Below are 262,501 nucleotides of genomic sequence, written 5' to 3' on the forward strand. Positions count from 1 at the left end.
CAAACATTTGTTTGTGGTAATTTCCAAATTTTAAGTTATCGGCATAATGGTCGACAAGAAACAATAAGAAGTGAACTAGTGTGAAATCAGTAAAAATGATAAAAATGTGGGAAAATGACCTAAAAATGTAAAAAAAATGACTTAAAAAGTAATAAACATCAAAAAATGTAAAAACAATGCAAAATACATCAACTTCCGAGCCCTAGTCATAACCTAGATAAAAATAAACTGATTATGAAATATTATACTCAACATTTTAAGCTACTAAAATAATGTTTTAAACCACTGTGGTATTGACGTTAAATAATAAAATATATATTATAATGCTGTGGGTCTGTATTTCATTATTATTATTTTGATATTTCATAAGCAATTGAAATTAAAATTATCAACAACTTTGCCAAAAACACCAACATGGCAACATTTCCAATTTTTAAACTTAAGATTAAGTTAGGTTATTTAATAAAGGTTTTTTATAAGTAGATATATAGTGCTTATATATTTCAAAAATATTTTAGTACAATTTTATTTATTAACTTTTGACAAGACTTTATTGAATTTTTTATTCTTATGGTATTTATAAATTCCTAAATATATTACATAATATATACTCCAAATATTTTTTTTGTTCAAAAATTGAATTTCAGATGAAGTAGTTAATGAGATTAGTTTAAGTATTTGAAGCTTTGGTGAATGGGGTGAATGGAGTAATAAACCAACATTTAACGGGTTATTCTTTTACCACACTATTCTTATCTTCTAAATTTTTAATACTTATAAATCTTAACTCATAAATTGATTTTCTATTTTTATTTATCTAAATATTCTTTACTTTGTTTCACCATATGAAATTTAAAATGTATGTTGTTATTCCAAAAAAAAAAAAACTAGAAAAACTATAACCATAAAAATATAAAAAATTGTTTTATTTCAACTGAAAATTAAGTAATAAAAATACTTTCAAAAATGTTAATACATTTTGTAATAATGAGTTTTGATCGATAAAAATATCTCCTTTTATAACCTAAATATTATACATTATTGTAATAAATCTGATAAAAAATAATTCAAACAACTGTATTATTAATAACAGTAAAAATTATTATGAAGAAATAATTAAATATACTATTAAGTAACAACACTAATAGTCTTACACAATAATTTGTCATTGAATTTATGAATTCATATTATTAAACACTTTTAATAATGACCTACTGAATGACAAAGTACTCTCCACACCTTACCTACTTACCCACTTTTCAATTGATTCTAAAATATTGTAGTAAAAAATAAATTAAAATGATTAAAATAAAAATTCAATCAAAAATACTTTTTATTTTAAGAAAATAATTTATTTAAACATAAGTTTACTTATAACTTATTCAGTATTAAACCCTTAATCTAAACTAATTATAAATGTAATAAATAAAAAGTAAAAGGTATTTTTTCTAATATTTCAACTTAAAATTTTTACAAAAATATGATTAGAATCAATTTAATTAAAACGAACAGTGCTCTAAATTTCATATTTTACATTTTATCAAACAACACATTACACAACATTTTTAAAAGTGTAATATCTGCTTAATTAATATAAAATCACAATGTCATATCAATATTAGGTTTTATTTTTGAATACTTATTCATAGTTATTGTTTCAACTACTACACTTTAAATACCTTCTGATTTTATTTAAAATTTAGTTAGTGATTTAACAATCAGAGGAATACAGATCAGAATACAAGGCATATTTCAAGGTGGTAAAATTATATATGTAAAATTCATGTAATATTTGTATTTAACATATAACTCTGATACCAAAATTTCACTTAAGAATAAATTACTTAGAAAATTGTTGTCGAGAACTTTAAGTTTTAAAAAAATAAAATCGAAAATATTAACAAAATAAATAAGTATTAACAGTTTTTCAGTAGGTATATAACAATTAAAATATACAGTTTAGCTTAAAAACTAACTTAGGTCACTTAAATAGTTCAACTAAAATTATTATTACGAGTTGTTCTCCTGCGTTTGGGTTCAATAACATCCTCATCTTCTTCTCTCTGTAAAAAAATCAAAAGCATTATAGTAAAAATGTTGTGTTTGTTAATTAAATTCTCACTTACTTCAACAGACATGTCTAACATAGTAGAATCTTGAACGTCATTATTCTGTAATAGAACAATCAAGTCATAAATAGTTTATAAAGGAAACATGAGCAACATTAAAATAGAACTTGCTGTCTGTAAAATAAGCATAATTGCTTATTGGTCAACTAATAGTTTAAGACATCTAGTGCATTCTAGCTGGAAAAAGTGTATAACAAAAGGCTTTTAAAAGCCAAAAAAATGAAGTCTGAATGCCCTCTTTGTTCTACTAAAACAAAACTAACTAGTCGATACTAAATAAGAGAACACCGCGTTGGCACATCCAAATGAATTACTTAGCCCCCTGACTAGCTCTTATTCATTCTACCATTGGTCACCCTTTCTATCATGCGAGAGTTTTGACTGTTTTTTGTGCGCTGCCTGTTGCGCTCTTATTTAGTACAGATTATAATTTTGAATGTATTCACTGAAAATGATGTAAAATATCTAATAGAATCTTTATTTTTTTAAAAAAATAAAATCAAATTAATATTTAAAAGTATATACTTTTAAGAAAATGTAAAATAGAAATACTAATTTTTTTTTTTTTTTGAATTTTGAAAAAGATAAAACTAGTATAAACAACTTTTAAAATAAAATAATCTTGGTTTAAGTTTATTTTGAAAAACTGAAGTATGTATTTAATTTTTCAATTAAATGTATAAATACTATTATTTTTTTATCTTAATATAGATTGAGGAAATACCTACCATTTCACCAAAATAATAATTTTAATTTATCTACAGTATCTTTATTCTTCTAAAATACAAATATAAAGAAAAAAGAAAATAAAGAAGCCCAAATAAAAAAATACAGCCAATGTATTTTATTTGCCAGGTCAATACTGTTATAACTTACAACACTATTATCAAAAACATAAATATAGACTTCAGACATCCAAGGATTAACAATCAAGTTTAATTAAGAGGTCTCAAATTTCAAGTCATTCTCTTTAAAAGGCAAAGAATAAGCTCACAAAAATGGCTTGATATATTTACTATTTCTATTAGTGGGTCATATCTTAGCATGAAAGTAGAACCACGGTAGGTGGCTGCTTAATGTAACAAATGCAACCGATTGTAAGAAATGTTTTTTGATAGTTTTAAATGTGCTGGTTAAAAGAGAACAGTAATTACTTATTACCAATATTACTACAGGTATATCTCTACAACTTAACATTAAGTTTTCAGATAATGAGTTTTGGTGGTTGTATATTGCCATTTAACCTCTTCTTGGACTTTTTATTAAGGTGAAAAATACTTTAAAAAAAAAGGGCTTAGTAACTTTGATGTTTTTCAAAAATAAACAAAATTCTGTCGTTTTATATTAAATTAGTGTAAATAAAGATAATTTATTAGTAACAGGCTAGCCTAGTTCAAATCATTACTTAGTAGATTAAGAATAAAAATACTCACTACTTTAGATTCATTAGCTCGACTGGTTTGAATGTTATTTTTTTGAGTTCGGGTTTTAGTGGTTCTTAAAGCAGCTGACAGTCCAGTTTTTTTTCCATTATTGTTTACTTGCTAAAATTTAAGAAAAAATACGTCATCACAAAATTTTAAATTTTATTTAAAAAACTTACTTTGATTTGAAATTTTTCAGGCAAATAAACCTTTACATTCACAAACATGGGATCATCATGTCTCTTGAAAAACATTGCTGAAATTCTAATTTCAGAAAAAGGAGAGGTTTCAAATGTATTAGTATGAACTACTAACACACTCATTGCCAAATCACAAAGAGCCCACATTTTCTAAAAATAAAGTTTTATAAATATTTTAAATATTAAAATTACTTCTATGTTAAAATATTTAATTAAAATTATAAGAAAAATAAAAAAATGATTGTATACAATTCTAAGTAACTATACAAGGATTTTATAGATTTTAACATAATTTTTGAATTAGAAATGTATTAGATCCACAATACTTCTTTATAGAATGATATATATATATATAATTAAATTTATAATTACCGCATTAACAGTCTCATTAGTTGGTTCTACAGCGTCAACATAATTTTTGACTCGCTCCAACATCTCTTTATAAAATCCAAAATTATAAGAATCATTTTTAGTGATCAATGGTTCAAGAATGAACCACAGGCACTGTTGCATCAATGTCAGACTTTCTTCATCTCTATTATCTTTATATACTGGAGAGTGTGTTAAAATTGATATAGCAAACAGTAACATATAATCAGGTAAAATATGAGGTAACTGTGCCATTGCTTTTTCAATTGAACCTAAATAAAATAAAACATTAAACAATATACTTTAAATAGCATTCAAGATTATAAGGATAAATGAAAATACATGTAGCAGATCCTTGAGTTAAATTTCTAGCGTAGTCCCGTCTTCTGTTTATATCTTTTAAAACGTAATCATAGATTTTAGTCCTCAATCGTTCATCCGCTTCAAGTCCAGCTAAAGCATACATTCCCATAAAATCTAATGGTAGACATTTGAAAGGTAAACCTCTCCCTAGGCCTTTATGGAGTTTTGCAGCAAAAATTTCTCGTACTTCCAAAACTTCATCCTAAAATTAATTAAATGTATTATTAGTTGACACAGTAAACTAAAACACCAAAATTTAAAAAATATATACCATCATAAGTGTTGATAATAAAAAGAATTGTTCAGCTGTATACTGATCTCCAACACCTTTTTGTTCACAGATCTTTAACATAGAACAGCCTGCTTGTAATCGTAACCAAGCTAATTCAGATTTTGATAAGATTCCAGATTGTGTAAGGTCACCTTTTTGTGACAAAAAAGCATTAAACATTCTAAATGTTTTCTGAGCTGATACTTTATCATTCTTTAAACCAATAAGCCACCTTGCCATAGCTTTCATACCTTCAGCCTTAAATAATACAATATTAAAATAAATACACAATTTTATACTAAAATATTAGAAGTTATATCTTACTCTACACTTAGTGCCTTTAGGTAAAAGATCTTCAGAGCACCAATTAGCATCAGCATTATAAACTTCAGTTTTAATTGACACTTTTACTAATAATTCCTTAACAATCTAAATAGAACACAAAACAAATTGAAAGTTATTATTCATTAGTCATTATTACCACATTTATGACTATATGCTAGTCAAATAAAGTAGATAAGTTTTTTTTAAAAATATTTTAATGTTGATTTTTGAATAACTCAACCAAGTACAAAATAAATATATTTTTATTATTTTGTTTACATATAGATTAGGAATATTATAAGAATACACATTACACAACTTTAAGTCTGATTGTGAAAGTGTTGAACTATATATCTAACAAATGTTCTTTAACTATTAATTAAATGTTTAGTAAAATAGCTTTGTGTATGTTAATTCTAACAATGTCAGACGTCAGTCAAATACTAGGCAAAACTTGGTATTTATATTAAAAAGTAAAATGAATGAATATAAAAACATATATTATTAAACCGATATATATTCTTCACTATGCTCATTATAAAATATGTATTATGTAAAACTTTTTATTGCATAATAACTTTATTTGGTTTATTAATAACATATTTGAGCAGAAATATTGTTTTTCGTTAAAAGAAAATATTGATAAGTACTTAGTGTGCATTAAATGAATAGGAATATCAAAACTACTTTCTAAGGTTACTGATAGACAATGCTAGGAACTTTAGGTATTTGTATATTTGTTTAGAAAGTTTATATTGAAATTATAATTAAGTACAGAGTCTTGTTAATAAGGTTAGGTTAGGTAACATACAATTAATTTGGGTTTCAATTAAGTATACTATAGCCTCAGCAATATTATAAAATAAATCAAGTTAAAGTTTAACTTAAAATAAATAATTATACATTCCTTAAAGCCATCAACATTTTTAAAATTTATATTGACTTCAGACCTCCTAAAAAACAACAGTTTTATTTAAGAGGTCCCAAAATGAAAGTCATTTTCTTTATTTGATAAAGAATAAGCTCGCAAGGATGGTTTGTCTTCATTAGTCAATATAATATATAAAATTACTTTATATGTTTTTTAATAAACTTAAAATTAATAAATTAATTTAGATATTACTAAATTATAGTCTCGGCAATAATACAAAATAATCAATTGCATGTCAAAATCAAACTTTAAGTACATAATGATATATCCCTCATAGCCATCATATTATATTTTTTACATAAGAACAAATTTTAAAATTTTTATTGACTTCAGACCTCCTAAAAAACAACAGTTTTATTTAAGAGGTCCCAAATTGAAAGTCATTTTCTTTACTAGATAAAGAATAAGCTCGCAAGGATGGTTTGTCATCATTAGTCAATATTACTTCATTCAATATAACATAAAAAACAATTTTATATGTGTTTAATAATGTTATAAACCAATAATTTTAAATACAATCACTAATCAATTTTTTCATTTGCAATAAATTTTATAAATTAAGTTTAATAATGTATAATAAAACTGTTGTATATATTTATAATAAAGTAAACAAAAAACTGAAAATAGATATTCTTTGGTAGTAATTATCACAATTTTACTTGGTAATTTAAAGAAATTTATAATGAATTACTCACCTTTCGAGAAATCATATTCTTGAAATGAACATTATATTTTTCAGCTACATTGATAGCTAAATGTCCAAGAGCTACTATTGCTGTTTCATAATGTTTTGAATCAGGTTCTAAATTAATTTTAGTTTTCTAGATTTTTAAAATAAAAACCATATAAATTATTTTAAATATAAAATATATTTTAATCCAAAACATTTTTACCTCGACAATATCATCAAAGATATCATTTTTGGATTTATATACATTGACATATAAACATCTTATAGCTCCCTTAGCTTGTTTCGGGGTACCATATACAGCCAATTTTTTACATATTGGTATTAATTTTTCTGTGAATTCTGGGTATGAATCACCTGTAATATTTACAATAGTATTATTTTAATTGATAATTAAATAGCATATAACTGCAATAGAAAAAATTTACCAAGTGCACTATATTTCCCAATTGTTGTTAACATAGTGAGAACTTGAGGAGCAATATATTCATCATCATGATGAGATAAATCTAATAACTTATCCAATATGTCTGGATGATAAAAGTGGCAAGCAAATGTATTTGACAATACCTTAAGTTATGGGATAATATATTAATTATTATATTTAATGTTAAGATGATATGAAAAATTAACTTACATTAAGAAGCTCGAGTCCTCTATAAGCGGCAGTTTCTGGGTGCAAACCAAGTTCTTCTATCATATTTCCACCACTCAAACAATTTTCGACATGATTAAATAATTCCTAATAAACAAAACAAAATAATATTTATTCTATTGATCCTATTTGATTTGGTATGTAAAACAGAAAATAATAACACAATATATTATAATATAAATAACTTTAATAGCATTATGTTAAAAGAGACCAAATCCGCATGAGTTGTCTTAGTCTTAACACGTTAAATGCGTACTGATGCCAATCGGTATTATGAGGATCATTCGCAATGCGTTTAACGCCATTTGGCATCCAATATATATTTAAAGGACTATACAACTGAAAAAATCCTAATTTTTTTTTGTATGAAAATATAGTGCTTTAAAAAAGAAAAATTTTGGTGGTATAAAAATTTTTGTCGGACAATTGCTTCGGTGTTTATTTATGAGTCGTGTAAAACGAGTGACGTCATAAAATCATACCATCCACCGGACCGTATCTAAAATACACACGTTGTATTTATTTTGCTCGATTAAAATAACTATAGAGAAAAATTGATTTAAGCCTTAAGGTATAAGTTTCTAAAGTACATTTATAAAAAGGTTATAAATTTCTTTAAATGATCATATTATTTTTACAGTATTAAAATTTGTTTCAGGGTAGCTTATATAGGAAAGGCAAAAAAATAAAATATATTAAATAGCAAATACATTATATTAAATAATATTGTACACTGTTAATTAAAGTTAAAACAAAATATGTGTTATTATAATTTATAGTTTAAGAACTAAAATAAATATGTAAAACAAATCTCACAATAAAATATATTAATATAAACAAAAATACATATGTTATACATAATTAAATTATTATAATAAATAATTATAGCTAATTTAGCTAATTAGATTATAATTTTAGGTAAATCTTGAATACCTTTTTGATTTTAATTCTTCATAAAAAGGGCAAAGTATTGGATAAATATAATCTATTAAACATTATAATTAATAAAAAAATAATATCAAATATGTAAGTTAATGTATTGTAGTATAAACCTACTATATACTTACTTACCTATATTCAATTTTATGAACCTATCTTTATTTTAATTAGTATACCTAGGTATATTTTATTGTGAGGTTTGTTTTACATACTTACTTTAGTTCTTAAACTATAAATTATAATAACACATATTTTGTTTTAACTTTAATTAACAGTGTACAATATTATTTAATATAATGTATTTTATTTTTTTGTCTTTCCTATATAAGCTACCCTGAAACAAATTTTAATACTGTAAAAATAATATGATCATCTAAAGAAATTTATAACCTTTTTATAAATGTACTTTAACAACTTATACCTTAAATCAATTTTTCTCTATAGTTATTTTAATTGAGCGAAATAAATACAGCGTGTGTATTTTAGATACAGCCTGGCGGACGGTGTGATTTTATGACGTCACGTGTTTTACGCGACTCATAAATAAACACCAAAGCAATTGTCCGACAAAAATTTTTATACCACCAAAATTTTTCTTTTTTAAAGCACTATATTTTCACGTAATAAAAAAAAAATTAGGATTTTTTTTAGTTGTATAGTCCTTTAAAGAAAATGGTTTATTATTTTCTACGCATTGCCGAATGTTGTTTTATTATAATATAGCATTGTTAAACGCGAGTTATAAAATATGTATTTATCCGCGGTTTGAACGTTTGACCAAATAGGATAAAATCCTTATGATATATTTAGAAGTGGTATACGCACCGTATGAAAAATACAAAAAGACATATGCAGTCAACGTGTTAATAATGTTTAGCAGAACTAATTATACATAATTATGTTTAACTAATAGTATTAAGAGTGAATTGACATAAAACTGAAAGGTAAGAATATTATTCAGAGTGCATATAGTGAATAATTATAATTTATTCATTTATTAATTTTATATTTTTATAAAATATAAAAATTTTATAAACCTCATAACTTAAGCTTTAAAATTTAAATATTAATAAAAGCCATTAATGTACATTAGGTATATAATATTTTTACCTTTGAGAATAAATGTTGGTGTCCTTTTAATACATAACATTTTCTTTATATAAGTACAATTAAAATTCACGAATTTATAGAAACCTAATATAAAAACTATATTTGATGTATTTAATACAATAATAAGTATAATTCACATTTAAGAGTAGGTTAGTGCACTATTTATTATCTTTGTATGTTCAACACACAGCAAAGAAAATGTTTCAATCTTACGTCGTTAGATTTAAAATTAGAGTAACTTAAATTGAATAATGAGCATTTCTTAAAAATTAAACAAGTTAAGAATATAATCTTATACCCCACAAAAAAACTATGCGAATAAGTTAATTTTTCATTTTATTATTTAGATACTCACAACTTATACATAATACATTTACTTGGGCATGAATAAGAGAAGAAACAACACTAACCTTTAATGCCTGAGAGTCTATCATTACTGATGATGCTCTTTCTAAAAGTGCTTTTACAGTGTTGTAATAAAGATTTGTCATTACTGGTTGACCGAGCTTCCGTAAAACTAAATTTGTAGCTTCAGATATTTCAGCAGTACTAGAATTCTGTTTTGCAATTGTATCCATAGCTTTTTTTTTTTTTTTAAAAAAAATTATTAATTTAATTTATTATTGAATGTATAGCTTAAAAATAAAAAACAATAAAAATCAACTTACAACTCAACAGAGAAGGATCTTTAATCAGATGTTGTGAAAATTTTCCTATAAACTCTGCTGCTTTAACTGATTCAGGTAAATACCGAGTTAATAATTTTATACTTGCTTGAATTTCTTTATCTTTTAGAGGACTATCTTCTTTTTTGTGGTTATCAAGAAATTCTTTTAAATGTGAACGGATTCTAAATATTTTTTTTAATAAATAAATAAACATTACATGTTTTATATAAAACAAAAACCTATTATCACTTACAAAAGTTGGGTTTTTTGAATCTCCATGAAAGCCTTTTTAGCATAATCATCAATCGTACCATACAAATGATAAAGTCTTTTCATTCTCTCTTCAGGTGGTAGTTGATATGGTACTAAAGATGTATTTACTAATCGTTCAACCAATGATTTATCTTCAACAAGAGTTCTGTAATACCCATGTAGAATTTTATCTTTGATCCAAGTGAATGCTTTTTTAGTGGCTTGAGGAATGTCTGGATCATTTAAATAGGTTTTGTATATCATCGCTAACCCAGAATTAGCTTCTTTCCTTATTTTAAACTAGATCACATATATAATAGTTTATAATCAAATAATAGCTTTTAATTAAATTAATAATATTAATATACTACCTTTTTATCACACATTCTTTGTTTAACAACTAAGAGTAATTCTTCATTATCTGCAATTGGTTCAAAGTCATGTTTAGCTGTTGATACAATAGCCATAACTGTTTCATGCCGAACATTCATATCACTATCAGAACTTCTTAAACGTAATGCTTCTGTCAGATCATGACGAAGTTCAGGTTGATTTAAAAGTAAATGCATAGCATACTGAACACATTTAATACGTATGCTAACAGATATATCATTAAATCGGCTTAGAAATGCTTGCCATAGAACGCCATGGTGGCGAGCAAGACTTGAATCTCTTTCTGAAAACATGCGAGCTAAAAGAGACACAGTACCGTGACGTTCTTGTTCAACAGTTGACTTCAGTTTACATTCAAGTTGTGGAAGCACTGCCAACAATACAGATGGACTGATTCTATTCAATTCATAAATGAGATCGTAAGTTTTAGTACTAATAGCTAGATTTTTTTCATTTTTTCCCAATATCAAAACATGATTAAAAAACTAGAATAAAAATAAAAAAACATTTCAAATCGAAATCATAATATTATTATTATATTATTTATACACTTACTGATTGGATGTAAGGCTCTAATGTGTTTGAGCATTTAAGAATTAAATCTTTAGCTAATGAATAAGCATTTTTTCTTTGTGATTTATTGGGTTCAACAATATTTATTAAAATAATATCAAGAAGTTCACTGGCTACCATATCAGATTCACATATTAATGGACATAAAATATCCAGCATAAAAGATTTCACTTTAGTTGAATGTTCATCACTATTAAATAGAGTAATATTAATGATTAATATTTAATAAAATATAGCTTTTAAAAAAATGCGTATTTATGCTTACTTGACAATTTTAAACATGAGTGAAAATAATTTGCAAAATATTTCTTGGCAGTCCTCAAGTTCAAAGCACATATTAAAAGACTTAACATAAGCCAGATTTTCCAAAAGATAAAAATAACGTTTAAAAGCTGGGTCCTTTGGATCTTTTAGACCAGCAAGTTGTTTAATTAGGAACATAAATATACCCTTTAACAAAATTTTATATATAATATTTTAAAATTAAATCTTAGTTTTAACTAATTAATTCATACTTTGACTTGCTCAGGATCTTTGTATGGAGCTTCAGGAGCATAAACTCTAAGTACATCAGCTATGCAACAAGCTATTAAAAGCTGAACATCTTTACTAGCATGTTTTAAAAAATAATCTTCAGCCAAATGTAAAGTCAATGGTATATATTGTTGATACATGCCTTCATCTTGACCCATTGCTTGAAGAGTATGAGCCAAAGTCTAAAATATTCAACAGATATTAGTACAATCAATGGACTTAAATTATAAAACAATATACTTTTAATCGGCGAATAAGTTCATCTGGACCCAAGTCATCTGTAACTGGACGACATCCAGCCGGATATGTCATATCCTCCTGCATATTTGTGATAATTAGCTACTTTTTTCTGAAATACAAATTGTTATTGAGTTAATACATTTACTACCAGTTTTTAAGTGATTATTTTATTTAAGGCAGTTATAAACTAAAAGCTTATGTATTATTGAGATCAAATTATTATTTTTATAGAACAAATAACCATGAGAAACTGTCAATGTACTCTTTATTATCTGACCATTAATACACCATGTGAATTATAATTCTTATAATTTATTGTCTTGACAATTGAATGCTACTTTAGTATTAAGAAAGAAAATGGAAATTTTGAAATACCAATGAAATAAACAAATACTAATGATTTTAATTAATGTATAAATTTTTATCAGACTAAGAATTTGTGTAGGATGATTCAAGTGACAACCAATGACTATTTTTCAACTTCGATCAGAAAAAAAAAATAAAAAAACAAATTCTACCACTAATGTTGTGACAACACAGTGATAGTCATAGCATAAAACCGTGCATATAAAACGTGATCCACGCATCTTTATCTATGAATCAACGTACCCAGGTAATAATAAGACATGATTGATGTAGGTACTTACTTACAGAATGTAACCGGTCCCGCGCAAACAGCAGTATTGCATTGCCGAGCGTATGCTTGTCTACGAGCGTCGGCTGGTAAACACGGGTCAGCGAAATCAACTGGTTATTACATTGGTCACATCGTTACACTCCTCATCACCAAAATTTAGAAAAATTAAAAACTATCGAAACATAAAGCGCGTACGTCAGTTCCGGCGTCGAGTCGAGTAACGTGTTATAACAATAATCTATTTGACTCTCAATACGCGCACTAATCGCATATAAAACTGAAAATATAAATCACTAACCGGCAATGGCGGAGAATTTACCGTTAGGAGAGTTTGAGAGGTAGGTGAAAAGGAGAGACAAATATGAAAAAATATATTATATAAAAAGTAAAAACCGCTAAGGGATGCGATACAATAATAATAATATTGTAAATAGAACACGAACGAAAAAGAAAACACACAACATACGTAATAAACGGACTCCAAACTCCAAAGATGCTACTAAAATCTGACTGGTTCCACAGTGTGACCACGTTATATGACAACAATTTACCAGCTGAATTTTTATTTATTTATTTTTTGATTATTTCATTAAAAAACCACAGAGCTTATATTAAAAAAGTGTTTTTGTAATGACGTAATCACAAAAAACAAAGATAGATATCGGAATATTGAATAATTAAATAATTTGAATATTATCACTTATTAATTCCAAGTCCATTTCACTATTACGAATATAAGAATTGTTTGCAACTTCAATGCAATTTATTAATGATCTGTTTATAACTATTGATTCTACTTTAATAAACTATGGTCTATGATATTGATTCCTGATTGTAACAAAAAAAAATCTAAAATCTTAGTACCTAAATAATAAGTATCTAGTCCATTTTGATAACTGACTAGACTATATTATTTAGTCGAATTATTAGACTCTAATAGGCTGTTTAGTATTAAGACAATGAAATTAAAACGTATAAATTTATTATTACCAAATTTATAAAATTGTTGATAACTAAATTATGAGAAAAAACCTTCGAAACTATAATATACAGTATACTTAGATTTAATTTTTTCAGAAAAACAATATGTGAAATTTAGTTTATCGTTTTTCCAAAAACAGCTGTAAAGCATGGCTCCAACAATAAAATTGATAATTAGGATTATTAAAAAAAACAACAAAAAATTATTTAAGAAACTTTATTATGTTTAATAATAACATACTATAGTATTTATAATAATTTGTAATTGTATAATATTAATTTAATGAAATGGTATGAAATATTTTATTGCTCAAAAATCATATTACTACACAAAATAGAAAAACGTCTACATTGTGTGTTGCTGTTGATGTCTTATTGTCTTAGCATTGACATGATAACAAAATATGTTTTACGAGCAATTCTATAATATATCCATTGGTGTTAATAACATGTATATTATAATGCTCTATAAATTTTCTGAATATAATAATAATTATATAAACATTAAAAAACCTACAATTAAGATTTTTTTTTTAAGCAAAAAAAAAAAATATAACAGACCACAACCTACATGGATAATGTTATAATCTAAATAATATAATAATATGTCGTATGAGTATAAATATACACAAGGTTATGAGTATGAGACTGTTTAAAGACACAAAATTTAAGTAGACCACTTAAATGAGATAATCACCCTTCCATTGTTAAATTAACATTTAATAACAAATAAAATTAATAACGACTAAAAAATGATTAATAATTAATTATTAATTTTGGAATTGTAGAAACTAATAGTTTTATAAAAAGTTTACTAAAAAAAAAAAAACTATAAATAAATTAAAAATGTTAGTTTTCAATTTTGTTTTCATGAGCCAACCAATAATATTAATATTTAAAATATACATTGGGAATGTTAGATGTTAACATAATATTATTAACACAATAACTGATTTTAACGTTTATACAACGTATCACAGAATACATCATTATATCATGATTCATGACATTTTCAAAGTGAAATTATTCATATTATATATCTAGCATAATGCATTTCAGTTTAAAATATAACTATTATCAAAACAAATTTTGAGAAGTATATTGTTAATAAAAAAAAAAAAATGAAGAAGTATTACTATAATATACTTAAAATAATAATTATTATTTGTGTTTTACTAATTGATATTTATCTAATTGAAATGGAAAAATATATGTTTAGCATACTCTTGAGCTTACTTCATTATAAAAATCAGTTTAATAGTTTGAAATTTATAATTAATTAATATGATTTTATATATTTTTATAATAATAAAAATATCACTGAACTAAAAAAAAATTATTACAATTATTAAAGAGTTCCTGACCATAACACTTCAAGAAAAATAATAAGTGTAACATAGCATATTGTTGCATTTACATTACAATTTAAACTGTATAAAATAAAGTAACAGTATGAAATTTAAAAAGTAATTAATATTGTTTTTACCAATACAGTTAAAAAAAATATTTATTTAATTTTTCAATAATTAAAAAACCTATATCAATGAAATTATACAACACAACTATTTTAATATGATTCTAACTAAACGAAAAATATAATGGGAATGTTAAGTCATTGATTCAAAACGGCTATAGTTATTTATAACTAACGTTATTAAAAAAGCCTTTAAAAAATTTTTAATTACTAAATAACAATAAAACGTTTTGAAGCTAACAGGTTTATGTAACCAATTTATTATTTGCAGTGCACCTGAATTATAAAATAAATGGATACCTATCATCAAAATTGAATAGTTATATTGTTACAATTGATACATTGTAATAATAATATCTCATAAAAAATAATTTTGACTTTATATTTTTAGAGTTTAATTAATAAAAATGATAAATAATATCAGATTCGACCATGAAATTTATGTAATACAATAAAATGAAAACTAATTATTAAATATTCAAAAATTATTGAGTTGTTCTTTTTATTTTTTTCATACTCTAATTATGCGAATTGTTTGAGAATACTAGAATATTCATTTTAATTATATACCTACATTTTGACAATCAAGTTTTTATTTATTATAGTATAATATTCAGGTACCATGTATAAACAAAAAAATGAAAAGGCATTTGATTAACTATAATTTTTTAAAAATATTATCAAACAATATAATTTAGTTAACCTAAAACAGAATGTAAATTTTAAATGGTTACAAGGCTGAAACTTTTCAAAAATGATTTATAATGGAAGAAAATTAAATATAATGGAAAAGTACAAACACATGAGTATGAAAATATTGACTAGATAAACTAATTTGTCTCAATTTTGAGACTATTTGATTCATATAATTTTGTTCAACAAATTTTATTAACATAAAATGCTAACCTAAACCATATCACCACTAACTGACCAAATGACACACTGATTACATAACACTTAATGGTAACATTCACCAAAGTTTTTCGAAATGGTAATTAGTAAATCCTGGGTTTTTACGTATATCCCAATACGTATTATTATATTCCCAAGTTTCTATACCATTTCTAACAGTTTTTCTAAACCATTTGGGTTCATGTTGTTCTCCAGTTTCTTCTTTTTGTTTACGGCGTTCGCGCTGTGTTTGCTCTAAATTGAGTTTCATAGATTCAGCACGATTCAAATCGCCTTCCTCTAATAGCCTTCATTAATAAAATTTATTAATTAAAATCTAATTGACAATAGTTTAAAAATATACAATATAATTCACAGTACAATTAATTCTTTTAAAATACATAAGTAGATAGTACCTTTGATCCGGTCGAAATCTAGTATCGGTTTTAGGTAAAAACTTGGCTGTTTCTAAGTCAAGCTCATTTAATTCCATTGCAAATCTTGTAAATCCATAGTATAACTCATAGTCTTCTGGCATAGTACCTATTAATAAAATATATTTATAGATTTATTCAAAATTAAAAATCTTGTTAATTTTATTCATATACCTGGTCTCCATATACATTTTGCAGAAGGTGCAGCAGCAACTCCACAATATAGAGCTTCATTCCATTTACCAAATAATTTACGTACAACTTTTCCTTCATTTTCATCAATTACAACGCCGTGTATTTCATGACGTTTAGCAGAAAAATAACTAGCCTTTAACATAACATAAAAAATTCAACTATTTAACTGAGTAAAAAAAAAATAAATAAGTACATACAAGTTTTTATCATTAAATATTAATGAAGATATTATTCATTCATTCAAATTAATTTAAAAAGATAAAAATAATAAACATTAAAAAAAAAATTACATCTGATAATTTCAAGAAAACAAACCTTCAAAAATGTTAATTTGCATGTAATATTTTTATCCAAATTAGTAATTTTCAGTTCACCATATTGATCTACAGATCTTTGTCCACCAAATAAATTATGAACACAAGTTGTTACCTTATTCCATCTATAATGATCTTTACTATCCTGACATAGTAACTGTACATTCACATACCCTAAAAAAAAAAAAAAATTAAATTTGATTAGAAATTTAAAATACAAGCAATTCTTTTTTACACTTGACAAACCTGTTGGTTGAAATTCCATAGATTTCCCCCAAAATTTTGTCTTAATTCTAACATCTTGCCAAAATATAAAATTTTTAGATTCAGCATGACATACACTAACTGGTGGATGATGACTAACCTATGACAAAATTTAAAAGTATTAATATGTTTAAAAAATTAATAAAATTAATTTTATTTTTATTACTTGTTCTGCAATAAATTTGAAACCTTTATCATCTCGTATACATTCATAGGTCTCACCCAAAAGTGGATTAAATGGTTTTGAACCAGCTCTATAATAACTGGATCCGTAACTAGACACTGCAAATGCTGCTACATATACCATGCGTTCATAAACATCAGATTGTTCAGATGCTTTATCTAAAAGTTCACTGTATTCTAATTCTTCACACATGCGCTATAAAAATAATTAATTAAAATATATATAATATTCAAAAAATACATAATATTTGTTAAGATTAAATAAAATAAACAAATTCATAAATTCATTTAAAACTACTATTAAAAAATTGTTATTATATTTACAAAAGAAAAATAATGAATAACAAAATTATGTTGTTTACCTGTAACATATTAAGAGGTTCATTAAGTGCAACTGGCATGGAAACTTGGGAGAGATCTTTACCAATGTTTTTGCATAAGAGATTCCATAAAGACAATCCTTCAGTATCAGGTTTTGGACATGGTAGTTTAGTACGCCGTCCAGTCATATTCCTGATATCACCAGATCCTCCACAATCTACTATAAGAAATAATAACAACAATTATTTTTATAATAATAAACATTTAAATTGATAAATTATAATAACATAATAACGTTTATATTGTATTTTACTCAACTTACGGGAAAATATTTATCCGTCCTACATTATAAAGATTTATTTTTGTTAACTCACGTAATATATTAATAATTTTAAAACGGGAAAATGTCTTATCAAAGCATATTTTGTGTTATATAGAAAAGGGTGATTAGTATTTACTACTGACAAATGCATCGATTTTACGAGTACAGGGGGAGAAATATAGTTTCGCCTGAACTTTTACCAGTGTGCAAACTTTAACAGAGTAGCCACTATCATAGGTGCGAAATATTTGACATTTTGCCAAACTTTCATCGTATAAATAAAACTGAAACAATCATATATTATGCAATAAATAATATTTGATGTGCTTAAAATAACTCTGGATAGAATAAGAAAATTATTTCAAAAATTTTCTATAAACATTATTTCACGGAAATTTATATTTTTTTAATCTCCGTAAATTAATAACGAGTACAGTAATCAAAATCCGTTATCGTTTTTAAATGTATAAAATGAATTAATATTTTTAGAACTAAGTTTAAGCATTTATTTAAATACTATTACATAACATGGGTATTCCAGTAAACTATTAGTAAATTTGTAATAAATATTACAAAATTATTAGATTTTATCAAATAAAATACCTATACATTTTCGTCTTTTTCCAACTCAGAATTAAAACGTTGAGAGTAGTAAAAATGTAGTAAAAAATCAAACTTTAAAATATTTATCAACCGAATATATTTATTCATATAAATAAATAAATTTAAACCAATTCATTGGTGGGATTATTGACTGGGATTTTCGATTACCATTCAGTATTTAACATATATTATTATTTAATACGTAGACTTTTCAAGTTGAAGTGATAAATATAACAAAGGAAAAAGGAAAAAAAGTCTTGGGGATAAAAGAATCTATGAAACTTAAAATTTGGAATACAAATAAAATTCGAGTAATTATTCTAAATAAGTCAAAATAGTTAAGTTTTAATTGAAAAAAAAATCAAATAAAGGCAACATGAAAAAATACAAATGAAAGTTTTTTATAAACGAATGAAAACCTACCAAAACCATATACAATGAAAAAATTCAATAGTATCGTCACTAAAATATTTCACGAACTTTAATACTAGTTTTGAAAATAGTACCACAATAATTAGTTATCACTTATTGCCAAATTAAAATTTGGTTAAGTATCACAAAAAAAAAAAATTTAATACGAAAAATCAAATCAAGCAAAATACTTTACAAAATTATTTAATATAAAATAAATTACTAATTTTTTTTTCTAAAACAGTCAACAATTAGCAGGAAGAAGTACATTATTAATCACCATGCTAAAAAAATGAACTAAACGAAATTAAATGAGTTAAAATGTGATGATTTAAAACACTTTTAAGTTAAGTGAATTATTCAATTTATAAATTAAAATGAATTTTAAAATATATAGGTATAGTTAGTTATTACATTTATATGTATCTAATTATAAATATTATACATATATTAAAATGAAGGCTTTGTTTCAAAATTAAATTTTATTGTGTACAATAATTGGATTGATGAAGAATTACAATTACTAATAGACGCCAATAGGTACGGCGACATTTGGTTTTTAATTGACAATTTTAAATATGCTACTAAACTAAATTAAGATATGAAATAACAGCAGAACACAAAAAAATAATTAAACGAACTGGGTAAGTATAATCGATAAACAGGGAAAAAACAATGAAAATGGAAACAAGATTAAATAATTGTTAATATCTTTACACTCGTTCTGATGAGAAAAATATAATTTTGAAGGCCATCAGACAAACTTATTATATTATGTAGGTAGGTACATAAATTAAAATCTTATAATATAATTAAAATTTGTCATTTTTACTATTTAAAATTTTTGTTTTATATTAATTGAAATCCACTACTATATTTGTTTTGGCTGTAATGCATATGCATATTCATTGAATATTTTAATGCATGCGTTGTCACGAAAAATGTAGGTCGATAAACTCCGAAGTAAAAACAAAGCTCATGCTATCTTAATTTAAAATGCTTATTATATGTAACAATGTAACATCAATACATTAAAAATGATCGAAGTAATCTTATCAATGTGTTTAAAAAGTACTTGATATTATTCAAGATATAAATCGGCTGTGAATGAATGAACATTCATATAAACTCATGATAATACTTGACCTTTTTTCTTTAACTAACGAATTGGACAAAAAAAAAAAAAATTAAAATTATTTCTGGATTTTCTGCAGAAACATTACCAACAAAATTAAACGATCTTTTCTATTAAAACAAAGGCCTAACAGTTATTACATAATTAATATTAGATGGAAGATGTTCAACTAGGTCAGAGATGGCGATCCGATGTCATGCGTGTCATGGAGTAACATACACAAGCTCTAAATTAGTTGACACACAAGAAAAATAAAACAGAATCAACATTTTTATTTGACTCACGAGTACAGAAAGGTTCGCCATCCCTGAACTAGGTGAATTTATCACAATTCAGTGATTTTAAGCTAATTTAAATTTTAAATATGCGTAAATAACTTTAGTAGATATTGAATAGTTGAACGATCATTTTCGATATACCAGCACTTATTAACAGATAGACGGTAAAGTTTCACCGAAGAAAAATTTGAAGAATAAAAACACATTTTAAGATACCTATATATTTTTTCTTTTTTTTAAACCGAAATATTTATTCGTTCTTTATATGTTTATATTTTTTTATACCTGATACAATTTTAGATTCTTAAAGGATTGATGGATGTATTGATTCCAAGGCCGCCCGCAGGGGGGGCCAGGAGGGGCCATGGCCCCCCCGCTCTTTAGGATAATTTGTTTAAATATAAAAAAAAATAAAAAACAGAATTTATGATAAGTGTATTGTTTTTTCGCCGCCCCCCCCCCCCCCGAGAAAAATTTCTGCGGGCGGACTTGATTGATTCTATTCAATAATGTGTGAGTATATTTTTTATGTTTATGTACACGATAACTTGTCGAAATAATGATTCAATATTAAAACTTCAGAGGTGGTATTCGGTAACAAATTAAATATACTTGGTATCTTGGTGCATTAGTGCATTAAAGGTTAGGTGATTAGGTTAAAAGTAAGAAGTTTCCAACAGTTTTCGAAAGCGTCGAAAAAAAGTGACAGAAAAACAAGAATTTGTACGCAAAACTAGTTTTCGATAAAATCAATTTTTTCCTAATGTTGTAACTCGAAAACAAATTTTAAATTTTTTCAAATGTTTATATTATAAGCGTTATCTATACACGGTAAAATTTTCAAAATATTCTGACTTTTCTTGAACTATTTATACTATTTAAAGACAACAGACATTTTTGATTTTTATTGGAAATGTCGATAAAAAAATTTTGGATTCCCAAAACCACTTTAAATTGTATAATACAAGGTTTCTTTTAAGTTATTCTGAGAAAAAACTCGAAGCGTCATTATAGGAAAAAATGTTATGAACGTCTGAATTTGAAATTTTTATGAAATCATGTATAACGGATAACGATTTATCCTCAAACGAATTTTAATATTTGTTATAATTTAAAAAGTATAAATTGTAGACACTTGAAATTTTCATCAGTTATTCAGATTAGTATTTTCTTTACATAATTTAATTTTCAAAATATTTCGATTATTTTAAATTAATAATAGGCATTTGAAATATTGTTTTAGATTCTAAACGGAGTGATGAATGTATTGATTTTACAATGATGTATGTTTTTTTTTTTTTTTTTTGTGTCTGTGTACAGCATAACTAGTCGAAATAATGCTCCAATTTCAAACTATGGGGGTGGTTTCCGATGTAAAAGTGAATATCCTTGGTACATTATAGAGGTAAAAAGTAAACATTTTCCAACAGTTTTCAAAGAAATCGAGAAAAACAAAAAAAAAAAATTACGGAAAAACGGCAATTTTTACGCAAAACCAGTTTTCGACCAAATCGATTTTTTTTTATGGTTGTAATTCAAAAACTATAATCACTGAAAATACTTGAAATTTTTACCAAATGTTAATGTCAGTGGTATCTGTATATAGTTAAATTTTCAAAAAATGTTGACTTTTGTTGAGTTATTTATAGACCACTGAAATTTTCGATTTTTTTGAGAAATTTTTTTTAAAGTGTCGATAAAAAATTTTTGAATGACCAAAAACGTTTGAAAATTTAATACAAGGTTCCTTATGAGTTGTTCTTATTGTAGCTAAAAAAAATTAAAAATCGTTAGTCACAATTTTTTTTTGTAAGCGTTTATAGTTCAAATTTTTACGAAATCTGTCGAAAACGCGAAAATTTGCAAGTAATTTTGAAGTTGAAAAATCATAAAATTTTTTGTGCTCATAACTATGGATTAAAATTATAACACTAAGTTTTCCATAAGTTTTCCTTCAAGTAGCTATAGAGAAAACTCATAACATCATTATAGGAAAATATGTATGTGCGTTTGAATTTAAAATTTTTACGAAATAGCGTAACGACAACGATTTATCCCAAACGATTTTAAATATTTGTTATTATTTAAAAAGTATAAGTCGTAGATACTTGAAAATTTTACCAGTTATTTAGATTGGCATTTTCTTTACATGATTTAATTTTCAAAATATTTTGAGTTTTTTTGAGCTATTTATAGACAACTGAAATTTTCAATTTTTCTGAAAAATTTTTTTTGAAGTGTCGATAAACTTTTTTGGCCCTATCAAAATACTTGAAAATTTTATACAAAGTTCCTCATATGTTATTCTTATAGTGATTAAAAAATTATAAAAATACATGGGCACAATTTTTTTTTATTAGCATTTGAAGTTCAAATTTTGACAAAAATTCGTCAAAATTATGAATATTTGCAAAATTATTTTGTAGGTATAATTCATAAAAATGTTTGTATAGGTAGCTAAGAGTTAAAAATTTAATAAAAGATTTTTCATAAGTTTAGCTTACAATAATTATAAAAGAACTTAAATGTTGGTGTATTCAGACCATTAAAACATAAACCACCTTTTTCACCAACCACTGGAAATTATATCCTAGGCTGACAAATCATCTTCGTTCAAAATCGTTTTTCGTATACAATGATACCTATCATTGCATTCAAATTTAACCTACCCTAGTCCGAGGTCAACCCTGCCCCCTAATGTACAGCAGAACGATACCCACTTGCCCACTTTTTTTTTTTGATAAAACCCTAACTATCTGACAATCCCTAATTCTATATAAATTAGACAAGTGAGGTCTTACTGTTTATATTTTTTTTCATGTTATTAAATATATTTCAAAATATTACTCACGTCCTTGTGGATTATTGTACTCAGACGTAGCACCGTCACTGTTTTCTGAAGATATAGAACCATCTTCAGATGATAAAGATCCTGCTTCAGAAGATGTATCAGAAGTTTGAGTAACCACTTCACCAGCAATTAATTCATTTGTTACAGTTTCATTACAATCATTTATTTTACCGCCTTGATATTCTTCAGCATCAAAAAATACTTCTGAACCACTAACACCAGAACTATATGATAATGATGAACTTAATACCTGCGAATAATAAATAATATTATACCATTATTATAATTTAATATTTTATTAAATCTGTACTATAAAATCTTACAGGATCTGGAAAATTTGATGTGTCTGATGTAATATGAATATTATTTAATTTAGCACGAAGTTCACTATTCTGTTGAATGGCTTTATTTAAAGCTACTCGATAATTAGATAATTTGTCATCGGTTGCATCTCCAACAAAAATATGACTGCGCTCTTCATTAATTGCATCCATTATGCACTTAAAACTATTTTGAACTTACAGTACAATAATAAGTAAATATTTTAAATAATTTATTTGAAATTACAAACATAATATACTTACTATCTTTTGCTAAAATGACAAAATCTGTATATAGTTGAAGATCACTAGGTGATGGATTAACAGTTAATGACGGATTGCTGTTGGATAAATGTTGAGAAGCTATTCCAGAAGGCTAAAATAGAAATAAAAATTAATGCTTGAAAATATGTTTGTATTTATTGTTGTAATTACAAAACCAGACAAGTCTGTAACATCGACAGCTTTATTTGTTGATTGACTGATTGATTGATTCATATCAATTCCCCATCCAGCAATTGTACCACCCCAACTACCACCACCACTTTTTTTCTTACGCAAACGAAACCTGGTACTCTTTTTTGTAACTGGAATTCCATCAAGTACACCAACCTATGATAAAAGGGAAAATAGTTGTAAAAAAATTTGATTAAATTATAAATAAAATAATAAAAATAATAATAATATTAATAATTACATCATTATCAACTGATTCTAACTGATCAAGTATTCGATTTAAAGACTTCAAATTTTGCTCAACTTGTTTAATTTCTGAAGTTGCTGAATCTAACTGTGAACACCAGCCGTTTAAACGTAGATTCGGAGTACAGTTTTTAATTGACTCTACGGGAGATATTACTACATAATAATATAAAATAAAGAATATTATTTATTTATTTTACAAATCAATATATAATGTGCTACTTAAACACTAAACATTTAAGTAATCATTAATAAATATATGAAATAGACTTCTTAATTTGCGCTAATAAAAATGTGTTTTTAAAATATTATGAGTCATCACTTATCAGTATACATTTATGATGTTATTAAATTATATATTTATACTTACAAGATGTTTTTTTTTGTAGTGGAGATTGTGTTTGCTTTGTTTGACCAAAAGTTAAAACATGTTGTCTATAAAGACGATGTTGCTTTATTTCTTTTACCCATTCAGAAAATGCTTCAAATGTTTTTGCCTATAACATAGAATAACATTTAGTAATATAATTTAAAACTAATAATTCAAAATTGGTATATTGAGGCAGAATGAAAAAACTTCTAGGTTATTGAAAACAGTGAGTTGTACATTTTACAACTTTCTTTACTTTTATTTTAATAATAAATATTAATTTTGACATTGGTCTACCTAACCAAAATCTACCATAATTCTGGTTATGGAGGATATAACAAACACAATTTTTTGTTTTTTCAATAGCCATTAATTGTCAACAATATATTGGTAGATCACATGTTAGACAAATGCTTTTTAAAAATTTATACAAATATTCTTAAAATAGTATATTGTATTAAAAATTGTATTCCTTAGAATTGTATATTATGAGCCTTGGAAAATAAAAATTTGTGACACATGCATCCACTGAGCTCCAATCAAGGTTCAGTAAACTGTATTACTGATTCATTTTTTCATATAAATTCCTTAAATAATCATTTAGTAATAATTTATCTTTTTTATGAATGATAAATATTAAATTTTTCATTTAATAATATAGTATATTGTGTTAAAAAGGCAAGTATTACTATTTCAGTTGTGGGCAATGTATGTCACATCATTTTTCATTTCTAATCCAAGATAGATTGGGATTTTACCTTTAACCTAACCCAGGAAATTTAATGTACTATTTAGTCGGCTCCCACCATACTTGAATTTGGAGAAAATAAAAAAAACATGAAGACATTAGGAATAATTAGTCAACAATTGTGCTGTATTTATTATAGTATCAATTAATTATTTAAATTAAATTAAAATATTTAAATATAAGTCCTCACTACCCAAATTATTGTTATAATATCTAAAAATTTAAAATATGCAATATTCCTAACTTACTTGTTCTTTAATATTAAATACCAGCCCTAAATATAAAATAAATTGAAAATAATTATACTACATTAGTGTTTTGACTAATCAAAATCATTGTTTTCTTATGTATGATAAAAATTACGAAACATTTACAATTACAATAACAGTAATTAGTTATATTCAATGACTGTTATACTAAAAAAAAAAAAACTAATATCAAAATTGGCTATTCTTATAATGCTTTACAATGTTTGCTATGAGAAAAATATACAAGAAAACTGTATATAAAAAACAATTTACAATAATTGTAACTGCCAATGTGGAGTACATACACATTGACCACAGCCCTGTTCACTTGATAGTACAAAGTCCATTTAAGATTTTTAAATGGCCTAACTTATCTCTATAATATCTAGCTATCACACACTAATAAAATTTAAAAATATATATCTCAACTTAAACCAATATAATTGTATAATGAATTGATTATTTTAAAAGAAAAAGTTTATCATAGAAAAAAATATTAGAATAACATAAATACATAATATTGTATAATATGTAATTTACAGTCAGGTTATAATTTTAAATAAGTCTGCTTAGCCTTTTAACAGGATTATTTACTTATATATTTAAAGAAAATAATACATAAATGGATTAATATTTAAAGTGATTCATAAAAAATGTGTTGAAAAAAATACTATTTTAGACATATAATATTATAAATATACAACTATTTAAGACTGTGTTGAAGATAAATATAAATCAAAATTGTCCAATAAAAAATACATTTTAAACAACCTCAATATCATAAATTATAATATACATTTTATAAAATATAATGACTCAAAGCCCAAATTTGTTATTAAAATACTACATATTTTTTGTCAAATTAAAAATAAATTAGATACTTTAAGAAAATTAAAAGTATATGATTTAAAATACCTTACATTAAATTTTTTAATGATGATTGTTAGCCTCAGTAAATTTTAAAATTCAGTTTATTGTAAGTGATTCATTTATTAGATATAAATAAATCGGTAGTTCCAAAATATAATTTTAAAAATCAAAAATAAATATTAACAAGACAGAAACAGATTTGCTCAATTTCTTTAACATTTTAAATGATTTTAATTTAGCAATACTCAGTATAATAAATAAAGGTATAATTAGACAATTTTTAGTCAAGTACCTAGCATTTAAACTTATGTGATGAGTTTCAACACAGAGTTTGTTCAAAGTTTTAATATTAATTTTAGAAATACATTGCTAAAATATAGTTGTATAAATATACTGTTTAATAATTACAACAAAAATAAAATATAAAATAATTTAAAATATATAATCACTCCAAGAAAATTAAAAAAAGTTGGCTGATTTATTTTAAACTTGTAAAGGCATACATGTTCACTTTGTTTAGTTATAGTAGAAAGGGGTTATGTCCTAGATTAATTTATAAAATTATGTACTCTTTTACAAGTATATTTCAAAAGCATAATGAATTTCAATTTAACTCTTGAAAATAAATTAGTTTCAATGTTTTAATATAATATACTGTTTAGAGTATACATTTTACACAGAATGATCCATATCACATAAGAAACTCATTTCATTAGACACAAATGTTTTTTACACACATTAAAGTCATAATAACAACAACATTTCTGAGAAAAAAAATTAATTATTTAATATTTTCTATATTATTTTTTAAAATTGTTATTCTTATGAATAAAAACATTAAATTTCATACATATTCCAAATCAGAATATAATTCAGAGTATTTTGATCTATAAAAATCAAATTTTAGACAAGTAATTTATTAATGATAAAAAATATTTTTATAAATAAAGTTTTGATTATTGGAGTAGTATTTAGTATTTAGATTAGAATTTAGTGAGATATTCTTGTAGTCCACAATGCTTGTCTAAACTTTGTTTACTTATAATTTATAAATCATAAAAATGTCCAAAATTCAATTTGTAAATACTAAAGAATTCCAAAAATTATTCTTGTTAAAAAAAAAAGGAATTAAAAATGAATTTTAATAAAATTGTTTAAAATGAAGAGTGTTTTGTTAATTGATCATCTATTGACTATTAGTGTTAGCAATGTATGCTACGCCCTACAAGATAATATTCTATGTAATGCATAATAAGTACAATGTCTTATTCCCCACCATGATCATACCAAAAAGTACAGCAATATGATACATAATTGTTATTTTGGTCAGATTAAATAACTATTAAATTATTTCTTATCACACCAGTACAGATAATATTACCTGCAGAAAATTATTCCAAATTAAATTAAATAGGTTCCTTCAAAAAAAAATTTAAAAATACATAGGTACTCACTTTTAAATGGTAAATGAATTCTTCAGCATCAATGTCTAATCGTTTTCGTTGATATTTTGTAGATATTACAGATAGTCCAATGTCAACTTGACCATGGATTTTACCTCTAGACATGTCTAATGGATTTTTTCCATATTTTAATATTCCTTTGTCCAATACAAAATAACGCTAAAATGTAATTTACAGTTATTATTACAGTATACATTTAAAAATATAATGATTTTAATAAAACAAATTTCAAACCTTATGCCACCCCTTAAGTGGCCACTTTCGTTTCTTGTGTAAATAACCTTTAAAAATGTCTGGTTTTTTGTCGTATCTTTGTCCATCTTTTAGACCTTCAACTATTTCCCATTCTGTACCACGACGTATAATTTTTTTAGAACCTTTCAAAATAAAATTACACAAGTAGCTATTAAACAAATTTTCTTGAAACTGATGTAAAAATTGTAAAAAAAATATTTCTTTAAATTCCTATATTCCTTTTAAATACTATCATGTATAATAATACAAATAAAAATACCCCAATATCTTGACAAAATATTTCCTTATCCATTCACTAAGATTAATACATCTATACTGTGCTATTACCTGGTTCTCGTCCAAGTTTTCTTTTATGATAAACAAATCCGTCATCTTTCGATTCTACTGAAGGTGTGTTGCTATCTACACTAGCATCCTACATTCCAAGTATCAGTAGGTATTAATTTCAAAATTTTATATAATTAGAAATAAATTTACCGAATCCGAGTTGGCAACAACAGTTCGTCTTTTGAAACTTAACTGGGGTGATTTTTTCTTCTCCATATCGCGAGGTACGGCTATGGAATTGGAACCACTAGCCATCACTGTTTTTTTAATACACTAATTAGATGTACTGACTATAGAAGGTTGTTAGTAAACATCTTTGCGCACTTGCTACCGCAGACTGCGCTGCCAAGGTTAGCAATTATAATTTTTCAAATAATAATTATTATTATGATAGTGATTTGTGATTACGAATAAGGTAATAACAATTAGGTATAATTGTATGATTTTGTTGTTTAGATAACAGCTGTTATTGTTGCAAATATTGATAAGATGATAAACAACTGCAATGCAGCCGATACGTGGAAGAATTAATAAAAATAACCAACGTTTAAAAATAATGGCGATATTGTTAAAAACTTAGTCATGACGCTTATTAGTCGAGAACTAACTACAAGGTCGTAACTGGGGGTTCCGGGGGGTCCTGCCCCCCTCGAAATTTTAAATGTAAATAATAGATAAAAATTACAAGTGTTCAGCATTTAGATATTTTAAAAAAAGTTGGACCCCCCGAAATTTTTTTTCAGTTACGGCCTTGACTAACTAATAACTAATAAGTAATAATTATAGTAATAAGCAGTATTAAGGTTATAGACTGCGTAGTGTGATCATGGCTAAAAAGAACTTTCTTTTTGTGGTTGTGATTTTCAAAAATAGCTTTATTCAAATTCAATAAGTAACATAATTAATGAACGGTTTTTTTTATTAGACAAATAAAATGTAAATAGTAATAATATAAATTGTTATTTTCTATATTGAAATGTTCATCTTCTCTTTGCTCTCTTTCCACCGCCTCGTCCTTGAGAATTAGGATTTTTCGATGATGTAGATTTTGCTTTTTGATTTTTTTGATTTAATGCCGATTTCTTTTTGGCCAACATCCTTTTAGCTTGGTTGGCCCTAATAGAAAAGAAAATTTAAGTATTATATTATAGTAACTCAAATGAATCTAGATTAGAGTGATTAGACAATATTTTTATTGTTATTATTCATATCAGACACATAAATAATAGTATAATATAACATGGTTAATACAAATATAGGTTAATTAATAAAATAGTAAAAATATAATACAATATGGATATGTTGATAATAATATGATTGTGTTTTTCTCTATGGGTTAATAAGTAGTTTTAAATATTTATAGATATTCACTTACTCATATCTGTATTTTTTAACACCAGATTTGCTAACATCTGTAAACTGGGAGTCAAAAACAGAACCTCCTTTCTTTTGTTTATTACCAGCAGACTTTGAAGAAAATTTACCACCTAAAAACATACATAATTGAAAATATTTGTTAAACGTAATTGAAATATAAAAAAAATTAATAATACTCTCACAAACCTTGACCAAAATCTGACATAGCACTCATTTTCTTAGGTTTCATTTTGTTTTTTGCACTTCTAGCTTGAAAATTAGCAACCCTCTGCATTTTTTTTTGATTTTCAATTTCTTCTTCTTCATTAACATCTTCTTCTTTGTTTTTCTTTTTCTTTTTAATATTTTTCTCTATTTTAGCTGAAAAAGCTTCTCTTGATCTTTCTAAAAAATACAGTACTTTTATAGCAAATAATATTTATATAAATTTCAAATATATGAAACTATCAAACTAATAGTTTACTTTTAGCTTCCCCTCGTTCTTTTTGAGTCTGGAACCAATCTCTTTTCTTTTCATCTTTTTTTTTAATAAGAGTACCAATACTAGTTTTTGCCATTTTTTCTGTTTTTTCAGCAAATTCTTCTGTTCGGCTCATTTGCCGTTCTTCATACTCTTCGTGCATGATACATTTAACTTCATTTCTTAGTGAATCTACACGCTCTTTATACTTATCCAAAATTTCTAATATAATAAGATTATAATTATTAAGATTAATATTATAATTTCTTATTATTATTAATAATAATATTAATTATAAATACCAATAGGAATAACACGATTTTTTACTGGATTCTTAGCTTTTCGTATCACTTCTTTTAGTACTTTACGGTCTTGTTCACTAGCAATAGAAACAGAAACACCAGATCTTCCTGCTCTGGCTGTTCGGCCAACTCGATGAATATAATGTTCAACAGTTGGTGGCATAGTATAGTTTATAACCTAAATATTTAATATTATAACATGAAACATATAAATGTATATTCTATAAATTAACTTACAGCCTTTACTCCTCGGATGTCTAATCCACGAGCGGCAACATCTGTAGCAATTAACAAATCAAGTTCTTCATCTTTAAATTGTCGTAATGCTTCCAATCTTTGAGGTTGAGATAAATTTCCATGTAATTCTCCAACCTAATATTATATTAATTATGTAAGTTATAAATCTAGAATAATATTATCTAAAATTGTATTACCTTAAGGCCAAAAAGTCCTAGTAAAATTTTTACTCTATGTGCATCAGCTTTAGTTCTTACAAATATCATAGTATGATCTCTAAATGTTCGACATACTAAAGCAGCTAATGTTGCATCTCGATCTTGTTCTTTTCCTTGACGTAATCTAAGCCAATAAAGAATATTTATTTAAATCACTCAATGATGGCTTATAATTTAAATGTTGTTAGTATACCTTACAAATTCTTGTCTTAGATTAAAAGCTACATCTGTATTACTGTCTACAAATATTTTAACTGGTTTGCTTAAAGAAACAGAAGCAAGATCATTAACAGCATCAGTCATTGTAGCTGAAAATAACATTGTCTGTCTGGTACGAGCACACATATTAATAATTTCTTTCATTTGGTCAGCAAAGTTTTCATCTAACATTCTATCAGCTTCATCCAACACTAATACTTCTAAATCCGATAAAGAAAAAGATGGAGTATTTTGTAAATGATCTAACAGTCGACCAGGAGTAGCTATAACAATATCTGGATTTTTACGTAAAATTGATTCCTAAAAACAAGAATACCTAGTTATAAAAATAATAAATAAACATTAACATAATATTTATTTATCTTACTTGCACTTTGAGTTCTAAACCACCAACAGAAAGACCAACTTCAACGGTTGTGAACTGTGCAAGTTGTTTTGTAACTTGGTACACTTGTACACCCAATTCTCGAGTTGGAACCAAAACTAAAACTCTAATACAAAACTACAATTAATTTTATATTAAAAATTATACAACCATTTAAAATTGATTTACCTAGTAATAGGAGTAAAACCTTTGGGTCTGTATAAAAGTCTTTCAAGAATGGGTAGCATATAAGCTGCTGTTTTACCAGTACCAGTAGCAGCACAACCACAAATATCTCTACCTAAGAGCGCCACTGGTATTGCAGCAGCTTGTATAGGTGTTGGATGAACATAGTTCAATGCACTTATGGCCTTCATCAAAGGTCTTGAAATATTCATTTGATAAAAAGAAGCATTTTCTTCAAATGGAGGAGCATCTTCAAAAAATTCTTCTTCATCCTCAACAGTTATTTCATTTTTGTTTTCTTCAACTTCTTTCTTTTTTTTATTCCTTTTACCAACCAACTTCTGTCTATCTTTGATACCATCTGAAAAAATAAATAGACAATGAAAATAAAAATTTATATTTAATACTATACAATATCAATGGTTAATACATAACCTTTTTTCAGTTCATCTTCAGATAACGAATCACAATCTGACTGTTCATTGTAATCTTCATGTTCTTCGCTAGTGACATCAGGCAGCTGAAAATAAGTATAGTTAATAGTAACATTCAAAATACTTAAAAATCATAATTGAAAACACTCACAAAAGACTTCACATATCTACGGGATTTTTCTATTTTTTCGTCAGTTCTATTGGTACCTTTACGTTTTATATATTTCTGTAGATCATCCCAAGTGTCATGATTATACTCTGAAGCCATGGTCAAAAACTTGAATTCGTCGTCGAAATACGTATCACCTTTGGTCTTATGTTTTTTCGGTTGGTACTGAAAACATACATCATTATAAACCCTTACATTTAATGACTCTTAAGTTGATTAATTGATTTGAAATTACTTCAACTTCGACATCGGAATCCGATGAGGCGTCTTCTACATCGTCTTGATCTCCAATCGTTTTTATCATATCCCATTTTACTGTACCCATTTCTTACTGATCGCAGAGTATAAAACTTTAAAATAAATCCTGTTTAAGTTTAATAAAATATTATATTAGATGAAAATTAAAATTAAAAATAACAGAAATTGAACTGACCTTAAGCTTAAACCTAACCCAACAGTTTCAAGGCTTTAGTTATTCGTTTGATGTTTACAAATTAGTAATTATAATTTGTATTTTGTAATTTTGTATTTGTATGTTGTATCTAAGATTTGTATTTTGTTCATTTGTTGTTAAGAACTGCACATGTCACAAGAAACGACATAACCTTTAAATATGAACGTTGTATCACAGAATGATAAAAACCACTAGTTCGAGATAATAACATAAGATTTTAACCACGAATATTAATATGTCTATGCCACTAACTACATGACGTAATGTAGTAGTTCGTGCTCCGAACCATTAATCACTTTTTTACACAGATTTCTATAAAGTACCTATAGACTATAGATATCTGTGCTTTTTTATGACCCAATCATAGAATAATATTACTTATCAATATTACAAAGCGCTCGAACTTCAAAATATGTACATTGAAAGAAAATATTTTTCTAACTTCACAATTTTTCTGAATACAAGGATATAACCACAACACATATAACTTTATGATGAATGGACAATATTTTCCCCACGACTGTTTTTAGTGTTAGGAAATTATCCCGCCAATATATTTTCGATGAGTACATTTTTTTCTCATTTTTTTTTTTTAAGTTAACTATTTAATATTATAATATTATTTATTATTTAATTAATTTTATTTTTTTTTCATAAATATAATAAATTATAACTGTAAACGTAATTTTACACGTTTATAAAAGGTAGCTAAAAGATTGTCTACATAAAATGTAATAATAAATACTAACTAATAAAAAGACTAAAATTCTGACGTAAAATGTTACATTTTGTAAAAAGCATTTAATCTCTGATTTTTTGTTATTTCTAACACATATATTTTAGAATTTGTTAATACTTATTTATTTTATTTTTTTAAACCATACCAGTTTGATATTTAACAATTTAATAATTGCTTGTGAATTTGATTTCAAGAGTGCTTCAATGAATATACATCTATAATTTATTATATTAATGAAAAAAAAATTTATTTCATATTAAATAATAATTTTTTTTTTAAATGTCCGTAGGAGGGAAAATTTCCGCGATTCCAACAAGTAACAACATAAGAGTGACATAGTATTTAATGTGACAGATGATGGTATTTACCTATCTCAGCTTTGCGCCCTACATGTTTTTTTCAATGTTATGATTTATGCTATAGGTATTTAAGTAAAATTATTCAAATATTTTTAAATATTACCACAGAGGCATGTTCTATGATATTATTAACCTAAGAAAAAACATAGGTAGATATGCTAAAAGTAAGTGTTAATTGTTACTGCTCTGTTTTTATTGTGGAAGCGTTTGATAGAAAAAAAAATGTTAGAAATTTATATTCATCACAAAAATGTATTCCTACCAAAAAAACCAAAATCGGTTATAAATAAATCAAAATATCTCGTGCATAACAACAATTTTTGAATTTTAGAATAAAAATGTTTTATTAATAATAAAATAAAAACTGAAATAAAACTAAAGTATTATGTTGTATTGGTTTGATTTAAGTGATATTCTATAAGCACACCAACTTTGGCAATTTCAACAGTTATACTTTAAATTTCACACATGATACAATATTAAACATTACCTAGGTATACAGTTTTCATGCCAAAATAAAACAAATATCTGTTATAGTAGTAATATCAATATTATAATATTATATTATACTATATTAGGTATAAGTATTTAACAACCAACTTTGCCATTATTTGTAAGTTCAACCAAAATGCATGGCTTATTATTTGGCTATTTTTAAATTTAAGGCGTCTAAGTTTGAATATATTCTTGTTGTTGTTTCAGATCTACATTTTTAACTTATTAACTTTGTTTATTAAATGTAAAACAAAATTAACTATAAAATATTTATAAAAAAAAAAAAAAATAATAATAATAATAATAAATAAACTGTTATTTAAATCAAAAAATAAATGCTTAAAGATTTTCTTAAAAAATTATAAACAAAAATAATTTATGTATTTTCACTTTTAAGTATATAATCTTTATGAAATTATTATTTCAAAATATAAAATTTAATTTTTTATATTTAACAAACTCGTTTCCAGTTATTATTGACAATAAAAAAATAATTATACAATAGGAAATAGTTAACATAAATAACTATTTTATATAATATACTTTTGAATTGCATCCATGAACCATGAAATATGAAAAGCTTTTAAATGTTTCATATTGTACTTTATCAGCCTATTTGAATCCATTGTATATAATATGATGTTAGAAACATGAAACATCTGATCATTATTACGGCAATGATATGGGATTATATTAGTAGGGCAGTCTTCTGGATTTGGCATACGTATTAATAGTTTAGCACCGAATTCGACAACTAGTTTTTTTAAATGTTCAAGTGTAAACTGATTCCAACCATTACTTCCACATATGTGTATGTTTATATTATCAAATAATCTTGGATACTGTTTAAAAAATCATATCAGGCATTAAAAATATTTTAAAATGTTTAAGTTTCCAATTCTGAAGTTAAATGTTAAAAGTTAAGTTTAAATATACACAAATATTTACCAGTTTCTGTTTGTTTATTCTTGATATCATTGGACCATTAGAATCAGTAAAAAATTTTGTTCCACTAACTTCATAATTTTCACACTTCATAAGTTTATTTTTATCTAATGAATCAGAAATCCCTAATAAAAGAGTGATACATTATAATAATTAATTAATTAAAAAGTAAATTTTTATACATTTGCATACAAGTCAGAGCACTATCTATTGATTTAACAATAAAGAATTTTTTTCTTGGGTAACCTTGAATATTGACTATAAAGACATGGTAAACATTTACTTTATACAAACAAAAATAAACAATTCTTTAAATCATTAATTTATTAGTTTTCTATAATTTTTATAAACAATCAAGAATATTCAACTTTAGAGAATCCAACAATTAGTTTTTAATAATTTAATAGTTAGTTATCATAATATCGTATTTATAAGAGCGTTAAAAAAAATTAAGTATACTTACAATTTTCATTGACTATAAATAAACCATTTGCTATGCCAATTAAACATTCTAAATTTACATCACAAGTATTATTTTCTGTTTTTGATACAATCATGTGAGTAACCTGAGAAAATTTCTTTTCACTCCTTTAAATCACATAAATACATAATTATATTTATTTTGAAACTATTAAAAAATTAAATAAAAATAATAATCTACATACGAAAAATTTTGAATCAATTTAATATTGAACTGTTTACAAAATGTGTTAACAGTTGCACTTTTCAATGAAACATTATTTAAGACTATGACAATATCATCTAATTTATAGTTAATAATTTGTGTTGGTTTACATAAAACTCGATTTTCCATTAATTCAGAAAACTTTTCTTCATTAAGACATCTAAAACATTTAAAAAATATTAATATACATATAATAATTTGATTTACCTTTAATCTTTTGTTAACAATCTTAATTTAGTAGCCACAAATATTATTGAAAAATAACTTAAGGCTCTTTAAAATTGCCTTATATACTCAATAGGAGATAAAAAAAATTATGTATTTATTAAAGTCAGATATTTTTAGTAAGTACAATTTATAGTATCTAAATATTAGATTCTGAACAAAATGATGAATGTATTAATTTTACAATGATTTATGTGTTTTTTTTGTATGTGTGTACACTGTACATCATAGCTTGTCAAAATAATGCTTCAGTTTATAACTTCAGGGGTGGTTTCCGACGACAAAGTAAATATCCTGGGTGCATTATAGATGTCAAAAGAAAGGGGTTTCCAGTAGTTTTCAAAAAAATCAGTAAAAACCACAAAAAAAGTGACAAAAAAACAGGAATTTTTACGCAAAATCATTTATATATATAATTATATAACCTTTAACTATATTGTTATAACTCTTAAACTTATCACTATAAATACTTAAATTTCCCACCAAATGTTTATAATAGCGTTATCTATACATGGATATAATTTCAAAATATTTTGGCTTTTTTAGACTTTTTATAGGTAACTGAAATTTTCGATTTTTCTAAGTACTTTTACTTTTTAGTAACGTCAATTTTTCCATCAAATAGCTATAGAGAAAACTCAAAGCTTCAATATAGAAAAAAATGTATGAGCGTCTGAATTTTAAACATTTACAAAATTGCATAACGATAAACGATTTATCCTCAAACAATTTTCATTATTTGTTATTATTCAAAAAGTATAAATCATAGATACTTGATATTTTTTAGATTTAGATTTTCTTTAAAAGTAGAAACTTGAAACATACACAAGTTATTTAAATTGGCATTTTCTGTACAAGATTTAATTTTGGGGTATTCAGTTCATTAAAACATAAACCCCGTTTTTCACCACCCAATGGAAAATATATATCCTAGGGCGATAAATCATCTCCGTTCAGAATCATTTTTTGTGTATAATGATACCTATCATTGGATTCAAATTAACACACCCATAAAAGTGACACTCTATGTTCACTTAATATTTACTGTACAGCAGAGCGTTACCCACTTGATTACCCTTTTTTTTTTTTTTTTTTAATACTTAGGCTTTAAAAAAGTTATTTCCTTAATTATCATTAATTCTTACCTGACATTGTTTCCATACATATTTATAAAATTTGCATCAGCTCCATAATCAAGAATTGTTTTTGCTATTTCAAATTTACCATACTTAATAGCCGTATATAATGGGCTTTCATACTCAAAACCAGGAACATTTAAATACGCACCATACTTGATCAACTCTTTCACAATATCTAAATTTCCAGATTTCACAGCTTCATGCTTTAAATAAAATTATATGAATACTATTTTTATACCATAAAAATAAAATATTATAATAATCAAAAGTAATACCATAGGTGTCCATCCAGCATTATCTTTAACATTAGGATTGAAACCATCATCAAGCAATGAAATTACTAAACTTAATTTCCCCTAGAATAGTATATAAATACTCTTATAAGTTATAACTGTAATTAAAATAACTATGTATAATTAAAAATCATTCAATGAAATAAACAATATGTCATACTTTTGTTGATTTTAAACTTGAGTTCACATATAAAAAAGATATCACAAGATAAAATGTATGAAAATAATATAATTAACATTAAGTTAAAAAAATAAATACTTATAATTTATATGATATTTTTATTTACAGAATCACTTTTGACACTTGGCTACATTTTGCATAAATGTGATGATTTATAACAAATATTAATTTACAATATTTATCAGATAAAAAAGTTAAATGAAAATTTTATGATTTTATATTTACCTTGGCACAAGCTGAATGCAATTTCGTTTCTCCTTTACTATTTCGACTATACAAATTTTTGCTAACTTGTTTTACAGATTCATTTAATTCTTTGACTGAATTTTTCTGAAACAAAAAATTAATAAGCACTTAAGCACATTTACTGCCACATGGCTGTCAGTGGTCATCTGTAATTCTCAAATGTTATATATTTGTGACTGCTGGCACCAATAGTTCATCATTACTACCAACGGCACGTGATTACTGGCGACCATAAATGAACTTGGTTTTATACTATTAACTTTTCTAAGGCATTACAATAATACACTAAAATAAAGATCGTGACATAGCGAAAATCATTACAATTTTTTTGATGTAATACATATTTTTTTCAAATACTTGGTATATACAAATTAAGTAGACATTGAAAAATTTGCTTGGTGTATAACAAATACCAATTGAATAACTGCCGGTCAACATGTTAAATGAAATATTATTTATACACTAACATTAATGAGTAATTGACATATCATTTTTGTAATTGAAAAATCAAAAATATATTGTAAAGAATCACTGTAATTTATTAGTATCCATTTACAATATTTACACTTTTTAATTTAAAAGTTTTAAACTTTTTTTCATTGTAATATAACATTTTTAATTTAACAGTTTAAAGCACAATAATTGTTCTAAATATACTTCTATACATAAGAAACAAATTTTGAATAAGTATACTTAGTTAAAAATAAAAAAAAGTTGAAATGAGAAATATAGAGCAGTTATCTATGTTAATAACTTTAGTATTGTAATAATTGTTTCCATCATTCATTGATTTACACTCTTTTCTAAAAAGTCTTATGAAAATCAAGGCAGAAGGCGTCTAGTAATAACACATGCAGTCAATTACAGCTGTACCACTGTTCCAGTGGCTGTGTGAGTTACACAGACTTATTGGAATATAGTATATACTCGTCATACATTAAAAACATGACTGGGCAGCGGCTAATTTTGCATCCATTACCCCTAGTTGGCTTCTAAATTCTGATTGGTTTAACTGTCTTCCATCCACCATCTACAATGACGAATAATATGGTGGAGGAAGTTGTTTTTGATGCGAAACTGGTCATGCTTTTAAGGTATGGTGAGTAAAATATGTATTTGCTAAGATGATTAATAAAGTAAAGCAATTTTTCAGCAGAGGCAAATCATCAAAAATAAAAATATTGATGACAAAAACCAATTTTTGATGGGTATAGTTTAACCTAACTGGATAAAAATCAGTTGCTGCCCAAGATTACACTTATTTTAGACAAAGTGAAGACATTGTAATAATAATGTATTCATATTCAATAATTAAATTAATTAATAATTAATAAATACATACATTAATTGTATTGGTATTGGTTTTTCTTTCTACATTACTAGGAGATGATTTTTCTATTTTCTTCTTCTTTGAACTTTGTTCAGAATCTATTACTGAATTTGATCTTTTTAATAGTTTTGTTGATGTTTTATCGAATTTTTTATTAGTTTGCTGTGTAAATCTAATAGTAGCTGGAGTTTCCAAACGCAAATTTGTTATTTCTTCACCAATGATATTATCAGAACTTTTTTGAGCTGAATTTGATTTATTCTACAAATTATTATATTTTAAAATTTTATTTATAAGATTATTTATATTTTATACTCTACCTGTATTGAGAGGATGTTGACTTACATTTATTATCTCTGTCTTATATAACATGAATAACACATTACACATTAGATTTATCCTACTAGATTCTTTTCTTACTATAGTTTAAGTATATACTCCGTTCGCCAAGAGACCGAATCACTTTGCGCATCTAAAACTGATGGGGGCCATGTCAAAAACCCTTCTTTGCAACAAGTGATAAGTAGATGAGCCATAGCCATCAAGGCAGAGGCATTTTCAGGATATTTCAATGAAGGGGGATGAAAAAAATGGTTACATAATAAGCCGTAAGGGTTACCAAAAGTAGACAAAGCACGTACTACTAATATGTAAGAAAATAAAGATCCTTAGGGGGGATCTATCCCCCATATCCCCCCCTGAGAACACATGCATCAAGGATAAATAATAATTTTTTGTATGTCACACAGTTCCGGTCCCTCAACAAACAGGGTATAGTTAATATTAGAGAAAATTCATATACTATCAAATTTATAAATAAGCTGTACTTAATTTTATTTACTTTACTCAAACGAAGAATATTTTATATATAAATGTAAATATTTACTATATTATTATTTAAAATTATACTGTCATAATATCTAATAATAATAATAATAATAATAAAAATAATAGAGTCGAAATTTGAAATTAGTTAAATACTTAAGTTAAAACTCTATAAAATAAAATGCTTTGTTCAAGCACAATTTATATTCTCTAAAATAAATTTAATAATATTTAAATAAATTTGTTCTGATTGTAACTATATATAAACTATAGGACAAAGATTTCCTTTGAAGGAAATTTGTTGTTTTTGTTTGATTGTGTAAAACAGAAAAAACATATTATATGGATATGACATTCTTTTAAGAGAACGTTGTACCCTCATGTGTTGGCTCCGTTTTACACATGTATGACATAGCAAATTTTCGTTTGCCAGTTTAAAAAGTATGCTGTTAGTTTTGATACTAGAATGAATTGATCTATTACATAATTTAAAGGTAAGATTATTATCTAAGGTCCCATGAAGCCTTTTATTGATATTATTATTATTAAATAAGTTATGACCTTTTTGAAAATCTACATTTTAAAATGATCATAAGTTACATAAAAATAATAATATCAATAAAAGGCTACATAGGGCCTTAGATAATCATCTTACCTTTAAATTATATAATAGGTCAATTCACTCTAATATCAAAACTAACAGCATACTTTTGAAACTGGCAAACGAAAATTTGCTATGTCATACATGTGTAAGATGGAGACAATACATGCGGGTACAATGTCCTCTTAAGAATAAACCCTGGCAATGAACTTGTACACAAGAGTATTACTTTACTATACAATAGGTATACAATCATACAGATGATTACCTCTTAGAGGACACAATAGTTATTTCACCACAATCTAACAAATTTTGTTTGCCAAAGTCCTTCTTACTTAATACAAATGGAGTATACTGCATACCTCATTCACAACCTTGTTGTTAGTATTGTTTTTAAGGTTGTCTAGTGTGCTTTCTTTTATACCACCAGTAATATTTCGATTTTTTATTTGAGACTTGGTTGTTAGTGTAGAATTATTAATAGATGAAATATTCACCAAATTTGAATGGATCTAAAACATTGAACAAAAACCCAAACATATACTAAAATATATATAATATGTTATTTCATTTAAATACCTTATCAATTCCTTTTTTATGACCATTAGTTGCACTTTCAGTAGAATTATGTTTTGAAAAAGTTACATCACTTTGATTATTTTCCTAAATATTTCAAATATATGTACTTAAGTAATATGTAAAGCTAAGAAATTTTAAGAGCTAAATAATGTAAAAAAATAAGTACAAAACATAGGTGAAAAAATATTAAAAAATAACATAAGTATTATAGAAAGATCTGCCTTATAGTCATAGGTTGAACTTTCAAAAACATGTTTTGGAAATGTTATTTCATTTTTAGTATGATTCACATAAATTATGTAGGTGTAATTTGCAGTTATAAATACTTTATAAGCTAAATTACATAATTATAATTAATACTATAATATAATTTATGGAGAAATTAAACTTGTCGATGTACATTGGACAGTCTATTTCACGAAAGAATAATCAGTTTTCATACATCTTGAATAATGGCTTTAGTGATGCCAGGTCTTTATTTTCCCTTCAAAGTGTCCTAAACAAAACCAAACTTTTCTATGTATGACAAGTGGAGAAGCACTAAGTGTCGAAATCGCCATTCAAAAACCATCTCTAACGCTGACAAAAATTAGTTGGTAGACTGATTATTCTCTGTTAAAATAGACTAATTATTTTATTTATAGTATTTTTTACCTAAAACATTTTATTATAACTTATTGTTTAGTAATACTTAATAAACTAAAATGTAATCATAAATAATACCATATAAACTCCTTTCTTGTGATCATTAGGCAAACTTCTAGGAGTATCATATTTTGGAGAAGTTATATCTGGCGACATTGTTTTATTATTTTGAATGTTATTTACCTAAAATATTTTAATATAACTTATTGTTGGGTAATATTTAATAAGCTAGAATGTAATCATAAAATTCATAAATAATACTATATTAATTCCTTTCTTGTGATCATTAGGAGAATTTCTTCCAGAAGTTAACCCCAACCTCACCCTCGAAGAAGTTAAATCTGGCAATGCTATACTTTTATTTTGAGCATTATTCACCTAAAATATTTTAAAATAATTAATTGTTTAGAAAAAAAAACTAATAAGCTAGAATGTAATCATGAGTAATACCATATCAATTCCTTTCTTGTGATCATTAGATAAACTTCTAAGAGTATCATGTTTTGAAGAAGTTAAATCTGGCGACATTGTTATTTTATTTTGAATGTTATTTACCTAAAATATTTTAAAATAATTTACTGTTTGGAAATATAAAAATAAGCTAGAATGTATTCATGAGTAATACCATATCAATTCCTTTCTCTTGATCATTAGATAAACTTCTAGGAATATCATGTTTTGAAGAAGTTAAATCTGGCGACATTGTTATTTTATTTTGAATGTTATTTACCTAAAATATTTTAAAATAATTTGCTGTTTGGAAAAATAAAAATAAGCTAGAATGTATTCATGAGTAATACCATATCAATTCCTTTCTCTTGATCATTAGATAAACTTCTAGGAGTATCATGTTTTGGTGAAGTTAAATCTGGCGACGTTGTTAATATATTTTGAGTGTTATTTACCTAAAATATTTTAATATAATTTACTGTTTTGTATTACTGAAAAAAGCTTAATAGCTTATTATAACTATAATGTATACCATATCAATTCCTTCCTTGTAATTATTAGGCAAACTTCCAGCATAATTATATTTAGGAAAAATTATTTCTGGTGATATTATTAATTCATTTTGAGTATTTAGCTAAACATTTAAAATAAAGTTGAATTATTACAAATAACTAATAAGTAATCAATTATTTAGTTAACATAATAAATTAATTTAATACCATGACAATCTCAGTATTGTGATCATTAGTTGAACTTTCAGTAAAATCTTGTTTTGGAGTAGCTATATCTGACGTTGCTATTATTTCATTTGGAGAGTTAGTGACAGCATTTAATTTATTATTTTGTGCTTGAGAACATGATGTATTTACATCAAGCGTTTTGCATATTAAATTAATATCTGTAGTATTTTGTTGAAAGTCATTTGTCTTGAACAACTGGTCAACTGTTTTTTTATTACATTTTGATGATTCACCATTGATGTGTTTTAATCTTTATTGACATCATATAAATAATTTAGTAATTTTTAATAATCATAGTAAAATTCTTGGTAAACATAAAAATCTTGAACTTAAGAAGCAAACTGAATACTTTTATTAACTCTGAAGGAAAATAGCCCATATAAACAATTTCCATTGGTATAACACTAACAATTTAAAATATTAATATCATAGGTGGCATTTAGGGGGGCAAAAGCGGACAGTTGCCCCTCCTCAGGGAAAATATTGAGAGGGCAAAATGATAAGTCATAAATTAAATATTATTTAAACAATTTTTAATTTTTATAAAATATTTATGTTGAAATTACTATTGTACAATAATTATATAAGAAAATTATTCCCAATGTTAAATCAGATCAATATCATCAATATTACCATAAATTAATATAAACTAATGTAAATCCTATAAAACTGTGGATTTTAATATAATATTATGATTACTTTTAAAACATAACATAAAATATACCACAAAATTTGTTTTTACTAAGATGTACAATCTATAATACTTAACACAATAAGTGTATGTGGTGATAGAACAAAGATACAATGAAAATAGGAATAAGAAACCACCCATTAGTGGCATTTACTGAGAAATTATTTAAATATAAATTATAAAAGTATAGCAGTGTGAAATGTTATCTGTTCTTATTCAGATAATAAGTAAATAATATTTAGGTGGAATGTATTATAAAGTTGAATATGAGAATATTTTTAAATGGGTCAGTAAATTATGATTAATATCCCCCCCCCCAAATAAAAGAGCCAAGTGCCGCCTATGATTAATTTTATTGTTACTCCTCTCATTTGAATAAAATAGGTAAAAAAAATTATACTGAATAGAATAAAATTAAAATTTATTTTTTAATTTGGTTTTTAAGATGAAGGTATAGAAGCACTGAAATTTCAATATTGACTTATAAAAAATATGAAAACAATGACAATATTTTTTCTAAAAGTAAGTACTTTTAATTACTATTAAGTACCTAATAGTAGGGGATATCAATCTTTGCATTGATATTTTTCTGTTTTCTGTAACAATAGACATAAAAAAATAACTTACTTAAGATCAAGCCACGATACAATATTTTCCATGTATGTGGCAAACTCATAATGTCTATAATTCAATTCAGTTTTTTTATGATAACATTCAGTTTTCAAAACGCAGTCTAAATGAGGAATTTTCATCACTTTATCGCTGAAATTATGTGAAAAAAAAATAGATCTTTTATAATAAAAACAATAATATATTTTACAGAATGTATCTATCTTTTTTCTGGCCTGCCTTTTTGTAGAATAATATTTTATTGGTTTTCTGCCTCTTAGGCTTTAACTGTTTTAAATATTTAACAGAAATTAACAAATAAGATTCTTAAAATAATAATATACTACAAAATTAATTAAATATCAGTTAAAAAAGTTAACAAAGGAAACATAAACAGTGAGATGCTACTAATAAAATTAATTTTTAAAGAAGTTCAATTAGTAAATACTATAATAAAATAGATAAAAGCTTACCAATAAAATGCTCCAAATGCATATAAGAAATCATCTCTGATATACTTATCATAATTATTCTTTAAATATCCAGAATTATACAAATAAATTTCATTTTTACATGATGTCTTAATTTTTTTCTTACATAGACTTTTATTGCTATTTGTTGACTTCAATTTGGCCTGTAAGGAACAGATATTTTTTATTTTTTTGCATAATATTTATGTTATAAAAAGGCATAATTTTAGAAAAATAATTAATTGGTACATGTATGTAATTTGTCACGAGCAATATTAACACCTCAAACACGAAAAGTCTGTAAAGCCAAATTCAGTTATGTAGTCTGTCATACTGTGTTCAAAAATTAAAATTATTCTAACTCACGGTATATCATGGTTAGTAAAGATTACGTTCAAGCAAAATATGATCAAGAAACCTGACACAACAGACATAGCTGTGAACATGGTTAGACTTATAAATTATTCTGAAACAGACGTTATGATAATTTTAAAATGTGACATTAAGTTTCAAATTTGTGAGAAAAAAAATAAAAAATACACATAAAAATTGACGATGCGAATTCAACTATATACGTTATCATGGCACTATGGCACAAAGGAATCATAAGTCATATTATTATATTAGTGATTGGGAATATAAAACTTTATCACATCAAGGACTACAAATAGTTACAAACTTACACTACATTCTGTAGTCTGTCCATTATCCACTGTTCCAGGCTCTCCGCCAAGTACAAACTCCATTACACTAACGATGCTAACTAGCCACGTGAAGATGAAGTGTTGGATGCGCTGAACGTAGAAAAAAGATGAATCACATGTATACTCGGCCGTATTAGCCTGTAGAAAATGAAACTCTAGATTATGACTTATGTTATTAAATTTGGGGGTTAACAAAGAATTGAGAACGCTGTTTCATGTCAGGAGTAGGACACCTAGAGAACGACGGATTCGACGAAAGGCTTGAAGTTGAAACAACGGAGAAATTCAAATACCGCGATTTTTAACTAGCTATGATAACGATAGTGATACCATATTGCACCAATAAATAGATAGAGCCACAGATATATAAATTATTAAATTTTTATATATCTGTGAATAATAAATATCTTAGTTCGTGGATAGAACTTTTATCATTTTATATCAAGGACTAAGAAAAAATAAAAATAACAGTATAACACCATTGAATTATATAATTATTATATTTTTATACTAATGCCAATTACTACCGAAATTTAATTGTTCCGAGTATAATAGTAGGTAGTACAAGTTGAAAGTTCAAAGCTGTACTTTACAACAGTACTACTCCGAAAAAATTACAATTACATTTTAGTAATATTTAAAAATAATATCGAAAATTACTAGGTTTAAGATTTACACAAATACACAATACATTTTTAAGGTGTAGGTATTTTCTTCTAAAATTACTATAGGTAACACTACCGTTCATCAGTTTGACCATTACTACATTGAATTTAATTACCTATTTTATCATCTTTAAAATTGAATTGAATAGACAGACACAGACGACCCCATTGTAAAGTCAAACAAAACCAAATTTAAAAGGTAAATATATTTTTATTCACAGATATTTTATTTAATTAAGTTATTAGAATGAAATGGTTAACAAGATTAAATAATAAAAATTATAAAATGAAATATGTTACTTTTGTACCTTGACCCGTTACAATTGTCTCCATTTACAATTTTAACATTTTTTTTTTACCTTCATTAATTTAGAAACTTGTAAAAATTAAGGTTCAATACTCACTTATTTTTAAAAGTTTTAAGTTATTTTAATGATTAAAAATGTAAAAAAAATAGTTTAAATCTAGGAAGAAATAAATAATTTTGTGAACAATGTTACAATCGTACCCAGTCTCCTCTATTATTATGGATAAATATTATACATTTTCAACCGTTTTACATATTCTAAAATGTAGTCATATAGATCTAGTTTAGGGTGGCCAACTTAAGTTTTAAGACATCTCGTCGGATTTACCTATTTTTGATTTGAATAATTTTGGTGTCTCGGGACAGCAAAATAATTCTAATAAAAATTGGTAAATGTGTATCTATAATTAGGCATATATAGTTTTTTCCTTCGACTTATTAGTATATATATTATATATCCATGACGTTCAATACAGTGATTTTCCTAATAAATATCCCCGAAAGTATTTAAAAAAAAAACCAGAACTCACTGTTGTATTGAATTGTCGAGTGGATGTGGATCTCGTAATAGCACTATAGCAGAGTAATACTTGTATAGAGTATAGATACAATTAGGTATACAAATACTTGTATTTACTTTTGACCCCCAAAAGTACCAATTATATAGATACGATTTTCTACCAGAAAGCTTTAGCTCCCCTTAAGTTGAAAATTGAAGGATTGCTTTAAAATTTGATGACATACAAATAAATCATAATACTATTCATAATCAAAAAAGGACTTATAGTTTTCCAATAGTGCCCTAAACTTTGATTTTAATATGTAACTTTTATATACTTTTTAGATGGTTTGGCATTTTGCCACTAACTAGATTACAAGAAGGTGTTAAATATTTAAAATTAAATATACCTACATATAATGGTCCAAAGGAACTATTTAAATATTTTGATAGAACACAAGTGAGTGGAACGATACGTCGAGTTAACAAACAAAATGTTTTAAGTTTAGGAAACTGTTCAGCGTTTTCCAGCCATATTTCCTCTGGAAACTTGGAATGTTCACCAAACAACATTCCAAAGTAATCATAGTTCTATATAAATTAATTATTGATTGATATTTTATAAAAGTTATAAATAATTTGGTATAATTCTGAAAAACTGTATAAAAGTGTAAAACTGTCAGTCACAGTGACAGTACAAAGCAAGGCCGTATATGAGGGGGGGTTTAGAGGGTTCAAACTTCAAAGCAACCAAAAAAATTATCCATTAGTGATTACTGTCTACTGAATAACTAATGACAAACGTCAAACATGTTTATGATTGGTGAGGAAATGACTGAACAAGAAAACAATGAAAGTATTTGTCAATAATTATTGATGTCACCCAGCCGGGAAAATAATTTTAAAATAGATTTCGTCACTTTGTCGTCAGTCAATCGAGCAATCAACGTGATTATTATATCATTTATTAAAACAATATTGTTTTTCTACTAGAAATGTTTAGTAAAATACAAAATTTTAGCATATATTATTGATTATTGAAGTTTAAATTTTAATTTGACGGAAAAAAACTTCTGTACCGAAACCAAGGGGGATTGCAGGGGGTCGGGGAGGGCCGCACCCCTCTCTCAATTAGATAATAATAATAATAATAATAATTTGTTTAAACTTCCGATATCTTATATTTTATTTATTGTAAGTATATTATTTATATAATATATATATTTTTAACCCCTTCCCCAAGAAAAATTTCTGTTGGCTGCCTTGACTGAAATACTTTATTCAGACGGCACTACGGCAGACGCCTAAATAACCAGTACAGTCCCAGCCAACCCGGACGTATTTTCTATCATTCCGGTGTACCTACTAATAACTCATCTGTCTGAATTTTTTTATTTTTTTATGTCATGTAAATAAATCATTAAAATAAATTATTTAAAAAAAATTAAATTAAAAATTAAAATAATTAAAATTTAAAATTACATTAACCATTAACTAGCTACCTATTAAGTTGGTGATACGGTTTATAGTCTTAACGACTATAAAAAAAAAACCGGCCTCGCGCACGAAGGGTTCTGTACCATTATCTATAAAAACGGCCAAAAAATCATGTTTGTTGTACGGGAGCCCCACTAAAATATTTATTTTATTCTGCTTTTTAGTACTTCTTGTTATTGTAATAGCGGCAACAGAAATACATCATCTATGAAAATGTTAACTGTCCAACTATCACAGATGATGAAATACAGCTAGTCTGGTGACAAACGGATGGACAACAGAGTCATAGTATAATAGGTTACCGGTTTACCCTTTAACCTTTAAGCACGGAACCTTAAAAATAACAAGTAGCCAAGTAACATATATACATAGACAACAGTAGGTATAAACATATTATTTTATCAATATATTATATGTGTTTATACATAGGCACAAGACTGGTGATAGTGGCTCATTAGTCATTTTACAGTCTGACTTGTTGTCCACTTAAATTATATAATGAATATTAACTAATCCACGTATAAAATAATAACCATATTACGCATTTATATTGTATAGATAAATTTAAAATGTATACCTTACTTTTAACTATTTTAATTCTTGACAGTTAAGTAGTTAACATAAAAATAGTATTGGACATTTCTATAAACGTAGTAGTGTATTGTGTACCTATACTTGTGCATGACTGCTTGATGCGTGTGCATTAAGCGAATCTAAGAGTTTTATCAATATTACAATTTACATTCTTAATTATTATACTTTGATTTTTAATATTATAAGTCAAGTAACAATTAACGAAAAAAAATTAAAACAATTCAACCACATAAAAATAAAAATATCACAAAAAAAAAAAAACTCATTACATATAGTTAATGTTTATAAATTATATCCAGCTCCACGGTCGTAATAATAATAATAACTGTACGACGGTGTGTATAGTATATCGAAGCCGAAGTTGCAGGAGTTGGTGTAAAATACAGACATATTTGTTAAACAACATAACTAATTTTCTAATACATCAATTAATATATAGTATATATTAATATGATAGTCGCCCAAACGGATTATTATTTTTTTGGTAAAAAGTATTACCTTCGCCCAAACGACCACCGCCCAATGTTTTACAAAAGAACAAATAATTAATTAATCAGTTTTAACAGAGTCGGTTTTGCCCACCTGGCTACCCGGCGATCGCTGGGGGCCCTTATTGGACGTTTTATATATTTGCGGCCCATATCTATACCTATGGAAAAGAATATTAAGTTAATTCCGCGCGATTCCAGACTCGGATTCTCATCGAATCAATTTGTAAACATTGAACCATTGATTATTAATACTAGGATTTAATATTATATCATTTATTTACTAGGTATATTATAATATTATAAAAAAGTATTAAAAGTATTATTTTAAATTTGTATATATTTTATTTAATTATTTAATGATAAAGAATTTTAATTTCATATTAAATGTACACCTCAGGTTGGCGACATGGGCGCAGTAATGTAAGGGGCGCATTTGAGTTAAATAAAATTTTTTTTATTGGTAACTCCGTTTTAAGAATCGATTATTTAAAAAATATAGCAGTATTTTGATTAACACGTAAAAATGTAATATTATTATATTTAAATAAAAATTATAGATACCTATGAAATAAAACAAAAATAAGCGCCAAAATAAAATTTGCCAAGGGCGGTACGAAGGGTAGTTACGGCACTGTAAACTATAAAAGTTCATCGTACATAATATATTTATTATTATGTATTATAAGTTGTTGTTTTAGCCTTTGGAGTTTAGATCCTTTAAAAAAAAACATATCACTGAATTGCCAGACGTGAGACGTACTGTGTTACTGATACAGATGTCGACTTCTTTTTTTTGTGCATACATGTTTTCGCAGAATTTATAATTCTATATCAGCATAAAAAAACACATAATTTTGTAAGTGAAAAAAATTTGTTTAATGCATATTTTTTATAATTACTATTATTCTACTCCGAAGAAAATATATTATAATTTCACGTTATAAAATCTAAAATGTTTATTTTTAAAATATTTAATACGTTTATATTTGTATTTGCAATATTTAGTGATAAATGGGTACAATATATGATGTATGTCTCTGGGTAGGTAATAAATAAAAATAATTTCTTGACTTGACATATGCTTGATATAGTAAATGAAAAAATTAATATTTTTATAATAATAATGTGTAGCCGTGTAGGTAATATACAAATATAAAATATATTATTAATACCATTTTAATGTGGACGGATATAATCTATGGTTGGTAAGGATAAAAAAATATAAAATTATGGTTGACCATAACTAATAGATAATAGATATACATTTTAGTATTTTACAATCGTTATTTGCATCGTGCATAACTTCAATATTTTTGTTTAATTCATTTTAAAGTTCAACCTTTTTAAATTTAACTTGAAAGTGTTAAGAAATTCACTGGATTGATTCTTCCTTCAATATTAATCATTACACCACTCGGGTTTGGTTAGCTATTCCCTATATGGCTATATATTGATTATATATTTGTTATGAAATAAACATATTTACAGATGGTACAGTAAATATTTGAATAACAAAAAAAAAAAAATGTAAGTGTGAGTAAGTACCTGATTAAACTTATACAGTGCAATATTTTTAAGGATTTTATTTTATTTTTGATCAAACGGAACATAACCTATATGCATAAAGTTATTCAATATTTCTATGAGTTTTCATAGCTGAAAAACTACCATAAAAATCCATATGAAGGATATTTTATACCTGTACACGAGCCTATATGGCTATAAGATTATATGTATTATAAATATATTATATACATTATACAATAAATTATTCAGAAAATTATATAATCAAACATTTTTTTCGACTATAATTAAAAATTTCGCATACCTCTAAATAGATAAGAAATAAGAGGAAAATTTAATGAAAAGTGTATTATACATAGAAAATAATTATTTATAAACATTTTGTGAACATTTAAATAACTACAGTTATTCATTTTTTTAATAGAACAAAATTATCTAAGTTGTTTTAAGAAAAATAGTTTTATGGATGAATATCCAATGTCATAAAAATTTGAATTTTAAACGCTGTTAAAAAATTAATATATGACTTTCCGGCAATTTTTTTTATATTTTAGGGGAAAAAAAAATTATGAGGCGTTTTGTGTTCAATTTTCAAGGTTTTTGACAGAAAAAAAACTTCATTAACATCAACTTAAAACGTATATTTAAAAAATAAATTTGAAAATTTTTCATGCATAATATATAAATAATTCAAAAAGAGTTAAAACATATAATGAAGTTAAATTTATTTTACATGTATCAAAATTCTGTTTTAAATAATATTTTGCAAAAAATTCTAAAACTAAATCTATTTTTTTTTTTTATCTTAAACCATTATCAAAGTTGAAGATCAGCTAGCTAGAGGACTTTTTATTTATGTATACAATATTACAATGTATATAAATAATAAAATCACTCACATCATTGTAAAAATTAATACATTTATTGTTCAGAATTTAAAAAGTATATTTTGATATAATAGAAAAAAATATGTTGTATAATAATTAATTAGGTAGCTCATTTTATAAAAATATTTTAGCTCACTAAAAAAAAAATTGAAATTCCAATTAAATGAATCAAGCTCGTATAAGTAGGATTTTTAATAAGGGATGTAGTTTTAGTTTAATATTTAAATATAACTTAAAGAGGGTGTGCAGATATCCATCACGGAGTCATACGGTCACATGATTAACTTTTGAGTAATTATTTAAATAATACATAATATGAAATCTATAATCCATCCAAATCTAATTTGAAACGTATTTAGCATGTAATATGTTTTTGGATTTTAATTTTATGTCACCGAGTGAAGGGATGTCAAAATTTCCGAAACACCCTCCTGGCTACGAATCTGATGTGATATAGCTTATTTATTATAGATATTATTGTACTGAGATTTTAAATACCTATATTTAGTATATACTTTATACCTAATGCCTATAATGTTTTACAAATATTATGTAATACGTAATACCATAATCATCGATTTAAAAATAACAGTTGAACATAAACTGAATATATCAATGTCACTGTTTGCACTGATCAAATACTTTATCAGCAATTTTTAACATTTTTATCCAAATAATGCTGTATATGCGATTGCTATTTTGCAGTTAAGATACTAACCATGTTTAGTGGTTAACCGGTTAAGTACTATACATATATATTATATATATAATACACTACTACACCGTTATAAATTTATAGTGTATTCGACCTACATATGTATTTATTTTTATTATATTATTTATAGATATGCATATATTATAATAATACATTAATACAATATATAGTATATTAAAATATTCAGACATTCAGTTTATCGGATTGTTAAAATACAAGATTTCTTCACTTTTCACATCATTAATGATAATATTATATAGGTATATTGTATGTCTACCTATACATATATAAACAAAACTCTTCTAAGATAATCCTCATTTATTTAATGATGATAAAAACAAAATAGCTTGAAATTTAGGTAATAAAAGTATTCTCATATTATAGGTGATTCATGTTATGAAGTGGAGAAAGTAGAGAAACATTTTTTTTTTGATTTTATTGTACTGCAATAATCTTTTTATATATCTTAATAAAAAATAATGTCATTATATTTTTATGTTAAAGATAAAAACAAATGTTACCTATGTATAAATGTATTATAAAGATTAGTTTTGGTGGTGTTTCTAAATAATATAATTTATACTGTATTTTGTTGTTATTGGTAAGCTGAAATTCGCAATATACTGCTATAATATAATATTAAGGTACTAACTACGAAAACTATACAATCGTACTAACTATTCAATTTACTATCTTAATATAAGTATATATAATGCAATTAATTAATGTAAGAAAAGCAAATACTTATATTTACAGATTAAGCAAAATACGAGTATGAAATATAATACCTTTATAATGTTAAGTCGTTTTAATAGGTATGTTAAGTTAAAAACTTATTATTTCGCATATTGTTTGCATTTCCGTATCGAATATTATTACAAGCATAATATAATATTTATTTAATTCATTATACAATTTTTCTATTACCTATACAACAATATAATATATAATAATAATATATATGTATCATCCGTTCTTTATACATGCTATCGCGGTCGACGTCATAATACGAACACGGTATGCGCATGTATGATATAAAAACAGAATTAATTTCTCGGATTAAATTGTATACTTAGAGACTAGAGTACAAGGAATTTTAGGTACCTAGCAAGTTAAAATAAAACATTTTCAGTTACTATACTTTTCTTAATACTTGAAAAAAAGTGGGTGATTGGGTACCGGCTCTGCTGTATAATATAGGTATTGAATGTGTTATTGAAATGGATATGTTTTATTTGAATTAAATGATGTATCGGCCGTAGCCATTTTCCTCCAAAAACGAGATACCGTTTTCCTTTAGTGTCTATTTTTCTCCAAAAAACAAAGTTGGTTTCCGTTTTCCTCCACATTATTTTCGACTAATATAATTTCTATTTTTCTTCAATATTTTAGCCAGTGTTGCGTTCCGTATTATTAAGATAGAGCATATATTAACCGGACATAATCACAGTTTCGAAAAAATCAGTCTTGATTTAGTTTAAAAACAATAAGAACCAAATGTGAAAAGTTTATAAATGTGAACAGACACGTACATTTCAGAAAATACTACATTTCTACCACTTATTTGGGCAAAATCATTGTCTTCATATTATTACGAACTACTAATGTATAAGTCACTCCATTCACATTTTAAAGACAATTTTTATAAAGAATAACTAAACATATTTATGTGGCTCAATATTATGATGCAAATTCAAACTTATATTTATTGTTAATTGTTATAAATAAGAAGTATTCATACTCCAAAAAAATCGGAAGACTATCGAGCAAACAAACGTTGTATTATTTTACTTTATAGTTTATATTATAAAAAAATATAATATTATATATACTATTATTTTATTTATTGGAATTTGGAGGAAGATAGACAGTGGAGTCAGTGGAGGAGAACAGTATCACATTTTTGGAGGAAAATGGATCTACCCGATATCATTATCTTTTATATTACTATTAAAGAACTAAAATAATTTATTTAACTATTATAGCGTATTACCATAAGTTGATTTAATTTTTGACAAAACTGAATTTATTATAAGTTGTTAATATGTAATCACAATGATAATAATTAATAATATTCTTAGTTATAATAGAATATTATTGTTAACATAGTATATATAGTAGATACCTACTACCTTACAGTAAAATAATGTAAATAGGTTTATAGTATAAATCGATATCTTAACATTTTTATAACCTCAGGGTTGTTTTGAATAACTTAATTAAATACTAATAGTATAATAAATGCAATTTTTTCAACAAAAATTAATTTACTCTACCATATTATTAAAAGACAAATAAATTACTTTAATATCAATATATAAATATATCATAATAAATATACTTGATAAATACTAAATAGTAATATAGTCTGATAAATCATCTTCACTCAGAATCGTTGTTTGTATCTAATGCAATAATTTATCATTGAATTAAAAATTAAAATTTTACTCAGTATTCATTACAGTGACTCTCAAGTCTCAATGACGAGTTACACTCGTGACAACCTATTTTTTATAAATTGATTCTAGGATTTAGAATATTAGTTAGTTATTAATAATAATTTATTTAGTTCAAATAAAATTTTTTTGATCATTGATAATTACGGTTCTCTAAATATTTATTGTTAAAACATTTAATTTCTAAAGGTAATCTATTAAAATATATTGATAAAGCTTTATACTATTATGTCTTGTAATAATTTTGAAACCGACAATTTAAGAAACCTTCCATTTTAGAAATTATATTTGATTCTTAATTTAAATAAGGAAATAATAGAGTCATCACTTACGTGTCTTCGCTCTTTCCAACTTTACATTAAGATTTTTTATGAAGTACCTATTTAAATGAGCATATAGATAACTAGAATATAATCTCATATTATATACCATATATGGTATTGTATATTTTAAAATTCGATCATTTTTGGCAATTTGGTTAAAGCGTGAACCAAAAATAAAGTGAGAGGCTGTGTAGTTGTAGTTACGAACTCACGTGTCTTCCCATGTTACAATTTTTCAATTAACTAGTGCGGGTGTACACATCTAAAAATTAAGATGAAGAAAAATTATTATAGAATTTACGCTAGCAAATAACACAACAACACATAATTTATTAATGTATTTTCAGTAGTTTTTAGTAGGTATTTTTTTTTTCTGTTTGGAATCGACGACGCCGAAAGTTTTTAGTAGGTATATCAATTATTATAAGTACCCATTGCACGAGTAAAAACTTTGTGGAAAATTCCAAAAAATTATTGGAGTTATTTTTTATCATCTTAGCTACCTTTATTGTATATTGGATTCACATAAATTAGTGTTAGAAAAAATTTAGAGTTCCGCGGAATATTTTGTGTCAGGCTTGGTCGTTATTATAAAATATACTTGTAAACATGATTAAAGATAAGATTATCTTTAATCGTGTTCATAAGGAACATGTTAATAAGAAAAGTAGTCAAAACAATAATTAGAACTAAAATTCTCTGCAACTTTCTTCCGAGGTTATAAATTGAACAAAATAGGTATTATGTCATCCTAATTTTCAGTTAGCCGTCTAATAAAGTTTTTAAATTAATTATATAACCAGTGTTTACGAGTTACGAATCTCATACAATATGACTTTTATAGTTTTATTACTTATTGATTTTTTCGCAGGGGGTAGGTATATAATCTATATTCTTGTAAGTATACTTGTAAATTGTAATATAATATAGTTTGTATAGTATTCACTATTCTTTATAATGAAACCATTTTAGGAATTTGCTAGGAAATCATCGGCTTTTATATTTTACATCTATCGGAGAATATTATGGAAAATGCCAGTGGCGTATCTAGGTTTTATTCACGAAGGGGAGGGGTATAAAGATTTTAATAGACATATTCATATACCTATTACCTTTATTAGGTACCTAAATATAATATTACATACCTACATGTTGTACTCAGAGGCGTTCTCAGGATTTTTTAATGGAGGAGGATGAAAGAAATGGTTACATGATAAGCCGTAAGGGTAACCAAAAGTAGACAAAATGTGTATCATCAATATGTAAGAAAATAAAGAACCTTGGGGGGGATCTATCCCCCATATCCCCCCCTTAGAACGCCCATGGTTGTATTGCGTAAAAAATATTGGTTATTAATTACAAAACATAAAAAAAACATCGAGTATTTCATCAGATGTGACGGTTATATTTTTGTGTAGGTACTAGGTACTGATGCCTGATGGGATGCTAATTCCATTAAATCGATTCTAAAGATAAATTTAGGAACATTATAACCAGCAATAAGTGTAAAACTTGTTTTGAAATAAATATGTTTTTACTCGTTTGAGTGTTGAAAACGTTCTTTGAGAAGTGAGGTCTCGCTGCAGTGGCGTAACAAAAAAACTTGGGCTCCCCCGCAAAAATAAAAATGTTAAGAATGGGCCCCTAACATATTGTTATATCAAAGAATTCAAATACCTATAACCCTATAACCAAAGGCCCCAAATTACCATGGGCCCCCCCGCAACGCGGGGTCTGCGGGCCCTCAGTTACGCCACTGGCTCGCTGTCGAAACGGGTGCATAAATACCCGTTGAGTAATGTGCACTAATTGTTTAAATGTTTAATAGTTTATAAATGTAACGAACATTTGTTGAATTACACTGCAAAAATGTTCCAAGAGTTCAAGAATAGTTTTTAACAATATTGATCCTGGTGTCCAACAGACACGCGTTACATATTCACGGCCGATTTAACGGCGCGGCGGTGTGCATATCTAATAATTTAAAATGAAAATTTTAGTAATAGTTAGAGTAATTAGCAATAATACCTAATTAACTAATTATTAATGATTATGTATAGTCGTATAGATGCTCGATCTACATAGTGATAAAACAAAATAACCTTACCATCCGGAACATCACTGAATACACATAGGTAATACGTACCTACGCTAAAATGTTTTCCTTAATAATACGTAGGTATGCTACAGATATAAATGGAATATAAAAAATGGTTATATTATAATAATAAATTACTTAACATAATTCGTTCCTAAACGTTAAATATAAAATAGGTACTGTAGCAATGGTAGCAGTAGGGCCAGTACTCAGTGCGCTGTGAATCTGTGATCTGGTATATATTACAAGTTATAATTATAATATATATATTTAGTATGAGGTCCGACGAGCAAAATGATATTACTCTCGCCAAATATTAATAAATACAAGGATGGAAGAACTGAAGAAGTAAAACGAACATAACGAAATAAACTGACAATGACCATTGCAATCGCCACTCGACGGTCCGCGGACCGCGACTGCCGGCTTGTGAGTTGTGACGGTCAACGCTGTTCAAGTAATCAAGTGTCGAGTTCAAGGTAGGGCGTCACACGCGTGCGCATTGGGATCGCGGTAGTCAATGGTAATAGTGGTAGCGGACGTGGTATCTCACGGCAGCGTTAGCGGCGGCGGCGGTACTGTGAATCGTGATAGTCCGCTACTCTGCAGCAGCTCTACTCACTGCCGCGATCGGAGCGTCTTCGTTATACGTCGTCAGTCGTCACTCGTCAGCTACTCTCGTCACCACTGCCCTACGATTGCCTCGTCAGTATTATTGTATAGTGGTAATAGTAGTACGGCACATCTGTCGCTCGAATCCGATAGGTGTCGCGGGGCAATACGTTCCTCGCCGGCTCACTGCTACTCGACCGGCAGCCCCCTTCCCTTTCCCCGTCATTGATGTTATAAACAAATAACAACATTACATCGTACGGAATCGTAGTCCACCGGCAGTCCCGTTGTTGCATTCTGTGCGTGTGCTTGTGTCCGTCGTGTCTATCTCGTCGTCTGCTGTTTTACGCGCACCGTCGTCTCCACGTCCCCTGAAAAGACTCGTCGTTCGTCGTCGTTTAAAATAAACAGTACCCAGACGCAATCGGTACGTATACACAAACCACATAAATTATTTTAATAATAACTCTAGTATCTAATTTACACACGTCGTGATGTATTGTCATCCTGTGAAGTCCGATTAAAAAAAGAAAAAGGATTACTCTCGACGACAATGTTATATTTTAATTTGACTGTTGTGGATGATTACATCGTCAGATCGTTTGAAATGTTAATAAATAAAGGCGCTATCATCGCCTGAGCTGCTATTATGGTGTGTGATTTTTCCCGACGTTGGACCGCTCGGTGGCGTTTTCGTCGCGCTGAAAATCGATTTTCCGCCTCTCTGATATCATTTTCTATACCTACACGATTGTATCAAATTTTCAGGAAGCTCGTGATGCATTCCCTCCGTCGTCTCCAGCAGCTACCGTACAGTTGTTTACTTTTGAGTAATAATAAATACAGTGCACGTACTCGCGCTATACTATATTTAATATTATTATGACTATAACATGGCCTTCTCCACCACCACCCCAATAAGGGGTTCTCGTCCTGGTATGAATTGTACTATAAAACCGTATGTGGTGTGTCCACGGGGGTGGCCGCCCTCCTACTGCATGTGACCAACCCCAAACCATTACCGGGTGTGCCCTAGTCGTCTGACGGTCTGCTGACGTCTCCGTGATACGTTTCAATAGCCTTATATTTAGATATTTTTTAACATAAGAGATTTATATTATAATTTTATATTACTATTAAATGCATAATACTTAGCAGGCTCCTGATCATAAGTGGTATAATTATAATTTATATAACTGGGGGGTATTTCACGTTAGATAGATAATTTCATGGAATTTGTACGCGTTTTATATAACTTTTAAGTTTATAGTTACAAACTGGATTTCTGCAAAAGTGCGGAGACGTCAATGTTTGTACTCCTCGTCTATGCGTGTAATGGTCGTGTTTTAGCATTGATTAATTACTGCCGTAACTGTAATTAATTATTGGTTGAAGATATTCAAATAATTATATAATTTATAATACCTTTATTAAAAATTTTCCAATTATTATTGTACCTATGAGAACCTGAGACCTGACTAATTCAGTGATCCTTCAGTTTTACAATTTCATTATTTTTATTATAATATTATAAATTTTAAAGCGTTGAATTCATGGTATAGTACTAAAGTACGTTTGATTTATATTTTATAGTGTAGAACGCATAGGTACTTCGCCGATTATATGTATATAAATACGTGATTTTCCAGAACAAAATACCACAAGGTTTATATTTAAAACTTTAAAGGTCAATCACTTGTTTTTATACATGTTCGGCAAAATAACACCAAAATTTAAACTGTGATCCATTATTGTCGGTGTTTCATTCCAATTGTTCAATATAATTCCTGATTTACCTAAAACCTTCGTATTAATTATGTATTATTTATGTGTATCGATTAGTAAAACTTATGCAACTTTGTCGTTGTAGACATTCCACATGATTTAAAAATGTTCTAAATTTATAATATTACATGATTATGTTTACTTAATATTACATGTATATTTACGTGTATTCGTGTAGGTACATTGAATATTAGTTTAGAAATATTGTAGATTTGTTCTCATTTACTTCATTGAAACTTTTCAACCCTTTTAAACGACTTTTTTTTATCTAAATATTAATATATTATACAATATTTCTGATCAATTAAAAAGTTCTATTTATAATTTCAAATAGGTACTTATTAATAACTATGTATATTACATGTAGGTATATTAATCTTTTGGAATTTACTTCCATTAGCATAAACTTATCAAACTACAAAAATATTGTAACATTTGTAACAAACCAAAGTTTACATAATTAGCTAAATTAGGTTAATTTATAAACTATTACCAATGTATTACGTTCTATGATATTGGATTGAAGTTGAAATATAAGGTTATCGAAAAATAATTTAATTATTTGTGATGTATAAGATTTACGTTGTGGCATTGTGCGTTATTTAGGTATATTGTATAATGTATTTATTAACATTTTTAAGTTCTATAGGTATAAGCAATCAGGTACTTATTGATCATTTAAATTATAAATTATTTATTCTACTTATTTGATGTACTTTTATATTATGCGATTATAAACTTAACTACTAAAGTATTAAATAATTTTTAATAGTTACCTGTTGGTACATGGTTATGGTGTACTCATTATCCATAGTAAAATAAAAATAATGACATAAACATACATTGAATAAATTGTATTATACTGCATGAAGGCTTCATTAGGTGGCAGAAAGTAATGAAATTGATGTGCTTATTAAGAGTGATACGGTTTGTGTAGTATTGTTGAATACAAGGTTGAACACAATCGATTTAATTTTTAGATTTGGTACCTACTACCTTCCTACCTTAAAAGAAAAAAGTATATTAAGACAAACTGTTTGGAAAAAATTAATTTTAAATAAATCATTAAATAATTCTTTAGTGAAATATACCCATAAGTAATTTATAAAAGCAATAAGCTATTAATATTATTACAATAGTTTTAATTTAGTAGATACTTACACTAAATAAACAATTATTAAAGATATCTATAAAAGTGCTTAAACTATTTAGTGTTAGAGACTTTAGAGTATTTAATGATGATATTAATTTATGTATTCTTTTGATATTTTTATAAAACTAAAATTAATAATTGTTGCTATTATTTACTATTATAATTTTTAGATTGATATTCAGTCATGAACGGATTCAATAATCATGAAATAAACGAAGGAGGTCATAAGCTTTCAGTTTCACCATGCAGTTGTTGGACAATTGGTTTGGTCAATGTTGATTCTAAACGTTATTTAACAGCTGAAACATTTGGGTTCAAAATCAATGCTAATGGTGCATCGTTAAAAAAAAAACAATTATGGACCTTAGAACCAAGCACTAATAATTCATTATTAAGTGATGGTCCTACTACTACAATTCGACTGCGATCACATTTAGATAAATATTTAGCAGTAGATACTTTTGGAAATGTGACTTGTGATGGTGATGATCCCACTGATCCAGGAACTGTATTTCAAGTTTCTGTAACTGATGGGAACTCTGGTAGCTGGGCATTGAAAAATGTTGTACGAGGTTACTACTTAGGTGCTTCCTCAGATAATCTTAAATGCACCGCGAAAGCAGCAGGATCCAGTGAACTCTGGCTCGTTCATTTAGCTGCAAGGCCTCAAGTAAGTAGATTTGTTATAATTTAATATATGTATGTATATATTGATGTAATTTATATCAAAACATCTATTAAAATACTTTATTTAATTTAAATATATTATTTAAGGTGAACCTAAGATCAGTTGGACGAAAACGTTTTGCTCATTTATCTGAAAACTTAGATGAAATTCATGTTGATGCAAATATACCTTGGGGTGAAGATACACTTTTTACCCTTGAACTGCGACCAGATGACGACTTCAAATATGCCATACACACATGCAACAATAAATATTTATCTAGAGATGGAAAATTAGTTGATACGTGTACATCCAATTGTTTATTTTCGCTCGAATATCACTCAGCTGGGTCTTTAGCTTTGAGAGACAAGGTTGGTGGTTATTTATCTCCAATTGGTTCTAAAGCACTTCTTAAAACACGATCACAGACCGTTACTAAGGATGAATTGTTTACTCTTGAAGATTCTTTACCACAAGCAAGCTTTATTGCTGCTCTCAATTCAAAATATGTATCAGTTAAACAAGGTTAGTAGTTATAAATTAATATAATATTTAATAATAATAACATTTGAATTGGTAAAAAAGCAATTTAGTGTCCAATTCTTTTGTGACTTGTGTACTAGCCATGGCCCATAGACCTTTACTCATAGACGCAACATTACTGGTTGGTACTTGTCAGGGTTGGGTGGTGCCATAGAGTAATTACTCTATGGGTGGTGTGGTCACGACACAAATTCTTATCATACAATAATTTTTAAAATTCAACATACGTTACATACAATTGCCAAACTTGAAATTCTATTCTGCATGTGCAATGTGCATAGTAATTCAGTAATAATAGAACAGCGCTTTCAAATCTGACCCTTAGAGTAATTGATAGAGTTATTGTATGGTCTGACCACTGAAACTATACCCATGCTCTATCTATAAGTATAAGGTCTATGGTACTACCAATATTCTTTTTGTCTGATAGTAAGGGTTGGTTGACTTCATTGGTTTCACAATCTTATGAATCTTATCTTGTCATCAGAAAACTATTGTGTTATGGTGTGTTTGATTCTTAGTCTATTCAATATTATCTTAATCATATTTAATCTGAGAAGAAACCTTTTATTTTTCTTAAAAATTTCATAATTTCTATTGATTGTGAGTCTTCGACACCATCATATTCTTTTCAACTTAAATTGTAAATTGTAATTTTAGTCTTATTTTTCATTTATATTTCTTAGAATTAATGTAAAATGTTCAATGTTGAGTTGATTATTTTTAATAAATAATTAAGTTACTTAACTCGTTTCTTAAAGATGAAAGTGATGAAGTTTTTTTATTTTTCAATTAGAAAAATAACTACATTATTTAGTGTTTCATGTAAAAAAAAAAAAAGGGATTTTTTTAATTTTTTAACATTCAACAAACAATAAAAGTAGTAATTAATATATAGGTTTTATTTTATAAAGATATAAACATTTTTTTTTAAATTAGGCAACAATAAAAAAATAATATTTTTTAATTAGCAATACTTTATTAAATAATAAATACACATTATGTTATTAGAATTACTAATTTTAAGTAATTTCAATATTTTCGGCGTTTGGAAACAATTTTTACAAAATTATTCAACATGTTATAAACAAAATTAGTAATGTCGTTATAATAATGTAATACTTACATTACGTTACTGCCTAACACTGGTTATAACTTATAAATAGAATAAATTATAATTTTAGTTAATTATAAATAATAATAGTTCTCGGTTTAAATGGATATTATTTTAACTTATACCCTGAAGGTAAAATATTATACGAGTATTTCAATTTTTTAAATCATTGTAATTGTATTATGAATTATATTAAAAATATTAAAAAACATTTAATTCGATACTATTCAATAATACCCAACTAAATATTTGTAAACGATATAAACAAAATAACTTTTACAATCCTCGAAAGATTTTAGAGAAGTGCATGTGTTTTAAATTTCTGTGAGTGATGGTCATTTCGTGAATAAAGCTTATGCCCTAAATTACAGCACCTATTAGTAATTTGTGTGAAATTTAACTCGACATTATTAAAACTGGTTTACTTTCCTCTAACATTTTCTTACGCTCATATAATTGACCCCTTTTATCAAAATACATTTTATTGAAATTAAGTTTTAAAATTTAATTTGTCACGATAATTAATACAATTATACGTGAATTTGAGGTAATATTGCATATTATAAAGTTTTTATTTACTCATTCGTTTTAATTACTTATACATTTTATTTTATAATTACATTGAATTGTATATAATAGCGTTTTTTCTTATTTATATTTAACAATATAATTATTACGAATTAATAATATAACCAATTGTTGTGCATTAAAAGAAAATGACTAACCGTATTTAATTTAGAAAATTCATTGAGAAGAAATTCGAAATGGCTCATTAATAAGTAAAATTTATATCATGTGCTTATAGAGTCAATAATTTAAATAGTAGCAATTATATCCGCTAAAATTCTACTTATATAATATAGTATATTTTTTTATTTATTTATGAGTTTTTTTTCATATATCCTAAAACTATAGTTTCTTATAACTATGTTGTTACAACTGTTTTAAAAATAATAATATTGTGGTACTCAAAGGAAGTTAACATTGCATTATTACATGGATAGAATAATAAAACACAATGGATGCAATGAATCAATAATGCGTCATTCGTGTTGGTTTTGTTTTAATAAATTTATTAAACAAATTTTTTTTTTTTTAATGTGTCCAGCTAAAAATCTAATTTACAAAAGTGGAACCTAATATTATGTAAATAATAATAATATGTCAATTGCAAGCAAAAGTTAAGTTGTGAAAAGTCAGTATAGGAACTCCGCTATATAGGTTGGTACTGTTAAGTAATTCATAATATTATATATTATACATGTATGTTCTAGTTCATAATATTTTCATTATATATTAACGTCGACAACTCGTCTTGACGTCTTGTTAAACATCACAGTACGAGGATTAAACCAATTATAACACAGGTGAATAAACCTCGTTTTTCTTCTTTATAATTGTTGTTTTAATTTGACACGGTCTAGCGGAGACGCATTTTCGTAACTCTTCAAAATACATGCTTGTTGTATCTTTAATTTTACCCAGGTATCGTGGCATCGTGCGTATCTTCAGATATTCTGTTCGCATACAAATAATGTATATAGTGACGTCACTACGTCAGTCATTTTTGTTTGCATTTCAATTTGATTATTAAAATTATTCTTCCTTTATAATATAGTATTGTCATTATTTTTTTGAATTTAATATTACACAGAAACATCTTTGTTATTTAATCTGAACTTAAACAACACTGCTTGTATATAGTTAGGTGTACACGTATTAAAAATAATTACTGTTTCAGAATTCTTTTCATCCATTAAAAATAAATTATTGACAAGAGCTCTTGGTAGTGTGTTCTTTACTTATTCCTTAAAATGATCTATAAATAACTTTTACACGTATTTACCGTATTACTGTATCTCGATTTTTATTTTTTCAAACGTATGGTAAGCAGTAGACATCGTCCGTAAGGATACATACGATAGCTATATTTTAGTATTGTACACATGGTCATATCTCACGGATCTGTTACATGGTTTAAAATATTTTCTTACGAGGTATAATAGGGTGGATAGTGAGATCACAGTACCACACCCTTATTTTATATTAAAGTTGTATGCAAATAGTGTGTTTTAACAGCTGCGAACAGTAGTCATAACCGAAAGTATTTGTAAAGTAAATGAGCAATATTCTTTTTTAGTTTTTACTATTATATGTATATCATTTGATGAGGAAATTTATTCGTTTATTTTTAACTATAAAATAGGATAAAGAAAAAAAACGATAAAGAGGAAACATCATATTCAATATTATTAACACGCTTATTTAAGGATAATAACATTTTGTAATTTATTTTAGCCGCAAATCGTTTTGATTATCCATATAAAACTCATTTCTACTTAATTAATTTATATATTTTTAAATTTATATGTACTTGATTTTAATTTGTATTACACAATTTGTTGTTGTAATTGCTCACTTATTTACTTAAAATTTATAATTTTTATTTTCATCTTATTATAACCTTTCCGAGTTAGTATTGATGATTATTAATTATATACTGGTAAACTGCGAATTTAATTCGATAAGTAAATTTGATAATAACACGTCAGCTATATTATGATACCCTTCATTCGTTTAATACATATATTGTTTTTTTTTTTTAATAATTAATCACCAGCTGTTATAGATAATGATTAATGAGTGCTGACCAAAAAAAAAATAATGAATAATTATATGTATTTTACGATGTATTTAGATTAAATCCTTTAACATATAGGGCTATATAAAAGTTATACTTTAAAATAATACAATATTAATGTTATAAATAATGTTATAAATTGTTTGATGGTAAAAGTAAATTTTTTACTATTTAAAATTTCTCGTTAAAAGCTTTTATCTAAAATAGTATAATACAATTTTAATCGTGTAGTAACTAGTAAATAATATTTAGAGATATTCAAGTTTGAACAATATACTTTTTTATTATGTAAAAAAATAAATCATTTTATTTTAAATGTTGAACATTATTATAATTAATATATTGTAAATATTATTTATTATTTTATACAACACAATCGATCTCTAAAATATAATATATTATAAAGGAATAATAATGATTCGTAAATAGAAATAAAAATAAGATACTCGATACTTTTCAAGAGTGTTGTGATACAAGATACAATTTTATTTATGATACATGTAAATTCAATACTACCAATTCCTGTTTGCTGTTTTAGTGTATATAATTAAAGTATATTGACATTGCTCATTAAATATTATTAATTAGCAATAAACTAATAACTAATATATATTATACAAAAGTATAACTTAAGAGTAGGTATACCTAAACACAATACTCATTCAAAATAATTTGTATTAATTAAAGCATTAAAGCATTTTAATTTAATGAACTATCTGCACGTTTTTTTGGATTAAATTAATAGAAATTATATTGATTAAATAGTTATCGTAAATATTACACAAATTTAAGCGATTTTAACTTATATTTTATAGAATATATCAAACCTACACTAAACTAGGTCTATACTTGACAATAAAGTATATATTTTTAATTAATAATATTATTTTTTGCTTAAAAATGAAAAACTATCTCATTATAAAAATACCATGCTTTTAATTTTAATATACAATTATTGTATTATATCAGATTCTAAATTATATAAAATATAAGTCTTATAAATATTTTCTAAAGCAACCTTTCAGAATATTTTATTTGTGAATAACACGAACATATTTATGGTATTAAAACTATAGGTATTTATTAGAACGGTTAAAATGTTTAAATGGTTAACTGTGCAAAAACTTACTAAATTCTCTTCTTTATTGTTAATGAAGCTAATTATAATTAAACCACAGTCTAGTGAACACATTGAAATAGTAACATGTTGTTTTAAGAATTGGAAATTTTGCATTACCTACGTTTCTTATTCATGTAACAATTATCATAACAGCAGGGAGTATGTATAGTCTTTACAGGTATACATTTGAAATAAATAGTCCGCGTGAAACAATTAATTTAATGGTTTTTGTAATCAGTCTGGTGGTAAGATTTAAATCAACATGTATCTAGCCACCTATGTGTGTGATATACTGATGTATCTACTAAAATTAGTCATAAAACATTAATTTTATATTAAATTAAATTTAATTTCGAAATAATTAAATGAAACAATATATTATACCGTTCTCGGCTTCTCATTTGGCTTAAAACTAATTTATTTTATATTGGGCAATCATAAAAAAATTCTGTTTACAAGTTATCTTTTCGTGTCCAAGAAATCAAACTTTTAAATGGCTGGTACCGAATTGGTTCCTAAGCCCCAACCCCACATGCCGAATCAGTTCCCATTTGAAAAATATATTTTATTGAAGCAAGCTTTATTGGTTCTCGTTTAATTACTCACATTTCCCTTCTCAATTTTATAGGCGTAGGACTACTAACTTTAAAGTAAGCTTGGTTAAAAATAATAATCAACAACTTAGTTCCATTTTCACTAAACATAAACTCCATAAAATTAAAAAATAATAATACGATTGATGCGTTTAAGCGAAAACAAATTTATATAGGTATAAGTATAAATAAAGATGTGTTATTCGATACTGTACAGTGCTCACTAACATTATTGTCGTAAGTTCATAGAATATATACTATATACCCATAAAGCGAATAAGTACGTATATCTCACTCGTTAACTTAATCGATCATGGTATCAGCATTCAGCAATTATTTTCTAAGCCTCCAAAAATCTATTGCTATTGTAGAGTGTAGGTATATTTATATTTTATATTATCTAATTTATATTTTTCACCAATTATTAAAAATAAAATTATAATTGTAACTACTATTTGATCTGAACACAACCGGCCAACGAGATTACGGGAACCAATTTGTCTCAATCTAATAAAATACCCTTTTCAATCGGAGTCCAATTTTCGGTTATTCCTTTTTAAATATACGGGATATTTCGTCTGTCAAAAATTATTTATACTGTATGTATATAGTATATTTACGTTTAGCTTCGTTGATTATAATATTACAATGAATTGATTTATCACTTACCATCTATCAAATTGAAGGGTATAGGTAAATATTTACCTATTGCACTTAGTTGGTGGTATTTTTTTTATACCTGAAATTAGAAGTGAGTTTGAGAACTTTTAAACTGTATTATTTTTCACTCTTACAACTTATTTTAAAATTAAAGCATGGAAAAAACTTAAAATAAAATAGATAATTTTGTTACTTTAAAGTTTGATCAATTCATTCAAAAATTTAAGTGAATGGCTAATTGGCTAATTACAAATTTATTATGGAATTAATTGCTACTTGTAATACGGAAACAACAAATGTGGGTAATTTTGTATCCACTTAAGTCTTAAATCTGTTTTAAAAACTATTTCAATGATATAAATGTTATAATAGTAAAGATGGTGAATTTATGGAACGTTTGCCAACAGTTTAACGAAAAATGATAAATATCCGAAAATATTTTCATTTTATTATTTAATCTTACATTCATGGGCCCATAAGAGGGGGCAAGATAGGACACCTGCCCCCTCCTGGAGAACAATTATTAAAAACTTGTAACTCAATAAATATTACCATAATATTAATATTATCTATACTACCTATTATGTTTGAGAATTTATTTATTTTGATCCCTCCTAAAATGTTACCTAAGAGCGCCAATGCTTACATTTAATATCTAATACCTAAATAAATATGTTATTTCAAAAATAAAAAATAAAAATAAAGTTACCAATTGTAAAAATTTAGAACTCTGTTTTTGAAAATAATATAAAATAAATAATGAATTTTATAATTAATTAAAAGTGGCTCTTCCAAATAACTCAATATTCGTGATACCTACACATAATATGAAAGTTTATTTTCCAGAGTGAATTATTTCGAATTAAGACGAAGTAATAATATTATATTATTAAACAAAGCTAATGCTGTTTTTGTTTCATTAAAATATTTAAATGACAAACAAAATACATAACTGATATTAAAAAATTACAGTAAAGTTTATTAAAACCATCACTCTAATGACCTAAGAAAAAAATTGTATTTATAATTTCATATATTGTATGTATGGATATACTACTGACACGAGTATTCTTTTAACAACTGTTAAAAAATGTTTGTACGTCGTACATGACCCGCAAAAAGTTCTCCATCACTGATGAGCAGTAGTTATAATATAGATTTAGATTTTGATCGAGTTCAAACTTGAGCAATGAATATACGTATATAACTTACTAGTTACTAGTTTATCATTTTACAAGTTTAAAAGAAATGGATTTTACATTATTATTGTATTCTTGTTTTTCGAAATTCAATGAAATATCTGGTATTTTATCTATACTAGATAACTACCTATATTTTTTGTGTAGGCATTAATTTCAATGGCTTCTTATAGAATAACTTATTTTTTTATAAATATAATCCGATTGTAGGGGTGGACGTGACAGCTAACCAAGACGAAATATCTGACCACGAGACTTTCCAACTGGAATTCGATCCTTCCACTAAAAGATGGTATATACGCACAATGCAGGACAGGTATTGGACTCTCGAAACCGGAGGTGGAATACAAGCTGTTGCCGATAAAAAGTATGCGAATTATTTGTCTTATATTTTACATAGATCAAAAATTTAAATAATTTGATATGATATTTGATTATTGAATAATGATACTATTGTTTAAAAAAAAATAGATCGTCGAATGCTTTATTCGAGTTGGCATGGCAAGGAGATGGGTCGGTTTGCTTCCGAGCAAACAATGGTAAATATGTCTCTACAAAGCGGTCTGGTCATTTGTACGCAAATGTTGATGGAATTGATGACGCTTGCAAATATTTCTTTTACCTCATAAACAGGTATATACTTACATAAAATATTTGATATGTTTTTGATCTACAAATTAGAAATACTAAATTATATTAAATATTTGTATCGATTATTTTTTAGACCAATATTGGTATTAAAATGTGACCAAGGATTTGTTGGATACAAATCATCATCAAGTTTACGCCTTGAATGTAACAAGGCATCATATGAAACTATACAAGTTGAACGGTCAGATAAAGGAATTGTATTTTTTAAAGGTATTATCATAAGGTTTTGATTAAAAGATTTATTTTTATTTTTTCTTTCTTTGTTTAGGACAAACTAACAAGTATTGGCATGCACATGATGAAGGCGTTTCTGTGGAATCTGATGTACCTGAAGGATTTTTTATTGAATTAAGAGAACCTACAAGAATATGCATTAAAAGTGTTACGGGTTATTATCTTTCTGCTGGTAAAAATGGGATGTTTAAACTTGGTGATGGAGATTATAACAATGCTACAAAATGGGAGTATTAATGAACATAATATAATATTATATTATAATTTCTTTGAACACGTGTGCACTTCTGAATGGGAAAATAAAACTAAAATAAAAATTAGTAGCTGTGCTTATAATAAATATTATGGGATTTTTTAAATAAACATATATAATTATTTATTTAAATAACACTTAATTAAAATGTGTTTAATCAAATAGCTTTATGATATATACATACCTATACTCAAGTTTTATACTCAAGTTTATTTTATTATTTATAAATAATTATAAATTCCAGACAAATCTAAATTAAACTTATAAAAATTATTAATTATTATAATACAAAATATACATAAATAGAATTTGAATAAACAATTAAAATATTAAAATAATAATTGATAACATGTAGGTAATTGTTTAAATTTAAGTTAAAGTATCATACCTTTTATTCTAATAATATTTTCACTCTAATTTTCGTATATTATTATTATATTTTGTAAGGATACACAGAAATATGTGATAATCATAGTTTGTGGTCATTGTACATATGTTTGAAAAGAAAACAAGCATATGTATTTAAAACACTTAAATAATAAAATTCCATATTTTTATGACTGGGCTTTAATTTACTTAAAATATATATATTAATAGGACGAATCAATAAAATATTTAATATATATATATATTTGTATCGTTATTAAAATTAAAGTAATACGGATGTATACAAATAAAATTGAATAAAATCAGGTATCTTAAACAGATTTATATTGCTCAATATTGGTATAATTTTGTTTAAAACAAATTGTAAACAAATATATTTATAAATAACAACATTTTTTACTATACATTTTACACTTTTTGTATAAGATAATATTATAATTAATAATTATACTTAAGTCATATTATATTATATTATGTATTAGTCACATAATAATATTGAATTTATAATATGCTCTCAATATTTTAATTTAAAAAAAAAAAAAACAACCCATTATTTTCCTATTGTGTTTAGTTTTTAATGTTATTTTATAAAAAAACATAATATAGAATTATTTTTTATGTGAATAATGAAGATATTTACAATTTTTTAAATAAATAATTACTAATACTTTTTTTTAAATCAAAAATGAAATGTGCAATACCGGATATGTAAAAAAAAAAAAAATAAGTCATATAATAATAGGTTATAAAAACAACTAGTTTTATATAAGCAATGTTGCTTACATTATATATGTACCCAAACTGCCGAAGTACGTTTTGTAGTTAAATATTTAATGCTCTTATTCTCTTAGCCTCTGTATGAGTAATTGTCCTAGAATTCAGTATATAATTTATTTACATTGGTTACTAGTCTTCCAAAGAAATAGAATACTCATTTAACCTAATATTTATTAACTTTTATACATTTTTTTAAGCATTTATGGAGACTGTTTGGTATTTATTATAATATGTTTTATGAAACTATTTTTGTATTAAAATTACATTTGTAATTTTATACTTTTAATTTAATTTTATATTTATTTTACAATATATATATATATATATATATATATATTTTTTTTTTTTTTGTTGAAAATATGTATACTTTATATTTATGATTATAATTTGACTATACCCCATAAATGTGTATTTATATCAATATTAGCGCTTGAAATTTTTTTTATATTAAATAAACAATTTTTACTTATACGCTAAAAGAACAAAATTATTTTATGGAATGAACTTCATTTCTTAATTCCATTATATAAAATCTATGGTTCATTCGGCATTCGTGTAGCAGGTGATCTACCGCAGAGGGGTGATCTGCGAATTCAGGACGAGTGATCTACGTTTTAATAGTATAAAAACACATTATATTTTTTTATTACGAGTACGTCATATTATACAAATATTCGTTAAATATAAAAATAAAAAATAATTAGCTAAATATAATAATAATTTCAATTACAGTAAACGTTTTTAATATCATTTAAAAATTTTAAAAAAGTATTTTCAACATTAATTGATCTCCACCATGCTTCAATCAGATGTCGAGGTAAAAGTTCCGGTGTAGTGCCATGCATTTTTCGAAGTATTTTCATTTTCAGATGTGACCAAACGCATTCTATTGTCTGGGTGTTGGCTGCTGTTAGTGGGTCGACAAAGTTTTTAGAATGGTTTACAGTCAAGTGATTATAACCTGTATTTTGTAAAATTGTATATGGTTTCCATTCATCTGACATTATTGTTGTTCCTGGGAGTATTTCTTTTTCAATAATTGGAATAAGTGTAGCTCTATCTCGATGTTCAACAACAAAAAAACGTTTTTCAAGAAAACCATCATGCCGCCAACACATTCCAAAAACCCAAGGTCCTTCTACTCGTTTGCCATAATTTCTATTCCTGTTATTAGGAGGAATATTTTCAGAATCAGAATCAGAACTATCGTCGTCCGTCAAATTTGCACCTCTATGATCACCCAGTAGAATCCTGCCTCTATTATATTTTCTTTTCCCTCGTAGTAATGACTCGTCAATTTGAACACATTCATTAGGTCCACCCATAGGTTTCCGATTTTCATAAATAGTACAACACACATCGCGGCATAAATTGTACCAGTCTACCACTGTTTTATTAGAACGTCCTGTAAGCCGACAAACGTTTACAATACTCATGTCTTCTGACCAGTAAAAAACTAACTCTAAAATTTGTCCCAGCGACAATTTAGAATTACATTTATTATTCAAATCCGTATAAGTAAAAAATTTATTGTCTTGACGCAGAGACTGGAATGTTTGGCATCCTTTTTTAACGCATCTTAAACTTTGGTACTCACGTTGTTCACCAGAAGCCAGTCGTTTTTTTCTGATCACAATTTTTGTTTCGGAATCACATTTTTTACAATTTGGCGTTTCACTGTCATTCGGAAGTAAATTGTGAAGTTGTAAAAAATTTACTGTTGATTTTTCATCAGCAATTATTTTATAAAATTCAAACGCACGCATTATAGACAATCTCCGACCAACGAACAATTTGAAACTAACCTATCCAGCAACATTGCTAATGACTCGTAGTCATATTGTAAATGTCATTAATCGTTATCTCAATACTGTCCCACTGCGGTCTGCGATAATGTGCGAATAATAATAGTATAATATAATATAATATAATAATAGTATAATATAATATAATATAATAATTGTAGATCACCAATTACACCTTGTATACTACGGTAGATCACCTGATACACCTAAAAAGAGGTAGTAGATCACCTGCTACACGAATGCCGTTCATTCTTATAAATTCTAATAATAGTTCTTTATTTCTATACAAATGTTTCAGAAAAAGGTATAACAGGCACATCATTATTAATGCCTATTAATCTATTTAAATAATGAGAACATGAATTTTTTATTAATTTTATACCTATGAATATTGATTTATATATTTTAATCATGATTTAAGGTGTTAACTTCACCTTAATTTTGTAACACAATAAAAGTATATAATTTAATCAGAGAATTAAAAATAAGTCTTTTTTGAATTGTAAAATATATTATTGAAATTTGGTAATAACTGGGATTCTGAAACACATTAAGTATAATTTAAATTATAATTATTTTTTAGTGCACTCTAATTAACAATATGATTATATTTTAAAGTATTATAATTACATGTTCAACCATTTTATTTACCTTCATGTAGTTCATTTTGTAGAAATGTGTGCTGTATTGTTTTATTATATATATATATATATATATATATATATATATATATATATATATATATATTATATATATATATAATATATATATAGTTATAGTCTCTTCAAATAAAAATATTTTGTGCATAATATTCCAAAAACAATAATGGTATAAATATTTAGTATTATTGTTTCATTATATTTTTTTTTTTATGTAAAGTGGGTATAATAATGCTTAATTTTTATTATTATTATTATTTTATTTATATATATTAATTATAAAAATTATTATAAATTTGGCAAAATAGAAGTACATTATCAACAAATATTAGTTTATTATACTGGATTTATATAATTATTTGTATTAGATTATTACATTGTATCAGTCCTACATACGTCATATACTTACCATATTGAAAAATATAATATATAACAATCTTATAATTCTATACTCCGTTCAAGTTTAGAAACGATCAACTTCTGCACATGGGCATAGTGTTTATGTTACTGGTGGTTGATTAAGTAGAGGAAACAGTTATATGGTGTTTGACGTGTATGCTACTATAAAAAACTGTTAACCACCCAGACCGCTTATAAACATGATTGGAATATAATAATGTAACAATGTGCAATATTTCATTTAATAAAATGCCATGATTGATTTTACTAGCAAATTAGTAATAAAAGAATAATTCAAAAATATTATAATTAAACAAAACTGTGATCTTGGAGTTTTTTTTTCTTAAATAGTTTGATACCTAATAATTAAAAGTACAATACTTCCATATTATAAGTGTAACATGCAAGTGATGTTTTAAGTAGAATAGAATAAAATTAATTTAGTTCTAATTTGGTTATAGTTCTCAAAAATATTTTGTTAAAAGCAAGTTTGTTATGTGGAGATTTTATTATATAATAATAATAATATTCACAAAATAAATTTTGATAAAATAACAATAAACACTAAATATCACATTATTATTAGTTAATTTGGATAATATTAACTTAAAAGGTTTGTGCATACAATTTTACACAGCCTCCTAGTTATAGCTGGAGAGAACCATTGCCTTGAGATAAAATTATATGACATTGTTTGAAATGGTTATTACTTTTTTATCACATATCCTTTTAGTTCCATTGGTTCCATTAATTGTGGTTTTTGGACATTTACTTTTGGTCCAATGTGCACAAAAGATAGTGAAGATTCATAAATGGTTATGTTTTCAGTTGAAGAAGATGCAAGTGGTTTAAGGTCGATCTACAAGTTATTATTAAAAATGATGTATAAAATGTTTTCAAAATAAAATAAAGAAAAACAATCACTTACTGCATTTGGACCATCATCCAAATTAGCTTCCTTAAAACCGTAACATTGAGTTGTCTGGGTTCTATGAAAAACCAAACCTACAGCCGGCTCTGAATGCTGAATAATCATTGAAGCTGTAACTAAGTGAACGTCCCTTGGTAATAATGCCAACTTGTTATTAACATATGTGTCTTCAAGGTGATCAAATCTCGATGTATCAATTAACTGCACAAGAGGATACAACATGGTTGACATTGATGTCATTCCGAGTGCTGTTAGTTGTGGTACATCCATCTACATTGTACATAAAAATAGTATAACTAAACACCTTTATAAGAAACTATATTTACTTGACAGTTGCCGATGTTTTCTTCAACAATTAATCTGAACAATGTCAAAGTGGGAACATTATCCAAAACCCCTTGGCCCAACCCACGATTATCGTCTTGTCGCAATCTACGATCCTGTATGACCTATCAAATAGATAACAATTAAATTCAATTATTTATTTATTTTTTTAAAATTTAATTAACACTTTTTAAAATATGATATTAGTGATATTATTACCTCCATTTGGCCTTTATATAATGAAGACGCACCTAAAGGTTGGACTGATAATAATGAAACTCTAGTAATGTCATCTTCTATATACATTGCACTAGACATTGGATAAAAGTTCCCTTGAATTGGTAGTTTGCTATAATGTTTTCTCCTAGTCATCTAATAACAATATATTTTTCACAATAAATCAACAGAATAAATAAATCAATCTTAAATGCATTGTTATTACTTGGAATCCATTTAAGTCTGTGTAGAAAACATTATCATTATTCACTGCTGTGGTAACTCTCATTGAAAGTTCATAATTCATTTGTTGTCTAATATCAACCAAATTTCGTATTTCAACATAACTAGCATCTAAGATAAAAAATTACCAATTGTTAAAATATATTATTCTTTAACAATATATTGTAGTGATTTGGTCACATTTATTAAAATTATTTTAAAATATGTAAGAACCATGCAAATATAAATGCAAATTTTGTATTCTATAAATGCGAAAATAAATTTTTATGATCCTTGCAAGCTCAGCAGATGATGCAATTTAATATATATATATTTCCATAGATTACAAACGTGAGTTATTGGGTTATTTTCTTGAAGTAATCAATAATCCATGGCTTAACCTCAAGCACCATTTATATGATTTCTTATTTGTGAAATATATTGTATTTCATTTTAAGTTATGATGTTTTAATTAAATTAAAGACATTGACTCTTGATTACAATCCATTAAATTTGATTGTTTATATACACTCAGTGCACTACTTGGGTAATTAATAAGTGATATAGTAAAAAGTACATTTTAAACTTTTTGAGTTAAAAAGTCAAGTATATATTATAATGAGAAATTACCTTTTGTATGGTGGAGGAGTACTGAGTGTTTTACATTACTATACTGAATAACTACTTGTGACAAAATATGTCCTTTTATTACATAAATTGTGGGTTCATTCTCTGTGGCATGAGCATCAACAGCATCTCCTGATGGCATGAATAAATAAGCACCACTCATGTCTGGACCATAAGCTGCATTGTATCTGAAAATAATGATGTAGTTTTTCAAATAAATTCAAAATCCAATAACATAAGTCACTGTAAATGTACTTACTGCACAAATTTCAATGAAACGGGGTATTGTTTTCCAGAAGACTTAAGGGTAATATTGCGTAACATACCATTTCGACCAAATGATGCAATAATTTTTTTATTTTGAATTGAAAATTCTTCAAAATCACTAGTTTTAATATCTATTCTAGGGTCCAAAACATCATCGATTTTAGGGTTGTAAACACTGATTAGTGACATATATTTTCTAAAAATTATAAATAAATAATATCAATATTTGACACTTCGAATAAGAAAAAAAAAGTATTCTACATCTAATACATTATCTAAACAAAAAATTCTTAAAATGAAGAGTAATATAAATCTAATTTACTTGGTACTATCGTCTGTGGGCAGTTTGATGATACTATATTTTTTAATTTCCAAAGGACCAAGTTCAGCAATAAAGTGTAGTTGAAAACATGGTGTCATTGACTGTGTATCTAGAAGATTACAGGTAGAATCAACTTGAAATAAAATTTCAACACCTTGTGGATCGACTACCTGCATTGTTTAACATATAAAATTGAATGCAATTACCATACTGTATTTAAATGATAAACCACTTTAATTCTTAATATGCAATTAAATCAAATAATTTTTTTCATACATACATTATTATTAATATTATATATATTGTTATACTGTAATAAAATATTTCTGTTTTAATGTGATCACAGATCATAATCTGAGTATTTATCAATTCATTAACCAATTATTGTTTTGTTTTTTTTTTTTTTTATGAATATTAGTGTTTATTTTGGACATTTTTCATTACAAATAGACTTATTTTTCAGAACTAACCTTTATATTTTCACTTGCCACAACTAAAGTAATTATTTCATTTCTGATAACTGATGTTAAAGGGTTGAATACAATAACACTCTGTGAATCTTGAGTATTAGAAAACTGTAAAACACGATATTGTGCAATACTATTTGTATAGACTCTTGAACGATCTACATCAAAGTATTTATTGCTTGTATCAAATACATATTGCTCCTAAAGGATAATAAATATTTCATGTTTTAAAAACAATAAATACAAACAAGCTCATCAGAATACATAATATGTATCAGGACCGGATATAGGTAATCATCATAAGCAGCAGCTCCAAGTACTAAGTTGATTGTTAAGCCTCTGCATTTTCAAATATAAAATGTGTTTTAATCAAGCCTTGGTAAAGCAAAGTAAATACTTATTTATCTAAATAATACAATTTTATGAAAAGTAACTAGCATTTGTTGAGAATTATTTTAAACTAAGATTCTCAATAATAGTAATGGAATTGTCATCATGAACTTATTAAACTTGTTACCTAATTTAATAAAACAAATTTAGAAACTAGTTATTTTATCTAAGGTTATCTCGATGTTAAGTTAAGTGAGTAAAATTATTTAAGTTCTAGAAGGACTACTTATATTTGTTTAGATCTTCTAGAAGTCTAAATACGGTCCTGATAACAATATTTGTTTACATATAAAAAAATAACCTTTTTTTGATTTAACAGAAAATATATACAGTGTTGAATGATATGATTTAAATTATTTAATGAATCCAACATCCTGAAATCACAATAATTGTTTAATATTTATTTTTGTTATAAACTATTAGTATTAGTTTACTTTTTTGCATAGTCATTTACTACAGCATCTTTTGCTGTTCCTGTGATTCCATCGTGATGTTGAAACAAACTATGAGCGTCTCTTGCAGCTTGTAAATAATAATACAACTGAGAATTTGGTTTCCATAACCAGGAAGTCAAATCTGAAGGTGCACTGAGCCATACTAGAGAATATAAAATTTCTGTTGCTCTAAAAGATAAATATACATATTAGACGAAATGAATGTTCTATTATTTATGGCACTATTTTAGATCTATAGATTAATGATACATATACTGAATGCACCACAGTGATCTGAAATATTTGAATTTAATTTTAATGTAAGATTGTCATATCTGATATCTCTTAGAAAACACAATATATGTTTAAAAATAAAATTTATATTACACATTGTAAACATACCTTAGTTTAGCAACTAGTTCTCGATCCATACATTTGTAAAAAGGTCTGGAAGTAAAATATCCACTCCAGTAATCTTGATCTTTATCTGCATAAGTAAAGAAATCACCAGTCAATGTTGGAAAATTCTTATAATTAGATGACACTTGTATAGCTTTGAAATAATCACTTAATGTACCAAATGATGCCTGATAATTAAAAAAATAATTAACTACCTATTAGAATCAAAAATATATATAACTGTATTCTATTCAAAATAATAACCTCTGTATATAGTGAGTCACTATTGCTATTGATATAATCAAATAATTTCTGATAATTATTCATTTGAAAATCCCATTCTCTGGCTGAAGTATATCTAAAATCATCCCCCAAAGGAACGAGTAATACATTTGTTTTATATAACTCTGCTTTCTTTTTGTATTGATCCAATAACATTAATGCCCTATAAATAAATAATTCAAACAAATATTAAAGAAATTTTTTTATCTAAAATGTAATGTTTAACCTTTGCTTGACATTTGATGAAGTAATTGGTACTGGAAATGTCCTCCAAGGACAAGTTAACCCAAAAATAGAAAATCTTTTAAAATCAAATTGACAGCAAACACTTGGATCTGGACCACAGGTATGAGGAATGTCATAATTGTAAAATGGCATCATGTGTGTAAACAGTTCATTTTTATCGCTGTTGCATTCTGTATCTAAATAAGGATGAGAATTAAAATAAGAACAAATCATTATGCTATTCTACAGATAAAGTAAAAGTCTTTTTAAAATAAAAGCATTTTTATTAATATTAATGTATTAATGTATTGGTACCCCAATGTTGTCTCCAGCGAAATTCCAATTGTTTTTGTTTTGCTAAATACTTTTTAATGGAATAATGAGTTCGTTGAATAACCAAACTAGAAAATTTCATCCTATTCAAAATATATGGCATAGTTGAAGAAACACCAAAAGGATCAATACACCAACTATAACTGTATAAATAATAATAATAATGATAGTGATTAAAATAATTTTTTTTATCGAGATGTTAAAATAAGTTAAAATTTTATCACCACGTTAAATTATTAATAGCTTCTGAAAGAATTAAATCTCACTTGGCAGTAATATTTAAATTTCTTAGTAACCACTGGTGTCCATTTGTAAGTTGAGTGATCATTGATGAATAATGGGCGTTTGCTTCATCCGTCATTACCCACCCACCAGTGACTATTTCCAATTGCCCATTGTCAATCAATCTATACATACAAAACCATATATTTTATAAACAAAAGTATTTAAAATAATAAGTTAAAAATGTTAATTTATACTTCTTCACTTTAGTTTGTGTACTTTGATCAATATCATTCCACCACAATGATAAATATGACATCTCCGCCCATATGAACTTACGTCTGCTGTCTTCTGATAATTTAATCACCATATTGTCTAATATATTCTTTGTATCACTACGATAGTACTCTTCAAAGGTTCGTTTCCATCCAGGATCATTATGCGAGTGAGGCACAATGAATACTCTTAACTTATTATTTGCATTCCATCGTCCTTTCGTTATTTGGATATCCCAACCTTGTTTCCATGCACCTCCATCTATATTATCGAATTGTAGTTTATCATATAAATCCCACATCTAAAAATTAAACTTCATCATTAGTTTAAAATTCAAAATTTAAAGTTCTTAAATTTATATAGATAAATGAATATTATAAAGTAAAGTAAAAAATACATAAGTCTTCATTTATTTTAAAATAACATCATGCTTATTTTAACAATGCAAAATATTCAACAATTATTATTGCTAATATTGTTTGTAAGTTCGCAACTAAAATCTATGGTGATTTTAAATACAATGTTAATTTAAATAAATGTTATAAAAAGTTCTAAATTTATTAAAATATTTATTGCATCACAAATTTACAAAGGGCCTTCTTTAAATTTTTTTAATAATTATGTTTTATACAGCATGAATAATTTACCCTAAGAAAATAATCTAGTATTTACTTTAGATAATTGAACAATATAAAAAACTGTATCAATTTAAAACAATGTATTACATATTTTACATCAATTCTTTAAGTTAGTTTCCAAGAAAAATTTGACAACATATTCATGTGAATATTTTAAATAAAAAAAATGATTAAAAATACAAATTTAAATCTGAGGTAACCAGTGGTGTAGATACGATTTTTTTCTGGGGGGGTTTTATATTATATTTATGATACAAATTACGAAATATTAGTACTTCGTTTTTATTTTGCCCTAACCATTATATAAAATATTTTGGTTTTAGGGGGGGGGGTGGAAACCCCTTACACCACCCCCGTAAATACGTCACTGGAGGTAACACAGTTTACTTAAGCAAGTAAATGTTTTATAAATGATAACCAAATAAAGAATGCATACAGTTTGTATTACTGTTTTATGGCCAAAGTATTATTTAAAATTTTAAAAATTAATTTGTAACATATTGGATTATTGTAAACTAAATAAGTTTAAAATGAATAATAAGTACTTACATTAATGTTTGGATCACATATTCCACTTGATACATAAGTTTCTTCCAAATTATTTTGTATTGTAGACTGAAACCATATAATTAAATGTTAAGATATTATTGAAAAATATAACTACAGCTATAATGTAATATCTACAATATTTAATAGATCCTTTAATAATTATCCTATGTCTGTAATAATTAAACTTTACCACAAATAAACTAGGTGTTTCTGCAGGTTCATCATTTTTATCAATGTTTTCCAAATTGTTTATATTTTGTTTATTGAATTTATTTGACTGTAATTGTAACTTTTCTGAGTAAGAAACTGGAGTTTTCACTGTTTCAAACTGCTAAAATATCATGTTTATAAATTAAATATAACTAATAGGTATTCAATAAAACAATTTATGAACTATTTTAAACTTACTGAGTAAAGATTTTGATTCTCCAAAAGAGAATACAAAATAAAACATATAATTAAAACTATAAACAGAAGTAATAAAATAAACCTTTTTTTAAAGTTCATTTTTATTTTTAAGCGTTCTTTAAATCATGATATGTAACTATTTCTCAACAATATTTCAAATACAAATAGTAATAGATGGGTAGTATTACAAAATACATATACATTAAAATCTATGTAAATAATTGAAAACCAGTGTTTAAGTTAACAGTTGTTACTATAATGAATAACAATTCATGACATATTGACATTTATGTGTTTTTATATTAAATTATATAACGTGGCTAATTAAATGACAAACTTAAACCTGAATTTGCACTTTTCAATCACCATTCACAAATTCACCGCTTATGCCTTATCATATTATTTACTCGTTTTATCATTTTTCTTATCATACTTATCATACTGTGAGTTTTAAGCTTATATAATATAATAATATATATGTATAATATATATTATTATGATCTAAGCCCTAAGGTTTTTCGCATAGATATAGATAAAAAATTAATAAAATAATTATCTATATTCTTTATCTGCGATTTTGAAATTTTGAATAGTTTTAATGAAAACGTTAAGTAGGAAAATTCATAATTTTTCATTCAAATTTTATAATAATTTATAGTTAGTTGTTCATTTAATATTTGATAGGTGTAAGTATGTACCTACTGCAGAAGTGCAGAATGTTACTATGTTACTACTTAGTACTTACCATCACTGAATACTGCACGGAGATTTGAGTAATATTAATTATTACTGCATTACTGCACTATGCAGAGGAGTATGAGTATCACTAACATTGAGAGTTGTGACTGTTTGGAATGTAAATATTTTAAGAATTAAATAAAATAAAATTGGGTAGGTATTGAAATAAAATAACTTACCTAATTATAAAGTTATTAGTATTTGTAACACGATAGATTGACAGTATTTAGTATTTACACTCCTTAGTGGCTTAGTAGGTACACATCTAATCTCTGTGACAATACTATAATATACTTACTGACTAACTAAACACCCAGTTATTAGTTTACTTAATTTAACGGATAAGTATTATTGTACATCATGTTTACAAATTATAAGTAGCATTTTGAGATTTATATTGTTATTGCCGTTATGGTTTATGAGATATTAGTATTTTACTGCCTACGTTATACACAAGATCTATTAAGTTCTACCTTCATAAATCTTTTATGCTTAATACTAAATGTATATAACTAAACAACATTAAGCTAGTTAGTAGTTACACACGAAACGGTTCGCCCGTTAACAGCCGCGGGGCGCGGACTTATAGCGATTTTTTCATTCATAACAGTTTTTCAATTTTTTTACAACATGTACAGCTAAACCCATTTATATAGGTACTTGAAATTAAATAGGTAAGTAGGTACTTAAAAGAAGAATTGAAACAGGATTAAACACACTCCTTATTATTCTTTGACCATTAGTGATTAGTAGTACTATACTGTATTAATTTGTATCTATTTTTATAACTTTTGCTTAATTGTTTTCAGCCCTAATTATAATAATAATTTTTACAATATTACCTAATAATATCAATAATAATATGAGTATTTATAGTCTTTTAATTTGCTTTATAAATAGAGTAGGTGTTGTCGATGAGAATTATAGCATAAGATTGAAAAATATCTAAAACATTATAATTTTTACTTTTTAAACACTCCGTTAGGCCGTTAGGAGTTAATAAACATCAAGGCCGTAATTGTGGGGAGGATCCAGGGGTCCGGACCATCCCTTCCCGGAATTTTTAAAAGTAGAAATATTTTTCTATTATTAAATAATTAACTATTATGTAATTGAATATCATAATGATGACTTATGTTTTCAATAATGATAATAATCAAATTTTATATAATTAACGTAAAAATGACAAGTGTTTAGTATCTGTATAATATTTAAAAAAATGTTGGACCCCCCTGAAATTTGTTCAGTTACAGCCTTCATATATATATATATATATTATATACCTATAATACCTAAATATAATCAATCAATAAATATACTATTCTTCTGCCAGTGGCGTAACTAGACGCTTTTTCGTGGGTAAGCCCAATATTTTGATGTAATGATTAGGTATTATCAATGAATATTTGAATTGAATAAAAAAAATAACAGAATATCGTATATTATACATTTATAAATTATGTATATTATGAATATTTATTTTAAAATAGTACCTACCAATATTAGTTTTATAGACTACACATTTAGTATGATATAAAACATTTTTTGGGCGGAGAAAAGTGAGTAGGCCTGGGACTACCAGGCCTACCCGCTCGCTACGTCACTGTCTTCTACCTACTTATATTTCTAATCTCTGCAGTTAAAATTCCGCGCATAGGTACTGTTTGTCCTTACTCCTTGCTGGATTACCAACCACTGAGCGATTTCCCCACCAACTTTATCTCCGGATTCCTTCGCATATCATATTTACTTATTGTTCATATATTACTGTATTTATGTTGTACAGATTGTAAAATTAACGTATTTTAGATAAATTAAAAAGAAAGGTATTGTTTGTGTATTTTTAGAAAGGGTTTAACTTTTTTATAGGTATAATATTTTTAATTAGACGTAACCGTGTAACGTTTAAGTATAGCAAGTATATATACTGTGCTATACGAAAAAAATTAATAATTGAGTAGCTAAATATTATTCAACATCAGTATTTCTTTTTTTCCAATTACTTTTTTCGATTTTCATTGGGCGACTTCCGACATATTTTCCTGAAATCATAAATTTTAAGTTATATTATTTACTTAACTTCGCCTATTCTTAAATTCTTAATGATGATCTAATCTTAATATTACTATTTACTAGGTATATATTTATATGTATATTATAAATTTAAACTTTTATAGTATTAGTAGGAAGAACCAAGGCCTAACTGGGGGGTCCAGGGGTCCGGACTCCTCCTTCTCTCAAAATTGTTGAAAGAAATATTTAACGTAAATTATAGATAATTATAACAAGTGTTCTGTATCTAGATATTTAAAAAAAATATTGGACCCCCCTCAGAAATTTTTTTTCAGTTACGCCTTTGAGTATATTATAATAACTATATAATAAACACAGATAGTTTATAATATTATATTATAAACATTAAACATTAGACATAATTATTTTTTCTAATTTGACTTTTCTATTTTCTATTAATTTTCTATTTTTATTTTTTACCATGTAATTCTTTGATAGCTCGTAAATAATCCACAGAATTTCCAAACGATACGAATCCGTAGCAACCACGCGACATACTAGTCTCACGATTTTTTACTACATGAGCTTTGATGAATGAAGGATACTTCATAAATGGTATACTCAACATATTATCATTAACTTCTCTTCCCAAATTCCCCACGAATAAACGAAAATCATCTGTGTGATAATTTTATATTATATTTATCTCGCTTAATAGTTATCATAATATGTGAAAATAAATATTTTACAAGTATTTACTACTGATAACTAATAAGGTAATTATAAAGTGGTTTATTTATTATTTCTAATTATATACATCATAGGTTCTCAATCTATGGTCCGTGAGCGGCGAGCCATACTTAAAAAAATTAAAAATATTTTAAATACCTATTTCATTTTTCTTTAAGGCATAACACAAATACTAAATAGTGTATAGTACGTTGTTTATTTATAGGTTTATATTATACAGTGAAAGTTATTTTATTATTTCAGTCGATAATTTTTATCTTGTTTGTATTTGATTATATCGGCAGGTTAGGTACATTTTTTTAGAATAGTAATTTGCGTTAAATTGTTAATCATTTTAAACTTAAATAAAAAATGATTAATTATACACATTATTAAAAGCCTGTTGCAAGGAATTTCATAATTTTTTATTTATCCATAATCTAAATTCTAAAATGTGAGAAAAAAAATTGATTATTATGTATAAGAAAAATAAAGAATATAATTGAAATGGTCTATGAGTCGTGACGTATCGAAAGTTCTTCAAGTGGTCCGTATAGCAACCAAAAAGGTAGAGAACCTTTGATATAGATACAATAAGTGGATACAAATACAAAAATAATATTTGCTTATGCATTTGATGATGGCCGATGAGTTATGTGCATTGGCACCCTTTGGGGGGGATGATAGGGCATTTACCCCTCCCCTCTTCCAGAAAAAAAATATTTTGAACTTTTAGTTCAATGAAAATACTTACCTAATTTTAAAGGTAAATTATTTTTTGAAATCTTTTTTTTCTATATTCATAAAAATTATTTTTAATTAACTATGTATACCTTTTTTTGTGTTTGAACCGATGACGCCTACCTTACCTATACCTCTACCTACCTATGTATATAACAATACAAGTATAACATGCATTTACATTTATATGAGAAAATAACATTAAATCTTTATTATTTTATATTTGAGAATTTTTTATTTTGACCCTCCCTAAAATGTTACCTACTAGCGCCCATAGTTATAAATAACCTAAAAATAATAGTAAGGAACTAGGGAAGATCAAATTAAAAACTAACTCAGTATAAGTGAATATATTTATATTTTATGTCCATAAAAAGTGTTCTTCACATAAACATATTTATTATTTAACATTTGAGAAGTAGAACCCAGTCTTGTTTTGAGCCCATTAGCCCAACAAAAAGTAATAACCAGAATTTTTTATTTAATATTATATATAATACATGCATGTGTTTACCTTCGCCAATAAATAATAATTATAAATTAAATAATAATAATGATTGTTATTAATTTAGTATAAAAATAACAAAATCTAATTAAAATATGCTCACCATTTGGCCATTGTTCCAAAGTTGGATCGTACCAAATTTTTCCAGCGGCTTTACGATAAAATTTTTTTTGTTTCGTACTGTGTATTTTGGAAGACGACGAGGCACACCCAGCAGCTGCAATAGCTATGTGTGCTTTGCTATTTAATTCACTTTTACCTATCAAAGACTTATTTTTTGTTCTAAACATAAAATGTAAGGTATTTACTTACAAAAATGGACAACCAATGATGAATATTACTGTTTACATGCGCTTTACAATTTAATATAGATGATAGGTGTATAATAAATAATATATTATGTATAAGTGTTATATAAGAAAGTAAGTACTTATATTGTCTTACTTAGAAATTGAAGTTGACACGCATTGATTTTGTAATAATGAATTAATTTCCTTATACAATGCAATATCCAAGGGAGATTTTTGAAAATGATGACGATGAATTTTAATTTTTTTAAAACAATTTTTAGTTTTATAATCATCATTGTTCATACCAATATCTTGTTCAAATCTAAATGAACATTTAAAATTCAATATATTGATAAATATGTAATAATTAATTAATTTTATAATGAAAAAAATATTGTTGATTGCGTTAGTGGGGAAAGGAAGCTACTCCTAATACTTCAAGCTGAATTACAATTTTTAAACTACCCCTCTCCTTGATTAAACTTTAGATACAGTATTGATTTAGGATATATAATTTTATAGTAAGGATGTTTTCATGATCATCAAGCAGATAAAATTTAATTAAAATTCAAATATTTATCTACTTGTAAAAAGTGATAATAAATAATAATACCTATATTAACATACATACGTATTTATTATTAATTACCTATAATTAGCTAGTATCACTATAGATCAAAATGTATAAATCGTAAAAAAATTTTTGATAATTCATATTCACGATATTATTATATTCCTATTTAAATTATATTCTATTTTCTAGAAACATCTACTTACGTCCTGCAATACGAGTAAGTAAATTAGTTTATAGTTTTTAAAAATAATCCAATGGCTAAATCTTAATGGCTATCACTCTTTATAAGCAAGTTTTAAAAATATAAATATCAAGCTGTACCTATACACATAGATATATATCTAAAAATGGAAATTACTTGTACATTTCTTCTTCTATAAGTTTCATTTTCTTAAAATGATTAGCCATGATTTAGTATAACTACATAAAAAAAAATTGTTGTAAGAAATACATTTTTAGAAAACTATGAGTTTCAAAAATGTTTTTAAATATTAATTGTTCAATGAAAATTTAAAGTAATATTTAATAACTGTTTTACATAGACATAGTAAAATTATAAAATGTATAGTATATCCATGACCCTAAATGGTACCTAATATTTTAGCAAGACGGAAAACAAACATAACCATGGTAATCAAGACATTTATTTTAATTTAATTAATCTATATAGAATATTAATTCCTATTTAAGATATTTGTACGAAACTACGGCTATAACCACGGATATATAAATATATATATATGTGTGGCACTGTGGCTATAATCGTGATGGAAAAGGATAACAACGATAACACATAGCATAATAAATTATTATAGTCAACAATTATTGTCGTTTACAATTATATTTTATTTTATTTATAATATTATGTAATATCCTAGGTGTGTTTAATGCGAGGCATAATGGGCAAATTCCCCCGGTGGTAAAATTTTAAAATTGTTTACGATTAATAACCAGTACCTTACAAACCTCATAGTTTTAAGAAAGAATATGATATCTTTAGACCTCTAGTGTTTTACGAAGCCACGATTTAGATGCATTTATTAATAATTTTATAAATAAATGAAATATTTTTCTTGTTAGAGCGCATAAAGTAGATAGTAGATACCTAACTAGGTAATTATATTAAAAAGACGTTTAAATCAGTCGTGCAATAGTATAATGAAAACAAGTGAATCTTTCTGTAACTACCGATCTTAACATACTAATGAGTAATGATCACTTATTGCTACTAGTTTGTGTTGGCCTATGTACAATTCTAAAATAATATGCGTTTCAAATCATTTTATTATGGGGACCTCGGACTTACAATAACGTCGATTTAATATAATATTATGATTTTCACGGAGCCTGGGTGACTAAAAACAGGTGGGTTGTGAAAAATAAATAAAATTTGTTGGTAAGGACGGTATCGGTTGCGGTTAGTTAGATACGTCTGAACTGATCCTGTTTGGTCAATGGCCGTTTGGCCAAGAACGCACAATGAATCAATGGGGTTTTTATGAGTATACTGTTAGTCTTTTTAATAGTTACCTATTATAATGATACACTAATTTCAAAGAAAATAGGTCTGCCGTACGGCTGAGATGACGTTAACTACCGCGAGCGTCCTCACGGCCATACGATGTGGTTCAGTTGTATAAATATAAAATAAATCAACCCCGTAGTAACAAGTTAGAGCTAATCTGAACACCACGCTCTAGCGATGACGTACCATCATCACCGGCTTTCTCACCGTTGAATGCAATAGCCAATAACTGCAGTCAGAGTACAATATCCTTATCAACTCGTCATGAAAAAACTGGTATATAGGTATATATTATAATTTATAATATTAATCTGATTACGAGCTATTTGCATCATGCAAGGGATAGAAAAATACATATTATACATTAATTACCTACACAATGTATATTGTATATGTTATTTTCGTCATGAATTATTTTTTCCGTTAGGGATTTTAAATTTTATTTGAAACTTACTGTAGGTACCTAGTTATATGAAGGAAATTCAGATAAAGGGTTCAGTTAACCTGAAAGAACAGCTCTCTGATAAGTAACAGTAAGATATTTCGTTTTTATTCATCGTTTCATCGGAAAACTGTTCGCTAAGCTTCTACAAAGAGCTAAAAGAGCCACCGAAAATGATATTGAACATGTTTATCCAATTCCATATCAAAAAGCTAATGCAATAACGGAAACGTTACGAAATTGGTGTTATTAGATGACGATCCGACGTGAAAATTTTATATGTGTGACGGTCGAGTGGTGAAATCAGAAATTATCGATTTCTTAATTAGAGGTAAAATCGAAAAGTTCACCAAGTAGCTTAATCTGCATTTTACAGAAGAAATAAATTGTACATTGTATGACAAAGTCTGAAAATCAATTATTTCATTCGTATAGAATACGTTTGCGGTATATAACACATAAAGGAGGGCTACAATTCATCCAAGACTTAAATATCCTTTTTGCAGAAGACACATATGACATATACTATTTTTTCTTTCACCAACGTTTACTTAAAGTATTTACCTATGTTTATTCGTCGATTTTTTATGATATTATTATATAATATATTTAAACTATTATAGTTTAAAGTTTTAAACATTACTTATCATAAATCACTTGAAAATTAAAATTGCGTGAAAACTCACAAAAGATAATGAATTTAAATCAGGGGTCAACAATTAGTTAATTCTATGGTGGTTCAGATAATTTAAAAAAAAATATTCGAAAGTCAGAAGAAACTTAAATATTATAGTTAATAATTGTTCAACAATTATTGTTGTGTTATCATAGGTAATATTATTGTAAACAGCGATAAATGATGAACCTTATAGATCATATATCGTTTATGATCTAAGTGATGAACACTATCCTTATCTCCGCAAATACATCATAAAATTAATCATATATATATATATATAAATTATATACGGAAAACTAGCATTAAAAAAATATATATTTTTGGCGGTTAATTTTTTTCTCTCCTAGGGCCGCCCATTGCCAACCTCTGATCTAAATACTGAAGCCTGAAGATTACTATACTGCATCGGAATTGCCGAATACAAATTTGGTATTTTGCATGTTTATTTATAAGTCACGAAGACAATAACACGTGCGGATGGCATCCTATTAAAAATCTAAGATAAGACATATTTACTAATTTATTAGAAAAATTGGTGGAGAGGTTTAAGTCATTCTTGTTTTTGGTTTTATGCGAAATGCGTGACATATAAGAAATTAAAATAGAAGATACGAGTACAAACTTACTGATTTGTTCATTCTGGACTAACTAAAGTTAATAATCGATTTAATAAAATAATAATATAATATATTATATCGGTTACCATTCTCAGAGATAACGTAGTTTATCGGCCACAAACGGTTTTAGATATTTTGTCGATCGATTGGTAATACCCTAAGTAGTATGAACACGTTGTACGCGTTTGTAGTTAGAATTAGACCTCTAGACTGTAGTGGGATCAACGAATCGATTACCGGCAATAATATTATAACATTGTATAATATAAATCTTATCACGTATCGTTATTACGGCAGTGCTCAGTATGTTGTCACGGCGTTAGGTACTTACGCGAAATTTAATGACATGAGTCTAATCATGACATACAGTTCACACTACATCTCGATACATCACTACGATATCGATTGATCAAACGGATTATTGTGATACATAATATTATATTGTACATCAAATCAATCGTGAAGCATTTATAATTATTCAATTGGTTTTGGTATAGCATGGATCGAGTGTTCGATGTAAGTAAAAAATTAAAAATATTATATAGGTATATAAATTAGTAATTACCAACAGACATTAGGAAATATTGTGTATGATACAATGTATACTATAGGTATACTATGACACTACATACTATTGAATAATTAATAAGTTATGTGTTAAATGATTTAATTTCATTTTTATTCATAGAAAATTGCTTTTACGTACTCTAATAATTCAAACTTTACATCTTTACACCATATCTTTTATAATAATGAGTAAAATTTGTTTTTTTAAGAATCATAGTTTTATTCTAGCTATTATTTTAGGTATCGTATCGAAGGTCTAATAAATAATAAAAATGAGGTGGTTGATTTTTAGATATAATCATTCAAATCATTGTACGTTTATAGCTGAACTCGGGGCATTTATGAATATTTTATCTACATTATTGATAAAAATAATTTAAAATCTATTATACATTGAACAAAAAATACCAATATATTTAGCAAAAATATAGATCAAATTAGCAATATTAATCATTCAACATTCGATCAACAAAATGATTATTGATTTAAGATTAGATATTCGTTAAAATTAGAATTGATAAACTATATGATTTAATAATTTTTTTGTTGAACTAATATTTATATAGCGTTGATCAAAATGTTGTTAAAATAACTAAGAATTTTGTTGATTCTATAAAACATAATTTTGTTGACTGTTGTATAAAATTTAAAAAAAACAATTTGATTTAAAAATGCTTTTTTATACATTTAATAAACTGTTTATTATTTCAATGTGTTTCTTTCTAAATTAATCTTTGAGTGTATTCTACAGATAGTATTTATTGATTTTACTTATAAACTTTCTTAACTCAAGAATATATTTTTCAGACTAAAAAAATAATTATTATTTTAATATACACACTACTATATTTATTAATAAATGAAAAATAAGCATTATTGAATTTACTAATGAATTTTCGTTCAGTGTACTTTCAATTAAATATATTATGTACTATAATGTACTATATAATGGTATGTATTTATTCATTATATATATGTTCAAAGTCAGGAACAATTCGTATTCGTACAAATTTTTTTAGAATTGAAAAACTTGAGAATAATAAAAATAAGTCATAGTTCTGTTCAATTAATAATTTTAGTTCAAGATTATTTAGATAGGTATATTCAGATACTCGAGTCTTATTTATGTACGACTGATACGTACATAAATTAAATACATTTTATGACAAACACCACGCATCTACCAGTTTGTAATATAATTATTTTATAGAATTGAATGTTAAGGTGTAATAAAAAAGGTTAGATTAGGTCATTAGGATTTTTGGAATTTTAAGTGATCATTATGTGTAAATTCGAATTGCACTCAACGTTAGTACTCGAATAAAAATAATGTCTATAATTACATTTTGTGGTGAAAAGAGGAGTTCTTTAAAAATTTCAAAGTTACTTACACTTTATTATAAATGAAATGTAAATAATAATACTGTATATTTATGATGGTCGACACTGTGTTTAAAGCATTTGCGGTATGTCCGGTGTCCAACGTGTTCCCGCGTTTTCTGCTGCACTAAACACAGGGTTCAGCATGAGCGGCGCGTACATGTCGCGGTTCCAGGAGGGCCGGTGATCAGGCGCCGCTTCCGATCGTCGCAAATGCTGCAACAGCCAGGAAAACAGAAAACGGTTCATCCCGCTGGCCGATCCCCTAACAACAGTCGGAAGAGGTTGCACGTGGCCATCACCCCGACCGCAACTCAGTCCATCAGTAGCGGCTTGCGAATTATGGAACAGCGTCATCACCGGCGGGTCGAGGAGCTGCGTCGGACTGAAGAGCTTCGCAGTGCCGAAGAGCTGCGCCGGACCGAGGAACAGCGCTGGACCGCGGAACAGCGTTCGGTGATGATCAAGACATGCGCTCGGAACATACTCAAAGCCCGTCGATCTAGCCTCACGACCATCAGACATCTTCGGCCAGTGGCTGAAAGCAGTCCCGCGGTTCCAGCGCCACCGCCGAGCACACCGCACACCACGTCCACGGACGTCGCCGAGTCTGCGGTCACCCCTGTTGAGTGGTCGGTAGTCGTTTCGTCGGTAGGCAGCCCACCGAGCTTTTATCAAACGCCGATGCAGACGCCAACACAAAAGTTTCCCGACACACCGTCGCTACAAAAGCTCTCAGACACGCCGTTACAAATACTTTCAGACACGCCGTTACAAATGCTTTCAGACACGCCGTTACAAATGCTCCCGGACAAGCCGTTGCAAACGCTCTCAGACAGTCCTGTCAACGGCAAGCCGCCATATAACAGTAGAAGTGTAAAGCGCATGTCGTCAGACGATGGTTCAACACAAAAAGGTATGCACATTAATTTATTTATACATAATAAGTATGGCTTTTAAAACCCTTGTCCTTTTAGGAAACTACAAAATAAATGTGTGAACATTTTCTGTTTAACTTAATAGAGTGATAAAATTTAAATAGCATACATACATATATATATTACATACTTACATGTATAACAAAATTAATAAATATAATAATAATAGTAATAGTAACAACCAAAAAAAATGACTAAATAATTCAAAACATTTATTTAAACAATTAGAGTAGGTACATATACATTTAAAGCAATACACGAATTCTGTTTGAATGCATTACACAACATGAAAAAAAAAAATTGATATTATTCCTTTGTACGTTTCGTCAATGTTTGCTCAAAATGAGGTGAAAGTATAATTGTTTTTATAAAGAGGAATATGAAATAAGTTGGATTTTCTTCATATGTGTTTTATGGATAAATGTACTAATCACTTTTTGTTAAGTTATAAAAAAAAATTAAATATAAGCCGTACAGTTCATATTGATATTCGGCAATTGTTACGATTTTTTTAAAAAAAAAAAAATGGTTTCTCGTTCAATTATTATAATTTAGAAATAAATTTTGAATAGTATACAATATCTTATAATTGTTAACGGTTGCTGCATGTAGGTATGTCAAGATGAATTGAACGGAACTTAATTTGTTCTTTCGTTATTTTTTCCGATAATTTACTGAAAATGAAAAATATAAATCATTTTGGCGTTTGATAGTTAAAATTTAAAATCTATAACGTTTATATAACTTGCAATAGGATTTTTCTGGTCAAACATAGCTCGTCGCTTTCGGTTAGCTCTACGGCCGGTCAAACCCAAAGTTGTCGAGAACAGCTACTGCTCATCTCCGTCTGCATCAACGAACATGGACTGCATGGTGAATCCGTACGGTAACATCCAACCGAGACGGCCAATCTGCAACAATGATACGTTGATGACACCCGTCCATCCCAGGCCATCGCTTGAAGCCATCCGTAAGGCCCACGAAGAAGCGAGCAAGGCCTTTAACAAATTTATGACCGATTAAAATATAATGTTGCCCGGTTAGTGCAACATATACATTTCATTTAATGACAGGTAATATTTTTGGTGTACACCTATATTATGTTATCTATCTAGTTATTTAAATTCATATTTTTTTTAATTTTTAGACTTAGGGGATTAATTGAATTTTTTATTAATGAATTAATCATAATATAATTTGTAGACTTAATGTGTTTTTTTTCACTTCTGTATTTTTTATCTGTAATGTACTAAGTATAATAATAATTGTGTTTATTTATTATAAAACCAAAATTTAAAAATTTGAATATCATATTTACATATTTCTTGTTCTAATTAATCATTATTGTGATATTTAAATATAGATATATTATACATTTAATTCGGTTGATTTTATTTCATAACTTATTAGATACTATCGGGGTATAATTTTTGTTTCTATCCTTGATGACGTTGTGAGTTTTGACAAATAATAATAATATTATTAGTAATGTATATATTTAGAAATATTTATTATAGTGTTGGTATTTTGAACAAATACCATAAACATTTTAGAATTTGAAAATAAAATTTAATTATTTCAGCTGTCTCTTTTTACAGTGAAAAATTAAGTATACTTAAGTACATTGATTGATTGATAGAAATAAAAGTTTCATATTCTCATGCGTTCGCTTGGATTTTGACTCCACAATTATTACATGCAGGTAAATATTAACGGACATATTATGTCTGTAAAAGCATGTATATGACACGCTCTTGTCACGGCAGCACAAGCGTGTCATATACAACAGATATTGCCTATTGGTTTTATCGAATTATAAGAAAGTTTATTTCTATTAGACTTCTGGAGTAAAATGTATGATTGAAAAACCATAAATTAATAAATCTATTAATAAAGACTTTAAATACTTAAAAATTAACGTAAATAAAATACTAATTTTTATTCTGAACGAAGTGATAAATTTATTGATTTTACAATGATGTGTTTGTATCTGTGTACACTATAACTTGTCAAATTAATACTTCGGGGGTGGTTTCCAATGGCAAAGTGTATGTTCTAGGTGCATTAAAGAGATCAAAAGTAAAACTTTTCCAGTAGTTTTAAAAATAAAATGATTTTTTTATACAGTTGTAATTTAATTCAAAAACTAATCACCGTAAAGACTAGACATTTTCATCAAAATTTTATATTACTGTTTTCTATAAAAAGTTAAATTTTAAAAATATGTTGACTTTTTTGAGCTATTTATAGTGGAGTTCGTCGATTGCGTCCCGGACACAGGTAAAAGATTTTCTTCCTACCTTTTCTGTGCTCCAATTGCGTCTTATTGTATAGTAGCAAATAGTAGGTAAGCGTAAATTGACATGATAAATCTAATATATTTGTCACATATGCTGTGCAGATATATTTGCGTATACAAGCAAATATTAGCCACATAGATTTTGTGAAAGCTTTCATTCAAAATTCAACTCTTTTTTCTATACATCACATCCGAATATTATTTATCAATTTCTAAATATCTTATATTAATGTTAAACAGATAGATATACATATAAAAATAACGTCTAGTCATAAATGTATATCTGTAAAATGAAGAACAAAGTATACAAAATAACAAGAATTTATACTGAAATTTTCGATTTTTCTAAGTATTTTTTTTTTTTTGAAGTGTCAATGAAAACATTTTGAGTACCCAATAACCATAGGTTAGTATACCCAATATTTGAAAATTTGATACAAAGTTTCTCATAAGTTGTTCTTATAGTGATTCAAAAATTATAAGAATACATAGGCACAATTTTGAGTTTGAAGTTCAATTATTGACAGAATTTGTAAAAATCATTAATATTTACAAATTATTATGAAGTTATAATTTATAAATAATTTTATGTAAGTAGCTAATAGTTAAAAATTTAATACAAGATTTTTCATAAGTTTCGCTTACAATAATTGTAAAAGAACTTGAATTTTGGGGTATTCAGATCATTAAAACATAAATTGCCTTTTTCACTTCCCGCATCACTGGAAAATATATCCTAGGCTGACAAATCATCTACGTTCAGAATCGTTTTTCGTATACAATGATACCTTTTATTGGATTCAAATCTAACACATAAATAATAGTGACCAAATGTATAGCAGAGCGGTACCCCCTTGACCAGGTTTTTTTTTATATAACACTCCGTGAAGGGATCCTTTGTATGGACATGATGGCCATGGTGTTGCGTTATGAGAAATCAAATAATAATAAAAAATATTTTTACAAATACTTTTAATTTTAATGTATTTAGATGAATAATAAATATTTAAAAATAAATTCTTTCATTTGTAACTAATGTAACGACTACATATATGTACAACTTTCTAAGGATTACATATAATAAATAAAACTGTCTTACAAATATTATTTTATAAATATTAATTTAATGCAAATAATAATTTAATATGAATAGCTGTAGATTTTAGGTTGTACCAAACGGATTTATAATTTGGTCTGCGATGTACCCGATTAAATAAGAAAAAATACTTATATAGAAGACCAGTTATAAATATTATTACACTATTAATATTGTTAATTCTAATAGAGTATACATATTATCATATTATCATTGGTTATAAATACTAGTAATTATAATTGACGATAAAATATACAAAATATGCAACATAATAATAAAATAATAATAATTATGCAACGAAGATAGTGTACCTTTAGTAGCCTACTTATAACGCCGCACGATCCTAGTTTAACAATTAAATTAATATATTATCATTGGTAAAAATTATTACTAAAAGTAATTTCGATCCAATAGTCAATAATTAATTACATTAAATTTGTATTTGTTTAATTGGCAGTATAGTATTGTACATAGTACTCGTAAGTATTACTGATGTACTGTAATCACACACCCCGTCATATAAAATTCAATTTGAAATTTAACCTTGTTAAAAATTATGGGAACGATCAAATTACCAGTTATATGTACTCGGCGTTCATCTTGTGAATTAAAAAGATTACCGGACATAATAAAAATAATTTAAAATACTTAAAAAAAAGAATAACACTAAGGTTATATTAAAAAAAGCGGGCAAGTGAGTACCGCTCTGCTGTACATTAGGTGCCGTACGGATCATTATTATATATTATAGGAGTGTTAAATTTGAATCCAATGATAGTTATCATTGTAAGCGAAAAACGATTCTGAACGAAGATGATTTGTCAGCCTAGGATATAATTTCTAGTGGTTGGTGAAGAAGGTGGTTTATGTTTTAATGGCCTGAATACAACAAAATTTAAGTTCTTTTATAATAATTGTAAGTTAAACTTATGAAAAACCTTGTATTAAATTTTCAACTCTTAGCTACTTATACAAAAATTTTTATGAAATATACCTACAAAATAATTTGCAAATATTCATGGTTTTGACGAATTTTTGTCAATATTTGAACTTCAAATGCTAATAAAAAAAAATTGTGCCTATGTATTCTTATAATTTTTTAATCACTATAAGAATAACATATGAGGAACTTTGTATACAATTTTCAAGTATTTTGATAGGGCCAAAAAAATTTTATCGACACTTCAAAAATATTTTTTCAGAAAAATTGAAAATTTCAGTTGTCTATAAATAGCTCAAAAAAAGTCAAAATATTTTGAAATTTAAATCACGTAAAGAAAACGCGAATCTTAATAACTGGTAAAATTTTCAAGTATCTACGACTTATACTTTTTGAATAATAACAAATATCAAAAATCGTTTGAGCCTAAACTGTTATTTAACGCGGTTTTTGTAAAAATTTAAATTTCAAACACTCATAAAATTTTTTTGTCTGAATCCGGTAGAGTTTTTTTTACAGATATTTGAAGAAAAATGTATGGAGAACTTTGTACCAAATTTTCAAAACTTAATTATAAAAGAAAAAAATTTTATGATTTTTCAACTTCAAAATTACTTGCAAATTTTCGCGTTTTCGACAGATTTCGTAAAAATTTGAACTAAAAACGCTTATAAAAAAATATTGTGACTAACGATTTTTAATTTTTTTTTAGCTACATTAAAAACAACTCATAAGGAACCTTGTATTAAATTTTCAAAACTTTTTGGTCATCCAAAAATTTTTTATCGACACTTTAAAAAAAATTTCTCAAAAAAATCGAAAAATTCAGTGGTCTATAAATAACTCAAAAAAAGTCAAAATTTTTTGAAAATTTAACTATATACGGATACCACTGACATTAACATTTGGTCAAAATTTCAAGTATTTTCAGTGATTAGTTTTTGAATTACAACCATAAAAAAAAATCGATTTGGTCGAAAACTGGTTTTGCGTAAAAATTGCCGTTTTTCCGCCATTTTTTTTTTGTTTTTCTCGATTTTTTTGAAAAGTGTTGGAAAATGTTAACTTTTTACCTCTATAATGCACCAAGGATATTCACTTTTACATCGGAAACCACCCCCATTGTTTGAAATTGGAGCATTATTTCGACTAGTTATGCTGTACACAGACACAAAAACAAAAAAAAAAAAAAAAAAAAAACACACACCATTGTAAAATCAATACATTCATCACTTCGTTCAGAATCTAAAACATACATCATTGTAAAATCAATACATTCATCACTCCGTTCAGAATCTAAAAAAATCAAATGTAAGTACAAGAAGAGTAAACACTTACCTACGATTTATTTCTATAATATATTTCTAATCTTTCTTCCAATTATTTTTCAGCTAATTTCCTTCCTATTAATAGTCTCAACTCTCAAGTATCTTTGTACATTGTTTTTCTAAGAATTCTCTATACATCCTTATTCAATACTATTTTAAGTATTCCTAAAGTACTGATTTATTTTTATGTAGATGTTTTAATCAATGAGTCGTCCAGTTATCAACAATCGCAATAACTGTTTAGCCATCACTCACCTGTAAAAATTTATATAAAACAATTTTTTCTTTAATTAACTTTATATTATTTTGATTTTAATTACTTTACTGAATTAAAATATATATATTTTTTAATGTTTAATATATTATGTATTGATAACTTTATTTTTTGTATACGATGTACGATGTAATTACTTAGATACAGTATATAAATTATTACTAGGCTTACTGAATATTTCTTACATATTGATAGTATAAAATATAGAATATATTATATATTATATATTCTTTACTTATTAATTATAACCTATAGATAGTAAATACCTATAATCAGAATTTCGCTTTATATATTATATCTATCATCTAAGTGGCTAAGTGGCTATAATTAATACCAATATGACATGTCTCATAATATTATGTCTAACTATATACTGAAAAATTAAGCAACTAGTAACAAGAAAAAAATAATATTATTTGTTGAATTCATTCGCGAACTTGATTGATTTTTTCAGCTTTTTAATATGAGTTTCTGTTTATGTTTGCCTTAAAGTGTTAATAAAATACACACTGTTACTAAGCAGTTAACTAGTGTAAAAATATAGTACGCGGCCGTTTCTTATTGCTTGAAAAAAAAATTTCCGAAGGTTAGTATAAAATATAATAATATAGTTTTAAGTGGAATATTATCAGCACAAAATTACCTATATTAGACTGATACTGTGGCTGTGTGGGTGGTAGAAAAGTAGCACGATTATTTTTTTTATATGTGATTATATTTATTTTTACGATTTAAAAATTTCTTTGAGAGATTGTACCTACTAGGTTCTTTAATATTTTAAAATAGACAAATTATCAGACGATAAACGTAGTCCGGAAATGCATATTGTTAAATAATAACACCAAAATTAGAGATTGGCTCGTGCTATTATTATACTATTCGTGTTGATAAAAATTATAAATACCTCAAGAACCACATATATGATTTATTTTTATCTGTTTTTCTTATTCTATTCTAGATCGTAGTTTTTAACTTTATTATACTAAGTATCATTTAACAATTGCTCGTTGAATCGATACATCGGTTATGTTGATGCGAACTTTTATTAACTGAATGACAATAGTGTTATAGTAAGTATTATTTTTATATTGCAACAATTATTGGCTAAATAAAATAAATATTTATAAATTTATGTATTTATATTGAGTGATTATCAATTTTTAATAATTATTATTTTTAAACAGGTATGATTACTATCATGTTCAAAAATTATTTATTTAATTCGTATGTTTGCCTAGAAATATAACATTTAGGAACGCTAGTAGGTTTTATAATAGCTTATAGCTTTATACATACTTAAATCAAAATTATGTTTTTATGATAATAGTTTTATTATTTTCATATTTTTCTAAATAAAAAATATTTCATGGTTCATAATGCGATTTTTGTTATTTATTGTAAATGTTATTTTTTTTTAATATTCAGAAAATTGAATACTATGTATTTTAATATGGCAATATTATGAGTAACAATATGATTCTTTATTGTCACCTTCGAATTTATTTATACAATTTATTCTTATAACATTTTTTTTTATTAACAATGATATTCATTTTTCTTTGATTAATGTAATTTTTTAAATAATTTTAATTATTACTTTATTGAATATGATGACACTTAAGGAAGTTTATTAAAGATTATAGCTAAGTTGAAATATTATTGGGATGACATTGAACGAGTATTTAATACTAATTTATAAATAAATAATTTATTTGCATAATTTAAGTGTTAAGGATGTGTGGTTTTGGTTTATTTCTTAAACTGAATCGTTTCTTACTACTTGTATTTCGGTTCAGCTTTATTCTGTTAAAGAAATTGATTTTTTTTTAGATTTGTATATTTTTTAAAACTAGATAACGGACATATTTTGTGTTTTCTTGATGGTTTCCGAGGAAGAGGATGTACTTTGATGGTTCTATATGTTTTTTTGGACACGAAACTGAATTGCAGAGATATACAGCGTACATAGCGTGGCTATTACAATAGGATTTTGTATGTCTATAATCCAAGCAGCTAATGAATAATTGTGTAAAAAAATAAATTATAAGTATAATGTAATAATGTATATAGCAAAGTGAATTCACTTTAAAGATGTTATTATTATTGAGTTAGATCAAACGGCATATTCCACAACAAAAAGAGGAACCAAGATTTATTTGATTGGGTATGGAAATGTTTATAGTAAAAAATAATTTTGACCTAGTTTCTCCTTTTTAACTCTTTTGGTGTTCTTCAATATGTATGTTGTGGCCATATATTCAAATCAAACATATAGTCAGAGAATTTAATTTTTATGCAATTTTACTAAATGTCTATTTCAAGTCAGGCAAATAATAAAAATGAAACATTTTATATTATTTTAAAAGTTTAACTATATTTTCTATTAACTATTTATTGCTACTTTATATATAAAAAAACCATGTATTATTATTATTTATATGTAAAACACTTAGGTATATGAAATATGTTTAATTTCGTGTTTATCGATACTATTTTTTAAGACTTACTATTATCACATCTAATTAGTAATTACCTGTATATTTATGATTTAAATTTTATACCCTAGAAATTGTATTAAATAGTTGTTCAGGCGGATTGTCAAATTGCATAAAAATTAAATTATTTGGCTATATGCCTCGGCATTTAATAGAATGCCTGATGTGACTACATACTAACGATATATATAACGAATGGCGATGCTATAAATGTCATCATTTCCAGTTTTTGGATATTTTTCTACTTTGAAAACAATTATTTTGATTTAAGCCATTTTAGTTTTACAAAATTCATAATATTTTTACAAGATAATTTGAGTACTAGCCTAATATTACTCAAATACTAAATAATTTTTAATTTTTAATTTGATAATAATAGGCAGTGTTTTTTTTCTTCAATAATACCTGCAGTATTTGCTTTCATGTTATATCATTAAATATAATATTGAGAATTATTACTATATATCCTAGGTATATATAAAGGTGTATTGAAACACTCAGCAGTTGTTACCATTGTGGAGTGTCAAGGCCCAAGGGCCAAATCTTGATTGATATTTATTATCGTGTTAGTTGAATTTATACTATACGCATTAGAAGGACATATTCATTGAGCAGTACAAATTCATAGATGAATTTTTTTTAAATAGCTCAAAACGTTTATAGAGGGGCCACCCTCATTGGTAAAAATTATTTGCTTAAACGATAGTGAGCATTTGAAGCTTTTCGCAGTGACGGAAGAAGAGTTATCTAGAAAGTGACGTTGGAAATGCTTGAAAGTGCGATTTATTAATTATTAGAGACATATTTTAATTTTAATAGTAGTCTGAAGTTTAGTGTAAACATGGTATTATTATTTTTAGATACCTATTAAGAAATAATATGGATACAATCAAAAATACCAAAGTTTCTTTTAACATAGTGCCCATAACTGACAATGATAAGGAAGTTGTGATTAATTCTTTAAAACAGTATTTTTTCCGCGATGAACCTTTATGTGCAAGCTCAGGGTTAATGGAAGAAAAAGAATCAGTAATACAACTTGAAAATTTTTGCGTTGATTTATTGCGAAACGGTGAGTTTATAGATACTTATTGCAAACGATACATATTTAATAAGTATATGTTATTACCCATTATAGTGTACCTACAAATAAGATATTATTATATGTAATTAACTGACTACTATAATAATATATATTAATATATTATATTATAAAGTGTTTATGTGTTTCATATTGAGCGATAAAAAAAAGGTTAAAATACTTTATCTAATTAATTTAATTTTAACATAGTCAGTTTAAGTTATCCGTCATTAGAATATTCATTGTATCTTATCGGACCTGTTTTTTTTTTTGTAACGATTTTTGTTGTTACAATTTCAACTTATCAAAATTATAAAAAAAATTGATAGTGTTATAAATCCATGAAATCTTGAGTGGGGGCTCTTTTATATATATTTTCAGTGATATATATTTTAAATATTACAAATATAAAACTTAAGACTTAAAAATATAATAAGGCACGTGATGTTTATTAAGTTAAGAAGATTATATTTTATGTACAATAATAAAAAAAAACTGATTACAGAAAAATGTAGGTAATATTGTAGCATCGAACATGTTTATGAATTTGGTTTATAATATATATAACTTGTGATAAATTTTTAATCAGTAACATATTTAACTTGATTGTTAACAATCGTTTAAAATAAAACTGATGGTAGGTTAAAATTAAGTCTTAAAAATAAGGATAAAAGTAAAAACGTAAATATATTGAGTTAAATCTTTTTTAAGGTAATGTATTAATATAAACAATAATACGATTTTCAGAGATATCGTTTATGGCTGTATCCACAGAAACAGGTGAATTGATGGGTGCCTCATTGAATAGCCCAATGTTTAGGGGTAATGAAATACAAGAAATCGGTGAAGAGAATAATGAAAAAAGTTCGAAATATAATGATATCATGGTTCTCTTAGACAAAGCTGAGCGAGATACTGATATATTTGGGAAATATCCAAATATTGATCGTATAATGGAATTAAAGATTATTACAGTAAATGAAGCATATAGAGGACAAGGCATTTGCAAAGCCCTCGTCAACAAGTCTAAGTATATTATTATTAAATAATAATAAGTATATTTGTTTATAATATTATAACAATTATTGCCGTACAGTTGCTACTTGATACTAAAAATATCTAGGATATGTACCCATAATTGTTGATTGAGTATTCATTTACCTACCATCTATAGATACTTTTCTTGCTATCAATATTTTATTTGTGTTGATTACAATTAAAATAAATACATTTGAAGATAAACCTGATAGATACTCAAAATATTTAACTTAGATTATAATTCGGCTATAACTTATCATTGTCTTCAATTAGTTAACAATCAATATTTATTACTAATTACGGGGAACCCAATTGCTCTTGTCAAGATGAGTAAAGCGAAACAAATAATTTTAACAATCTCAGTTTCCATTACCTTGTTAGTGCAGTAATATACCTAATATTTAAAAACCTCCAAAATCGTTAGGTATTTAAAGATAATTTTCACTTGTACATTTAGATATTGTAAATTATAATTTTGTTATTTAAATTAGTTTTGAATGGCAATGATCTCCTCCCAAAGTGGCAGAAGTATACATTTTTTTTACGTATTAAAAGCTTCTATAAAATTTTATTTTTATGCAAGTGCCGTTTTGCATCTATACCTTAAATCCTATTTCAAATAATTTTACAATTCGGTTAACATTTTTCTGACGATATAATGTAAATTATATATATATATAAACATTGATAAATTTAAATAATTTGATGCAATATGTTTTAAAAGAGAACGTCGACTGTCAAAAATAAAAAATAATTTGAAATTATTTTTTTTTGATGTTACCTATATAATAATAAAGTTTTTACTACTAAAATAATTCAATACTTATTTATTAATCTAACATAAAAAAAATGTATATTTATTGGGTGTGGATTTTCAAATTAAATTAGTATTGGTAGGTTAGAAATTAAAATATTTCTCTGCACCTGTTCCAGAAATCGAGGTCAATTTATGTCACTGCTGGTCCCCTCTCCTCCCTAAAAAAAGTATTTTTATGTGATGACAACAAATTAAAATGCTAAAAAACAACTTAAAAATCTGTTTCTTTATTTTTTTAAATTACTATTTTGCATACATTATACACAATAATAATATCATCTACTATTGGCAATTCTTTATTAACATTAATTTAATAATGTTTTAATTTTTAGAGAGTTGGCACTGGATTTAGGATATCAAATGATTTACGTGGAGTGCAGCAGTCATTTTACTGCAATGGCTGTTGAAAGATTTGGATTTCAATGTATCTATTCGTTTTCTTATTCAGATTACGTGAACAAGCAAGGCGAAGTTGTGTTCAAGACAAAGCCTCCTCACGAATACTTCAAAATCCATGTATTACTTCTCTAAAATATTTTATGTTCATTGTAATACCTAATTACACCAATAACCAGTTAAATCCAAATGTAGTATATTAACATTATATAGTTTCAACGCGGTATAGTAATTTACCCCCGAAGAAGTTAAAATTATAAATATAAAATAAATAGTTTGATGTTTTGGTTTAAAAAGCATAATTTGAGAAAAGATTACGGTTTATCATCAAGCATAACAATTGTGAATAATATAAGAAAAATGTATAAAATATTATAATATACAAACATTTTAACAATAGTTTGACGTCTGAATTTTTATTCTAATTTCAGATTTATGAATATAATAATAATTAAATAATGTCTTTATCTTACAATAAAATATAATAGTTAATCTATATGACATAAGGCTATAAGTTGAAAAAAAACCAAACAAAAAGTAAAGTGGGTAATGTAGTATGTAGGTAATAAAAAGCAGATCTATAAATTAAAGTGTTTGTCTGTAACCTATAAAATATATAATAAATTAATAAAATCATTTACTTATAAATTTATGATAGTACTGTTTCGATGTCAGTCATAATAATGTATAATGGTGGTAACACACATACCGACATTTATATTAATTTGCAGTTTTATTTACGCACATTAAATGATAATTTTTTACTGTTTTCTATTTACACAATTTATAGTTTTATGATTCTATGTTATTAAATCTAAATAAAGGGTAAAAATTAAATATCTAAATTATTATAAATAGACTAATTGTACCTATATTCTAATATTAAAAAAGGGTGTGCTCCATTGGGTAATGCTTTACGTACAGTAGATAACGAGTGAATCTCGAGAATAGAATAGGTGCAATGCTAGGTACCATTGTATACCAAAAACTGTTCTGAACGGAGATGATTTGTCAGCCTAGGGTATATATTTTCCAATCAGTGGTGAAAACCATGGTTTATGTTTAATGACACAAATACCTTAAATAAAAATCATGTACAAAATTTGGAAATTTAGACGACTGGTGTATGTTTCAAGTTACTACAACTAGTAATTTTAAACTATAACGAAAATCTATAATTATTTGATTGTAAATAATTGTTATTTTACACGTGATTACTTGATTTTGTAAAAATTAAAACTTAAGATAAAATTGTATTATTGTCAAACGCTTAACTTCTTTTATAATTCTTGTAATCCAAACTTATAGTCTATTGAAAATCTTGTATTATATTTTCAATTCTTAGCAACTTATACAACATACCTATTTTATACATTTCTAACTACAAAATAACTTGTAAATATCTATTCATGATTTTCATTTTCATTGTCAATATTTGAAATTCAAACGCTAAAAAAGAAATTGTGCCTATGTATTTTTATAATTTTTGAATTACTATAAGACTAAGTCATAAGGAACTTAGTATTAAATTTTCAAGTATTTTGACTTAGCCAAAAATATTTTATAGGTATTTATAAAAAAAAAACGAACATTTCAAATGGATTTATAGGCCATAAAATAAGTGAAATATTTTAAAAATTAAATTGTGTAAAGAAAATACCAATTTAAACAGCTGGTGAAATTTTCAAGTATCTACTTAGACTACTTAGAATTTAGATCTACTTAGTATCTAGACTTATACTTTTTGAATAATTATAAGTATTAAAATCGTTAATGAATAAACCGTTATCATTATGTGATTTCGTAAAAAATTTTAAATTTAGACGCTCATAACATTTTTTTCTTATAATGACACTTCGAGTTTTTTCTATAGCTATTTGAAGGAAAACTTATGGAAAACTTAGTGTTAAATTTTTTAACCTTAATTATAAATACAATAATTTTATGAATTTTCTAAATTACTTGCAAATTTTCGCGATTTTGATATATTTTGTAGGAAAAAATTCGATCTTTAATAAAAAACCACATACATAAATATATGTTGTCTCCGTCTTACAAGTATTCAATAGTTTAAATATTATGTTTTTAGCTAATACGATAGTAAAATTCAAAAACTTATATAAATATCAAATTAAAAGGTCAAAATTGTATCAAAGATACCTCCTAGACTTTTATTGATATTTTAATATTAGAGTGACCTATTCCTATGTAAATTATTAAAATTTTTAAATGCTCATAACATTATTTAAAATTTATATACCAATGAAAACCTTATAGATTTTATACATAATATTCTTAATTTTAAGTTTGGTACAAGCCAGTTGCGACTAGGTTAATTTTTTTGTAATATATAAGTAAAGAATTGAAATTTTTTGAATGAACATTAAACAAGACTGATGGCTGATAGCTAAGCTAAGTTATTGAAGATAAATATTTGATATCACTTTGAATTAATGACGATTAGTTATTTCACGATAAATTTGATACAATGAATTGATAGGAGACCACACTATATAGTATAATATCATGGGCGTAGCGAGGGTGGGGCAGGGGGCGCTTGCCTCCCTACGACTTAAATTGAATTCAATTTCTTTATACAAAACGTTTAAATTTTACATTAAAATCACTTTAGCGATTGGTATAATAGTTTGATTTTGTGAAGACTTTAGACGATTGTCATTGATATAATTAAAAAATAATAATATAAATAAATACTTAAAAAATCAAAAAAATCGGGTTTTGATTTGCCACCTCCTGGATGAAATCCTAGCTATGTTCATGTATAATATAATTTACACACTACATCATTAACTTATTATGTAACCATCAATTGTTATTACATTATTATTTCAGTATTAACTACCTATTGGATAATAGATCTAGCAATAGAAATAGTAATAAAATACCTACATTAATAATAAGTAATAACCAATCGTGTGTATCAATATTGCATATACTATACGCCGTGTTACATTTAAAATCAGTATGTAAGTGATTAATATAATTGACAAATGTAATAATATACCGTAAAGTGAAGAATATACTAAATCATGATTTTATCAACTAAATTATTCACAGGATTATACAATAATATTGTCTAGTATTGTCTATATCAGTGGTTATCAACCTTTTTGGGTCCACGGCTACTTTTGATATTGAAATAAAATATACGGCTCCCATACGAACATTTAAAATAAACAAATTAACATTATTTAATCATTTTAATCTAACTTTATTTAATGATAAACTTGTAATTATTAATAGGTAATAGAAAACATTTTTTGGGAGATTTAATTTTTACAATTAAAAAATTAATACAGTAGTAATAACTTTAATATTTAATGAGATGCCTGTGCTTATTTTTGTTGCATAATATTATCAAATCGTGGCGTAAACATTGAAAACGCGATTCTTATTTCTTTTTCGGTATTCTGTCTTCCTCTATATTTCAACACATAAATAGACCTAATCTATATGGTTATCACTACATGCGTGTGTTCAATATGTATTAGTGAGCGGACTTAGCGAGCTCAAAAAAAAAAAATAAACAAAACCTATATTATATTTTATATTACAATTTGATTTTTGGTTTCTACTGCTAAAGCGGCTCCTTTGATAACAACCGATGACTCCCCTGGGATCCGCGACGCACAGGTTGAAAAACATTGGTTTATAATATTTTTTTGTCTTGGTACAATAGTACCTCTGAAAAATGTCCAATACCTCTTTGACTAGTTTGGCGTTAAAATGTCATATTATAATTTATGGTATAATATTATAAGCTCACATGTACTTTTTTTTATTTTTAAATGAATCGAGATTTGAGGAAAATCATGTATAATTTTCTCTAAAAGTTTATATATTGGAAATTAAAGATGTCCTTATGAAGCATTGATTATCAAAACACGAAGGTTATTAATTTTTAAAGTTACAAGCACAACATTTGAATACAGAAATTCAAATATGATGATAAAATAAATAAATGACACAGAATTAATAATATAATTATATAATATATAATATATAATATATACTATACAAGTATAGTATTAGTATTATTTTTGATACATTATAAATATTGCCGTATTGTGTATAATAGTGTGTGACACAGTATTGCATGTGTGACATTGATCGTATAATATTTTTTGGTATTGGTCTAATTGTTGACCCCTGCCAGAAAGGTAATCTCCTATCACTCAGGTTTAGTTGATGACCGCCACTTACATCTCTCGTATTTTCGATGTTATGTAATCGATAATCAATAGTTTTAAGAAATAATAATAATATAACAGATAAATACTTTATGCACGAGTTTTGGGGAAAATAAACTAGAACTTCACAATTTTTTAAAAGCTTTAGCACAAAATATTAAGCTAAAGCGACAATAATTTATTTTATTTTTTATTTAAAATATTTCAATTTGTTATTTCCCCCCCCCCCTAAGACTATTTTCCTATCATTATGTGTAGTAGTTATCTGTGAAAATGTCAATACTAATATCAATAATATAAAACCTATTAATTACCTTAATATTTTGACACAGCCATTAACCATTATTTGTTTTATGTCGTGTATAGCTGTATAAATGGTTATACTAGAGTTATAAATAATCCAGCCACTTGTATTGATCATATTTTTGTTAAAAATATTGTGATTGATAATATTAATCCTATAATACTTAAATGTGGTATTATAGATTACTTTTGAACTATTATTAGTTATTAGTTATTACCATAGACAGAGGTAAAACAAATAAGAACCATACTAAAAATAATTTAAAGCAATATAATAAAATTGATTTTGTGTTTTTAAATACAAGATTAAAATATAAAAATTGGTTTTGTTTATCTTGTTGTTTGTATTAATGACGCTGATAGCATAATTAACATTATTTTCAATAATAAATTTAACTCTTTTATTAATTTATCTAGTACTGTAAAATTCACTCAAAACAATTAATGACTAGTGGCCTTGTAGTATCAATTATACATAATAAAAAAATTGTCTTTTAAACTTATAAAATCTTCTTTTAATCTATTTTTGAAAAACAATTTTAAAGTTATAAAAACTTATTGAATATACGGAAACCAAATTTTGTAACTAGTATGTTAACTGTGTCATACATTTTTAGAATTTACTTTATAAATTACAATTTTTTTTTTTTAACTGTAATTAATTATCATATAATATTTATTACTAATTATATATATTAGTAATTATTTTAAAAGGTAAATTGTTTAAATATAAATTATATCAGCATTCATACTTTATTTATTCGTTATTATAAATTATTATTTATTACCATTCACCGCAGCTTATAGTTACTACATGCACTATCTTTTGATATCGAAAACACCCACTTTATTTAATAATTTTCTGAAACTACTCAAATAGTTGAAGATTTTTTATGTATGCACAATTAAGAAATAATAAAACATATATAATTATTATAAAATAAATATATAATATGTTTATATAATTATAAAAAAAGCTATAGCTCTTCTCATATCAAAAACGTGATTTTAAGACTTTTTAAGCCTAAAGTTTATACACAAATCTATGGTTTATCATCATCAAACAGTTCGTATGGTGTTTATATTTAATTCATATATGATGTAAATTTGAGCCAAAAGGATTGAATAATTGAGGTTTAATCAAGATGTTAGTCTGTACAAAGGCCAAAAAATAGGTACTGCAGGTTTGTTATAGCCCCGCCACGGCGAGTGAAAACTTTAAATTCTATACTATAGAGTCTTTAGTTCCGTCGGCCGCCACTCAGGTTTGTTATCGCTCCGCCAACCATACAACAATAAATACTCGTACATCGTATAAATATAAAATAATGAGTTTATTTATTGATGTTTATTAATCTAATAATTCAACGATATATTGATAATATATTAAAAAAAATTAAAATTAAAAAATGGAATAATAATAAATACAATATTAAAAAAACGTATAAAAATTAATTTTAAACGCGGACAAACGACGGACAAATAAGTACTGTGATATTTAGTCGATATTATACATTATATAGATCCATATTATATGAAAAATATCTATGATAGGTACTTTATAGTAATATAATGGCACGTTTTTCCATCGAATTATTGGCTATAGGTGAGTTGCGGTCCGGCATGTCATTAATAATGATGTATATAGATAAATATGTAAAAAAGAAACATTTATAAGAAAACAGAGGACAAAGCTAGCACAAAATGAAATAGAGTAGTTTAATTTAATTAAAACATTAAGTTTTGAAGTTTTGCCTAATCAATAATCTCAAAAAATTCATTCTACCTATTCACCAGTAAAAAAAAATAATAAATAATAATAAAAAATATACAAAAGTAATGCAAAATTTTATAAAATTCATATAAAATGTAAACAAGTATAACTATACAAATTTATTTATTAATGTAAAAAAATATTATTTGATTAACTATACCTACAGTTAAAAATTATATCGGTGTGTAGGTAATCAACATAAACCTAAAAGTACTAGATTATTATTTTACTATCCTTCTCAGACAATTACCATTAACGATAAACGTTAAATATTTTGAGAAAGGTTGACTAGTTCAACAAAACTACTTACACATTTCATAAAAAATACTTATCACTTTAAAGTACATATTACATAAGTATATACGATAACGATAACAAAATATCCTCTGCCAGCCCATTTTGGTTGCCGGAGTTCGATAACTGAAAAGTAGGTATTCACCTTAACTTTTAGTAACTATTGAAATATCATTGAACAATTGCTCATTGAATTTATACATCAATCAAGCGTTGATGCGAACTTTAATTAATGAATGACAATAGTGTAGAAGTAAGTGTTGTTTTTATAATTTTTTACGAAAATTTAATTGATTAAAAAACCAATGTTCAATTTTACTTAAAAATTTGTACAGAATAGTTACACATATCATACCTATTAATTTATTGATATTTTTTTAGTAATAAGTATTCTTAATTTAAATTGTAATTTGTATGTTTAAATATTACAAGCTTATATTATATATATATATAATATATATATATATATATATATAAAAAAATAGAATAACGATAAACAGGTTTCAATTAATTATGTTTTTATAAATACGATATATACTTGTAATTTAGATTCTACAAAATTGTTTTGCTTGATTATTAATAATTTTGTTGATTTTATATACTTATATTTCAAGTTGCTTTCGCAAATTTTAACCACCAGTCGTTTAGAGGACGCCACACAAATGAATCGACCTATTATGAAATTTAATGGTAAAAACATTATCTGTGTTCAAATTTTAATATGTTGGTATTTACTACAATAGTTCAAATTAGCAAGTTATGCGTGTATAATACAGCGTAAATTAAAACTTATAACTCACTTAAAAACTGAATAATTGTAAAAAACCAACATACCTACGAACACAGATAATACTCTAACCATCATAATAGGATCATTATTTATGAAAATTGAAGGAATAAATTCGTGAAAATACTAAATTAATTAATTTTAAGTTTTAAATATTTTAATAGTTATTTTAAAATAACATTTTTTTAAAAAAAATATTGGATATTTAGTTCAATTATTCTATTAAATAATAATTGTATTCATAAGCGTGCGCACGGGGGAGGCAGGGGAGGCAACTGCCTCCCCTGCGAGATTTTCCGTTTCACCGCTATCTTATATTATACCTACAAACCGGGGGGGGGGGGAATCTGGACCTCCTTAGCTAAGGTATTGCCTCCCCTGCCAAGAAGATCTGCGCACGCTTATGATTGTATTCATGTTTCTAGAAGTTAGAGTAATTATAACTAACTACAAAAGCAATTGTATTACTAAATAAATTCTTATTACTTACTTAGTATCTAGGATTTAAATTGGATTCCACTTCTAGAGATACATAAACTATTAAGTAAAAAATAAAGTTGTTTTTGATATAACATCATTTAAGTACTGATTAATTACATTTTATCAATTACAATTAAATAATCCCTAATTAAACATGATGTTAAGAATTATAACTATCCATATAGGTGTATTGAAATATTTAGCATTAGCAGTCGTTAAATTGTCCCCTATTTAGGAAAATCAAGACTCAATAAGCACTCAGTCAAATACTCAAATTTATGTTATAAGTTAAAAGGAAATATATTTGTCATAGCCACTTCTTGAAATTGATCCTTTCATGAAAAAATGACCATTTTATGAAGTGGAAGGCTTTTTTACACTTTGTGAACTTAGAAAAATTTTCACAAAATGGTCATTTTTTCGTAAAATGGTCACTCCAAATTAACATTGAATATTTTTTTTTCAAAATACATGTGGTTGTTCCCTTTTTGTACTAATATACAACATTTATTACACACGTCAAGGTACAAGGTTTTATTAACATAAATGTAAGTTATTTTTATCTAAAGTGAAGATAAATTTGATTATATCCGTTAGGTTATAAAAAAATGATGAAAATGTATGAGTACCTAACCTAAATTTTAAATAATTATATTATAATATAATTTTTTTAATATAATTTGTAGGTTGCAAACAATGTAGTTTAAAATGTAACAGCCATTGTTACAATTCATTTTCTTATTCTAATAAATAAAAAAATAATTATAATATGATTAATATAATATTATAATATAAATAGTTATAAATATACTGTGTAATATTATGTATAATAACTTCAATTAATTTTAGATAAAAATAACTTACATTTATGTTAGTAAAACCTTGTGCACGTGTATGATAAATGTTGTATTTTAGTAACAAAGTGAATGACCACATTGTGAAAAAATTACACGATGTTAAATTAGAGTCACCATTTTGCGAAATATTTTCGAATTTCACAAAATGTAAAAATAACCATTTCCATTTCATAAAATGGTCATCTTTTCATAAAAAGATTAATTTCATGAAGTGGTTACGACTTATTCATTGAGCAATACTAATTCTGAATTCACAGATACATTTTTTTAAATATAGCACAGTACATTTTATAAATATCAATATGATACCTATCTTACATGGTGTTGAAAAACTTTGTTGAGTGAGCAATATTTAGAGCATATCTGTAAAAGAACAGATATCTATGAAGTGATGTTACAAATTCAGAGTGCTTTTACGATATGAATTATTCATTTTATGAGACATTTTAATGTTTTAATAGTTATAATTTTAAAAGTGGTTGCAAACTTAAGTGTAAAATATTTTATTTTCAGACATTAAAAAATAAAATGGATAAAATCAAAAACAAAAAAGTTTCTTTTAACATATTACCCATTACTAATAATGATAAAGAAACTGTGAAGAATTCCTTAAGACAGTATTTTTTCCGTGATGAACCTATATCTGCAAGCATAGGGTTATTAGAAGAAAAAGAATCAGTAATACAATTTGAAAATTTTTGCATTGATTTATTACAATTTGGTGAGTAAAAATATATTATTATTTATTATTAACATTTATACATATGTTATTATATTCCTACTGACTGGTAAGATTACTTTAATATAAAATCTATAATATTATAATAATATAATGTAGCTAAACAATTATTTATAAAAAATTCAGTTATACCACTTATACCTCATGGTTTGGAAATGAATAAAGGTTAAAATAATTTATCTAATAACAATAATTTTGTTTGCATATATGAGTTGTCTCTCAAATACGGGATTGTAACCAATAGATTTTTTAGGTTATCTACTGACTAGTGGCTACTATACAGTACTACTGTCTACTACACAATTCGTGTATACCCAAAAAAAAACCTAATTACAGAAAAATATTTGTAACCTCGAAAATGTTTATGAATTTAATTTATGTAATATGTATAATACTGATATGTAATATATTTTTATTTATTAACACATAATATATTTAATATCGATATTTGTTTAAAATATAAATCAACAAATATACTATAGTTAGATAGAAGGTGGTTAAAAACTTAAAGGTAAATTTTTTTTAAGGAATTATAAATTTAAGTACCATGAATTAATATAAAAATAATAAGATTTATTTCTATTTAGGTGTATCTTTTATGGCAGTATCTACAGAAACAGGTGAAATGATGGGTGCCACGTTAAATAGCACAGCATGCCGGGGTGACAAAATAAAACAATACAGTGACAAGAATAATAATAGAAGTATAAAATATAATGAGCTGATGATTTTCTTAGACAAAGCTGGACGAGATACTGATTTTTTTGGACAGTATCCAAATATAGATCGTATAATGAAGTTGGAGATTATTACAGTGAATGAAGCATATAGAGGACAAGGAGTTTGTAAAGCCCTCGTCAACAAATCTAAGTATATTAAACATAATTCATCTATGTTTTCATTATTTTTATTGACATTTGTAAAAAAATAATAGATAATTTCATACATATTAGTACCTAATGTAAATTATAATTTATAATTCAAGTAAAATATTACAATAAACCTTCTCCCCTCTACTCAAAAAAATTTATTTCTGTTTTTTACAATAACTACATTGAATTATAAAAATGTAAAATGCCAAAAAATACCTTAAAAATCTATTTCATTTAAAAGTTTACTATTTTTTACATTATATTATATATATATATTAGTAATACTTAATTAACATTTATTTAATAATATCTTAATTTCTAGAGAGTTGGCGTTGGAGTTAGGATATCAAATGATTGGTGTGGACTGCTCCAGTAATTTTACTGCAATGGCTGTTGAAAGATTTGGATTTCAATGTATCTATTCATTTCCTTATTCAGATTACGTGAACAAGCAAGGCGAAGTTGTGTTCAAGACACAGCCTCCTCATGAATACTTCAAAACCCATGTATTACTTCTCTAATATATTGTATGTTCATTACAATACCCAATTACACCGATAACCAGTTAAACCCAAAAATTAATATATTAATAACAATATATAGATTTTATATTAAGCGTAGTTATAATTATATTATTATAAAAGTAAAGATTGTAGCAATATAGGTGTAGGTTTATGTATTTACCTAGTACTTAATTCCCGGGCTAGTATAGCAAGATATTCTAAGATATATTTACAGTTAGGTACATTTAAGATGACCATTTAATAGTTACGCATACAACACGTATTGTGTAGTATTGTATTAAGTTCAAATATTAATTGGTGCTATTGTTGATAGTTGATACTAGTAATGCCCTGTTTCAAATTGGCTTAACATATGTAACACTCTCACGTGTGAAAACATTAAACGGATTATTGTTTAAGCCATCATTAAATTATTAGAAATTATTGAAAATTAACAACAGCTATGATAGGACCTCGGGATGAGTTGCAACGTTTGAGAAATTTATATCAAGAAAAATGATATAGTAATATATGGATAGGTATACCTTTTTATGTTAAATTTTATTTTATTTACATTTAGAAACCAAAATATATTTTTCACCTATAATATGAAACATCAAACAAAATACAGTGATTTATTGTGATAATAAAAAATATATATTTAGCTAAGTATATAATAATTCGATTATTTTGCTACACATCGCTCCGCCTTATTTTTCCACTGACACTCCTAGTATAAATAAAACTTTTAAGCTATGACTGCATGGAACGAGTTGGTTGATTATTGTGTCACACCAAGCTGAAGACCAAACTAAACTCCATTATACCGAACCAAATATACCGAAAGTTAATACTTATACAATTTTATTTTTCTTTATCTAAACGCTAATAATTTAAGAATAAAAAGTTATTGATTCAAATTTAAAACTAATTAAACTAATTATACATTGACATTTTCATAAAAAATATTTACTCCAGATCGTGAAATCCTAATCCTAGATAAAAAATAAAATATTATTAAATATGGATATCGTCCTCCTATTGCCCTCATAATGTATTTATTTGATCCAATTATAGGTTAAAACTTAAAGCTATAGGTAAATTATAATTTAAAAACTAATTGTTCGGTTGGGTATTTGAAACTGGTACATTATTAAATTGTATTACCTTATATCAACTAGGTACCTATTAATAGGTATAAATAGTGATATAAATTAAACATACATAATCTTAAAGAGTGATGGCTGATTAATAATGATATAAGATTTATATGCTTTTAAAACCTCAGAAATATGCAATACAAAATATGCATTTATGCTCTTATTTTGTAGGAATAAACTAATATACTCAAATAATAAAATAATGCTATCCAAAATCACTAAATCCTGATATAAGGCAGTCAACCATCAAGTATTAACTAGGTATAGAGTTTTGCTTTAGCGGAATAAAATGCTTATGATTATATATCATACTAGTACTATTTATTTTTGGTTACGTTTTATTCTGTGAACATTCCAACATGTTAAACACTTCTATCAGACTATTCAGACTTATCTTACCAATAAAGAACAAAACTGGTGAGTCTCTTAGAAAAAGTACAAATACGAATTTTACTGCTTATAATCTCTAAAATAGATATAGGTATAAGGTATATCAGGTGACAGGTATATATAATCACCAATCGGACTTACAGTATTTGAGAACATGTTGTGTATTCACTTTTTTTTATACAGTAAGCTCCAAATTTCTCGTATCATCTTTAGGGGCATTAATGGAACATGGCCGTTTTCGAGAAAAATCGTACTCTTCTCTTTTCAGCCAAAACAAAAATATATATTAGTAAGTACTGGTTTGTTATAGACCCATCGTAGCAAGTGAAAACTTTATAGCCCCGCCACTCAAGTTTATTATCGCCCCGAATCTAATAATTCGATGATATATTAATAAAATATTTAAAAAAAATGTTAATTAAAAATGGAGTTATAATAAAAACTATGTAAAAAAGGTATAAAAATGTTAATTACCTATACATAATAAACAGTGCTGTAGTCCTAAAAAAGGCAGAGGGTATACTATGAGTTGTAATATTAAACATTTATACTATCATTAGGTATCATGTCTTAAATTAGGTAAAACGCATAATCGTCAAACCGAATACCATGGTAGAAGGTAAATAACACAACACACATACATTAATTGTACAAATTAAAATTAAAACTAAACTAAACATTTTTTTTTTAATAAGCTTATTGAAAAATATCCCATAAATGTTGTCTGGATTCCGATTTTGTTAAATTATTTCTTTTCAATCTTGATCGGTTGTCATCAGCTGAACGATGGTCTTCTAGCCACGATCTCACGTACATTTCTGGGTTGAACACTTCAATAGGTGGACCGTTACTTTTAATAAACATTAAACTTGATACGTTTGAAATTAAAAGTGATGCCCTCAAATTTGTAATAATATTATTCATAAGGCTAAAACCTCTTTCGCACTCAGCTGTAGAACATGGTAATGATGCGATTGTATTTAAAATGGGTTTAAAATTATCTGGTATCAGTTTATTATTTTCTATAAAGGCTCTTAATCCTTGAACAGCTTGTATTTCATCAACATCAAAACGCCTACAAATTCTTCGTAATTCTAATTCTCCATGTCTAATACTTCCACTACTTCCAGTTTTTATGTTATTTAGATCTAGTGCTGAAATATTACTAAGTAATTGATGGTTCTCATCCTCTGACTTCGAACATAATCGAGTCGTCATTCTATCAACTATACTTTGAATAAATTGATTTTGATTTATAGCAACAATTTTTTTATTTGGAACAAGTTCAATCTCGTTAAATAATAGTTTTGATTTAGCATTTAATGCTATCTGTGTATATTCTCCTGGTTCTTGTTTAAAACTTTCAATTATTCTAATTGTTCTTTTTATTGACTGTTCAGCTTTTGGTAGCGTAATTGTTCGAGACTACACACATTCGAAGTACATCATACATAATACCTAGATCTAAAATAAATTCTGGACTTTCAAGTCTTTTTTTCAAACCAATAAATACTGCAATTGTATTTTTATCATTACTTTGGTCATCACAAGAATTTTTGAAATGAGAATGAAGGGCAGATGACTTCCAAACTGCTCTTACTGTCCTTAAACTACTGGATACCCATCGAGTACTAAGCACACGACCTATTTTATTAAACTGCAGTTTTAGACCTTGGCAACAACTTTCCAAAGCACGAGAATGTTTTGGCGATTGATTGTACAAACTATATAATTTATCTATAAAGCATTTAAAATGGTCAATTCCTCGTACGTCTTTTATTGTATCGGATACTGATAGTTCAAGCCTATGATTAAAGCAATGCCAAGTAAAGAGTTTTGGATATTTCTCACGTAATCGAGTTACTACACCTGAATTTTTACCAACCATAACACTAGCTCCATCTGTAGCTATAGCCACCCAATTTTTTTTGTAAGTATTTTTCATGTAAACCATTTGATTTTAATGTGTTTAAAAGTTGTTTTTCTATTTGTTCAGCATCTTGTGATTGTAATTCACATAAATCCAAGAAAACATATTCGGGATTATTTCCACCTAGATAAGTTTTTAAATAAACTACCAGAGTAGTTTTATTACTTAAGCTAGTAGATTCGTCAATAAGAATACTTAATTTTGAGTTTAATGTGATAATCCTAGATATTAATGTTTTCTCATTATATTCGATATGTGATTTATTATATTTGTTGCGGAATATCTAGAATGAAGTATTTTACCTAGATTTACACCATTTATTTCTTGTAATTTAATTAAATCATCATGATCAGAAAACGGTCTATTTTGTATTGCAATATAATATGCTGTTCTAAATACCTTAATTGTTGTCTGTTCGAGATCGACTATACTTTTTTGCATAGACACTTCGATGGATTTTTCTTTTCCTTCTATATTTATTTTATTAACAAGTTGGTGCCCTTCAGATTCATAATGCTTTTTAATTTTTGTACGAAGATTTGATAGTTGGCTGGTACGATCTTTCCCAGAAGCCTCAATTAAACCATTACTCCACTCATTAGAAATACGTAATCTTTCTTTCTTTGACGCCCCCAAGCATGTTATAGACGAACAAATATTACATCCTAATTTTCCATCTGCACTAACAATCCATGGATATTTTTCTTTAAATTCGATCCATTGAGACTCATTCCATACCATTGGCCATGTTTTGCTTTCGATATTACTTTTGCTACTACTAGGACTCACTAACGTTACATTATCGGTAGTTTTAGATATTTCTGGTAAAATAATATCATTATTTTTTTTTATTTTACTCGGAGGGTTTTTATTATTTTCCGATTTCCTTTTTCTTTCTAATAAACTTCCCGTTTTTAACCAACTATCCATACTATAACTGCTTATTAAAATAGATTTGCAAATAAAATAAACACGTACCTTTTTATTGATCGACTGGACATAACTTATACACATATATGATATACGAATCACTTTCAACGACAAAATGAAAAATGAACGATTGCATACACTACACAGTATTGATGAGTATACAGTACACAACATACGGTAATGTGTGACGGACATTTAATTTTTATCTTAAATACAGAAATTGCAGCACTAATGTTATTTGATTGTTATATTATCTAATCTACAGTACACTGCCATCAATCGCCCGATGTATATATTTAATTATATATAAATTATGTTTTATACAAATTACAAATTGTCTATCTAACATTCTTAGTTTTTCTATCAAAAATATTAATAATAATCTAATGACTTTTATCTTTATATTATTTGGTAATTTCACTACAACAGAGAGTATACGATCTTAATCAGAAGGTATACGGAGTTAATTAGAAATAACCAGAAAGTATACGGCGTATACCGCCGTATACCCTCCACTACAGCACTGATAATAAATAATAAATATAATATATATATATAATAAAAATAATATTAATATAATATAGATAATCTTATATTTTTAATAATTGTCAACATTTTGTGCAACTTATACTTCTAATAATTTTCTATAAGTATAACATAAAGATAAAGTATAATATAACATTGATGATTAATTATTAATTTTATTTTGGAGGCTGGTTTCATAATATGATTTTGTTTATTTACTACTTTGTAATACCTTTTATTTCATCGTTATAATCTATCTATACTTATAGGTTATTTTAATATTTGTATCTGTATTCGTATTTTTATTTATATTCTATAGAATTTGCATCTGTTATGTCTTTTAAAATAATTGTTGAGCTGTAATAGTTATACTGAAAGCTAATAAAAAAAAAAAAAAAAAAAAAAAAAAACATTGATGATTATTAGTAATATTTACCATTATTTTACAACAATTATATAGGTAGATACCTACTAGCTGATCTATATTTATAATAAAAAAAAACAAAAAAAATTTTAAAACGGGAGTGCACTTCGTTGCCGTTAAAAATGCTAATTCTTTAATATGATTCAAAATTTCAAACTTAGTTTAATTTGTAATTGAATATTCGGTTTATAGCGGTATTTAAAACTTATTGAATCTCAAAAAACTTGTGCAAGCACCACAAAAAAATGAAGAATTGTACATTATTTTAGGTTCTGAATGTATTGATTTTAAATAATGATGTGTTTTATTTGTGTGTTTTTGTACATTGTACAGAATAACATGTCAAAATAATACTTCAATTTCAAATTTTAGGGGGGCGAGGGTTATAAGCGTGTAAAGATCAAATTTAACAAAATTAGTTACTTGGTAGTTGAAAATTCAAAAAAAATTTTGTATTTATACCCGAGGTTAAAAAATTCAATACTATGTTTTCCATAATTTTTCCTTCAAATAGCTTTAAAAAAAACTCAGTCTCATTATAGGAAAAATGTTATACCCTTTTGAATTTAATTTAAAATTTTTACGAAATCACGTAATAATAACGATTTTCAATATTTTTTATTATTCAAATAATAAGTCGTAGATACTTGAAAATATCACCAGTTATTTACGTTAGAATTTTTTTTTAAATTATTTAATTTTCAAAATATGTCGCTTATTTTAAGGCATTTGAAATATTCGTTTGTGTTTAGTTTTTTTTTATCATAAATATAGATAATAAGTTTTTGGCTAAGTTAAAATATTTGAAAATTTGATACAAATTTTTTCATAAGTTGTTCTTATAGTGATTCAAAAATTATAAGAATACATATAATAGGCACGATTTATTTTTTGGCGTTTGAATTTAAATATTGACAAAAATTCGTCAAAGACATGAAATATTTGCGAATTTTTTTGAAGTTATAATTTATAAAAAAATTGTATAAGTAGGTAACTAAGAGTTGAAAATTTAATACAAGATTTTTCATAAATTTGGCTTACCATGGTAATAAAAGAATTTAAATTTTGGGATATTCGGGTCATTAAAACATGAACCACATTTTTCACTACACACTGGAAAATATATCCTATAGTCTGACGAATCATTTCCGTTCAGAATCGTTTTTCGTATACAATGATACCTTTTATTATTGGATTTAAATCTAACTCATAAATAATATTGACCAACTGTACAGCAAAGCGGTACCCACTAGATCTAGACCACGTTTTATTTTTTAAATTTATTATAATATTATGTAATAATAGTTGACATAATATGTCATATTGTGACATATTAACATAATAATAAAATATATAGGTATTCTTATATTTTAAAAATGTTCTATATATAATTTTACAACATTTTATGCAACTTATAAAAAATTATATACCAATTATTTTATTTTTTCATATATTTGCTTCCAATATTTTATTTAATAATGGAATATTTGAATAACACGGCGGTTGCTAAATGCTAATAGTTTCATGTAAATAAGGTAATTAATTGCTTTTAATTCAATCTAATAATATTTTATTTGTTAAAAAAAAAGATTGTTTACATATTACATTGAAAATCTTAGTCTTATTAAATAGAAATAGGTATTAAGAAATTATACTTATCAGTAATCGGTTTAGTTATTTTCTGAAACTCTATACATGCATGGATCTAATATATAATTTATAGTATTAATATTATTATGTATATCTAATGATATGTATTAGTATTTAAGTATTTTAGAATTTGTCTAAATATTTTTAAAATTGTATTGTGTATAATAATTAATAATATTAAAATAAATTTTGTTAATCAATATTCAACCGGATTATTTTATTATTCATCAGTGGCGTATTTATAGAGGTGCTGGGAATGGTGCTTGAGAAGCACCTCAACTTTACCTCCCCTCCACAAGTTCTACGTTATTGTTATTTCAAAATTAATAACAAACGATGTACTAAACTAAGACCTCTCAGGATAGGAGGCCGATTTTGTATAAATACAGTTTAGTTCCAATGCGATTTTTTTTCTCAAAATGTGTATTTTAAAGCACTGAGTACAAAAGTCTAATTCGAAAATTCTTGCATTTTTCTACTTAAAAAGTTATATCAAAAAAAAAAAACTATAAAACAGTATAAATAAATACGTCAACAATACGTGATATCCACGATATAAATATCAAAATAACTACTATTTTTTTTTTAAATTGTATGTTTTTTATGATCGATGAAAATATGCAAAAAAAATTCAATTATTGTACTTACTGTTTAAAAAGTCAAAAAAATTGAAACCAAAAATGTTTTTACGCGTTTATCGGTACTCGTCACTACGCAATTTGTTAAATGTATCGATGCACAATATAATTTTGACAAAACAAAACATATGAAATAAATTTATACACATATAATATTGGCCTTAGAAAAAAATAAACACAAAATATGGCTCAAAAGCCCAGACTATAATTTGGACTAATGAAATAATTTTTAAAAATGTATTTATATTTTTTGATAAATATGTAACAAAAATCAAAAAATTATCGATATGATTAATAAAAGTCGGGGATTTAGAAAAAAGAAGAAATAGACAACAATATTAAAAAATGGGGGGATAATATCGGAAGGACAACACAATACACAATAAACGATGATACTGGTGTCTAGTACTGATAATGGTACTTGGACTATCGAAATCGTAAATGTATGATTTATAATATTTTAATATATTATAATACTATATCAAAATATTTTCTTTACATATAAAAAAAAATACATTTTATTCATAAATATATTACTATTATTAGTTATTATTATTATTTAGTATTAACTACTATATAGTATTATAATATTATGGTTTGTGATTGTGATGTTGTATACAATGTGTTGGCACCACTGTCCTCTTTAACAGTGGTATAATATGTTTGGTCGACAGACCTAAATGATCCGATAACCCCCTCCATAACCCGGTACGTTTTATAGCGTTTCACGTTCTTTACCGAGGACTCTGGTTGTACAAATTGTAATCTTTTTCACCCGTGCTTGTTGACGACAACATTACCAAAATGGTGAGTACCGTATTTTATTTTCGATTTTTCATCTGTTTTAATCGTAATGAAATCCGACCAGAACAACAAACTATTGGATGTGATCGCTGCGAAAGCCGTCCGTCCACGAGAATCTGATGACACCTTGTCCGTTGACATGCCTTTAACAGTTTCTTTAGTCATTAATTATTGGTTGGTGTTTTTCAGTCTTTGGTCATCCCAGAAAAGTTTCAACACATCTTGCGTATCCTCAGTACCAACATTGATGGCAAACGTAAAGTCATGTTCGCCATGACCGCCATCAAAGGTATTGGTAGACGGTTTTCCAACATTGTATTGAAAAAGGCCGATGTTGACCTTAACAAAAGAGCTGGAGAATGTACCGACGAAGAGGTTTGTGTAATTTTTTATTCATATACCTTCTTTCCGATCAATTTTTATGTATTGTTGTCATTTCTATTCAAGACGGTTGCAAACGTCTTTGAGAATATTGCGTCAATTATTTCACGTAGTACATCTATATGTTTGCTAAAGTAAATGCCTTGCAATTACCAAGGGCTTTTGGTGGACCTTTACTAAGTGGCCCATGCATGTGAAGGAATAAATACAATAGTTGATAATTATATTTGATTTTTGATTATTGGATGAAATGATAAAATAGTCAACTCGTACCTACATGTATGGAATATCAGGTGTTTTAATTATTGATCATTTAGTCTTCATTTGATACCTATATTGTAAGCAATGGATTTTCTATAAAGAGTCCTTGCTGCACAAATTGAGAAATTTTGCTTGCTCTAATTGTAATGCTAAATGGTTGAATTGTGCAAAATAAAAGAGCACTGTTTGTTTTGGAATTATTTATTTAAATTTAATTCTTACATTTGTGTTAACAATGTCAAGTATACATTAAGTAATAAATGAAAATAAAGGTAGGTAAGGAAGTAATTTAAATCTTAATTTTTGGAAATATTGTTAAACGCACAGTAAATTATAAATATTACATTTATTTAATTAAGTAAATGTTAAAACATTTGTGCCAAATAATTAATCTTCATTAGGATAATATAAATGCAATTTATTCATTTGATATTCTATCGGTGAAGAGACAACAAATCTTTGTATTCTGTTTACAGTAATGTCTGAATGTAAATACTTATTTGCTATGTACCAGCAGTACTCTCTAGGATTTTTGAAACTGGCCACATACATTATTAATGATAGTAATTAAAAATATAAAAATTTTATATATTATATAAATTGTAAAGAAAATGTATTGTAGTGCTGGTAATAGTGCGAGCTGCACTAAATCTATTAAAGGGCGGTGTAAACCTAACCTAACCACTGCTGTACGCAATATGTCACAAATAAGCATAATCAACGGTTCATTATATTAATATATAATGAAATTGGTAAATTATGCAAAATTAATTATTTATATATAAATCTACTTAGTAAATTCTATTTAATTGGAATTTATTAAGATTTATTTTAATTACATAACTACAAATATTGCAATGTCAATAACATAATGGTTTGTTACCATTTTGAATCTGTTTTAGGTTCTTATGGAAAACATATTATTTATAAATTTGATATATTATTAAATAATCAGATTTTTTTTGTGCACTGTTTTTAAGTTATTGAACATTTATTTTTATTTTTTAATAAATGTCAAAAAATCTGTGCTAAAACAATAATCTACATTAGGATAATATAAATGCAACATATTCATTTGATATTCTATCGGTGGAGAGACAATAATTAATATAATTTTTATTGTATATTATATCACTATTTTGAAAAATGTTTTTTTATTTTCATAATTTTAACTTCTACTCGTATCCCTTATCTCAGTCCCTTAAAAACTTGTTTCCTCACTACGAGTGTACTATTAGTGTACCTTATTGTCCTTTATCTATGAAATAAAATGTGCTTATTAAGGTATAACCTATTGTGAAATTTAAAACTTAAATTAAAGTCAATATTGGTCATTACATTTATATTGCACAGCTTAGTATTTATATATAAATCCAAATAATTTAGCAAAAGTCATGTTGGCTTAAACTTATATTTAAATGGTCAAAGCACAATCAACGGTACATAATGTTTGTATATTATGGAATTGGTAAATTGTGCAAAATTGATTATTATGTGCAGAGCTTTATTGACTAATATCTTATTGATTTTATCTAGTTTCTGTTTAATTACATTTTGTATGAAAAACAAACTTATTTTAATACTTCTGTAAGTTTAATGGAAACAATAGAATTTATTTATCTATTTAAATATTTTATTCATTCAATTTTTGTTTGAAAACAGATAAATATGAATGAGTTTTAAATAATCATGTTATGTTTTTTCTTAGGTTGAAAAAATTATCACAATTATGCAAAATCCTCGTCAATATAAAATTCCTGACTGGTTTTTGAACAGACAAAAGGATGTTGTTGATGGAAAATTCTCTCAAGTATGTAAATTTGAATTAATTTGTAATATGTTAAAAATCCAATTTTGGGAATATTGAATTTTTTAGCAGGATTGTATTGGAATAAATAGATTTTTTTGTATAAGCTAGTGGTATGTAAATATACAATATACATTTATTAATAAATTTTAGTCTGCTCATGCATAGTAAAAAAAATTTTTATATATTAATAGCAAAACCTATTTTTTTTAACACTTTATTCTAATAGACCTGTATTTTTTGTGTAATTTTGATGAATCAACTTTTTTTCCAAATTTAAAATTGACTGAATAGAAGCCACTTCAATTTTAATAAATATTAAAATTTTTGCTATTCTTTTAAAATAATATATAAAACCATTAATAATTATTGGTTACTTATTAAATATTTTTATGTTAAAAACTATTACAAACAAGAAGAAATCATAACATTTTTTAAATGTGTCTATATATTTATATACCACCGAGAAAATTAATTTATTACAATTACCAAATTTAACTCTTGAATATTTTTTAATTATAGCTTACCTCTAGTACCCTTGACAGCAAATTGCGTGAAGATTTGGAAAGGTTGAAGAAAATTAAGGCTCACCGTGGTCTACGTCATTATTGGGGGTTAGTATATTTTATTATATTGACATGTGAATAATTATGTTTAATTACATAATTGGTATTTCACTACAGTATTATTTTCAAGAGATTTTAGAATAGATGAAATTAAATTAAAATCTGTTAGGCTCTTGGACTTGTTATTCCTTGTATTAAACACAATTTTTTATTTATTTTTACATGATTATTGATTATACATCGGTGTATTCAAAAGTTACACTTTAAGTTGAAATGTATACAAAATAGAATTTCAACACTATTGATAATAACATGCCAAATAATATTAATATAAAAAATGAATATTATTCATTTCCTTGTCCTTTGTTCTATTAATTGTTATATTGATAAGTTTTTGTAGTTTTCATTAAAGTAGTGTTTAATTAAAATTTGAATTACTTTATCCAAACTTCAAACTAATTATCAACATTAACTAAAATATTAGTATTTCACGGATATCTCATTTTTTTGCCTATTTGAATACTATTTTTATAGTCTATTTATAACATGAAATTAATATTATAAACCATATTATATAATTGTAGATGTAACTGTTATAAATATTATTTTTTAAATATTTTTAATATTATGATTTGTTATCGAGTGTTTAATCTGGTCAGTAGACTTTTCATAACTATCAAAATTTGTAAAATCTAAAATTCTATTATGCAATGTTATTGTATATAATATAATATTTATTATAATTATGAATAATAAGTATTTATTTATATTTTTTTTTAGTTTGAGAGTACGTGGTCAGCATACCAAAACTACTGGACGTAGAGGAAGAACTGTTGGTGTATCTAAGAAGAAATAAGTTAATAAAAGTGATCATTTTTATGCAAATCTCATATTGTTTTTTTTTAATTTTCCATTTTATCCTTATACATTTTAATGAATATTGATTTTATATATAATAGACCTTTACTAATGGACTGGCCTTGCCTATAATCCTCAGTAAACAAAAAAGAGTTGTTATCATCTCATTTGTTCATAAAGATATTATTAATTTTTGTTTCAAATTGTACAAGTAATTTGTATGTCATTGGCCAATTCAAATTGGTATACATGACAACGGTAGGATACATATTAAGCCATAATCTCCTATATACTTTCCGTTAGATATGATATTTTTTAAAACATTTAAACTTCGTAAATTGGATGTTTTTGCAATTCCAATAGCATTTTCTGCAAGTTATAATTGCTTTTATGGTAATTAGGACTTGATAGGACAATAATTTAAATTGCCATTCTGCTGCAATTTTTTTAAACTCATTACCCAAGTATGGATTGTTGTCAAACACTATTTCCTCTAGCATTCCAAAACGACTAACATATATTATTTTTTATACGATGTTACTGTCTTGCTAGTTATATTCTTCATAGGTACTCAATAATTCAATCCACCTAGCTAAATTAAAAATAATCCATTGCGATTTAATGATTTGAATGTTCTACCCTTTGTTGTATAAGTAAGTGGTTTTTTTGTCTTCTTACGACTGAATTTCTTACATATTTCCCATTTCTCAATAAAATATTTTATACCTGATGATTATAGAGTGGATGTTAATGCTCCAAAAAAACTTAAACGTACCTAGGTTTTATAAAAGTTACAAATATGCTGGATTAAACGTCATTATATGCCTTAAAATATATACAAATATACTTCAAAAATTATTTAAATTCCACATTCATTTTTCGAATGGAATAATAATAAATCTCTATTTATTCGGTTAATACCGGCTAATGCTTTACATGAATTAAAATTATATTATGGTATTTAACGTTTGCGATAATTCATATATTTAACAGATCCGATGTGTTAATGTGCATTAAGATATTGCATTACAGAAAACCTTTTTTTGCAATTTATTTTTATTCCACGTAATTTACAAAACAAAATATTTCCATCGATTGATAAAACTTAATCACTGAATTCGGACTGGCGTTTCAGCTGTCGGAGGATAAGGACTAAGAAGCCAAGAATACTCGATAATAATATCTGCCGAACTAATAATTCACAAACAACGGTCAACTACAGAGCATTTTCTATAAAAAAAAATGTGACGAGTGGGTTTAAAGGTCTTAGATTAATTGTGATTTATAACTTAAAAGAGTTATCAAATACCTACTAGGTGAGAACACATGAGCGGTAACCGGACAATTCCACCCCCTCCCAATTGTTTTTAGCGTAGTAGGAAATTTCCCCCCATTTTTAAAACTTGTTTTTTTTCATTAATATAATTAATGTAATAGGTACAAATTTGAAATTGTATAAAACAATGTATACTTTAATCCATAGGTTAAAAAATATGGCAAAATGACTAAAAATGATATATTTTTGATTTTTAATAATGTATTAATTAATGTTATTGAATTTGATTTTTGGAGTGCTTCAATAAATATCCAAATATTTGGATGCTGAATTCTTATCAAGGCGGTAACTGGAAATTAATTTCGGGAGGAGGGATTAAGTTAAAAAAATTGTGTTCTATTTTATTATAATATTTTCTGATAACTCAGCAATTGTTGGATTTTAAATACAATTTTAGATTTCTATGTTACTAGCTAATAATACTGTATACTAGTACCAGTAGTATCTACTATTATATTTTATTGTTTCAATAGTAGGCAGTTGAATCGATCAAAAATATACATCTATAATTTATTATAGGTATTTATGAAAAAAAATAATAAATAATATTATATTATTAAATATTTAACTTAAAAAAAAATGGGGGGAAATGTCCTACTACGCAAAAAACAGGGGGAATAGTCCGCCATTCTTACCTTTTTTTTTTCGATCATGAAAAATGTAATATATTATATTATATTCAATAGACAGTAAGACGTATGTTCAAAATATTTTTATCTATTGCATATTAATATTTTAATTTTTCGCGTATCATGAATTTGCCATCCCTGACATACCGTATATTCATGTGCGCCCATTGGGAGGACAAGATTGAGCACTCGTTCCCTCTCGAGTAAAAAATTTTATGAATTTGTAATTAAATAAATACGGCATATTTACAGTTACTTGTGAAAATAACATTCAATCTTTAAAATCTCACATTTTATTTATTTAGAATTTGACCCCCCCCCCTTCCCCCTAAACTTTTATATAGGTATGGACACATGTGTACATTATTATTTATTTATATAATTTATAAGATGTCACAGTTACACTAGTTATTACTTATTAATTATTATACATATTTGAATTATTTGATATGAGTGATAATGAGTTTTTGTCAAACTTGAGAATACATATTTTAGTATTTAGTAGGTAGGTAATTACTTTCTAATTGGAAGGTATTTGAAATTTAAGAATATTAGCATTGATCATATTATTATGTAGGTATATTGATAGTTAATCGTAAACTGTATTACTTAATAGGATTTAGGAAAGGCAATGGCCGTATGGTTTTTATTTTTATATGTGGCATTGTGGCTCTTGTTATGCCTTGGCTAAACATATTATATTTATTTGTATTATATATGTTATGCGTAGGTAAGCAGGTAGCTAAGTAGATTATTATAACTACTAAGTATTATTAGTATTAATTATAATATTCTGGCATCATATTGTATAATCATTTATTTGGAATGTTTTTACAATTCTTGGAATACGCCCGATGTGTTTTACGCTAGGTACCTATTGAATATTTATGGAGGTCATTGCGTAAAAATCTTATCTCCAAGTTTAACGTCATATTATTACACATTTCATTCATTGTAGGAATGGAAACGTGTGATCTACATGTATATTAATAGATAGTAATATCTATTAATAATACCTACATAATAATAATAAGTAAATGAAGTACAGAATGGATATAAGTAGGTATGAAACTATGAAATAGATACTCTACAACTCGATAGTACAGGTAGGTACTGACTATAGAGGTACATATATATTATGTAGACTTAGTGTTTACTTATCTAGTTATCTATGGATTTTATTAAATAACGTAGGTACCTAACTCGTATATAAACAGTATTGAAAATAGGAAAACATTTCTAGTATGCTTTCCTGAACGACGTTAACACCAAGAGTATATATTTTCTAGAATGCACACCAATTAAAATATACCTTATTCTGGCCATTTGATTGAATTTGTATAAATTTAACTATCATTTTATTTTTGTCAACAATGAATAAAACAGTAGGTTTACTATGTATACTATTATAATATTTATTTATAGAAATTATAAATATATTATACTGAGTGTATTTCAACCAATGTTCTGTCGATATAAAAAATGTTAATTTTTAAGAATGATGTTACCCATGTGATTATATGAGTGAAATAAAAAATCTCTTTTCAATGTTTTTTATAGAAATATTTTAAATCATGATTTCTACCTCATTTTATATTAAACTTATTTTAAACGCTGTCTTCACACCCAAAATTTAAAAAATCATGTAGTGGCGGTACATCATCAATTAGGATAACTGGCTATGATTATAGAGGACGGTAAATACCTATTGAAGTAAAGAAAAATATAATGAATAATAAATAATAATGTAGGTAGGTATAAATGTTAATTTTTGATTACTTTTCTGTTATTTTATAGGTAAATCCTTTAGACTTTAGAGGACGTCATACCCGCGCATGTGCTGTTTTTTAAAATTTCAATTATCTATGGCTATTTTATTTTGAGTTACACTAGAAAAAACATAAAAAACAATCAATTTTGTCAAAAACTAGTGCTGCATAAAAATTCTCAGTTTTCCCTAACAGGACGTCGTACCAGCTTGTATCATTTTACTAACATAGTAACATTAACATGCACCTATAGCAAATTTCAATTCAGTAGAATCTATTTTATGCTATTTCCTTAATAATAGAGTAAATTTAGGTACTTATTTAAAGGTAAAAATATTATCAAAAGCAATTATTGATATTTTAATTTTAAACTTAATGTATAGCTATATAAAATATATTATTTTTCTGCCTATGGCATCTTTATTTAAGTGCCTCAAATGCCCTTAAGCCATACGACTTAGTTTAAGTGACTTAGACTAAGGAAAGGGGCTATCTCATTTGAGGTAAAATCCCTAACACACTCATGCATGAAATATATTTAAGTAATAATTATTATTATATTATAATATAAATTAATCATATTTTACTCACCCATAATGGCATAATGTATTGTAATTATAAAGACATTTGGCCGTTTAATGTCTTGAGTGTTGAACTGTTGACTAAGAAATAGCATTAAGATATAGCTAAAGTTTTTTCACATGTGTGTATGCAAACTTTTTTGATTTCGTCCTGGATGCATGTGATAGTATACTCAAATTTCGAATGATGATTTCATTCCTTTTAAATTGGTATGTACTGGTATGCTGCAACAATACGGTACCTACGAAGGGCAATATTCTGACAGCGTTTGTAAAGTATTAAAACTTTCTTTTAAATGCTCATAACTCACTTTAAAATTAAAATACCAATAATAGCCTAAGTGATGCCCTAGAGCTTAGATGATATTCTTATCGGTAAGTTTAATAATAGGTCAATTGACTCTAGTATTAGCTATTAAAGCTATCTTCTGAACGCAAATTAGTTATATTTTATGTTAGTAAGACAGAGACAACAAACATACGGGTACGACGTACTTTTAAATAAAAACTAATTTCCTCAAAATTCTATTTTAGTATGTTTTTTTGATTTTCTGACGCCAACTAATATAATTGAAGTTTTTAAAAAATTGAACGACGAATTGAAATTTAAAATTAAGTTTTTCGGAAACAACAATAATATTATATATTATAGTGCATTTATTATATTTATTTTATTTATTAATAAGATAATATAGATATAAGATAGGTATTTTATAAATTACGAATATCTATTTGTTAAATCTCGCAAACGAAAAACGCAAAATAGTTTTCTGATTCCACATTTTAACATTTCCATTTAACACTGATATAAGATAATTCTCAAGTTTATGTGAAGCAACTTGAAACATCCTGTATAATTTCTAATGTAGCTTATGTAGGTATGTATGTAATATATATTATATTATATACGATATACTTATATATAGGCTATATGCCTGTATAGTAATTTTTCGTTATAATCTATATTAATATTATACATTATAGTTTTTATTAAGTATTATCGATAGAATAACATTTGTTCAGAAATCAACAAAAAAAATCGATAATATTATTAAACGCCTACTAATAACTAATTAGTAATTAGCATACAATATATAAACGTAATCATTATTTTTTTATAAAATCTATATTTTATCTATTACCTATTACGTAGGTATATTAAGCATTAATGCAGTATATCTCATTTTCCTGTTTCCCATGTTTATAAAGTTTATATTCGTATATGTATGTATAATTTATGTATAGTTACTATAATATCTTAAGGTATTTAAATTCTAATCTCGGTGTTTGTTTACCTTGACTTATTTAAAAACAACAGCGTATTGTTGCTTACTAGTTGTTAATATTTGTGTAATTAATTATTGTGCTTTTTACTTTATTTTAATTTGATTAGGCGTATACATCAAAATCTGTATGGTAGTTATTAGTTAAAACTTAAAAGTATCAAGTGACGTAGGTACTACAATTAATGATCCAATACAATTAATATTACAATATTATATCGTTAACTCTACATTCACGTAAGCAAATTGTTTTAAATTCTGAGTGTGAGTGGAGCTATAAATATATTGATTTTACAGTTATGTGTTTTGTAATTTTTTATTTATTAACACCTCTTGGCTCTTGGGGCCTTTTAAAATGTTTTAATTTTCAATTTTGGTTGATCATCAGACGTCTAATTGATACTTCAAGGGGTTAAAATTAAAAAAAATTGCCAATCTTTTTCTCAATAATCGATAATTAAAATAAAAATAAAGGGATAATAGGAGTTTTTATGCTAAACCAGTTTTTAACAAAATTGATTGATTGATTTTATTAAAATTCAACAAAAAATCGTAGATGCTTAAAAATGTCTCCAAATGTTTGAAATAATATTTTTGGATTTAAAATTAAAAAAATGTAGTAAGTATTAGATTAAATTTTGTTCAATTTCAAAATAATAGTTTTTTTCACTGAACGATTGAACGTAGCCATTATAATATAGTTTTATTTAGAAATGACGCAAAAATGTAAGTATTATGCTTGATACCTAGTGAATATTTGAAAGTATCGCAACATCTCATTTTCTATGATTAAGTTTATAAAAATGTTCTATTTTTAGTGCGAAAAATGATAAAAAAATGTCAGGAGGGCAAGGATATTTGTTTTTTTCGTGATGTAAAAAAAAGCAAAAACTTCTTAGCAATCAAGTATATGTGTACAATGTACATGGTGTATTGGTGTATGTTTTAAGAATCGATCGATGATAATATGCAATTTCCGTGCAAAAATAAATAATAAAGATATTATTTCATAATACTTCATAGATAACACTGTCATTTATAAAATATAATATGTATACGTATGGTTTATGAAAAGTAATTTAAAACAATTACACAAAGTACAAAATACCTACTGTCTTTTTCATGAAATCGATATCCATATTAAATATTTTCATCAAAATTCACGAACTGGATGAATTTAACTACTTACCTATCTAAATATCCTTTTCATGAAATAAGTGATTTCACTATGTGGATGAAATATATGCATTTTAAGAACAAAAAAGGCCGTTATAGATTATCCACCAAAAATAATTTAATCATCTTAAAAACGAATAAAAAATTTAAAATATTACTATTTTTATTTAAGCCTCTCTACCAACACAAATCACTATCAAGGAAGCATTGGAAAGTACAAATAAAATTTATAAAATATCGGTGCAAGTATTTAATAACTAGGTATACCTACTAATATTTTTTATAGTTAGGTATGTATTGCACAAAACTAAAGTAGACTGTATATTGGGAGATACCTAGCCGTAAAATCTATATTTTGCATGAATTCCATGAAGGTACTGAATTACTGAATGGACAATAGAGTAAGTCCTACAAGTATCAGCTGAATCTGAAGTAGGTAGGTACTACTTCTAAGACAAGTTATCAGTGACTTAAATTTGACTTCTTTTTGCAGACCACTAACATTAACACGGCGACTAATGAAATTCGATGTTTATTGTTAAAAGTCAAAAGGATATTTAGATTTTAGATTTTTAACTATGAACGTGAGTTTCATAATGATTTTTTAAAGTTCCGACTGACAGCTAATTCATATTAATATATTATTCATTTTATGCAATTAATATATCCAATGGTCACATACGCTTGTCTAATCTGGTATAGATACCTTATCTGTTAAAAAAAAGTTCTTAGAGTTATATAATTACCTATATTTAGTAACGAATGCCCCATGGTTCATATCTAACAAAAACATAAACAAAGATGAAAGAGTAAATTTTAAATACCTTTAAACTAAAAAAAAAAATCTAAATCATATAAGCGCTTTGGTCTTAAATTTCCATAATTTAGTATTTACTACTTAGATCAACAGGTTCAATCCACTTCAATTTATTTATACCTACGACTACCATTTCAAAGACGCCTTAAAACATAATCGTATAAGCTATCGACCTATCGTATTGTTCTTTCTTCGGTGGTATTAGTAAGTTATTATCATAATAATAATTATTATCTTATAATTTTTATTGGTATCCATGTCTTCTAATTTTTTTTCTTTACACTACTATTTATATAATATCTTATGTTTAGGTATTATTACTATTATTACTATTATTATGTAATTATTTAATTTTAATTATTATCATGTTAAAATAGTCGTACATTTATTTAGGTACTCGTATTTATAGCTTGCATAGACTAGTAATGTCTTGTTTTATAAAAAAATTATATCACTTTTAATAGGTAATTAATAATTATAAATTATGATGTCACCCAAAATAATTTAAGTTATTCAAGTAATATTTAACTGTTTTCTTGTATACATATCAAGTTTATCTACGAATGAGCTTAATACTTATTTATTGTTATTTATATTTTGTTTATTAAACTATTTTTTTATATAATATACATATATTCATACATATATTGATATATATATATAGGTACCGATTGACATATTGCAGAATATTAAATAATATGCAGAACACTATAGGTACTACACAATTATATAAGGCATGGTTTATAATAAAAGGTTTCCATATCTTCGTACATTCGTACTTTGTATTTCATTTTGACCTCTGTTCTAAAGCCATATAATATATAAGTATTGATTTTCAGTTTTAATAATCGATAGATATCTTCGAAGTCCGTACTACGTGACCGTAACTAGATAAAATTACATTGGATTTGAAAGATTAAAATATCAATATTTTAAATGAGGGTTTTTGTAGTAAGCAATAGTCATATTAATGTAGTATAATTGATTATTTAATCAACAAAGATAGTGTATAGTATATTCTGTATTGACTCAGGTACCTACTATATACATATATATTTTACAATTTATTTACAAAATGAAGTGCGTTTGTTTTATTTTAAATACGAAAAAATAATAGATGTCATAATTTGAGAAATGATGAATTTATATTTATGATTAAATTTACGATTAACTTTAGAATGAAATAATATTAATAAACATATTGTATACTATTATACTAACTAATTGGACTATAAACCTATGACGGGTCTTGTAAAGATTAGGTACATAAGGATAAGGCACCTTATTACCTACATTTATTTTAATAAATACAAATAATTTGACCGTCTACGAGTTGCTGGCGGCAGGTTATCGCAATATTATAATATATATAACATAATAAGTTATAAACCGATTTAACATCTAACACCGTCGATAAATCGATTTCGTACAAAATATAATATCGATTTATTAGGTTGAAAAATGATGCGAGAACAAGACGAGACCTCCAGATCACTAGTAGTATTCTGTGATTGTAGACAGTAGACGGTAGTGTTGATAAAACCTTGGTCACGTGATGACTGATGGGTGATAGTGCGCGCCAATAACTGGAATTTTTCACTTAATTTTTTCAATGTCTCGTCGGTCGTCCCGAGTAGGTATGTTGTGCCTATAGCTATTATAGCTGATAATTGATATTATAATAATGTTATGTAAGAGACTAAGACCGGTTGTCCGTCATACTTGTTTTTATTATGTTTTTTAAACGTACCTACAGATTGTTTGTTAGACTTTTGAGAGTGGGCACTCGCACACCACCTTTATTGTAGTGTCTGTCCAATGTATTAAAAGTTTGTTAATTATTATTATACAGATTTTCACAGTAATTGCAAACTTATGGATCATTCAACACCTATAAAACCGTCAAAAATACTTATATTCTGGGAGGCTTATTTGAAATGCAACACCATCGTGGGAAATTTACTTAAAAATGATTTTGTAAGTACCTACTTACACAAATTAGGTATATTATAATATTTTATGTTCTCTTTAACATTATTAAATTAATTGTCTGATAGAGAAACATTAAATAATTATAACCATAGTCTTAAAATAAAAGGGAATTGTCCTTTAAAAATATTTTTTATTATAGAAAATTGCGTGGTTTGATTTACTGCTATCTGAAATACTGTCTGTACATGAAAAAATTAAGAAAGTTCCTGATGATATTCCAAAAGCAAAGTAAGTCTTTGTACCAACATTTTAGGGTTTTAAAGTAAAAATATTTAGTTTAAACCTAATTTAAAACAAGTGATAAGCGAGCATATAAGAAAATAAAATATTAGTTTTTGGAAGTAGAGAAGTAAAACATTTTATAATTTTTTTTTTTATTGGTTGGAAATGGGGGTTTTGTAGAAGTAAGGATACTATAGTTTTTACTTAGGCTCAGATGTTGTTGCATTTGCAACTTTTTTTCTATTGTTCGGATTCATTGCTAAGTAGGTTATACATTTGTTTCAAACAAGTACCAATTAATGTATGAAAATTTTAATTGCAACTTTTTGTAATTTTTGACCTTTCTTCAATTTTATTGCAATTTTGTTGATTGTCGTCATTTTCAATACAATTTTATGTATTTTTTTGTGTTTTCACTTTTTTTTGTTAGATTATACAACTTTAATCTATGGTTATGTCAGGCTTTGTTGGTTGTGACTCGTGACTGCTTATTTGACCGTTGTCGTTGGCGGTAACTGGAAAAAGCATTTAATTTGTAGAAAAAAATCAAAAATAGTTTAAATAAAAAGTTTTAAATTTTGATAAAATTATTTGTAGATTTCTGAAAAAATAAGAAGACCGGACAATTTACCAGATTTTTAATGACAACTGACGAGAATTTGAATTTGAATCTTTTTTATTATCTACTCGTTTAAAACCTATCTAACAAAACTTTATAATATTACTCAATAAAATGACTTAATCCATTTCATAAAAGAATTTGTTAATATTTATTTTTTATTTTTTTGGTACAAAATATTTTTTTATTGCAATTTTTAAGTGCAATTTTGAGGTTTTTTCACAGCAATAATGCAATCAATTTTATAAAATTTTTAGTGCAACAACTTCCGAGCCCTAGTTATTACTTATTAGCAATGTTTAAAGATCAACTTTATTATTTTTTTCTATAAGGTACTTGCATTTTTAGATTAAAATTTCCTTCTTGAAGTAGATATTAAATGAATCTTATAGGTATCTGCATTTTTTAAAATTTATACAATTTTAATGAAAACATACATATTACATTTTATGAATTCATAGAAAACGTATCATTTATTTTTATTGAACACTTTATATGTTATGGTACAAATATTGATATTATTACTGAGTATTGTTATGTAAATAGTTGCTGTTACATTATCATCAAATTGTTTGATACATGAGTTCCTATGCATAAAAAATAAAATTTCATTATTTTGAAATCTTTTTTTTATTATAACTACTACAAATTATGATAATATATTATTATGTCATATTTTATAATATTTTTAATGAACATTATAACATATTATGTAATGTAGGTTACACTTTTTTGGTACTTTAAGGATATTTTTATATTTATTTTGAGGATCATATGTTGAGCACTACTATTTTTATAATTTTTAAAACATGTACAATGTACAAAAAGTACATTATAAAAATATAATTTAACTTTTTAGAGAGAGAATTTAATATCAAATTTGATGAATATATTTTTATTAGTTGTGTTCTGAATAATATAAATAAATTTTAAATTATATACTATTTTAACAACTCATTGTATATTATTAAAATTAAAATTTGCAATAAGTAGCTACATATATTTTTTTTTTAAATCATAAATTCTTAACTTGTTTAATGTAATTATCCTATCAGTATTCAACAAATATTTTTCACTTAAATATTTACTATACTCAAGATGCCTTTGATTTGATTTAACGGAGTAGGTATTTTTTATGATTTTAGTGTAGTGACTTTTTATTTAAAATGTATTTATTTAATTTTTTTGTGTCAATGAAATTTATAATTTATATTTATCTATTTTTAGACCAAAAATTACTAAAACTATATGTCTGTATAATAATTCTTGTTTTGAAAGTTCAAATTAGTTAATATTTTAAATTTTTTATGGTTAAATGTGTTATTTCTTATGACAAGTATTGAGCAATTTTGTTCATTAGATATGATAATAATTATTATTTTTATATTTTACATAATATTATAATATATATATCAAAGAACAAAAACATTTTTATTTCATACTTTCTAAGGTCTTTTTTTATTTGTCATTAATTCATTAAAGACACATAATGTATGTTATAATTTGATCCCCCACCCCGGGGCATGGCAGAAACCTACGGGTGCCCCATTAGAAATTCTGCCACAACACACACACGTGTTTCTCCCTACCGTCCCCACTTATAAATTGTTACAATATCGTCATTACCAAACACTTCAGTGCACACGAACAAAAAATTTGATCAATATTTTTGGGATATCTTGAAAATAAAACATTTATTGTTTGCTTTTAATTTAGATTCATAAACAATAAACATGATTTATAATATTATTTATATCAGGAATGTTCACAGAAAATTAATTCATCAAGATCTTCCCTCCTTTTCACCTGGGGCGTGCTCAGCTTTTTCCAATGGGAGAGAATGAAGGGATGAACTGTATTTTGTTTTATTAATTGTCATAGACACAATGTATAAATGCATAAGAAAAAAAGTTTATGGAGAAATATGACACCCTCATCCCCCCCTGAGCATGCCCCTGTTTTCCACGTATTTTTAAGTATTATGTACCTAGATAATATTAATTATGTAGAGCGTTTATTATTCATTTCAATTGACGTGTAAGTAAAAATATAGAGAATAATATTTTTGTAGGTTTAATCTATGGGTCTTATATATTATTTATTATTTGATTTAAAAATATATTTTTGTCATGATTGATTTTTTTCAAAAGTTCTCAAAAATCATTAAAATTAAATTTGTGTGAATGAGTTTTATTTATTTATTGTTGTGTAGTAATTAGTAGTAGAAAGAAAACAAATAATATGTTATCATTATCTGAATGATAGTTCTATGTAAGTATGATGTTGATGTACACCTCTAATAGCAGTTTTGGAAAAAAACTAGGAAGAGGGAAGTGACTGCAAATTTTAGCCACCATAGTAAAAAATATGTAACTTCAAGACTATTCAAGCTTTTTTAGGTTACATTATTATTATATTTTAAAATTTTTATAGTAGTTACTGTTACAAATTACCATTTATTATAATTTTTGAATGTTCACATACCTATTAAAATATTAAAGGGAATTAACTAAGTCCAAATTAGGGGGCCAGCCCATGCCATAATGACCCTGCATAAAATCTGTCGCGTTTATACCCTCTTTACTTATACTATTCTGTCCATGTGCCTTTTTTTTTATGTAACAATCATTGAATACAGAAAGTAAATATTCACTTTCTTAATGATAAAAGTATTGGTGATTAATTGACTATAAAACAATTTATTCTTAATTAGCTTTTATTAACTAACAAATGTTATATTGTCAACTTGCTTTATATTTTACAATATTTTATAATTTAATTTAAATAACAGTGGCTCTGAGGTTAAATTTTTATAATTAAGTCTTATATTTGAAATTATTTTTAAGTTCTTTCTGTTTTATCTAATCATATGATAGGAATATTTTACTCATTACTCATACTTATTGTATAAAATGTTCTCTACTCTAAAAAATGAACATATAATATTGCGTATTTTTTATTCATATGTTTCTTAACATATTACAAATTAAAATATTGTAAAATATCTATACAATTAATTTATGAAACAAATCATATAGAACAGCGGTTCCCAAACTTTCTTGGTTCACTCATCCCCAAAAATAAAAAAAAAAATTAGTTTGATACAATTCAATTAAATATTATATATTTATATACATACATAAAGTGAAACTTTTATTTATAGACTCCTTAATAACAGCTGAAATACTTAATAACAAATACTAAAAACTACTCATTAATTTATAAATAGTGTTTTTATTTAAATTCCTCATGAAGTTTGCTTAAGAAGATTTTAATCTAGGTATGTCAATTATGTGAGTGGTTCCTTTCCACCGTCAACTAATTACATGATATGAACATCATCTACATTTTACTTATTTACCAGAGAAAAATTTAATTTAAATTTAAAACATTCTTAAGTATAAAACTAAATAGTACAATCAAATTTGAACTAAAAATATGTTTAGTATCCATTTAATGAGTAAGCACAAAGTATTTAAATGTTATTAAATGAAAAATAACTCAATCATGAATAATTTTTATTTTAGTATGTTTAAAATTAATTACTTTAAAACATGTTTGTGAATAAAATTAATTGAAAATTAGTGTATGTATGATAAATGTGGAATTATAGTAGAATAATTAATAATTTTGTGTATAGAATGATATCAAAAAAAGATAAAATTTCTTAAGGTCATTCCTATTGTATGCCCTTTTAAGAATAAATAGAAAGTTAATTTATAATATGTTAATAAATTAGTTTTGTTGATTAGTGTGTATATATGAAGAGACCATCCATGGAATTTCATTGCATTGAATGATTGATTTTAGTTGCTTAGGTCACGACACCATTTTCTGTTTTATATTTCAGATATTATCATTTAATAACACTGATCACTGAAAGTGATACACTAGTTTAGTAGCTTTTAATTTTTTATTAGATTAATTTTTGTTCTTTATTGTATTTCTTATTTCTAATTACATAAACACCCTATAATAGTATAATTATATTATAGAGATAATTTATTCCATTATTAATAATTAATATTTCAATCAAATACTATTATATTTTTTACTATAAACTGATGTAGTCAGATTGTATTATTGAATCAGCATTATTTAAAATGTAGGTATGTTCAATAAATTAATAATTTTGTTATATTTAATAATTGTTATCAAGTTTTTGCGAATAACAATCAAAAGTCCAAAGATTGATTGAAGAATGATTTATTCAAATCATGCTATTTATCTATGTTATTATACTTACTGCTTAAATGTAGTACAAAATATGTACAATACAAAGAATGTTTAACGTCTTTAAATTAATATTGAATGTTTACAAATCTATTTCAGAAATACCAACTTTAATTTTAACACCTATATGCTATAAAGTATAAACATTATAAACTTAAGTAGTCAGTAGCTCGTCAGTACCTTGTATTTAAGTTTGATATAGTCAATAGTGATCCCAATACTTTGTCTTAAAGTAGAATAAAGTGAATAGATCATGTAGCGACCAGTGTCTGCCTGGCAGTACTTATTTCCCAAATAACAGCGTAGGTAATGAGCCGGGAAGAGGAAAAAATATGCTTTGAACTAGAGTTTTCTACTTTGAGACAAAGTATAATATAATAGACTAGAGTTGATATATCATTTGTAATGTTATTTTTGATTATATGTAAATAAAAAAGAAAACGAAGTATCTGATTAAAACATTTATTTTCAAGGTTTTTTCAAATTCTGTTTTGTTTTGTTTTTAATCTTAATTAATTTAAACTTGAAATTTTTATGATATATTAAGATAATAGTTAAAATATTTAAACCAATTTATTAAAATTTATTTATCTACACCATTTTGAGTCTCAATAAAACACAAAAACATTAAACAATATGTTGTCAACACAACATAATTTGAAGTAAAGAGATGTATGTTAAGTTGCCTACTGGCTACTTTTCAATTTTGCAGTCAGGTATATTTATGGATAAGAAATAAGGGTGGTAATTTATTTTATATTTATTAAATTATAAAATAATATACACAATACGCATGATATGTGTGTGATGTATATACTATAAATACATCACATATATACTAATATTATACTATGTATATACTTTTATTTAAAAATGCATGCATTTGTGTTATGCTACTTACTTGGTACCACCTATGTTTTTTATACCTAGTTTAAACATATAAAATTGATTGGTAAACATTTTAAGTTTTTATGACTTATGATATAAATAAATATGATGTATCTAAACCATAAATCTATTTCAATTATGGTAGGAGGCCCCCCCCCCCCCCCCCCCGGTAAAATCCTGTAAATGCTTATTTTATAAAAAAATATGATTTTATTTTATATTTATTCTTACATTATTATTTTTGCATTATGAATGTTAGTATGTGTAGTAACTGCCAAATGTTTTAAGTGGTATTTTTCAACATTAAAAATTTATAAAACCATACTTCTGATAAAATATGAAAAAAGAAAGATTAAATGCATTGGCAATCATATATATTGGAAATAAGTAATGTAGTACTGTAGTAATGTTTCTACTAAACTTGGTTAATTAAAAAATTATACAACATTAAGTATATATACATAATGTATTATAAAACATTTCACTAAAATTTATTTCTGAGTTATAAAACGTATTTTTTGTTTGTGACTTATAGAGATTTCATATTCATAATATGTATATATTCATAATATGTATATATATATATATATATATATTATATTGTTCTTAATAAGTTTGAATTATGCATACAATTGAGAATTATTGAATGAAGTATAAAAATACTGTTTAAATAATATTTTTAGTTTTTAATAGTTGGGCTATATTATAGTAAATAACAATGTATTACATTTTGTATAATTTTTTTAATAAACAAATTTATATTTTTAGTGTATCTAATGCAATAGTAGATCAATTACTTTTGGATATTGATCATGTATGTTCTGTGTCTGGTGAAGAAGATTTATCTAGTTTGAAGAAATACATTCTAATTGAACGAGGATGGAGATGTCTAACAGTTTTACATTTGCTTGGCACTCAAGTAAAATTATAATATTTTTTATTGATTCATATTTTTATTTATTAAATAATTATTTATAAAATTCAATAGTATTGTATCAGTTCTTTAAAGCTGCATATATTATGGACTCCAAACTAGGGTAAATTGTTCATTAATATATTGCTTATGATGTGATATCAAAAACATTGTTAAAACTATATCAGAAACTAATTTTTCTGACATGTTTGTACAGGACTTAAGTCATGAGCTTAGAACATAGCTTAAGAATAATTTTATTTTATGAGGTTAAAAAGTTTTTTAATATTATTGATTTTAAAGAACAATATTACTGTATGACTTTTAAGTAGTTTTTTATTGTTACAATAAACAAAATTAATCTTTGAATAAGATATTAATTAATTAATAATTTTTATAAAATCATTATATTTTAAAATAGTACAATTTTAATAAAATACATGAATTTCTAAAATTTAATATGGATCATTTTTAGGAAGTCCGACAACTAAAGGAATTGGCTAATGTTCTAGTATCAATTTTCACAATATTCAATGATGATGTTGATTGTAAAATAACTTATGATGCTAAAACAATTAATCCATATATTTCTCCGGCGGATGAAACAAATTTGAAACTCGATGATTTAATTAAGTTAACAAAATTTCAAGGTATGAAATCAAAATCAAAAACTCAACTTAATTCTATATATGATAGATCAAGTCCTAGTATACCTAGATCTCGCCGAGTTAGCTCTGTATCAGCAAATAGGTATGTTATTTAGTTGTTTATTATTTATAACATACATAAATATTTTAAAATTGCATTATGTTTTTTTATAGGATAAAAACTCATTCATTGGAAGGCGATAAATCAAAAATGGTTGAAGAATCTAGCGAATCTGAGTCTCAAACTGCATTAGATGTGATGAAGTCACCTAGCACACTGCGTATTCGTTTTAACCCAATGGACTTTGATTACTTTACAAATATTGTACGTAGTGAAGACGAACATAATGCATCTGATGATGAAGAAATCAACTTGGCCAAAAGAAGAAATTTGTACCCTGGTTATTTTTATGATGAACATATTAAATCTATTACCAGTCACACTTCAACTCCAAGTCAAATAAAGTTATTAGTATTAGATTTATTAACACAAATTTTATTGTTTGGTACTCAGAACCCTTTAAAATATAATTTAAAAAGTAGTCATCAGTTTGTACCATTCATAGTTATGAAATTTTCATTAGATAGTATATGTGTTTCTCAATTTGATGTAAGCAATACTGATGATCATATAATACAATCAAAAATGTTGTACAACATGGTTTTGGCTGTTAAAAAACTGTATCAGTATCAAAATATCAGTGAAACAATTACGCAAGAAGGTATTGTACCATTATTGTTGCAAATTTTAGAAAACTTATTAAACAAATCAAGAAAAAACGAGTTAAAAGAATATCCTATTCGACAAAAAACTCTTTTTGGTGTTGTGTGTGCACTACTGATGTTATCCTCATTGATGTTATTTGAGTGTCATTCGTATAATAGTCATTTCCATTTTTTAAAACAAATTCGAGTAATACTTGACTGCCAACGAGGCAAACTAATTGAAAAATGTATTTCATTGATACTTAGTGTACGAGATCAAGATGCAGAACTTTCCACTAACCATGTTAAAATTATTATAAATTTACTTGGTTTATTAGTGTTGAACATGAAGAAAATAAGGCAACGCATGGTACATGTACAGCATTGTAACAAAATGAGACATCGACATTGTACTAAATCTATGTTGCACCATCATAACAATCTCTTTGGAGAGGTATATGTAAGTAGTATAGTTCCATCTCAAGATACTAGCCAAAATTGTTGTGTTACTTCATTGTCAATGATTCTTATTCGACTTATGATTAACTTGGATAACCAGGATAAAGAATTATGGTTTTATTTGGCTAAGACAATTGGAGTAATAGGAATATGTTGTTGTGTGCCACTGTCTTTAATTTTACCAAAGTTATTAAAAATGGTTGGTGATCATGACCATAAAAAGAGTTATATGATATTACAACTGATGGAAAAAACTCTGTATCGAGATACAGGTGTTGCATACAAAGATAATTCTTGTAAGGTATGTTGTGATGATGATGACACTTCACAAAGTAATATAAATTCATATGAAAAAAACAAGAAAAAAAAGGAACAAAAATGGATTACCTTTGAATTGTTTAGAAAATTATTGACTGGTTCAAGCATTAAACTGTCATATACAATTGGATTACATTTATCAAAAAACGCTTCAGTATTTATAAAGGATGTACAACATGTAATGTTGTTTCGTATATTTTATCCAGTATTTAAAACTAGTGAAAAATCGTACAGGGAAAATAAGAATGATTCTGATCGTTTTCTAATAAATGTTTCATTAAATATATTTAACATATTATTAGCTTCTCTAGATTTTACATCAGAATTTGATTCTCTAAATGGGGTTAAATACTTAAAAGTTTTAATAACTGATCCAATTTTTACAAAATTATCTTGCAATGTGTTGGAAACAAAAATCATGTCAAAAATGTGGACCTTAAATCAAATTAAAACTACTCCAATTTTAATTACTGATAGTCAAGCAGAAGATTTAAATATTATTGTAACTGCAGTTTTTAATTTAGTTGAAATATTTTGTGACTATGTAATGAAACCACAATCAATAAAAATTAATTTGAAATTTAAATATAGTTTATCAGCTTTGTCAGATTTTTTAAGAGAAGATTTGACATTCAAAACTATAGAGCAGTACAATGACTATAATAGTGTCATAACAAGATTAGGTGATTTATTTCAATGTTTAGCTAGACTTTCATTGACATGTCCTAGAATTAGAAGTTATTTACAAGTTTCATCTGTTGTGTATCATTATGACACTCTTCTATCTGTCGTGTCTTTATTATTAACCAGACCAATTAGTGTGGAAGGTCAGTTGATTTTGCTGTTTTTCTTTAACTATTAAGTTATACTTATTAATATAAAGTTTATTAAATTTGTTTTTTATGCTATTATTTTCAGGTATGAATGTAGTTACAATTGAAGATAAAAATGTTATAAATTTAAAGCTTATTGAATGTTTACTAGTCTTGAATTTATCAATTTTTGAGGATAAAAGTAAGTAAAGGAATTAGACTGTGATTAGAATCTTTATCATATAATTCTGGTTTAGAGTGCTTTATAAGCATGTAGGGTATCATTTTTAATAGTATTTGTATTTCATGGTTTTTTTTGAGTATGGTGTTCTTTAATGCAAGAAGTGAGACTAGGTCAGGGAAAAGTAAAAAAATGAGTATAATCTTAATGATAATATTATTGATACCCATATTTAATATTACACCAGAAATAAATATTCCATACATTAAAAAGCAACCACAATAAAGAGTTAAGAGTAGTCGGTTATGATCAGAGCCCAACTTAGAGGGGGGGGGGCTAGGGGGCTGCAGCCCCGGGTCCCGATATTATTATAATTTAAGTTGATAATTTAGAATTTAGATAATAATTAATTTTGGGGCCTCATTAGAAAAGGGCCCCAAAATTTCTAAGTTGGGCTCTGGTTATGATGTTATGCTGTTAATAACAGAGTTAATAATGATATTGCTTATAAATAAAATAAAAATATGAACAGCGAAACATGCCTCACAACACAATAACCTATATTCCTACCTATTTTTCAATTAACTAACTCACAGTTTCTGGCAGAATGAGACAAATTGACTAGTCTCATATTTATTTTTATACTATGGATACTTGGGTATTTGGATGTTTACCGAATTGATCTACCACATTGAGTACCATTAGCCTATAAGTAGTCTACTCTCTGAATACTATAAAAATGAATAACATGTATTATATTAAATTCAAATTTTGTAAAATCATATTGTATTTAAATTTATTAAAATAAAATAATTCTTCTGTATTCTAAGTGGATAATTCGGTTGTAAATTCCTGTTGTTAGATATTTGTATAAGTTATTATTTATAATATATTGTTAATTATTTTTATCATATTTGTATATAGTTACATTGGATTCTCATATAAAAGATTTGTTGATTGAAGCTTTGTCTAAAGGATACATTGGAATTAAACAAGTCTGTAGTTCTTTAATAAAATGTGCTACAGTATCTTATAATCGACAAGCCTTAAATTCTATAACAACTGATCAATCATTAACTACGGTATATTATGATTAAATATTTTTTTAAGCAATTGATTTAGTATTTATATAATATAATTATGTTTATTCTAAATAGTTATTGGAAATAGAAACACCTGGTAAAGCTGAATGGCTGCCATTTGATGATGATGATGATTTTATCTCTGGTGACGAAGGTTATGAAGCAGATATTGAGTTTCAAAGTTGGATAAATATTGACTCATCTGACAAGTGAATACATTTTTTAGAACTGTAGATTATTTTAATTATATCCTGTGGTATACCCAGGAGAGGGGGCTTTGAGAACTAAAACCACCTCATAAAAAAAAAAAAACTTATATTTTATTACACATTATTATTTATTTATTGATAGTATATAAATTACTATTATTACAGTATATTGTTTTGTTGAAAATATATTAAAAAGGTGAGGTTTTTGTTTCATTTGAATTCTGAACGGAGTGATTAATATATTGATTCTACAATGATGTGTTTTTTTTTTGAGCAATTATAGACAACTGAAAAATTAGACTTTTCTAAGTATTTTTTTTTAAATGTCGAAAAAAAACTTGAATATCTAATTCAAGGTTTCATAAAAGTTATTCTTATTGTAGTTAAAAAAAAAAAAAAAAATTAAAAATCACATTTTTTTTTGTATCTAAACACTTATAGTTCAAATTTTTATGAAAGGTTAGGTTAGGACCTAAGGATAACGATTTATCCTCAAACAATTTTTAAATATTTGTTATTATTCAAAAAGTATAAGTTGTAGATACTTGCAAATTTCACCAGTTATTTAGTTTAACATTTTTTTTACATAATTCAATTTTCAAAATATTTTGCTTATTTTAACAATATTTATAGGTATTTGAAATATATGTTTTTTTTTTTTTATAAATATCAATAAAATTGTTTTGGGTTAAAATACTTGGAAATTTAATATAAAGTTCTTCATGAGTTAGTCTTATGGTGATTCAAAAATTATATGAATACATAGGCACAATTTTTTTTGGTATTAGGTTAAGTTGAGTTCAAATATTGACAAATATTCATCAAAATCATGAATATTTTAGTTATTTTTGTAGTTAAAAATTTAAAAAATTTTTTTAAAAGTAGCTAAAAATTTAAAATTTAATATAAGGTTTTCCATTAGTTTGTTTTACAATAATTATAAAAAAAGTTGACTGTTGGCCAATTAAAAAGATTATAGATTTTTACAAAATCAAATTTTTCATATGTAAAATAACAATTTTTTTCAATCAAATAATTTCTAGATGATCATTACAGTTTAAAATAACTTTTCATGAAAACTTGAAGCATACACCAGTTGTTTAAATTGCCATTTTTATACATGATTCAATTTTGAGGTATTCAGATCATAAAACATAAACCACCTTTTTTACCACCCAGTGAAAATATCCTTGGCTGATAAGTTATTTTTGTTAAGAATCATTTTTGTATACAATGATTCCTATCATTGCATTCAAATTTAACACATTTATTATAGTGACTTAATCTATGTCTGAGGTCTACTCGATATCTATTGAACAGTAGAGCGTTACCCACTGTCAACTTTTTTTTTTTAATTTGATTATTATGTTAGATAATAGATAAATATTAATAATTACATGGTATGGATTATGGTTATTGCCTTTATTGCCATTATGGTTATAACTTTAATTTTGGATTTATAAAATGACAGTTATGTTAGGTGGTTGTAGGGGTGCTGGTTCGGTATGCGCTCTACAGATTTTGCCGTTCTAGTGGTTCTACACTCGATTTACGTTTGGTACGGAAATATCTGCCTCGGTTTTATATATTATATGTTGGGTTTTTCTTTCGACTTATCTTATCTTTGATCATCTTTACCTTAAATTATATTATACTTACTGTACATTTTATTACAGTCGTTTTCTAGTGTTCACTAGTATCGTTATAAGTATAATATTTTATAATTTATAATTTTGTATTAATTGTTAACTGTGATGGCTGTGATGACGTTTCGTGAGTTTTATACTACAGTAGTGTCAAATGAGATCGAGTGTCATCGGTTTCTAGTAGAGAATTGACCTGTAGAGCGCATACCGAACCAGAAACTTGATTGTAGAGCGCATACCGAACCAGCACCGTTGTAGGCTGTCACTTTTCATTGATAACAATGACAAAAATAATAATAAATACTGTCAATTGTTTGTGTCATGAAATTAAATTAGTTGAAATAGTATTTGTGTGTGAGTGTGAAAATAATAATAATTGTCGGGAAAGTAGGAAAACTTATGTTTATGTTCTATATTTTTAATGTTGATTATGAGTTAAAACTCATTACAATATACTTCAATATTTAAAAATTATAAAATATATATTACATTAATATTTATAGAACTGCAGATGAGTCAATATCCCATAAAAATATTCATACAGATACAAAAAAATTGAATATTATGCATCCAGCATTGTGTACATTGGCTATAGACCTAATGTCTTTTTCCAGGTACATTTAAATTTGATTTAAAATTTCATCATATTTTAATCTAATTAAATTTATATTTTCATTTTTTGAAATCTAGAAATCTTGAAAATATAGATGGAATAATTTACTGTTTACAAAGATTAATTGCTATTTGTAAAGACAATGACGAAAGTTGTATTAAACTTGCTAAAGAAGGACTAATTTCTAAATTGTTAAGTTGTATTAAAGAACATGTTAATAACAATGAACGATCTGAGATTTGTAAGTATACTGGTTTTTGTAATTTGATTTTGCTAACCTATAATTTTACTTATCTACCCTACAAATGATTTGTTTTAATACAGACGATAAAATTTATATGTATATGATGGAACTTATTGCTTTAATGGCTTGTCATTATATAGAAACTATTGAACTTGAGATGTATTTGAACTTGTTTAAAACGCATAATCCACCCATTGTAAGATAATTTATTAGTAAAATTTATGTGAAATGGAAGTTTATAAAGTTTATTATTAATATTAATATTTTTTTTCATTTAGAAGTTACTAATCTTGCCATTAGTTTATGTGACTGATCATATGCCAATTGTATGGCGACCATATTACAGTATTCAGTTTCCTGCAAAAGTAATCTCAGAGTTACCAGTTAGTGATAGGCCTGCTGAAGCATTAGCAATTTTAATTCGAGAAAACCATAAAGAAATGAGTATGAAAGAACAAATTATGTTTTAAATATAAATTATTATTAATTTATTTTATTTTAGGATTGCTGACACCATGGTCGGTATTTGCTCTAAGTCTACCTATAAACACAGATCTTGGATGGTCTGTATTATCAACAGGCTTTTCATTATCAATGTGGTTATGTTTAGATCATGTGCATAAAAGAATAATTATCAAGAGAAACAATTCTGCAGAATCTATTGGAAAAAGTAATGATATTATAACTTAGTATTATCTTCAATAATACAGATATAGTATATTAATATATAAAATGTCTTTTAGCTCAAAACTTACAAAAAGAAGCAAACAATTTAGATGATTTAACCCATGTATTTTCAATTGGATTTGATGCAATGCTTATAGAATTTTGGTTGAACCCTTTAACTGATGGTTTTGTTGTACGACTTACAAGGCCAAATGAAAATAAATTTGAATTACTCTCTGAAGTAAATTTTAACAACTGTTTGAGTTTAATTGCCTGGCATCATGTTGCTATTAATGTAAATGGTATTAAAAAAGGAGATAAATTTATTGAGGTAAAATATTCGAAATTCAATTTTAATATGTTTAATAATTACTAATTTTTTTTCTTTAGATAACTCTTATAATAGATGGACTATGTGAAAATAAAGCTAATCTCTTGTTTAATGGGTTTCTTATTAAAAAGCCTCGACCATCAAATGTTCTCTTAGGTGATACAAGAGATAACACTTCACCTATTTCAATTGGAAACATTTTAATGTTCAGATTGCCTGTTCTAACAAAAGAATGTGCTAGCATTCTTGCAGCTTTTGGACCTGATTTAGAAAATTTAGCTGATTGTTCAAATAATCCATTAAAACCAAATTTTAGCATGTTGTTCAATGATTCAGTTTTTAATTTAAATACGTCTTTGAATTCTAATTTGGACTGGAATCAAATATTAAAACAAAGTTTTGAAATCATTAAACCTCTGCAGGTAATTTACATTTATTAAAACAATAAATTTGTTATTTTATTTAAAAATTTAACTTCGAAATAATTTATATGTAAAATTGTTGATGTTTGATTTAGGATGTTATATTATTGAGTTTTACTCCAAGACAACCACTCACAGTCTGTTTGTATTCTTTGACTCTTCCAAATCCTACAGGTAACATTTTTTTCTATTCAACTTTTATTTAATATGCAGCTTAGAATATAAAAACAATATATTCATATTATTGAATGTATTATACAATTTTATTTAATTAACAAATTATATTTTTTTTATGGAATGTGATCTATGGTTATTTTAAAATAATTTTGTAGAATAGAAAAATCAATAATAATATACATTGTACTTAATTTATAAAATGTACATTAAAAAGTATTAAGATATATATCATAATTTATGAGTAATGTGTACTTTTTAAGTATTTCATAATATGTTGTGTATTATTAGGTTCTTTATTCCCTCCTACTCAACCATTAATGTTCAAGATGACTGCTTATGATTTACGTGCATGCCAGAGTCCACCTCAGGTGATATCTACAGTTATTGTTAGTTCTATTAAAGTGCTTGAGCCAAATGGATTATTGACTGTTGTCAATAAAATAGGAGGCATGCCTCTAATATTATTTTTATTTGCAAGGGTAAATAAACTATTATTTAATGTTAAATAGCTTAAATACTTGATTTTATGATAATTTATCATGTATTAATCAGGTTATAGAATTGCAATCATCTTCTAATGATCAAGTACAAGCATTAAAAATTTTGTTGCATTTTGTACAATCTGATTCTAAATTGTATTCAGAATTTATTACACTTGATGGTTATAAACTATTAACAAAAGCTTTGACTTCATCAAAAATTCAACCTAGTTGTTTAATGTTAATGGTATTTATATATAATACTATTTATAATATTTATATAATTATAATAGATAAATAGTAAGTATTAAATGTATATATATTTTTTAATATGCAGGTTCTCTTAGAAGCAGGTTGTAATAAAAAGGGAGCATTTGTTTATGTAAATGATGAATGGATTGTCAATATGTTTTATGAAGGTGTTTTATTGAATACTTGTTTTATAAAAGAAGTAATTTTACCATGTTGGAAGACATGGACTACCAATAATCAACAGATTATTCAGTATCTTTTCAAATTTTGTAAACATCTTTTATCATTGAACCACCCACATAGGAAATTTAATTTGAAACAAATTCAATCATCTGAATTATTAGAATCAATTTTATTGCAAATTAAGGTAGTTCTTTTATGAAATAAGTTTTTTAATTTATATATTTTAAAATATTTGTATTATTAATGTTTTGTGAATAGTGTCAATTATTGTTAGAAGATTCAAATGAAACCACATTAATAGGATGTGTTCAAAAAGATTTAGTTGATTTCATACAAAGTATTTTTGATTTACGAACAAATAAGAGTTATATTACTTTAATATTAGACTTTTTGATTGCTGTGCATCCAAGTAAAAATTTATATTTGCCTCATTTAAAAGCATCTGTGTATTTTGTTCTATCACCTCAATCAAGAATGTATGTTTCACCTGATTTTCACATTCATGTATCGTCAGGTATTTATTAAAATTTTATTCTTAAATTTGGTTATTTACTTTTAATTCTAGTTTTTTATGTATTATTTTTAGAATCTGAAGAGTCTGATACTAAATTAAATTTAAACGAGTACTCAGAAACTGACTTTTCTGGTTCTATAGATACTCATAGGTTAAATACAGAATTATTAAAACTTCAGGTATTATATATCTCTACTATGTTTAATATTATTTTAATTCATTTAATTGGCACATGTTTGATTTGTTATATCAATTTTAAACTATTTTTTCTCGAAGGTACGGCAAGAGTTATTAAAAAATAATCAAATATATTCATCCAAAGCTAGTGAAGGAACATCAGAAAGTAGTGAACATTTTGTTCCAGAAGAGACTGGTCAGGATTCTGGAATAGATGGTAGTGTAAAAGATGTTTCCTTAGCGATGAAAAATAATGAAAAAAATGTGTTATTGGATTATGGTAATGCTTGTGAAGCGGAAGTGTACTTTGGAGCCCAAGTATATCTATCATTTATAAATATTAATAATTTAATTTTTTAATAATATTATTAATAAAAAATGGTGTTTATTTCAGGAAAAATTAAATGAAAAACAATTTAAATCTTCTGATTCTGAAAGTCATAGTGAGATGATTGAAGGTTTATTTTCTATTCTAAGAAATGTTTTAATTAATATTTCAAATTGTGTTCCCGGTAATGTTATTGATAAAATGTTTGACGCAGAAAAACTGGTGGTTTTACTCAACAATCCCAGTCCGTCAATTAAAATTATCATTTTAAAAGTAAGTTTGATGTTAATTTTGTTTTATTATATTTATTTAAAATTTCAAAATCTTTCTTGTTCCAGATAATATGTGTATTCTTACAAAGATGTAGTCAATCGTATGCTAAGAAATTTGTGACTAAATTTAAAGGATTTTATCAAATGGCAAACATATTGTCATTGCACCAAACTACAGTGAATTTAGTTGACACTTGTGCTTCAATATTTACGGGTAGTTATTGGCTTCCTTTGGATCAACAACTGCTATGGGATCAATCTGTTGAAATGGGTTCCTTTAATTTCTCGGCAGTTCCATTATTATTGTCATTGTTACCTAAATCTACATTTAATTTGACATTGTGTTCAAATATAATAAACTTCTTTCTCAAACTCATAACCAAGGTAAGAATTTCAGTATCATTGCATTTAATATGTTAATTGTGTACTGACACCAATTGGTGTCATGAGGATTGTTCAGCAGCACATTTGATGCCATTTGGCATTTAAAATACATTAAAAGTAAATGGTGTATTTTTCCTATGTGTTGCTGAATATTATTATACTATTATTTAGTCTGATTAAAAGCTTGTTTTAAAATATGTATTCATTTACCGCTGGGAGTTTGGGCCATATAAGTACAGTTTTTTTATGTTATTTTTAGGAAAAGACAACATGTTAAATTAAAAAAAAAAAACAATGATTTCATTTCTATGTATGTTTTTAGGTTCCACAGTGTTTGCATACTATTTTAGAGTATGGTTTGGTTGAATGTCTATTAAAAACATTATCAGTAATTGCTAGTATTTATCCAACATCTCAGAGTCATATAGATTTAAATAAACAAGAGATACTTGTTGATGATATAAATTCATTATTAATAACATTGATTACTTCAGCTATTCATACTCCTGGTATACAAAATATTCAGGTTAGTATCTGTATTTTATTTTATTATTATCAACTTACATAATAATTTAATCTAACTTATTTTTATTATTTTTCAGATTTTAAATGATTCTGTTTACCAATGTCGTTATTTACAAAAAACAGAAATACAAACATCAAAAGAAGGTATCAGGTCTAATTTAACTCTAAGAGAAACACAACGTTTTATTTTAGAATCTGGAATGGACACAATTCAAGATCTCATACAGACTCAACCACCACTAGTTCCTGCTTTGTCCCGGCTGAAAAAGAACTTGAGTTCTGGTATTTTACTTATTAAATAAATAACTATTTTAAGTTGATTTTATTAAATTATTTTGTTTTGCTTTAACTTCTTAGTGTTATCGTTAAACAACCCAAAAGAAACAAATAACATACCATCCATATCAAATAGTGAATCAAGCCTATTTAGTATTGTATCTAATAGTAACCGTCAAAAATCTTTATCCAAAGCAGAATTAATTGAGAGATACAAAAATATAATCATTCGATCTGTTGAGTTTATTTTTGCTTCAAGTATGTCAAACAATGTTCATAAACCTATATAAATAAATAGCTGGTTTTTTATTTTATAATATAAATGAACATTTCATAGATGAGGAAAGAAGTGATGAAATTACTCCTGAAGTTGCGTTTGGATGCCATTTATTCACAATTCTTCTGTACAATCTTACAAGTATTATACAAAACACGAGAGAACAGAGACAGCATCCATGGGTGTCTATTTATGGAGCTGCTCGTGATGTTATAAGGTACAAGAATTTAGTATACATTTTTAATATTTTCTAACCATAGAATCAATATGTTTATGATAATATTATTGACATATAATTTAAAAACTCAGTGTTAAACACTTTTCTACATCAATTTTTGGGGAACAAAAAGTTACCAGTAATATTTTCTTTGATATGGACATGGGAATAGCCATTTGGATATTAGGATAATAGAATATAAAAAAGTCAATTTAAATACATTAATATTAAAAATTAAAATATAATTTAATAAAGGTAGGCAAATGGATACTACTCTGCTGTACATTAGGTGTCAAGTGAGCTACTTTTATGGGTGTATTAAATTTGAATTCAGTGTTTTATAATTGTATATGAAAAAATCACTTTGAGTAAAAACGGGCTAATCTAGGCTGGCAGCCTATACCACCAAGTATATTTTATGATATGTTAATTAATTTTATATAGTATTTTAATTTTTATTATTTTAAAAATATAATAATATTTTTAATATTTATCATTATTATATTTTGTTTTTGATATCTAAATGGCCAAGTCCATTGGTCCTATATTGATATATCAAACACTATATCATCAATAGATATCAACATAAAATTTTTGTATTTTTACTTATTTTATAACATACATTGAAAATATATAAGTTGTTGATAAAATAATTTTTTATTTATTGAGTTAAGCCCTCAAATTTAATTTATGGTATTTAAAATAAATTTCTATTATTTTAATCATGGTTAAATTTTTTAAGTTTTTAAAAGTAAATTACAAAAAATGAATTATAGTATAAATTAAAATAATTTATTTTTTTAGATTGCAAGGTGCCAATTTATTAGTATGGCTTTTAAGTCCTCATCAAACAACAAGGATACGAATTTTTGCTGTAAAATCATTATTAAACGAACCTAGATCTAAAGAATTGTTCAAAAACATAATATATATAAATCCTCAGGTATGTATTTTTTATCCTAAATTTTTTTTTTTTTTTTAATAATAAATAAATAATTTATTTTTATTATAACCTAGATCGCTGGGTTATTCACGAGTAGTTTAATTTTAAATTTCTCTTTTAATTTGTTTTTAAATTAAATATTATAATTATCTACATAAAATAAACATACAAAATACAAATGGAGTGTGTTAAGTGAATAATCTCTCTTGGATAGTTGATTATTTTAATAGTTAATGATTAGCTTGTTCTATTTGTTAATGATATTTGAGGGATAATAGTTAAATAGTGTATTGTCAAGAGTTTCTAATATGTTTTTATTTTTTTGTAATTAGAGCAGAGATTACATGGTCCTAATACTTAAAATGTGTATGTAATTATAAATTAATATTGATCGAAATTTACATCAAACACATGGTTTTGGTTTTATAATAAATGTATGTATTAATAATCAAATATTTCTATTAAAATATTTTATAGTATAACAATTAATATATCGAAAATGTGCCCTTAAAAAAAAATATTTATAACAAAATAAATGTCTTCAGAATAAATTAATAATAAAATAAACATAGATACAAATTTCCTATTTTTATTTAACACTAGATTACATGCTTAAAAAATATTCATGAGAATCTACGCAAACGGTTTTTTTGACCGTGTGTTGAAACATATCAACTAAAACTCGATGAATTGAAATAATAATTATTATATTGCTCTTAAATAAATAAAAATTGTCAAGTGCTTTTATTGATACTTAATATAAACAAATTAAACTTTCATATAAATGTTATTACACATAAGGTTATAATATCACAGTATATCATGCACATAGTCTTTTAGGAAGTTTATTCAATAGATAATGAACTTTGAACCCTTCTATAGTTCAGACATCAAATTGTATTCAATTGGGAGTTTATCTAACTTAAGTTTATCACCTAATTAGAAAGTACTTAGGTTGGGTTAGATTAATATTTCAAATTTTTGAAGCAATGAACAAAATTCTAAAAGCCTGGTCTTTTTGACCGTGATGCGTGTGCTCTAGGGTTAATAATTTAAAAAAAAGCTAATCCATTAGTTATCTGCCTTCTTCATAATTCAAAATATATTTTACTTGAGTAAAATAATAAAATTTAAACTAGTAATTAATTAAAATATAATAATCAATGTTATCTATAGTCGATGATTTCACTTATACACATACAAATTAATAATAGTTTTAAAAAATGTATATTTACTTAATATAAATTATATTTTACATTTTTAGATTGAACAAAGGTTTTATGTTTTTTTGTATTCATTGATGAATGCTGATTTGACAGTACCTCTTACTGAAGAGGAGATGTGCACTTGTGAAGCATTAAAAGAACACCTAATTGAATTAGAATTATTAACTGCTGACAGTAATGGAATTGTGTATGAAAATGAATGGAAGAATCAGATAAATCAAGTTTTAAGTCAAATGAATATAGAATTAAATGGAATGGATGTTAGTCAAAGCGATAATATTATAAAGTATGTTTTTATTTAATTTTTAAACTAAAAAAAACTGTGCTACATTATTCTTGTTGTAAAATTTCTGGTCATCCAGCTAAGTTAAGAATGATTGCATTTAAGTAGATCAACTGATTTAGATCTGTTGTACTAAATAACTTTAAGATTTAATTACCTACTAAAATAACAAATTGTAATACTTGAAACTGTACAATATTTTTTATAGAAGTGCTTGTAAGTGGGACAACACAATAAAGTTAATTTGTAACTCTGCTATAGCAGTTACAACAATTGTGTCAGATGAACAAAATTCCCATAGGAAACTAGTATTAGAAAAAACTAAACAAAATTATAGAAATACCATACAAGCAACAATACGATGGAAATCTATTATCAATCAAATGTCCCATGAAAAGGCACCGTGGTATTTTCCAGAGTCATATCCAACGTAAACAGTATATCTCGTAAATAATATTCTGGACATAATTTTTCTAAAATTCATGTTCATATAACATATATTTTTAGATCGTGGGAACTTAATCCAACAGAAGGACCTAGTAGAGTGAGAATTCGCCTTCAAAGGTGCCATTTAAATATTAAAAAAAAATTCTTCAAACCTGAATATTCAAAAAAAGCTGGTTTGTGTTGTATTTTCAATTATTATTGAATTTTAATTATTGCTAACACTTATTTTTATTTAAAGAAAAAAATGATATCAAAGGACCTCTAGACTACTTAGTATCAGATGATATGGAAGTTCCTGTATCCTCTACTGTTGTTGAGAGTTTATTGTCTCAAGAAAAAATATCGTATATGTGTACTGCAAAACTAGTACACCCATGGCAAAAAATTAAATGTGAAATTCTTATCAGTGAAAATGCAATTTACATTGTTCCTACTGAAAATATATCAAACGTAAAATTTTTCAAAATTAATACAATATATATATTAAATTTTTGTTTATATTATAACAGTTTCTACAAAATGATTATTCGCATGTTCTTAAATTTGAAGAAATCAAAGAAATACATAACCGCAGATTCTCACTGAAAGAAAAAGCTGTTGAAATATTTCTTACTAATGGAAAAACGTTTTTAATTGCTTTTCATTCTCAAAAGGTACCTTCATTTTTTTATTTTATTTATACATTTCATCACATAAAACTGGTATTTGTTCTCAGGAAAGAGATGAATTTGGAAGTTATTTATTAAATTTTCCATTGCCAAATCGTATTACCAATGAAATACTAAGTGAAACAGTTGATTTATGGAGGACACGTCAAATCACCAACATGGAATATTTATCGATTCTAAATAAAATGGCTGCACGATCATATAATGATTTAATGCAATATCCTGTTATGCCATTTGTTTTAGCTAGTTATAATACCATGGAATTAGATTTGAATCAATTATCCATATACAGGTAAACTATAAAATACTATACTCTATTCTACCTAAAAGTAAACCATTTTCGCGCATGGAGACTGAGCTGCTGGCAGTCGACCGATCCCCCCCCCCTCAGTGACTATCAGGAGCACTGTAAATAGTCATTAGTTGTCGTCAGCGCTCCCCTGGCAACAAATATACGCAAACAAAACGAGTTTTGGTCGGCCGAGTGGTTCACTCTTAGGTGAAATAGAGTATAACAATTATGTTAATATTTTTGTAAATATTAAAAGATTGATAACATTTATCATAAATAATTTAAACTAAACTATACATTTGTGTGTTTTTTTTTAATATTAGGGATTTAAGACGGCCTATGGCAATTCAGAATAAAAAAAAAGAAGCTCATTATATTCAACATTACAACGTAATATTTTTTATTTTCACCCTTGATTTTTATTTATGTGTGCAATTTATTTAATTCCAGTATTTGAAAGAAGACATTCATCACTTTGGAACTGATCCACATCACTATAGTTCACATTACAGTAATTCTGGTACAATATTACATTTCTTGATCAGAGTCCCACCATACACTCAAATGTTTATTAAATATCAAGTAATACAGTAGAATTTCTCAATAAAAATATAGTTCATTCTATCATTCCTTGTTACAGGACAATAACTTTGATGTACCAGATCGATCATTTCATTCTATGGAAATCACCTGGCGTTTGTCATCTGATGAATCGACGACTGACTTGAAGGAACTTATACCCGAGTTTTACTATTTACCTGAAATGTTTATGAATTTCGAGCAATTAAATTTTGGTATTAAGCAATCTGGAGAAATTGTTGATTCTGTCAAACTACCAATATGGGCTCAAAACAATCCAAGATTATTTGTACTTATTCAAAGGTAAATAAAATATTTATTTATAAAAAATTTGATTTAATATTATTGGGATGCTAAACTAATGTTTATTGAAAGGCAACTTCTGGAATCTGAAATAGTTAGTGAAAATTTACCACATTGGATAGACCTAATATTTGGTTATAAACAGACTGGTAAAGCAGCAATTGATGCAATCAATGTGTTTCACCCAGCTACTTATTATGGATCACATATAGAAGAGACAGAAGATCCAGTCGCGAGATCTGCTTTTAAAACTATGATCAGCACTTATGGACAGACTCCTAGACAGTTATTTCGGTTTCCACATCCAATGATAGTCAATGATTACTCTCCTAAAAATGTTACAAAAAATACTAATTGTCGAAATGTTATCAAAGGTAAATTTTTTCTTAGAATCTGATCATGTTCTTTTTATATTTTTTTATTTCACATAACTACTTTTGTAGGCTTAAAAAATTTAAAATGGGGAAGTTATGTTGGATCACCAGAGGAAAATGTCCCCATGTATATTTGGAAGAGAAAACACAAAACTCTGGTTACTAACTTTGTGCCTTTACTTACCAATGATGTATTTGGGTTATCAAACAATTCTGCTTTACTCTTAACATATTCAAAAGTAATTATAATAACCATTGTAAAATTAATATTTTATTTGAAAAACTATTGATTTTAAAATTTAATTTTTATTTATCATATTTTAGGAAAATTCATTAACATTATTAAATGAAGGAGTTACTGTAATGGCTGCAGCGATACTTACTTGGAGTGAATTTGATAATGTGGTCAGAATTAAACAGCGCAAAGAAGCTCCGTCTAAACCAGCATTTAAATTTTTTTCTACAGACAATATCAGCACTATAGTTACTGCACCACACTGCCCTTACGTTTGGATTGGTTTTGAATCTGGAATCATACATGTATACAAGTAATAAAATATTTTATCAAACTTATGTTTTATTTGCATTGATCTTGTTTATTATAAGTGGATGTACAATTTTTATTGAAATATATAACAGTTTTTTAATTAAAAAATTTAATCGCTGTAACGTGTAACTTATTTCAGATTTTATTTTGACATTACTGTTGGTAATGTAGAGATTTTTAAAGAACCAACTGTTCTTGTTGGCCATCGAGCAAAAATATCTTGTATAGCTTTGAGTCCAGCATTTAGTATTGCTGTTAGTTGTGATAACGAAGGAACTGCAATTATTTGGGATTTAAACGATATTGCATACGTGAGATCATTGGAGCCCATGGCATCTCCAGTAATAAAATAATTAAACATTTTATTTTATAATTTAATTTAATATATTCTATCATTTTATATAGATAAATTTAGTTTCCATCAATGAAATTCTTGGCGATATTGTTACAATTGCTTACAACTCTAATAGTGGAAAATCAATTATGACTCTTCAAACTATAAACGCCTCACATATTGGCAGTATAGAAAGTGATAAAAAAATTACTGCAGTTTGCTTTTCTAATGCACCCGAAGGAATATCAGTTAATATTATCGCAACAGGATTAGAAGATGGAAGTGTCAAGTAATTACTGCTGAAATATCAAAATATCAAATAAGTAGATTCTACAAGTGGTATAATAAAATGTTTTTATCTCTAACTAGGTTATGGAGCACATGGGATTTGTCTTTTGTTAACGAAATACCAATTATTCATTTTGACGGAGCAGTTATAGCGTAAGTTATAAATAAACATTTTACTTTCCAATTGTTTAGCTTGAATTTTGTCAAAACTTTCAGTATTATCTATTCGAGTGACTCTCAACATTTGTACATATCAACAGAAGACGGAACAGTAACAATTTGGGAGTCTGCTGGTGCTAAACAAATTAGTAAAACACCCAAATTTTTAAATCTTAGCATCCAATAAAACAAGATGTGTTATATAATGTTTTGTGGTCAGAAGCTTTTCAATATAGTATTATAATAAGACTGGTGCATCTACAAATAAGTATAATTTAATGTATATTTTACAAGCAAAAAGATTACAACTTACAGTGTACTAATTTATAATGGTTTTTTTACTATCATTTTCCTATTTTATTTTGTTGTAAATACAAAATTGAATTATAGATTTAAATTTTTTATGTTAATGTTGATCAATGTTTAAATTAATTTATTAGTAAATACATATATATTTTTTTTCTACTTATGATATATGAATAATGTTAAGAAAAATTACGCCTTGTTTTTTTTTTATAAAGTATTAATATTAAACATATTTTATTATTGTTTTCAGAGTATTTTATGTATCCAGAGGTTAATTCGTTAAAATATTAAAATTATTAATCTGAAGAGTTTATTTGCATACTTATGTAAAAAATATTTAATTAAACGATAAAAATTATTATCTCATGGTCTAACAAACCATTATTCACAAATACGTGTAGTTTAATTTTTATTTAAAACTCATATGTACAAATCATTGCTTTAATGATATTATACCAAACTGTATAATATTAAAGGTTATTAAAATGATTACTAGTAATCATAATAGTTATCGTATTTTAAAATAAATACATTTGAAAGGGAAAATATTGTTATAAATATATAGTTACATTCCAAATTAAAACTATTTTTATTTTAATTTTATTCTTGATTTTAATTAAAAATATATATTGATATATAATATTTACAAAGAAACAATTTAATAATGTTTTAAGCATTCATGTTGTAGTTATTATTATTAAAAAAATATTTTTAATAAAATATTATTTTTAGTTAATTTATTTGTAATATTTGTTTTCATTAATTAGGTAAGAATATTTTTTTACAATTAAGTGATTATAGACTTTGAGTTGATCAATGAATTATAGATTTTATAATAATGTGCGTGTTTTTTTATGTCTGTCATCATCTTTCGGGAGGGTAAAAATGATTTGATTTTCAATTTTGGGAGTTTCCAGTAGCAAATTAAATTTATATGATAATTTGCGGAGTTAAAAGTAAAATATTTTAATTAATTTTTTAAATATTTGTGAAAAAAAATGAAAGAAATATGGACATTTTTACGCTAAACTTATTTTTGACAAAATTAATTTATTATAATGTAATGTGAAATTAATAACTGTAGAAAGTTAAAATAATTGAGTTGAATTGATTTTTATCAAGTGTTTATATTATTATAATTTATTACCTATGATATAATTTTCAAAATATTTTGACTATTTTTGTGCTTTTTATAGTTAATTCTTTTATTTTAATTTGTTTATAATAATAGGTATAATTTTTTTTTGGTCTTGGCAAATACTTGGAAAATTTAACTCAAGATACCTTATAAGCTATAATAAATAGAAATTAAAAATAATAATTTGATCCACAGGAAATTTGTATAAGTGTTTGAAGTTAGAATTTGATTAAAATTGCAAAAACTAGCAAATTATTTTATTTATAAAATTTCAACTGAAAAGTTAAATTAATTTTTTATGTACATTTGAAGTTTAAATTTTTTACAACATTGTATATTCACCCATATATTTTGGAATTCAAAAACTATTTAGTAAAGATCCTTGAAATTATTACCAATTATTTATACTATCATTTTCTAATGGTTTTAAAAATACTTTGACCAAGCTATTTATTGGTATGATAATTTTTAATTTATTTTTTCTATAAATGGCATAAAATTAAATTATTCACAGGGTCAAAGTTCTTGAAAATTTAATACAATATCCAACATATATTGATTTTATATCTAAATAAAAGTATTAAAAATAAATAGGCTAATTTTCTTTTATACAAATTTGAAGTTTAAAATTTAACAAAATCATTAATTTGAAGTACTAAGATTTGAAAATTGTATTTTATATGTAGTTTATTCTAGAACTAAAAAATCTAAAAATATGTAAACTTAATTATTCTTTAGGCATATAAAGTTAAAATTTGAACAAAATTACATAATATTTAAATGATGAATAACAATGATAATTATTTTGTTATGGTTAAAAAATATTTGTGGAGACTTAAATTTTACTTTTAATACCAAATGATATTTTCAAAATATGTAGATTAATGTTTAGATATTATATATTTATATCATGAACCTGTTCATAATGTTTTTGACTACAATTGAAGCAATTTATCTTTAATACTAATAGTATAATAAATTACTTTAATAGCAATATCAAAAAATATATGTGAAATGTATTTAGTGAAATATCATTCAATTCAAATTTTACACATGTTATATTCAACATATACTACATAGAAGAGCAGTTTCTACTTACCAACTTTTATATTTTATTATTAGAAAAATAGTTACTCATATAATATATGAAATATTACGCGTAATTTATATGATAGTACCTGTCAGTGGTGTAGGTAGGATTTTTTCAGGGGGTGAGGTGTTTTTTTTTTAATATAATGTAACTTGAGAAGGATTTCACATTATCTACAACATAGTTATAAATTGTTTTAATAAATTATAATATGTATTTAGCTTCCAAATATTTATTTAAAATAAATAGTTTTGTTTTTTTTATAAATAAATAATTATTATAATGTGAATATTAACAATAGTGTTTATATCAGTTTAATATGGCAACTTAGTCTAGCAATATTTTCTATAACTTTTTCAAAAAATACTTTTATATCACGATGAATGTTCAGTAATGTTAACCTGTTAAGTTGACTTCACTTTTTATATTCTTCAGATATGTTTTCAACCGCCTAAGTGTCGAAAATTATCTTTTTTTAGTTGCAGTAGTAACTGATAAAGAAGCTAAAATAATTCAAAATCTGTATATTGAAGAATATATAGATGTTTTCATTACATTCAGGTATTAGGCTAAACTTTTTTCAACATTATTTATGAGTTTTGTTCTTTCTATAATGCAAATTCCCCCAAAGTTGAATAGTGAGCAGCTTCAATGTCAACTAGTTAGGTTTTCAATAGTGCTTGGAAACATTCATCATTATTTTCTTTATCTTTTATTAACCTATTCCAATATTACAAACATTATATTTTTGTTATAAATATGTCCGAGGGAAATATTATAACACCCAAAACACCCCCTTGACTACTGTTCTCAAGTCTTCACTCAATTACAAATTTTCCTTCTTAAATTATTAAGAATGATAATTTGGTAGTCAGTAGGTTATGTTGATTAACTATGCACAAGCTTATGTCTTATGGTATGACATATTATGTTGTAATAAAGAAAAACACTGTATTACAAATTATAAATATATTTTATTTTACCAACTACTTATTGACTAGTTAAATCAAATATTAAAAATATAATGTATAGAAGTACAAACTTAAAATATATTAAGATAATATACTACAAATGATTTAAATAAATCTGATTCCACCGTCTATCCTGATAACTTCTCCATTTAGAAATGGATTATTGACAATGCTTAAAACAAGATTTGCAAATTCTTCCGGTTGTCCTAACCTCTTGGGACATGGAGTCATATCTGCAAAATAGTTTTTAACTTTTTCTGGTAAATGATTTAACAGTGGAGTGTCAAACAATCCTGGAGATATCGAACAATGTCTAATGCCTTGTGATGCCAAATCCCTTGCAAGAGGTAATGTCATTGCAGCAATTGCTCCTTTGCTGGCTGCAAAAGCAACTTGGCCCATTTGCCCATCATAAGCAGAATATCCTGATGTATTGATCACTACTCCTCGTTGACCATTTTCATCAGTTTCATTATTTCCCATTAAGGCGGCACCCAATCGGATAACATTGAAACTGCCTACAGTATTTACCATAAGTACATCAGTAAATTCTTCTAAGCTATGGGCACTGCCTTTGTTGAAATTAAATACTTTGCGTGCGACACTTATACCCGCACAATTGACAATCAAGTCTAATTTTCCATGAAGTTGTTTACAAGTGTCGATAGCATTCTGAACATCAATTTCAGATCGTACGTCAGTAGGAACAAAACTAGTGTTAGGACCAATTGTTTCAGCAACACTTTTTCCTTTTGATGATTGTAAGTCACACATTATTACTTTGTATCCATCTTTTACAAGTCGTTCAACAGTGGCTTTTCCTAATCCAGAAGCGGCTCCTGTGACTAAGCTAACAAGAGCCTTAGACATGACTGAATTTTACAATAATCTAAAATGCAAATTTATCATTTAAAATATGATAATATAATACAAAAAATGTTTATTGGATTAGTCTTGAATCAACTGACATGTTATTGTAATATTTTAATTAGAAATTTCCTTAATAAAATACCAACTAATGTCTAGGATACATTAAGTAAAAATAACTTTGTTTTTAAAATGATCAAAAAAGTATGTAACACAACACAATGAAGTGGCAACTCCAAGTTGCTTAGTTGTTTTATTAAATAATCAGGTTTTGAGAATCGAGAACAAAGATGTATAAAATAGAAAATAGACACTACCAAGTTATAAATATAATGGATCTTTGAACTTAATTCAAATTTGAATAATATAAATTTATTAATATAATCAATACGTCTAGGAAAGTAAGATCTTTAGATTCTTAACCTACTTAATTATGTTCTTTTGGAAAATTGGAAGTGTACTGCTACCGAGAGGATTAATTATTTTATATTAGAAAGTATTATTAGGTACTTATATAAATCATTATTTAAGTTTAAACCAAGCACGCTGTACATTTAAATTTCTTCGCACACCTACGTGTACTTATATGGTTATATCAGACATTTAAATGCATAAGTTGGAATTTGGTACTCACATTTAGAGTGAAAACGACGGTGAAATAATCAATTGTGAATTAACGGTATCAAATATCAATCATCATATTCGAGCGGTAACAGGTAATTAATTACTAGGAAGAAATAAGAATATAAGATAATTTAAGATTATCATAAAATATAATTCAAATTTAAATTATTGTTACTGAGTATTAAAATTTGGATGCACGTGACAATCACCACTCACCAGCCAGAATGAGGCTTAAATTTAATACTTATCTAATATCTATATGAAATAAAAATATACCGGTACTGGGAAACGATAAGAAAAGTATAAATTCGATAACAAATCAGTGAAATGAAATTTTTTTTGATCCACTGACAGACCGACTGGATTTAGGTTGGTACGTTCGACTATTGTCCGCTGCGACCGGCTACACTGCGTGCGTTCGCGACATTTCGGTCGCCGACGATTGGAAAATATTTTTTGTATTCACGGAAACGGGAAAATGTTGTTCGTTTTCGTTTTTGTCGACGGCTGTTCGTGATTCGTCGTTTCTTCGTCTTACCTCTGCGGTCTGTGCCTGGTGTCTATTGTTATTATTTATTATTATTACTATTATTATTTTCTTTTATTATTATTCAATTTGATTTTTATTTTACAATATTACAATTACATCGCCAATTCTTATTTTTCTCTTCGCTGTTATTGAATAGGTTTCGTGTTTTGCACTTTTGCGTTTTTTTAACCGTCGTGCTCTTTTTTTGTTGGTTTTTTTTTTTACGTTGACCGTTTGTTGCGTTGCCGTTACCATCCAATTATGTCTTTTATGCGGTTTACTTCCTATAAATCATAGGAAATATGTGATATTCAGTCTCGGGACAACGGTCGTCCCCGCCTGAGTGGACCGGTGTCGTCCCGTTTTCGGCCTTTGTCGTCGAAACGGACACCGGCCCGACCACCGCCGTAAGGTTTTAATCTTGGTCCACGCGAACCCGCGTTTGTGTCCTCTAATTGTGCCGGAATAAAGACTAGACTGAACAACTGTTATCTCCACACGTTCACTTTTGAGTCCCTAAGTTTAAATTTTCATCCATCTGTGGTCCGGTCGTCCTCTCTTGCACATCTGTCGCACTCAACGGTAGGTATACCGTCGACACTCATTTGTTGTCGGCACGGTCTTCTCCGCCCAAAGAAGAAAGCTTCAAACCCTATTGAAGCTTTCGAATCGGCATTCATGGAACTATGAACCTGGATTCATTGTCTTATACGTTGTCGCAAATCAGCTATCTCGTTGCTAATTTGTCGAAAAAGAATTACAAGTCTAGCGTTCAAGAATTAGTAGATGTAAGTAGACAACATTTAGTTTCATCAAGTTAACCTATAATAATTTATTTATGTATTGTTCATTACTAGCCAGCTTTTGTATTTTATGAATATAACAATTAGGCACTTATACCTATTTAATTTTAAAGATAATTATTTACTATTTAGATTCAAACATGTATATATTACATCTTATGTACCCAGTAGTCAATGATATTAAAATTAAAGTATATTTTATCTTGATGTTTCAACTTTGTATTTTTATTGATATCAAATATATTTTATTATAATAATTAACATTTATATCATAGTAAGTGAAATATAACCTTATTAGTGTAATTGTTTTTAATATTCAATAATTATTATTTATTTTTATTTCACGACAAGTTGACTTAATAATGGTTTATATCAGTTTAATTCATTGTTTTATCAGCCAATTTTCTTTAGTTACACATTGTGTAAGAGTAGGTGTTTTGAAGTGGGGAATCAGGAAATTAGCTTACTGTTAAACAATATGATAAATTAATTGAAATATTAAGAAAATGAAAGTTCTAATTGTTGTGCAAGTTATCATAACTTAATCAATTCCCTACGCAAATTAAGTGTTTCAATAGTTATTATCTATTTGCATTTTTGAGATGTATTTTATGTTTAAATATATTAACTACCAATTTTTTCTCTACATTTACCTACTTTAAGTTACCATGGGAAATTTTGTAGCATCATAATATACTTAGGATAAAAATTTGTGGTAACCTTAAACCTAAAACTGAATTAACAAACCTTGATTTAACTGCTTATTTAATTTTACCTATTAGAAATAAGTGAACTTAGTTTAAATTAAGCTTTTTCCTATGAAAAGTGGTATATACATTTGTAATTGAATCACTTTTTACTCATAAGTATAGCACATTATACTGTTTTATATACTAACAACATTTAATTAATGCATATAAACCAAAACATGCATTATTAATGTAATGGTATATGAATAACAAAAGTATGTAAGATTTTAGATGTGTTAATAGTATATATTGAAATATAATTCTTTTTCTTTTCTGTTGGTGTGTATTTAAAAATAGATAATTTATCATCAATTGATTTAAAAATTTTATTTTTTAGAATATTAAGTTAAAATTTTTGCTGCAGATCATATTTTTATAATATGATTGTTGTTATGCTGAATAAAATAGTGTTAAGGAATAAATTGTTTTATACGTATTAAAAATAATAATATTGACGTACAGCTTGCATGTAAGAAAGTAATAATTGTTATAACACATGTAAAATTAACAAATATTTAAGCTGTTACAATTCCAAAATAATATAACTTTATTATAGGTAGTGCATTTAATATCAAAGTACATGTATTCCCGGCATTTCCGCACATGTAAACGGTATTAAAAGATAGCAATTTGCATTATTTGTAGCAAATGTGTTAAATTTTAATATAAAACCTATTATTGGAATTTAATGTGCTAAAATTTAATATATTTTGTGCTTTTAAATACAGCAACATTTTTACTAGACTTTAAATTAAGTTAGGTACTTTGTAAGAATATTAAATTAAAATAAAATAAATCTGAAGATACATAGTTTTTAAGCCTTATATCATATTCTTTATTATAGGTTTCTAGGATAATTATAAATTTTACTGTACATACAAGAATAATATTTTAAACTAAGCTTAACCACAACTATATTAAAATACTCTTATTATTTTAATAATATGTTGTTTTTAAAGACTTAAGAAAGACTTTTGGTAATAGTCCTCTTATACACAGTTTATTTATCAATTCTGCTATTCAATAAGCAATTTACACATTCATTTATGATTCATACTTACTCATTACTTAGTGGTGGTTAAACATAGAAGGGAGAATAGATCCATCCCCTTATGACCTTTTTTTTTTATATTTATAATGATTTATATTATATACATATTATATAATGTACCAACCTATTCAATTTTTCTTTAAACATTTTTTTTAATGTTTACAAAATAGGTAATATACCCAACTAGACAATATCCAGTAAACATTTAAATTTTAAGTTAAGTTTCCAGTAAAAAAAAATTGTTTCTGAATAAAAACAAGAATTTTGTTGTTTTGCATTTCTACCATCTATTATACCGTACAGTTAAAATGGGTTTGGTGTTTTTAAATTAAAGATGACAACGTTTGCCAGTTAATAAAAGTTAAAATCTTATTGTTATGCGATAAATTTAATCACCATAATAATAATACAATTTTTTTTTGAATATTATATCAATTTACTAAGTAGTCTAAAATTTGAAAATAATACCCCCCACGTTGTACAAAATTTCAAAAAGTGATGTTCTAATGTAAAAAAGTGCATTTATAGCTAAAACTACAAATTAAATTAGTATATTCCGTATCAAGAAAGCATGAAACAAACTTTTATCCAAGATATTGTTGAATAGGATCAAAGGAAAAAAATTCAGAAGTTATCAACATCCTAACTCTAATCATCATTAATCCTTCAATATCTATGCTCTTATTTCCCAGTTAATATAAAATTCAGATTGATTTACCATTTGGTGAATATAAGTACCCATAATTATTTAATCACGAGTATCTTTATTCTTTTCTTTCTTAATATTCTAACCTATCTTATGTATAGTTATTACTGGTTTTATTTATTTTTATGTAATTTGGTAAAAGAGTTTCTGGTTTCTCTTTAAACATTTTAAATAAGGTTTTCATTATGACCAAAATAAAATATGTTTTTGTTAGTAGATAGATACATTTCTAAATTTCATATTGGGCCATTATTAGACATTTTTAAGAGTACCTACTCATTATTTTATGTATGAATATTAATTTTTTATAATATTACCATGGCAGTATCTAATATTTGAATATAGATCATTATATTTGACTACATAATTATTGAATTTTTTGAAGTCGTTTGTAAAGAAATTAAAAAAATGCATTTAGTTAAGATTAAAAATATGACTGCATGTACTCTTAAAAACACATCATATCAAAGTACAATTATTTATTCTGACTATTGGTATGGTTTTCACAAAGATCAGTTAGAAACATTAGTCTTAAGCATTTCACTACAAACCAAATGTATTGTTCTTTAGTTGATTCCTCAATATAGTTTTCATTTTTGAAACACAGATTGATTGTTACTTGTGGAAATCCATTAAAAAACATTGGGTAACAGCTTAATAATTATGTAAAATAGAATAAAATAGATAGTTTTGTTATGGTGAAGTTTATGTAGCATCAAACTCATACAGATATATTTTTGGGAATTGTTCAATTGTGAATTGAAGAGTATTTTCCCCTTGAATGAATTATTGAGTAATACATTTCTTATATTTTAATTTATTTATATATTTATGATGCTTTTCGTGTTTAGAAACTTATAATTTTGTTATTTATAATACAATATGTTAAAATAAATAAAATAATATTTCTTGCTATAAAATAGTTTTTACATAATATAGTAGACAGTAGTCTCTGTAACAGAATAGTGACAGTAGCAATCCATTACTTCCTAATTTTTTATTTTACAATTAAGTTATATGTTAAAAATTTTCTAAGCGTAATTCTTATGAAAAATAGATTCAACCTCAAGGAATAATTTTACAAAAATTAATTACTGCATAAAGTTTATAAGCACTTAAAAATCTGTTATGTAATTGAATTGATACTAAACTAATTCAGAAAAACTTGAGTTGTTTTTATCCAGGCTTTATACTTATTTTTTCTATATACAGGCAATCCAGTTGCAAGGATTTGAAGCAGATCGACATCTATTGCGCTGTCTTCTTTCTCACATAGATCTCAAAGAAATTGAAGGACCACGAAATATCTCGCACAAGGATTATTATCAAGTTCAATTGTTGGCACAACAGTGTACAACTCTTTTAAATAAGCCTTCTCTCACTTCAATTTTGTGTTTTGCGCTCGACAATCCACTTCATATACAAAAGGTAATTAAATTAAATTATTATTGATATCCTAAGTTTTTGAATTTACTTTTATGAAATATAATTGATAGCCTCTTAAATCATCAATACAGCCACTAAAACCATCAATACAGCTATTTGTCCAGTTGAGTAGGATATTACATCTTAGTCTTGTTCAAGAAGTTGTTTTTGGACTCGTTTGTTTGGAATCAGCAAACTATTCAACATTTGCATTACAATTTGTCAAACAAAAATTACCAGAATTAATCAAATCTTATATTAACTCAGGTACAAAAGTACAATTTATTTATTTAGACCGTCAACTCATTATACAATTTTTTATATTTATTTTTTTGTTTACTTTTTTTTAGATATTAATACTGAGCAAGTTACTGGAGGTGGATTGCATGATTCTAGTCCTGAAGTATTACATTTAATATTAAGTCACGTATTTGCAGTTGATGATCAAATATTTGGTATGTTAAATATTCAAAATACTTACCTATTCATTTGTATTTATTATTTTTTTTATTGATTATTTGATTTTAGGCATAAGCAAAGAAATCAAGGAAGTTTTATTAAAAAATTTACGGCGTGATTTTCCACTTGAAGTTGCTCCTGTATTATTAGCTCCTTTGATATATTCAGATAATCCAGATCGTCCAATGGATAAAATAAATCAAGATATGTCATCTATTTCTAATTCAATGGTAATAATATTTTATTTTTAAATTGGCAAATTATTATGTTTACATTATTTTAAAATGTTTAATTATGTTACAGTTGGATCCATCATTAGCAGATTTAGTCATGGAAATGGGCTACTCTATCTGTTCATCATTAGAAGAATGCCGTCGAAATTTATTATCGGTGATCAGTGGAAATAGTTCTTCAGTCATTTTTGGCCCTTTGTCAATTGCAAAAGTGTTATCAATGATGATACGAACACATACTGGGCTTGACTCTCAATCAAATTTGACATATTGGCCTGGCGACAATGCAAATCATGATCTAGACAAAAGCTCTGTTAATTGTACAACATGGAATGTTGATGTTTTTGTTCATACAATCAAAGACTTGGTATTAATTTTTATTTCAGTATTTTACTTCAGAATTATTATAACTTATTACATTGATATTAATTTTTATATATCATAGAATCCATCATTGTCTTGGTCTGATGTTATCAAAGAACTTGATCATAGTGATTTTATTATTAAAGATAGACAAGGTTTAGTTCTTCTTTTTACTGCTTTGAGACTTGGTTTAAAAGCCCAAGGGTACCATGCAGATAACTTTCCTGTCGAATTGTTTTACCGACATTGGTCAAATTCCGAAGCACAAGTAATGTTTTTCTATTTTAAACTAAAAAATTTATGTAATTTTTTTAATTTCTATTAAAATTTTAGATGTCACTTGTTCAACTTATATTACAAAATTCTGATGTTTTTTGTTTTGCTGATTATCCATACCGTTCTGTGTCAATAGATTTGCTAAAAGTAACACCAGAAGCTGATAATAAAGATATTAATAATTGGTAAAATCATAAATTTAATTTTAATTTTTAATTTAGTTTAAAATTATATATTTTTTTTTTTTAGGCGTTCAATTGAGCTTGTTGATTTAATGTTGTATTTGGCTGAACGTGGTCTTTATTATCAAGTGCAAGAGTGTTTAAAGTTCCCAGCTCAAAAATGTCCTGATTTATTGGCTCTTGCTCTAATTCAGTCTAATGGCCCTTTGAGTATGGTTAGGCATGAAATGATAAGTGGTCTTATCCCAATATTTCTTGGAAATCACAGCAATGCAGGTGTCATTTTACACCATGCATGGAATCATCAGGTATAATTTGATTTTATAAATATCTGCTATAGTTAATAATTATTTTATTATTTATCCCTTAGAATGTCGGACTCAGACACACTTTAGTGCAAGCCATGAGTGAATGGTATGTACGTAGTGACCACGACCATGTAAAACTTTCCCGCATTTTAGATATAGCCCAAGATTTAAAAGTAATAATAATTGTTTTAACTGCTGTACATAATTACATTTGATTATTCATTAATAATTTGTTTTATTTAGGCATTATCTCTATTGTTAAGTGTTCAGCAGTTTGTATTTGTCATTGATTTAGCTTGTTTAGCTTCACGACGTGAATATTTGAAACTTGATAAATGGTTGTCAGATAAAATTCGTGAACACGGCGAAAACTTTGTTTCAGCTTGTGTTAAATTTTTGCAAGTATGTCATTTTTGTTTTTATTTGTATAGGTACAAGAGTTATAAATTTTAAATATTTAAATTAATTGATTTTTGATATTATTAGAAACGATGTCCTCAATTAGCTGGATCTTCAACCAAAGATGAACATTTGTCTAAATACACACCATTGTCGTCGGAGACTGTTCTAACAATTTTAAATTGTTTACGCAATGTTACTGGGTAAGTTAAACTGTTATGTATTTTTTTACTAAATTACTTAACATTATGGGTTATTGACATTAAAATGTCATATTTTTAATTAATTAAGTTAAAGTTTAATTTAAATTAAGGATGATAAAATAGTTTTATTTATTATTTATAAATGTCTATTAAATCTGTTGTGAAATTTAATTACAGAACTATTTCACAAGAACTTTCAGATGCCATTTTGCAAATGGTAACAAATTGTACTAATATGTATATGTCCAAAGTAGTATCAGCCCGTATTAATTCAACAGCTCCACCACCAGCTATTCTTCGTGCTTCACAACATCATCGACTAAATGAAGGGCCATCATCACAAGTATTAGTTGATCAACTTACTGGATTGGCTACTAGTCTTGCTAGTCTTGGATTAAATTCTTCAGCACAATCAGGTTCTACTTTCAGTTTACCTGGTTTGTATTAATTTTATTCATAAATTGCTTGTTTAAATTAAAATTGTCTAAATTATATATTCATAATTTTGCTACTATTAGGTTCCTTAGGGCAGTTAGTTCAAACACCTGGGTCACCATCTCGTAGTAATATTGGTAATACATCTGGACACGGAGGTTTCTCTATCATGACCCCTTCATCTTCAAATGCTCCGGGTCCTGCAGTTTCCAGTCAATTATCTGGACCATCTAATATGCTTGGCCGATTACCTCCTCACCAGATCACACCATCAGCAATAGGAAAATCCAATCATCCTAGTTAGTATTTCATAAAAAAAAAAAAACAAATAGCAATAAAACAAGACTCTTTGAATTTTAGTTGACAACAGTCTATTTGTTGATGGTAATATGCCAGTCTCTGTACCTAAAGACATAGAAGATGAAGCAAATAGTTATTTCCAACGTATTTATAATCTGGCACCCCATCATTCACTGTCTATTGATGAAGTACTAGAAATGTTAAAAAGATTTCAAGAATCTCCAGTTAAACGTGAAAGGGTAATTGATTTTATATAAATGTTATGATAATGTATAACAACATTTTTATGTTACTATGGTTGGTCATATGTAGACTGCAACATTTCATTAATTATTCTTAATCCCTATAGAAATATAGTAATAAGATAATTAATATTTTATACATTTAAATTGATTATACAAAATGAGTCCTATTATACATGATTTGGTAGTCATTCCAACTTATTTAAAAAAATAAATGAATACATATTATTGATCTTGTATAGTATTTTAATGATAATGTTTTAAAAGGTGTTATTTTATTTGGGTGTATTAAATATTTATAAGAAAGTATCATTTAAAAAAACAATTTTGGAGAATTAGTTGTATGGACATTTTTATAAAGTTAAAGTTATTTATTATAATGTTTCTGTAATATATTTGGTAAAAATTTTAAATGTTGTAAGTATAAAAAAAATTGGAAATAAAAATAATTAATTACTTTTATATTATATTATAATAAGCCACTAATAATTATTGGTCTTATTAGCAAAGCCTTACCCACTTAAATATTTTGGAAATTCAAATATTCAATTAAGTACATACATATTCTCTTATAAAATATTTTGTATACTAATTTTCACACCTAATATTATTGATTTAATACTTATTTTATAAAAATAATGTTTATTTTTAATTAATGATTTACATATTGGTAAATACTTAATTGTGTATATCAGTGGCTATCATGCAAACAGCTGTATTTGCCATTTTGGACGTATCCACCATAGTAATTGATTATTAATAAGCAATAAATAATACATCCAATGGGCTCACTCTAGTGGTTCTAGCTACAACTGTCATTGAGTTATTTCAATTTTACTAGTAGTCGTATGCACCATTCTTGATAATTTAATTAGCAGGTATAAAAAAATAGCCTTATGCGCCTGTATGAATATATCAGCCTTTTCTAAAATAATATAAAAAAAAAAATGTAAAATTGTTGTATCTTAAGTTAAACTATTAAAAATACAGTTGATTCCGCTAAAAAAAGACACTGGTTAACAAGGACAACCGCTTAATCGAGACAATTCTTTAACCACGAAAACAAATGTATACTTGTAGGGTAAATGTTCACCACTTATTTGCTTTGTAAATCTATACAATTGGGACATTTTTATCGAGTATATTAATAGATCAATAGTACATTAATCGCGACTGATCTGCGTAATCAATTATTAGATTAAATTTATGTTACCTACATTTTATGTGTTCGTTTTTTAAATTTCGGATTTTTGAGAAAAAAAACACTTAATTGATGTGTCCCATTTAACTATTAAAGCGGAATCGACTGTAATATAAAATAGTATAAAATGTTTTTTTGGCTCTCTTTAAAAATAGTGTTAGTGGCAGATAAGGCCGTTTACTTGTTAGCCTTCGATATACTATATGATAACTAAGAAATGATACTTATGTACATTTTTAATTAATTTAAAATATCTTTAATTTTCTAGGAAGTATTTTGTTGTATGTTGAGAAACTTGTTTGAAGAATATAGATTTTTCCCAGCATACCCAGAAAAAGAGCTAATAACTACAGCTCATCTTTTTGGAGGTATTATAGAACATGGTCTTGTTTCGTAAGTAATATTTTTTTATAGTTTATTTGTAATATATTTATATACATTATAATTTTTTTTTAAGGAATTATAAAGCTTTGGGTCTTGCGTTACGTTTTATTTTGGATGCGTTAAAGAAGAGCCCAAATTCTAAAATGTATAATTTTGGTATAACTGCATTGGATCGTTTTAAACACCGTTTGAAAGATTACCATCAATATTGTTCACATATTTCTACAATCCCTCATTTCCAACAGTTCCCTCAACATCTAATTGAGGTATATTATTTTTAAATTTGTTATTTGCTTTAACAACTACCCATTTTGAAAATTATTATTATTAATTTTTTCGATTAATTTATTATTTTATTAATCGTTATAATTTATAAAATATTAAAATAATATTTCTTAGAAATGTTGTAATTTTTTAATCAATTTTTTATTATTGTTACAGTATGTTGAATATGGTAAAAATTCACAAGAACCTCCATCAAGAGTAACAGATTTAGCTGGAGCAAGTAGTAATACTATATCACAAGGATCATTCATGCCAAACTCTCTTAATGCTTTCAAAGCTCAAAGTATCACTACTACTACAGCTACTACCACAGTATCATCTTCATCTTCTAAACTTACTACTACTAATGCTGTATTACCATCCAGGGTTAGCAAAAACTTGTTATTAATTAAGTGCATAGCTTTTATGTTTTATATAATGTATTTTTAGCCATCAATTGCAAACACAACAAACATTGATACTTTATTGGTAGCCACAGAACAAGAGGATAAAATGATTGCACCAGCTGAAAATGTTCAAGATAAAATAGCTTTTATCTTTAACAACTTAAGTCAAGTGAATCTGCAAACTAAGGTTCAAAAATTATAGTTTTTTAAAAAATATATTTTGCAGATTGTTTTTATTACATTATCATAATTTTATTTGTAATATTTTTGCAAAACAGTGTGATGAAATTAGAGAAATTATCACCCATGAATGTTTACCATGGCTATCACAATATTTAGTTATGAAACGTGTCAGCATTGAATTGAATTTCCATACCCTGTACTCTAACTTTTTGGATTGCCTGAATAATGAAGCCTTGAATTCTTTAATAATATTGGAAACCTTCAGGAATATTAGAGTTAGTAATTATATTAATTAAATCTTGAAATTAATTTATGTAAAATATGTGTCTTATATTTTTAGGTTTTGTTAAAAAGCGACAAAGGAATGGCAAATTTTTCTGATAGGTCTTTGTTGAAGAATTTAGGTCATTGGTTAGGAATGATTACATTAGCCAAAAATAAACCTATACTATTGGATGATATCGACCTAAAAATGTTATTGGTAGAGGCATATAATAAGGGACATCAAGAATTACTATTTACTGTACCATTTATTGCTAAGATACTAGAATCATGTGCAAAAAGCAAGGTATGTTCTTGTATTAGTATTTTTTTATTTCAGGAAAATTTAATTATATTACTATTATACATGAATTTTTATTATATTTAGGTATTTAGGCCAAGAAATCCATGGACAATGTCTGTAATGAACTGTTTAGCAGAGCTTCATGCAGAACCGGATTTAAAATTAACTTTGAAATTTGAAGTTGAAGTATTGTGTAAAGCTTTAAATTTAGATCTTGCGGTAAATATTTTGATATTTTTTATAATTTACATTTTATGCATTATTCAATTCAGTTAAAGAATATCCACTCGATTAAACAGTTAGCACTTACGCATGTCTGTCACTGCGGTGAGCGCTGATATCTGCTAACATGTAACAATTCATTTATGTAGTGAACTATAATTAAATTTTTTTTACAATATTTTGCCATTATCGGTTTTTTATACGTATTAAATTATTTATGAATCCAGTATATCCAATAATAAAATATAAAAATATTATTGCTGTACAGGATCAATTAAAAAAAAAATATGAAGCATTGAAAGAGTTAAAAGGGTAATTAAAAGAAAATATAATTCAATTTTCAAGTTACTTTCACTAATCACTAGCAAATTTGATTTAGTTGTATATAATATTACACTTATCCTTAGAAATAAATGCTAATCTATCTGTTCTTTGTATAGAATTTTTATTTATGTGCAATGGTTATTCAGTTAATTCAAAATTATCACTTCTTATTTTAACCGTTCAGCTTAAAACAAATTCCTTTGGTTTAATTGATAGTTTGTCAATTAAAATGTAAATTAACTGTTATTTTTTCATATTTTATAATGTAATAGTATCCTAAAACTGTTCAAATTAATATTACAAGAAATATTATGTTTGAAGATCTCTGTAACAACGGGTTTTGTTTTAATATATGTAATTTTTATATTTTTAAAATTTTTATCAACTTAAAATGTCAGTATCTATTGTGTAAGTTAAATTACTTATTATTTATTATTTAGCGTGATATAGACATTTGTGTTAAAAATACTGCAATCAATTTACATTAATATAACTAATGAATTGTTTTATATTTTAGGATTTAACTGCTGGATATGTTCTTAAAGATCCTGAAATAGCAAAAAAATTAGAACCTCAACTGTCAAATTCTGAAAAATCTAAACCTCGACCGCAAAGTGCTCCAGAGCCTCCAAAAATATCTGTTCCTACACCCCAACGTCAAACACCAATTATTCAAAGTAATTCATATTTTAAATGAATAAATATTAATTTTGCTTAATGCTTGTTTAATTTATATTTGAATACTTTTATTTAAACATTTTTAATAATCATAATATTATGATTGAATTATAATGGTTTTTTAAAAAAAATGAAGTTACAATAATATTATAATTATACCTCAAAATGTAATGAACATTTAGGCTTTAATTCAATTATTGTTACTTTTGTTGCGACTTATAAATTATTTATAGAATTTGGAGACTTCTTTGATGTTATTTTTATTTACTTTAAGTGCATACATATTTATTTTATCTTTTTTTATTTTGACTTTTGGGTATTGTTTGTGATTTTGTTTGTGAGTTTTTAATATTTATTTAACATATTTATTAATTAACAATTTATGGTATTTTTTTTTTAGCAATTGTTGCTTCCCAAGCTCAGCAACAGAATAATAATGCAACAGTTCCATCAATAAATTCTAATACTCGATTCAATGATGAACTTGTTGGCCATGTAGTGGCTGCTGGTGGAGTTACAACATTAACATCTACTGGTAGTATGGGTATTAGTGGTACACCAGGCATGTCTCCACCGTTGCCTTTGGTTGAGCCGAAATTTAATTATGTTACATTCAATACTACTAATTCATCACAGATAATGTCTATGATTGTTATTAATTCACAAGTAATCAATTAATTTTAAATTACCTACATACTGAATAATTATTTTTAACTCATTGGTTTATTTTTTACAAATATTTATTTTTAGATTCCGCTGTTTCATAGCCAACCAACATTAAAGACTTATGTACGTAATGCCATAGAACGGTCAATCCAAGAATGGATAAACCCTGTTGTTGAAAGATCAGTTAAAATTGCAGTAATTACTACGGAAAATATTGTTAAAAAAGTTAGTTTATTATTTATTATAAATATTTAAAACAGGTAATTCATAAATTTAAAAATTTAGGATTTTGGTATGGACCCAGATGATACCCATTTACGAAAAGCAGCACATTGTATGGTAAGAAATTTAACTTCTGGTTTAGCTATGATAACATGTCGAGAACAAGTCATTCAAACATTGACTACTAACTTGAAGCAACATTTTATGAGTGTTTTGATTGTAAGTATTAATAATGTTATTTTTCATAATAAGGAAGACTCATTATATTATAATTTTTTCCCAATTAGTCTCCATCACAATCTCAAAAGGAAATGATTGATCAAGCTTGTACCATGTGTGCAAATGATAATTTAGAATTAGCATGTGCATTTGTGCAAAAAACTGCTACTGAAAAAGCTGTAATAGAAATTGACAAATACCTGAAAATTGTAAGTAATGTTAATTATTTATTTAAAATCTATTATTAAATAATGGTCTTAGTAATTAGAGTGTACAAATTTCAAATTCATTTGACTGTAAATATTTATGTGTAATTTTTTGTTTATGAATTTTATTATTTAGGAATATGAAAGACGCAGTGTGTCAAGAATGGAAGGTCGTCGTTATTGTGATCCACTAGTATTAGGTGGCCAAGCAGAATATTTGCCAGAAGCTCTACGTAATAAAGTTGGTTTACCACCACCTCAGATGATTGGAGTTTATGAGGAATTTGCAAGGAACATACCTGGTTTTCAACCATTAGATCGAGAAGCTGTTTCGTTATTCATTCCTAAATCTGTAATTATTTTTAATGTTATTTAATTTTTTTGTGCTCAACTTATTTATAATTTTTTAGGGATTTCCACCTGATGAGATGACAGTAGTTTACGAAAAACTCATTAGTGAGATTGAGTCTCTTTTACAACTATATATTGCCAATCAACGAATTCTAACTAACACAACACAACCATCAAATTTACATGGTGTTATGGAAGCAATGACTACATTAAGAAGATCACGGGATATTGTTACTGCAGCAAATGTTGTTACTAAAGTAAATCAATCACATATATAATGTTCCTTATAAGAAATTTTATTATTTAATATGTTTATTTTTTATTAGACTGTAGAAAGTTATTTAGATGGCCTTAGTACACCGTCCAACCATGATATGGATATGAGTATTAGATATCGTGATATGCATCTCAGTATATTTAGAGCTTTCCAAGATCCTCGTGCTTACAATTTACAATGGACAAATAAAACTTTGACTAAGTATGTTATTTAAAATCAATTTGTTTTATATAAAAGTAATATTTATGTTTGATGATTCCTAGAGCTATCATGGAATCTAGAGACGAGTTACGTTTTAACATTGATGCTATTGATGTTTTAATACGTGCTGGAATGGTGAACATTAGCATGTATGACATGCACTTAGCTATGTCTATGGATAATGGTGCAAATTATGTTGCCATGGCATACGTTAAACAATTTTTACAAAACTATTTGATAGATAATCGTTCTAATTCTCCAATAACTGAACATCATCTCCAATCAACTATTGATGCATTGAATGGAATTGTACTCAGTGGTCGCCCTATTCCTGATGGGTTAGTATTTTGAATTGTTTCTATTATGGTACAGTCATTGCCAGATAAATTGGGACGGCAATGGCGGCGCGATTATGAAAAACCAGGGGTTCTCTATATTTCAATATTTCTATGTATTCATCTACACATCACATTTTTCTATTAATGTTTGCATTTAGTCATTTATTTTTATTCTTAGATAGATTATTATAATTTATACATAGATTTTACATATCGCGACTAGTTAAGGATACACCTTCTGAAAAGTGCCACCGCTGCCGTCTCAATTTATCTGACAATGACTGTATTCTGTTATTTTAAAATAAATAAATCTGTATTAATATTTACATTTTTTATTATAATTATTTTTTTTTTTTTTAGGTTGGCAGCGCTTTTGGAAGTAATTAGATCACCACAAGCAGAAAATAATACTTCAGAAAGAATGGCCAGTGGCAGTAGTAGTTCTTCAGCACATATTCAACATGGGATGCTACAGGTAAGGTTTATCTACTAATAAATAAATAATTTTTGAAGATTAAATTTATTAACATAGATTAATTTTTAGGGTAGAGACTTTGATGATCCTCCAGGATTATTGGAAAAAACTGAGTATTTACTTAAGGAATGGTTGACCATTTATAGTGCAGCACCTAATAGAGATCCAGGAAAAACTTTTAGTGTATACATTCATCAAGTTAGTTATCATGTACTTGTTGTACTAAAATATTTGTTTAACTATTTTGTTTTAATTTTTTTATGCAAATATAGATGAATGTCCAAGGAATTTTAAAATCTGATGACATTATAACTCGATTTTTCCGCCTCAGTACACAGATGATGGTTGAACTGTGTTATAGACAGATACCTGATCAAACACAGTCTCCTTCCACTGTACGCGCTAAACTTTTCCATACAATTGATGCTTATGTCAAACTTATCGTGTTACTAGTTAAACATTCCGGTGATGCGACCGCCATAACTACTAAAACTAATCTTTTGAATAAAGTAATACATTTTTATTGATTTCTAAAATATAGATACTTGTATAACTAAGTATAAAAAATGTTTAGGTTCTTGGAATTGTTGTTGGTGTCTTGCTTCAAGATCATGATGTCCAAGCCACTGACTTCCACCAACTACCATACCACAGGATTTTAATCACTCTTTTCCTTGATTTGAATGCACCTGATCCAGTACTAGAATCAATCAATTATCCCGTAAGGTTTTAAATCCAAATAAATTATGGATAATAATGAATAACTATATAAACAATAATATGTGTATTATATACAATATTAATATGTTAAAACTATATCACATTTTTTAAAAATTATCATTGTATACTCATTATTAGATACTTGCTGCTTTTTGTCATACTTTTCATCTGCTTAGACCAAGAAAAGTTCCAGGCTTTGCATATGCTTGGTTGGAACTTATATCTCATAGGATATTCATTGGTCGTCTTTTAGGATTGACTCCACAACAAAAGGTAAGCTTTAATGATGGTATTAGCTATTTAATGAAAGGCTAAAATAGTTAAGCAATTAGAATTCTACAATGCATTTTTAATTTTACATTTTTCTGAGGGGTATGGAGCCTTTCATTATTCGCTTTTCTATATGCAAATAATTAAATCGATTTAGCGACAGCGTGCTTACGATCAAACTCCGGTTACTGATGTTCAGGGTTGGAATTTTTATGCTCAATTACTCATTGACCTGTTCAAATACCTGGCTCCATTCTTAAGAAATGCTGAACTTGCCAAGCCTGTCCATTTGTTATACAAGGGAACACTGAGAGTGCTCCTCATTTTACTACATGATTTTCCTGAATTCTTGTGTGAGTTTCACTATGGATTTTGTGATGTGATACCTCCAAATTGCATTCAGGTTTGTAGTATTTATTATTTATTAAATAATAAACATTATATAATAATAATATTTTATTAAATATAATTTGATTTTAGATGAGGAATTTAATACTATCTGCATTCCCGCGTAACATGCGTTTACCAGATCCATTTACACCAAATTTGAAAGTTGATGTGCTTCAAGAAATATCTTTGGCTCCAAAAATTAGTCCTGATTTCCAGTGCTATATCCAACCAGCCAGCTTTAAAAAAGTAATTTAATAATACATGTTTAATGGCAGAGTAATATATTTTATATTTTTTTGTTTAGGATTTAGATTTGTATTTGAAAACTCGAGCTCCAGTTACATTCTTGTCGGAGATCCGTACTACAATGCAACAGAGTTGTTGTGAACCAGGAATGCGTTATAATCTTTCACTTTTAAACGCTATTGTTTTGTATGTTGGTACCCAAGCTATTCAGCATATCCGCAGTAAGGGTTTAGTACCAAATACCTCTACAATTGCTCATTCTGCGCACATGGATATTTTTCAAAATTTATCCGTGGACCTTGACACAGAAGGTATTATATTTTATAGTTTAAGTTTTTTTTAATATGTATATATTTTATTATATAATTTTTAACAAATATATCAATATTACTTTAGGTCGCTATTTGTTTTTAAATGCTATTGCCAACCAATTACGTTTTCCCAATAGCCATACACATTACTTTAGCTGTACTCTTTTGTATCTATTTGCTGAGGCTAATAGTGAAGCTATTCAAGAACAAATAACAAGGTTAGCACTTATTGTAATTATAATTTAAGAATTTTGTTTGGTTAAATATATAAATGGGTTAATGGAATTATTATTTTATGTTTAATTTTATTACAGAGTTCTTTTGGAGAGATTGATTGTTAACAGACCTCATCCTTGGGGATTATTGATTACATTTATTGAGTTGATAAAAAATCCAGCTTACAAGTTTTGGAACCATGAGTTTGTACATTGTGCTCCAGAAATTGAGAAGTAAGCAGCAATACTTTATTATATTTATGTAATAATTTGTGTTTGTTTGTATTTTTATAGTATCTAATAATGTTATGGTTTTTAATTATTTTCCTATATTATTGGCTACTACTATTCTATTATGTTGGTTAAAGGTCAATTATACAAAAATTATTATTAAACTAAATCTAATAATTTGTTTAAAAATGAATCTATAGGCTATTTGAATCTGTTGCCCGTTCGTGCATGGTTCACAAACAACCTAACACTTCTACAGATAGCGGAGATTTACCAGATTTATAAGCATTCAACTTTTATTGAATAGATTTAGTTGAGTAATGAAGTCTATATATTTTTTATGTTTTATAATTTTGTAAGGGAAAACATGATACAAGTTTTTAAATAATTAAGAATATATTGTATAAAAGTAAGATCAAAGTAGCAAAAAAACAAAACAAATATATATACGTATATTAATGTATAATTATTTCCTTTTTTATTGTTTATGCATGTAACATATTATAAAGTATACATATTTATTAAATGTAAAAATTAGTCACCAAATATATTAAAGAGTAGTGAATTTTTAATTATGTACAATATTAGTATTAATTACCTATTATAATAATTATAAATAGTATTGAAGTAATATTATGCCTTTGTTTTAGTATAATCCTGTGTTTTTCATATCTTTGCTCATATATTCAGTCTTTAATCTGGTATGAGTGGTATCATTTGACCTTATGTAATATTCACATAAGCTACTTCTGAATAACTTATTGAGTAGTTTAATAATAATAATTTTTACACTTGCTCATCAAATTAAAATTAGTTCATTTATACTTTGAATCCACTTTTTATGGTACGAGTGTTTTTATTCTTGAATGCATCAAATTCGTTAGCCCAAAACAACCCGATAGCGTCGTTGTTTCCTTTTTATTTTACATATTTTACACATTCACGCTTCTCTTATAGAATAAAAATAATATTATTTATAAATTATACTCTTAATATTATGGTCTTATACCTTATATCCATTGCTGTAAAAATGAACATAAAAAACGCACGTCGATTTTATCAGTACATGCAACAATATTAAACTTGTCTGGTTATCTGTATACAATTTATTTTGTATACATATATTTTATATGCTGATAAAATATTGTTGACGTAAGTCGTGGGTTTTGCTATAATATAATTTTTTCATCAAATTGCTTACACTACAGAATAGTGAAGCGTAAAACCTGTAACGGAACAATTGAAAACAAAAATAAGTAATCGAATACTGCATTTTCAATTGAATATTTTTTGTTTTATTATACTCATTACTCATCATTGATAAATGAAATTGATTTATATTTACCTAAAAAAAAGGCATCCGGCCCTTGTTAGCGTAACTGCATGGTCGAGAGTACCATCATAAGACTCATATAAATATAATAACAATCGAAAAGGTATTATCTGCAGTAGTTATATTATTAGTATTATTGAGCTGTCTTTCAATTTTAAGAAGTATATTTCTAGTTATTCCATCCGTGATGGTTTAGTATACTATTTGATTATAAAAGCTTGTATGAGGGTGGATTACTCCACGTTTGATGATGCATTATCATGGATTATGCTGCAGAGATGGCGAACCTATGTCACGCGTGTCACGGACTGACACTCGCATGATTTTTAAGTTTTAACCTTACGCAAGGTTTGTTTTTTATCATTCAAGTCATGGATGTAGGCATTTTTAGGTTTAAAAAAGCGGGCAAGTGGGTACCGTTCTGCTGTACATTAGGGGGTGGGGTTGACCTCGGACTAAGGTAGGTTAAATTTGAATGCAATGATAGGTATCATTGTATACGAAAAACGATTCTGAACGAAGATGATTTGTCAGCCTAGGATATAATTTCCAGTGGTTGGTGAAAAAGGTGGTTTATGTTTATGGCCTGAATACACCAAAATTTAAGTTCTTTTATAATTATTGTAAGCTAAACTTATGAAAAATCTTTTATTAAACTGTCTACTCTTAGCTACCTATACAAACATTTTTATGAATTATACCTACAAAATAATTTGCAAATATTCATAATTTTGACGAATTTTCGTCAAAATTTGAACTTCAAATGCTAATAAAAAAAAATTGTGACTATGTATTCTTATAATTTTTTAATCACTATAAGAATAACATATGAGGAACTTTGTATACAATTTTCAAGTATTTTGATAGGGCTAAAAAAATTTTATCGACCCTTCAAAAAAATTTTTTTCAGGAAAATTGAAAATTTCAGTTGTCTATAAATAGCTCAAAAAAACTCAAAATATTTTGAAAATTAAATCAAGTAAATAAAATACCAATCTAAATAACTGGTAAAACTTTCAAGTATCTACGACTTATACTTTTTGAATTATAACAAATATCAAAAATCGTTTGAGGCTAAACCGTTATTTAACGCGGTTTTGTAAAAATTTAAATTTCAAACAGTCATAAAAATTTTTTGTCTGAATCCGGTAGAGTTTTTTTTACAGATATTTGAAGAAAAATGTATGGAGAACCTTGTACCAAATTTTCAAAACTTAGTTATAAAAGAAAAAATTTTTATGATTTTTCAACTTCAAAATTACTTTCAAATTTTCGCGTTTTCAACAGATTTCGTAAAAATTTGAATTATAAACTCTTATAAAAAAAATTTGTGACTAACGATTTTTAATTTTTTTTAGCTACATTAAAAACAACTCATAAGGAACCTTGTATTAAATTTTCAAAACTTTTTGGTCATCCAAAAATTTTTTACCGACACTTTAAAAAAAATTTCTCAAAAAAATCGAAAATTTCAGTGGTCTATAAATAACTCAAAAAAAGTCAAAATTTTTTGAAAATTTAACTATATACGGATACTACTGACATTAACATTTGGTGAAAATTTAAAGTATTTTCAGTGATTAGTTTTTGAATTACAACTATAAAAATCGATTTGGTCGAAAACTGGTTTTGCGTAAAAATTGCCGTTTTCCGTCATTTTTTTTTGTTTTTATCGATTTTTTTGAAAACTGTTGGAAAATGTTAACTTTTTACCTGTATAATGCACCAAGGATATTCACTTTTACATCGGAAACCACCCCCATAGTTTGAAATTGGAGCATTATTTCGACTAGTTATGCTGTTCACAGACACACAAAAAAAAAACACATCATTGTAAAATCAATACATTCATCACTTCGTTTAGAATTTAAAAAGGATCATAAAATTAGTTGACACGCTAGGAAAATAAAATAGAACCAACATTTTTATTTGACACGCAGGTAGGTAGGTACAGAAAGGTTCGCCATCACTGGATTATGGTATGTACGTTGAACACCTTAAGATGAAACGAAACTCTTCTGATGGGTGGGCAGCAAATGTAGTAGGTATCTTGATTGCTAAGAATTTTCTTCACCATAGCTTAGAACAACGTTTTGAAAGTTACATAAAGTTAATCTGTAGTTATGTAGCGGATAATGATTTTTACTGGTAACAGGCATAGCTTAAAAATCGGGTTAGTACCAAATTGATCTGCCGTATATTGATGGCTGTACACGTTGTTAGTCGCATAATGTGACCACATAACGGCACCATATATTCAAGAACCCTGTGAACCAAAGTATTAAAAAGCATGAAAAGATAACCAGGTGAATCGGAGCTTGTTGAATTTCCCCTGATAAACCTCAAAACACCTTGAGCTTTACTACGAAAGTGATCGATATGAGGGCGAAAACTAAGGGAAGGGACAAACAAAATTTCTAAGTCTTAGACTTGGTTATGTAAGCAAGAACTTCTAAGACTGTAGGCTGTAATCCAAGTTAAACAACTCAAATTTCACACTATAAAAAGGAAAACATTGGCTATGTAACATCGTTTTTAATTTTTTGATATTACTAATACGAAAAAGTAACGATGTTGCAGATAATGCTACCTACTGACAGTACTAAGTCTGTACAAAAATGGAAAGAAAAATAAAGTTTAGAATGTATTATTTTATATTTAAAAAATGTTAAGTTATTAAAATTTGGATCACAATTCGTATGTACCCCTAAAAAAACGTGGCACACAATTTGAAAGAAATTTTTACCACGCGACGCAATTAGTTGCCAGGCATATTTTGAAATGTCCTTGAGTTCGAACTAATGACTGCGCATGTGGCCAAGTGTGTGATCATTGTACACCACACTGCCTCACAATAGAATAACATAAGTTATTATTTTTCAATATTCAAAGAAAGTTGAACATCGTCATGCCAAATTGAAAATTTGTTCAAGATATTTTGAAGTAGGTATTTTACAGTCTTCATGGGATGGCACTGTATGAAATATATTTATGTTATTGGCAAATAGCAGATTTTGATATTGAGAAGCTATTGAACAAACAGAATTTATAAATATATAAAACAGAACAGTAAAGGTCCTAAACGATTAGCTTGAAGAATACTTGAAAACACTTTAAATTGCTTAAATTCCATATTATCAAATAGATTGGCTAACTGTACGCTTTCTGGAAGGTAGGATTAAAGACTATTTTACGTATAAAATTAATGTTTTCTACACGCAGTAATGTACCTATATTGTCTACACAATGCGCCGTCTAATAAATTGTGCGAAAAAGAAAATATAATATTATACCGTAAAATATTTTGTCGATTTGGTAACATTAGAACTTAAAAGTGTCAAAAACGTTAACTATGAACAGTGAAAAACTAAAGAAAAGTTATGAAACAAATTAAAATGTTAGTCAATCTAACGGGAATCTTATTTAATTATACTGTGTTAAGTTAACAACTGTTAACCTATTAAATATATACTACAGCGTGTCCAGTGCACACTCTACATCGTACGGCCATAACAACCCCATTCATCGCATGCTCCGATCTTTCCAATTTTAATTCCACTTTAATATTTTTTGTTTTCACTATGTACTATTATATATTTATGTTCCAATATTTAACCATACATATTGTCATGTTATAATGCCTCACGGCGTATATTCTGTAAATAAATAAATAAAAATTATAACGTGATGCCGAATCTTATGACTGTTAAGCTTCGCTACACATACACACATACGCACACTCATAAACTACGATGATACACAATATTAGATACGTATTTTATTATATATATTTATACATTAAATATAATATTATACACTTATATTATAATTTATAATATGGTGTAATGTGTACATGATGATGCACCATTAATGTGTAATATTTTACCTATTATTATTCGTATTTTATTTGAAACAATAAGTCTCGTATAGAGATATTATTTTTACTATTATAATCATCATCAGTATCATAAAAATCATCAGCATCCTAAAAATCACATACAAAATCGTAAAAAAATGATCATTCATCGGCCGCGAAATAACATTACGCATGCTGGCGGTAGTTTCTTAAATAGTTCAGATCGATTTCCGGAAGAATTGCTACGATTAAAATTGTTATTTTTAAACAATGAGTTTTTTTTTTTTATCATATATTGATTTATTGACGATTTGGCTCATAAAGTCATAAATGATAGTTTAGTCTTATCGATTGTATGGAATCGCTGTTAAAACATTGCTCATCTATCATGTAACCAACTGAATTTTCATCCCCAAAAAGTTTTTTTACAATAGTTAATAATATATTTTTAATTTTAGAAAAAAAAACACATGTTCAAAACATCAATATCTATAAAAACACAACATTAAAAAAATTAATAATAATAATAATAGCTTTCAATAATTGTAAAACCAATACCTAACTTAATGCAACTTCGAATACAATATAATATAATGTTTTAATCAATTTTAGAATAAAGTCCATCGAACTTGAAACAATATTATATTCATATAACTCTAATCACTAAGGTTAATGATCTGATACTGTGTATGATAAATACAATATTAAAATAAATTTTAAAAATGTTGATTAGAATTATTTTAGTCAAATTTATTTTATATATTTTTCATTAATGTATATAACAGTTTTTCAACTGTTATAATAATTTACATGCAATAAAATATTAAAAAATGATATCGTGCGTGATATCAAGTATGCAATAAACTTGTTACTTAACTATTTATAATCATATTAATTCGATAAGAAGTGAATAGGTATAATGATATGATTATGGCACCACCGGACCTTATGATAAAAATAACACATTATTAAGAACATTGAAACAGGTAAAGGTTATAAAAAAAATAAGACAAGACAGTTATATACTTCGGAAATGACTGATTTATTTTTGGTGTCAATACTAATATGAATTACATATTATTGTACTGTTTGGGATATGGTATTTAAGTTTGCAGTGGATTGAATACATTGGAGTATATTAACAGTTCTGAAAAAAAAATAACCTAATTAAAGTTATTATTTTAATAATAATAAAAATAATAATTTATCATTATCTATATTGCATAATTTAATAGAGTATAAAATACTATGAAAATATAATATTTTATATTGCTAGCTATGAAAAGAATTTGAATTCAAATGCTTCAAACAACTATTACTATGTTTTAAAGTACAATAGAAACAATAATTTGTTGTATATATTAGAAAATTACTAGTGACTAAAAGTTGTGTGATTATTTAGGTTAGAAATACTCATGTAAAATTATATATTAATTTATTAAAAATCTTTACTATCGACATTTTACGTAAAATGTTTGTTAATAATCATTAATCATGACGTTTCGTGGCACATCTATAAAAGCATCGAGGCACACCGGTTAGGAAACGTTAAAGTGTAGTCAATAATCATTTTCTAAATAAAATTTTAATTTGACACGCGTGTGTTATTAATGTGTCAGAATTCACAAATCAAAATGTGTATAATTTTTAAAATAAAAAAAGTATTAAATTTGAATATTTTCTTTTTTAATTGTACTTATAATTTTTTTCTAAACACTGTGATATAATCAAAATTATTGTTATTGAAGTAATAAATTATAAATTCAATAAATTGTTCGAAAGTCCCTCCGTTGTGTGCGCAATTCTTGAGTTAGAAAAATTTTGACTTATAGGAATTTATGATCTATAAGTGTAGTTTAATGTCCCGCAAACAGAATTGAAAAATATTAAAAAGGTAATGAGTGATTAAGTGTACTGTTTATTGGGACATAGGTACGGACGTACGGTATATATATTATATATTTTTAAAACATTTTGCTTAAGTTAAAATATTATTAATCTAGTTATTATTATTATTTTGTGCTGTTGTATTTGTTTTTTTCGAATCTAGTACATGCATCAATTATTGGTTCACACTGGTAAAGTAATAATCAATTATTTTATTATATTTAGTTTTTAAATTAATTTTCACTATTTATGTTGATACCTTCCATGATGTATAAAAAAAGTTGAAAGCAAGATAATGAGAATATCTATAAAAATAATGGTGAGGTTTTTTTTTTTTTTTTTTTTAATTATGTATTTTATATGATTTGAGTTCAATTGTTATGATTATATACAACCAGATTAGGCCAGTAATGAAGTAGTTGTGTGTCAATATTGTTTAATTTATTTTTAAGTCAATGCCTTAAACATTTCAGTTCTTTTTATCAAAATACTTTAAAGGTATATTAGATACATTTTAATAATAACTAAGCATAAATCACCAATCTTTGTCTAATATCTAATAAAAACAAAACATTATTGTTTATGTATGACATTATTTGCTTTTTTTATTATGATAAAAAAGTGATAATAATTTTTAATCATTACAGTTAAATCAGGTTATTTTATTGATAAAATATTGAAACTTATAATTGTTAAATTATGTGTTGAAATTATTAAGTAGTTAAAAATTTGTAAAAACTGAAAATGCTTTTAAAATATCCAAAATATTAATGATATTAATATAAATAATGTTTTGAATTAATATTTTATGTAATATAAATTTTATCGGTCCTATGGCGTTGGGTACACACTACACACATTTAATATTTATGCATTCGAACCGTCTACAATTTGTTGTTGGTGTATGTGTGACGAGTGTGTATGTAATTTACCGATTAAAATTAAGACTATTACTATAATAGGTGCCTACTCTTATTAGGTATTAGTAGGTTATTATTTATCATTGATTATAGTTTTGGTTTTTTTGTATAATTTTAATAATAAAGCACTTAATTCTCTAGCCATCTACATTATTTACTAGTCATTTCTAACTCTTTTTGGAGTCCTCAAGTAATCTTGAATGTGTGATGAGGCATAATATGCTTATAATTATGTACCTATTTTGAGTTCAGTTCAAAAGATATAATTATAACCAGCGAAGAAACTGAAATAGTTATATAGATTAAAAATAAACAAATTAAAAAAAAAATACGGATAATATTTATTTATTTTGCAATGTCAATACATATTACAATGTACTGTTTGGGCTATGGTATGATTAAACTTGAAATTGATAGACACAATGAATTAACAGTTCTGAAACAATACAAAAAATAAGTGAATACATTTAATTTAATTTTAATGTAGCGAACAATAATAATATAATGTTTAATACCTAGTTGTTTTAATTCTATTAGATTAATATGTATCGATCATACATTATAATAGTTTTTACTTTTACTCATAATAACTTATTATTTTAAATATTTAAACAGTTAAAAGGTATTTATTTAATTTGAACATACATTTTTAATTTATAATCGATGAAATTAAATTTAAAATTTATCAAAGTCCTATTGTAAATAATAACGAAACCAATAGTTATACTTATACCTACTTATTTACTTTAAATTATTGTGTCTACTTGTAAATATAAATATGTTTATGTATGTGAACTATGTATAGTTTTAATTAATAAGTTTATAAAAATATATAAAAAAAATCGTTTGCATTTTATAACAATAATTGTTTAAATTCAAAAATCTATGTGAGATTGATTAATGTTAATTGATAATGTATCACTTGTTGTTTTTTGCAAAATATATATTATTACATCTGTTCACACATACACAAATCGAAAGTATATAGCAAATAAATATTGTTAAAAAATAAGGTATTAATACGAATTTGAAAAAAAAGAAATATTTAAAGATTCATTAAAATTGTATTCAAAATATTTTACATAATTTATATACTCACCATCAATTGGTTGGTGGCTGGGCTGGCTTTGGCGACCGATTTGATGGCCTTAGCTGATTGGACTTGTCCAACAACGACGATGTTCATGGTTACTTTTTCAGCGCCCATTTTTGGTTTTTAGTTGGTTTTCGTTGAAATAAAGTGAAGACTGTAAAAAATAAATACTTAAATTTAGTTAGTTATAAGTCAAACGCATAATTATTATTCTGTACTTACCAATGAATAAAATTGTACAAATAATGTGTTATGCCAGATTAAAGTATTAGGATGCCTTTTTATACACTTTTGATTGACGGCGGAAGTGGGGTGATATAGTGGCGTGATCGTTTCAAAGTGTGCGTTTTCAGTGATTGACTGATAAGTCGGTTAAGATAAACTTGCGTAAACGTCTTTTGTACGAAATTATAATATAAATTTTACTATTTTACTATGTTTTTAACCAAAAAAATTATTTTAATATAGAGTATATTCTTAAAATAATGCAGTTTTAGAAGTAATATTATACCTAAAATACACACATCTTTATGTTAGCTCTAATTTTTCTACGATGAAGACAACAATTTAAAAATAAAAAAAGAGGGTGGTCAAGTGGGTAACATTCGGTTGTACAGTAGGCATAGCGTTGGTCACTATAGGATGTGTTTAATTTCAATGCAATGATAATTATCACCAGGGTTGGGATTTTATAGCACTTAAAGTTATATAAGTATGCGCTATAATACGACCTTAAATATTGCTAAATGTGCACTAAAAACATGCAAAAAAAAAAAAGGAAATCTTACAGTAGAAATCGTCAAAAAAGTCCCAACAACATAAGTAAATAATAAGAACTAGAACCAAATACCTTATTCGAAATCATCGTAATAGTATATTATTATACCTATAATCTATATAATATTATCGATGTAATTGTACGTTGTTGTACGTTGTTGTATTAGTGTAATCGGTCTATTTACTTAATCTATACTTTTACAATAAATTTACTTAATGATTCGATTGACAAAAATCTAAAACCACGTTTTGGTAAAATATAATTTCATAAAATAAGCTCAATTTTTATACAAAAACTAGGAAAAAAGCCAAAAAGTATCAAAAAGTCCAAAAAGCACTAAAAATTTAAAAGCTATAAAACATGCAAGAAAAAGCAAAATAAAATTCTTAATTTGAGTTCTCTGTATCATGAAACAATTTTTTAGCCTACTCTGATATTTTTTAAGTATCTCATAAGAAATATGCAAATGTTATAAAATCCAAACCTGGTCATCATTGTATACAAAAACCGATTCTGAACGGAAATGATTTGTTAGCTTAGGATATATTTAGAAAAAAGTAGTTAATATTTTAATGACCTTAATACTTCAAAATTAAATTATGTACAAACAATGGCAATTTAAACTACTGGTGTATGTTTCAAGTTTATACAAGTTATTTTAAACTGTAATGAAAATCTAAAAATATTTGATTGTAAACAATCGTTATTTTACATGTGAATATTTGATTTCGTAAAAATTTAAACTTAAGATAAAATTTTTAAAGTGGCCAACGCTTAACTTCTTTTTTATATTTATTGTAAGCCAAACTTGTGGAAAATCTTGAAATAAATTTTCAAATCTTAGCTATTCATACAAAAATGTTTGTATATTTTTAACAAGGTACAAAATAATTTGCAAATATTCATAATTTCATAACTTCAAAACTTCAAACGCTAGGTAATAAAAAAAATCGTATCTATGTATTCTTATAATTTTTCAATCACTATGAGACTACTGATTAACTCATGAGGAACTTTGTTGAATTCCAAGTATTTTTTAATTGAACTCGTTGAAGGATTAGATGAATGTAATATTAATTTTGTATGATTCTCTGGTTCATTTTCAATTTCTATTGTTTTCTTTTTAAATAATTTTATATTACATTTAAAATATGTACCATCTGTAATATTACACAGTATAATAATTTCTTATATAAAAAAACAATTGTGTAAAACCTTGTATTAATATAAATGTTTTAAATCGTTTATGAAATCTCTAAAGGCATATTAAAATGAGTAATATGACATTGATTTTTATAAAAAATAATAGGTATTATAATTATATAATAGCTGTAGGTAGTGGCATGTTAAATGTCTCGCAATACTTAGTAGCTTGTTATCTGGTTTGGATTTATTACGATCAATCTATTTTAAATTTATATTATATTTCTAGTACTTCTAATTTTAAAAGAAATATGGATTGGGTTGATATAAGTTTTAATATTAATTATTATAAAATAGATATTTCTAGCATGTACAATGTCTATATAGGTACCTATTACCATTGCTAAATCTAAACTATTTTGTATAAAAAACACTAAATAATTGTCTTTGTAATTACAAAAAAATAGTTTTAAAATTTTATATCATTAAAATAAATTCTGTAATTAAAATATTTATTATTATTTATTCTGGAGTTATAATGGATATCAATGGATTTGATGTTATAAATATAATTTAGTGTATTAAATAGGTATCTAACTAGCATAATACATTCATAACGTGTGAAAAGAATATTCATTTGGCTAAGATTGAATTATCATATAATATTCTGAATTCTATTGACTACTATAAACCTTCTATCAATCTACTAATCTCATCCGAAAATAGCTAAATGAGCTACTTATAATTATTCTATGATTATACTATCATTATGACAATAATATTATGTAATATGTTATCAATAATTCAAAAATAATATTCATTGAATGATTATGTTTAATAAAAGAATAGGTATTCTAAGGATATCCAAATTGAAAGGTCTTAAATAATATAATAATAGTATGCATAGACTATTCATTTCTTCCTCATAAAATATTACAGATAGAAATTATATAATATAATATATATTATACTATGTTTTATTTTTATAAAAATAGAAATATAATATTACTATAAAATTATTTTATTAATTAATAAAATATAGATAACAATAAATAGATAATTATTTATTTGTTTGTAACCTGTATTAAAATTATGTGGTTATAAATTCTTTTTTAAAGTAGATTGATAACTATGTTTATTATAAATTTATTAAACTTTAATATTTTATATAATAGATGATCACTCATAAAAAAAATACATTTATTAAACCTCGCAATCAGTTAGTGTTATTTTTAATTTTTCGCTTGCTTTTGTGAGTCATATACTAGCAACAATTTCGATAACTTTAATTGTTGTGTTGTAGAAAGAAGAAGAATATACTGCTTCTAAAATTAATTACTTAAATAAAATAAATTATTTTAATACTGGCTAATAACTTACTAAGAAGTAGATAACATACAATTGTTTTATTGTATGCTTTTTTTTTATATACTGACTACTGAGTCATATTTATTAGTAAATATGATGTATCATTAACACGGTTTAAGATTAAGATTTACCGTGTACCTATCTTAAACCATGGTCATTAACAATCCTAGCTGGTAATTTGTGTTAGTTTTTTTATAACTTCTAGACAAATTAAATGTATGTAATCAAGTGGTACTTTTGTCACAAGACCTATATTCCGAATCTTTTCTAAAATTGAACGACCATTATGATGATCTGCATCAATTTGGTTTAAAAAATCTTTATCAGTACGTTTGATAAATTCAATTTCAGGAAAATAAACAGAATTTACATGTTTTCCATCTTGTCTATATTTAGAACAAGATGAATATCCACTATGAATTTTTATAAATAAAACACTTGCCTTAACAACAGAATCAAATAAGAACATACTCATTTTTAAATTGTAGTGATTACCAACAATCCTACTTATACCGTACAATTTTAATGTAATGGCTTCATCTAAAAACCCGTCAAAAATACATTGAAGTCCAATGACTTTTCATGACCGTCATAAATACCTATCCACACAAAAACATCGAAAGTTATACATTAATATTATTTATAAGATATAATATTGGGCAAACTTTTGAAATTAAAATAAATTATTAATTATGATACCTAAAACTATTAGGTTCTGAACAAAGTGGTGAATGCATATTTTGAACTCAAGTTTAAGTTTTTACAAAATCCAAAATTCATGCTTAAAATAACGTTTTACGATCAAAAAGTTTTAGATTTTTGTTATAGTTAAAAATTACAACTTGAAGAAACTTGAAGCATAACCTATAGTTATTTAAATTTGAATTTTTGTACATGATTTAATTTTGGGGTTTTCAGGTCATTAAAACATAAACCACCTTTTTCCCCACCCATTGGAAAATATATTATATCCTAGCCCTTTGGCTGACAGGTTTTCTCTGTTCAGAATCGTTTTTCGTATACAATGATACCTATCATTGGATTCAAATTTAACAAATCCATTATAGTGGTCTACCTACTTTATGTCCGAGGTGCACTAGAGTACTATAGACAACTGTACAAGTGTTGCCCACTTGACCATCCTTTTTGTTATTGTGTATTGTTAAATAATTAAATAATTAAATTTAAATTATGTTGCATAGTAAGTAAAAATGTAATAAGCAATAACATTAATAATATATGAAGTATCTAATATCCTATACTTAAGTTTATGGATTTAAATAATTTTCTACTAAAAAATATGTTTATTGTTTATACTACCTATTTATAGAATACTTTTGAAATAACCTTCTAAAAGGTGTTTTAATTTATAAATAGTGTTTATTATAATTTTGTATTATTTATAAATAATTTATACATAATAATTAATAAGTAAATAAATAACTAAAACTAAGACATCCATTAAATGCAATGAGACATGTGTATTTCTCTTATCCAATCATACCTATTTTTCTAATAAATCAATTTAAAACCATATAAATATAATATATTCTATATTTTATTGTAAAGAAAAAAAATTAAAACTTAAAATGGTTATAATTTAAAAGATACGGTTTCAAGTAGGAATGATATAAATAATATTGAAATAAAGGGGTATACATACGACCTAGCTCAGAAATATATTTTTATATAATATTTATTTAACACCATTAGTCTGACCTTTAAAATTTAATTTATTAATTATATTTTTCAACAAATTTTCTCAAACTTAAAATTTAAAGTGAAAATAGTGACTGTTGATTGATTAAAACTATACTGGTTATATATATAAATATTTATATATTGATAATTTATTCAATTTGAAAAGAATTTGAATAAATAAGTAAGCACATAATTTGTTTGATAAAATAAGTAGTTGTCTTAAATTAATCTGGCATATTCCATACAGCTCGAAATGATAGTGCTCGTGTAATCCTCGTAGTATAAAAAACATAATTCATCATAAAAATAATTATTTCAAATTAATGAATAATCGAATACAGACCACATGCAATAACTGACATAAATTTACCTAACAACCTAACTACAAATATTATATATAAATCATATATCATTTACATAAAATATTAAAGTAATTTAAATAAATGATATCGTAAGAAAAATATATTTAAAAAAAAAAAAAAAACATAATAACTAAAATCAATATTTATCGTTTAAATACATATCAAATTCAAAATTGCGTCATAATTAAAATTTCAAATGACTAAAAAAATATTAAAATCATATTTTTTTTTTTATGTTTTGTAGGTTTATTAAAGACTATATAATATTAGGAACCAATTATAAAGTTTTCATGATTTATCCATACAAAATAAATACTTTGTAAATTTTAAGCTACAAAATAAATTTAAAATGTTTGTTTTTAGTATTAATAAATAGTCAAAATTTAAACCTTATATGTTTACAGAATTATTGAGCCTACCAATGAATACCTATTAAATAATATCTGAAGCTTTTACATCGATATTTGATGCATCTAATATATATATACATAAATATGTCAAAAAAAAAATCAACATGTATACATATTTAAAGAAAAAATTAAAAATTGTAAATGTCTTTAATAAAAACTCATCTATAGACAATCATTTTAAATCCAACAAAATAACTAAAATCACATTTTTCGAAAGTTGGTTATTTCTTGTGCCTAAAAATTTCGCGTATTGTTATTTTTTTACTGTTATTATTAAAATAAGTACCTACTGGGTTAAGAGTAAGCAACTAGATTTAAATATTCAATTAATGAAATAAATATGTAAAATATAAAAAGTAAAATTTTAAATTACAACATAATTTAATTACCTAGTGTATGATAGGTATGTACACAAATTACTTTTTAAGTCTTATCAGCTATGAATCAACAACGAACACTTGTTACAATCACGCCACCTGGTGCTACTCTATATTTTAATATTAAATGACGGAGTATAAAAGGAGGAACTGGTATTCCATTAAAGCATAACGCAATTTTTGTGCAAATTTAATCTTCAGTGAGTTATAATATTATAATAATATACTAAATATAATATTTATATTAATTAATTTAAACCATTCATATTTTATACATTTTTCTTTTAGTTTTCACTTTATTCCACGAAAACAAATCAAAAACCAAAAATGGGCGCTGAAAAAGTAACCATGAACATCGTTGTCGTCGGACAAGTCCAATCTGCCAAGGCCATCAAATCGGTCGCCAAAGCTACCCCAGCCACCAGCCAGTTGATGGTGAGTCTATAAATTATGTAAAATATTTTGAATACAGTTTAGGTTAATCTTTTTTTGGAATTCGTATTAACACGTCATTTCTTAACATTATTTATTTGCTATATATATTCGTATTGTGTATTTGTTGTCAGATACAGCAATAATAATATTCTAATAATATATTTTGCAAAAACAATAGGTAGTAAATTATGATATACACACCTAACATAAATTAATTGTCGCATTCCGTATATGAAAATTTATTATTGTTTTTATTATACTCTTTTAAGGATCTATTTTAATTGAATAACAAGTATTTTAATTTTTTTAATGGTTCATCATATATTTTGCAAAGACTAAAGTTTACAAAATAAATATATTTTTTATCGTATTGTATTAATACAAACTATTAATAGTAATTTGTAACTTAATGGATGTTTAATTTTTTTTTTCACTTAATAGTTGACAATAATTAGCCATAATATGATTTCATTAAAGTTCATACTATTATAGTTAATAATTTTGTTCTACCAAGATGATTTACATTTTATTATAATATAGTATATATTATTGTACGATAGTGTATTAACTGACTATTTTTTGTTTTGTTCTAGAACTGTTAATTCATGAAGTCCACATGAATCTCAAACTCAAAACCTCCATAACCCAAACAGTACATATTTTTTTAATTTGTTGATAATTATAATAATATGTGTTGCCATTGCAAAATAAATCAGTCCCTTCCGTCAATTAAATTTTGTTTATTATTTATTTTTGCTATTTGTGCTATTTGACGTTCCTAACATAATTTATAAGTCTTTGTTGCTATTTTAATTAAACACTATTATAGTAAGTAGTACCTAAACCTGGTGAAAGTGTAGATGTTCTTAGCAGATTGCTTTTTTCTGACGATAATGTTACTCATGAATCCCTTTTCAGAGTTCATTTTTTTAATTTTTGGATAGTTCATTAAAGGTAATGTGAGAACAGAATGTAAAAAAAAATTAAGTCAATATTGGATTTGTAAGTCACTAAAACATAGACCAGCACAATGCAAAATCAGTCTGTTATGTTATGCCAGAATTGATTTTTCTTTGAATTACAAGATCCGGGTAATATTATTTTAACTTTGTTACACGAATATATATATTATAATATTATAATATTATTATGTAAGTGTTTCAAAACGATATAGGCGTATAATATACAACAAAAAAACTGAAATTAAATATAATTATTATACTATGGTGGTATGATATGATTCTTTTACAAGTGAAACATTATTTTTTATTGATATTTTATTTTATACTTGATTGGAAAACCGAATTTGGAATGTGTAATTAATTAGACATCATATTATAAGTATTTATTAGATTTTAGACGAAAGAAGAAGACTAGTGCTAACGTTTCGCTTAGCAATATTAAGCCTCATCAAGTCGTTTTCCTATGTCTTGAATAGTTATAATCTTATTACTGCATTGTATAACAACTAAAATGAAAATGTAATATGTAATAAGATAAATATTGAGTAGGTCACAATATTTCTCGGATAGGTGCCTATACAGCGAAATGATCCTGATCTTAAGGAGGACTAAAATAATTTGAATAATTATCCTTTTTGGTGAACTTAGTTTTTTATAATAAAACTCACTAATTTTATGTGTATTTGAATTTAATAGAAGTAAAACGACGTCTGACAATACGAAAATTATGCGACTCAACGATTACAACGATTAACGAGTATATAACAGTGATAATAATTATTATATCACAAGCACAAGCCGATATTGGTGTAAAATACAAATCAGTGAAATGCCAATGTAGCGAAGATAGTAATAGTATATACAGGGATATCGCACATGTCATTTTAACGACTCGGGAAAAATAATAGCTTTATTTTATTTATAGGTACAAACTATAATATATTGAAAATACTTCACTGTAGCTTTGGTATTTGGACTTTTAGTCAGAATACCATTCGGGAAGATGTTCGTTTGGGAATTTCGGTTAGGAGGAAACGTTGGGTAATAAGCTTGATAATTACTGCAGAGCACGATAATTATATTGATGAACATTTAAATAGTAAAATAACGAAAAATTATAATTATGAACTTTTAGAAATATAACTGATAATTGACTATAAATTTAGTATTCATATTTCTCCTTATTTTTTTATTTAATCTGAACAGATTTGAATCACTAAGTATGCAAAGGCATTGTTTGATAAAATTAGTAGTTGTTTTGGATTAATGTGACATATTCCATATAGCCCAAAATGATAGTGTTCGTGTGATCTTCGTAGTATAATAAACTTGATCTTAGTAAAAAAAATAAAATTTTTCATATTAATAGTTTATTTAAGGTGTATAACTCGTTGTAGATACATTAATTATATCTGTAGTTTTATTCGAGGTATTTTTTCTATGACGGACCGTTGATAGAAGACAAGACTCATTCGATTTATCTAAAACCAAAAAATCACTTTGAAATAAAAGTAGCACACTAACTGTATTTACTTATTTGTATAAATATTCTATGTATTAAAGCAAATATAAGAATATATTATTCTAGTATTATGCAATATTTTATAATTTTAGTACCTCTTTTTCTGTAGCATAACTAATCCCATATAACACCATAATAATCATTAGTATTGTTAATATTGATATGGTAACATCTACAAGCTCAACTTCGGTGTTAATGTTTCTTGAAAATATTTTTTGATTGTAATTTGTTAATATAATTTGACTTATATTTGACGCGACAAACCCCACTATTGCTGATATTCCGTATATTGATCCATCTTTTAAACATTCAATAACGTCTAAATGTATGTCCCTTAATATACTTTTGTATAATATTCTTTCCAAAATGTGTTCATTAATCACGTATACCATCTCACTGGATGTATAATATTAGTAGTACATATTATCATTCATAAAATGCAAAACATTGACAAAAATTTTAAGCTATCATATGACCTAAACATATGCAATTTTTAATTAATAGAAGTTGTTTTCTTAGTATGCATGTTTTATTATAAAGTATTAACTGTAAATAATAAATATTCAACAGATAAATGAGATAAAATAGGTACGCAAAAGGAACAACGAACAATATAATTTATGATTTATTTCGTCTATAATACCTATATCAGTATTTAATATAGTATAATATTACTGTATTAAAATGTTAGGTTAGTTTAGTTAATAATATTTACCGGTGTTATAAAAGATAATTGTATGAATTAAAAAAAAATTATATTTAATAGATATGACCAAATGTATATTGAATCCTGTAAAATTAAAAAATTCCAACAGTGCATAACCAATTCATCTTTATTTTCATTGGTCTGACCACATTTAGTTCTATCAATGCTCCGTGGATCGTTTTAAGTTTAGATAAAACTACAAAAAGCTGATTAACAATAAATAAGTACCACACGTGTTATACCATACGACCTGTTCAATGTATATTAATTCAATACAAATGATCAGAACTACCGATGTAATGTCGAACACCTCCAAATCGAAACGCATCGCCTATAAAATAAAATTTTATATTAAAATTGTGGATATAACTGCATAAAATATGTCGATAATGTACATGAAATACTAATATGGACGATTATATTATAGACACAATGATTCAAATTATTAATACTACTGATATAATTTAATACATTTTCATGTAATTTTTATTATGATTATAAAAATGTCACGTCATTGTGAAATCTATAGCACTTATGCGGATATTGTTCTGTCCAGTTTTGAGGAAGACATATTATTTCGTCATTTGGATAATATGAAAAAGTGATTTATTATGCTATTGATAGGTACAATCATAGAAGGATATTCAATATTCATAAAAATAAGTTGCCTATATAAACACGTCTGTTGTAGTTATTATATAAATATCAATCTATTTTCACACAATTAAATATAGTTCTTACTGTTTTAGTTCCATCGTAGATTATTCTAAATCACAAAAAATAAATGTACATCTCAATATATACAATAATAATGTCGTTTTAATATTGCTCATGCGATAGTTTGTACTATCCATACAGCAAATCAAAAAAATCCGATCAAAAAAATTTTATATAAGACGCACACGCATAATCGATTGTGTCATTTTTATTTTACAATACAAAGTCTTGACGAATAATACAAAACAGTGTTATAGAACAATTTATTGTATAATATGGCTATTTATTATTTTCATCGAATTAATACTATTTTAATTTTTAGTCGATAAATTTTCCAAATTAGACTTGGAACTAATAATATGTAACACTGAGAAAAAAATAAGTGTTGAGTGAATAAACAGTTCATACTATTGTTGAGTAAATATAAGTTTGACTATCATACATAGCATAATAAATTAATATATTATTATAACACTTATCGTTGTTCCTGTTTATAGTATTATTATTGTCCATAATAGATTTTACCATGGAAACGAAGAGTATGAACATATCAGTAAATTTAATATTTTAATGTTAAATTAATTTTTATGGCAATATACTAGGAAGACTGTGGTTGTTGATGGTATCGTCTAGGTCGTATATACGTCTGTATGTGTATCTGTCTATTCATGATGAGAACTATGTGCGATGTCTTAATACATACTTCATTATAATTTTAACGGTATTTAACTCCCTTAGCTCTAAGACTATACTATGTTGTAGGTATTATACTACCATTCCATACATCCAACTAGGAAGATATCGAGCTATTTTTATAACAATGTGAATTAACTATAACTATAAGAAAATTTTAAAATTCCTTTGCCAAAAGTTTTTTCCACTCTTATGACTAACTATGAAGATAAAACTGCAATACATTCACCTGAAGATAAACCACCGTAAATTATAAACACATTTCAATTTATAGATTAAGATTAACTAAAATAATTAATATAAATTCTATTCACGCTAAAAATATACAATTCCTTCTTTATATTTCCAATGATTATCAATTTAATATCCTCAAAAGGTTAATATATCAATGTCATACTTGACAAAAGATTTACTTGAAGTTTTCACATTAAATCTAAAATTAAAATTCTTAATAGTCAACTTAATTTACTTCGCACAACTCTGAAATCAAAACTCTGTTTTCACACCCAAAATACAATTTACAGATCCATGCTAAGAGCTTTCGCAATCCAAAACCAGGGTTTTAACTAAATAGTTTCCATCTTCTAAAGTATACAATAGTTGTGTATGATTATTACTTTTAATTTGTTTATTATGAATAGTAGTATAAATTTTAAATACTACTATATATACAAAACAACTTTGTAGCGATCCAACAACCCGTTACCCAAGCCCAGTTCAAGTACTGAAAATAGCTAACCAACTACACTTTAACTGGGCTGGATTAGCGATAAATATTGATACCCATTTGGTTAAAAATAAAAAAGAACAAAACAGGTGTGTTTCACTATACACATATATTTGTTTATATATATCCATAATTGTACAGTTCTAGACTCTAGTTGATATTGTATTTGCGTATTTGCATAAATAGTGAGAAATGAGTAAATTTTAAATAAAAGTGAAATGTTATTCAACATTAAAACATAATTGTCTGATTGTCATACTGACTGGACAAATATTGTCATGATTTAATACAGATTGTAAATAATTTGGCTGTTGACTGATTAAAAGTATACTGATAAATAATTATTAATTTATTTATTTATATTGATAATTTATTTAATTTGAAAAGTATTTGAATAATTAAGTAAACACATACTTTATTTGATAAAATAAGTAGTTGTCTTAAATTAATCTGCCATATTCCATACATCTCAAAACGATAATGTTCGTGCAACCTTCGTAGTATAAAAAACTTGATCTTAATAAAAATAAATTATTCCAAATTAATCATAAATCTAATACATGAGTCATATGGGTGGTAAACTACATAATAATACCTATAATCACCTAACTACATTAATTAGTTTACCTGACGTTTTATTCTAGGGTTTCTTTCAATTACGGACCGTTTATGTAATACAAGACTCATCCGATTAATCTAAAAATCAAAAAAGATTATCATAACAATAATAATTTAAAATAAGTTGAACACACAAATAAAATACAATATTAACTCTATAGACTCAACTTTAATGTAAATGTTTTTATAAGACGTATATAATCAGTAGTAAAGAAATTAAATATATAATGGTGATAACACTTGTGATAATGTTTAATATCATCAAAAATATCAAAGAAAAATATTAAAATTATAGTGCAATTTAATTAAATTTTAGCTAATAATTATAGTACCCGTCGAAACTTCTACTATTAATTTATGATTATTCATATTTTGTGTATTGAATATTTGTATAGAATTACTCAAACAAAACTTTTTAAGAGGACGCCATAACCGCATGCATTTTCTCCGTCTTACAACAACGTACCATAGCAAATTGGCACTCAGAAGATCACGTTTATCTCTGTTAGGTTAGGACCTTATATGATATTCGATGGTAAGAAAATTATCTGTGTTGGTTTATTAATTTTTTAGATTTTTCTGTTTATTTTTTTCAAGTTATGCGTAATAATCATAAAAAACCAAAATATGAACACAGTTAAAGTTCTAACAATCCAATATCATAATAGGTCGATTCATTCTAGTTTATAAACTAACGAAGCTACAATTAGTGATCTGCTGAGCGTAAATTAGCTATGTTACGTACTTGTAAGACGGAGACAACACATTCGGGTATGGTATATTATTATGGTGTCCTTTTAACTTATAATATTCTAATAACAACAAAATATTTAAAAATCTATTTTTTCGTTACGTGGCATATTCGATTATATTTTAATATTGTATGATTTATTAACAACTCTATGATTCCGAGTAAAAAAAAAAAAACTTTAATAAAGTCTTTAGTTTTTACTGTCTTTAAATTTATTGTAAACCGTTTTAATGAATTCCCGATATTCTCTGCAACGATGATCAGCTAATCTACATAGGAATTTAATTTAAACTCAATTGTTATGGGGTACAATATCAGTATTTAATTAACTAAATATATATTTTAGTTATAATACTATGGTATCTATAAAACTATTTATTTTTTATTTAATCCTATGTTTAAATATTATTAAAAAATATATAAGTATATAAATATTTAGTATTGGTAAAAAGGAATTTAAAAAACAGTATTTCAATTTATGTAATTCTAGTTATATAATATAAATACCTCTTTTTCCGTGATATGTCCAATTTTGTATAATAGTATGATATTGATTATTTTTATTGATAATTCTATTAAAGAAGTTATAATATCAACATCATCTAAATTTTCTGTTGGAAAAAATAGGCTACGATAAAGTGTCTTAAGGATTTGAACGACATTTGTCCCGATAAGACCCACTGTGCCTGATAAACCGTATATTGATCTATTGGCATTGTTTAAACACTCTACAACATCCAAATACATATCTCTGAGTGTACTTATTTTTGAATATCCTTCCAAGATATGTCCATTTATCTTGTTCACCAACCACTTTATGTACAATATTAGTAGTATGTATTCAAAAAGTGCAACAAATGGACATATATTTGAGATCAACCATTCAATCTAAAAATATATTGTTTATTTTTATTGCGTAATGGTTGAATCTTTGTTTTAATAATATCTCACGAACATACCATAAATCATTTTAATTTAAAATAATGGATTAGAATTAATTTACTTTAATGGAATAGCACGTCGACGACCATTCATCAAACAAAGAGATTTTCTGTGTTTTTACATTTTATGTGTTTAGAATTTATCAATATATATATACATATAGCAAATTGAAAAGATACTTAACAATTTTTTTAACAAATATTGTAAAAAAACAAAAAGATCAATAACCATATAAACATAGGATTTATTGTGAATAATTAACTCACTAAACTATTAACGCTAAAAACACAAAATAGATTCTAATATGTCGTTCATAATCAAGATACAACACTTATGGATTTCATGATCACAAAATAATAGATAAAAATTATTATAGACCTACACATAGTTTTAATATAAAATATAAACTATTCACTGTAAGCATTTAATCTTTTGAATAGCTTAAAATTGTGTTCAATTTAAAATCTATAAAATAAGAAATAAAGTATAATTGGATGATTATAATTACCATAAGTCTTATATTGAATAATGTATTTGTGTGATGAGATTTGTATTTATACCAAAATAACATAGACATATTATATGTTAAGAAATATAAATTAATTCCAAGTATTCCAACTACGGTGAACCAATCAATTTTTATATTTATCGGTCTGACCACATTAAGTTGTATTAATTTTTCGTGAATTGTTTCAAGTTTAGTTAATACAGTTGAAAGTTGATTATCGAAAAATAAGCGACATATGGTCGATATGAATTTTCCAACCAACATCAATTCGAAACAACTGAGCATTATTAATGACGTTATTTCCGATATTTCAGAATCATCATTCTTTATCTATAACATAAAATTTAGTAACATTAACAATATTATACAATTTTGTTTTATGTTTGGCATTCGATTATATTTATGATTATAGATATTATCGTGCTATATTATATTTTCATTATTCGTTGTAGAGTACGAATCTTCTATGACCTAATATTGAGTAAGAGACTGATCTATGATAAAAGGAGGTCTGAATAAATGTGATAAAAAAAAATTCTCACAGGGAGCTACTTATCCGTTTAAAAAAAAAAACAGAATATTTATATTTGTATAGACGAATTTCAGGAACGATGACACTGATGAAGATGATGATAAATTTTATTTTGAATTATTAACACAAAGGTCAAATGTTTTTGACATGAAATTCATATAAAATTATATTATGGTATTACGTACCTATGTTATATATTTTTATTTTAGAGCGAGCTGATATTGAAACAATAGTGTGCTATTAATTGGGGTCGAATGCACGTATACGTGTAATTATGAATATATAATTTTTGATTAATTATTACAATTCAAAAATCATTTAAATTAATTAAAAAATTGATTACCACTGAATTTGCGTCGTATATTGCTAGAAAACTAACACAAATTATTAAATATCGTAAAATATGAAACATCACCGTCATCTTAAAATTTCCCTGATTGTAGTTTATACTACCAATACCGCAAATCATAAAAAACCTGTTAAAATTATGTTATATTGATTTCACACTCATAATAATAATTGATATTATTTTTATTTTATCAAATTAAGTACAAAAATGTTTAGTGTAAGAGGAGTTTCATGTGAGGGTTACTGAATTCAACTAAATTACAAGCACTATTTAAAAGTATTCGCAAATAAATGGTTTTACATTGTTTTAATTGAATGTCTCTTATGAAACGTTTATGAAGCAAAAAACAAATACTTTTGGTTAATGGAATACAGCATGCTTTATACTCATTATACATAGTGTACTTGATTAATCATAAAATACGTAATATGTTATATAAGTTATATGTTTTAAACGTTTATAATTCATCTTCATAAATTGGCTAGAAGTAGTTTGAGTCATGTATTGGTTGTACTTGATTCTTTTTATTTAGTTATTAATTAATAACAGTTAATATTTTATAGATTGTAGTAAATATATTAATTAATATATTATTATATATATTAATATATAAATATATTAATTAAGCAAATTGATTCCATTTCGCTGAAAATTATAGGCATCTTATGGGTTTCTGTAATGGTTGTATTAAATTTGAATTTAATGATATACACTACAAACCAAAACGATTATGAGTGTATCTCACGATTTATTTTTTGATAAAACTATTTATTTATGCTTATCACACATAAAAAGGTGTAATATTTGTTCTTACGTAGTTTTTTATATTTTTATGTAAATTTAAGAATAACTTGAGTGGGATCTAGTATATTTTTTTAAGCTTATTGACCAAGTGAAAAGTTTTTACTTGATATTTTAATGGGAAAAAAACTAAAATAGTAAAATATTTTGATTATCTATAATTAATAAATCAGCAATAGTCAAAATATATTGAAAACCATTTCATGCAGGTAAAAATATTTGTCTTTTCTTTAAATCTTATTGTTTTCATTTCGATTATTAAGAATAGTAATGGAATTTGTCATCTTTGACGGCTCGCTCTTTAACTATTTTATCAAATGTAACCTAACCTTTTCATGGTTATGTATACAAATAACTTATCTATAAATTACATAAAAATATATTGTCAATTATAATAATAAGTTAAATAGTTAATAAGTAGATTCACACACACACTATAAATTATACTGTCATGATAGGTATCTTCTTAATTATGTTAGAAGTAATTATTTTTCGTAAAATTTTATTATTTTTATAGTACAATTTTTATTCATTTAAAAACGATATTATAGAACAAGAAAATGTAAAATTTTTAATCTGTTAATTAATATTTTGTATATATGTAAAAATTGTTCGTCCTCTATGACAATAGAATAATTCTATAAGGTACTAATAACTTTTTTACTTCAATGAAATATGTATTATTTTTGTACAGTTTCAAACTCTAAAAGTACAAAAAATAAAAATAAATGTACAAGCATTAAAATATTTGAAACAGATTTGATTTCGTTAAATTTATGTTTATATTTTTTTTAGCAAATCAAGGAAATAATAAATTTACTATTACTTTAATTTGTATTAAATAGTTACAATAAATAGTTATTCTCAATTATAAATAACACATATAAGCAACATGTCTATATTTACTTCATAAATCACTATTCCCCTTAAAATCCACTTTGGGGCTTAGGGTAGATAATAAATAAATGAATAATAATTATCATAGAGGAGTAGAGTAAAGGATCTTTATTTGATTAATACACATAAGTCTATATATTAATTTTAGATTCTGAACGAAGTGATGAATGTATTGATTATACAATGATGTATGTTTTTTTTTTTTTGTGGTGGTGTACAACATAACTAGTCGAAACAATGCTTCAATTTCAAACTTCGGGGGTGGTATCCGATGGAAAAGTGAATATCCTTGGTGCATTATAGAGGTAAAAAGTAAACATTTTCCAACAATTTTCAAAAAAATCGAGAAAAACAAAAAAAAAATGACGGAAAAACGGGAATTTTTAAGCAAAACGAGTTTTTGACCGAATCGATTTTTTTATATGGCTGTAATTAAAAAACTAATCACTGTAAATACTTTAAATTTTCACCAAATGTTTATGTTAGTGTTATCTATATACAGTTGAATTTTCTAAAAATTTTGACTTTTTTTGAGTTATTTATAGACCACTGAAATTTTCGATTTTTATGCGAATTTTTTTTTGAAGTGTCGGTAAAAAAATTTTGAATAACCAAAAAAACTTGAAAATTATAAAATAATTATAAAAGAACTTTTATTTTGGTGTATTCAGGCCATTAAAACATAAACCACCTTTTTCACAAACCACTGGAGATTATATCCTAGGCTGACAAATCATCTTCGTTCAGAATCGTTTTTCGTCTACAATGATACCTATCATTGTATTCAAATTTAACCTACCCTAATCCGAGGTCAACCCCACTCCCTAATGTACAGAAGAACGGTACCCACTCGCCCGCTTTTTAGATTCTGAACGAAGTGATGAATGTATTGATTTTACAATGGTGTGTGTTTTTTTAGATTCTGAACGAAGTGATGAATGTATTGATTATACAATGATGTATGTTTTTTTTTTTTTTTGTGTCTGTGTACAGCATAACTAGTCGAAATAATGCTCCAATTTCAAACAATGGGGATGGTTTCCGATGTAAAAGTGAATATCCTTGGTGCATTATACAGGTAAAAAGTTAACATTTTCCAACAGTTTTCAAAAAAATCGAGAAAAACAAAAAAAAAATGACGGAAAAACGGCAATTTTTACGCAAAACCAGTTTTCGACCAAATCGGTTTTTTTTTATGGTTGTAATTCAAAAACTAATCACTGAAAATACTTTAAATTTTCACCAAATGTTAATGTCAGTAGTATCCGTATATAGTTAAATTTTCAAAAAATTTTGACTTTTTTTGAGTTATTTATAGACCACTGAAATTTTCGATTTTTTTGAGAAATTTTTTTTAAAGTGTCGATAAAAAATTTTTGGATGACCAAAAAGTTTTGAAAATTTAATACAAGGTTCCTTATAAGTTGTTTTTAATGTAGCTAAAAAAAATTAAAAATCGTTAGTCACAATTTTTTTTTATAAGCGTTTTTAGTTCAAATTGTTACGAAATCTGTCGAAAACGCGAAAATTTGCAAGTAATTTTGAAGTTGAAAAATCATAAAATTTTTTTCTTTTATAACTAAGTTTTGAAAATTTGGTACAAGGTTCTCCATACATTTTTCTTCAAATATCTGTAAAAAAAACTCTACCGGATTCAGACAAAAAATTTTTATGAGTGTTTGAAATTTAAATTTTTACAAAAACCGCGTTAAATAACAGTTTAGCCTCAAACGATTTTTGATATTTGTTATAATTCAAAAAGTATAAGTCGTAGATACTTGAAAGTTTTATCAGTTATTTAGATTGGTATTTTATTTACTTGATTTAATTTTCAAAATATTTTGACTTTTTTTGAGCTATTTATAGACAACTGAAATTTTCAATTTTCCTGAAAAAAATTTTTTTGAAGGGTCGATAAAATTTTTTTAGCCCTATCAAAATACTTGAAAATTGTATACAAAGTTCCTCATATGTTATTCTTATAGTGATTAAAAAATTATAAGAATATATAGGCACAATTTTTTTTTATTAGCATTTGAAGTTCAAATTTTGACGAAAATTCGTCAAAATTATGAATATTTGCGAAATATTTGAAGTTGAAAAATCATAAAATTTTTTGTGTTTATAACTAAGGATTAAAAATACAACACTAAGTTTTCTATAAGTTTACCTTCAAGTATCTATAGAGAAAACTCGAAGCATCATTATAGGAAAAATTTTAAGTGCGTTTGAATTTTAAATTTTAACGAAATAGCGTAACGATAACGATTTATCCTCAAACGATTTTAAATATTTGTTATTATTCAAAAAGTATAAGTCGTAGATACTTGAAAATTCTACCAGTTATTAAGATTCGCGTTTTCTTAACGTGATTTAATTTTCAAAATATTTTTTAATATAAGCTGGTTTTTTTAAACCACCTTTTTTACCAACCACTAGAAATTATATCCTAGGCTGACAAATCATCTTCGTTCAGAATCGTTTTTCGTATACAATGATAACTATCATTGGATTCAAATTTAACACTCCTATAATATATAATAATGATCCATACGGCACCTAATGTACAGCAGAGCGGTACTCACTTACCCACTTTTTTAGATTCTGAACGAAGTGATGAATGTATTGATTTTACAATGATGTGTGTTTTTTTTTTTTTTTTTTTTTTTTTTTTTTTTTTTTTTTTTTTTTTTGTGTCTGTGTACAGCATAACTAGTCGAAATAATGCTCCAATTTCAAACAATGGGGGTGGTTTCCGATGTAAAAGTGAATATCCTTGGTGCATTATAGAGGTAAAAAGTTAACATTTTCCAACAGTTTTCAAAAAAATCGAGAAAAACAAAAAAAAAATGACGGAAAAACGGCAATTTTTACGCAAAACCAGTTTTCGACCAAATTGATTTTTTTTTATGGTTGTAATTCAAAAACTAATCACTGAAAACACTTGAAATTTTCACCAAATGTTAATGTCAGTGGTATCCGTATATAGTTAAATTTTCAAAAAATTTTGACTTTTTTTGAGTTATTTATAGACCACTGAAATTTTCGATTTTTTTGAGAAATTTTTTTTAAAGTGTCGATAAAAAATTTTTGGATGACCAAAAAGTTTTGAAAATTTAATACGAGGTTCCTTATGAGTTGTTTTTAATGTAGCAAAAAAAAATTAAAAATCGTTAGTCATAATTTTTTTTTATAAGCGTTTATATTTCAAATTTTTACGAAATCTGTCGAAAACGCGAAAATTTGCAAGTATTTTTGAAGTTGAAAAATCATAAAATTTTTTCCTTTTATAACTAAGATTTGAAAATTTGGTACAAGGTTCTCCATACATTTTTCTTCAAATATCTGTAAAAAAAACTCTACCGGGTTCAGACAAAAAATTTTTATGAGTGTTTGAATTTTAAATTTTTATGAAATTGCGTAACGATAACGATTTATCCTCAAACGATTTTAAATATTTGTTATTATTCAAAAAGTATAAGTCGTAGATACTTGAAAATTTTACCAGTTATTAAGATTCGCGTTTTCTTTACGTGATTTAAATTTCAAAATATTTTGACTTTTTTTGAGCTATTTATAGACAACTGAAATTTTCAATTTTTCTGAAAAAATATTTTTGAAGTGTCGATAAAATTTTTTTGGCCCTATCAAAATACTTGAAAATTTAATACAAAGTTCCTCATATGTTATTCTTATAGTGATTAAAAAATTATAAGAATACATAGGCACAATTTTTTTTTATTAGCATTTGAAGTTCAAATTTTGACGAAAATTCGTCAAAATTATGAATATTTGCGAAATATTTGAAGTTGAAAAATCATAAAATTTTTTTTGTTTATAACTAAGGATTAAAAATACAACACTAAGTTTTCCATAAGTTTACCTTCAAGTATCTATAGAGAAAACTCGAAGCATCATTATAGGAAAAATTTTAAGTGCGTTTGAATTTTAAATTTTAACGAAATAGCGTAACGATAACGATTTATCCTCAAACGATTTTAAATATTTGTTATTATTCAAAAAGTATAAGTCGTAGATACTTGAAAATTTTACCAGTTATTAAGATTCGCGTTTTCTTTACGTGATTTAATTTTCAAAATATTTTTTAGTATAAGCTGGTTTTTTTAAACCACCTTTTTCACCAATCACTAGAAATTATATCCTAGGCTAACAAATCATCTTCGTTCAGAATCGTTTTTCGTATACAATGATAACTATCATTGGATTCAAATTTAACACTCCTATAATATATAATAATGATCCATACGGCACCTAATGTACAGCAGAGCGGTACTCACTTGCCCACTTTTTTATTATTACTTATGATTTATATCTATTGTGATAAAACCTATAGGTTGGTGCTTTACTACTCCGTCGTTTTATGTGGTGTTATTGATTTCCGTGACAATGTGACCTTCTTCATGTGGCTACAGTCAGAAACGTTGTTCCATCACCATTGACGTCGCTAAATAATTGATACATAATATCGTTGGACAATTTTCTTCTTTTGTTATAGATGTTGAGGTTTTGAAGGTTTAAAATGAAGTGCTTCTACGGTTAAAGTTAACTAGTAAATATATATCCCTATGGTCGTATAATCTCGTTACTGATATTATTTAAATATTGTTAATAGGTATCATACTAATATTTATTTTTAAACAATTGATATAGCTCAATATCTGTTAAAAGTTAATGCAGAAGATATTTACGAAAGAGTAGATACATATAATTCAATAGACCACTTATAATATTCAATATAAATTAAAGTATATCGTAAATAGTAAATATATAATATAAATATAAATTAATGATTGATTACGATCAATTTGGAGTAAATCTACCCAAGATGATGTTTAGTTTTTATTTTTTATGTTATTTCAATATTGTCAAAATTAAATTTCTTTATCTAAGAATATAACTAAATTTTTGATTTTTGATTCACGTTGCATGTAATAATTAAAAGTAATAGTTATAATCAATTTAAGATTTTATATATTATTAACTTTTATAGTTTTTGTTTATAAATAAAATTTATAGTGTGCGTGAATCGTGCATCTGACTAATCATTATAATTGACAGTACCTATATTTTTATGTAATATTTAAATGTGTTTTTTTTAAATACATAACAATGAAGAAATTTGAATAAAATACATTTATTTCACAATGTAAATTCAATAACTAATAATTCTATTATTATTTTTAATAATTACAAAAAAAAATACAATTTAAAGAAAAATGGAAACTTTCGACAATTATTTTTATTTATATGTTAAACAGTTTTCAATATATTTTGACTATTTTTGACTTATTCATATAAAGTCAAAAAAAAAATAACTATTTAAGTTTATATTCTTAAAACATCAATTAACAACTATTCACTTGGTCAAAAAGAAGAAAAAAAAACAACTCAACTATTCTTAAAAATACATAAAAATATAAAAAAATCAATAGAACAATTAATCACATCTATAACTGTATGATCGGTATAAATGACCTTAATAGTTTTGTTAATAAATATTACAATCTATTACTAATCCATGAACTATTAACAGTACTTAATTTATACTAAATAAAAAGAATCGACTATAATCAAAATTGACTTAAATTATTTCTAGTCAATTTATGGAAATGCATTTTAAACTTTTTAAACATACTGCTTATATAACATATTATGTATTATATGATAGAACCAACTGTATTTGTTTTTCACTTCAATAATGTTTTGTAAGAAATATATTCAATTAAAATAATGAAAAACCATTTCATTGAGAATAATATAAAATAATAGTTATAATTCAGTTGAATTCAGTAATCCTCGCATATAACTCATATTACACTAATCATTACCATTTAATATTTAACTTAGTTCGATAAAATTAAACAAACATAAATAATTATGAGTTTGAGTACACAATTAAAAAATTTTAACAGGTTTTTTATGATTTGCGGTATTGGTAGTATAAACTACAATCAGGGAAATTTTAAGATGACGGTGATGTTTCATATTTTACGATATTTAATAATTTGTGTTAGTTTTCTAGCAATATACGACGCAAATTCAGTGGTAATCAATTTTTTAATTAATTTAAATGATTTTTGAATTGTAATAATTAATCAAAAATTATATATTCATAATTACACGTATACGTGCATTCGACCCCAATTAATAGCACACTATTGTTTCAATATCAGCTCGCTCTAAAATAAAAATATATAACATAGGTACGTAATACCATAATATAATTTTATATGAATTTCATGTCAAAAACATTTGACCTTTGTGTTAATAATTCAAAATAAAATTTATCATCATCTTCATCAGTGTCATCGTTCCTGAAATTCGTCTATACAAATATAAATATTCTGTTTTTTTTTTTAAACGGATAAGTAGCTCCCTGTGAGAATTTTTTTTTATCACATTTATTCAGACCTCCTTTTATCATAGATCAGTCTCTTACTCAATATTAGGTCATAGAAGATTCGTACTCTACAACGAATAATGAAAATATAATATAGCACGATAATATCTATAATCATAAATATAATCGAATGCCAAACATAAAACAAAATTGTATAATATTGTTAATGTTACTAAATTTTATGTTATAGATAAAGAATGATGATTCTGAAATATCGGAAATAACGTCATTAATAATGCTCAGTTGTTTCGAATTGATGTTGGTTGGAAAATTCATATCGACCATATGTCGCTTATTTTTCGATAATCAACTTTCAACTGTATTAACTAAACTTGAAACAATTCACGAAAAATTAATACAACTTAATGTGGTCAGACCGATAAATATAAAAATTGATTGGTTCACCGTAGTTGGAATACTTGGAATTAATTTATATTTCTTAACATATAATATGTCTATGTTATTTTGGTATAAATACAAATCTCATCACACAAATACATTATTCAATATAAGACTTATGGTAATTATAATCATCCAATTATACTTTATTTCTTATTTTATAGATTTTAAATTGAACACAATTTTAAGCTATTCAAAAGATTAAATGCTTACAGTGAATAGTTTATATTTTATATTAAAACTATGTGTAGGTCTATAATAATTTTTATCTATTATTTTGTGATCATGAAATCCATAAGTGTTGTATCTTGATTATGAACGACATATTAGAATCTATTTTGTGTTTTTAGCGTTAATAGTTTAGTGAGTTAATTATTCACAATAAATCCTATGTTTATATGGTTATTGATCTTTTTGTTTTTTTACAATATTTGTTAAAAAAATTGTTAAGTATCTTTTCAATTTGCTATATGTATATATATATTGATAAATTCTAAACACATAAAATGTAAAAACACAGAAAATCTCTTTGTTTGATGAATGGTCGTCGACGTGCTATTCCATTAAAGTAAATTAATTCTAATCCATTATTTTAAATTAAAATGATTTATGGTATGTTCGTGAGATATTATTAAAACAAAGATTCAACCATTACGCAATAAAAATAAACAATATATTTTTAGATTGAATGGTTGATCTCAAATATATGTCCATTTGTTGCACTTTTTGAATACATACTACTAATATTGTACATAAAGTGGTTGGTGAACAAGATAAATGGACATATCTTGGAAGGATATTCAAAAATAAGTACACTCAGAGATATGTATTTGGATGTTGTAGAGTGTTTAAACAATGCCAATAGATCAATATACGGTTTATCAGGCACAGTGGGTCTTATCGGGACAAATGTCGTTCAAATCCTTAAGACACTTTATCGTAGCCTATTTTTTCCAACAGAAAATTTAGATGATGTTGATATTATAACTTCTTTAATAGAATTATCAATAAAAATAATCAATATCATACTATTATACAAAATTGGACATATCACGGAAAAAGAGGTATTTATATTATATAACTAGAATTACATAAATTGAAATACTGTTTTTTAAATTCCTTTTTACCAATACTAAATATTTATATACTTATATATTTTTTAATAATATTTAAACATAGGATTAAATAAAAAATAAATAGTTTTATAGATACCATAGTATTATAACTAAAATATATATTTAGTTAATTAAATACTGATATTGTACCCCATAACAATTGAGTTTAAATTAAATTCCTATGTAGATTAGCTGATCATCGTTGCAGAGAATATCGGGAATTCATTAAAACGGTTTACAATAAATTTAAAGACAGTAAAAACTAAAGACTTTATTAAAGTTTTTTTTTTTTTACTCGGAATCATAGAGTTGTTAATAAATCATACAATATTAAAATATAATCGAATATGCCACGTAACGAAAAAATAGATTTTTAAATATTTTGTTGTTATTAGAATATTATAAGTTAAAAGGACACCATAATAATATACCATACCCGAATGTGTTGTCTCCGTCTTACAAGTACGTAACATAGCTAATTTACGCTCAGCAGATCACTAATTGTAGCTTCGTTAGTTTATAAACTAGAATGAATCGACCTATTATGATATTGGATTGTTAGAACTTTAACTGTGTTCATATTTTGGTTTTTTATGATTATTACGCATAACTTGAAAAAAATAAACAGAAAAATCTAAAAAATTAATAAACCAACACAGATAATTTTCTTACCATCGAATATCATATAAGGTCCTAACCTAACAGAGATAAACGTGATCTTCTGAGTGCCAATTTGCTATGGTACGTTGTTGTAAGACGGAGAAAATGCATGCGGTTATGGCGTCCTCTTAAAAAGTTTTGTTTGAGTAATTCTATACAAATATTCAATACACAAAATATGAATAATCATAAATTAATAGTAGAAGTTTCGACGGGTACTATAATTATTAGCTAAAATTTAATTAAATTGCACTATAATTTTAATATTTTTCTTTGATATTTTTGATGATATTAAACATTATCACAAGTGTTATCACCATTATATATTTAATTTCTTTACTACTGATTATATACGTCTTATAAAAACATTTACATTAAAGTTGAGTCTATAGAGTTAATATTGTATTTTATTTGTGTGTTCAACTTATTTTAAATTATTATTGTTATGATAATCTTTTTTGATTTTTAGATTAATCGGATGAGTCTTGTATTACATAAACGGTCCGTAATTGAAAGAAACCCTAGAATAAAACGTCAGGTAAACTAATTAATGTAGTTAGGTGATTATAGGTATTATTATGTAGTTTACCACCCATATGACTCATGTATTAGATTTATGATTAATTTGGAATAATTTATTTTTATTAAGATCAAGTTTTTTATACTACGAAGGTTGCACGAACATTATCGTTTTGAGATGTATGGAATATGGCAGATTAATTTAAGACAACTACTTATTTTATCAAATAAAGTATGTGTTTACTTAATTATTCAAATACTTTTCAAATTAAATAAATTATCAATATAAATAAATAAATTAATAATTATTTATCAGTATACTTTTAATCAGTCAACAGCCAAATTATTTACAATCTGTATTAAATCATGACAATATTTGTCCAGTCAGTATGACAATCAGACAATTATGTTTTAATGTTGAATAACATTTCACTTTTATTTAAAATTTACTCATTTCTCACTATTTATGCAAATACGCAAATACAATATCAACTAGAGTCTAGAACTGTACAATTATGGATATATATAAACAAATATATGTGTATAGTGAAACACACCTGTTTTGTTCTTTTTTATTTTTAACCAAATGGGTATCAATATTTATCGCTAATCCAGCCCAGTTAAAGTGTAGTTGGTTAGCTATTTTCAGTACTTGAACTGGGCTTGGGTAACGGGTTGTTGGATCGCTACAAAGTTGTTTTGTATATATAGTAGTATTTAAAATTTATACTACTATTCATAATAAACAAATTAAAAGTAATAATCATACACAACTATTGTATACTTTAGAAGATGGAAACTATTTAGTTAAAACCCTGGTTTTGGATTGCGAAAGCTCTTAGCATGGATCTGTAAATTGTATTTTGGGTGTGAAAACAGAGTTTTGATTTCAGAGTTGTGCGAAGTAAATTAAGTTGACTATTAAGAATTTTAATTTTAGATTTAATGTGAAAACTTCAAGTAAATCTTTTGTCAAGTATGACATTGATATATTAACCTTTTGAGGATATTAAATTGATAATCATTGGAAATATAAAGAAGGAATTGTATATTTTTAGCGTGAATAGAATTTATATTAATTATTTTAGTTAATCTTAATCTATAAATTGAAATGTGTTTATAATTTACGGTGGTTTATCTTCAGGTGAATGTATTGCAGTTTTATCTTCATAGTTAGTCATAAGAGTGGAAAAAACTTTTGGCAAAGGAATTTTAAAATTTTCTTATAGTTATAGTTAATTCACATTGTTATAAAAATAGCTCGATATCTTCCTAGTTGGATGTATGGAATGGTAGTATAATACCTACAACATAGTATAGTCTTAGAGCTAAGGGAGTTAAATACCGTTAAAATTATAATGAAGTATGTATTAAGACATCGCACATAGTTCTCATCATGAATAGACAGATACACATACAGACGTATATACGACCTAGACGATACCATCAACAACCACAGTCTTCCTAGTATATTGCCATAAAAATTAATTTAACATTAAAATATTAAATTTACTGATATGTTCATACTCTTCGTTTCCATGGTAAAATCTATTATGGACAATAATAATACTATAAACAGGAACAACGATAAGTGTTATAATAATATATTAATTTATTATGCTATGTATGATAGTCAAACTTATATTTACTCAACAATAGTATGAACTGTTTATTCACTCAACACTTATTTTTTTCTCAGTGTTACATATTATTAGTTCCAAGTCTAATTTGGAAAATTTATCGACTAAAAATTAAAATAGTATTAATTCGATGAAAATAATAAATAGCCATATTATACAATAAATTGTTCTATAACACTGTTTTGTATTATTCGTCAAGACTTTGTATTGTAAAATAAAAATGACACAATCGATTATGCGTGTGCGTCTTATATAAAATTTTTTTGATCGGATTTTTTTGATTTGCTGTATGGATAGTACAAACTATCGCATGAGCAATATTAAAACGACATTATTATTGTATATATTGAGATGTACATTTATTTTTTGTGATTTAGAATAATCTACGATGGAACTAAAACAGTAAGAACTATATTTAATTGTGTGAAAATAGATTGATATTTATATAATAACTACAACAGACGTGTTTATATAGGCAACTTATTTTTATGAATATTGAATATCCTTCTATGATTGTACCTATCAATAGCATAATAAATCACTTTTTCATATTATCCAAATGACGAAATAATATGTCTTCCTCAAAACTGGACAGAACAATATCCGCATAAGTGCTATAGATTTCACAATGACGTGACATTTTTATAATCATAATAAAAATTACATGAAAATGTATTAAATTATATCAGTAGTATTAATAATTTGAATCATTGTGTCTATAATATAATCGTCCATATTAGTATTTCATGTACATTATCGACATATTTTATGCAGTTATATCCACAATTTTAATATAAAATTTTATTTTATAGGCGATGCGTTTCGATTTGGAGGTGTTCGACATTACATCGGTAGTTCTGATCATTTGTATTGAATTAATATACATTGAACAGGTCGTATGGTATAACACGTGTGGTACTTATTTATTGTTAATCAGCTTTTTGTAGTTTTATCTAAACTTAAAACGATCCACGGAGCATTGATAGAACTAAATGTGGTCAGACCAATGAAAATAAAGATGAATTGGTTATGCACTGTTGGAATTTTTTAAATTTTACAGGATTCAATATACATTTGGTCATATCTATTAAATATAATTTTTTTTTTAATTCATACAATTATCTTTTATAACACCGGTAAATATTATTAACTAAACTAACCTAACATTTTAATACAGTAATATTATACTATATTAAATACTGATATAGGTATTATAGACGAAATAAATCATAAATTATATTGTTCGTTGTTCCTTTTGCGTACCTATTTTATCTCATTTATCTGTTGAATATTTATTATTTACAGTTAATACTTTATAATAAAACATGCATACTAAGAAAACAACTTCTATTAATTAAAAATTGCATATGTTTAGGTCATATGATAGCTTAAAATTTTTGTCAATGTTTTGCATTTTATGAATGATAATATGTACTACTAATATTATACATCCAGTGAGATGGTATACGTGATTAATGAACACATTTTGGAAAGAATATTATACAAAAGTATATTAAGGGACATACATTTAGACGTTATTGAATGTTTAAAAGATGGATCAATATACGGAATATCAGCAATAGTGGGGTTTGTCGCGTCAAATATAAGTCAAATTATATTAACAAATTACAATCAAAAAATATTTTCAAGAAACATTAACACCGAAGTTGAGCTTGTAGATGTTACCATATCAATATTAACAATACTAATGATTATTATGGTGTTATATGGGATTAGTTATGCTACAGAAAAAGAGGTACTAAAATTATAAAATATTGCATAATACTAGAATAATATATTCTTATATTTGCTTTAATACATAGAATATTTATACAAATAAGTAAATACAGTTAGTGTGCTACTTTTATTTCAAAGTGATTTTTTGGTTTTAGATAAATCGAATGAGTCTTGTCTTCTATCAACGGTCCGTCATAGAAAAAATACCTCGAATAAAACTACAGATATAATTAATGTATCTACAACGAGTTATACACCTTAAATAAACTATTAATATGAAAAATTTTATTTTTTTTACTAAGATCAAGTTTATTATACTACGAAGATCACACGAACACTATCATTTTGGGCTATATGGAATATGTCACATTAATCCAAAACAACTACTAATTTTATCAAACAATGCCTTTGCATACTTAGTGATTCAAATCTGTTCAGATTAAATAAAAAAATAAGGAGAAATATGAATACTAAATTTATAGTCAATTATCAGTTATATTTCTAAAAGTTCATAATTATAATTTTTCGTTATTTTACTATTTAAATGTTCATCAATATAATTATCGTGCTCTGCAGTAATTATCAAGCTTATTACCCAACGTTTCCTCCTAACCGAAATTCCCAAACGAACATCTTCCCGAATGGTATTCTGACTAAAAGTCCAAATACCAAAGCTACAGTGAAGTATTTTCAATATATTATAGTTTGTACCTATAAATAAAATAAAGCTATTATTTTTCCCGAGTCGTTAAAATGACATGTGCGATATCCCTGTATATACTATTACTATCTTCGCTACATTGGCATTTCACTGATTTGTATTTTACACCAATATCGGCTTGTGCTTGTGATATAATAATTATTATCACTGTTATATACTCGTTAATCGTTGTAATCGTTGAGTCGCATAATTTTCGTATTGTCAGACGTCGTTTTACTTCTATTAAATTCAAATACACATAAAATTAGTGAGTTTTATTATAAAAAACTAAGTTCACCAAAAAGGATAATTATTCAAATTATTTTAGTCCTCCTTAAGATCAGGATCATTTCGCTGTATAGGCACCTATCCGAGAATATTGTGACCTACTCAATATTTATCTTATTACATATTACATTTTCATTTTAGTTGTTATACAATGCAGTAATAAGATTATAACTATTCAAGACATAGGAAAACGACTTGATGAGGCTTAATATTGCTAAGCGAAACGTTAGCACTAGTCTTCTTCTTTCGTCTAAAATCTAATAAATACTTATAATATGATGTCTAATTAATTACACATTCCAAATTCGGTTTTCCAATCAAGTATAAAATAAAATATCAATAAAAAATAATGTTTCACTTGTAAAAGAATCATATCATACCACCATAGTATAATAATTATATTTAATTTCAGTTTTTTTGTTGTATATTATACGCCTATATCGTTTTGAAACACTTACATAATAATATTATAATATTATAATATATATATTCGTGTAACAAAGTTAAAATAATATTACCCGGATCTTGTAATTCAAAGAAAAATCAATTCTGGCATAACATAACAGACTGATTTTGCATTGTGCTGGTCTATGTTTTAGTGACTTACAAATCCAATATTGACTTAATTTTTTTTTACATTCTGTTCTCACATTACCTTTAATGAACTATCCAAAAATTAAAAAAATGAACTCTGAAAAGGGATTCATGAGTAACATTATCGTCAGAAAAAAGCAATCTGCTAAGAACATCTACACTTTCACCAGGTTTAGGTACTACTTACTATAATAGTGTTTAATTAAAATAGCAACAAAGACTTATAAATTATGTTAGGAACGTCAAATAGCACAAATAGCAAAAATAAATAATAAACAAAATTTAATTGACGGAAGGGACTGATTTATTTTGCAATGGCAACACATATTATTATAATTATCAACAAATTAAAAAATATGTACTGTTTGGGTTATGGAGGTTTTGAGTTTGAGATTCATGTGGACTTCATGAATTAACAGTTCTAGAACAAAACAAAAAATAGTCAGTTAATACACTATCGTACAATAATATATACTATATTATAATAAAATGTAAATCATCTTGGTAGAACAAAATTATTAACTATAATAGTATGAACTTTAATGAAATCATATTATGGCTAATTATTGTCAACTATTAAGTGAAAAAAAAAATTAAACATCCATTAAGTTACAAATTACTATTAATAGTTTGTATTAATACAATACGATAAAAAATATATTTATTTTGTAAACTTTAGTCTTTGCAAAATATATGATGAACCATTAAAAAAAATTAAAATACTTGTTATTCAATTAAAATAGATCCTTAAAAGAGTATAATAAAAACAATAATAAATTTTCATATACGGAATGCGACAATTAATTTATGTTAGGTGTGTATATCATAATTTACTACCTATTGTTTTTGCAAAATATATTATTAGAATATTATTATTGCTGTATCTGACAACAAATACACAATACGAATATATATAGCAAATAAATAATGTTAGAAATGACGTGTTAATACGAATTCCAAAAAAGATTAACCTAAACTGTATTCAAAATATTTTACATAATTTATAGACTCACCATCAACTGGCTGGTGGCTGGGGTAGCTTTGGCGACCGATTTGATGGCCTTGGCAGATTGGACTTGTCCGACGACAACGATGTTCATGGTTACTTTTTCAGCGCCCATTTTTGGTTTTTGATTTGTTTTCGTGGAATAAAGTGAAAACTAAAAGAAAAATATATAAAATATGAATGGTTTAAATTAATTAATATAAATATTATATTTAGTATATTATTATAATATTATAACTCACTGAAGATTAAATTTGCACAAAAATTGCGTTATGCTTTAATGGAATACCAGTTCCTCCTTTTATACTCCGTCATTTAATATTAAAATATAGAGTAGCACCAGGTGGCGTGATTGTAACAAGTGTTCGTTGTTGATTCATAGCTGATAAGACTTAAAAAGTAATTTGTGTACATACCTATCATACACTAGGTAATTAAATTATGTTGTAATTTAAAATTTTACTTTTTATATTTTACATATTTATTTCATTAATTAAATATTTAAATCTAGTTGCTTACTCTTAACCCAGTAGGTACTTATTTTAATAATAACAGTAAAAAAATAACAATACGCGAAATTTTTAGGCACAAGAAATAACCAACTTTCGAAAAATGTGATTTTAGTTATTTTGTTGGATTTAAAATGATTGTCTATAGATGAGTTTTTATTAAAGACATTTACAATTTTTAATTTTTTCTTTAAATATGTATACATGTTGATTTTTTTTTTGACATATTTATGTATATATATATTAGATGCATCAAATATCGATGTAAAAGCTTCAGATATTATTTAATAGGTATTCATTGGTAGGCTCAATAATTCTGTAAACATATAAGGTTTAAATTTTGACTATTTATTAATACTAAAAACAAACATTTTAAATTTATTTTGTAGCTTAAAATTTACAAAGTATTTATTTTGTATGGATAAATCATGAAAACTTTATAATTGGTTCCTAATATTATATAGTCTTTAATAAACCTACAAAACATAAAAAAAAATATGATTTTAATATTTTTTTAGTCATTTGAAATTTTAATTATGACTCAATTTTGAATTTGATTTGTATTTAAACGATAAAAATTGATTTTAGTTATTTTGTTTTTTTTTTTTTAAATATATTTTTCTTACGATATCATTACATCGCATGTATTACGTTGTTCAAAATATAATAAAAATGTTCAATAATATAAAACAACGCCGTTTTTATTCTATTTTATGGGGAGCGAAGAGTAGATTAATTGGATAATGCATGTTTTTTTTTTTTTATATACACAACCATTGTGTAAAAATATGATTTGATTCTAGTTTACCGTGGTATAGTATAGAAAATTAGATTTGTTTTGTAATTTAATTAAACAGTGACATTTTTCAATACGACTTGAAATACGTTTGACATAACTCTAATAGGAACAACCGTAGATACTTAAATGGCACAACAAATTATATTTTCATTTTCTATGGATAAACATATATTAAATATATATATATTGTTGTAACTCACCAACGAATCATTTTAAATACTTGAAATTTACACCAATATTTATATTAGTGTTACCTATATAAAAGTTCAAAATTACGCTTATTTTAAAGCCATTTATAGGATTTTTAAATATTCGTATTGTTTTTATATATAAATGTGAAAAACATATAGCTAAAGGATTGAAAGTTTACTACAGTGTTTCTCTGAAGATTTTCTAACTCCTATTAAAAAACTATCGAAATTATACATATTATATTAAAACATTATAATATTAAAATGTATAGGTATACTAATAACTCAGGCAAATCATTAATTTTAACAGTATGAATGTGTCTCCAACCTTTTTAAAATTAAATTTTTTAACGTAGCCTAAGTTCCAAAATGCATTATTTTTACTAAATATAATTACTAAGGGATCAAATGTAGTAAATATAATTGGTAAATAACCGTTCATACATATAAAAAATAATTTAATGATTCATGATTCATGAATTATATATAAGCAAATGAGAGGTTATAACCCATATAATGTAGTAATTAATATGTTAAAAATTAAGGTTAATAGTTACCCCTCTGTTGAATATTAAGTGTGGAATGCGTCACTGTCATAGGTGTGTTAAATTATAATTAGATTATAATAAATTAGTGCATACTAAAAATGATTTACAACAGAAACGGTCTGTCACTAATTATACTTCATAATATGATTATTAGTATTTTTATTAAAATAATGTATTTCACAATTAGTATTATGTGCTACGTGCTCTGATATTTCATTTACTAAATATAATACATGTTGGTACTACGCCGTAGGATATATACATTAAATAAGAATAAACACATATATCATGTTACCGGTTGAGTTTGAATGCGAGGGTGAATCGTCAACCGGATGCATAGAAACATCGCACGTACGCCTATACTCTAAAAAGAAGTAATCGGCATATGTCGATGCATAGCATGGGAATGCCCATGCAACCGACCAGAAGGAACCTGTTGACGATACAGGGGCAGGATCTGGGGACTCAGATAGGCATTTGTCAGACATGATAATTTTCATCAGTAAACAGTTAGCATAATTTTAATTGTCAGACACTTTTTGAAATATTTTCATATAAAACACATTTTGAAATATTTTTATCAATGTATTCCAAACAACTACCTCATTTCAACATCACTTAAACTAAATTTCTTTTAAATCAGTTTATTTCGTGGTTTTTCTGATAATTTTTATGTTACTTCTCAAAAGCAATAAAAATATAAATATAGATTTAACGAAATAAAATCTGTTCAAATAATTTTATGCTTGTACATTTATTTTTATTTTTTGAATTTTCAGAGTTTGAAATTATACAAAAATACTATATATTTTATTGAAGTAAAAAAATTATTAGTACCCTATAGGTAGTATTAATTTATTACCATAGAGGACGCACAATTTTTATAAAAATACCCTTATATTTATTAGGCAAACAACTAGCAATTTTTGATTTTCAAATGATTATCTATATTTAAATTTTAAAAATTGAATAAAGCTTTTTTTTATTGATTATCGCGTTCAAATTTTCATTTTTTATTAAACCGTTGATGAGATATTGCTCCTCAAAGTTGGGTAGTTTTGGGGGGTGGCTATAAGATAACTGCTTTATTTATTCACTAGCTACAACACATTTACACAAAATAACTACCACCATACTATACTGTTTAGGTATATATATTTATTATTTATTTATTCATCATATTTTATTCAATTTGAAAAGAATTTGAATAACTAAGTAAGAGCATAATTTGTTTGATAAAGTCAGTAATTGTCTTAAATTAATCTGACACATCCCATACATCTCGAAACGATAGTGCTCGTGCAATCTTCGTAGTATTAAATACTTGATATAATGTAATATAATAATGTAATGAATATAATGTAATTTATAGTGTTTCTGTACATCTACTCATTAACGATTTATCTTATTATTATAATTGATAATATATTTTTATGTAATTTTTAAATAAGAATTTTGTATATATAACCATGAAAAATCTGATTAAAACATACTTGTTTCATTATATTATTCGATGCAGATTTAAATACTTTAATTTATATTTTTAAATATTATAGTTGAAAGGCGTTTTAAAATGTATTAAATGTATATCTTAGCATATCCACATAATATATTATTTATAGTATACCTACTGTATAGGTATACATTTGATAAAATAAATAAAGGGAGCAGTAAAAGATATCAAATTCCATTACTATTCTTGATAATCGAAATGAAAACAATACGATTTAAAGAAAAGACAAATATTTATACCAATGTGAACTGGTTATCAATAAATGTTGACTATTGTTCATTTATTTATAGATAATTATAATATTTTACTATTTTCAATTTTTTTCTGATTAAAATATCAAGTAAAATCTTTTCACTTGGTCAATAAGCTTAAAAAAATATTCTAGATCCCACTCAAGTTATTCTTAAATTTACATAAAAATATAAAAAACTATGTAAGAACAAATATTACACCTTTTTATATGTGATAGGCATTAATAAATAGTTTTATCAAAAAATAAATCGTGAGATACACTCATAATCGTTTTGGTTTGTAGTGTATATCATTAAATTCAAATTTAATACAACCATTACAGAAACCCATAAGATGCCTATAATTTTCAGCGAAATGGAATCAATTTGCTTAATTAATATATATTTACTACAATCTATAAAATATTATCTGTTATTAATTAATAACTAAATAAAAAGAATCAAGTACAACCAATACATGGCTCAAACTACTTCTAGCCAATTTATGAAGATGAATTATAAACGTTTAAAACACATAACTTATATAACATATTACGTATTTTATGATTAATCAAATACACTAAGTATAATGAGTATAAAGCATGTTGTATTCCATTAACCAAAAGTATTTGTTTTTCGTTTCATAAATGTTTTAAAAGAGACATTCAATTAAAACAATGTAAAACCATTTATTTGCGAATACTTTTAAATAGTGCTTGTAATTTAGTTGAATTCAGTAACCCTCACATGTAACTCCTCTTACACTAAACATTTTTGTACTTAATTTGATAAAATAAAACTAATATCAATTATTATTATGAGAGTGAAATCAATATTAAATAATTTTAACAGGTTTTTTATGATTTGCGGTATTGGCAGTATAAACTACAATCAGGGAAATTTTAAGACGACTATGATGTTTCATATTTTACGATATTTAATAATTGGTGTTAGCATTCTAGCAATATACGACGCAAATTTAAGAGTAATCAATTTTTTAATTAATTTAAATGATCTTTGAATTATAATAATTAATCAAAAATTATATATTCATAATTACACGTATACATGCATTCGACCACGATAGCACACTACTGTTTCAATATCAGCTCGCTCTAAAATAAAAATATATAAGATATAGGTACGTAATACCTACGTGAATTCATATCAAAAACATTTGACACTTGTGTTAAAAATTCAAAATAAAATTTATCATCATCTTCATCAGCGTCATCGTCCCTGAAATTCGTCTATACATATATAAATATTCTGTTTTTTTTAAACTGATAAGTAACTCCCTGTGAGAATTTTTTTTTATCACATTTATTCAGACCTTTTATCATAGATCAGTCTCTTACTCAATATTAGGTCATAGAAGATTCGTATTCTACCAAGAAAAATGAAAACATAAAACAAAATTGTATAATATTGTTAATGTTACTAAATTTTATGTTATAGATAAAGGTTGATGATTCTGAAATATCGGAAATAACGTCATTAATAATGCTCAGTTGTTTCGAATTAATGATGGTTGGAAAATCCATATCAACCATATGTCGCTTATTTTTCGATAATCAACTTTCTACTGTATTAACTAAACTTGAAACAATTCACGAAAAATTAATACAACTTAATGTGGTCAGACCGATAAATATAAAAATTGATTGGTTCACCGTATTTGGAATACTTGGAATTAATTTATATTTCTTAACATATAATATGTCTATGTTAATATGGTATAAATACAAATCTCATCACACAACTACAGTATTCAATATAAGACTTATGGTAATTATAATCAATCAATTATACTTTATTTCTAATTTTGTAGATTTTAAATTTAACACAATTTTAAGCTATTCAAAAGATTAAATGCTTACAGTGAATAGTTTATATTTTATATTAAAACTATGAGTAGGTCTATAATACTTTTTATCTATTATTTTATGATCATGAAATCCATAAGTGTTGTATCTTGATTATGAACGATATATTAGAATCTATTTTGTGCCTTTAATATTAAGTTAATTATTCACAACAAATCCTATATTTATAATATGGTTAATGATCATTTTGTTTTTACAATATACCTATTTATTAAAAAAAATATTAAATATCTTATCTATTTCCCATATGTATATATATATATATATATATATATATATATTATATAGTGATAAATTAAAACATATAGGTACAGTGTAAAAGCACAGAATATCTCTTTGTTCGATGAATGGTCGTCGACGAGGTATTCTATTAAATTAAATTAAATTAATTATTATCTATTATTTTAAATAACAATGATTTATGGTATGTTCGTGAGATATTATTAAGAAAAAGATTTAATCATCACGCAATAAAAATAAACTTTATATTTTTAGATTGAATGGTTTATCTCAAATGTATGTCCTTTTGTTGCACTTTTTGAATACATACTAGTAATATTGTACATTAAGTGGTTGGTAAACAAGATTAATGGACATATCATGGAAGGATATTCAACAATAAGTACACTCAGAGATATGTATTTAGATGTTGTAGAATGCTTAAACAATGTAAATAGATCAATATACGGTTTATCAGGCATAGTGGGTCTTATCGGGACAAATGTCGTTCAAATCCTTCATATACTTTATCGTGGACTATTTTTTCCAACAGAAATTTAGATTATGTTGACATTATAACTTCTGTAATAGAAGTATCAATAAAAATTATCAACATCATACTATTATACAAAATTGGACATATCACGGAAAAAGAGGTATTTATATTATATAACTAGAATTACATAAATTGAAATACTGTTTTTTAAATTCCTTTTTGCGAATACTAAATACTTATAATGTTTTAAATAATATTTAAACATAGGATCAAATAAAAAAAATATTTTTATAGATACCATAGTATTATAACTAAAAATATATTAAGTTAAATAAATACTGATATTATATACCTCATAACAATGAGTTTAAATTAAATTCCTATATAGATTATCTGGTCATCGTTGCAGAGAATATCGGGAATTCATTAAAACGGTTTACAATAAATATAAAGACAGTAAAAACTAAAGACTTTATTAAAGTTTTTTTTTTTTACTCAGAATCATAGAGTTATTAATAAATCATACAATATTAAAATATAATCGAATATGTCACGTAACGAAAAAATAGATTTTTAAATATTTTGTTGTTATTAGAATATTATAAGTTAAAAGGACACCATAATAATATACCATACCCGAATGTGTTGTCTCCGTCTTACAAGTACGTAACATAGCTAATTTACGCTCAGCAGATCACTAATTGTAGCTTCGTTAGTTTATAAACTAGAATGAATCGACCTATTATGATATTGGATTGTTAGAACTTTAACTGTGTTCATATTTTGGTTTTTTACGATTATTACGCATAACTTGAAAAAAAAAACAGAAAAACTTAAAACATTAATAAACCAACACAGATAATTTTCTTACCATCGAATATCATAATATGAGGTCCTAACATAACAGAGATAAACGTGATCTTCTGAGTGCCAATTTGCTATGGTACGTTGTTGTAAGACAGAGAAAATGCATGCGGTTATGGCGTCCTCTTAAAAAGTTTTGTTTGAGTAATTCTATACAAATATTCAATACACAAAATATGAATAATCATAAATTAATAGTAGAAGTTTCGACGGGTACTATAATTATTAGCTAAAATTTAATTCAATTGCACTATAATTTTAATATTTTTGATGATATTAAACATTATCACAAGTTTTATCACCATTATATTTTTAATTTCTTTACTACTGATTATATACATCTTATAAAAACATTTATGATAACCATTAAGATACAATAGTGTACAATTGATTTTACATTATAGTTGAGTATATAGATTTTATATTGTATTTTATTTGTGTGTTCAACTTATTTTAAATTATTATTATTATGATTATCTTTTTTGATTTTCAGGTTAATCGGATGAGTCTTGTATTAAATAAACGGTCCGTAATTGAAAGAAACCCTAGAATAAAACGTCAGGTAAACCTATTAATGAAGTTAGGTGATTAATGGTAATATTATGTAGTTTACTACATGTGATTTGTATTAAACTTATAATCAATACTAATTGTTTTTATTAAGATCAAGTACTTTATACTACGAAGATTGCACGAGCACTATCGTTTCGAGATGTATGGGATGTGTCAGATTAATTTAAGACAATTACTGACTTTATCAAACAAATTATGCTCTTACTTAGTTATTCAAATTCTTTTCAAATTGAATAAAATATGATGAATAAATAAATAATAAATATATATACCTAAACAGTATAGTATGGTGGTAGTTATTTTGTGTAAATGTGTTGTAGCTAGTGTATAAATAACGCAGTTATCTTATAGCCACCCCTCAAAACTACCCAACTTTGAGGAGCAATATCTCATCAACGGTTTAATAAAAAATGAAAATTTGAACGCGATAATCAATAAAAAAAAGCTTTATTCAATTTTTAAAATTTAAATATAGATAATCATTTGAAAATCAAAAATTGCTAGTTGTTTGCCTAATAAATATAAGGGTATTTTTATAAAAATTGTGCGTCCTCTATGGTAATAAATTAATACTACCTATAGGGTACTAATAATTTTTTTTACTTCAATAAAATATATAGTATTTTTGTATAATTTCAAACTCTGAAAATTCAAAAAATAAAAATAAATGTACAAGCATAAAATTATTTGAACAGATTTTATTTCGTTAAATCTATATTTATATTTTTATTGCTTTTGAGAAGTAACATAAAAATTATCAGAAAAACCACGAAATAAACTGATTTAAAAGAAATTTAGTTTAAGTGATGTTGAAATGAGGTAGTTGTTTGGAATACATTGATAAAAATATTTCAAAATGTGTTTTATATGAAAATATTTCAAAAAGTGTCTGACAATTAAAATTATGCTAACTGTTTACTGATGAAAATTATCATGTCTGACAAATGCCTATCTGAGTCCCCAGATCCTGCCCCTGTATCGTCAACAGGTTCCTTCTGGTCGGTTGCATGGGCATTCCCATGCTATGCATCGACATATGCCGATTACTTCTTTTTAGAGTATAGGCGTACGTGCGATGTTTCTATGCATCCGGTTGACGATTCACCCTCGCATTCAAACTCAACCGGTAACATGATATATGTGTTTTTATTCTTATTTAATGTAATATATCCTACGGCGTAGTACCAACATGTATTATATTTAGTAAATGAAATATCAGAGCACGTAGCACATAATACTAATTGTGAAATACATTATTTTAATAAAAATACTAATAATCATATTATGAAGTATAATTAGTGACAGACCGTTTCTGTTGTAAATCATTTTTAGTATGCACTAATTTATTATAATCTAATTATAATTTAACACACCTATGACAGTGACGCATTCCACACTTAATATTCAACAGAGGGGTAACTATTAACCTTAATTTTTAACATATTAATTACTACATTATATGGGTTATAACCTCTCATTTGCTTATATATAATTCATGAATCATGAATCATTAAATTATTTTTTATATGTATGAACGGTTATTTACCAATTATATTTACTACATTTGATCCCTTAGTAATTATATTTAGTAAAAATAATGCATTTTGGAACTTAGGCTACGTTAAAAAATTTAATTTTAAAAAGGTTGGAGACACATTCATACTGTTAAAATTAATGATTTGCCTGAGTTATTAGTATACCTATACATTTTAATATTATAATGTTTTAATATAATATGTATAATTTCGATAGTTTTTTAATAGGAGTTAGAAAATCTTCAGAGAAACACTGTAGTAAACTTTCAATCCTTTAGCTATATGTTTTTCACATTTATATATAAAAACAATACGAATATTTAAAAATCCTATAAATGGCTTTAAAATAAGCGTAATGTTTTGAACTTTTATATAGGTAACACTAATATAAATATTTGGTGTAAATTTCAAGTATTTAAAATGATTCGTTGGTGAGTTACAACAATATATATATATTTAATATATGTTTATCCATAGAAAATGAAAATATAATTTGTTGCAACATTTAAGTATCTACGGTTGTTCCTATTAGAGTTATGTCAAACGTATTTCAAGTCGTATTGAAAAATGTCACTGTTTAATTAAATTACAAAACAAATCTAATTTTCTATACTATACCACGGTTAAACTAGAATCAAATCATATTTTTAACACAATGGTTGTGTATATAAAAAAAAAAAACATGCATTATCCAATTAATCTACTCTTCGCTCCCCATAAAATAGAATAAAAACGGCGTTGTTTTATATTATTGAACATTTTTATTATATTTTGAACAACGTAATACATGCGATGTAATGATATCGTAAGAAAAATATATTTAAAAAAAAAAAAACAAAATAACTAAAATCAATTTTTATCGTTTAAATACAAATCAAATTCAAAATTGAGTCATAATTAAAATTTCAAATGACTAAAAAAATATTAAAATCATATTTTTTTTTTATGTTTTGTAGGTTTATTAAAGACTATATAATATTAGGAACCAATTATAAAGTTTTCATGATTTATCCATACAAAATAAATACTTTGTAAATTTTAAGCTACAAAATAAATTTAAAATGTTTGTTTTTAGTATTAATAAATAGTCAAAATTTAAACCTTATATGTTTACAGAATTATTGAGCCTACCAATGAATACCTATTAAATAATATCTGAAGCTTTTACATCGATATTTGATGCATCTAATATATATATACATAAATATGTCAAAAAAAAAATCAACATGTATACATATTTAAAGAAAAAATTAAAAATTGTAAATGTCTTTAATAAAAACTCATCTATAGACAATCATTTTAAATCCAACAAAATAACTAAAATCACATTTTTCGAAAGTTGGTTATTTCTTGTGCCTAAAAATTTCGCGTATTGTTATTTTTTTACTGTTATTATTAAAATAAGTACCTACTGGGTTAAGAGTAAGCAACTAGATTTAAATATTTAATTAATGAAATAAATATGTAAAATATAAAAAGTAAAATTTTAAATTACAACATAATTTAATTACCTAGTGTATGATAGGTATGTACACAAATTACTTTTTAAGTCTTATCAGCTATGAATCAACAACGAACACTTGTTACAATCACGCCACCTGGTGCTACTCTATATTTTAATATTAAATGACGGAGTATAAAAGGAGGAACTGGTATTCCATTAAAGCATAACGCAATTTTTGTGCAAATTTAATCTTCAGTGAGTTATAATATTATAATAATATACTAAATATAATATTTATATTAATTAATTTAAACCATTCATATTTTATATATTTTTCTTTTAGTTTTCACTTTATTCCACGAAAACAAATCAAAAACCAAAAATGGGCGCTGAAAAAGTAACCATGAACATCGTTGTCGTCGGACAAGTCCAATCTGCCAAGGCCATCAAATCGGTCGCCAAAGCTACCCCAGCCACCAGCCAGTTGATGGTGAGTCTATAAATTATGTAAAATATTTTGAATACAGTTTAGGTTAATCTTTTTTTGGAATTCGTATTAACACGTCATTTCTTAACATTATTTATTTGCTATATATATTCGTATTGTGTATTTGTTGTCAGATACAGCAATAATAATATTCTAATAATATATTTTGCAAAAACAATAGGTAGTAAATTATGATATACACACCTAACATAAATTAATTGTCGCATTCCGTATATGAAAATTTATTATTGTTTTTATTATACTCTTTTAAGGATCTATTTTAATTGAATAACAAGTATTTTAATTTTTTTTAATGGTTCATCATATATTTTGCAAAGACTAAAGTTTACAAAATAAATATATTTTTTATCGTATTGTATTAATACAAACTATTAATAGTAATTTGTAACTTAATGGATGTTTAATTTTTTTTTTCACTTAATAGTTGACAATAATTAGCCATAATATGATTTCATTAAAGTTCATACTATTATAGTTAATAATTTTGTTCTACCAAGATGATTTACATTTTATTATAATATAGTATATATTATTGTACGATAGTGTATTAACTGACTATTTTTTTTTTTGTTCTAGAACTGTTAATTCATGAAGTCCACATGAATCTCAAACTCAAAACCTCCATAACCCAAACAGTACATATTTTTTTAATTTGTTGATAATTATAATAATGTGTTGCCATTGCAAAATAAATCAGTCCCTTCCGTCAATTAAATTTTGTTTATTATTTATTTTTGCTATTTGTGCTATTTGACGTTCCTAACATAATTTATAAGTCTTTGTTGCTATTTTAATTAAACACTATTATAGTAAGTAGTACCTAAACCTGGTGAAAGTGTAGATGTTCTTAGCAGATTGCTTTTTTCTGACGATAATGTTACTCATGAATCCCTTTTCAGAGTTCATTTTTTTAATTTTTGGATAGTTCATTAAAGGTAATGTGAGAACAGAATGTAAAAAAAAAAAAAGTCAATATTGGATTTGTAAGTCACTAAAACATAGACCAGCACAATGCAAAATCAGTCTGTTATGTTATGCCAGAATTGATTTTTCTTTGAATTACAAGATCCGGGTAATATTATTTTAACTTTGTTACACGAATATATATATTATAATATTATAATATTATTATGTAAGTGTTTCAAAACGATATAGGCGTATAATATACAACAAAAAAACTGAAATTAAATATAATTATTATACTATGGTGGTATGATATGATTCTTTTACAAGTGAAACATTATTTTTTATTGATATTTTATTTTATACTTGATTGGAAAACCGAATTTGGAATGTGTAATTAATTAGACATCATATTATAAGTATTTATTAGATTTTAGACGAAAGAAGAAGACTAGTGCTAACGTTTCGCTTAGCAATATTAAGCCTCATCAAGTCGTTTTCCTATGTCTTGAATAGTTATAATCTTATTACTGCATTGTATAACAACTAAAATGAAAATGTAATATGTAATAAGATAAATATTGAGTAGGTCACAATATTTCTCGGATAGGTGCCTATACAGCGAAATGATCCTGATCTTAAGGAGGACTAAAATAATTTGAATAATTATCCTTTTTGGTGAACTTAGTTTTTTATAATAAAACTCACTAATTTTATGTGTATTTGAATTTAATAGAAGTAAAACGACGTCTGACAATACGAAAATTATGCGACTCAACGATTACAACGATTAACGAGTATATAACAGTGATAATAATTATTATATCACAAGCACAAGCCGATATTGGTGTAAAATACAAATCAGTGAAATGCCAATGTAGCGAAGATAGTAATAGTATATACAGGGATATCGCACATGTCATTTTAACGACTCGGGAAAAATAATAGCTTTATTTTATTTATAGGTACAAACTATAATATATTGAAAATACTTCACTGTAGCTTTGGTATTTGGACTTTTAGTCAGAATACCATTCGGGAAGATGTTCGTTTGGGAATTTCGGTTAGGAGGAAACGTTGGGTAATAAGCTTGATAATTACTGCAGAGCACGATAATTATATTGATGAACATTTAAATAGTAAAATAACGAAAAATTATAATTATGAACTTTTAGAAATATAACTGATAATTGACTATAAATTTAGTATTCATATTTCTCCTTATTTTTTATTTAACATGAATAGATTTGAATCACTAAGTATACAAAGGCTTATTGATGCTTATTATCATATAATATCTTTATGCCTAATAAATGATCAATGTGTCGACTGACAATTATAGCCACACTATTAATGTTGTGAAAGCTATTACTGATGAAAATATGACAGCACGACATTATTCCTTATCATAAACATAATCGAATGGCAAACATAAAACAAAGTTGATATAATAAATAAACATGTTAAGAGAATTTTATTTTATAGATAGTGTAAATTGATAAGGAAATGATGGAATTAACGTCATTAATAGGGTTAGGATGTTTATGCCCTAAAAAATGTATGAATATGTATGAAAAAATTGAAAGATATGGATTAAAAAATAAAGAAATGTGAAAAAAAAAATTCAATAAATTTATAGTGATAAATTAAATTATTAATAAATAGAATATCAATAAATTGTGTTTTTACTATATTTATTTGCTCGTTTTCAAGGCCGTAACTGAGGGGTGGGTCCAGGAGTCACAATTTTTAAAAGTAGAAATATTTTTTTATTTTGAATAAATTACTATTATGTGAATTGAGTAGTAGTATTAGTATTAGTATAGAATTAGTAGACGATTTATGTTTTAAAAAACGATAATAATCAAATATCATATTTTTAACGGAAAAATTATGTTCAGTGTCTATTTATTTAAGAAAATGTTGGAACCCTCCCGACATTTTTTTCTAGTTGCGGCCTTTCCCTTTATACCATAAATTTATGTTATTTTTTATCATTTTTCATCAAAAACCGTCAAATATGCGTTTATAAATAGAAAAAACATAAATTATAAATAAAAAATGGTAAAATATGCAATTATATGCAAAATAAAAATTTGATATTTTGAATTTAGATAGCATGAGATACTTTTCAGTATACGAATGGAAGCTGTTGGACAATCTATACAAATATGCAAAATCATAAACATCCTAACCCTAATTATAATTATCAATAAATTATAAAATTATGTGTTGTTTGGACTATGGTATTTTTGAGTTTGAGATTGAAGTATTGACGTCATGAATTATATTGCTGGAATGAAACTTGTAATAGACGATTCATGCTAAATAATTTATTTATGTAAATAAGGAAATTTTGTTATAAGTGGTCAAATGAACACTTGTTTTCTACTATGCATACACCGAAACATTTCTAGAAGCGTCTTCAACATGTGTAAGATTAAATTTAGGGTGGGTTGTTGGGTGGTCATTTTTGATAATATTGTAATTAATTGAAATAGCTATGATAATTAACTTATAACTAATACTGGAAAATAATATATATTAATAAATTATAATATTGAAATGTATATACTTATAACTCAGGCAAATCATTAATACTAACAGTATGAATATTTCTCCTAACTTTTTTTTTTTTTTTTTTTTTATTAGAAATATATACAATCTGTATTTAACTATACAATAAGTAATATTGATGATTTATATACAAAACTGGACGGCTTGATAGAAGGGAGTGTCCAAACAACACTACTTCAATTTTAGACTTTTAATTGATGATTTTTTTTTTTTTTTTTTTTTTTATTATATGTTTATTGGTTGAGGAGGTCCCTGGGCCAATTTCGCTTTAGACGACGTGGAGGGTTGTCGGGGAGAGTGACGGATGAGAGATTGGAAATGAGTGGATTTGGATGGTTGACTGTGTTATTGTGAAATAATTTATAGGAGAGGGAGGTTAGGGTGCTTATGTATGGGATTTTAAGGTCAGAGTGGAGTGTGAGGTTGGTAACGTACCAGGGTGCGTTTGTGAGGAGACGAAGACAAATTGATTGGAAAGCTTGGAATTTTTGAATGTTCGATTTTTTGGAGGTACCCCATAACTGTATACCGTATGTTTTAGAAGGGCGGAGAATTTGTTTATATATTAAGAGTTTTGTGTTGAGAGGGAGATTTGATTTGAGAAGGTGTTTCATTTTGTGGAGTTTAAAGTTAAGTGATTTCCTTTTTGTTTTTATGTGAACTGCCCAAGTGAGTTTACTGTCGAGATGGACTCCGAGGTAACGGGTGGCATGTGCTTTGGGAATAGTGACGTTATTGAGGGTCATGGGGGGACTATGGTCTGGACGTAGAGTAAAGGTTATGTGGGTAGATTTATTTGGATTTATTTTGATTCTCCACAAATTGAACCAATTTTGTAGTTCATTGAGATGGGATTGTAGATTTTCGGATGCTATGGTTAGGTCAACATTAGTCGATATTATGCCTGTGTCATCTGCGAAGGTAGCGAGAGTGGTGTTCACAAAGTGAGGAATGTCGGAGGTAAATATATTGTAAAGAGTGGGTGCTAGAATGCTTCCCTGGGGGACGCCAGCTTTTATGTAGTGGATTTGTGAGAATTCGTCCTCGCAGCGAACGACGAAGGATCGGTTATGAAGGAAAGATTTTATGGTTAAAACAGGGGGGCTGGTAGAAATCGTATTTTATATAGTAGGCCTTCGTGCCAAACGCGGTCGAACGCCTGAGCTACGTCGAGAAAGACGCCAGTGGAGTACTGTTTGTTTTCGAGAGTTTGTGCAATTATGTCGATTATTCTGTGGACTTGATGGAGTGACGAATGTTTATTTTTGAAACCGAATTGAGTGTGGGGGATTATATTGTGGCTTGCTAATAAAGGATTTATTCGCTTTAGTATAATCTTTTCTAGAATTTTTGAGAATGAGGGTAAAAGGCTGATAGGACGATATGAAGAAGGCAGGTCAGGAGGTTTATCTGGTTTTGGAATTAGAATAATTATGGAGTGCTTCCATGAATAAGGAATGTGGGAGAGACGAAGAATTGAGTTGAAGATAAAGGTTAAGAGAAGAATGGCTTTCTTAGGCAAATGTTTAATGATTCGATTTGTTATAAGGTCATGACCTGGAGATTTTTTGTTTGATAATTTACTGATAATAAATTGGATTTCACTGGGGGAGGTATGTTTTGTGGGTAGCGACATAGGAAGGCAATTGGTTAGAGATTTTTCAATAAAGGAAGTGTGATCGATGTTGTTAACGTCGGGATGAGGAGAGAAATTATTTTCTAGAAGAGTGGCAAACAGGTTTGATTTTTCTAGGTTGGTCTTTGCGAAGGATCTGTCAGGATATCTAATTGGTGGAATTACTTTATTCTTATTTAGGATTTTTTTAGTAGCTTTCCAAATAGAATTGTTTGAGTTCGAGAGAGAGTTTAAATATCGTTGGTATGTTTCTGTGTTGTGAATACGTAGAAGGTTTTTAAGGGAGCACGCAATATTGTTGTAGCGACTTTTGTCACTGGGGAGGTGGGTGTGGTGCCATCGGTTTCTGGCTCGGCGTTTTTCAACAAGCAGTTTTGAGAGGTGTTCAGGGAGAAAATTTTTATTGTGATTGGAGGGTAAGGAGGTTGATGAGTCAAGGGTGGCGTTTTTTATCAACGTGGTGAAGGTTGAGACAGCAGAGTCTATCTCTTCAGTAGATTTTAAAGAAATGTTTAGAGATATATTGTTTTCAACGATGCGGGAGAATTTTTTCCAATCGGTTATACCTGGGGTGAGAGTGGGGAATTTTTTCAGTGAGATCAATTGATTATTTAAAGTTAATAGGATAGGGGTATGATCAGACGAGAGGTCTGCGAGATTGGCAATATTATAGTTGAAGTTATTTGGGAGAGTATGAATGAAAAAATCAAGAATGTCGGGAACTCTGTTGGAGTGTGATGGCCAATATGTGGGGTCAGGAGGAGATAAGTATTTTAGATTGTTAGAAAGTAGTGATCTGTGTAGTGAAAGGCCTCTAGTATTGGATACTCTAGATCCCCATAAATTATGTTTGGAATTGAAGTCACCTCCGGATAAAAATGTGTTACCGAGGGATTTGAAATACTGAGTGAAATCATTGTCGGTTATTTTGTTAGCTTGACCCGGTGGACAGTAAACAGACGAGATTGTAGTGGGTACATGGTTTATTGAAATTTCTATATTAGTAGCTTGAATGGATGTAGTTTGGAATTGTGGAAGTATTGAGTGACTAATGTTAGTTTTTATTATTAATGCAGAACCAGCATGCGCAGTACCATCAGGGTGATCGCAGTGGTATGTTGAGTAGCAGGGAATATGAAAATTTGAGTGTGTGGTGAGGTGGGATTCACTAATTAGAAGTATATCTATGTTGTTTACAGTAAGAAATGCTTTTAATTCATTTTTTTGTTGCAATAGGCCGTTTGCATTCCAAAGAAGGATGGATAACGGGTGGAGAATAGTTTCGTGATTATTTATCATCTTTTGAAACTATAAGTTTATTGATAACAGTGGTTAGTAAAGAGATTAGAGGACAGATTAGGTTTTTTAGTTCTTCGAGAAAAGATGAAAGTTTGAGGGATATGTCTGGATGAGTTGTAGGATTGGTTGGATTGTTTACGTTATCGGTGGTAGCTTGGGCGTAAGTTTTGGGGAAGTTTGAGGCTGAAATTGAAGTAGCGTTTACAGATGTTGGGAGAACATGATTTGATTGAGGGTTAAAGTTTTTTTTGATTGTAGAGTAGATTGAAATTCCTTATGGACTGGGCATCCTCGGTAGTTCGCAGGGTGGTCACCACAGCAGAGAGCACATTTTGCTGGAAGATTCTGAGATTTTTGGCATGATGTGGACAGGTGGTTGGCTCCGCAACGGACGCATTTTGGGGGATGGTTGCAATAGGATTTGGTGTGTCCAAACGCTTGACAACGGAGACATTGTATTGTTAATTTGTTTGCACGAGGTTCTTCGATTTTTATTTTGGTGTGGTACAAAAAACTGATCGAAAATATGTCTTTATTGTTGATGGCTGGTTCCAGGTCAATAAAAAAGAGCGGGAGAGGAAGTTTTGTATTTCGTTGAAGAACATTGGTGATATTTCTGGTTTGATGACCGTGAGAAAGTAATTCATTTTTAATTTCATCTATTGGTGTGGTGTGGTGGAGGTTTCTCAGTACTACACGATACGCTCTATCTTGCTTCAGTTGATAAGTATGAAAGGCTGCTTTAGAGTCTTGCAGAAATTAATAACTGAGCGGTATGAGTCTGCCGAAGTAGTGGAGAGTTTTATGCCATTGGTTGAACTTTTGCATGAGAAATGTTCTCCTTTGGTTAACGTTTTGATGGAGTTACAGAAAGCATTGAAATCGTTAACTAGGCGAATGAATATAGGCGGAGGTGGCTTGATGACTGGAGTGGCTGTACCGGGTTCTGGATCAATCTCGATTAGGTTGTCGTTTTGTATTTCCGAGGGCTCGGAGTGATTTGAAAACAAGGAGAAACGATTTGATGAAACAAATGTTTTACTTTGTTGAGTGGGAGAGTTTGGAGAGTGGGGCAGTGAATGTTTACCGTTTTTATTATTTTTATTTTTTATCGTAGTGAACCCGTCGGTTTGGTCGGGAGTTTGTTGAGAAGTACCATAATTATTTGATACACTCTGTAGACGAGATTTTTGTATAATCAAAGGTGAAACGGTTTTAGACTGTTGTTTATTATCTGGCATGGTGAACGACGACGGTACGTTCTAATGCTAGATTACGGAGAAGCCCGATAAGGCTGACCGTGCGATAGTGCGGCCGCCCGACGGCCGGCCGTATTTTTGGTAGAACCGTGACGATAATTAGGTTGTAGTATAAATAAATTTGTTACCGAATATGAGCTGGAGGCGCTCCTTTTGATGACTTGGTGTTGGGGTTGGAAGAACAGGATTGACGCTGTTGAATACGTGGAATGTTTAAAAAAAAGAAAAAAAAAACGGACTAAAACATGGTAGTTTAACACGAATAGAAGGATAAACAGCGAGACGCGATGTTTCGTTATCAACGGTCGTGACCGAACTGGTCTCCTAACTTTTAAAAGTTAAATTTTTCAACGTAGCCTAAGTTCCAAAATTCATTATTTTTACTAATTATAATTACTAAGGGATCAAATATATAGTAAAAATAATTGGTAAATAACCGTTCATACGTATAAAAAATAATTTAATGATTCATGATTCATGAATTATATATAAACAAATGAGAGGTTATAACCCATATCATGTAGTAATAAATATGTTAAAAATTAAGGTTAATAGTTACATCTCCGATGAACATTAAGTGTTGGATTTGTCACTGTCATAGAAATGTTAAATTTCAATTAAATTATAATATATTAGTGCATACTAAAAATGATTTACAACAGAAAGTGTCTGTCACTATAATGTCATTAAGTATACTTCATAATATGACTATTAGTTATAGTTAAATTTTGAAATATTTTTATCAATGTATTCCAAACAACTACCTTTCAACATCAATTAAATTAAATTTCTTTGAAATCAGCTTATTTCGTGGTTTTTCTGATAATTTTTATATTACTTATCAAAAGCAATAAAAATATAAATATAGATTTAACGAAATAAAATTCGTTCAAATAATTTTATACTTGTGCATTTATTTTTATTTTTTGCATTTTTAGAGTTTGAAATTGTACTAAAATAATATATATTTTATTGAAGTAAAAAAAATTATTAGTACCCTATAGTATTAATTTATTGCCATAGAGGACGCACAATTTTTACAAAAATACAACATATAAATTAACAGTAATTAATAATTTTACATTTTCTTGTTCTATAATATCGTTTAAAATGAATTGAAATTAAACTATAAAAATAATAATATTGTACGAGAAATGCTTACTTCTAACGTAATTAGGAAGATACTTAACATGATAATATAATGTAATTTAAAGTGCGTGTGTGAATCTACTTATTAACTATTTAACTTATTATTATAATTGACAATATATTTTTATGTAATTTTTAAATAAGATCTTAGTATACATAACTATGAAGAATCTGATTCAAACGTATTTGTTTCATTATATTATTACCTGCAAATTTGAATACTTTTATTTATATTTTTAAATATTTTAGTCAAAAGTCATTTTAAAATGTTTTAATTGTTTATCTTAGCATAATAACATCTTCAACCAAATAGTATATTATTTATATCATACCTACTGTATAGGTATACTCGTACATATGATAAAATAGTTAAAGGGAGCAGTAAAAAATATAAAATTCAAGTACTAATCTTGATAATCAAAATGAAAACAATAAGATTTAGAGAAAAGACAAATATTTATACCTATGTGAAATGGTTTTCAATATATTTTGACTATTGTTGATTTATTTATAAATAATCAAAATATTTTACTATTTTAGTTTTTTTCTCATTTAAATATCAAGTAAAAACTTTTCACTTGGTCAAAAAGCTGAAAAATAAAATACCCATAGATCCCATATAAGTTATTTTTAAATTTACATAAAAGTATAAATAACTACGTAAGAACAATCTATTACATCTATCAACATATGACTCAAACTACTTCTTGTCAATTTACGAAAATGCATTTGAAACTTTTAAAACATATAACCTATATAAAATATAATGTATTTTATGATTGAACTAACAGTATTTGTTTTTCACTTCAATAATTTTTTGTAAGAAATATATTCAATTAAAATAATGAAAAACCATTTATTTGCAAATACTTTGAAATAATAGTTGTAATTCAGTTGAATTCAGTGATCCTCATATATAACTCCTATTATTCAAATCATAACCATTCAATCTTGAACTTAGTTCGATAAAATTAAATTAACATACGTAATTATGAGTTTGAGTTCAGTATTAAATAATTTTAACAGGTTTTTTATGATTTGCGGTATTGGTAGTATAAACTACAATCAGGGAAATTTTAAAACGACGGTGATGTTTCATATCTTACGATATTTAATAATTGGTGTTAGTTTTCTAGCAATATACGACGCAAATTTAAGGGTAATCAATTTTTTTAATTAATTTAAATGATTTTTGAATTATTATAATTAATCAAAAATAATCAATTTATAATTATTGTATACATGCATTCGATCCCTACAGCATTATTGTTCCAATATCAGTTCGCTCTAAAAAATATATATACGATATAGATACGAAATACCATAATTTTATGTAAATTTCATATCAAAAACATTTGGACCTTGTGTTAATTAATCAAAATAAAACTTAACATCATCTTCATTAGTGTCATTGTCTCTGAACTTTGTCTATAAAAATATAAATATTCTCTTTTTTTAAGCTGATAAGTAGCTCCCTGTGAGGATATTTTTTTATCACATTTATTCAGACCTCCTTTAATCATAGATCAGTCCATAGACGTGTCCAGACCTTATTCGCAGCTCGTTCACAACAGTGGCATATTCAGAGAGAGTAGGATCCTGCACCCCCATCACCCTTTAAAAAAATATTAGGTTTTGATTTAAGGATATGACCCCCTAATTTCTTAATAAGCTTTATCATTATTATATAATAATGATTCAATCAGTTTTACTTTTTTTATTAGGAATGAAAAACAATATTCACTTAATTAGATAAATAAATAACTAGACAATATGAAATTTTATTAAGTATTTTAAAATATAATTTGTAATATTTTTTACAAATATTTCTATAATTACAAATGGTCTTATTATATATTAATGCTATAGATATTAAAGTCCACATTGTGAAAATCAAAAAAATTAATATAAATTCTGAAATCAGAATCCAAGAAAAAAAGTTTATATTATGTACCAAAATTTATAATGTAAGTTAGATCAAATTTCACAGGTCATGCCTGTGTATGACAGGCAAAACCCGTAGACACGCCTATGGATCAGTCTCTTTCTCAATATTAGGTCATAGAAGATTCGTACTCTACAACGAATAATAAAAATATAATATAGCACGGAATTATCTATAATCATAAATACAATCGAATGACAAACATAAAACAAAATTGTATAATATTGTTAATGTTACTAAATTTTATGTTATAGATAAAGGTTGATGATTCTGAAATATTGGAAATAACGTCATTAATAATGCTCGGTTGTTTCGAATTAATGATGGTTGGAAAATCCATATCAACCATATGTCGCTTATTTTTCGATAATCAACTTTCTACTGTATTAACTAAACTTGAAATAATTCACGAAAAATTAATACAACTTAATGTAGTGAGACCGATGAATATAAAAATTGATTGGTTCACCGTAGTTGGAATACTTGGAATTAATTTATATTTCTTAACATATAATATGTCTATGGTATTTTGGTATAAATACAAATCTCATCACACAACTACAGTATTCAATATAAGACTTATGGTAATTATAATCAATCAATTATACTTTATTTCTAATTTTGTAGATTTTAAATTTAACACAATTTTAAGCTATTCAAAAGATTAAATGCTTACAGTGAATAGTTTATATTTTATATTAAAACTATGTGTAGGTCTATAATAATTTTTATCTATTATTTTGTGATCATGAAATCCATAAGTGTTGTATCTTGATTATGCACGATATATTAGAATCTATTTTGTGCCTTTAGTATTAAGTTAATTATTCACAACAAATCCTATGTTTATAATATGGTTAATGATCTTTTTGTTTTTATAATATACCTATTTATTAAAAAAATTATTAAATATCTTATCTATTTCCCATATGTATATATATATATATATATATATTATATATTGATAAATTAAAACATATAGGTACAGTGTAAAAACACAGAAAATCTCTTTGTTCGATGAATGGTCGTCGACGAGCTATTCTATTAAATTAAATTAAATTAATTATAATCTATTATTTTAAATAACAATGATTTATGGTATGTTCGTAAGATATTATTAAGAAAAAGATTTAATCATCACGCAATAAAAATAAACTATATATTTTTAGATTGAATGGTTTATCTCAAATGTATGTCCTTTTGTTGCACTTTTTGAATACATACTAGTAATATTGTACATTAAGTGGTTGGTAAACAAGATTAATGGACATATCATGGAAGGATATTCAACAATAAGTACACTCAGAGATATGTATTTAGATGTTGTAGAATGCTTAAACAATGTAAATAGATCAATATACGGTTTATCAGGCATAGTGGGTCTTATCGGGACAAATGTCGTTCAAATCCTTCATATACTTTATCGTGGACTATTTTTTCCAACAGAAAATTTAGATTATGTTGACATTATAACTTCTGTAATAGAAGTATCAATAAAAATTATCAACATCATACTATTATACAAAATTGGACATATCACGGAAAAAGAGGTATTTATATTATATAACTAGAATTACATAAATTGAAATACTGTTTTTTAAATTCCTTTTTGCGAATACTAAATACTTATAATGTTTTAAATAATATTTAAACATAGGATCAAATAAAAAAAAATATTTTTATAGATACCATAGTATTATAACTAAAAATATATTAAGTTAAATAAATACTGATATTATATACCTCATAACAATGAGTTTAAATTAAATTCCTATATAGATTATCTGGTCATCGTTGCAGAGAATATCGGGAATTCATTAAAACGGTTTACAATAAATTTAAAGACAGTAAAAACTAAAGACTTGATTAAAGTTTTTTTTTTACTCGGAATCATAGAGTTATTAATAAATCATACAATATTAAAATATAATCGAATATGTCACGTAACAAAAGAATAGGTTTTTAAATATTTTGTTGTTATTAGAATATTATAAGTTAAAAGGACACCATAATATACCATATCCGAATATGTTGTCTTCATCTTACAAGTACGTAACATAGCTAATTTACGCTCAGCAGATCACTAATTGTAGCTTCGTTAGTTTATAAACTAGAATGAATCGACCTATTATGATATTGGATTGTTAGAACTTTAACTGTGTTCATATTTTGGTTTTTTACGATTATTACGCATAACTTGAAAAAAAAAACAGAAAAACTTAAAACATTAATAAACCAACACAGATAATTTTCTTACCATCGAATATCATAATATAAGGTCCTAACATAACAGAGATAAACGTGATCTTCTGAGTGCCAATTTGCTATGGTACGTTCTTGTAAGACAGAGAAAATGCATGCGGTTATGGCGTCCTCTTAAAAAGTTTTGTTTGAGTAATTCTATACAAATATTCAATACACAAAATATGAATAATCATAAATTAATAGTAGAAGTTTCGACGGGTACTATAATTATTAGCTAAAATTTAATTAAATTGCACTATAATTTTAATATTTTTGATGATATTAAACATTATCACAAGTTTTATCACCATTATATTTTTAATTTCTTTACTACTGATTATATACATCTTATAAAAACATTTATGATAACCATTAAGATACAATAGTGTACAATTGATTTTACATTAAAGTTGAGTATATAGATTTAATATTGTATTTTATTTGTGTGTTCAACTTATTTTAAATTATTATTATTATGATTATCTTTTTTGATTTTCAGGTTAATCGGATGAGTCTTGTATTAAATAAACGGTCCGTAATTGAAAGAAACCCTAGAATAAAACGTCAGGTAAACCTATTAATGAAGTTAGGTGATTAATGGTAATATTATGTAGTTTACTAGGTACATGTGATTTGTATTAAACTTATAATCAATACTAATTGTTTTTATTAAGATCAAGTACTTTATACTACGAAGATTGCACGAGCACTATCGTTTCGAGATGTATGGGATGTGTCAGATTAATTTAAGACAATTACTGACTTTATCAAACAAATTATGTTCTTACTTAGTTATTCAAATTCTTTTCAAATTGAATAAATGATCAATAAATAAATAATAAATATATATACCTAAACAGTATAGTATAGTGGTGGTTATTTTGTGTAAATGTGTTGTACCTCGTCAATAGATACCGCATATATCTTATAGCCACCTCCAAAAACCATTTAATTTTGAGGAGCAATATCTCATCAACAAATCAATGAAAAATGAAAATTTGAACGCGATAATTTATATAAAAAAAAAAATAGCTTTAATCATTTTATAAATTTTAATTATGGATAATCATTTAAAAATCAAAAGTTGCTAGTTGTTTGCCTTATAAATATAAGGGTGAAAAGTATAAAAAAAAATGTACAATTCTAGAACAGCGTAAATCTATTATTTTGAAAAAAGTCAATACTTTTTTAAACAATGAATACATACCTAAAAAGTATAGTACTAATCAGTCGAAAGTCAGTATACCTATTCACTTTAAATTATAAGTTTGTTGAACAATATAATTAATAAATTAAATGTTGAAGGTCAGATACATGAATGTGGTAAAACAAATTATATTATATAAAAATTAAATTCCGAGCTGGGGTGTTGATATATACTTTATTTCAAGATTATTTATTACATTCGTACATTAATCTAACTATTGCAGAGACAGTATTTGTCCATTTCAAAATATATTATTTACACATAATAATGTTAATAATGTTAAAATCTTTTTTGTGTCCTGGTTTCTTGCAATATAGACATGTGATTGTTTTTATGGTTGGTTGTTTTGCCGGTTGAGCCGAATTACCACTTTTTGTTTTTGATTTTGAGTATAATCCCTTTCCCAACGTCCCATTTTCCCACAATGTAAACAAGGTATAGTAAGTTTTTTAAATAAGGACTTTCTATTGTTCTGTTCAGTGATCCATTCTTCATTCATTTTGGTTCATATAAAAAAAAACACATTATTGTATCTATAAAATAAACAAAATGATCGATCTAGGAGATTTCTGAGTAGGGTCATTTCAAAAAGTTGGCAGAATGTTTATTTTATATTTCACAATATTTACCTAGTACAGCATTTCCGGAATGGTTTTCTTCGGAAAATTGGGATTCCGTGAAAAAACTTCGAGGGTTCTACGTTTCGTCCAAAAATTAAACAAAATATTCGTAGAAAAGAATCACAATCAACAGCGCCACGGTTAGATTAGATTCGCCCACTGACCTAAAGGTTAAAATGCCTAAATGTACACAAATTTCATTCTTCCCATGAAATCGATAAAAACAGGTTTTTAGTTACATTGTATTTCTTTGTACAGTAAATTTATTTCAATGCATAAAATAATTGTTTTTCATTTATATTTTTTCTTTTTTTTTTAATCAAATATAAAAATATAAACACTACAACGCAATAATTCTCGGTTATTATACTTGGGTTTAAAGTATAATCAATAAGGATTCCGTAATAAAAAAAAAAAATGGGAAACGCTGACCTAATATGTATGTTATATCGTTGTATCACTATAAATATATAAATAATAATAATAATAATAATAATAGTTTATAAAATGTCAAAAAGTTTATTTTTATATAATAAGCTGTGTATAATAATGGAAAAACAAAAATTTAATTAAAGTTAGAAATGATTAAAATTATAAATAAAAATATTCAGGTCATCATACTTAAATTATGTGTTATTCCTTTTAAAAAACTTAAATATTACGATTATCATAATATTGCTGACTAATTATTTTAAAATACGTTTATCGACGTCGTGAGTCGTGACATGCCATTTGACTTAAAATAATGTTTAGTTTCAATGTGGCTAGCATTTACAAAGTTAGGTAAAGTTTCTCATACGTTATTTCTATGGTGATAAAAAATTATAAAAATACATAGGCACTACTTTTTTTTAATTAGCATTTGAAGTTCAAATATTGACAAAAATTCATCAAAATCATGAATATTTGCAACTTATTTTGTAGGTATAATTCATTAAAGTTTTTGTATAAGTAGCTAAGAGTTGAAAATTTAATACAAGATTTTCCATAAGTTTAGCTTACAATAATTATAAAGAACTTAAATTTTGGTGTATTTAGGATATTTAAACATAAACCTTTTAAACCACCTTTTTCACCAACCACCATTGTAATATGAATCGGGACTTTTTATATTTGCATGCTTTAATTTGTAATTAGTCTACAAGTTAAAAATTATTTTTGTGTAATAGTGATACTAAATATAAATATTGCCTAATTAAAAATCTAGATGAAGTGCACTTAAAAAAAAAAACAGACACAATTTAATATTGCATGTTTTAGAATTTTAAATCAGAGATCTATTATTATTATTCATTTTTTGTACCTATTCATGATTAATTGTTAATAATTAATATTTATCTTTAGCATTAATAAATTATTAAATAGGTACCTAATAGTTTTGCTTTTTTTAAAGAAAAATTACATTATTAATTTGAACTAATTTTCAGTCATTTTGTAACACAGGTATGCATTCGAAAACATGCAATTAATATGAATATCTCCATAACTATGTAAAAGTATGCAAGTATATAATTCAGTATTAGAATATTCACATTACCTACTGGATATTTAAAATAGTCATAGTAAATCTAATATATAAAAAATGAATGCTCGTATACACATAAATAAGCATTAACTAATGTGGTTATAAGCATAATACGATGAGCTCTTAATAATAACTGTAGTATTTAATTAAAATAACAAAAAAGACTTATAAACTATGATAGGAACGTCAAATAGCAAAAATAAATAATAAACAAAATTTAATTAACGGAAGGGACTGATTTATTTTGCAATGGCAACACATATTATTATAATTATCAACAAATTAAACAATTATGTATTGTTTGGGCTATGGAAGTTTTGAGTTTGATATTCATGCGGACTTCATGAATTAACAGTTCTAGAACAAAACAAAAAATAGTCAATTAATACAATATCTTTCAATATACAATATTATAATGAAATACAAATTATTTGGGTGGAACCAAATTATTAACTATGCTAATTGTCAACTTAGTATTAATACAATACAATAAAAAATATATTACTTTTGTAAACTTTATACTTTACAAAATATGATATAAATACTTGTTATTCAACTAAAATAGATCCTTAAAAAAATATTAAATAGTATTTTTTGCACTATATATATGTACGAAATGTATGATTCAAAAATTAATAATTTATAGATTATATAAAGAATTGAATAAATCTTCATAAAAGGAATGCGACAATAAATTTATGTTAGGAATTTACTTAGAACATATGATTATATGAGTATATGATATAAGGGTATTTATATTATAATGTATCACCTATTATTTTGCAAAATATATATTATTAGAATTATTATTGCTATATCTAATAACACATACACAATAAGAAAATATATTAATATATAGCGAATAAATATTGTTATGAAGCAATGTATTAATACAAATTCGAAAAAAAAGAACTACTTTATCTAAATTATAATCAAAATTGTATTCAAAGTATTTTACATAAATATTTATAAACTCACCATCAATTGGCTGGTGGCTGGGGTGGCTTTGGCGACCGATTTGATTGCCTTGGCAGATTGGACTTGTCCGACAACAACGATGTTCATGGTTACTTTTTCAGCGCCCATTTTTGGTTTTTGATTTGTTTTCGTGGAATGAAGTGAAAACTAAAAGAAAAATATATAAAATATGAATGGTTTAAATTAATTAAAATAAATATTATTATTTAGTAGACTATAATATTATATACTCACTGAAGAATAAATTTGCACAAAAGCTGCGTTATGCCTTAATGGAACACCAGTAATTCCTTTTATACTCGGTCGTTTTATGTTAAAATACAGAGTAGCGCTAGGTGGCGTGATTGTAATAAGTGTTCGTTGTTGGTTCATAACTGATAAGACTTTAAAAAGCAATTTGTTTACTTATCTATCATATGTCGAATAAATCTGTGATTTAAAATTTTATCTTCTGTGTAGGTATATAATTTTTTATTCATTATTATATTTTTTTTATACATTTTTAGCTACAAAAAAATTATTACACAATTATTTTGTCAATATTTCAATTACAAATCCTAATAAAAAAAATATTACCTATGTTTCCTTATAATTTTTATATCACAATAATACTAACTCGTGAGAAACGTTGTTCACTCCTTTTTTGTGTATTCTGATTTAACCAAAAAATCTTAATAACTGGTGACATTTTTAAGTATTTACGATTTTTACTTTTTGTATAATTACAAATATTTAAAACCGTTTGAGGATAAATCGTTATCGTTACGCAATATTGTAAAAATTTAAAATTTAGACGTTCATAACATTTTTTGCATAAGGACGCTCGAGTTTTTTGTAGTTTTCAAGTATATTCAAATTGTCACCGAAAACCATCTCTGAAGTTTTAAATTGAAGCATTATTTTGACGAGTTATGGATTATGGTGTACTCAGGAATAAAAACAAAAAAAAAAAAAACACACAACATTGTAAAATCAATATATGCATCAGCCAATAGTTTAGAATCTAATATATATGATTTTATTTTTAGTCATTTGAGATTTAAATTCGGAAACAATTTAATAGGTACCTAAAATATTAATTTTAAAATATTGATTTTGCAAATAATATTTTTAATTTAATTAAAATAATTTTCATAACGATTTCACTTAAATTGCTTGTTTTATTACATTTTATATAATACTATAATACTTGCTAACCCCGTGCACTTCGTTGCCCGTTAAAAAACCCAATTCAATAATATGATTGTAAATCCCACCCATAATGAAATATATAAATATATTTTTAAATCAAAACTGTATATAATAGGTTTATAAAAAACATATTTATTACTTACTGTTTATATACATACTTTTGAATGTGTCTTATTAATCATATTAATCATATTATTATAAGTATTTAAATAAATATATATTTCACATATTAAGTCAATAATTACAACATGACATGACATACATCATATAAAAATATAATAGTAAAAGTAGTAGTAATATTTATAATAATAAAGACGAATCAAAATATAATCATAATCTTCTAGGTTGGATTATTTAAGAATAAATCGATTTTTTCTTTTACAATCTGCTGGTGGTATATAATTATACATTTTTAGATAAATTTCAAAAATGTTTAAATTTTGGTCTGCGCATGCACAACAAAAACTTTTTTTTTAATAGCAATACCTATTTTGAACACTATATTCGGATAGGCCTATATTTTTTAAAAGTAATTTTGATTTATTAAATTATGGTTCTAAATTCAAAATTAACTGAATAAGAGCGCCATGTTAAGTTTAATAAATAATACATTTTTAATGTATAAAATCATTAATTATAGTTAGGTAATTATTATTGGTTACTTTTTGAATATTTGTGCGTAATTTTTAGAAGTGTTACAATTTTATACCCATAATTATGTTAATCTTATTTACAACACTTCTATTAAATTTCTATTTAAATATATTTAATATTCTATTAAAAAAAAAGTTTTTATTGCGTATGAGTAGACCAAAATTTAAATTAATTTTAAAATATATCTAAAAATGTGTATTTATATACCACCAGCAGATCGTAAAAAAAAAAATCGATTTATTCCAAAATAATCTGGCTGAGAAATTCAGTGTTCCCTAAATTGGTGAACATGTTTTATACGATTATATTCTATTTACGAACATCTTTAAATATGTATAAAATATCAAAAATTTTATACCAGGTCTAACATCAGTTATTTTATAAATATGTTGAACATTTAAAACACATAGGTACAAATATACAATATATTTTTATAAGAATTTTCATGTAATATTTAACCTAATTAATCATACTCACATTTAACAAAATCCATAATTATATTTACGGTATTAACAGATATTTTCGTGGATATAAATTAATTTCTCATTTTCCTGTAACGTAAATAAAAACGTCTATGACCGTAATCATGCCGTATTTCAGACGCCAACGAAATTTGTCGTCATTTGTTATCATTTACAAGTAGTTAGTCGCAGATACAATATATTTTAGATTTTTTGCAAAAATATCTTCAAACTGTTGGTGGACAACAAAAATCGAATTATACAATACTGCGTTCAAAACGAACTAACACGTTTTAGCAACGTTAAAATACAATTATAACCCACCCGTTTGATACTAGTGACTACATGTATTTTAAATTATAATATTATTGTTTATGATAGGTACCGTTGACTGCAGAGCAGGTAGGTACTGATTCCAAACATTTTAGGTAAATTATCGCTATGAATGGTGTCTCAAATGCTGAATCTCATATGAAAAAATAAAATCTCTACAATATAGCACTCATGTTCAACTACTCACTATTTTATAACAAAAATAATACTAATAATTTTTGTTATAAAATGACGTGTAATAACAGTAAGTTAGTTTTTATATGTTTGCAGACTATGGTACATTCTATATTTATGTTTTGCATAACGTTTATTACATATTTATTTTGATAGGTACCCATTTGAAAACAACGAAATTAATATAATTTGGTACTGTAGATTATCAGTATAATAAATCAGTAATTCAATAATGCTAATACAGAGTACTTATTTTTCGTTATTGGTTTCGTCAGATGTGGGGAATCGATGTCGCACGTAGTCGACCGTCTACATCGCGGCTTAGTTTTGGTGCGGAAACTCACTATACACCCATCATGAATAATAATCATGTTAAAATAATGCGCATTTACGATTCACTACTGGCATACACACTAAAAACAGAATCACTAGACATGTGCCGCGTTGATTATTTTAAAATTGAAATATAATATAATATGTTATTAATAAAGTGTTTTAAATTTTAACTTACACAAACAGGTATAATAAACATCATTATAATATTTACGATATACAGTTTTTACAATAACTGCTTAAATAATTCTAACAAATGCACTGCCCAAGGTATATATAAAAATATAATTTCTATATATTTTTTTCTTTTTACCATTTTTAACCCTTGTAAGGGTTGAATTTTGAAAAGTCTTTTCATAGGGATTTTATGCATCATAAAATGAAACTACTGACTAAATTTCATAATTATAGCTTCAGTGGTTCCGGATAGGGGATTTTTCATTTTTAACCCTTATATCACCTTTATGGGTTGAATTTTAAAAAATCCTTTCTTAGTGGGTATCTACATTACAAAACAAAATTGTTGTCATAACTTAAGCGGTTAGGCTAGGCGAAGATTAATCACTCAGAATAAGTCATGTTATACCTAAATAGAGATATAACCATTAAAAATTGTACTTATTTTATCACAATTTTCGTTATATAAAACCCAAGCCCTGTTCTTATATTACAACACTCTTCAGAAGAATATTTTTAAAGAACTGTATAAATATTAAACATGTTTTTAGTTGATAATTATTTAGATCGATAAATTGTAAAAATAGATTACAAATTTTAACTTTATAAGTTATTATTACATTTTTATTTACGATACAACTTGATTCTATAATACACGATAATAAATAGTTTTTGATATAGTATAAATTAATATTATTTTTTTTTAATTACGGCTTATTGATCGTTTTCGACAAAAAAAAAAACCTGTATAGGTCCCAACGTTTGATTTTTTTTTCTTATTTCTCGATTATTAGTTGCTCCTACTTAATGTTGTACGAAACATAACATACATAATTTAATTTAAAACCTAAAAATGTTACTAATTTTATTTTATTATACCTATTTTCATATGTGTAGAATAGTTTTCAAAAATATTTAACTATATTTAAGGTTTTAATAAACGTTCGTACTTTTTTACTATTATTTATATACTTTTTATTTTAAATGTTAATTTAAAAATATTCACTTTGTTAAA

At 25.8% G+C, this 262,501-nt stretch overlaps 16 protein-coding genes, 5 long non-coding RNA genes and 4 pseudogenes across 39 annotated transcripts; 13 read left to right on the plus strand and 12 right to left on the minus strand.

Annotated features, from left to right (window-relative positions):
- Positions 1 to 1,775: 1,775 nt before the first annotated feature.
- LOC114131647 (sister chromatid cohesion protein PDS5 homolog B-B) lies at positions 1,776 to 13,172 on the minus strand. Of its 3 annotated transcripts, none has more exons than XM_027996916.2 (21): positions 12,715 to 13,170; positions 12,064 to 12,172; positions 11,805 to 12,005; positions 11,555 to 11,739; positions 11,272 to 11,479; positions 10,695 to 11,201; positions 10,325 to 10,623; positions 10,072 to 10,253; positions 9,814 to 9,983; positions 7,337 to 7,441; positions 7,128 to 7,269; positions 6,905 to 7,056; positions 6,707 to 6,832; positions 5,081 to 5,185; positions 4,757 to 5,014; positions 4,465 to 4,687; positions 4,126 to 4,394; positions 3,733 to 3,903; positions 3,563 to 3,673; positions 2,127 to 2,171; positions 1,776 to 2,063 (listed from the first exon to the last, which is right to left on the minus strand). In XM_027996916.2, exons 2-21 carry the CDS (start codon positions 12,145 to 12,147, stop codon positions 1,995 to 1,997), a joined length of 3,612 nt encoding a protein of 1,203 aa, XP_027852717.1. In that variant the 5' UTR covers positions 12,148 to 12,172; positions 12,715 to 13,170; the 3' UTR covers positions 1,776 to 1,994. The 3 variants fall into 3 exon arrangements, 2 of the variants coding, with proteins under 2 accessions (XP_027852717.1, XP_027852719.1); XM_027996918.2 differs by having other exon boundaries at positions 12,711 to 13,170; XR_007603881.1 differs by having other exon boundaries at positions 2,027 to 2,063; positions 2,127 to 2,243; positions 12,711 to 13,172.
- A 710-nt stretch (positions 13,173 to 13,882) lies between these two features.
- On the minus strand, positions 13,883 to 29,051 carry LOC114131658 (oxysterol-binding protein-related protein 6-like). 2 transcript variants are annotated; one of them, XM_027996937.2, is made up of 17 exons: positions 28,811 to 29,051; positions 28,661 to 28,748; positions 28,313 to 28,455; positions 28,070 to 28,237; positions 24,750 to 24,876; positions 24,375 to 24,535; positions 24,113 to 24,289; positions 23,942 to 24,053; positions 23,681 to 23,874; positions 23,358 to 23,607; positions 17,799 to 17,974; positions 17,420 to 17,632; positions 17,236 to 17,353; positions 16,991 to 17,163; positions 16,655 to 16,808; positions 16,463 to 16,589; positions 13,883 to 16,354 (listed from the first exon to the last, which is right to left on the minus strand). In XM_027996937.2, exons 1-17 carry the CDS (start codon positions 28,913 to 28,915, stop codon positions 16,126 to 16,128), a joined length of 2,715 nt encoding a protein of 904 aa, XP_027852738.1. In that variant the 5' UTR covers positions 28,916 to 29,051; the 3' UTR covers positions 13,883 to 16,125. The 2 variants fall into 2 exon arrangements, with proteins under 2 accessions (XP_027852738.1, XP_027852737.1); XM_027996936.2 differs by having other exon boundaries at positions 17,799 to 17,977.
- Positions 29,052 to 29,561: 510 nt separating this feature from the next.
- Positions 29,562 to 33,228, minus strand: LOC114131664 (probable ATP-dependent RNA helicase DDX27). 2 transcript variants are annotated; one of them, XM_027996953.2, is made up of 14 exons: positions 33,060 to 33,228; positions 32,862 to 32,976; positions 32,609 to 32,791; positions 32,459 to 32,543; positions 32,027 to 32,384; positions 31,841 to 31,964; positions 31,448 to 31,773; positions 31,234 to 31,378; positions 31,037 to 31,171; positions 30,800 to 30,977; positions 30,501 to 30,719; positions 30,224 to 30,421; positions 30,036 to 30,147; positions 29,562 to 29,776 (listed from the first exon to the last, which is right to left on the minus strand). In XM_027996953.2, exons 2-14 carry the CDS (start codon positions 32,949 to 32,951, stop codon positions 29,641 to 29,643), a joined length of 2,289 nt encoding a protein of 762 aa, XP_027852754.1. In that variant the 5' UTR covers positions 32,952 to 32,976; positions 33,060 to 33,228; the 3' UTR covers positions 29,562 to 29,640. The 2 variants fall into 2 exon arrangements, with proteins under 2 accessions (XP_027852754.1, XP_027852752.1); XM_027996951.2 differs by having other exon boundaries at positions 32,862 to 32,990.
- Positions 33,229 to 34,887: 1,659 nt separating this feature from the next.
- LOC114131665 (putative uncharacterized protein DDB_G0282133) lies at positions 34,888 to 46,332 on the minus strand. 8 transcript variants are annotated; one of them, XM_050201027.1, is made up of 21 exons: positions 45,694 to 45,832; positions 45,577 to 45,625; positions 45,331 to 45,491; positions 44,876 to 45,010; positions 43,537 to 43,807; positions 43,350 to 43,451; positions 43,168 to 43,272; positions 42,993 to 43,097; positions 42,818 to 42,922; positions 42,629 to 42,745; positions 42,446 to 42,550; positions 41,723 to 41,806; positions 41,506 to 41,655; positions 39,730 to 39,978; positions 38,367 to 38,471; positions 37,943 to 38,023; positions 37,674 to 37,870; positions 36,284 to 36,463; positions 36,082 to 36,206; positions 35,622 to 35,743; positions 34,888 to 35,515 (listed from the first exon to the last, which is right to left on the minus strand). In XM_050201027.1, exons 1-21 carry the CDS (start codon positions 45,771 to 45,773, stop codon positions 35,204 to 35,206), a joined length of 2,940 nt encoding a protein of 979 aa, XP_050056984.1. In that variant the 5' UTR covers positions 45,774 to 45,832; the 3' UTR covers positions 34,888 to 35,203. The 8 variants fall into 8 exon arrangements, with proteins under 8 accessions (XP_050056984.1, XP_027852755.1, XP_050056985.1 ...); XM_027996954.2 differs by lacking the exons at positions 45,577 to 45,625; positions 45,694 to 45,832 and adding an exon at positions 46,011 to 46,332; XM_050201028.1 differs by lacking the exon at positions 42,993 to 43,097 and having other exon boundaries at positions 45,694 to 45,835.
- Positions 46,333 to 58,716: 12,384 nt separating this feature from the next.
- On the plus strand, positions 58,717 to 75,266 carry LOC114131671 (protein singed). The gene is made up of 7 exons (XM_027996961.2): positions 58,717 to 59,126; positions 61,808 to 62,307; positions 62,412 to 62,829; positions 70,385 to 70,541; positions 70,646 to 70,807; positions 70,899 to 71,035; positions 71,094 to 75,266. Exons 2-7 carry the CDS (start codon positions 61,822 to 61,824, stop codon positions 71,294 to 71,296), a joined length of 1,563 nt encoding a protein of 520 aa, XP_027852762.1. The 5' UTR covers positions 58,717 to 59,126; positions 61,808 to 61,821; the 3' UTR covers positions 71,297 to 75,266.
- Positions 75,267 to 75,828: 562 nt separating this feature from the next.
- Positions 75,829 to 83,248, minus strand: LOC114131656 (alpha-mannosidase 2). Of its 2 annotated transcripts, none has more exons than XM_027996935.2 (20): positions 82,872 to 83,248; positions 82,654 to 82,791; positions 82,464 to 82,529; positions 81,258 to 81,577; positions 81,045 to 81,185; positions 80,761 to 80,921; positions 80,447 to 80,642; positions 80,203 to 80,383; positions 79,942 to 80,126; positions 79,540 to 79,728; positions 79,407 to 79,479; positions 78,719 to 78,916; positions 78,249 to 78,418; positions 77,919 to 78,122; positions 77,663 to 77,847; positions 77,037 to 77,164; positions 76,814 to 76,966; positions 76,597 to 76,719; positions 76,268 to 76,540; positions 75,829 to 76,198 (listed from the first exon to the last, which is right to left on the minus strand). In XM_027996935.2, exons 1-20 carry the CDS (start codon positions 82,968 to 82,970, stop codon positions 76,046 to 76,048), a joined length of 3,336 nt encoding a protein of 1,111 aa, XP_027852736.1. In that variant the 5' UTR covers positions 82,971 to 83,248; the 3' UTR covers positions 75,829 to 76,045. The 2 variants fall into 2 exon arrangements, with proteins under 2 accessions (XP_027852736.1, XP_027852735.1); XM_027996934.2 differs by having other exon boundaries at positions 82,654 to 82,794.
- Positions 83,249 to 85,423: 2,175 nt separating this feature from the next.
- Positions 85,424 to 89,030, minus strand: LOC114131650 (RNA-binding protein 42-like). 3 transcript variants are annotated; one of them, XM_050200510.1, is made up of 5 exons: positions 88,826 to 89,030; positions 88,042 to 88,209; positions 87,701 to 87,879; positions 86,103 to 86,300; positions 85,424 to 85,651 (listed from the first exon to the last, which is right to left on the minus strand). In XM_050200510.1, exons 1-5 carry the CDS (start codon positions 88,867 to 88,869, stop codon positions 85,578 to 85,580), a joined length of 663 nt encoding a protein of 220 aa, XP_050056467.1. In that variant the 5' UTR covers positions 88,870 to 89,030; the 3' UTR covers positions 85,424 to 85,577. The 3 variants fall into 3 exon arrangements, with proteins under 3 accessions (XP_050056467.1, XP_050056466.1, XP_050056468.1); XM_050200509.1 differs by having other exon boundaries at positions 88,820 to 89,029; XM_050200511.1 differs by lacking the exon at positions 88,826 to 89,030 and adding an exon at positions 88,665 to 88,764.
- A 2,919-nt stretch (positions 89,031 to 91,949) lies between these two features.
- LOC114131681 (uncharacterized) lies at positions 91,950 to 95,989 on the plus strand. Its single transcript, XM_027996975.2, has 3 exons — positions 91,950 to 92,240; positions 93,750 to 94,587; positions 95,364 to 95,989. Exons 1-3 carry the CDS (start codon positions 92,223 to 92,225, stop codon positions 95,630 to 95,632), a joined length of 1,125 nt encoding a protein of 374 aa, XP_027852776.1. The 5' UTR covers positions 91,950 to 92,222; the 3' UTR covers positions 95,633 to 95,989.
- On the minus strand, positions 95,486 to 125,201 carry LOC126549959 (uncharacterized). The gene is made up of 3 exons (XR_007603936.1): positions 124,851 to 125,201; positions 100,283 to 100,527; positions 95,486 to 95,607 (listed from the first exon to the last, which is right to left on the minus strand). It is a non-coding gene; the product is annotated as an uncharacterized LOC126549959 (long non-coding RNA).
- LOC114131674 (arylalkylamine N-acetyltransferase 1-like) lies at positions 101,497 to 106,772 on the plus strand. Of its 2 annotated transcripts, none has more exons than XM_027996966.2 (4): positions 101,497 to 101,616; positions 103,902 to 104,113; positions 104,870 to 105,152; positions 106,310 to 106,772. In XM_027996966.2, the coding sequence occupies exons 2-4, from the start codon at positions 103,921 to 103,923 to the stop codon at positions 106,506 to 106,508; spliced, it is 675 nt and encodes a 224-aa protein (XP_027852767.1). In that variant the 5' UTR covers positions 101,497 to 101,616; positions 103,902 to 103,920; the 3' UTR covers positions 106,509 to 106,772. The 2 variants fall into 2 exon arrangements, with proteins under 2 accessions (XP_027852767.1, XP_027852765.1); XM_027996964.2 differs by lacking the exon at positions 101,497 to 101,616 and adding an exon at positions 103,689 to 103,817.
- On the plus strand, positions 113,065 to 117,873 carry LOC114131673 (arylalkylamine N-acetyltransferase 1-like). The gene is made up of 4 exons (XM_027996962.2): positions 113,065 to 113,208; positions 115,593 to 115,800; positions 116,406 to 116,688; positions 117,013 to 117,873. The coding sequence occupies exons 1-4, from the start codon at positions 113,188 to 113,190 to the stop codon at positions 117,209 to 117,211; spliced, it is 711 nt and encodes a 236-aa protein (XP_027852763.2). The 5' UTR covers positions 113,065 to 113,187; the 3' UTR covers positions 117,212 to 117,873.
- A 278-nt stretch (positions 125,202 to 125,479) lies between the features above and the next one.
- On the plus strand, positions 125,480 to 129,544 carry LOC114131676 (40S ribosomal protein S18). The gene is made up of 5 exons (XM_027996969.2): positions 125,480 to 125,647; positions 125,834 to 126,019; positions 127,995 to 128,096; positions 128,616 to 128,707; positions 129,440 to 129,544. The coding sequence occupies exons 1-5, from the start codon at positions 125,645 to 125,647 to the stop codon at positions 129,513 to 129,515; spliced, it is 459 nt and encodes a 152-aa protein (XP_027852770.1). The 5' UTR covers positions 125,480 to 125,644; the 3' UTR covers positions 129,516 to 129,544.
- Positions 129,545 to 138,591: 9,047 nt separating this feature from the next.
- Positions 138,592 to 165,363, plus strand: LOC114131682 (lysosomal-trafficking regulator). Of its 2 annotated transcripts, none has more exons than XM_027996976.2 (46): positions 138,592 to 138,745; positions 138,961 to 139,085; positions 139,240 to 139,328; positions 145,831 to 145,981; positions 146,451 to 146,725; positions 146,797 to 148,931; positions 149,023 to 149,118; positions 150,022 to 150,179; positions 150,255 to 150,388; positions 152,538 to 152,648; positions 152,725 to 152,888; positions 152,972 to 153,087; positions 153,170 to 153,335; positions 153,394 to 153,561; positions 153,635 to 153,888; positions 153,948 to 154,310; positions 154,406 to 154,484; positions 154,776 to 154,966; positions 155,040 to 155,213; positions 155,304 to 155,585; positions 155,660 to 155,915; positions 155,988 to 156,094; positions 156,192 to 156,410; positions 156,487 to 156,693; positions 156,759 to 157,076; positions 157,399 to 157,602; positions 157,679 to 157,883; positions 157,959 to 158,135; positions 158,215 to 158,371; positions 159,176 to 159,314; positions 160,579 to 160,826; positions 161,032 to 161,253; positions 161,331 to 161,443; positions 161,509 to 161,720; positions 161,780 to 161,923; positions 161,986 to 162,230; positions 162,554 to 162,620; positions 162,681 to 162,812; positions 162,871 to 163,112; positions 163,185 to 163,486; positions 163,556 to 163,725; positions 163,811 to 164,034; positions 164,173 to 164,374; positions 164,439 to 164,656; positions 164,737 to 164,808; positions 164,872 to 165,363. In XM_027996976.2, the coding sequence occupies exons 1-46, from the start codon at positions 138,721 to 138,723 to the stop codon at positions 164,999 to 165,001; spliced, it is 10,188 nt and encodes a 3,395-aa protein (XP_027852777.2). In that variant the 5' UTR covers positions 138,592 to 138,720; the 3' UTR covers positions 165,002 to 165,363. The 2 variants fall into 2 exon arrangements, with proteins under 2 accessions (XP_027852777.2, XP_050055478.1); XM_050199521.1 differs by having other exon boundaries at positions 138,620 to 138,741.
- Positions 165,364 to 168,302: 2,939 nt separating this feature from the next.
- LOC114131679 (3-hydroxyacyl-CoA dehydrogenase type-2) lies at positions 168,303 to 170,070 on the minus strand. Its single transcript, XM_027996971.2, has 2 exons — positions 169,821 to 170,070; positions 168,303 to 169,208 (listed from the first exon to the last, which is right to left on the minus strand). Exon 2 carries the CDS (start codon positions 169,187 to 169,189, stop codon positions 168,425 to 168,427), a length of 765 nt encoding a protein of 254 aa, XP_027852772.1. The 5' UTR covers positions 169,190 to 169,208; positions 169,821 to 170,070; the 3' UTR covers positions 168,303 to 168,424.
- Positions 170,071 to 170,280: 210 nt separating this feature from the next.
- On the plus strand, positions 170,281 to 188,611 carry LOC114131675 (CCR4-NOT transcription complex subunit 1-like). 3 transcript variants are annotated; one of them, XM_027996968.2, is made up of 42 exons: positions 170,281 to 171,127; positions 174,861 to 175,076; positions 175,166 to 175,340; positions 175,424 to 175,528; positions 175,602 to 175,762; positions 175,836 to 176,132; positions 176,211 to 176,396; positions 176,462 to 176,589; positions 176,654 to 176,894; positions 176,957 to 177,067; positions 177,138 to 177,296; positions 177,381 to 177,496; positions 177,674 to 177,933; positions 178,015 to 178,230; positions 178,292 to 178,470; positions 179,943 to 180,067; positions 180,132 to 180,324; positions 180,500 to 180,709; positions 180,773 to 180,916; positions 181,008 to 181,187; positions 181,253 to 181,480; positions 181,562 to 181,696; positions 182,541 to 182,700; positions 183,102 to 183,367; positions 183,452 to 183,592; positions 183,653 to 183,808; positions 183,877 to 184,017; positions 184,151 to 184,366; positions 184,425 to 184,622; positions 184,692 to 184,843; positions 184,906 to 185,181; positions 185,542 to 185,656; positions 185,726 to 185,854; positions 185,929 to 186,165; positions 186,231 to 186,377; positions 186,515 to 186,649; positions 186,810 to 187,049; positions 187,127 to 187,282; positions 187,341 to 187,593; positions 187,679 to 187,811; positions 187,908 to 188,042; positions 188,240 to 188,611. In XM_027996968.2, exons 1-42 carry the CDS (start codon positions 171,026 to 171,028, stop codon positions 188,322 to 188,324), a joined length of 7,338 nt encoding a protein of 2,445 aa, XP_027852769.1. In that variant the 5' UTR covers positions 170,281 to 171,025; the 3' UTR covers positions 188,325 to 188,611. The 3 variants fall into 3 exon arrangements, with proteins under 3 accessions (XP_027852769.1, XP_027852768.1, XP_050058353.1); XM_027996967.2 differs by having other exon boundaries at positions 170,282 to 171,127; positions 175,145 to 175,340; positions 186,804 to 187,049; XM_050202396.1 differs by having other exon boundaries at positions 170,282 to 171,127; positions 186,846 to 187,049.
- A 7,753-nt stretch (positions 188,612 to 196,364) lies between these two features.
- On the minus strand, positions 196,365 to 197,485 carry LOC114131649 (uncharacterized). The gene is made up of 3 exons (XR_007604391.1): positions 197,351 to 197,485; positions 197,135 to 197,282; positions 196,365 to 196,471 (listed from the first exon to the last, which is right to left on the minus strand). It is a non-coding gene; the product is annotated as an uncharacterized LOC114131649 (long non-coding RNA).
- Positions 197,486 to 203,302: 5,817 nt separating this feature from the next.
- Positions 203,303 to 204,436, plus strand: LOC126550545 (uncharacterized). The gene is made up of 3 exons (XR_007604659.1): positions 203,303 to 203,467; positions 203,556 to 203,702; positions 204,296 to 204,436. It is a non-coding gene; the product is annotated as an uncharacterized LOC126550545 (long non-coding RNA).
- A 1,421-nt stretch (positions 204,437 to 205,857) lies between these two features.
- LOC126550510 (uncharacterized) lies at positions 205,858 to 206,711 on the minus strand (annotated as a pseudogene).
- Positions 206,712 to 209,401: 2,690 nt separating this feature from the next.
- LOC126550511 (uncharacterized) lies at positions 209,402 to 212,891 on the minus strand (annotated as a pseudogene).
- A 7,524-nt stretch (positions 212,892 to 220,415) lies between these two features.
- LOC126550513 (uncharacterized) lies at positions 220,416 to 223,812 on the plus strand (the record flags this gene model as incomplete). The annotated part of the gene is made up of 5 exons (XM_050202298.1): positions 220,416 to 220,493; positions 221,039 to 221,218; positions 221,931 to 222,311; positions 223,492 to 223,560; positions 223,672 to 223,812. Coding segments are annotated over exons 1-5 (849 nt in total), but the record flags the coding sequence as incomplete, so codon positions are not given.
- Positions 223,813 to 226,507: 2,695 nt separating this feature from the next.
- LOC126550514 (uncharacterized) lies at positions 226,508 to 227,361 on the plus strand (annotated as a pseudogene).
- A 1,420-nt stretch (positions 227,362 to 228,781) lies between these two features.
- On the minus strand, positions 228,782 to 229,914 carry LOC114131655 (uncharacterized). The gene is made up of 3 exons (XR_007604661.1): positions 229,749 to 229,914; positions 229,514 to 229,660; positions 228,782 to 228,921 (listed from the first exon to the last, which is right to left on the minus strand). It is a non-coding gene; the product is annotated as an uncharacterized LOC114131655 (long non-coding RNA).
- Positions 229,915 to 235,688: 5,774 nt separating this feature from the next.
- Positions 235,689 to 237,600, plus strand: LOC126550541 (uncharacterized; annotated as a pseudogene).
- A 2,802-nt stretch (positions 237,601 to 240,402) lies between these two features.
- Positions 240,403 to 241,536, plus strand: LOC126550546 (uncharacterized). The gene is made up of 3 exons (XR_007604660.1): positions 240,403 to 240,568; positions 240,657 to 240,803; positions 241,398 to 241,536. It is a non-coding gene; the product is annotated as an uncharacterized LOC126550546 (long non-coding RNA).
- An 8,113-nt stretch (positions 241,537 to 249,649) lies between these two features.
- LOC114131648 (uncharacterized) lies at positions 249,650 to 254,657 on the plus strand. The gene is made up of 5 exons (XM_050202310.1): positions 249,650 to 249,664; positions 251,844 to 252,023; positions 252,759 to 253,139; positions 254,333 to 254,401; positions 254,508 to 254,657. The coding sequence occupies exons 1-5, from the start codon at positions 249,650 to 249,652 to the stop codon at positions 254,655 to 254,657; spliced, it is 795 nt and encodes a 264-aa protein (XP_050058267.1).
- The last annotated feature ends 7,844 nt before the right edge of the window (positions 254,658 to 262,501 follow it).

This window comes from Aphis gossypii, chromosome 2, assembly GCF_020184175.1.
Source record: "Aphis gossypii isolate Hap1 chromosome 2, ASM2018417v2, whole genome shotgun sequence".
NCBI classification, from domain to species: Eukaryota; Metazoa; Arthropoda; class Insecta; order Hemiptera; family Aphididae; genus Aphis; species Aphis gossypii.

Coding starts and splice junctions, on each gene's coding strand:
- LOC114131647 (XM_027996916.2), bottom strand. CDS start 12,147: ATGCAGGAGGATATGACATATCCGGCTGGATGTCGTCCAGTTACAGAT. Junction 11,202..11,271: donor TAGAGCCTTACATCCAATCA/GTAAGTGTATAA, acceptor TTTTTATTCTAG/TTTTTTAATCATGTTTTGAT. Junction 7,057..7,127: donor TGGGAAATATAGTGCACTTG/GTAAATTTTTTC, acceptor TAAATATTACAG/GTGATTCATACCCAGAATTC.
- LOC114131658 (XM_027996936.2), bottom strand. CDS start 28,915: ATGGCTAGTGGTTCCAATTCCATAGCCGTACCTCGCGATATGGAGAAG. Junction 28,238..28,312: donor CACTTAAGGGGTGGCATAAG/GTTTGAAATTTG, acceptor ATTACATTTTAG/CGTTATTTTGTATTGGACAA. Junction 17,633..17,798: donor AACCTCTTAATATGTTACAG/GTAAACAACATA, acceptor TTATTTTTATAG/CGCATGTGTGAAGAATTAGA.
- LOC114131664 (XM_027996953.2), bottom strand. CDS start 32,951: ATGGGTACAGTAAAATGGGATATGATAAAAACGATTGGAGATCAAGAC. Junction 32,792..32,861: donor ATTCCGATGTCGAAGTTGAA/GTAATTTCAAAT, acceptor GTATGTTTTCAG/TACCAACCGAAAAAACATAA. Junction 32,385..32,458: donor TGAAGATGAACTGAAAAAAG/GTTATGTATTAA, acceptor TTATTTTTTCAG/ATGGTATCAAAGATAGACAG.
- LOC114131665 (XM_050201027.1), bottom strand. CDS start 45,773: ATGTTCACAGCTATGTCTGTTGTGTCAGGTTTCTTGATCATATTTTGC. Junction 43,452..43,536: donor ACAATACTGAGATTGTCATG/GTATTAAATTAA, acceptor TTAAATGTTTAG/CTAAATACTCAAAATGAATT. Junction 36,464..37,673: donor ATGTATGGAAACAATGTCAG/GTAAGAATTAAT, acceptor TAAATGTTTTAG/ATGTCTTAATGAAGAAAAGT.
- LOC114131671 (XM_027996961.2), top strand. CDS start 61,822: ATGAACGGATTCAATAATCATGAAATAAACGAAGGAGGTCATAAGCTT. Junction 70,542..70,645: donor CAAGCTGTTGCCGATAAAAA/GTATGCGAATTA, acceptor AAAAAAAAATAG/ATCGTCGAATGCTTTATTCG. Junction 70,808..70,898: donor TTCTTTTACCTCATAAACAG/GTATATACTTAC, acceptor ATTATTTTTTAG/ACCAATATTGGTATTAAAAT.
- LOC114131656 (XM_027996934.2), bottom strand. CDS start 82,970: ATGAACTTTAAAAAAAGGTTTATTTTATTACTTCTGTTTATAGTTTTA. Junction 80,643..80,760: donor TCGCTGGAGACAACATTGGG/GTACCAATACAT, acceptor ATCCTTATTTAG/ATACAGAATGCAACAGCGAT. Junction 79,480..79,539: donor GTAAATGACTATGCAAAAAA/GTAAACTAATAC, acceptor TTGTGATTTCAG/GATGTTGGATTCATTAAATA.
- LOC114131650 (XM_050200509.1), bottom strand. CDS start 88,869: ATGGCTAATCATTTTAAGAAAATGAAACTTATAGAAGAAGAAATGTAC. Junction 87,880..88,041: donor GTGTCAACTTCAATTTCTAA/GTAAGACAATAT, acceptor TTTTATGTTTAG/AACAAAAAATAAGTCTTTGA. Junction 85,652..86,102: donor AGCTATCAAAGAATTACATG/GTAAAAAATAAA, acceptor TTATGATTTCAG/GAAAATATGTCGGAAGTCGC.
- LOC114131681 (XM_027996975.2), top strand. Junction 94,588..95,363: donor CGATGGTTCAACACAAAAAG/GTATGCACATTA, acceptor AACTTGCAATAG/GATTTTTCTGGTCAAACATA.
- LOC114131674 (XM_027996966.2), top strand. CDS start 103,921: ATGGATACAATCAAAAATACCAAAGTTTCTTTTAACATAGTGCCCATA. Junction 104,114..104,869: donor CGTTGATTTATTGCGAAACG/GTGAGTTTATAG, acceptor TACGATTTTCAG/AGATATCGTTTATGGCTGTA. Junction 105,153..106,309: donor GCCCTCGTCAACAAGTCTAA/GTATATTATTAT, acceptor TTTAATTTTTAG/AGAGTTGGCACTGGATTTAG.
- LOC114131673 (XM_027996962.2), top strand. CDS start 113,188: ATGAATGACAATAGTGTAGAA. Junction 115,801..116,405: donor CATTGATTTATTACAATTTG/GTGAGTAAAAAT, acceptor ATTTCTATTTAG/GTGTATCTTTTATGGCAGTA. Junction 116,689..117,012: donor GCCCTCGTCAACAAATCTAA/GTATATTAAACA, acceptor CTTAATTTCTAG/AGAGTTGGCGTTGGAGTTAG.
- LOC114131676 (XM_027996969.2), top strand. Junction 128,097..128,615: donor TTGATGGAAAATTCTCTCAA/GTATGTAAATTT, acceptor TTTTAATTATAG/CTTACCTCTAGTACCCTTGA. Junction 128,708..129,439: donor GGTCTACGTCATTATTGGGG/GTTAGTATATTT, acceptor ATTTTTTTTTAG/TTTGAGAGTACGTGGTCAGC.
- LOC114131682 (XM_027996976.2), top strand. CDS start 138,721: ATGTCTCGTCGGTCGTCCCGAGTAG. Junction 155,214..155,303: donor CTAGTTGTTTAATGTTAATG/GTATTTATATAT, acceptor TTTAATATGCAG/GTTCTCTTAGAAGCAGGTTG. Junction 157,884..157,958: donor GAAAAAGAACTTGAGTTCTG/GTATTTTACTTA, acceptor TTAACTTCTTAG/TGTTATCGTTAAACAACCCA.
- LOC114131679 (XM_027996971.2), bottom strand. CDS start 169,189: ATGTCTAAGGCTCTTGTTAGCTTAGTCACAGGAGCCGCTTCTGGATTA.
- LOC114131675 (XM_027996967.2), top strand. CDS start 171,026: ATGAACCTGGATTCATTGTCTTATACGTTGTCGCAAATCAGCTATCTC. Junction 183,809..183,876: donor ATTTTATGAGTGTTTTGATT/GTAAGTATTAAT, acceptor TTTCCCAATTAG/TCTCCATCACAATCTCAAAA. Junction 186,650..186,803: donor GATTGACTCCACAACAAAAG/GTAAGCTTTAAT, acceptor AAATCGATTTAG/CGACAGCGTGCTTACGATCA.
- LOC114131648 (XM_050202310.1), top strand. Junction 253,140..254,332: donor GACATATCACGGAAAAAGAG/GTATTTATATTA, acceptor TTTGATTTTCAG/GTTAATCGGATGAGTCTTGT. Junction 254,402..254,507: donor ACCCTAGAATAAAACGTCAG/GTAAACCTATTA, acceptor GTTTTTATTAAG/ATCAAGTACTTTATACTACG.